The 250123-nt window shown below is 39.3% G+C and overlaps 12 protein-coding genes across 21 annotated transcripts in view; 6 read left to right on the top strand and 6 right to left on the bottom strand.

Moving 5' to 3' along the window:
* Positions 1-1229: 1229 nt before the first annotated feature.
* On the bottom strand, positions 1230-47518 carry numb (NUMB endocytic adaptor protein). Of its 6 annotated transcripts, none has more exons than XM_053335076.1 (11): positions 47383-47518; positions 19117-19253; positions 14583-14657; positions 8862-8894; positions 7981-8055; positions 6730-6870; positions 5863-6067; positions 5278-5577; positions 4844-4987; positions 4034-4186; positions 1230-3522 (listed from the first exon to the last, which is right to left on the bottom strand). In XM_053335076.1, the coding sequence occupies exons 2-11, from the start codon at positions 19240-19242 to the stop codon at positions 2771-2773; spliced, it is 2004 nt and encodes a 667-aa protein (XP_053191051.1). In that variant the 5' UTR covers positions 19243-19253; positions 47383-47518; the 3' UTR covers positions 1230-2770. The 6 variants fall into 6 exon arrangements, with proteins under 6 accessions (XP_053191051.1, XP_053191052.1, XP_053191054.1 ...); XM_053335077.1 differs by having other exon boundaries at positions 1230-3519; XM_053335079.1 differs by lacking the exon at positions 4034-4186.
* Positions 47519-53282: 5764 nt separating this feature from the next.
* Positions 53283-95348, bottom strand: galnt16 (UDP-N-acetyl-alpha-D-galactosamine:polypeptide N-acetylgalactosaminyltransferase 16). Its single transcript, XM_053335268.1, has 15 exons — positions 94954-95348; positions 85143-85324; positions 83480-83578; positions 83302-83369; positions 76654-76719; positions 69018-69139; positions 63611-63698; positions 63109-63193; positions 61278-61381; positions 60298-60424; positions 59218-59310; positions 58608-58691; positions 57740-57866; positions 56855-56971; positions 53283-54199 (listed from the first exon to the last, which is right to left on the bottom strand). Exons 1-15 carry the CDS (start codon positions 95155-95157, stop codon positions 54056-54058), a joined length of 1710 nt encoding a protein of 569 aa, XP_053191243.1. The 5' UTR covers positions 95158-95348; the 3' UTR covers positions 53283-54055.
* Positions 95349-109422: 14074 nt separating this feature from the next.
* On the bottom strand, positions 109423-135203 carry vps39 (VPS39 subunit of HOPS complex). Its single transcript, XM_053335934.1, has 24 exons — positions 134636-135203; positions 133664-133729; positions 133460-133524; positions 133079-133121; positions 132268-132362; positions 131199-131297; positions 130986-131078; positions 130036-130219; positions 127876-127996; positions 127527-127647; positions 127079-127205; positions 126313-126455; positions 125988-126128; positions 124975-125116; positions 122667-122753; positions 121391-121464; positions 120932-121148; positions 119833-119961; positions 119408-119510; positions 118988-119033; positions 117807-117956; positions 113888-114022; positions 111608-111699; positions 109423-111261 (listed from the first exon to the last, which is right to left on the bottom strand). Exons 1-24 carry the CDS (start codon positions 134706-134708, stop codon positions 111180-111182), a joined length of 2628 nt encoding a protein of 875 aa, XP_053191909.1. The 5' UTR covers positions 134709-135203; the 3' UTR covers positions 109423-111179.
* A 1328-nt stretch (positions 135204-136531) lies between these two features.
* On the bottom strand, positions 136532-150433 carry LOC128375349 (transmembrane protein 87A-like). The gene is made up of 20 exons (XM_053335679.1): positions 150289-150433; positions 149255-149312; positions 148518-148615; positions 146307-146423; positions 146057-146104; positions 145907-145948; positions 145579-145705; positions 145289-145350; positions 144721-144904; positions 144497-144596; positions 144165-144258; positions 142456-142527; positions 142244-142352; positions 141181-141239; positions 140929-141032; positions 140770-140846; positions 139232-139296; positions 139092-139144; positions 138622-138652; positions 136532-138472 (listed from the first exon to the last, which is right to left on the bottom strand). The coding sequence occupies exons 1-20, from the start codon at positions 150397-150399 to the stop codon at positions 138431-138433; spliced, it is 1653 nt and encodes a 550-aa protein (XP_053191654.1). The 5' UTR covers positions 150400-150433; the 3' UTR covers positions 136532-138430.
* A 1171-nt stretch (positions 150434-151604) lies between these two features.
* ganc (glucosidase, alpha; neutral C) lies at positions 151605-163207 on the top strand. The gene is made up of 25 exons (XM_053335328.1): positions 151605-151795; positions 152153-152215; positions 152924-153026; positions 153405-153532; positions 154606-154782; positions 154869-154890; positions 155000-155069; positions 155596-155692; positions 155833-156016; positions 156114-156258; positions 156801-157036; positions 157123-157249; positions 157567-157646; positions 157784-157927; positions 158552-158648; positions 158743-158844; positions 159277-159451; positions 159674-159742; positions 160033-160097; positions 160197-160273; positions 160355-160429; positions 160790-160903; positions 162116-162228; positions 162377-162480; positions 162933-163207. Exons 1-25 carry the CDS (start codon positions 151767-151769, stop codon positions 163040-163042), a joined length of 2706 nt encoding a protein of 901 aa, XP_053191303.1. The 5' UTR covers positions 151605-151766; the 3' UTR covers positions 163043-163207.
* Positions 163208-164846: 1639 nt separating this feature from the next.
* On the top strand, positions 164847-180064 carry capn3a (calpain 3a, (p94)). Of its 2 annotated transcripts, XM_053335391.1 has the most exons (20): positions 164847-165098; positions 165630-165699; positions 166668-166786; positions 167012-167145; positions 167800-167968; positions 168296-168379; positions 168518-168612; positions 169542-169619; positions 169896-170056; positions 170183-170364; positions 170924-171132; positions 173563-173599; positions 174446-174523; positions 174672-174729; positions 174847-174911; positions 176248-176316; positions 176420-176498; positions 177382-177498; positions 179003-179061; positions 179846-180064. In XM_053335391.1, the coding sequence occupies exons 1-20, from the start codon at positions 164847-164849 to the stop codon at positions 179870-179872; spliced, it is 2142 nt and encodes a 713-aa protein (XP_053191366.1). In that variant the 3' UTR covers positions 179873-180064. The 2 variants fall into 2 exon arrangements, with proteins under 2 accessions (XP_053191366.1, XP_053191365.1); XM_053335390.1 differs by lacking the exons at positions 164847-165098; positions 165630-165699; positions 166668-166786; ... (2 more) ...; positions 168296-168379; positions 168518-168612 and adding an exon at positions 168747-168820.
* Positions 180065-181097: 1033 nt separating this feature from the next.
* On the bottom strand, positions 181098-199302 carry znf106a (zinc finger protein 106a). Its single transcript, XM_053335800.1, is given in 23 exon segments — positions 181098-182888; positions 182992-183138; positions 184235-184306; positions 184450-184521; positions 184694-184813; positions 185032-185094; positions 185380-185571; positions 185762-185878; positions 185982-186116; positions 186251-186396; positions 187192-187229; positions 187605-187815; positions 187851-188288; positions 188452-188808; positions 189064-189124; positions 189526-189680; positions 189910-189979; positions 190092-190554; positions 190645-192585; positions 194135-194329; positions 195958-196019; positions 196571-196653; positions 199231-199302. Coding segments are annotated over 22 exon segments (5190 nt in total). The 5' UTR covers positions 196652-196653; positions 199231-199302; the 3' UTR covers positions 181098-182834.
* Positions 199303-200470: 1168 nt separating this feature from the next.
* pacc1 (proton activated chloride channel 1) lies at positions 200471-207858 on the bottom strand. The gene is made up of 8 exons (XM_053335430.1): positions 207611-207858; positions 204690-204801; positions 204136-204351; positions 202890-203044; positions 202119-202261; positions 201701-201842; positions 201498-201605; positions 200471-201403 (listed from the first exon to the last, which is right to left on the bottom strand). The coding sequence occupies exons 1-8, from the start codon at positions 207644-207646 to the stop codon at positions 201224-201226; spliced, it is 1092 nt and encodes a 363-aa protein (XP_053191405.1). The 5' UTR covers positions 207647-207858; the 3' UTR covers positions 200471-201223.
* Positions 207859-209055: 1197 nt separating this feature from the next.
* Positions 209056-211855, top strand: nenf (neudesin neurotrophic factor). The gene is made up of 4 exons (XM_053335926.1): positions 209056-209293; positions 209446-209506; positions 210546-210649; positions 211679-211855. Exons 1-4 carry the CDS (start codon positions 209153-209155, stop codon positions 211853-211855), a joined length of 483 nt encoding a protein of 160 aa, XP_053191901.1. The 5' UTR covers positions 209056-209152.
* A 2218-nt stretch (positions 211856-214073) lies between these two features.
* Positions 214074-229774, top strand: ezra (ezrin a). Of its 2 annotated transcripts, XM_053335239.1 has the most exons (13): positions 214074-214210; positions 215997-216080; positions 217911-218006; positions 219273-219547; positions 221279-221362; positions 221907-222053; positions 224222-224318; positions 225503-225666; positions 225779-225909; positions 226762-226922; positions 227405-227497; positions 228048-228347; positions 229514-229774. In XM_053335239.1, the coding sequence occupies exons 1-13, from the start codon at positions 214199-214201 to the stop codon at positions 229676-229678; spliced, it is 1809 nt and encodes a 602-aa protein (XP_053191214.1). In that variant the 5' UTR covers positions 214074-214198; the 3' UTR covers positions 229679-229774. The 2 variants fall into 2 exon arrangements, with proteins under 2 accessions (XP_053191214.1, XP_053191213.1); XM_053335238.1 differs by lacking the exons at positions 214074-214210; positions 215997-216080; positions 217911-218006; ... (1 more) ...; positions 221279-221362; positions 221907-222053 and adding an exon at positions 223636-223768.
* Positions 229775-231780: 2006 nt separating this feature from the next.
* kcnk3b (potassium channel, subfamily K, member 3b) lies at positions 231781-234570 on the top strand. Its single transcript, XM_053335782.1, has 2 exons — positions 231781-232072; positions 233678-234570. The coding sequence occupies exons 1-2, from the start codon at positions 231784-231786 to the stop codon at positions 234568-234570; spliced, it is 1182 nt and encodes a 393-aa protein (XP_053191757.1). The 5' UTR covers positions 231781-231783.
* An 8782-nt stretch (positions 234571-243352) lies between these two features.
* Positions 243353-250123, top strand: part of marc1 (mitochondrial amidoxime reducing component 1) — a 7597-nt gene continuing 826 nt past the window's right edge. The window contains exons 1-7 of one of the 3 annotated variants that reach the window (XM_053335547.1): positions 243353-243690; positions 245257-245427; positions 245703-245865; positions 246210-246350; positions 246632-246693; positions 246860-246931; positions 248147-249805. In XM_053335547.1, the coding sequence (XP_053191522.1) occupies positions 243440-243690; positions 245257-245427; positions 245703-245865; positions 246210-246350; positions 246632-246693; positions 246860-246931; positions 248147-248273 (987 nt within the window). In that variant the 5' untranslated portion in view covers positions 243353-243439 and the 3' untranslated portion in view covers positions 248274-249805. Of the gene's footprint in view, positions 243691-245256; positions 245428-245702; positions 245866-246206; positions 246351-246631; positions 246694-246859; positions 246932-248146; positions 249806-250123 lie in introns of those variants that run through there. The other 2 variants (XM_053335546.1, XM_053335548.1) reach the window with 2 other exon arrangements.

Below are 250123 nucleotides of genomic sequence, written 5' to 3'. Positions count from 1 at the left end.
TCAGCTGTTTTATCTTCTTTATCTTGCATTATTTTATCTACTCATTAGTTACCAAGACCAATTTTTGACTGGAAAATTGGTCAATCATTTTCCAGGTTTTCCAGGGCATAGATAGATTGATTTTATTAGTCTCAAAGGAGAATGTAAATATTACGGCAGCCAATAATGAGTTAAAAGGTAAAAAGAACCGAATCCAATGAAAAGGCTATATTAGCTACAATGACTAACTAAATGATCTCAAGTATAAACAAAAATGTATGGTGTGGATGGATGTCAGAATTGAGCGTACTAAATATTGATACCTGAGTAATTTAAGTATAAACACACGATTATAGCAGCATATACCCAAAATATGTATCTGACATACAACAGATGTGACGGATAATGTAATAAATAAAGGTGAGCGGCTTGTCGTCATGGTCAGAGGAAGAGTCATTGTACAGATTATAGTTAGTAGTTAGTTTTAAATCAAATATTTCATCTTTGAAACTGTTTTCCCTTTTCTTTTGTTCTTCACTTTGAGCTATATTATTGTAGCTTTTATATTAAAATTATAGAAAACTTTTAAAAGAAGTCAGTCTGCATAATGAGTACTGTTATTGATAATACTTTATCACTACTTTTATTTAAGTAACACTCTGAATTCAGGACTTTTAATGGAGTATTTTTAGACTACAGTATCTCTTCTTTTTTTAAGTAAAGGATTTACATTCTACTTGCACCATTGGAGATTGATGTTACCCTACATGCTTTTGCAGACTTACAGCTGTAATTCCATTTAATTCTTCATTCATTGATACTTGTAGAGTATTTTAAAAGGTACGTATGTCATGCATGCCTTTATACAAGGGCAACATTTTAATTTTAAATAAATCCACAAATTATATTATGATTATTACCAAACATAAATAAAACCCTTCAACATTTCCCAGAGCCAAACACAATGTATTCAAACTGCCTGTTTTCAGTCCAACCCCCTAAGATTTTAAATTTACAATCATATAAACAGAGGAAGCAGAAAATGAGAAGAGGGAACCAGTAATTAATTTCTCATTAAAATAGATGACAATTAACTTTCTGCTGATTGATTTATAGACTAATGCTTTCAGCGGTGGCTTGTGCCACAAGAAATGGTACCTGTTTAATCATCAGTGTTAAATTTCACTGAACACTGCATACATACAAAACATGACGGCATTCACTCAAAAACACAGACCATTTTTTTCCTCTACCACCATCAATTTATTCAATCTTTTAGCTTCAATATTTCTCCAAAGAAGTGGAATAAAGTAATGAAATAATTACAAAATGGAAAAATAGATCAGAGAATAGATCATATTCACAGGTTTGATTTAAAAAAATAAAAACATGACAGAGAGAAATCAGACAGTGAGAGATGAAACCGTTTTATCTCCCTGTAGTTTTCTGCTGACCGTCGGAACCGCAGCAGGCTAACGGAGGTCAGGGCAGGTCAGCAGGGCCTTCGGCAGCTACTGCAGCACCACAACTGACTAACCCATGTTGATCAAGGTCACCTGTGAGGTCAAATCATCTACACTTTAGTGCTTGTGCAAAATAAAAATTTAGAAATCAACTACTTAAAAAATAATAATAATAATACAAGAGGTGGAGAAACAGGAGATGACACATCCTATTATGTTAAATTAAAAAAAAACAAAAAAAAACCAAGATCGTTACCACACGAAAAAAAGAATGACAATGAAGACAGAAGAAGTAAAATGTTAAGTACTGATGTGTACTAAACTATCAAAAACTGAGCACAGGTCTGAGAGGCAACCAGTTGGGCACCACCACCATCACTAGGTCCACGTTGATTGTTGCTGCAATGATACCCTATTTACAGTGAGATGCTTCACATCCAATCACAGGATGCAATAATAGACGACAATAAAGAGATTTTTCTTCAAAAATAAAACAAACAAACCCCACAAAAGTAAAGCAGCTGTCCCTTCACAAATCTCTTTACATCACATTAAAAATTAGCACTGCTGTGAGCTGTGTGTACAGTATAGATTCTTTATAGATATATATATATATATATTTATGTATAATATATACGGTCATTTCTTGTATACACGCACATAAACTTGTCTCATTGTAGCTAGCATCTGCCTTTGGCAAGATTACTTACAACTCTTCTGTTAGATTCCAAAGCTATTTAAAATATACTTAATGCATAAAAATAAAGATTTTGGCATTGTCTCACTCTATTCTTCTGATTGGGAAGTTATTAAGGAGAGCTTCTCATCAGGGAAGCTGAGTTCTCTCAGTGCTGCAGTTCCTCTGCCAGGTGAGGGAGGTCTTGTCCTGTCAACAGGGGGCGCTCTGAGCTGGACCGAGCAAAGGGGGGGGTCATGGGAAGGGTATCCGCCCTGGGTGGGTAGCAGGGCCTGACAGGGGGCTGGGTGTAGCTCGGCACAGATATTCACACAAGGTAATGACGACCGTGCGCTCCACAGCACAAACAAAACAATACAGACGATGCTAATGAAATGCCCGGGGAGCTGCACCCTTGTTTTGTTTTTTTCCTCTCCCCTCACTGCTGTGCAGAGTTCTGCTCCCTGTTGATTCACCTGCTGCTCTCGCCTGTCTCCCAGTTCTTTTCAGCCCTGCTGAGCTTATCCACTGAAACAGAGAGGGAGGGAGGCAGGAGGACATTCCCCTCTCTACTGTAGTCAATCACCCACCTGCTCAATCAACTAAAGTGGCCTCCATGTTGTCCGGTAGTTTCCAATCTCTCATACAGTCTTCAGAGCTGAATCTCAAAGGTCTTGTGCAGCTCGGTAGAGAAGGGATTTGTTGGGGAGGGTGTGGTGCGCTGGCGTGAGCGGCCCTCCAAAGCTGCCCACTGGGCCTCAAAGGCATCTTCCTGCTGCTGTGTTGGAGGATGTGTGGCCGGAGAGGATGGAGCGAGTTGGGAGGGAGTGGCCCAGCTGTCCGCTCCGTTAAAGGTCACACTGCCATTGGATGGCTGGAGGGCAGCAGGGATCACTGCGACGGGCTGCGGGGGCTTGATGAACGGGCTGATGTTACCGACAGCCTGGACATCGTGATGGGGTGTCGTGGAGATGGGGACGGGGAACGGCTGGGGTTGCGTGGCTGAGCCGAACACATTAGCCACCATCTGCGAAGGTGTGATGCCGACCACAGGCACGCTGGGCTGAGGGAACGGCAGCCCGTTGGACATTGGGTAGGAGGGTGGAGCCTGAGCGTGGAAAGCAGGCTGGCGAGGGGGCAACATGGGCACCGCGGAGGGCAGAGAGGAGACGAAGGCCACCGGGGGAGGAGGCGCCACAGGCATCGGCACAGGAGCAGTGAACGGCTGGGTAGGTGGCGAGGCTGCTGCCATGATTGGACTAGGCTGCGGGACCCGGACAGACTTGGAGACTTCTTCTAACCACCGGTCTGCTTCTGAAGGAGTGCGTTTGTGAGAGGGCAAAGCTGGAGAAGATGTTGGGGGGACTACAATCACCGGAGTAGGAGACGACCAGTCACTTCCTGCTGGTACAAAGTTCACAGAAGAGGCAAAGTGGGTGAATACACATCAAATAAATATGTAAAGGGAGGACATAAACAGTATTAGAATGAAATAAAGACTGATGAATATTAATAAGATGCAAATAACAGTAAACAATGCTCCATTCCACAGAATAAATATAACTCACAATCTCTTTCTGGTAGAGATTTTGTTACATTAGGACAGAAGCTTCATATTTTACAGATAGATATGAGAAAGAAAGAACTACTTATCGAACTCTCTGCCAGAAAGTGAAGATAAGTCACAAAACCTTTGCTACACAAAATGATAAATATTTATGAATTATTAGGTACCACATCTTGGTGTCACTAACAACTTATTGGGACCAGTTATTGTGTTTCCATCTCCACAAACATCATGCAGGAATAATCTTTTATAATTCCTCATAGGTACGTTGCTATGTCTCATTCTTTAAGTCTCAGCATCACACACTGTCCATCCTGTGACATGCACCCTTCCTGTAGAGCTGCTTACCTGGCTGTCCAGGGACCGGGGCCCCTGCAGGGGTCTTAGCCCAGGGGTTAGTGTCTCGAGCAGGTAGAGCAGGAGGCAGAACTGAGTTCTGTACTGGGGGGTTAGCAGTAGCAGCAACAGCAGCAACAGAGAAGGCGGGAGCTGTACCGTTCACTACAGCAGATAAGAAACAGAAGCTAGTACGAGCAAGCTGATGTGTCAGATGACATAGACTAACTTATGTTGTTAGACATGCATAATATTACCATGCAATTAATTAGTAGTCTTAAAGAGTGTTAGTCACACATTCAAAACAAATGTTAGGAAACTATGGTATGAGAAAATGTGAGCATGCACACATTCACTAACTGAAACTTCAAATGTGCAGAAACATCAATCATCAAGTCACAGGAGGTCTGTTCATTTTCTACAAAGCTGAATGAACCTGAAACTCAGTCAGACAGCTGCTGATGAATAAGACTGTTGCTCAGAATAATTGGACACATAACTTTTGGCAGTCAGCTGTGGCAAACATCCATACATCAAACATCAGTTAAGTGCGTGGCCTTTTGTTCCCTACTGATAATGACAGTTTTGGTTGTCAGCTTCAAAATGGATGATGAAGTTAATTACAGTCATTCTTCTCTTCACAAGTATGTAAGCTGATATGATTCTGCTTATTTTGCTACGTAATTGGCACTTTCCAGCTAGAACAGTTTAACTTTACCGCAATGATTCAATAAAATTGTCACAGCTGAACTAAGTAACTCACAATATAGATGTAAGTTACTAGTGTGCATGTGTTATATCAGAAGAGACTTTTTTTTTTACCTGGTGCCACAGGAGACTGTGGGGAGGAAGCTGGTTTGGGCATTGGTGCTGAGGAGAAAGGGTCCTCTGGGGGTCCACTGAATGCTGAAGTGATCTGAGTACACAGCGAACTGATGCTGTCACCCTCTCCTTCTACCTCAGGGACTGGAGATGGACACAACAGAGAAAAGGTAAGAGAAGAGAACGTCATAGAAACCAGATTAAAGACATCACTCGACTAGGAGAGAGAAGATTATTCTGGTTCATGAGAGTGTTCTTCTTTAAAAGTCTACAATATATATATAACATATTTCTAAAACAAGACTGATAACACATTCTGCTTTGTGCTGCTCTGTGAATCAGTGTAAATCTAAACAGACAGCTGTACTTGAAGATTATGTGAGCTGTGTAGAAAAGCCGAGGACACAGACAGTTGGTCGGGATCGTGGACTCACCCGTGTTCTTCATAGGGAAGTCAGACTTGCGCTGCATGGTGGAGGGCAACTCGTTCATGCGCAGCGACAGCTGTCGTTTGAAGGGAGAAGTCTTCTGACTCAGTGCTGGGAAACCTCTGAAGGAGCCCTGCCTGGCGAGAGCCTCGGCCGGTGCGTGTCTGCGAGGTATCGCCTGAGGGCCCAGGCCGGACATAGAGAGCGGAGGGGAGGACGAGGGGGACGGGGAGCCTCCTGACTGGTGGGCTGAAGGGTTTGTCACACTGGTGGCTGAGTTCCCGACAATCTTTACATCTGTTTCAGCTGTTAGAGGAGAGAGGACAATGTTCAGACACACACAAAACATTACAGAAGAAAGCTAAGTGAAAGGTGGTTTCTTGAATAAAATATTACAGATTTGTCAATGTTTTAGAAATATATAATATACAATATAATGTTTCATACACAGTGATTTTTGAGTCTGATTTGTGTTGCGTGTCCCACAAGAGAAATAAAGCCAAACAGAAGAAGCAATAATATTACATGGAAGTATTCTTAACAAACAGGTGACACATTTCCCAGCATCTTGATTGGACTAAAAATACAGACCTTTTTTAGCATCCTGTAGCTGCCTCATGACTTCCTCCCGCTCTGCTGCCTCTGTTGCCGTAGTGACGCGAAACGAGCCCTCGCGGGTGAATGTGGTTCTGTTGGCGTCGAAGGTCGCCGTGACCCCGCACTCCTTCTCACGTTTCTGTTTTCGCTCCAGACAAGCGGCGAATGCACAACCCACAGCGTGACTGAGACGCTCTCCCTGAAAAGAGACAATGACACCATGAAATTCTCTGAGGTTTCATTCAGCAGCAAGAACATGGACCTCCCAGCATAGTCCTGATGTATAGGAATATTTGTTTTAATCAAATAGTGTGTTGATTTTTTTCCCCAATTAAGTGATAGTTTATAAAATGTCAAAAAACATCTTCAAATGTCTTGTTTTGTCTGACCAACAGTCCAAAACCCAAAGTGCTCAATTCACTATGATATGAAACTGAGAAAAGCAGCAAATCTTCACATTTAAGAATCTGAAAACAGGGAATGTTTAGTGCTTGTATCAATCAATGACATATCATTTTCTCTCAGTTGACATATTGTTTTGGTTCTAGCTTACAATAATGCAAACTACATCCTTCAAATGACACTGAAGATTGTATCAGATCACACCTTTTGAAGGCCCTCAAGGTAGTTTGGGTAAATAAGATACCCTGGAACAGGTAATCTAGCTTTATAACTACAGTATCACTTGAGATCAGTCTCAATCAAAGCAAACAGGTGCTTTTAATGTAAATTGTGCTTAATTTGCATTATGTACATTATGCGTTGTTTTGTGCTCAAGATGAAGAAATAAACAGTATCCATCAAACAGGTTCTGCAGCAGTTTTCTCACCTCTGTAATGAGGCTTTAGAATAAGTTCTTACTGAGTCTTTGATGGCCATGAAACAATGGCAGATCCAGCGACGTGTAGTCCCGTCCCTGCAGATGTAAGAAAACGCCCTCTCAAAGTTTCGGTCCGGAGCGCAGAATGACACCTTCTCTATTGTCTGGTCCAGAATCAGGTCCTGCAAAACAGCATCACCATTATCTCGTTATCATAAACTTAACCAGAAAGTATGGTCAGAAGTTAAGTGACTCTCAATTGAGGCAATTGACATACGTGGGCTGAGTGATTGCATAGTGAACAGTACTTCAGTGAGAAGGCTCGGCTTCAAGTGTGCTTAAATAAGTCTGGGTTACTACGAGCTCCAGAGGAAACACCTGACCCTGCTCTCACCTGATCACATAAACCTGACCCTGATAGAGAAGGAAATAGAAACTGAAATACAACTCCTCATTCAAGCAGACGTACTGTATTTTTTTTACAAGATAAAGTACAAATTCAAAATGTTCCTAATTTCTAATGAATTACAGCATTCTCCTACAGCGCTAATTTGCCTTCATTTTAACCCTTGGATAGACAGGTTGACCTGTGCAGGTTTTCATGCACTCTTAATCCCATCATGTGGTTGTTGCATTGTGTTGAAACAGATTCAGGCTGGTGGCAGGTGTGTCTTATGCAGTCTGTTTCTTGTTTGTTATAAGATACTAAATATCTGCATTACATTGATTTGTGTTTAGTTTTCCTCTTAAACACAGTATGTTGATATCTACACCAGAATCACTTCATGTATCCCTGGGCAACTGCAGAAAAAGCCCTGGTTGGAAATCACTGATTTGCAGCACATATGACTTCAAATCTAGCAAATGTATCCCATGATTGTCTCTCACTATGGTTTAATATTCCTCAATATCTTCTGTTAACAAAATAACTTTAGACTTAATATCATTTTTCTTTACTTTTCTTTACTGGCACTGATTATCACACATGACCCAGTTCTAAAAAAAAAAGTTAAGTGTAGTACTGGTGCTTTCCAGCAGGTGTCAATCTAACATAAATGAGATACTGTTTGCTTAGATCTACTCCTGCAGGTGCACTGAGTACATACTTGGAGAGGGCCTTTTGGAGGTCATTAGACCAGAAGTATGGAGGCCTCACTACCGTTAATAAGTGCTGGAGCTCAGCAGCTTCCGCTTTTAAAGCTGCTAAAGCTACGTGTACTTCCTCTGACAACATTGCCTTTTTGATCAAAGTATTTCCGAGGCTGTGTTAGAGGACTGAAGGGACTTATTACCTTTGTTTTGTCGTCTACAACTCGAAGACCGTCTGCAGACACCCATAACACAGCTCGCACTGGCTTCTTCCCAGCCTGCAAACACAACACAGAAGGGACAGGGACGAGTGAGAAAGTCTTTCCATACCAGCTGAGATTACCTCCCTTTGTACCATTCCTTGGTACCTATTCATAAAAAATTCAACATACACACAAAGCACACCTGTAAATATAGAGAGAAGGCAGCAGGTAAAAAGACACGAGAGAGGACACAAGTCTGGAGTTGCTGTTCTGAGTGCTGTGACATTCAGTAGTAACCCGAATTTTAATCAAACAAACAAGAAGATTGGTATGAGAATTGGTGCAATGATGCAGTCAGCAGTGGTGTCCCCCGTTTGTTAGAATAACAACAATAAAATATTTGTGTGTGTGTGCACAAAAAAAAAAAAAAATACACAAACTCATTCACACAAAATATTCATTGTTCCATTCTTGGTTCATTGAAGAAGGAAGAAGGGCTGAAGGGAGAGAGAAGGCACGCCTGTTAATACAAAAATAACCCAAACACACACACACACACAGACACACACACACACACACACACACACAAAAAGTGCCCTGCCCCAGTCTAAACCACCCCACCTGCTCACAGACACATGCATCATTGTGTTTGTCTCTCTCCAGACAGATTTCCCCACTCTGTGTGTGTGTTTGTCTCTTGGTGTGTGTGTGTGTGTGTGTGTGTGTGTGTGTGTGTGTGTGTTTCTTCCAGCCTTCAGTCGTGATCAAAGGGTGAGGTGTTAAGTGAGAGGAGGAAAAATAAAAATAATAATACTAATAATGCTACTAATAAAAAGTAAAAACAAGGAAACACACTCAGACACACAAAAGCAATAACTTACTTTTGCAAAGAATCCTTTGAAGAATTTCCTGTCCTGGAAGTGGATGTGGTAAAAAGGGAGGGTGGGTAAGAGGGATGGAGGAGACGGGGGGAGGAACAAGGTATGAAAATGTTACCTAAGAAGTCTAAAAATTGTCTGGCGCCCGCAGGAAAGGATATGATTTGTTTTTTTTGTTTGTTTTTTTGTTTTGCCCCGAGGAGATGGTAGCTGGGTTATGAGTGAGCAGATGAGTGAGTCGGTGAGCGAGTGAGCACCACATGATTCCACACTGATAAGATGTTGTGTTTTTTTTGATGGGTGATACTGTGGTTGTTATTGTCTTTTATGATGATGGCTGTTAGTAGGACTACCACACTGGAAAACCACATAAAACCACATTACTGTTCCCACTGCAGCCCTAAAAAAAAACAAAAAACAGGAAGTGACACCCCTAGAACATCTGCCCGAGCCGCACATATACCGGTAATTATCTTTATGATTTATGTAAACAACCCTGAAAAAAAAAGACCACAGCAAGTCTCACCAGGTTAAAGCAGCTGCCTGGACAGAGCAGATAAAGATGTCAGGATGTCAGGTGTCTGTTCGTGTTTGTGGAGGGGGATAATCCCAAATCCCATTTTACTCTCTTTCTTTTTTTTTACTCTTGATGCCTGGACTGAGATGTGGTCATGCCATGGTTGTTCAGCAGACAGAAACTGATTTCCACAGGCGGTAGTTTGACCTCTGAGTCAGAGCCTGTGACTGTTAACCAGATAGCCAGAGTCAGGGGTCAAGTTAAGGCCGCCGTAACCACATAAAGAAACTACAACCAGACCCAGGCTAGTCTTAATCCCCCCCCCCTCCACTCCCTGTGAGTTCCTCTCCTCCCCATAAGCTGTGAGAAGGAGTGCCACTCTGCTCCTGTTACACAGTCATGGTGGAGACGGCACTCGGAGCACCATGTTAATGCATGATTTAATGTGTTAACCAGCACTGGAGATTCATCTGAAATGAGCTGAAGCACTTGTTAGTGTGTGTGTGTGTGAGACCAACACAGACATGCAGATGATGGCAGAGCTTGCACAGTTAGTATTAGTATACTAAGGTTAGAGAGGGCGAGAAAAAAATATCTAAAAGGTTTGAGATCACTAGAATGGGGAGGCAGTGTGGGGGAGGGGGATTTGAGGTATTTCTCGGCAACACCACAATAAAAACCTGCTTACAAAGACAAAAAAACTTACAACACCAAATAAAAGGTAATACAATATTCAGGTATTTAATGTGAGTTGGGATGAAACTACAGAAAGAGGGGGAAAAGCTTTTTATTGGGCAGAGAGGATAGCTGAGTTTTGAAAGATCGAGTTGAAGCCAACACGGCAAAAATGAAACGACTGAAGCGAGTAACTTACTTTCCAGCCAGCACGGCTTAATTCTGTGTTGATATAAATGATTAAAAAGGTTTCGTTGTGCATACTTTGCCTTTTTTTTCTTTTCTTTTTTTTTAAATAGGCTACCTTGCCACCCACACCCGAAACCTCTTATGGTTTCGGTGTCTTACAGTAATTCTGCAACCAAATGCGACACTAACTTCCACCAGGATGTGACACAACTCATCTCATATCTTGTGAAAGATATGTCACAGACCTACTCTGTGCAATAACTCTCACTGAACAACATTTGCTACAAAGCTGTGTGAACTGCAGTATCTCTTCTATAAAGAGAGAATTTAATTCATCCGGGACAGCAGAGATGTTACTTTAACTCACAGGTTGTCTAAGCCTAAGGAACTACTAAGTAGGAGGATGTTATACAGCCCAGTTATGATACTAAGTGTTTGTTTTTATGACATTTTTTTATTGGAGTTGAGCTCAGGACATTACTGGGAAGCTCTCTGGAATGAGTTAAGTTTTGATTTTTGTTGTTTTCTACATTTGGAAATATCTCTAGTTGGAGCAGAAAGACATCTGAGGAAGCTTTTCCTACCATGTGACACTGTAACTCCTCCCTGAAACCTCAAACTTGGTATACATAGATCCACTGTCATCGATGTGCCTCGAGGCTACTGGGTGTTGATGTAAAAATACAATTGAAATTCTTTCGGCATGTCAGCATCTCCTGTTGGCGTGCCTCACCCTAATCTACACAGAGGAAACACTCCAGGTCACTACGAGCTCCTGCGTAACAAGCGAAAACATTCCTGCTGCTCGAGCACAGGGTACACCTCTGATCATGGGCCGCCGGCCAACACCAGCAGGAAGTGATGTCATGATGACAACGCAAAAGGGCAGGTTGGAGGTTGATGGTGCCGCAGTGCAGCCTCCCCATCCTACTCCTCCTCCTCCACCTCCATCCTCCCTTCTGAGTCATGGCTAACATAACTAGGAGAAAACTCTCATTATGGTCCCAAAGGCTGCTGGGAATACAATGGAGTGAGCTCAGAGGAGTGTCTGTCACACACATACACTCACAAACACACACACATACACAAACACACACACACGCACACGCACATCGATTGACAGCTCGTCCACCAACACGCATCCTCCCTCACAGGCCTCACGCAGCGAAATCTAAACACACTTATTTACACACTCTTGCTATTTATGCATCACTGTTGTTCTTCATCTCTCTTCCTTGTTTCTTCTTTCTTGTTAAAGCTGCTCTCTGACTGATGTTCGTTTTCGGGAAACAGCATCCATCTTTCAGCCCCACACCAGATATTAAATGCCTACAGGTGTGGTGCCTGGTTCCTGACCAATTTAGTTATTAGTTCCTGGAAATAGAGTTCACTGCTGAGCGACATTAACTCACATTCTCTCCGCTGGGGTGAATGGTATTTGTTGCCTGGCAACAGTTAGCTTATTAAAGAGTCAGCGAGGATGAACTGGGATCTATCAGGGCCTCACTAATTGTATATTTGTTTAAAGAAGGGTCTGGATAACTGGCATCAGGGGCAGCCACAGCAAGTCTTGTCTGGTGGACGTAAATGAAAGCCTGGCTGGTGCTGGTCAGGACAATGACATGTTTAAGAGAGATGATTAAACTCCAACGGTTTTATTGTATAGCAGACATTTCAAGGAACACAAGTTCAGGCAAGAGGTTCTGCTCTATCTTTCTTATTGTTTTTATGTGTGTAAATGTGTGTGTGCTTGCTTTGGTGTTCATATTTAATCGTTTTATTTCTGTATTCTTTAAACTTTGCTTTAAAACGATTTTATCAAGCTGATCAATACTTTAATGCTGATGTTAAGCACCTTGAACTGCTGTTGTGCATTAAAAGTGCTATATAAATAAAAATTACTTGACTATTGTTCAAAGCAGCTTTACTGTGTCTGTGAGATGACGTAGCAGGGGCCACAGACAGAGAAACTAATGCTCATGTCTAGAGTGTTACACAACAAGGGAACAAAACCAAGAAAAGAGAAAATAAATCTTGAGTGGATGAGCTCATGGGAACACGGGACAGTATGCATTTCTCACAATACGCTCTCTGTTACCAACAAACAGTGATCGTTTTCTGGTATTTCCTGTAAGGTGAGCCTTTCAGGTGCACAGGTGAGATGGCCCATCCAGACCAGAGTTCAGCTGGATGAAAGCCATTCATAAATTTAACAGGGATATAACTGGTCACAGCAGCAGTTACATCATATAATTCAACTGCTAATGTCCCTATTTGTTCAGGAGAGTAACATGTCAAAGAGGACCTTGAAATGATGCCGGTCTTCTTCTCATTTTGAAGGTGGTAAATGTTAATTTCCCACCCTCCTTATAGGCACAAATCGATAAAGCAATGCCTGTGCTGGATTATAAATCAGGCCTGCGGGCTGTGAGGAGGCGAGGGCGTGGAGTAACAGAGGAGAGAGAGGAGGAAATGTCATTAGGTTGAGGAGGGTCAGACAGTCGCGGCCTGCAGGAGGACGGGAGGCAGAATCACCCACCTCTTCTTTTGAGTTGGCTCCATTTTGTCCGCCTTGTTAAAATGACTGTAACTCAATAAGACCTCAGAGCCTCAGGCAATGTGTACACCATGTGACCTCATCAAGCATGAGAGAGTGTGTGTGTGTGTGTGTGTTTATGCGTGTTCAACTTTTGTGCATTTTGCTTCTGTGTCCCAAGAATGTGTATATTTGTGATATTTGTGACTGTTTGTTTTTGTGTGTGTGCATACCCAGCATGTGTACTACGCTTCTGGGTGCATTTCTTCCTGTGTGTGTTTTTGCGTGTATTAATTATTTGCCTGTGAGCCCTGTCTGAGTATGTGTTTAAGATGTGTGTGTGTGTGTACCTCCTCGTGCTACAAATGTGTGAGAATGTGAAATTATGTGTCAATTCACGTACATGCTCGCAGCTATGGGTGCCTACAACAGGTGTATTAATGAGAATATAAACACTGCATGAAAACATAGTGTACATATATTTCATGTTGTGCTTGCAGTGATGTATGTGGTTATACTTTAGTGTCTAATGAAACTTTTTTTTTTCTGACTTCTATGTGTTCACATCTTGTACTAGACAGCGTATGTGTTAAAGTGTGACGAGTCATGCTTGTATATAAATATAGATGTTTCCTGCTCTTTGTTACTTTTGTTTTACTGCACTTCCCTATCTGAACTTCTATGAAAAATTGAGTGCATTACTGTTATTATTATTCTTACACGTATTCTACAGTGAAACCCACACTAACAATTCTCTCTCAGTAGCTCAGGTAATCTTCCACAGCTCATTGACGCAGACTACGCAAAATGATTAAAAAGGTATTTCTATTGTTTTATGAGGCAGGATGAATAGTTTCTGATAACAGAAGAAACAGGGTGTGAAGTCTCAACAAGGCTGACTCATCTTAAACTGAAACTGAAAGCTAATCAAAGACACTTTAAGCCTTCAAGAATTTCATAGCCTTTAATGGCACAGAATTCCAGTTGAGCCTATTATGTGTCATGTGTTAATCCTCCTGAACAGACTAGTATCCTGATCATGCGTGAGACCTGAGGCGAACCTATACCAACACAGGTTTGGACCTGACTACGGAGAATCAGCTGCATTTGCCCAGAACAGTTCATGACCTGGGTGGGGTCTGGGCAAACAACTGACAGCATGGAAAAGCAATTGCGCCATGGTTACTCGCCCCCGCCCCCGCCCCCGCCTCCCTCCCCCTTTCCCCTCCCCTGCTCCCCAAACTGGAATTTGCTCTTTTTGCGCAACTCCGCCGGAATCTACGGGAGCAGGAAGTACATCTGCACCGGCTGAGAATTTACAAGGAGAGGGAGAGGGAGGGAGAGGGAGAGAGAGAGGGAGAGAGAGAGAGAGAGAGAGAGAGAGAGAGAGAGAGAGAGAGAGAGAGAGAGACGCTCAGAACAAACCCTGACACCCCTGGTGATTGTCCAAGTGCCACGCTGGGTGGAGACCCTCGCTGACAAATGGCGAACAATCAGCTGCACTCGGACATCCATGTACAGACTGAGCAGGAATAAACAATGATGAAACACAAAAAAAGAGAAAACAAAACTACAACTGCATACTGTGCATACTGACAGATGGAGGAGGGCTCCCTAAAAAATGTGAAAGAGTTAGAAAATGTGGAAATGTTAGAAAGAGTCGGTAGGATGTTGGTAGCACGGAGGAGGAAAGTATGGAGGAAAAGATAAGAGAGAGGGCAGATAACAAGGAAGTAGGACGTCTGGTATTTAGCTGCCTCCTTCCTGGAAGTACAGAGGGATTTTTTTTTTTTTTGGAGAAACCTACCGTCTTCAGGCGCTTTACAGCATCCTCGCAGATGTGCATGCCTCGAGACTCCTCCACCTCCACGTGTCCCAGGTACTGCAGAGAGGAGAGAGGGAGTGAGATGTAGAGAGACAAAAAAAGAGAGAGAGAGAGAGAGAGAGAGAGAGAGAGAGTGAGTGATGCTGCGACAAAACCTTTCCTGAGGCGACTGAAGTTTAAGTAAGGCTACAATTATATACTCTGGAACAAGATTAGATATTTAAATGAGTCCAGATTGTCTAATATGCCCTGGTGCATTGACACCACTGATTTATACACTCAATTAATAACCATTTTTGAGGTCATCCTTAGTTCAATTGCTCCCTTGTTGATTCCTTTTGTCCATGGAGAAAATGGAGAAACTATTTAGTGAGAGATATACAGTGTGTGATCCTGTTAGAGAAAAATGAAACACATAAAGAGGCAACAACAAGCTGTTCTTCACTCGTACTGACAGAAAGGTCAACCTGAGAGTCAGACATTTGTTTTGGATTACAGACAATCCCAGCTGTGAGAGCCGCTCATCACAACAGGACAATTCAGACCAGGTAAGGAAAAACTGTGAGTGGGAGAAAAGTCACTTTGAAAAGTTTGATCCTCCTGGTCTGAACGTGTACGTGTGTACATGATGGTCAAACCCACCCCACCACCCGCTCACCGTGGTCCTCCATGACCTCCTACAGCACCTCATAGCACAGACAGGTTGCCTCACCAGAAATTAAGACCACCTCTACTAACATTTGTAGTATAAAGAACAACTTTAATGCAAGACCATCTGTATTCCTCATCCAGAGTGCCACAAGCTTAGTTAGTCTCACAGTAATGTTGCATCAGTAATGAGATACTACAAATGCTGCTGGAGTTTTGACCTCTTCAAACTATTTCCCTCCTCGCTGCACCTTCAAAGTTGTGCCAGAAATCCCTAAACATAGAGTATAACATTTACCTATAACATTTACCTTCAGGAAGAAAAAAGAAGGGCGTTACGTCACCATTATTGCGACATATATTTAATGACCGAAGAAGCTGTTAAGACCGTCATCTGGTAACTCATTAATCAAGTGACGAGGCGCATCAGGATCTGCCAGTTAATGATTGATGACATCGTAACGTCGCTCCTATTACCAGTTTCCTGGGGGACACCCTGTGCTCGGATCACGTAACAATCCAAATCAGGAATTACTCGGACATCCTACGTGAGCGAGAATAACCACGACTGAATGAACGGAAAAGGCTGCCTCACCCCCCTCCTCCAACCTGTTCCTCCCTCCCTCCCTCCCTCACTTCTCCTGGATCTAAAAGGCAGCATCACGCCCTGCTGTGTGTCACTCCAGAGTCACAACCTTGACTGTCGTGGAGACCATTGTCCATCTGGGAGAGGAAGTCCTTACCCTTTCCTTATAGATATACACACGGAGCGAGTGACGCTGACCCACGCCTGACACCCCCCCCCCCCTCCCTCCACACCCTCTGGCCTTGCTATTTTGAGAGAGTGACGCCACGACTGTGAGTCACACTGTTGGCATACAGTATCAGAATACGCATGCACATAAACACAGGCAGATGTCCATAAAAAAAAGAGCATGTGTAGTGTAGACCCACTGAGGACAATGCTGATGCAAGGCGGTAGCTGTGGGTAGCGGAGGATAATGAAAGCCGCAGCGCTGCTAACGGGGGGGGGGTCAGTCAGGAGACGAGGCCGAGGTGAGATGAGTGAAACGCACGGGGAGGCTCGCAGTGTCACCACAAATTCTTCAATGCGGCTGCTTACTTCATCCTGTTAGTAACCGGCTGGCAGTGACGATCTGGGGGGCGAAACCATTCAAATATAACAGATACTTTTTTTAACTGAAGCAAGGTAAAAATATTAAAAACAGTGTGTTTGTTGTACGTGTGTAGGTTAATTTTGGTTCTGAAAGGCTGGTTTTGCTTGTGGGCCCACACTGGGATTAGTTCCACTTGGTGCTAATCCTGGAGTGGGTTTAGGATTAGATGCAGTTTGTATATCATGATATTTGTTATAATCGTGCTGTAAGTGTCACTGAAGGGAAACACTGAAGGAAAGTGCGATGGCTGATGATAACTCGCTTATATTCACGTTTTGGAAACATTTGAAGTAGCAAATGATAAGGAGGACAAAGGTCAAAAGAGCATACGGTACAAAAACAACATTGTACTGTTTGTATATTCAGCTTTTATCTTAAGTAGTAGGGAGGCGTTTCACATACAAATCAGAATGAAACCATATCAATATCTTTTTGCTTTGTTGGTGTAAATCCTCTTTAGGGAATCCAGATGGTTTCCAAGAATTAATTCAGGGTATTTGCCATAAATCAGTTTCAGCACAAAAATTCTGTCACATTTACTTTTTTTCCTTTCCCTCCCGTGTGTGTGAATAACTGCAGAAAACAAACTCACACTCACACTCACACACACACACACACACACACACCCACACATAAAGCAGACATCCATTTCCATACAAATAAGTCTATGCTGCTGAAACTTACCAAGGACGTGCACATTTCTTTCTCGTTCGCTTTAGTGCGCAAACAACACGCACAAGCAATCTAATCTCACATCCATCTCCAGCCTTCAGCAGTCTCCAAAGACACTGACATTTACATATAAAAAAGCAAGTCTACATTTTTTTTGACGATTACCTCGAATGATGAATAATTGTCTGTCTAGGCAATTTCAGCACGCACACGCACACACGCACACACACATTAATATACATACATACATATATATACAAAACAGAATGTGCTCAGCCAAGATGTGAACACTCAGAGCTGGTGATGAGTGAAGAATTTGACTTAGCCTCTGCTAAAGGTTCATTTCATCACATCTTTAACATCACCATAAGTCTGAAACCTTCCTTTCCTTTTCATATCACTTCACCACCATATGCCTTTCATCATTTTCTCCTTCTTCTTCTTCTTCTCCCCTGCATCTCCACTCCTCCTCCTCCTCCTCCTCCTCCACTGTTCGTTACTCTTTAGCGCAGCAGTCAGTGATCATTTCATTTCACTGCAACTATTCCAACCCACACACAGACACACACACACACACACACACACACACACACACACACACACACACACACACACACACATACACATACACATACACATACACATACACATACACACACACACACACAGACACAGACACAGAAACACACACACAAAAAACTGGGCTCCTCTGAGGCACCTAGAGCGGGAGACAGGGAGCAGGAGAAGGGGAGGAGGGAGGGATACAGAGGAGTAGCATGGTAGGTTGCACCAGCACGATGAAAGCCAATGCAGAGGAGAAAAAAAAAAAAAAAAAAAAAAGCTGGTGGAGAAGAAGTGTGTCTGGCTGCAAAAGTACAAGAAGGAAAGTATGACAATCAGGTCCACAGGGGATAAGACATTTCCCAGTGTTCACAGCTTTACCAGTTAAAGATTTGTGGAGTGTACCAGGACAGGACCAGTCAAAAACCAGTTACCAGTGCACCAGATAGTTGTTATTTTCACACAAGAACATTTAGTGAAAGAAAAAAAAGGAAATCTGTTGACCTTGAACAGATCATTTCTAAAAAATCTCAGCAGAGGAAAAAGATCAAAGAGAATGTGAGAAAGTAAGAAAGAGAAAGAAAAAAAAAATCAAATTTGTGTCATTGGGGACATTTCAAAGACAGCTTAGAGGAGATCTTCAATCCGGGGCGTTTCACACACTGAGACGTACGTAGACGTGACAGGTATTTTCAATTCTCTATTTCGTGCTCAAAAGGAAACGGGATAAAGCAAACACACACACAGGGTTGAAATCAGCCTGCACCCGCTGACCAGACACGAGGAACCCTTTCTCTTTGTCGACCGACGTTTTCGATTCTCCTTTATCCTGAGCGAGGTGAGGGTTTGGACTCATGATGAGAGGAAGCGTACCGTTGCGCTTCTGTTTGCAAATGTGGAAGGTTTTGTTGCCAAAATAGAGCAAACTCTACACTCCAACTGCAGCACAGCAGGTCCAGTTTCCCCCCTTTTTGAAGCACTGAAGCTATTCACTGAATGTAGAAAGATGGTTTATGTTTTAGCCTGATAAAGTGTGTCTTATACTGCTCCTCTGCAGTGTCCCTGCATGTCCTTAAATTATGTTGTCACCTACAATAAAACATTTTTTATTTTATTTTGTATTCTTTACTTGGGTGTTTCAAGTGGCTCTGATTACTCCTGGAGGCCAGAAATCAATTTTGCACACATACACACACATCCCACAGGTTTAGAAGGCTACAGCAGATTACTTTGCAACCTAGATAAAAGCTGCTCTCACACTCTCTGAATGCTTATGATTAATCACAAGCGCTGTCCTTGGGGAGCCGGGCGCCATGCAAGTTTCTTAGAGGTATGAGTGTGCCACAGTGAGGTCAGCCCTGCACTCTGTCTGTGTGAGAGTTTGTCTGTGTGTGTGTGTGTGTGTGTGCGTGAAAGCTGGTGTTTTTTTTTCTGTGAAGGAGAGTGAAGAGAGTCACCTTGACTGCAAAGCTGCATTTGCCGCTGCGGACTGCCTCCTCGTCTGTCTGCCACTGGTGCGGCCGACTCGACTCCGGCACGTAGACGTCTTTCTTCCGGCGGAAGCTCTGCCGTAGCTTATTCATCGCTGAGCTCCCTGTTGGTGATGAGAAGCACTTCATTAATCACAGGGTGAAAACTGGGCTGTAAACAGCAGCGAAATAAGAAAGAAAAAAAAAAAAAAGGTGCAAGACTAGCTGGAAAGTTGGAGAGGTGTTACCCAACTCATGTGAAGTCAAATAGTCTCTGCCAACAAAATTATGTGTCAATTTCCTGTGTTTGATAACAGTTAAGTAAGTTTAACGTTTGTGATTATGACAGCGCAACATTACTGCTGTCACAGGGTTAGCTTATCTGTAAATAGGAGTTGTGCTTTTAACAGTGACATTTAAGCACAAGACAGACGCTGTTGACTCACAGGGAGGAACTACAGATCTAGAGCATGAGTCTGAGTTGTGTTAGGAGTCAAGGCGGCCCACATAAAAAAGGTGAATAGAGGACACAGAAGAGGAGTGTGCTGCATGTAAAGACAGAACTTTCTACCTGCTAATTGGACGAGGGCTGCGGGATTAACGCTGAATGACAGTCCTGATTATTTCAAAATTGCCAGATAAAAATCCACGTTTTTAATTTAGACTTTCTGACATCTTCAATCAGTATCTTTCTCACTGCCGTCAGGTTTCTGGGGGAGTTTAGAGAAATGTTTCCAACCTAGATCAGTGCTTTCCCAAACCACGGCACTCCTTATAAAGACCTTTTCTGTCTGTCAAGGCTCCGCTGACAGGCAATTACTTCTCTTGTTTTTAATTCATGCCAGGGAAAAGAAAGTCAGCTCACAAAGATACGACGTAGGGAGCAGAAACACCACACGCTCGATGCGCTACAGCTACAACCATTTATGTCAGTCTCCCAAAAACAGCAAAAACCTGTCAATGAAGCTTTAAGCAAAGTAGCTTTCACTGCAGTCTGATTTCTGTTCTTTTGGGCTGCCAGGTTGGGTCCTCCTCAGACTGTGTTGAGGAAGGACTGGAGTGTATCGACATTACTCTGCGCTGAATATTAACAGATCTTTATTGCTGCTACACACCTGACACAACCAGCGAGCTGCAACACATTTTATTTATTATGACAAACAGAAACTGTGAGCTGTCATGTCTTCAGCTGCGGGTAAACTCCACATAAACAGCATTTTATATGACAGAGATTTTGTGCTGCATTGCTTATGTAATGTGTTTTGATATGCTTGAAAACAATCATAAAATTCGCAATAGAGAAACAATCTGTGAATCAACTGTAGACAGTGAGACAATAGTCATGAAATGTAAAGGTCACTTGATCAATAACATATCACAACAGAACTGCTCTTCTCTAAAAAGTCCAAAATAGTTTGGTAAGCTAAAACAGCACCATGTGTGTGTGTTCTTGGCTCTGGGAGGAGATCAGCAGGGTCCCCAAAAAAAGTAGAGTACCCAATTAAAAGTTGCTGATCCAAACAAGAAGTGAGAGGTGCATCCACTGTCGACAGCCTTGCTCCCGTCTCCCAGAGCAACTCGTAACTGGGGACCAGAAGTTATTCGGCCGTGCAATTCCAACTTTTAACACGTGAGCGGAGCAAACTCCTCGACTAACAAGTTGGACCTACTAACTTCTGAGCTGATGAGGATCTGGCGGGATTAGAGCTCTTTAATCCAGGAGAACTGACTGTCTGCGCACACACATACACACACACATACACACACACACACACACACAGACAAGACCAAGACGCATCATGGCAGCACGCACTTATACACACGTGCTCACAGCGACCACACACATATGCACCTACTTAACCACACACACACAGAGACACACAGACACACAGAGACACACAGACACACACACACACACACACACACACACACACAGAGGACTGAGCTGTCTGTTTGCATAATGAAACCTGTCCTGTGAGCCGATAATGGCTGGGGGTAGAAAGTGGGTTTGAGGTGAGGCTCTCTTATCTGTCGGTGCCAGGCTCCAGCTCAGCGGGCAGCACACAATGAAGCTTTCAGCGCTGACCGGGCCACAGAAACACACATAAAACACATCAAACTTCCTTCTGTCACTAAAAAAAAAGGGGGATCGACCAGGAGCAGACAGAGGACTCACAAAACGTCTCAAGAGCCCCTGAATATGGCATGATGTGCAGTGGTGGCGTGTTGGCTGCACCTCAAATAGCCCGAGAGCACATAAAACAATGTGAAACCTTCTGCTGAGGCTATTTTACAAGCTAAGCTGAGTGAACTGAGCACAGTTTGTAAATGACGGCCGGTCACTTGGCCAACCTTAAAAGCCACCAGCCAGATTCAAATCCTGGCTTCAAACTGATGTGTTTTTTACTTCCATTTTTCCACATTTTCTGTAATGGAGAGACTCTGGCTACTGCATGGTGCAGCCTCTCTACTCTAGTGTCTGTGGCCTTGACTCATACAAATACAACCAAGAGCAAAGACAGAAAAACATATACATTCTTCAGATTGCAGTTCAGAAGGTCAAATCATTTTTTTAGTTTGAGATAAAGAGACTGAGATTACGATAAAACTCATTTCAATTTACTTTAAGTATTTATCTTTGCACTTTTTCTTCAATATTATTGTTAACATTTATTTTACCTCGAAAGGACACTGAAGAGGAATTCTCATTTACAATGGTGTCGAGAAACATTAACAGCAACACAACAACACCCTAAACAATATCAGGTAAAAAGAAAAGAATATAAAAGAAACGAATAAAAGAAAATATTGATCCTATAGGTATGACAAATTTCCTAAAATGCTCTTTTTTGTGGTTTTGTGGTTGCAGGTCAGGTGGAAAATGACACAAGCAGAAAAATATCAATCTATGTATCCAATCACGTGTAGATTTATACATTGTTGGCTATATTGTTTATGCTTATTGGGTTAGGTGTACTGCCTTTTTGCTTTGTGTTGTAGCTTCTACTTGGAAAACGAAACAAAACAATTGGTCACAAGTGAAAGAAATACAATAATAACGGCCGAGCAGTGGTGTAGGTAGAGATATAAATTTACAAGGTCTGAGTATGAGGCAGAAATGACGACTAGAAAGCTATAAAACAGGTGCTTGGATGTGTTTGAGTACCTGTTTTATGGTAGGAGCCAAATAACCCTGCAGGTGTCATGATATAAAAGTACCTGACCTACCTCTAAGCGTGTAGTGTGTGTGTGTGTGTGTGTGTGTGTCTGTGTGTGTGCATCTGTCTGTGCAAGTACACAAGCACAGGTCATAGCCTGCAGTGGAGTGAAGTGTTTGAAAACAAGACGACCGAGAGCGAGAGGGAGAGGGAAAAAAAAAATATTGCTTCATCCCTCCCTCACTCACTCCCGCGCTCTCTTAACACACTCGTTTATTTAGGTCATATCATGTTTGGGCTCACTGCAGTGCCAGTGACAGGCTGCATGCTTCCAGCCTGCAGAGCGGAGAGCAGGAGGAGGAGGAGGAGGAGGAGGAGGAAGAGGAGGAGGAGGAGCAGGAGGAAAACACATTTGTCTGCTCGAGAGTGTGTGTGCAGCGCCTCGTCTTTTGGTGCAACAAATTACAAGCGTTTGTTTCTGATGTGCTGATGGTGTCGACTCAGATTCACTCAACATCATCTTGTCGTCAGATACGAGACACCGGCCAGCGTTCCGAGATGTGTAAACAGTGTTTTCATCAAAAAAACGAGTTTGTCTGCGATAACGTTGAATGATACTCGTGGGAAGTTGTACTTTTAGGTAGGCAGTGTTTTATAAAACAGGCATTGCTCTTTTTTTTTTTTTTTCTTAAAGCATTCCCAGATTTTAAAAACAGCTGTGTTTTGCATTTTTGAAGACAAATAACTACCAAATGAAGGTTAGTTTTACAGCTGCTGAGATTGATTATTTACTGATGAATCTGTCTATCTATTTTTCTATATTAAAAAAAAAGTGTATAAAATGTCAGAAAGCAGTGATAAATGTGAGAAGAAGGGAACATCTCCACATGTTTTGCCTGACCAACAGTCTTTTAAAACCTTAAGATATTCAAGTTATGATATAAAACAGAGAAATGATGGAAATCTGAGTAGTTAGAACCAAAACCAGATGTTTGGCCTTTTTTGCTTGTCATATTATTCAAAGCTGTACTAGTTGTTTGTTTTTTTAAATATAAACAAAAGGATAAAAAAAATGGAACTACTTGTATATAAAAAGGCATCACTTATAGTTATCAATACACTACAAACAAAGCGTTTTAGCATCTTTCAGCTTTTGGTTTGACGGCCTGCAAACTGCAGTCTCATCAACCTGTAATCATCAGATTAACAACCATATGACAAACTAACCATGTTAATAGATGTTAAGCAAGCTCAAGAACCAGATGTTTGCCTCAAAGCTCGGTGGACACCAAAACAGACCAAGAAGTTAAGTGAATATTCATGCTGGTGGCCATAAAAGACTCAGGAGGAATGCTAATGCTGCTCTGTGCGATGGATGTTTACAGCTGTGTTTACGGCTTATTCCTCCTTTCTTTCAGTCATTTGTTCTCTCTTATGTATTTGTTTTTTATTAAAAAGCAGTTTTTGATGTGAGGGATTTCTGCAGAAAATGACTGCTGGTAAAAATCTGTGATGAAGTGGGCTGACTCTCCGGTGTAGAAAGGAGACATTTCCTGCCAGGAGATCTCATTTTTGGAAAAAGAGTCTCTTTGAATTCATCCTGGGGACAATCAGCAGCAGAACACTATTAGTCTGGAAATATAATGCTTTCTTTTTTTTTTTTGTCTTGAAGGCCTGTGTTGATCTCTTAATGCCACATGTTGTGTTCTTTTTTTGTGTGTGTTCCTCATCTCACAGCACCCTACTAAACTCACCTTCTAAATCACTTAATACTTCTGCTACTGCCAGCTTACAACCCACACATACTTTCTCTCCTGAGTGCTGCAGTATCTAAGACAGACAAATAAGGAGAGAGAGCCAGAACGTGAGAGAAAGCACACATACATATATTTATATATATATTTATGTGCGTGGGAAAGAAAGCAGCGTTTGTGTATAACATATATGATGAATGTTTGCGCTGAGCCGAGCCTGTCCACCTGAGGAGTGGGTGCACACAACAGTTTGCAAGGAATGTGATGGGAGTAGCTTTGCCAAAATGTAACAGAAAATGTAAAATATTGAGAACAAGCAGTACTACAAAGTTTGAATCCTCATATAAAAAAGAAGGCACTCCAAAAAGGGGCGAAAGTGCAGCTTAAGGCTCCGACTGAAGTTCTTTGTCCTTTTTAAGCCTTGATCCCCTTTCAGACTGACACAATGGACCCAGATAAATCTACATTTGCAGCGAGAAGGACCACCAATTTTTTATCTTTTTGACGAAGAACACGATGGTGCAGACTAGTGGTGTATGACTCCATCAGAATTAAAATACATTGAACAAATCTCCTCCAGTACAGGACGCTTAACTTACAAACAACATCTTTGGCCACCTTGCCGACATCAAGGTGATCATCTGACTTCACTCCTTGACCCAGCTTTGGACCTGGATTAAATCCTGTTGTGATACTCTTAGCTTTGGTATGAGAAGGGTGTCTGCTGTGTATTTCAGGTTTAGATTAAGTCTTTGTAAATTCTCCCTTCGTGTTGAGTATTATTTCATCAAACCCACATTTCAAATCCAAGTTTAATAACTGCAGAAAGGCTGCAACTAATGACTATTTTCATTATCTATTCATCAGAGGATTGTTTTCTTTGTATAGTACTTTTCATACATAGCAATGTAACACAAAGTGCTTTACAAAATAAAAACATATCACCACCCCAATCTATACACAAATAATAAATGACTATGTTGTAAATAATGACTCAATAAAAACAGGAACTGAGGAAACGCTATCATAACTCTCATCAATCTGCAATGAGGAAACATCAGGTAGAATAAAACATTGCGAAATAGAAGATAATCAGATATCCATAATATATAATTGATAAATAATACAAAGGAAAGAAAGTGAGTAAAACCATTAGTGTAAGGTATGAGTATTAAAAATGTAAATAAAGAATAAAATAATAAGAGGAAAACGACTAAGAGGAGATGTGATGAAGTAAAATCAGACATAAAAAGGTTATGACGAGGAAAACAATCAAGAAAAGAAGAAGAGATTTAAAAGATAGATAGACCGAGTAGTAAAATTGTCTAAAACAAAAGAATAAAAGAAAGAGAAAGAAAGAAAGTTCAATTAAAAGCAGATTAAAGTTTGCTTTCTGGATTAATCTGTTAGTCATTGGGTCAGAAAACTGTGAAAAGTGTCGATCCAGATGTCCTCACATGTCCTATTTTGTCACCAATCCAAAGATATTCAGTTTAGTATCAGTGAAGAAAATATTAACTTGTATCATATTATTTTCATTTGAGAAGCTGGAAACAGAAAGTGTTCTCTCTTTTCTTACAAAACAATAAGAATTAATTATCAAGAACTGCAGCAAAAAACATGAAGTATGAATGCTCAGGCAGCGAGGGCCGGAGGGAGCCGAGCACAGACTGAGCAGTGAAGGGGAAAGTCTGGCTGTGTCGGCCCGGTGCTGAGTGTCAGGGTGAGTGGGTGGGTCAGTAAGGGGAGGGAGAGGGTCATGTGAGGTGGGTTTAGCCCCTGGTTTGGCCCTGAGCCAGAGAGATGAAGGCAAGGAGGGAGGAAAGGTATGGAGCATTAAATTCAGATGGAGAAAGGTGACAAGAAATGGACAGGAAGGGAAAAGACAAGATGAAGAGGGTCAGGAGGGAAAGAGTGAAGGAAGGGAGCTAAATAATTGAGATGGGAAAAAAAAGCAAGAGGTTCAAGATGAAGATAGAGAGAAAGAAAAGGCAGCTGAGGAAAGGGGTGGAGGATTTATCTGTGAAAATGAAATTGCACATTTTCCCCTCAGGTATTTATTACAGGCTCATTATAAAATAAGCATTGTGTTCTTCTCTTCTCTGCATCTGAATGTCTTCAAAACATGTTTGTAACTGAATTATAAAACTGAAAAAAAAAAAAAAATCAAATCGATGCGACGCCATGACCTGAAGGAAGTGAAGCAAACCTGCTGTAAAAGACGGTAATAGCTTCTGACACTGCCAAATACATCCGCGGTTTATGATCACTGTCGGCTTTAATGGCGACAGTACAAATAAATATGCTGGTGTTATTGTTTCGACTGAGGCAAACACAACTGAATATAAATGGAGCCACTTCTAAATTTTGCAGTTTTTGGATTTCAACAAAAGCCGACCAAAGCAGAAGCCAAACATTACACTGTTTATTCCCGACGAGAAAAAATGAGCCGCACGACTCATACAACATGCAGTGTGTTGTGTTTTTCGCACTAAATTTGGATTCACTGGAGTTACTTTCAACTACTTGGCATCGTTAAACAGCAACGTCTATTCTGAGTAGAAAACTGAAGTGTTTCTGAAGATAAAACTCAATTTGTATAATGCCTTTCCTACAAGAAATGCAGCTGTAAAACAAATGAAACAAATGAAATTCACATTAAAACAGGTGTTAAAAGAACAAAGAAAATAGTAGGGTGAATAAAATATAAAGAATCAAGTCAAGTTCAACATTTTAAAAGAAGTCAGAAAAGCTCATTTGTCTGTTAACGACAAATACCCCAGAATTACATAAGCATACCTGTGATTGGGCATTTACATAAAAGGGAATATAAGCCGGATATGAAGGGTGCTCGATGTTCAAAGGCACAGGTGTGATCATTGCAGGTCACAAAGAGAATTTTTTACTGACTGGCAGCATTAAATTATGTCAAAAGGAAGCATGTCTGACGCCGGCTTTTAGAGGCCTCAAAAGTAAAGCTATACTTAAATTCACTTTGTTACTACAACAAAAGGCAGGGAATAGAGGATAGAGAGAGGCATGAAGGAGATTGAGAGAGAGAGAGTGAGAGAGAGGGAGGGAGGGAGAGAAAAAGGGGGCGGGTTGGGGAGGTGAAGGCTTTGGTGTAGGACAGCAGGATCTGAACCCTGTTGGAGCTGTCACATCTCCTATAGTGTGGTGCCGTGAGGATTTCTGGCTGTTCTCCCTACCGGCCACTAATGAGTACGATTACACAAGGACCATTTATATGCTGCCTGTGTTCATATACACAGAAACAAGCAACAGTGAATGACAAAAAAAAAAAAAGAAAAAAAAGAAAAAGCATGCAACTCTCTCAGGACTCTCACATGCAATATCATCAACATGCTCACTGGACAATTATGAACACACTGAGCCAACTCTGGTGGTTATCGCGGAAAGTGTGTGTGCGTGTGTGTGTGTGTGTGTGTGTGTGTGTGGGTGGGAGATAGATAGACCGATACTGGATTTTTGGTGAAGATGTTTCCATTATTCAGGAAATCCAACATCAATATATTGGCCGATAATATTGTATGTATAGAATATATGGATAAACACACTTTTTTTTTTGTAACTATCCCTCAAATGTAATGAAGGTATGATATTTTATAGTTTAACAATAAACTTTATTGCATGTAGATGACTGTTTTGGGGCAGTAAAACCTTCGCTGGGAATAGTTGGAATTAGCTCTGAATAAAAAAACAATACGTATATATATTCATATAATTAAGAAAAAAGGGTCAAATATACCTGAAATGCTGCCTGTATAACTTTAAAAAAAAGAAAAGTATTGACACATATCGGACAACATATTCACAGATACCAATATATATCCATGATAGATCAAAATTGGTGATAATATCGGCGGCTGACCGATATATCGGCTGGGCTCTAGTGTGAGACAAAAACAGACCACACATGCACACACACTCACACAAACACACACACACACACACACTCACACACACAGAGGATCAACAGAGAAACAAAAGTAAAGAACAATAGAGGAGAATGGAGAGAAAAGAAAACGACTTTTCCCCTCAGTCGGTGCTCTGCTGCTGCTGCTCAGGACACAGAGAGAGAGAGGGATGAAGGGATGGAGGGGCTGGAGGGAGGACTGGAGGGAGGGCTGGATGGAGGACTGGATGGAGGACTGGATGGAGGGAGGGACTGCCTCTGCTGCTGCTGGCTGTAGATGTAACAGTATTTGAATAATCTCTCCAGGAATGGAAAACTGATTAATCCTTGCAGAAGGATCCTAGGGATGAGTACAGCGGTTGGGTTTCAAAGAAGAGATAGAGAGAGGGAGGGAGAGGCTAAGAGAGCAGGCGAGCGTGAGAGAGAAAGAGAGACACGGGGGGAAAAAAGAAAGAGAGAGAATGGGGCAGCAATTAAAGACAAAAAAAGGCCCCACTGTCTCCTTTCATGGCTCGCCCCACCACTGTGCCAGCCGATACTCTTCATCCCATTTTATACCGCTCCGCTCAGGGAATTCCATGTTATCTGCGTCGTGCCCGAGTTTTCTTAGTCGAAGCGCAACAAACGAGATAGGATAGCCTCAATCAATAAGGCCAGCCATCCGTAATGCAAAGCACGCTTGTCCACGTATCTGAGCTGAGCCGTGTTATCGCGGGAGCCGGCCCGACTTGAGGTGATAGCGCCTCTGTTCTGCTCCCAAAACGGCCGTAAGAAGAGAGAATTTGAAAAATGCTGTTACCGTGGTAATCCAATTTTCCGGGCCCCGGTTTGTGGCTTGGCATGCTTATGTAAAAAAAAAAAAGGGGGGGGTAGAGAGAGAATATAAGAAAAAAAAAAAACTACACAGACGCACACACACAGAGGAGGAGAAAATGTGAAAGTGAATGAAAATGAAAGCTGGGCATACAAGAGAAGGGCTGAGGGAACCCCAATGTAAAGGGAAGCTATGAGACCAAGATCAGGGTCAAAGGTCAGGAGGTTCACAGTAGTCCCCCCTCCTAACCCTCCCTCAGAGATGCATCACAGAGCTTTGACGATCTCCTTTCTGCTTTTTAGCACCTTGGTCGGTACGTAGGGATGCCCGATTATGACCGAGATGATAATCACGATTATTTTGATTAATATCTTGATTATTCATTGATTTTAATGACAAAAAATATATTTACTGTCCAATTTTTCTCACATCATTTTGTGACACTATGGTGGTTGGAACTTGGTCTTCTTGAGGGGTCCAGGGGCACATTTTTAAGTCAAATGCATCATTCTGGTACACTCTGAGAGCAAAATTAAGAGGTTATAACTATAAAAAAATAATAAATGTGTAGGTATGAATGGTGATGACACACCCACAAAGCATGGGAAAGAAATGTTGCCAGTTCATAAATGTTCCAAACAAACCATCAACAAAAGACTAATGATTTCAGCTCTGAAACAAAGTAAACAGAAGCGATTATCTAAGTTCAACTAGTTCACTGGAGCAGAGTGGCTTGTTGAACGTTTTGGAGAGTGCACAGACGTGTTTGGCTCACTGTGAAACTGTGGCGGCACAAATTAGACTATGGTGGGTGAAACACTGCTTTCACATCCATGCTGCTCCTTAATGTCAAAATCTTTGCATCAAAATAAATTGGTCCTCCTATTCACCAAACTTTAGTACATCTAAATAGAAATAAAAAATGTACTAAAACTTCAACAGGGCCCAAAATATACAATCAATAAAAAACAAATACGCTGTCACAGAATACAACCAAATGAGAAGCGCCATTTTCCTGCACAGCGAACACAACATACACGTATTCAGACCACCAATCAATTTAATCAAGGTCTCAGATAGGCATTCAATATTTGAGTGTAAGAGAGACAATGTGTTTTTTAGCATTCCTGCTGTTCTCTTTATTAATGCCTAACCCCTAAACGTGATATTCTGGGTCACATGCATCAGCACAGTTAATTATTGTATCACATTTGCCAGGGGGCATCAGGGGCAGTCTGGCCCAGACAGAGCTAATTCAATGTCATTATATGTTTTCAGTAGCTGCATGCTGTCAGTACTAAATCACTGGTATCTGCTGAAAATATGCCAGACCACAGTGTATTTCTGTAGCTCTCGCCTATCTGTGCTGAGTTTTATCTCTTTTTTTTCCAGGTTAAAAAGACAGCTTTCCCAACAGAATTCAATTTTTGGAATAACTAAAAATAGGAGACAGTTCGTCTTTGTCTAGGGAGCCGAATGTGGTTCAGGTGTGTAAAATGAAGGGTGCACCGTGACACATAACATAGTCATGGTCATCAGAGGATCAGACAAGACGAATAACCATCAAGAAAACTCAAAAAAAGGACAGACTCACTGGCAATCAAATGAATTAACTGGAATTTTACAAAAAGCCTATAACAGGGAACTTAAATGTAGTTAGAAAAAAACATCTTGTAGCATAATCTTGGTTAAAACAACCAAATACAGTTGAATATTACCCCTATTCATCAATCACATGCACATTACTTACTGCAGGGCTTCATCCTACTGTACATGCACTGTGCACTCCTTCATCACATGCACACATGATTTCTAGGAAACCCCAGACACATTTGAACCCAAGGACTACATAATGTGTTTATAGAGTAGCTAGCTAGCTGGTAAATCAGATAAATGCAAGCTAGCTAACATCATTTCATTGACCATTTAAGAGGCTATCTTATCATGGTGCTAGCTATCTAAAATGTAAATGTAAATAAATCAGTCAAAATCTTTTTTTTGATTTTCAAAGATTGTATTAGTTTGCGTGCACGTCTGCTTTTAACAAAACGAAATGTTTAGATTTAAGTGTATATGTATAATACAGTTGATACAGTTTGAATAAATTAACCTACATTTCCAGTTAATTCCTGTTAATTCCCATACATTTCCCAACTTGGAATAGTTCCAAAATTCCCCAGCTTAACCTTCAATGGAACATTTCGAAAAATTTACCAGAAATTTATTGGACATTTTCCGCCCCTTTGCAACCCTGATCAGGATCACTTTCAACTTCATCACAGTAAATTACGGTAGTTGACTCCACACGGCCGAACATACTGTGTCATAACTACTACTACTAAACACAATGATGCACGTTAGAGCAGCCTGTCCGAGCTGGTGGAAAGAGAGGCCGTCGGTAAACAGTCCGACTCACTGCCAGCTGCTCCGCCTCAGCACGCCGCTCTCTCTCTCTCGTTCTCTCTCTACACTCTGAATCATCACAGTGTCATCCCACAATAATCAGAAGCTTCTTATTTGCCAGCATCAGTAGCGCGGCGACGTGTCTCCTTCACAGCGATCCACAGACACAACCTGACACCACCACTAGAGCTCGTCACAATGACAGATGAAGAGACGGACACAGAGCTAAGAGACAGTGTGCAAAACAAACTATAAACAGCAGCATGCAATGTCTTGACCTGCAATATAATATGTTCTTTGCTGCGGTCTAAAACTGTCTGTGTCAGCCGAATGTAGAAAAGCATTACGAGCTTAAGAGCAATCTGAAATAATAAAAAAAAATATGGAAACATGACTAAGCCAGCAAAGGGGGGGGGGGATCTATTCCTGAAAAGCCAACTATTTTAGGAGGTTTAAGATTTTCAAAAGGAAAGAACAGGATCCAGAAAAAGAGAGAGAGAGGGAACGATGACGACCTGGTGTGTACGAATGGGTGGTACTGTGTGGAGGAAGGAAATGGTGGGAATGGAAATGGGAATAGGAATAGGAGGGCCCGGCTACTGTTTGCATGGCTCAGTCACTCCCTGTCTGCTGTCTGCCGCTGAATCCTTTCAGAGTACTTCAATCTGTCCCCCCCCCCCCCACCACCACCACCACCACAACACCCCCCAGCACAACACGATGACCCCCGGTTTCCTGACAGCACATGACCGACCCGGGATGAGGGTTGAGACGGAGAAAATTGGACCCAGACTGCTGCACAGGGAATATTGAGTTACTCGTCTCTCCAGCCACCTCTACTGTGTGCATCAGTATCTGTGGATCTTGCGTGTGTGTGTGTGAGTGTGTGTGGCTTCTGTTTGTGTGTGCGCGTATCTAGGAGCGGTCAGGCGTGGTATTAAAAAGGGGGGCCCGGCCCAAAACAGCAAGTCAACCCGCCAGCTGGCCATTCAAAAAAAAGGGAGCGCCACACATCACTTTGGGCAACAGCTGAGGCCACATTTAAACGGCCGGGGCAGTACTCTGGCACTGGAGGGAGGAAGGGGGGGGTGGGTTAGGGTGGCAAATCACTGTCACTGTATCGTCTCCCCTCAGGCGTGCCCTGGCCGTGATTCACAGACTCAATCAATAGTCGAGGGTTCAGCCTGGTTTTCACCACCGGGCCACACAAGGGCAACGAGGAGAGGCATCCTTAAGATTTATGTCGCTTGCTTTTTTTTGCCTCAAAGAGAGCAGAGTTTTTCTAATTAGAGGAGATGGTAATGCCTCACCGCCAAATGAAGTAAGAGTTTCAATTAAATGAATAGAGCTGTAAACAATGTAGTCACGCTGTGGAGAGAGGAGCTCCTGGGTTTTTGATGTAGTGGTTTGAGTTCCCCACCTCCATCAATCCTGGTGGCTCTTTACGGCAGACTGCTGCTGAGAGCACGATAGGTACCCACTCATGAGGCAGCCACGGGGAAGACATCTTTATAGAGCTGGCTGTTAGTTCGCTCACTAGTTTGTTCCTTATTCTTCATCTGAGAAGAATCTTGGGCTGCAACTAATAACTATTTTCATTAATGATTAATGATTTTGTTTATAAAATGTCAGAAAGTAGTGAAAAATGCTTAGGGCTTAGCAAGAGTTTAAATCTTAAGTTTATTCAGTTGCATGACACAGAAAAACTTGAAATCCTCACATTCAGGAAGCTGCAACCAAGCAAATTTTTTGGCATTTCATATATTAAAACGATTATTCGATTATCAAAATATTGGTGCCTATTAATTTCCTGTTCATTGCAGCTGCAGAAGAAATATTTAATTGTTGGAAAGACATCAGTGTTGTGCAATCTGTGGGACAGAGGATTAGAGGATAGGATCACATATAATCACATTTAAGACAAGTCTGTCTTAAAACAACAGCCAGGAGCCCAAATGATGATTGAAACATCTTTTTCTTGCTGTAATCTTTCCTCCTGTTCATATTGTTCCATTAGAAGATCCCTTCATAATGCACTTACAATGTAAGTGATGGATGACAAACTCCACAGTTGTCCTCCTTCTGTGTAAAAATGTATTTAAAAGTTAATCTGGAGCTAATGTGAAGTTTCAGTTATCAAAATGTGTCAAATTAAGTAGATTCAAGGTTACAGTGTTTTTAATGCCAAAGTCCCTCTTTTTGTTACTATACTTCCACTGTTATATGTTTTTAATAGTCAGTATGAACAGGAGGAATAATTACAGAGATGAAACCCTTCTTTCACTATTCACATTTGCACCTGATTGTTGTTTTAAGACAAACTTGAAAAACTGTGTGAACCTGTCCTTAAATCTCTTCGGTAGGCGATCACTCAGACTGTACTGCGACACATTGTCCCAGACTCCAGAAGTGAACTCTGCAGGGAAACTCTGAGTAAACCTCGGAGCGAAAAAGCTACTCATGGAAACCATGTTTACTTTTTCCTCTTGACATCACTCTAGTTACACACACACACACACACACACACGCACACGCACACGCACACACACACACACACACACACACACACACACACACACACACACACACACAGAGCTGCGGCAAAGGAGAACACACAAACAGATGTGGATAAACTCTCATGCTTACCATGGACCCACAAAAGCAAACACAATGCACACTCTCAGAAAAAAAACAAAGTTAATGAAAAAGAAAACACTTTCACAAGTAACACAACTAACTTCTCAAGGCCTCAGAGCACAGATTGTCTCTTTTAATATGTTTTTGTTGTTCTTGTGAGAAGTAAAGTGCCATTAGAAAGGTGGAGAAATCAGGTCAAATACTACACACTGAGTTATCCAATCCCCCCCCTCGGGTGTGGGTGACCTCAGGAAAACACAACCAACCACTGTTACATATTCACCAGGCCTCAAGCGGTGCTGTTAATACATGATCTATTAATCCTGCTTATGGTTGACTCACAACAACAAAAAAAGCGAGCATTAGCACATTTATGGTGTCTCTGTGAAAGTACGCTGATCTGAAAGTCTAATCTAAAGGTCCGATCTGAGGTCTATGTGGATTTGTTAGTAGGTGGAGAGATTATGACAATCTGAGAACTTTGGTTAAAGTCTCATGTGAGTATATTCACCACAAAAAAACCTCTAGACTGAAACCTGCTGTGGTCAAGAAAAGACAGAGGAGGGGTTTTAACCACAAGCAGACGAGCGATTTCTCCGAGTAGTAGAAGAAGAAGAATGGCTCGGACTGTATCGCATCATATTCAACACAGACAGACACACTGTTTCCTGTCAAGCTAAACGGGGTCTGGATGTCCTAGCTGGAGCCTGTTAGCATGCAGAGCAGGGATGTTAAAAAAAACAGACAGGCACCAGACAGCACTTCCTGCAGAGCTGCTGATTCAGAGGAGAAAAATAAAATACCAATGAGAATGTTAACAGCTGAGTGACACGATTAAAAAGGAAGTGCATGCAAATTTTCTTGCTCGTTTATTGCTTTGGGATTCAGAAAACACTAATAAAATATCTCATGATTAACACTTCATCTTCCCCAGCGCTGGCAGCACTAACATTTCAGATTTTAACCACAGCAGGGAAGGTGAAAGACTGCGGTTGAGTGTTTGAAAGGCATTAATTACTGCTGCTGACACACAATGCTTTCAATATTAACACCAATTTAAAGAACAGTTTAATTCTCAAGGATTCAGGAGCATAAATAGTAAAAGTAAGAAGCAATCACTCTGAGGAAAGATGTAAAAAAAAAACCCTTCTGAGCAAGGTTGGTTGAAACTTCATAATAAACACTGAAGTTGAAATTGAAGTAAAACATTGTTTCACTTGTGACCACATGTTGATCTTTAAATGCATTTCTGACAACTTCTAATGAGTATAAACATGCTGTTAAATGTTTGTGGTTGCTTTTTCCTCCCCTGCTGACTTAAAGCAGCAGCCAAGTGGGTTCCTTACTCTTCTTCCAACATGACAAAGTAATATTCAAGTGTTTGTTAAATGGTGAGAACTCAATTCAAAAGACTCCTATTTGTTTCCTCCCTATCGTCCTCTCATCGTTCTCCTTTTCCTCTTTAGTTAAGTCAACACAGAGGAGATGTTTGCCCCGCAGCTGCCAAATGACTTTGCCTCTTAAAAAGCAGCTACGATTACAGCAGCCCCTGACTCACACCGATGTAACCGGCCCGACAGCATCTAACATTTATCCATCGCCATCGAACGCTATGCGACCGTTCTGTTACGTGCTCGAAAATTCAAAAAAGGAAAGCCGGAGTCGCAACCTTTCGGCAACAAAGGCTACAAAAGGAAGAAACATGATGCTGTGATCGGAGCCAATTAACTCGCTCCCCCAAATGGGCCTCTGAGCCAATCCAGGAGGAATTAAGCTGCACGGGGATCACTTTTCTATTCTATGTGCGCGGTTCTAATGCAGAAAGGCAAAGTTAAATCGAGCTGTCGGTGGTAATTAACAGAGCCTTTACAATTTGCTTTAATGTGTGTCGGTGCTGTCCTGGCAAATGTTGTGGGTGACTAAAAGCTGGCCTTTTTTGTCATTGACAACATGACAGTACCTCTTTTCTTAGTAAAAAGAGATTACAGAGCAGGCAGACATGTTTTATGTTAGCTGTTTTTATTTTTGTATGCATAGGGCTCATCACAGCGTCATTAACTACAATACGAATGAGCCTGTGCCTGAAGACAGAGCTGGGAAACCTTTTTTAGACCTTTTAAGGAAGTAAAATGAATGTTTCCTTGATTATATCCTCATTGTTTGGAGTCACGTGTCTAAATAATCTAGATAATATCAGATATGGTAAAGGGAGCAGTGACAAACAAAATGAAATATTACATATATTACAATAATCAACTAGTAGAAACTTAAAAAAGGGGGGATTTAACCGTTAGTTTCATGTCTATGTGTCCAGACAGATAGTTAAGGCAGTCTATCTGAGTGCATAAGACGTGAGGAAAGCCTGGCTGGCAATGAGGAATGGTGTCAGAGTATGTGTCCACTGAGTGATGAAGGCCTGTCACTGCTCACTGCTCTCCCAATCATCATCAGCTACAGACGGCTGCAGGGGGAATGTATTCTGCTGGGCCTTTAAACACACTGTACTGCCGCTGTCCTTTGACTTTGACACACACTTCTGATACTTTGTGACGCATCACATAAACACTTTAAAACATGCATGTCACTTAGATATGACAAAAACACACAGGAGGAGGAGGAGGAGTAGGACTGAGTGGGCAACTAGGGCTGGGTGATATGGGCAGAAGAAAACATCACAATATCAATATTTTGACAATATTGTAGGGATGACTATCGGTGCTTTCACGAAATATTTAAGCATTGAGATTTGAAGATCAGTAATTTGGACATAATGACTAAGTGGATAAAGGAAGATAATAGAACAGTCTGTTAAGCTCAGAAACTTAAATGTTTAACAATGCAGCCTTTAAAAGCAGGAAAAGCACTTATTCCATATAACCATATCATGATATTCAAAATCTAAGACGATATCTATAAAATAACATGATATTGATATAGCACACGTACACACGCAAGTCTGAGAGAGAGCCTTAAAGGCAGAGAAGCAGAGACGCAGACGTGACGCAGTGAAAATGATTTCAAAAGAGGATGAATAAAATACTTCACGAGAGATGAAAATGAGTGAAATGGACAGAGAGAGAGAATGAAAACTGATATCATGGAAAATACTCAGAGGAATCGATATGACACAGTGAAGCCTCTCAATGTTCCCAGCTACAGAGTCAATGTGTTGTCAATAATACAGCTTTTCATCCCAACAACACTATTGGCAAATGGCGACACACACACACACACAGTGTCATTGGTCAGTGGCACTTACACTCTGTGTGTGTGTGTGTGTGTGTGTGTGTGTGTGTGTGTGTGTGCATGCGCGTGCATGTGTGTGTTTGTCAGTAGCAGTATTTGTCTAGCAGCAGGAGCGATGAGAGGATGGAGTGGAACAGGAACTTCCTGCTGAGTGAACAGACATGCAATCGCTCCTCTGCCCCTCTGACCTGGCCAAGACACACACATAAACACACACTGCACTAAAAACACACACAAAAGCACTTCCTGTTCACCTCACCTGCCCTCAACATGAACTGAACTTAAAACATACCGAATTACAAAAACATAAGAGTAAAAACAATATCTGTGACAGATATCTGAGTCTATAAGCACCAAATACAAACAGTAAGAGTCCACATGATACGAAGGCAGGTTGATCTGACGTCAGGAACCAGCCAACCAAACTGGTCTTGTGAGCATTAATGTAAATGGAGCCGTAGTATTCAAGTGCAACTGTTGAGCCGCTCACTTATTTCAGGAATTCCTTTCACGTACAGTACCTGAGCACCGTGCTTTGTATCCTGGTTGGGTGCTGTTTGTCATGCAGAGGATGACTGCACAACACAAAGTTATACAACACATTAAACCAAACTGCTGCTGGTGCTGCTACCTGGATATTTACCCAGCAGATTTATGATGGAGGCTGGAACAGGACTTCATTACAAGAAAATGACACTGAGGAAGGGTCCACATCTATATATAGATATGTATTCTACCGTCTGACTCTCTGATGTTGTGTTGCTTATTAGTAGAGGTCTGGTTTAATGGATTGAATTGTGTTAGCGCTGTGGTTAAATTAGATTAGTGAGCAGAGAAGTGCAGCAAAGCTTTCCATCTTTGCAGATTTTAACGCTTTAGGGAAATGGCTTCATGATGGAGGTTATTTCTGCAAAGGTGCCAGACCGGATCTGGACTAGCAACTCGAGGAACATCGGCAGGAATCTGATCAGATCATATCGTGACTGGTTTTCGCTCCAAAATGTCCTGAGAGTCACGTTCATGTGGGGAAACAGCCTCTATAAGTGACAAGCAACTTATTCAATGATGTGCTTTTAATGTAATGCCAGCAATCTGTCTGCGGTCATGGTAGATCCCGTCTTTTTCCGAAATGGTGAACAACTCTTTTGTAAAAGAGTCCAAAAAGTGAAGCTGTAATATGAGCGCAAGAAGTGATGTCACCATGTCCATTCATACACAGCCGAGCTCTTTTTCTGCAGCCAAAGACTGGACTCAGGCACACAATAAAGCCATTTTACATTTTGCTAAATTTGTATTTAGTCATGCCTGGTTTATATGAGGGTTACAAATAAACAGGTTTCAGTTCAGTCTAACCCACGCGTACACCAGGTTATGTCACTGATTGGCAAACCTTCAAGCAGATAACAGATACTAATCAATATTATAAGCTGGTGTAGAAAACCTGCAGGAACGTGACTGAGGTGTAGCAGTGCTGCTCTGGGGTGTTTTAGCTCCAGGGTTTGAACTTGAGACCTTTTTATCTTGTGATTATCTTCTGATTTTGAGTTTTACCCACATTTCCACATTCATAAACTTCATTTAACAAGGCAGAATGTTTTTTTTTTTTTTCAAGAGGGCAAGGAAAGGACAGCCATGTCCTGTCATGTCTTATAAAAAAAAACTGGAATAATAAAGCCAGCAGACGTCAAGTCTTTCCCTCTTTGTCCAAAGACAGGGTCTGGGCAGGCAGGCAGGAAGAAAGACGAGGCATGTAGGCAAGCACTGCAGAGCATCAGAGGATGGAAAATTACCAGGGCTCCACAATCAGCTGGGCACCTTTGATCAGCCAGAGCCCAGGCACCAATTACTGTGGGATAATCGGCAGCCCTCAGAGGCCTGACGAGCTGCAGGCACTGTGGGCACAACGGGTCAGTGACCAGCAGGCAAAGGCCTGGTCAACACAGCTCACAGAGCCAAAAGCCGGCGGTGCCCCTCGCTGAAATGCTGCATGAAGGCGGCCAAATGGACAAGCAGCACAGCAAAGCCATTGTTCCCCTCCTGTCGACTCAGCACAGTGGCACTCTCACAAGCCAGACATCTCTCTCCGCAGACCGCTTGGTGATGGAGGAATGGTGCAATGGTGTGGGGTGAGCGAACCTGCTACTGCATATGTTTACCTGTAAGCGACATATGTAGAACACCAGCGTACAAATGCCGTCTTGCCCTTTACACCTATATCTGTAATTCTGTGGTAAACAGAAAGGCTGCAGTGCTCGAGGCAGTACTTGCTGCACAGTGATGCAACACACAGGAAACGCGTTCCTCGCCGCCCCTTTCTACTGATAACCCCTGTTGCAGACAGGAGAAAAAAAGGCTGAACTACCTGCTTCTGACTTGACTCACATTAACAGAGGAATGTGGGCTGACAAAGCAAAGTAAATCTAACTGTTTGACCATTACAACGCAAGTGTGACTTTTTTCCCCCCTCTCACCAACAGACTTCTATCTAACACAATTGCAAGCTATAGCAGCAATGATTTATAAACAAAAACCAAGCCTCTCTCTACTTGAAGCAGAACATGATATTCAGCTCATTAATAATTGACATCTTTCTTGTGCAGGGGAACGTTCATCATCGCTTAGACCGGGCTACAAAGTTGGCTGCTATGCTCTGCTCCACCCTCCATTGTCAACAGCACAGTGACCTGAAACAGCTCATAAACCGCTCCAACAATAACTCTTTAGTTGCTGCTCACAAATAAGCAAATAACTTGATTACGCCGTTCAACTTCGACTGTCTCATCGCTGAATATTTTTTGCCTACTCATACATACTCATACAGTTATCTAACAGTAACACAGAAGCCAGCGGACTTTGGATCAGACAAACTACGGTTACACAACAGCCAGTGCCGGTCCAAGTAGACCCATATGGGCCAGAAGGAGCTTCCCTATAAACCACGAGTCAGCAGAAGAGTCTAATCTTGCAGCGTTGAGGCCTGGAGAGACAAGAATATGTTACACTGGGGAAGATTAATTTAAAAGATTAATTATAGATTGTGGATGTTATTGATTTTTCTCAGTATATTCCAGTGGTCTTTATACCAAAGCTGTACATCTTTTGATAGTTTAGCTGAGTATAAAGACATATTTCTATTTGTATTAAACAGAATAAGCCATATTTCTCTAATGAACCAGTTTAAAAGGTTGTCTTCTTATCATCCGTCACAGGGAAAATTCTGCCTGTGCACCAGAAGTACTGTGACTTAAAGGATGAGTTCATGGTTTTTGTGGCAAATATCTTTTTGATGTGACAAACTCAGACTGCTGAAGCCTCATATAAGCTTCACATCAACTTTTAAATGACTGAGTGGACACACTGTGGATTTTGACCCACCCAACAGTCCTCCTTCTGTGCAAAACTCTATTTTAACGGTCATCTGAAGCTAATATGAAGCTTCAGTCATCAAAATACGTCAAATAAAAGTCCATATCTTTCAAGGTTGCAGTCTTGTTAGTGCCAAAGTCCCTCTTTTTGTGACTCTACTTCCACTTTTACATGTTTTTAATAGTCAGTATGAACAGGAGGAGTTATTACAGGGAGGAAAACTGCTCTCACTGTTCATATGGACACCTGATTTTAAAAACTGTGAACTTGTCCTTTAATACCTTCACAGAAATAACTAAACAATTAAGCCACTCTGAATGTTTATATTTCACATTATTCAGTGTGGTAAGGCAGCAGCTGAAGGGATATGACTTGTGGACGTGTGGGTTGATTTCCAAACAGACCAAAGGAGAGGCAACATTAGTAAAATATTTATTAGTGATTGTGATGTGCATGTCAATAACAGCACACACACAGAGCGTGTTCTAAGTGTATGCTGCCTGAGTATGAGCTCGACACGTTTCCTTTCAATCTGCATGATTTCGGTCTTTTGTTGATAGATCTTTTTTTGTTGTCTTTTTGACACGAGGAAACAACTCTTTTGTTGGGTCGTGTTGTTCTTATCGCTGCATCACCCAGCAAATGCTGTGATGGTGGTTGCCAGGGAACCGGTGTCACGGCAACACGTTCAGAGTGACGACAGTAGGCGGGGCCAAGAAAGACCGTGATGATACTCCAAATGAGACAGGACTACACTGGGAGCAGCATGTAGACTGAACAGTTGAAGACACAGTGTAGGTCAATGGTTTCCCTGTATAACCCCCCCCCCCCCCCCGTTTCTGCAACTTGGACTATTCCACACCACCCCTGAGAAGTGGTAGTATTGGACTGAACCTGTTGCACCTGTCCTGAATGAGCAGAACGGTCCCGTCGAATCCACAAGAAAACTGACTACAGACTGGGTGCTAGTCCTTTTGTTAGTAGAGATGTTTTTTTTGTTTTTTTTAAGTAATGTTACTAAATGATAATAATATTTTTTTAAAAGCCTTGTATATGTTTGTAATAGTTAACTAATGAACTCTAATCACTTCATCATTATCACTAAGACAAGTGTTTTAAAAAATGAATGAAAACTGTTTTTTCCTGTTCCTGTTTTTTTCATTAATAATGTGTGCATGAAACTGCAAGTTGGCATTAACTGTTGTCATAGATGTGGTTAAATTATTACATGGTTATTTCCCAACGTGTAGCTGTTGTTAAAAACCATTAATTCAGCTAACAGTTAGCAATACTGTAGGCTAGCACTGTAGACCATGAGTGCAGTTCTATGTGTGGTAGTGGTTAAGTTGTTAATATTTACTCTACTACTTATTTCCGTAGCTATTATTTGGTCAATGTCCCATTTGTACAGCACCAACTCTGGATGACAGACTGCAGAATAAACCAGCTAATGCTCCATTTATTGCCTCCTCTACTCATTCAGTAGCATCCTGACATAGAGATACAAGAACCTTACTGCTCTAATGTTCCTTTATTTTATCAAATTAATGTATTCATTGATGATGTTGTGTCTTGCAAGCTATCATTGCACATGTACATAGGGCAGCTGATACTGGAATAAAGTTATAGTCAGTCACATGAGCCTCCGATCAGAGGACAGGAATACTTTGCTGCGGTATACCAGAGATAGTTCCTACACACAGACTCCCACACAATCACTGTCACACATGCTATGGAAAGGGAGTCATTAGACACAAACACACATCACTAAGTGTTCACACAGGGAGTTCTTACACTAACCGCACAATGAGATGCTCACCAGTACATACCCAGGAACTGAGAAGTGAGATGTTAGTTTTATAAAGTCGATAATATGATCAGATATTTTTGTCATCCACAGTAGACACATTTTTATACGTACTACAAATGCAGCTGCGAGTTAAGCCTTGTTCACACTTCTATCTCTGGGTAATTAACATTGTTATAACTGATAATTAACATTTGATTGTAGAAAGCCTCTATAAAAGATCATAAATATGTAAATTGGTGCTCCTGATAATCCAGACTGACAAGGAGCCAGAAAACAAGGAGGAGGCCAAACTGCAAAAAAAAAGAAAGAAGAAAGAAACCATTGCCAGTAGCTGTCAACACAATGTAATGACTGTGAGAAAAAGAGAGCAGAGACCTGACTTCCTCTTCTAATACATATTTCAGGGTTACTCTAACATATCTGCTACTTTTTCATTTTTAAGTCATTCTTATTGTTTTGTTTTATAAATAGACGTTTCCTCCCGAGGTGGCAAAACAAACCTTAGCCAAGAAGGATTACACTTAACACTTCTAGCACACTCTGTCTGGCAGTGGTGGCCGGTCCAAAGTTCCCACCCTGTGAGATACACCACCAGGCGCTCCGTCCTGGGTCACTCGTAATTAAAGCAGAGATCAGAGGGCTGAATAAAGCATGAGCTGTTCCTGCTCAGGAGGCTCAGGTATCACTCTATATAGGGGCCTGGAGAGACAAAAGGAGCCCCATACCATACACCTAGGGAGGAGTGATATAGACGCAAACCTGAAAGGCAACTCCCTGCATATAGTGATGCACCCCGCCTCCCCCCCACCCAAAACCCTCTGAGCCCTAATCTACAGTTTAAACAGTGAGGAAGAGCTCAAAGCCCCTCAGACCTAATTAAGAGCTCAAGATATTGTCCCTAATGGAGACACTTGGAGAATTGCGTTCAAAGCACAAAAAAAAGAAGAAAAAAACACCCACCCTTACTCTGTTGTTTTTCTTTCTTTTTTTTTTAAATGAGTGCTGACACAGCCGAATAAGGCCATTAAGAAAGTGCCTACAGATACAAATACTGCATGGTTTGTAAAAAAACAGTGAGATTAAGTGGACGGTAGTAATGTAACCACTCTTAACTGATTTTAAAAAACATGAATGTAAAACATAAAAAGTCAGCAAGTTTATTTTATCAGGTTACATACTGTTCATATTCTGACTCATAATTAAGTCTGTACACCTATTCACATTCATTGTATTATTCTTGTTGTTTGATGAATCCTTAAAGAAGGACAGAGAATATATTCTGTTTACAGACATTCACAAATCACTCATTTATCTTATTTTATCAAATTATAGAATATGAAGAAAACATGTTTGAATGGCATTTTTTAAAATTTTGCATATTTGTATGAATGAAACTGTTGTTGTTTTTTGTATACTGTGAGTCATATTAGGAAAAGTCCAGTTTAAAGAAATGTGTAGGGTGTTTTTACAACTCTTAAATATAAAAATGAGTCAAATATGACCCTGAACAGTATGTAAGAGTTAAAGAAAGGTAGATTTTTTTCTCTCTGGATAAACACAAATTGTTGCCAATATGCACCTGGAAGATGTTTTTATGTTTTTAATTGTGTAATTGCCCAATTAAAAAAAAAAAGATGTAATGTTGGTCTGACTTCTCAGACAGTTGTCAGAACAACACAACAAATACAAACTTGTCATCTGGTATGTGTGTGAGTCATGTAAACAGTCAAAGATGCTGCTTGGTTTTTATAATCTGAATATTCAAATGTTCCTATCATCAGTTTGTGACACAGCCCTTCCAAAGTGATACTACTGTATGAAAATGTGACAACCCGAGAACAATCTCCCCTCTGTGGTGGAGGATAACTCCGCTTATCAACACACATATCAAAGACACAGGGCTCACACCAACTCTGCAGATCCACACAACCTATTTTAGGCTACTTATGTCGAAACGGGGTCAGCTGCACATTTGAGATCCTGATTCTAAAACCTCCCCTCTGGTTGAATCTTCTCAGAGTGTCTCTGTTGGATCCGGTCCCAATCAGCTCAGAACATGGTGCCTCGTGTAGAGCTAACAAGTGCAGACAGCACGCCTTCCTCATGATGCAGAGGGACCGATGCCACACAGACCTGGATGTTAATGATGCTTCACAAGAACTTTTTCTCCTCTGAAGGGATCGTTAAGAAGTTTTCCAGCTTTCACCCGGCTGCCATCCAATTTATAGGTCATTTTCTTGGAGCTTAAACATGGAAGAAAAGTCTACTTTTTTTTTGTATCCGATTCATCTCAGTTCACACTGCCCAATTATAAGTGCACATGGGCTTGAAAGTAAAAATCTTCCGACAGAGCAGGCCGCTCTTTGTTTTGGTAACCTGTCATCCCACAAGGTTACTTTTTGGCAGAACAGAGAGAGTCAAAACAAATCGGACTAAAGTTCCTGTAACTTTAGATTCGTCTGCATTCTTGGTCATAAATTACAGACAATAATACTATTTATAACACTAAAAAATAGCAGAATATGATCTTACTGAACAATAGCACAATTCAAAGGGAACAGAAACAAATGAGTTTACATGCCCTTATCCTCACCTGCCCACAGATGTCAAAATGAAGAAGTTCATTTATAATATGCTTGGCGTGCCTCCATTTTTAGTGTACCATGATGTTGACAACAAGCACACGTTATGGACGACGCCATCAGCAAAGCGCGTTTACTCGCCCGCATGAAGACTACAGACAAAAGTCAGGATTAACATAACAAATAAACAGGACAGGTGAGCAAACGTAGAGGTGGTCACAGACACACTGCTGCAATCCAGACTGTTTGAAAAGGAAGTAGTGAGACAGAGTTACACCGCCCTTTCCTGTCACCTCACATTTATTCAGTTAGCACAGGGCTGAAAGTTAAGCTGACATCACGCGTTCACCCTCCTTTCACCCGAAAGTGCCAAGAAGCTCGATTATCTCGTCGCTATCAGGGGACAAAAATGAGGCCCTTTGATTGCTTTGTCATCGCACAGCAAGTTTATCTACCCGTGTTGCATCACTACTCAGCATTCACATGTACAGCCCGCTGCCAACAATGGGCCTCTCCTCTGAGAACAGACTGAACTGCTGAGAGGAGCGCTGGTTTCACCCACAGAATGAATCACAAAGCATTCGGACAGAGACTCAGGTCTTGTCTCACTTGCTCCTCATCTCTCAAAACAGCTGACAGGACTTGCACAGTGGGGTTTTTTTTGGTGGCAGATGGCCCATCTTGCCTCTCTCATTTTTTTTTGTGGTATGATGACCAAAGCCAAGGAGGCACTTTAGAAGATTTCAAGAGGGAAAAAAACAGCAACACCTGCCTAACAGTTACATATAATTTCCAAATTGTTAAATCATCAGCAAATGTACTGTATTACATCAGAGCCAAATTAATTGTCAGATAATCAATTAGTTGATGAGCAAAAAAAAAAGATTAATTTCAGTGATTTTTCAACCAAAATGTCCTGCATTTGTCAGGATCATGTTCTTTAATTTAATTCATGTTTGCCATATCTGGTAGTTAATTGATTCTCAAGCAGTGGGACAATCTAACACGCATTTTTCACTATTTTCTGACATCTTATAGGCACAAGAATGAATTGGTTAATCTAGAAAACGACTGGTAGAATAGTCAATACTGAAAATATGTATGTGTTACACTCTTATGTGACATACAAGTAGCATAATCTTTTAACAGATTAAAACAATTAGATGTCACCTTGGAGTTTCTCCATAATAGCATGTACCAATATGTATAAAAGCCTAGTGTTTAAAATTAGAATAATCAAAATAGATATCTCATCTTTTATTAAATCATGTCTCTCAGCCCTCATTTACACACCAGTAATGATTTAACAATTATGGCTAATGAGAGCATTCAAATGTCAGCTCATGTCCAAATAAACAGGATGTTGTTGATTATTGGTTTTTCATTTTTTAACAAATGGGTGTGCTGCTGTGGCAATCACACAATCTACCACCGGAGTTACTTTGTAAAGTCTTCATGTGGAAGGTAATCTGACCACTGATGTTTATCTGATCAGTGAAATCAGGCGAGAATGGAAACCTCTTGCTCTCTCTGTGGTTGTTGTTTTTTCCCCCCCAACAGGAGCAAACACTCTTACACAGTACAAATCCAAAAAGGTCTAGCAATGATATCATTACCTTATAAAGTAGAATCTAGGGCACATTATCACACTTCACAAAAATCCTGAGTGTTAAAACCATGAGTCACAGTTTACATCTTCAGGCCAATCAACCTGTCTGATAGCTGGGTGCTGAATGTCTGAGCTGTCCTTTAAAACCATATGTTTCAATCGCAGCAGCACCTATTTCCTTTCCTTTTCATTTTACACATTTACCATGTCATTTAACTTAAATAGAAATAAATAAAAACACCCCCTTCTCGTCTTATTAATACAAACCTATATTAGTGACGATGCTATTATACAAGTTAACCAAGTGACAAGCTGAAAATGATGTGTCAGTCATTAACTTGACACAAAATTACCTGTAATAAACTGTAAAAATACCAGTGCCAAGTTTTACAGTCAATATTGATTAATTACAACATATTATTGTTAATAAATGTGCATTAAAACACTGAAAAACAGACATATTATGTCAAAATACATGAACTTTCAGGTTAATATCTGTAAATTATTGTGTTATATGTTAAGTTATGTGCTGGCTAACATCTATTACATCATTATAGTCTGATTTAGTTTCATTATTTCTGCTGAGTAACATTCATCTCATGAAAGTTAACCAGGTAAGTCTCATTAACTAACCATAGAACCATAGCAAGCTAACTAACGAGACAAACCCTTCCTCCCCTTTTTATAAGAGATGGCAGACAGACTCAAAGCTTACATTTGGCTCTTTCTCTTATCTGTTCAGGTTAGCAAGAGGGCTAAATGCCATGTAATTGAGTCGTGAGGCTAACATAGCTGCGTGTGCTGCTGCATCCGAGAGAGAGAGAAAAAAACACACACACACACACAAGCTAGTGCTGCTTTAGCTCGGCAAGCTAACAAGCTTTAACCGGGCAGGCTGCTGATTAAAAACAACACCGTCACACCTTTTTTTAACGTACCTGTGATCACCGCTGCGACCCAGAAGATGCCCCCCAGTTAATGATGCCGTCACCTATTTCTCACGACCAAAAAAATATTTCAAATTCCACAGAAAGTGTCGGGAGAGTAACAGTGGCAGTCCAATCGCTTCAGCCACCGCCGCTGAATGGCTGCTACTCAGAGACTCAACCAAACTTCCTCCTTAGCAACGGACCGCCTCCGCGCGACCTCATTGGTTCGGGGGCGTGCATATTCGGAGGGGTGATCGATAGCTGATCAGTGCAGCAGCAGCTCCGGATCAAAATTGACTTACAGCCAGTGGCGATTTTAGACCCTTTTTAGGAATGCTCAAGCACCCCTAAATTTGATCTCAACACCCCTAAAAATTTGTAAATAATTATTGGATTTTATACAACTTTCTTCTTTTTTTGGGGGGGGGGGCTGTCTGTTAGAGATGGGACAAACACTTATGCTACAGGTTCAAATGGTTATATTTTAACAGCTTTAATGTACTTTGGATCTGTCATTAATATGTTAATATGTAACACTTGCAGGGCATTGTATGTCAAATTCTCATTAAGAGCTGAGCTGATGTTAAATAGTGTTATTTTGAAATACAAAACCGGAAATAATGTTTTCCCCTTCAATACAAATCTTATTTGAAGTATTGTTTAAAATATAACTTTCCAAATCCTTCCAAAATGTAACACAAAACATTCTAATAAGAGTAGTAACACAGCTACCTCCACTGCATCACACTTATCACTGCAAGGGGGAGTGATCAGCTGCTGGATGACACATCAAACACAGCCTCTGCCAGGATTTTACAAATGCTGGTTATTATGAGTCATACTCCCACCCCGTCAGAAATATTTAACCAGATGCATTTTTTAAAGGAGTAGTTTAACAGTTTTCACTTTTATTGCAACAATTTTAAAGTCCCCCAATCATTTTAAAGATGTATATAAAACATACTTTGAATAAGACATGGTGTCTTATCCCTTTCAGTCATTAACATCATACATGAATTACTTTATGCTGTTTTTTAAAATCTATATACTCATTGTATACTCTATGTACTTTTCTGTTTGTTGTGTTGTGATGACTGAATAAACACACTACTACTACTACTACTACTACAACTACATTAAATTACACTCTTTCTCACATTAATAATTCCAAACTCTATTCATTGCAGAATTTGACTCCAGTTTAGTGGCTCACAGTGAATACAGTATAACCACTTAAAAATGTAAGTATATACAAGGAATCAACTGCAAACAGGATATGAAAAGTGCAAATAAGTAGGTAAAAAAAAGTTTCCACATCACACTTGAATAAATGTAATATTTGGACCAGGATTGACTTCCAAATTATTTGTGATGTCTCAAATCATGTTGGTGGACTCGCCCATTAAAATCAGATTTTCAGTGAGCACAGAGAAACTTTCAGCAGATTTAAATGAAAACAGCCTTTTAGTGTCAAACTCACATAGATCATTCTGCAGAGTGAAGCTCAAACATTCAGCTGTATAGGAACAGGAAGAAAAGCACATTTTTGAGTGAAGGGAGACTTTAATGAGAAAACAATTGATTTAATGCATCCATTTAGCATTTACCTGTGTCTGCCCTCGATGGTAGATGAGCACAAAAATTGGAAACAGCAGGGGGAAAGTCAGACCAATAAAATCTGCCAACTAGTTCACTAATTAACATATTATATTGTTTGGTCAATCGATACACATTGCAAATCACTGGGTTATAGTTTTGTCAATATATTATCAGTAGAATATTGGGTTATCTTTATTTTGACCCAGTGTTACACACAACAAGATTTAGCTAAAAAAAAATCACAATCACAAATGTATTGTTTCTCTTACAAAACTATGTGCATCTGCGATTCAAAAGATATGTAATGTAGATTATAACAAGCTTTAGTTTGGGTAAATTAAAAAATAACTCTAAAACTGGGTCAAATGAATCCCTGAGAGACTCTCTGGGTAACATTAACCCAGTATGGCGTTGGTGTGATATGGACACAATGGGTAAAATTTAACCCTGGGTTTTGGGAAGTGTAAACAAGGCTTAAGGAAGTTACTCCACCTGGCCAAGAAATAGTCCCATTCATAAAGCCACACGTTTTTTCACACTTTGATTTTTCATTTTTCTACAGCAAAACAAATGATTGACAAAGTTGTCTTTGGACAGAGCCAGGCATGAGCTATGTCCCACCTGTTTATAGTCTTTATGTTAAACTACACAAAAAGGGTTGCTAGCTTTAGTTTGTTATTCACCATACAGACATGAGAGTGGTATCGATCTATTCATCTAACCCAAGGAAAGAAACCATATATGCTTATTTCCCCAGAAGTTAAACTTATTTCTTTAAGTATTGAGATTTTTTGTCACTTTCCAATAACACATAATAATCTCAAAATGTGAGTTAATCATGAAATAAGGAAAACAACTTAAAATCAATGGGGTTGTTAGAGGTACTTGTTAGCCCAAGACATATGAACATTTACTAAGCCCATTTAAAACATTTCATCTTTAAAGTCACTGAAAAAAAGATATAAACAGTCTGGAATCAAAGTTTCCAGACAGATTACAGTCATTCACTATACACAAAATTACCTGTAATAAACTATAAAAATAACAGTGCAAGTTTTACAGTCAATATTAATTCAATTACAGTATATTATTGTTGATAAATGTGCATTAAACCACTGAAACAATCTGGTTTATCTACAGTAATCTATTTAATTTTTTTTCCCATGTGCAATAACTAACAATGGTTTTATAAAAATACAATTAGCACATAAAATCAGACAAATATTTGTACATTTACTGTATTAATCAGCCATTTTAGAGCACTAAAAAGAGGTTATTGGACAGTGGAATAGCAAGCATAGTACATCAGAAATAGCTACATTTCATTTTCTTGTTACGCTTCAGATTCACCCTGAAACCAATTCTCTGGGTCTCAAAGCCTATGTCGGGAACTACTGATCTTCATAAATCGTAGCCAGCCGTGTCTGGTCAGGTTGTCCCATTTTGTACCGTGGACCAAAGTCACCTTGATCCTTTAACTAAAAGATGAGACCACGGCTGGAATTTAATTATCTGTCCCGGCTCTATTCACTGTGGAAAGAGCAGAGATATAAAGTGTGTATTGTGAGTGTCCAGAGCATGTCCGTCACCTGACCAGTGCCTCATTACATGTTCTTTATCTACCTGATATGCAAATACAGGTCTGTCAGTGAAATGACTCCTGAAACCATACAGAGGCACATAAAGGATAATACTGTGGTCATAATATCTGCCAGGTTTTTTTCTTAGCCCCAAATGGCAGTCGTGCTTTAATGACTGTCAGTACAAGTGCAATTCCACTACATTACTTTCTACTCCACTTCTTTATTTGCCAGATTTAGTTACTTTGACACAATGGATAATATAACAAGCTTTTAAATACAACACATTGTTACAGATGAAACCAGTGGTTGACCACCTTTCTGGCTTTTGACATCTTACAAAAAGCAGTGTGTAGTCAGGGTCACATTTTATATATCTATGAGTTGTTAACAGCTCCACCAAATAGTGAGTTTGATCCAATATTTCAGCAAAAATGAAAGATTAGAGAAAAAGTCCAAAAACTTAAAACAGATTTGTGTATCAGAACTTTGTTTTTCTTCTTTCATCTCCCATTAATCATCTCACCACCACTCACATTTATCTGCTGACCCTTTGGAGGGGCCTGACCCCTAGGTTGGGAACCACTGGAGCAGCTACAACAGTAACATGCTGCTCTAACACTGATGTTTCACTATTAATAATCTAATGATGTCATATATAATAATATATCAGAGGGACCAAACCACTACTTTTACTGCAATACTTTAAGTCCCTTTTATTGCTCATGTTACTTATGTTCTTTTACTTAAGTAGAACCTTTACTTGTAATACTAGGATCTAAATACTTCCTTCACTACTGCACATATCATATCTCGATAGGCACTTGAAAGCAAACAGATGATAATGTAACTTCTACCGCGTTTGCCTTCACTTCATCCTCCCCTGATGATGAGACCTTGTCCCCTTTAAAAGGCCACAAGTTTATCAGCATTAGGTTGCATTCCTCGCATAGTTTTGTAGCCTACTAAGCTGCAGTGTGGCATGTTTTGTGACCTAGAAGGTTGCAGAACCAACAGAGTAAAAAAAAAACACTTTGGTTAACAAAGTTGTCGAGCCTGTTATACCAATGTATTACTTTGTAGCGTGCCCCATCTGTGAATCTCTCTCTCTCTCTCTTTCTCTCTCTCTCTCTCTCTATCTCTCTCTCTCTCTCTCTCTCTCTCTCTCTCTCTCTCTCACACACACACACACACACACACACACACACACACACACAAAACTCAATCTTCTTTATGAATCCTTTTTTCTTTTTCTTTTTCTTTTTTTTTTACAACAAGCCTTCATCCATCAAGCTGTCAAGGTCAAGACAGTCATTAAATGTTGCTGGTCAGACTTCCTCCTAATCCGTGAGGATATTTCGCCCCCTTGTGGTCATTTCATGTAACTTCAGTGATGTGACATTTTCCTGCAGCTCCTCTACATCCTAGTTCTCCTTCACAGGAATTTCCACTTATTGTGCTTAATGAAACTTCTCCAAAGGACTGTGTGACCAAATCATTGTTGACACCTTGTTTGTAATTAATTTAAAATTCACTTTTGTGACATGTAATGTGCAATAAATATTTCAATGTGGTTACACACTTAATTTTTTTCCTTTCCCTCATAGGAGCAAAACAATAACGATTCAAGGATTATGATTCACAAAACAAAATAATATTAAAGCCTGAAAAGTCAAAAGTGTTTTTGTAGTTGACCAGCTGTGTCAGATCCCCACTGTTGGTTTTATTGCTCCGGTTAGAGCGGGACAACCTTCACCTTTATCTTTGTCATATGTACACAGAGTTTGGTGACCTCACATTACTTTAACAGAGCAGAGGTTCGATTATTCCAAATGTTTAAAGATACCTGTGTGGTTATGCAGAGCTTTACAGTTACAGACAAAAGTATCTCTAGGTAAATCAGACCCAAAGACACAGTAGTATTCATTTAACTCCAGAAAACAGAATTGTTGGATGGGTAAAAAATAATGGAAGAACTTTAATAGCTTCATATCTTTATGAGTAGTGACACCTGATGTGAGTGATAGTGAGAAAAGGACACGTGTTACTCCTCTCTGCAGTGGCCATAGTATTAGTTTTCACTGTATTTTAAAAATCAGAATAACTGCTAAAGGATAGGTTCATATTTTTTCTCAGGTCAGGTGCCCAAATTAACATTTACACATGTTTTTCTTTCATCATTCCTCCTGTTTAATGTTTAAATTGGCCATTAAGATATCTCTATTTAATGCACCTAAAAAGTAAGTGATATGGGACAAAATCCACAGTCCTCCTGTTCAAAACTGTATTGAAGTTCATTTGAGGCTAAAATGAAACTTTAACCCCCTAAATTAGTCAAATCTAGTCTATATCTTTTAATGTTACAGTCTATTTAGTGCCAAACTTGACTTTTTTGTTACTGTCACTGACCGTCTAGAAACAAATAAATAATTTCTTACTAAAAAACTAACTGTGGAAGAAACTCAGACTGCTGTGCTTATTCTTAGATAAACTTCATTTTTGCACAAATCAAGGACTGTCCCCAATAGCACATTTGGGTGGGAGTGGGCGTTCCTCAAATGAGTCAGTACGAACAGGAGGAATGATTACAGCGAGCAAAATTTATTTCAGTGTTTGTTTAACTTAAACTTTTCCATTATTTAATATTTCATGCTCAGATGATAATTAATTTTGGCGACATTATTTTATATCAAAACCAAAGTGCAAAAACAATAACCACAACATTACAAGTAGAGAAGGAATTTCTTTGTTACCACGTTTTATTTTTCAAACAACATATAGATGTACTTTACACAAAAAACAAGCCATTATCCGCTTCAAATATTTACATAAAACTTTGTAGAGAGACAGAAAAAAAACATTCTTTGGGTCTGACCATGCAAAACAATAAATAATGTTCCTGACAGTGCTTTGCATGGTGCTTTCAAAACTCAGCAATAAAAAAAAGCTCAGATTTTACTTGGCTATACACAAAGCTCATCCAGTCCACGCAGCCATCAGACATGCCTCCACCTATGATTAGGCAACAAGACAAGCAGTGACTTTGACTCAGAGTAGATCAGGTGCACCTCAACACATTTGCTACAGTACAAAATGCACTCATTTGTTCTGAGGCAATCCTCGCTATTCCAATGTTAAGCAAATCGTTGAACAGGATAGATACAGAAAATAAAAAGTGAGATGTGCAACAGTTTTCAGTGAAAAGCTTAGATTACGTAGAAGAACTGCAGCATCCTTGAAGGATGAAGCACTGTACACAACAGACCTTTGAGGTTTTGCTCAACAAGGCCTAAAAATGTTTTTTTTTTAGTGACGCTCTTGTCACTAAAACACAATGAGCAGGAGCTTGAAGTTGACATCACAGCAGTACAGTTCTCAGCCTCACTCCTTCCATCCCTCTGCAAGGCGACAGACAGTGTGCAGATGTGATGCTCTGAGTCCTTCTGTAGGCCGGGTCCAGAATCTGCTCCTTCCTTCCCTCCCTCTCCCCCACCCGCCGTGGCTCAGGTGATCACCTGTGGCTCCCAGGTCTGGCTGGCCACCTGGGGGCGACACTGTGTGATGACAGGAGGGCCTGTGGGGGTCTGACTGTCCAGGCAGAGACCGCTGACCATGTGCTGCAGAGCTGTGCCTTTAGGTTTCCATTTCTGCAGAGAAAAAAAAGGGAAAAGATGGAAAAATGTGAATTAATCTCGCTCAGATAGTTTTATAGAAAGCATAGATGTCCTTGCACATTCTCTGGTTTGTATTATAAGTGCTCATAAATGATGTATATCAGCACAGGAGGTTTCTGTTAGTGGGAATAATGGTCTGAGTCAGACCTGGATTACTGTAATCACATCAATGATTGACTTGCTGCACTCACAGTGGAAACATCATAGTACAGCCAGCTGCACTGCACAGCACATACCATCACACAGGAGAAGAAACAATTTGTTTTAGCTGATAAAATGTCCTGTCCATTTGTTACTGAGTTCAGTAACAATGTGATGATGCAATGACGTAAATTAGACTGTAGGCCACAGCTCTGAGGAGGGAATTTCTCACGAAAAGACTACACATTTATATTACCGCCCAAGCTGGAAAAAACCTAGCATGGAAAAGCTGCTGAATTCAATTTTTATTGTTTTATTTTCCTCTAATATTCATAGTTACCATTAAATCATATAAATTACAATTCTAATGAGAGATATTCAAAAGTATAGATTCAGCTATTGCAAAGCTACCCACCACATTACGACTTTTTCAACCAAGATGTTTTCCACTGATTAACAAGTAGGCTTGATTTAGTTAAATCCTCATAAATCTAATGTTTCTCTCCACTGAGATTCCTCAAGGTCTGATCTCTTTGTGGAAAAGTGCCGGGGCAAGTTGGACAAGAAACTTGAGAGCAGGAGTAAAGCGAGCGAGAAGGTGTGTTCCCCATAAACAGGCTGTCTATAAATCACCAGGTATAAATGGTTCATTTATTAGCTTGCTGATTCAACAGCCACAGCAACAGCTCAACACGAAAGTGCCAAATGTAGATTTCAGGAGCCGTATGGAGGCTTATTAAAGTGTGGAGGTGACTGGGGGGTAAATCTTAAAATCCTGGTGGAGGCACAGAGTGTCAATGTGTATGATCCTTTTAACTTATGTAAAGTGTATTCGAGCACCCCGAAAAGCATCTTATAATTAAAATATATTATCATTTATCATTATTGTCATGTGTGTCACATACTGCAAACAAGTGCTGTTACTGTGTGAATGTTTGTACAACGAAGAGGAGGAGAAGAAGAGGCAATTTCAAACAGTACAAACAGTGATTAGTATAATAAGTATAAGAGCAACAAATGTGTGCATCATGAACCACAGCATGATGTCAAACTGGTTTTCGAAAGCAAATCTAGACACTGATGTATTTGTAATAAAGCTGCTGACAGCCAACAGTTTTGAGCCAGTTTTCTGACTCTTAAAATATAAGTTCATGCCAAAGAGTTTCCAAGTATTTCATTATGTTTATTGTTTTTGGACAAGCCTCCGAAACAGCATTTAAACCCACATTGGACCTGATCCCTCCAGTGAACCCCAAACTAATTAAATTTTTTTACAGTTGAATTAAGAGTTTATTTTCAAAAAAATGAATAATAAAACAATAAAAAAAAGTAAGAAAATAAAATGATGCAAAACCTTTTTTTTTTTTTTGTAGTTGTAGTGATGAGGGAAATGCCTCTATGATATCGATGATGGTAATATGAAAATATCCAATATTGACTAGCAGCCAAATATTAGCATTATGCCAACATTATTTCAACTCTAGTTTCAGCTTTTGTTGAAATGTGTCTATATAATTGCATTTTAAAGGTGCAGAGTTAAACATTTCAGTAAGTCTTTCATTTGGAGAGCAAAGTCAAGACAACAAATAACTTCTTCCTCTCTGGTGGATTGAACAGTCAGGACAAAGAGGCCAAACGTCTCCCACAGCAGAACTGGTTGCTTGTTGATGGGCAAGCTCCCAAAGAACTCTCAAAGGATTGCGATGGGCCTGCAGAGGGATGAGAGGATCGCCTGGCTAGTGTCCCATACGCTCATACACATGGTTTGAGTTAATAGTTTCTTCTTCAATGTCATAAATCAACCATGCAGCCAGCGCGGGTCCACATGGGATGTGAGTGTTTAACATTCACAAAGGGGAGAACGAGGAAGGAACAGGGTGGGGTCTGAAGTCAGAAGAGCGCTTGTTCCACTGCATCTATAAAATCAACTCTGTGCAATATGGTCACTCAGACTGGCAGGCACCGTCAAAAGGCGGGCTGCTTAACATCTGCCCTGGAAACACCTCTTATCTCTGAATCTTCCATGTTTTTCATGACTTCAACACTGTGAGTGGCACATCAAGGACAAATGAGCAGCTGATTCCAAAATGAGATTAGAGCTACTTGGAAAAACTGAGACCGTCTCTTAAAATGACTGACAGGACAGGATTAGAACAAATTCCTGCTTTTTTGTTAACTCTTTGTTAGGGTTTTTAGAGCTTTTTTCTCTGAAAGCAGCCTGCTTGCTGTGTCCAAATACAACACTGTGAGCGCACTGAGAATAAACCAGAACAGTAAAGTTGCATCCAGACTGCTAAACAATGAGCTGTAACTCTCTCTAAAGCCGTGGGAAGCTGCTGAGTCACTGATAATCCTCTGCAGGTTTACAGACTCTTTTCATACAGTAGTACTATGAAAAACATCTATTATAACCACTTTAAATGTATTGTGGAATTTAAAATGTGTTCATAAGATATTTTGAAAGGCTAATACTAGTCGTTTTAGTACCTGTCTGGGCTCTTTTGTATTGCAGGGCTCCATCTTGACCTTTGACCCAGCTGTGAAGCCCATAATAGCCAGGCAGAGATCCTGCTGTCGGATCAGCGGCTCTATCAGTTCCCATCTCTGCAAAATACAGAAATATTGATTATTGTTATGACAGCTGCCAATCAGTGAAAAGTTTGAAAGAAGTTTAAAAATCAAGGACAAACAAAACAATGTATTCATTATGATGTAGATACTGTGGGTGTCAGTATGAGCAGCAGTCTAACAGGTCTGATATAGACACAGGTTTCCTGCTATATGCTTGTAACTCAAACCGTTGCAGCTGTGCACAGGACATTTATTACACATTTCCACAACTATAAATCATAAAACCGTAAAACTCTTCTTCTGTGCGACTTATTTCAAGAAATGTAGCTTGAAATCAGCGAAATTGGTTGGGATTATTTTCTGGAAAGAAAGCGATAAAGCCAATTTGTTCTTGAGTTTATTAAAAAAAACACATTTCCTTGTTGGAGGCATATTGTTCTAATCTTTTGCCTTCATCTTAACCAAAGTTTTTGGGCTACGAATATAACACTTAATGATTTCTGTTATGAAAAGTGACTGACTAATGCAATGTTTTCAAAACTATAGCAACTACTCTTGATTTGCCACAGAGCTTCTGATGTGAGTCATACAGTGATTACATTTTGTGATTGCCATTTACACAGAATCAGAGTTTCACACTGACTCTGATTCTGTATATTCATATCTGCCCACTCACTCTTGATATGACTTGATTGTTTCTCATCAGGTAAAATGCTGCACATTCATTGTTTTTTTCTGGCAATAAATCTGACTTTGAGTGTACGACCCCCCATTGTCTCCCCCTAGTGGTAGAGTCCTGACCTGCGACTGCGGCCTGTTGCCTCCGATGCCCCGGCACTCTGCCAGGCCCAGGATGTCTGTCCCACGGGTCTCCAGACACAAACCACCCTGTTTCAGCACACTGGACACCGCTTCCTGCTCCGGGATCCTGAGGGAACCATTGACAGAGAGAAGTGAGGCCAATGAATGGTCTTGTTACAACAATAAAGAACAGATGGACTGAATTGACTGGGTGCCCTATTGAGTAATGTAATCGCACCACTAAGTAATCCGCCCTAATACAACATGTACTTATAAAAATATACAATTACAACCACAGTTATTTGGAGGCATACTACAGAGCCGATACAGCCGCAAGAGGCTAAGGCTTCGCTTGAGAAAAAAAATGGTGGGATGAACACCAAGGTTCCCATACACATCCCATATATTTAGATCATTAGTTCTGAATTTGGGGGTCATGACACCCCGAGGGGACACGCAAGATTATTCTGGATTTACATGCAACGGGAAAAAAAATACTTATTCCAGCTGCATTTATCATCACAGGAGTTTCCTTCTCTAAATTATTTTATTTTCGTTTGAAATGAAATGGAGGATAAAAATCACTTCAGCCTCTTGGCCTCCTTAGATAATTAATCAAAAGAAACATGGGTGAACAAACTATTATTTTCCATTTGTTAGTTTTTAATGTTGAAAGACAACTTTGGCTCCCCTTTACGGTTATATAACATATGTTAAAAAACAAATATTAAGAACTCCAGAAAGGCCATAAGTCTGTCAAGTCATGCAGCAACTCCTGAATAGCCTGCATATGTATTTAAACTTTATGCCTCTTTATAATAAGCTAGTGTGAGTTAAACTGGTTCAGTGCTTAGTTTGACTGTCATACCTCAGCTCAGGATAGACGTTTTCCATATACCAACGGAAAGGTTTGCAGTTCAACTTCCGCCGCAGTGTCAGACGGTCCGCAATGCTGCATAAAGAAAACATACAAGGATGCAGAGACAGAGAGGTAGAGAGGAGGGAAAAAAGAAAAGAGAGGATGGTGAGAGGATGTGGAAATACAGTTTAGTAGAGAAAGATCTGAATGTAAAATAACTAGAAATAAGTCCAACGTGACCCAGAGGACAACAGTCAGCAGCTTGTTGATGTTGATGAAGAGAACTAACCTACAGACTCAATTAACAGGGATCTTATTTATAGTGTTGAACTAGCAATAACTCCTTTCTCCTAATACCAGAGAGGGCTTTTTGTTCAGAGTGCTCCCTTGTGTTTTTCTGGTTTATTTAAAGGTGTTAGCATGGATACAAATGTTCTTAAAAAAATAGGGCACATGCTGTAAGAATAGAAAGCACTGAAATCAAGAAATCCTGCTTACTAGCTCTATTGTTATAATAAGATAAACTCTGTGAAGCTTTACCCTGTAGTCCAACCTGTTGTCTTGGCTGTTGTTTTTTGCTGTAAGTTGATAAAAGAGCACAACTGTGTAATGGACAAACCTGCCAAAAGCCTTTCCCTGGGCTGACGGTCTCGCAGAGTAGTAGTACTGTTTATACTCGTCCATCCACACCTCAGCAGCCCGTCTGGTGTTCCTGCGTGGACACAGACACAACACCTGCTCAGACATAGTAATGACAGTGCTGCTGGCATTCCTGCAGTTAACTTTAATGACACACGGGAGCCATCAGACACAAGCTCCACACTGGACAAACATTTCCATCTCCGCCAAGTAGTCTCATCCTGCATCCTGTAATTGCGACAAGTGAAGAAAAACAAGAAGATGAAATGTTTCGGCCTGTTTCATAACAATCTGACAAGACGTTGGCAGTGGCGGTAACTCAAGTTGATATATGTGCTCTGGTGGTAAATCTTGTTGTCTGTCTACAAAAGATGATGGACAACACTGAAACTAACTTCTTAACAGCATAAAAACCTTCAGTCCAAGGATTTCCAACCTTTTTTTCCCCAACACCACCACAGACCATCTTTATATTGGCAAAAATCTTTGCTGACTAGCCAAAAAATGAAAATCAACTTTATTTGTTCTGTATTTTATCAGGGGTTACTTACTTAATTAAAAAGAAATACAGACGGAGCTCAGCATCTATGTGACCTTGCACAGATTTTTTTGTAGTGCTGGATGCTGAAAAGTGGTGATGACGGACTGGTTACCTCACTAAAATCACGACATTGTTGTTGAAGGACCAATTAGGGAAAGTGCAGCAGAGAATACCACATGAATTACCGATCAAATAATTTAACTATCATTCTGTTTTTGTGCTGAAACATTTAATTCCCCTAAGGACTTGCTCTACTATTCTCCGTCCAGAGAAAGCTACATCTTTGTCAGCATCTCATCCCACCCTGGATACTAAGGGGAACAAATTTTAGGTCTGAGTATTGTCATTTTCACATTACATGTTGTCTGGGTAATTAACTTCACACTGGTTTCAAAAGCTGCAATTCACTGAGCCACAAAGCGGAACAGATCTCAGCAGTTGGTCGCTTGCTTTTTTCGCAGAGTAATGGCACTGCACCGCTGACAGGATGCCAGGTTTGTAACAGAACAACCCACTCACTTAATGTAGGTGAGAGCGTTGCCTTCTGGGAAGTCGTACGGGTGCCGTTTCCTAAACACATGACCCACACGGCTGCAGGGAAGAATCTCCAGGCTTCCTCCGCACATCCACACCCGGAAAGAAAGCTCTGCAGACAACAAATGAGACCATAAGTTGTGTATGTGTGTATGTGTGTGTGTGTCTACCTATTTATCAGTCTATGCATTTATCTTGATATCTTTCTGGTCGTGTCCACCTGACACATTTTTATGCACCAGATGGCTGTAAGTTGTAAATCAGCAGTATGAAATCTGTTGTAGCGGATAATTTAACACTCTGCTGCCTCACAAATTCCAAGGACACATTTGGCATTTCGAAGCGTGGGCCGTTGGACCTCTGCAGCATCCAAAAAGCATCTGCAAGCGGTTCAGAGCCAGACAAGCCGCAGCACAACAAAATACATGAAATTAGGCCATTAAAATTGACAGTTTTATTGCTTGGTAGTCAATGGGAAAAATAAGCTTCCTTTTCTTTAGTCCTAAGACGAATGAATAAAGTAATATTCATCATAGTGAACGAAGAAGTGTCTGTCTCATTAAACACACTGACAGGATGAAACCAGGTAGAGTCCATTTGAACTTATTGCTTATTTCTTTTAAAATCAGTGTCTGTCTATCAGTGGGATGATTATTATGTTTAGAGACGACTAAAAATGTGGATTTAATTCAATATTCCAAGTTAGTATGCTTTCTATTTTGTAGCATTAGTGTATAATCTGTCTCTCTACCCCTGTTGTAGTCACCTCCAGGGAGCTTCACATATCAAAATGTGTCTTTATATACTCTTAATACTCTAAACTGCCAGACAACTTAATCCTTGTCTGAACCTTAGAAGTAGGTAAAGCTTGGTTTTGTGTTTTATTTTATGAGAGGGATGTCTGTCTGAAGTGTGATTAATAAAAAGTGAATTTAGGAATCCTGAGAAATCATTAGTGAGCTCACCAAAGTTCTCCCCTCCCCAGATGTCCATGTGGGTGTCATATTGTCCTAGGTGGTTAAACCAGCTCTTGTCCATGACGAAGATCCCGCCAGCAATGACTGGAGTCCTGCAGAGCGGAGAGGGGAAAGGAGTCATTTACATTTCCTGCACTTTACTTTACTTATTATTATTTGGAAAGACTTAGAGGCTGATGGGAGAAACTAATCAATAATGAGTTCACATTAGATTTGGAAAGCTTTTATAAGGCTGATGAGCTTATCATTTACTTGAAGTTACATTTTTAGACTTGTAATGGTGTCTATGGGAAAACAAAAAGAAAGGTAATTAAGTTCGGATTCTTGGAAGCTTGTCATCATTATTTGCAGTAGTAAGATGTGAAAAGGGCAAAGCATGAGACATCGCTAATGTTCCCACATGACAAAAAATACAAGAAAGGCACAAAAAGTTTAATATTAATTAGAGGATTTTTTTGGTCATTTTTGGTCTGATTGTCATTGAAACCAGTGAAAAAACCAACTAACAAGTATTTTCTGTGAAGCCAATTATTCCTCTGAGCTGCAGATACATCCACATTTATAAGCCACGCTGTTGTACTGGGTGTCATGTTCCTTTCATTACATTTCATCATGGTAATTTAATAGTTAAATCCAGAGCTGAGATTTGAAGCCTACAGTAGTTAGAACTGCAGGCAAAATTATGGGAATAATGCCCCCCCCCCCTTAATCCACAGGACCTTTTTGAGCAGGCGACTATCAGACAGACAAATGCCATTTTATCAGACAGTGCTCATGTGTTGAACTCTGAATATGCTCTTCTGAATTCTGGGAAGAGATACAGACTTCCTCTGTGCAGGCACAATCGATACAAACATTCCTTTGTTCCTGTATCAACCGAGCTTCTTCACAGCCAGAAATGAATGAATGTGATGGTTTTATATATGAACATGAATGTATATTTATGGCTCCAGCTAGTGTATGGATGTATGGGAATGAATGGATCAATGAATATTTGTGATGGAGTGCTGGCATGTGTGATGAACCTATATTTATGACAGAATGAAAGTTTGGGTAGGTTGTTATGGTGATGTGGTGAGGGTGAGGTGAGGTGGTATGGATGTATATGTGTAGGATCGTCCGGTGTCAGTCTGTGTTTATTCCACCACTGTCTTTTTACCTGATGTTGTTTTTATTGTATGTCATTTATGTGCTGCAACCTTTTTCCCTATCTCCGAGACAAATTTCTCCCTGGTGGAGACCAATAAAGTAACCTAATCTAAACCTAAACAAGCATGGGCACTGTAGTTTACTTTGAGTTGAACCCACACACATTGTTTTGCTGTCGTAAATACTCACTGGAGCAACAAATGAGTATTCATTCGCGGCTGAAAATAGTCCCCTAACAAATACACAATTTACTTGGCTTTAAGTAACATTTCATAACAATTACAGTGGTCAGAAGTTTTAGAAAATCATTTTGCCTTTTCTCAAAATGACTCTATTTGTGACCAGTTTTTAAAGATGTACTGTATGTTTTTGCAGTATGAATGAATGGGTTTGTGGCTGTATGACACAGACAGGGCAGAGAAGTCAAAAAGTAGGAGATGAACATGATATTGTTGGTTTTGGCCTTTTCATATTTGTTGACAATTAGAAAATACAGAATTTCACCAGACTAATAAGAAATAATCAAATAACTAAGTTGAGCATAATTTGACCTTTTTGTAGTTCACAATCATTAGGAGGAATATCTAGATTTAATATACCGATATATGATATTCCGATATATTAATGTATAGCTATAATCGAGAAGATAAGTGGATACTGAGCGATGTACCTGATTGCCTGCGTTGGGTCGCTCCTCGCCATTTTCTGCTCGATGGGAATCTGTTCCCATTTGAAGTGGAGACTCCAATCAAATCCTGATGAGAGAGAGCAAGAGAGAGCACGCAAAAGACATAAATTCAGATCCAGCAGCTAAATTTACGACCATTTTGTCTAGACATCAGTTCCACAGTAGCCAAGAACACAGATAAGCGTATCCGGCTGATTTTGGCTGTACTAAATTGTCATGATTTTATCTTATAAATTGACCGACTATTCATACCAATCACAGCAACCAGTAAAAAACCTTCTTTAAAAGTTCACTGCTGCTGAATGAAAACTTTGTACGATCAAAAACTTCCGCTGACTTAAATCCGTTTTGGACTTTCTATCATGGGGTTTTGGATTGGTCTGGCAGAGAGAGTGATGCCATAATAAACTTTTGCCAAACAGGGGTTTTCCTCGAGGCAGCTATGTGTTATCAGCTGTGAATGATTTGTGTGTTATGTCCTGACCTCCTCTCAAGTCAGCAGATGCAGCCAAGTAGGCAAAGTTATCCAGGCTGATGACATCAATGATGGGGCTCACCACTCTGGTATGATCCTGCATGGGAGGAAAAAGGACATATGGACACCATATCACTGAGATAGCTCTTAGAAGTGATGAAAAGTATTTACAAGCTATATTTTATTGCAACAGGCCCAACAGCAAGGACGGACGTCACAAAAGGTCAAATCTGTATTTTTTATGTATCTTCTGTATATTACAATGAATCACATTTAAATTCTAGAGGTGATTCAGTGCATCACTTAAAATTACTTCAATAGCTCATCAGTCTTTTGTTTCTAAATAATTAGCAGTGGATTGCATTACAGCTAGTTTAATAACAGATCACACACACAGTGAGAATTTCTGGCACAGCTTCATCCTCTACCACGCTGCAGGGAGAAGGAAAATAGTCTGAGGGAGTAAAAATTGATGAATTTGTCTCCCAGCGGAGTATGTGACTCAACAGTTTGGATCGTATGGTTTTGATATGAGGAGATGAATACAACTTTAAAATTAAATAAAGCTCACCTCCCTCTTTCTGGGAAACTGGACTGTACACTACACACCCTACATTATGTGTGTTTAAAGTCGACTTTAATCTTTTTTCAGTGTTTTTGTGGGGATTTAAGTTTGCAGCATTTTGTGTGAAACTAAGGAACTTTTATTAAAAACTGTTGAAATGAAATAAAAAAAAGAGAATAAATAAATGTACCAATCATATAAGGACAGCTGAATGTGCTAAATCTCCCAGATTTCCCCACCACTCATAGAGGACATGAATTCATGAGAATGAACTCTGAACCATGAAACTACCTCCTGCTGGAGAGGTAACATGAACCCAAAAGTAAACACAGCAGAGGGGAGAGCTTTTGATTGCTTATGTTATGTTTGTGTCTGCATTTGTCTGTGAATGTGTGTGTGTGCCAGCACTGTTGTTCACCCATAATGCATGTGTGTGTGTGTGTGTGTGTGTGTGTGTGTGTGTGTGTGTGTAGTCGAATGGCTTAACATCGGAACAATCGAAATGACTGTTTCCAATTACAGCCATCGTCCTTCTCTTTACTCACAGACTGAACCCACCCTGAACTTCGTGTTCACTGCACTAAAGAGTGTGGGGGAAGAGTGAGTGTGAAATGCCACTCTGCCAGAGAGCAATTTGGGAAGTGATGCTCTCAACAGCTTTAAGCAATAGTCATTTATCTGGCTTTTAATGAGCCTTTGTGATTTGGTGCATGAAGAGACTACACCTCTAAAATGGATGTCACTGATGATCTCTCAGTACCTCTACCCTCTATCCTTCTTTTGTTCTCTCTTTATGTGTCTGAATTTATTACTGTGTCAGGTTGCAGTCATTTTGTCCCTTACATCTGGCTGCTTTTAATATAGCTGATAAAAGTATAAGCATATTCTCCTACTGCACAGTACAGTGCATCGCTCTGGAAAAGGGCATCAGTGAAAGTACTTCCATGACAAGTAGAACAAAAGTTAACTGAAACCTGAGCTGTATAGAATAAAACACACATAAAATTGGAAATGTGTTTTTTGCACAATGAATTTCACAGTTTTCAAATGTCGTCTGATGTGTTGTGAACTCTATTCCTTTGCTTCATCACACTGTAATGTCACATTAGTCTCTGAGTAAGAGACCAACAGAGGACACTCTGTCCTACTGGGGCTAAAGGTCAAGATCCAGACTTCATGTTCTCTACTGTACATGCTCGGTACTCATTCACTGTGTGGAGATGTTTCATTGTTTGTTGTACAGCAGGCAGAGATACTGTATTACACAAGGTGTTTGAGAGATGAACACAGGATCTCATCTTTGTCAACCCTACATAGATAAACAAGACACTAAATACAGCTGGAGTCAAGAAAAATAACCACCAAACTAATAACAGTTCAAACAGAAACCAGCACAAAATGAGCAGTTATCAACACAAAACTATTACGTACCAAACAGTTATATATAACAGTTATAAAAGAGCAAACCTAACAAGCTACTCAGTCCGAAGCTAGGTATGATGGGAAATGAGGGCTGTTGCTATATTTGGTGGATCATTTAAAATCTGAAAGTGCAACTTCTCTTAAATAATTAAATTAAAATATTGTCAAACAATGCAGTAAATAAAAAATGTTACAGTAATGCATTGCAAGTCATTATGCAGCTACTGTAGCTGGCATATTTAAATAGCTTCAGGCTTGTCTGACTACAGTTAAAACTCACTTTGTCTTCTTTTGTTTAATTCATTGTATTGTCTGTAATGTCAAGGTAATTAAAAAAAATACAGTCTTTATCCATTTAGATTATATTTAACCAAGAACACTGTTGATTCAGCTCTACTAACTAAAATTGGAATTTGTGCAAAGAGTTTCTGGTAGATGCCAATTTGGAGCCTAGAACCACAACAATGGGTCACAAGGTTGATCTGAAAAGTTACATAAGGATGGGAAAACAGAAGATTTCATGCTTTCCTCTTTAATTTTTTGTTTTCCTCTTGTGAAATACTGGATGCCTTTACTTCTAGGGGGTCTATTCAGATACAATTAGATTAAACAAGTCATAACTTCCAAGTAAAGTGGTGATGAGTGGTCACAAGTGCACATAGCTTTCATTTAAAAGGTCACAACCCGAAGAGGTCAGAAAATACTGGAAAATATTAGATGGTGGTCAGTGAGAGGAGAGAGGAAAAACAAGGGAGAGGGGCAAATTATCAGCTCTTTGTTGAGTTTATAGTCATTCACTATGATCTGAAAGAATACTTCAGTGTAAAAGAAAAAAAGTCATCAAAGAGGTATTAAATGCCGGCTAAATTCAGACATCAAGCAGGAGAGAGTGCTCTCAATCTGACATGATGTATCCTTCACAGAATTTAAATCTTTGATCCAACACCACTTGCAAGTAGAGAGCTTATTGTCACTTAATTGCTAATTAAATTCAAGCATTTTCCCTTAACAAATGAAAAAATGTCATTATGCTGCATTAAAGAGCGCACTGGACTGTGATCCTCTACCCAATAAAACATTAGCCTGGGTTTCATACACTGAATATCCATGCTTCAATGTTGGCTATTATCAGTTGAATAACTATATTTTACAATGTGATAATGTTGTGGTTAAGGTCTGATTAGGTTTAGGCACAAAAATCACTAGCTGGTGGTTGGGGGAAAAAAGGCCAAAACACTAAAAACATCCAGTTTTGGCACCACAAAAACAGCTGCAAATGTCTCAATACCTGATCATGTAACACTTTCTAGTCAACCAACCGACCCTTCATCCTTCTAATAAGAAAGTCAGCTCATATAGATGTCATCTGAAGAAGGTCACTTTAAATGTTGAAGGCAAAGCAAGTCTATTTGTATAGCACAATTCATACGCTGTGTAATTCAAAGTGCTTTATAAAAGCTGGAAACACATTAAAAAAAACAAAAAAAAACAAAACATTTAAACATTATTTATTAGGGAAAAAAAAGGATACTTAGTAAATATATTGAAACGTAGAGACTGAATATATCCGTGGTTTGTAGAAACATCCAATGCCAACCTTTTTTTCTAGGTTAAACCAAGGACTAAGCTGTGAGCCTGTGAGTCAGTATTCCTACTCTCAGCTGTCTTCATGAACACAAGAGTGTGGTCTTGAGAAGATGAATGAATCTGGGGCCGGGTGCAGCTGGACTAAGGAGCTGGTGAATTATCACTCAACCCGACACTCTCATGAATGCCAGACAAAAAGATTGTAATGCAAGCTGTATGAGTCACCGCTGCCCAGAGCCAAGGATGAGTGTACGCAAACACAAACACGATGTGCATACACTGGCGATGTGTAGAGTCTTCTGAATAAAACATTACTGTAGTGGGGTAGAGACTCCTGAGTATGTGGTTTGAATGTGAGTTTTGCTGCATACAGAGGGTTTGAGGGGGTGTTTCAGTTTAGATTACTGTCCAGTGTACTTTCTAAACAAACAGCACACTTCTATCCTTCAATAAAGTAGCTGCTCAGTTTTTAATGCTGTAAATAAACACTGTGTTACTCTTCTTTTCATGAAATGGCAGCTTTAAGTCTTGTATTCATTGTGAGTTGACAGGACTGAAGAGGCATTTGGAGTTGCAAACGAGGAAGGGGAGGAGAAAGAGAAAAAGCAGATAAGAAAGCTTAATGCCTGTGAATAAAGTTGCTTTTGTAACAGAGCCTTATGAATCATGAATGTATAGTGAATCAAGGCTGATGCAGCGTTTCCTTGAAACCTGAGGGTAAAGAGGCAAAAGACAAAGAAATGTGGCATATTGGAAAAAGCTCTGTCTTGAGTGCCAAAATTCAGTGGGAGCACACAAGAGAGAGGAGAAGCTCCTGCTGCAGAGACAGTGAAGATGTTTGCCAGTAATGGGGGATGGCACTGGATTTGGGAAGCAGATGTGCTGGTTAGGGCCCAGTCACAGGTTAGTAAAGTCAAGGGAGGAGACAGCCAGCAAATAGCTTATTAGCTACTCATTAGTGAGTGACGAACATCTCTTTCACAGCTAGATTGCTCTTTATCCAACCATAACACTCATGTCTGAGTAAGTGTGCATCACTGCAGATGCTCCATGGCTCACACTACATGTAGTTACATGTTGTGTGCGCTTTGCTTGTATGACTTTGTGAAATTGATACAGAAAAGCTGTGTGAGACAGAAACAGTGAGGGCTTACAGCCAAAATACCCCTGGAGGTTCAAATGGAAATGCCAGAGAAATTAAAAATGACAGAGCAAGATAATGAAGAGAGGCTCGTTTTGCATTTTTAGCCTGTTCACGTTTTGAATTGCGAAACATTCCTGTGTGGATGTGATGATAGAATCCCTGGTGTGCTGCATAATTCAATTTGTAAGAATCGTCCTACAGCATTAAAAAAAAAGGCTGCTTTTGATCAGTAAACAGCCCAGCATGCAGCCTAAAGGGATAGTAAAAGCTGCCACCATGCACAACACAAACCATTGCAGCAACACAAAACAGACCAGCTAATGTCATAAAACACTCAGGAATCAAGTGGAAAACAGATTGGTTGGGAAAATGGCACCGTGCTCTTTCCAGCAGTGGCAAAGTAGAGTGTGACATCTGCTATTCAATGACATAAATAAAACCTGAACAAATTGAGTGTTTATTTAACAGCATGCTATGCCAAAGTATTACATCACTGCCAATAAAATCTACCCTGAAAAGGAGAAAAATACCCTGAAGCATTACATCACATTCAAAAATAAAGCAAGTGTTTCACCTCCAAAATGCATGCTTGTGCTGTGAATGTATGTGACTGTGTGTGTGAGAGAGAGTGCTGAATGTATTAAGTGTCTAATTGGAGAGTGTGAATGATGGCAGACTGTGAGCCTGTGAGTCTGTACCTCCTTGACTCGCTGGATCATTGGCTGAAGCCAATCGGTGTTAACCTCGCAGTGGCTGTCCAAGAAGGTCAAGATGGAGGCAGAGGCTGTGTTAGCTCCTCGCACTCGAGATCGGATCAGACCTGAAAAGAAACAGAAGGGAGAAATGACATCTCACTCTGAAACTACAGTAGCTCACAATTTGATACCTTGAGTTGAAAAGGAAATGCTGACATGAAACTAAAGCAAGAGACACTTTACTGTTGGGCACATATCATATTCATTTTTAGGTCTATATTTTTATTCTGGGACTCTGCTGGAATATATTTGCATATTTTACAGATAAAAAAAACCCTTATTTATCTTGTACTGGCCCTTTGTGCAGCCCCTCACTTCAGCCTCTGTCTGAAACAGGCCATTTTAGCTCTAGTCTCATAAAGCCCCCCCACCCATTGTCAGATTTCACTGACAATTCATTTTTCTTTTCTCTTTTTTAATACATCTGAACATTTTCAAGCTGAACTTCAATCCACAATATGTGATAACAATGACGGCAACAAAGGCTATGGAACAGACTACAGCTGTTTGACTATCAGGGAACATTTTTACATATGTTAACCTCAAGTTTTGCACCTCAGACCCTGTTTAACATAGATATTGAACATCACATTCACAACCAGCAAGATCGTAAAAATACATGTTCAACTGTTCCAGCAGGGGTTGCTTGTCTTATCTGTGATGGGAGTTTGTTTGGTGCATGATAACAGAAAGCTACTTTTTGGTACATTGAGCAAGCCAGTTTGGAACATACTCAGATAAGCAATTAGAGAGGTATGAAGGTAGTAAACCATTCAGGTCTTATAAACAAGTAAAAGAATTTTAAAAATCAATCATACAGGCAGCCAGGACTGGTGTAATATCTGCACATTCCTGTTTTTTGTTCAAATCTGGCTGCTGCATTTTATACAAATTGCTGCCTTTCAATGTATTTTTTTAGGTAATCGATCAATCAATCAATATTTATAGAGCACCAAATCACAACAAAAGTTATCTCAAGGCATTTTTCACATTCAGCAGGTCTAGACTGTTTAATTTAATTTAAAGAGACCCAACATTCCTCCATGAGCAAGCACTTGGCAACAGCGGCACGGAAAAACTCCCCTTTTAACAGGAAGAAACCTCAAACTGAACTGTGGGTGGCCATCTGCCTTGATTGGTCGGGGGTTGAGAGTAATCTAGTAAAGAATGCATTACAGTAATCTAGGCAGGAAAATTCAAAGACATTAGTCAACTTTCAGGCATCTTCCAATGGGAGGTAGAATCTAACACTAGCAATATTTCCTAAATGAAACAATCATTGTTACTTTGTTGCTATGTGATATAAAATCCAGTTCAAAGTCTAAAATAACACCCAGGGGTTTTTTTAACATCAGGTTTGTTCTATAGAGCCAGACTTGTACATTTGCTTTATATTTTTTCTTTATGTGCATTTGTACCAGTTTGAGGAAATTATTACTCATTCACTGCAAAATGCTAGAGAAGCAATTTATCAAGGGATTTGGGGCATCAGTATCATCTGGTGCTATAGATAAATATAATAGAGTATCATCAGCATAACAGTGGAAATTCACTCCATGATCACAAATTATTTCTCAGAGTGGGCACATACACAGACAAAAAAGTAAATGACCAATACTAGAACCCTGTGGAATACCCAAAATAATGTCATGATTATCAGAAACAGTCACAGTGAGGTAAGTATTGAACTGCTTGAGAGAAAGAATGGAAACATTTTTATTATCTGCACTCACTCTAAGATCATTGATTACTTTTACAAGTGCTGTCTCAGTACTGAATCCCCTTCAAAAAACTGGACTGAAATTTTACATGAATCTTGTTGTCATGTAAGAACAGCCAAGTGTGTAAACACCGGCCTTTTCCAATATCTGTTTTGGAAATGGGTCTAATATTGCTCAAAACAGAAAAGTTACGATAATGCTTTTTGAGAAAAGTATTGACTAGAGCTGTTTTGACTGCATCTGGAAAGTTCCCTGTCTCTAGAGAGCAATTTATGTCATCTGGTACATGACAAACCAAACTATCCAAAACCTCTTTAAAGGAAATAGTGGGACTTGCATCCAAGGAGTAAAAGAAAGACCTCAACTGAAGAATGACTTTGTGGAGTTCCCCTTCATTAAGTTCACAAAAAGCATTTAAATTTCCCAGAGAGGCACAAACAGTCAGACCTTTAGATCAACATTATTTGCAATACTAGCTCAGATATTAATCTTATTTTCAAAAAATTATTTGTTCATTAACAGCACTGAAGTTTGACTTTCCAAAATAACAGCCTGGTATTCAAAAGAAGAAAAGCTGCCCAAATGAAATCGCTTGCATTTAAAACTCTTTTTTAAAAAATGCAGGCAGTCCTCCTCCTCTCTTTCCCTGACAAACAAAGCGAATAAAACTGTAATTTTGATTATTAATTAATTAATTTGGTTAACCTAAAACCACAAAAAGTCCATTTACTTGTCTGGTGGTCATGAGAAGTCAAATACTAAGCATGGGTTATGGCTTTAATGGCTTTATGATGGGTTATGGTTTTAAGGATATTACTCAAATAACTCCCATTCAGTATGGTTGTTTAGGATACTATGAATGTATATAAACTCCCTGTATGTTTAAAGCTACTTAACACTAAACCTGATTCTTATTTAGATACTGAAAGACGTCAGGCAGAAAGGGTCTAATGTGAGATGCTGTCCAATTACATTATTGGTTAGGTAGTGTGTGTTTTTAGAGCTTGACCCATATCAGAAACTTAACTTCAGAATATCTACCTGCACTGCACAATTTTGTTTCTTCTGTTTATAATGTGTCTCTTGCAAGCCGAGCACACTTTATAGGAGTCTACTATTATATAGCTGGAGTCTGTTTTGAGGGAAAAACAACAAAGTATTGATTGCTGCACCCACTCTCTTAGCCTTGCCTTGTCAACTTCTGCTAAATTTGTTGTTATTGCCTCAGTGAGTGAGCAGGTTTGAACTTGCTGCTTTCAAGATTATATGTATACTGTAGGAGGAGAGAAAGATTGGGAAAAACGAGGAGAGTTTTTTTGAGATGGCTGTGTTGCATTATGCTCTCCTGAGGCAACTCTGTGGTCTCTCTGCCTCTTCTATAACGGATTTCTCTTTGTATGGTTTCTGAACATCAAATAGAAAAGAAGCTGCTAAAGTTTTATTACGAAGGTCTGAACATGTTTACAAGTGATGTCTTAAATGGTGAGAATCTGTGTCTATTTTTCCTCTCAAGGTCAGAGCAAATTAAAGACCTTTGCTCCTTAAATAATTCATTTTTTTATGGAATAATCTGTGTTTTGAGGGTATTTACATCTAACTTTTAGCTGCTGAAGCTTCTGCAGAGCACACAGCCCCTTGAAATGAAACCGTTTAATTGGATTAGTCTGAAGAAGATACCAGAGTGCATCCATGTTTTTTTCCCCAGCAACCACTTTAAATTACTTGCTAAAAAAGAAAAAAATGTTAATTAGGAGCCGAGGGTAGGATCTATTTTAAAAGAGACCAAGAACATTGCTACAAGCAGAGGAATCATGGCAATAAAGGTGTCTTTATTCATCAAAAGTGTGTCGGCACCCTCAGTAATTTGCATTTACCACCGAGATCTGTGGAGGAGGTTAATTGTCTTCTGTTTTTTTCTCTGAAGAATCTCCAGTTAATTAAGCAGATGCATCGTCGCATCATCATCTGAAGGGTTTTGTTTCCAAAGTCAAAGATCATTAAAATAACACCAACTTGCAGAAAAAAAAGTTGAACAAGCTAATTGTGCTTTTTAAAAGAGTATACAAGCAGCCTTAGAGTATAACTTCCAGCTGATTATTTGTATATGTTAGTCATCTATATTTATGGAGGGGTTTGATGAAAAGGTCATTTTTAGTAATTTAGTAATTTAATTTAATTTTGGCATTTTTTTCTGCCCCACTTGAACAGTTAATAACATCAGCAAAATGTATTTATTCATGCAAGAAATATTGGGCAGTAGGGAAAGAGAGAGTCTTTTTTTTTTAAACAAATTCCTCAGGGACGTGTTTATAACGAGACAGATGCAGCTCTGCCTTGGAGATCGAAGTTAAACAGAATGAACTCAATTTGACTCAAGTTAGTATGAAGAAGCTTAGCTCTCCGTTGCTTACTGCAGTTCAGGAGGAAAGCATTGCTCATATAAAACACAGAAAGGCTTGATGCATTACCCGTGCTACAGATCAATGCACACCATTCTTGAATTGTTGCATAAAACTCTAAAGGGTTTAGAAAAAGCGCTTTTTTTAAAAACCCTTCACTTAATCCGAGATATGAGCCAAAATCCCACTTGCATGCTTCTTTTGCCCACCGGTGGCTCAAGTGCCCCTCTGATCACATGGCCGGCTAGAACAGACCTGAAGGCAAAAATGAACCCTAATCCTGAATGTTTTTCTTCACCTTATACACAGTTATTGTGTTTGTAGGTCAACTTTCATACATCAAATTCCTCCCAAGGTTCTTTAAATAGAATCACAAAACAATGGAAAGCATTCAGAAACATTTTAAAGCAGTAAAACCTGAAAAGAAGAGATTAAATGATTTAATATCCCCGCTAGCAGCTCTGTGAGGCTATACTTGACTGCACAGTGATTTTATGCATTAAGTACTCAGAATGACAATGTTACCATGGTTATGTGTAGCATCATGTTTATCCTTAGATATATATATGTAATGTTTACCATCTAGCATTTGCTATTTAGCAGTAAACACAAAGTGCAATTGAGATAATGAGACAAAATCAGATTTTAACCAGGTGATGGCACTAGATGAAAGTTCATCCTTCATAAATGTGTGTATTCAATTTAATGGTAATTCATCCAATATTTGTTGAGACATTTCTCTAAAAAACACAGATGTTGATGTCATGTTGGCGCTAGAGGAAAAGTGAAAGGATCATTGACGTCAGTAAGTTTAATCCTCTAAAAAGCATGAAGATCTGTACTAACATGTTGACATATTTCAATGATTAATGAAAACTATGACCTGCAGGTTCAGCCGGATGGAAATCAAAGAATCATCATGGATTCATAATCTGGGTACTATGAACGTCTATACAATGGCAGTTCATCCAGTAGTTGAGTATGGGCCACACTGGTGGATTAACTGACTGACATCCCTAAAATCATGCAGCTAACATGGCTAAAAATAAGCAAAGACACAAGTTGTGTAAAGGGAGAGAGAGAGAGAGAGAGAGAGAGAGAGAGAGAGAGAGAGAGAGAGAGAGAGAGAGAGAGAGAGAGAGAGAGAGAGAGAGAGAGAGAGTCCTAAAATGCTTCTTGAGGAAATTTACATAAGTCACATGTCAAATCATTTTTGGCAGGCTATTTCACAGTTCTCTTCCATAACAGCAGAAGCCTGACTCTCCATGCGTGTGTGTCTTAACTATGGGAACATTTAATTACCCGGTGCTTAATGACCCGAGGCATAAATTTGATGCATAAAATGAGAGAAAGTCAACAATGCATGAAGGTGTAAAACCATTAAAATCTGTGTAAAGTAAAAATAAAATCTCACAATCATTTGTAAATACCACAAAGAGACAATGCAAACATATTGATTAGAGTTATACCGTGTTTTCTCTTTTATGTGTTCTGTTAAACCACAACATTAGTCATTTTTGTACATTTTTACTATACATCATAGTAGATAAAAAAAAAGATGCTAATTAAACTTGTCTCATTCTGTGATGTGGATTTGGCGACAAGCAAACTTGAGCTTCCTCCTGGCTTGTGTACTACGGCTGCCAGTTGGGAACCGCTGGCCTAAATCCAAGATGCTTATGTTTTGTCAGCATGTGTTTCATAAGCCCAAACAAAGTCTTTAGTTTGAAGGGAAGAGCAGCAACACAGGCTGAAACATGAGCGAGGGGGATTATTGTTAGAATCAGTAACCTTGGTTCTTTTTTGGCTTTTAATTTGGCTGAACTTTCTTTTTTTTGTAGGTCATAGTTTTAATCTCATTCAGAGGTTAAATAAATCAATTGAGAAACCTGCAGGTGATATCTCTATAACAAAGAGTCAAATGCCACAGAGAATGCAGAGTTGACTGTTTGTCCAAATGAATTTCTTCTGTCAGGTGTGACTACCTGCAAACAGGAAGTGACAAATCCACATGTACCTTATGGACGCTATGCTTGATAGAAATCTGTTTGTTGGATTCTATGTATTCTCTTGGAATATGTATACTATCTATTTCTGTGTGCCATTGTTTTTTTTGTATTGATTAAAGCTGTAATACATTATGCACAATTTGGCTAAGTGATGTTTATATTACCAGAACTGCTGAAATGATTAGTCAGTTAATTGGCTGACAGATTATAAAATTTGCTTTTGATTGATTAAGTCAATTAAAATCATTAATCAAACCAAAGAAGAAAGAAAAACTCTTTTCTTTGGCTTCTAAAATATGATAATTTGCTGCTTTTCTCTGTTTTACATCATTGGAATTGACTCTTAGAAATTGAGATGGGTATTTTCTGCTATTTTTTCACATTTCATGGACTTAATAATTAACGGATGAATGGAAAAAGTAATTAATCATGAGACTAATTGTTAGCTGCAGCTTTGGTTACAGCACAGTTTCATTGGTTCAATTTGGAGCAACTCTCTGCTGCTGCATTGTAGCATTTCTTGTCAGTTTCTTTTGTTTTCTTTGACTTTTCTTTGTCATGTAAAGCAGATTGAATTGTCTCTGTATGTAAAAGCTGCTGTGCAAATAAATCTGACATGTCTTATTTTGTTTTAATGGAAAAAGGCTGGCGATTTTCTATATTTCTATTGTCATCAACTAATTTCCTGTGCGATCCAAACCAGCGATAACTTTATCCTACTTAAAAGGATGATGTGATTGTATCCAATGTCTAATATATCTTATTCCTCTGTGCTGTCCAAAAACGATTAAAAAAACATGTCCATGATGAGTCACACCGTTCCACTGAGTGACTTTCCTTCATCTTTGTTTAAAAGAAGCTTCAATGATGAAAAACAGCGATGAAGTTTTCAGTCCCCAGAGAGTAGTTCTGTGTAAGGCTTCATATCACAACCGCTAGATTGTGTAACAAAGTTCTTTGAGAAAAAGTCAAGATGCTGTGATATGAAGCACCACAAGCTAGTACTTATATGAAACTACCCTCCGGAGACTGGAATAATTGTTTTGTTGGAGCCATTTCTAAACAAACTACAATAATCTTTGTGGTGAAAGAACATGTAAGTAAGAGTGGCTCATTCATGTATTCCTAATAGTTTTTAGATAACAGCAGAGGTCTATGGTACAGAGGAATAAGATATATCAGACTTTGGATATACACACACTACTTATGAATAGGATGAGTTCATTCGTTGGTTTGGCTCTGAACATGAGATTTGTTGGAATCCTCGGCCGTATCCTTTATTTTTTTTTCTTTATTTAAAATGCCATGTGACACAGCTATGCTTTAAATTCTGGGTACATGCAGCATCTTTAAGCCTGGTATCCTTTCCATTAAGCCACTTTGCTTCCTCTGCACCTTCCCCACAGTCCCCCCCCCCGACACACACACACACACACACACACACACTTACCCTCTCTCCTGCCGTTCCTCAGGCATCGCACTTTGGGGATCTGAGAGAGCAGCTGGCAGTCCTCAGCTGGAGGAGGAGAGCAGAGGAGATGGGATGTTATGGTGGAAGCAGAACACACACTGAGAAAAAACATGCCTTTTTCATTGCCTCATCTCACAGCCTGTCACTCACACACATCACACTGCCACACTTAAATGGATTTAGTGCACTTAAACACACATATATACAGTCAGATAAGAACATTACAGATACACACCCTCAGTAAACAATCCATTGTGTGTACTGATAGAGACACATAGACTAAAGTATAATATAACCTATCACATTCAAACACAACATCCATCAGCGCTCCATCAAAGTCCCGCATAAATATTCAGAAACATATAAACACAAGAAAAGCACACAGCTCAAATGGACTGAGTGCTCGAACAAAAGAGATACATTTCACTGGATAATTATGTTTTAAAATCCTTTTTCCATAAACAAATCCAGCGAGCAGCCCATTCCCATCATCCACTCCCTTTTTCTAATTGAGCAAAAATCTGGCTCAGACCGTCTGTTGATGCGTATGGACGGACATTATTACAAACAACATGCAAACACAGGTACACAAATACACACACACACACACACACACACCCTTCAGAGGATTAGCATTAAAGTAGAGAGTGAGTAGGATCTTGCTGAGGGATTGTGGGTAGGTCAAGCGGACCCCCTGTCAACAGCGACACAGACTTTATACTGACAGAAACAAGCATGACAAGTTGTAATCCTCCTTGATTAAATTTGCCGTGTGTACAAACCTGTTTGCTTAGTTTTAAGCTGTCACATCACAGGGAATGTGTGTGTGTGAATGAGTGGCAATGTATTAGTGTTTTAATGGCACTCATACAGAGGGGACAGCTGGGGTGTGTGTGTGTGTGTGTGTGTGTGTGTGTGTGTGTGTGTGTGTGTGTGTGTGTGTGTGTGTGTGTGTGTGTGTGTTTGAAGAGGAGGGGGCTTTAACTCAGGACAGAGGAGCAGAAAGTCATAGATCAAACCCACTGAGCAGATGTTGAATACTTTTAGCCAGATTGTGTGTATATGTGTGTGTGTGTTTGTGCATAAACATACATGCATGCAGCCACATACTATGCACTACTTCTATCCATGTTTACTCAGAAAAAAATGTTGTCCTATAAATCAATATGTAAGAGCAACACTCACTAAAAAACAACTTCTTCAATAACTCAATATGAATATTTATTTTGCAATTATTCCAAATCAAATATTAGCAGTAGGGATCTAAAATGTGGATTTTATAAATGAATTTCAGGACACACCCTGTATGATTTTCCGTTAATTCAACCAATTAAACTGCATTAACTCCTTGTATACAAACAAAAACAGCGCCACAGTGACACATGTGTTAACTGGAGTGTATTTTTGTCTATTGGAGTCACATGCTGTCGTCTGGACTCACATTAAAGATCACTGTCCTTGATTGAGGACAGTGTCCTTATGATTAAGGCAAGCCTTAACAGGATTAGGCTCAAGCTGGATGATCTCTCCCCCCCGGTTGCACCACCAGCTCCACCTCCAGCCGTCTGCCTGCCAGCTCACATCAACGCACCAATCAGCTCACACTGTCACTGCCTCAGCTGACTGACTGAACCTTCACCTGCAGTGTGGACAAACTTAACCTTGTGAATAATCTAAATTAAACATTTGTGAATACTATGACTCGTTGTTGTTGTAATTTATTGTTGTTGCTAGCTATTTGAAAATGAAACAACATATTTGAAAAAAACATCAATATGTTGACTATAACAACAACCTCTATAATTTGGTTGAACTGACCCTTTTTCCAATCCTAACCTAAACCCTAGTACTTTTAAATTGATTTTTTTTAGCTTGAACACAGAAGAGGACTTAAGCTATTAAAAGCTGTTAAAGACATAAGTGTGGCTGCTCTCACAGTCCTGCATCAGGATGCTAAATGATTTAAAAACCAGCCACTCTGAAAAAACATTTTTAAAGAATATAATTAATATAATAATATAATTAACTTTCCTTCCTTCCTTCCTTCCTTCCTTCCTTCCTTCCTTCCTTCCTTCCTTCCTTCCGTCCCTCCCTCCTTCCCTCTTTCTTCCCTCCCTCCTGCCTTCCTCTGTCCTTTCCTTCCTTCTTCCTCCCTTCCTTCCTCCTTTCCTTCCACCTGCCTTCCTCCCTCCTTTCCTTCCATCTTTCCTCCCTACCTCCCTCCTTCCTTCTTCCTCCCTTCCTTCCTTCCTTCCTTCCTTCCTTCCTTCCTTCCCTCTTTCCTCCCTCCCTCCCTCCTTTCCTTCCTTCTTCCTCCCTTCCTTCCTCCTTTCCTTCATTGACTCGAGGACAACAGGAGGGTTAAAGAATATAATTGAGTAAAAGTAATATTTGTCTACTTCTGGCAGTGTGGAGGTTCGTATTCATTTAAACATTCATCTTCTCCAGTATGCCATGCTTTATTACCCAAATTATTTCAGGTCTTTTTCCTTAATCAGGGTGGTAACTGAGGTTGTTTCAGGTTTGGTCTATGTCTAATTGATGAACTGAACATAATAAGCCCAAAGACATCACAGTTACCATTCTGATGGGGGCAATGGTAATGCTGTTGGAGATACGTTTTGCAACGTGTTTAATTTAGCTGAACTGAAGTACGCAGCACTGTGTGTGTGTGTGTGTTTGTGTTTAACGTCATGTGGCAATATGTGATTTGTGATTAACCTCCTGCCTTCAAACTTCAACTCAACAGCCGTTTTATTTCCCTTTCTTGGTAGGGCTTGTTGAGATGTTTAATTAAACTCAGCGTTAGAAAGAGGCAACACAGGGACACCGCAGAGAAGAGCTGGAGGAAACGGAAGAGTTGGCTAGAGGAGCGTTTATTGCTGCACAGTCAGACTGAGTCAAAACTAAAGGCCACAAACTGTAACCACATTCTGCAGAGAATTAGAGCGGCAATTGATCTGTGGGATACATGTAGACAAACCAATTAATTGCTTTGTCTGTAAAATGTCAAAAAAATTGTGAACATTACTAGTTAAGATTTTTTAAAGCCCATGTTAACATTTTAAGAGGTCTTTAATTATCCAATCAACCACCGCAAATGGGGTGGGATATTCAGTTTATCATCATGTTTGACATAAAAACCTTCAAAGCCTTCCATGTGAGAAGCCTCATCCCACAAATATATGATGGGCATATTTGAGGATACATATTTGTATTTGTGGGCTTTACTTGAATATCTCTGCATGACTTACAATTCAAAAAGTTCCTGATTTATCTTATACTGGTCTTTTATGCCGCCCCTCTGTTCAGCCTCTGTCTGAAACTGGCCACTCCTGTCTCTTTAAGGCCCATCTCCTAATGAGTCCTCTCTGTTCTGACGTGTGATTTCACATTTGTTTTCTTACTCGAAATGGAAACTTTGCGATTACATCAGTACATGCACGAGTCTGAATCACATCCAATGAAAGTGTAAAACATTAACAACCTTAGCATTAGAGGCTACAGTGGCTGTTCGTGGTCATGGAGAATAGAGTTAACTTTGATAATGGAGTGAAGCAGGCTGAAGCTATAAGTTTTGAATTTTAGGGACCATTTTTACCTCCCGTTTTGAAATTTTGACCATGTTTAACTATCTGACATCAAAACAATATAGAAAATCATGAAAAGTATGTCCCCTTTAAAAAATAAGAAGAATTATTATTTGATTATCATAATAGTTGCAGATTAAGTAGCCCTATAATGCTCGGTTTCACATGATAACTAATATTTGATATTTAATTCCTAAATCGGGGGAGGTTAAGCATCTTGCTGAGACACCTGAGCAGAGACAGACAATTACGAGACTGTTTTGAAACCCTGTTGGATCTGCCAGTGCGCCGTGGTTCAGGTAAACTGGCAGCAGCGGTGGAGAATAAACGAGGCTCTAGTGAGCTAATAGGGCTCCTGCTGCTTCTGCACTGAGACACTTCTGTTTAGATGTCTGGCCAGCTCTGACACCTCTGAGTGTGTCTTTGTGTGTGTGTGTGTGTGAGAGGCTGAGTACACAGTGAATGTAGGTCGCTGTGCTGTTTGCAGAAGAAGATTCATGTGGTGGTGATTACAGAGAGCGTAAAGCATGAGCTCATGATTCTTCCGCCTAATGCTGACAAAGGGGAGTAATTATAAAATCATAGTCCTGGTCAGTAATATAAAAAATATCCTGCATTATTATATATTTCCAGCCCCTCTAAGTCAGTCCATGTGGTAATTTCTGTCTTAAGTACATTTGGACGACTATAAGGATATGAGCTCAATATAAGTAAAAGCATATTGTTCACAATTAATATTCTGGCTCATCAACAATCTTTTGAAACTTTGCCTTTTAAAGTTCAAGCCCAATTTAAATACTTAGGAGTTAATGTCACTAAAACATTTGCAGATCTTTATTACTGGTCGAGTACTGTAAGGATGATGGTCTACTCTACAGCCTCCAAAAACAACCTCCATTATGGCTAAACATAGAAAGGGCATGTTGCTCCCACTCTTTCTCTTTCAGCTTTGCTATTCTCAGCTCTGCCCACTGTACGCACTGAATCATTAGAGAGTCCAGTAGTTTCTCATATACTCAAGATTTGGTCTGAGGTCTGAAAATGTTATAGATGGCAGGATGCTTCTCTCATTGAAAATCATTCTTTTGCACCCTCATTTAACATTAACCTGACACACCAGATGGTTTGTTACACAGAACCATCTGAGCTGTCCAGGGAAACAGTTTGAAAAAGGGCAGCCACTTTCAAAAATACCTGACAGGTAAATGGATGAACCATCTGTCTATCACCATCTATCACCGAGTTAACTTGCGAGGCAGCTGGATCCGCAATGCTGATTAGTCTGAACCACCGGTGGATAACTTGAAGCGTGACAAAATGAATTCTCGTGTGATCTTATGACTCCAGCTAAGTTTAACAATACAATATCTGATATTTGGTTTTTGTAAAGGAATTCATAGCTTGTAGATATATTTATTTGAGCAGGTATTTAGCATAATATCCATAATATCCTGTTACTTCAAACCAGTCTTCAATGGACTTGATACTTTCATGAGATCCTTACAATAAAGGAAGTTGATCAAATATGATATAACTAAATTGATTTTAAAAAAAGTCATATTGTTATTTATTTGATTGTATTATCCTTTACACATTTTCTACCATTTTCTTATTCTTTATTTATTTACTCACTGATCTTATTTTCTCAATGAATTATATTACCCTTGACACTTTGGAAATTTTGTTCATCTGACATTCATGCCAATAAAGCTCATTGAATTAAAAAAAAAAAAGTTTATCAACTTGACATGTTCAACAACTGTGCAACATTTGACATCAGCCTGGCAAGACGACCTAGATAGAGAGATTGCAGAGGAGCGGTGGCTGGCGGCCCTGGAACACATTCATAGCTCTCCAGTGTGTAGCAAGACACGAGCTGCAGCAATTCAACATAATACAGTGTTTACATTGGTCTAAACAAAAAGCTCAATAACGATATTTACAGAATTAGATCCTTCGTGTGATACCAAATCAAATTATTGGAGCAATACTTTTCAGACCCTATCAAGAATTTTGCATTGACTTATTGATCCCTTGATGGTGGTTGTGGGAATTAGAGGCTCTAACATGGAAAAAAAAGTCCAGTGTGGAACATAATAAGTCATCATTTGTCAGCCAACTGGCACAAAGATTGGTCTTACTCAATTTGAAACACAGAACTGCGCCAAGACACTCAAATCTAATGAAGGATGTAATGAAACACTTGGAACTACAGAAAATTGAATTCTCTCTGAAAAAAACAAGCAGAGAAATTTTACAAAATTTGGCAACTTTTTATAGACCATTTTAACTGTATCATATCATACAGACAACAGATAAGATGGTGCCTTTGACCCAGCAAATTATGAAGCATTTAAGATACTCATTTAAAGGGTACGTGTCGAGCACATTTCTAGGTCTATAGTTTTACTCTGGAGCTCTATTGGAATATCTTTGCATGATTTACAGTTTAAAAAAAAGCTCATTTATCTTATATTGGCTCTTTATGCAGCCCCTCAGTTCAGCCTCTGTATGAAACAGGCCGTTTTTGCAACCTTAGCAATGATCCTTGTACATGTAAACAATCTGATATCATCACGAGTAAGAAGAAAAACATTACATTCAGAGAAGTGGGAGCATTTCTATAAAGGTCCGCCTCAAGTATTGGAGCTTTGACCATGTTTCACATTGACATCCAACATTATAACAGTAACAGGAAATCACAAAAAGCATGTCATGTCCCCTTGAACTGTTCTGCATTAGCACTGCAATTTGCACCTTTTTAATAGTCTTTTTAAAAGCTTTCTTCACACTGCCATGGATACATTAATATCCCTTATTTAATTTTCTGTGATTTAATTCTTCTAACAAAAAAAAGTAAATGATCTGAACCAAGCCACCACATCTGTAATTTGTGTCTTATTATAGAATATAAAACCCTTGCTCCGGTTGTTAAGACCTTCATTTATTTAAATTGCTCTTAATTACAGAGTACATGACCGCAATGTCACGCATTAAACTCAGCGTCTATAGCAACAGTTAAAAAACAGAAACTCACGGTCAGAGCTGAAGTCATCTATGAGGATTAGTTCTTGAATCAGAGCTGGAGGACTCCTCATCAGGACACTGTCAGAGAAGTAGAAAGGATTGAGAGCAGACCACACACACACGCACAAAAGAAGACGTAAATGACATTGTTCCTGTCTCATCAGGTAATTTGTGTGTGACCTCATTACCTTTTTATGGTTCGCAGGAGAGTAGAGCGAGCCTCATTGTGGAAAGTGATGATGATACTCGTAGAAGGAAGTTCGGTGTCATAATTCAGCGATGCACACCTGCAGAGGAAGTACATTACAGCGCTGAGAATGAGCAGTTTAACTCATGCATATGTTAAATAACTCCACACTTTCTGACACCTGGTGATAGAAATATTCAGAGTCACTGCAGGGTCACACACACACACACACACACACACACACACACACACACACACACACACTGGGCAGCAATTTGGGCAGCTGTCATTAACACCGGTGCCCTGCAGAGTCACCTCAGCATTGTTGCCGTAGAGAAATGGAAATATCCGGTTGCCAGGCAACAGTTGCACAGATTTCTGACCCAGTTCGTTTTATGCCTTACCTGTTGCCGGGGGCTTCAAGTCCAGGTCAGAAGACATGAAGATGAATTATCACAGACCACTGATTCTATTATTAAAAACCATTTTATGTTCCTTTAGCACAGAATAATTACACACTATAAACACTTTGTTGAAACAAATTTAGGATGTTGAGGTGACATTATTATTAGGTTAAACTTCATGAGACCTTTGTCCTTTTCTATTATTTTATATCAGGTTTATTCCTTCAAATTTTATTTCTGCTTTTAGAAAAGTACAATTATTGTGAAAATGACAAGAGAAAACACTGCTTTAGCTTCATTTGTACCTTTGCCTACTACTCTGTTCTGTTTATGAATCCCTTATGTCCGTTCCTGTTGTTAAACCTTAACAGCATTTACCAGACATAGAAGAGGCATTGCAATCTTTCACATGTGGGTTTTTGAAAGCAAACAAATCGTTTTACAAGTGGGAGAGAGGGACAGTTTAGAAAATCTCCAAATACCGAAAAAACTGCATCAACATCGAGAAGAACAAGCTGAAACTATAAACAACCAGGACAAGATGGACATACTGCATTGTACACTGAGTACAAAAGGTCTTCAATGAGTTCTTGATATAGCTCTGTATACTCTAGATCTTTATCAGGATGGGTTTTTTAATTAAAACCTTTTTTTAAGGTATTGAGTCATAAAATGTTTGAATTGAAGGTTTATTCTTCATCTTTGCAGCTGCAGCTTGACCAAAAAAAAAAAAAAAAAAAAAACTCAACACAAGGCTTCAAGATGTGGTTGAAGGTCTTGCTTGGAAACAATGAGATAGTTGGACCTTGTTAAGTTTTTTTTTTCTTTTTCAGTTAAAGCTAAAAAAAATATACATATATATTGTTTAAAGTAACACATGTAGGAATATCATAAACGTTCAGTTATTGCTGTGGGATTTCATTCATTTCCTTCATTCACAGTTTAGGGTTAGATTCTTCAAAATGAGCCACTTAGTGTCTATATCTTGGTCTCAAATGAAGTGTTTATATTATTTTGTCTACCCCCTCTGTCTGAGCGATTAAGTCTGGACTGAACTCAGCAGTCAGGATGTTCAGGTGAGGGAAACCACTTCGGATACAATCATCTTAGTTGACCCTCACACTGCCTGTAAGTGTATAAGACGGATTTTTCTTCACAACACTGAATCCATGTGCAGCTTAAGTAAGATTAGTCCTTGATCTTCTTGTGCAGATCAACGCAGACAGACAGCACCTGGGCTTAGACGTGAGCTCTCCTCACCTGTAGTGTCGGGTGTCTCTGATGGCTCGCTCGCTGCCCAGCCGGTCGCTCTCCTGCAGGTTGAAGGCGTGTTCTCTGTACGGGTCGTCGCCCGGTTTCAGCTGCTTCCCTGCCAGGTAGGCCTTCTCATCGAAGCCGCCCAACAGCTGACCCTGCTGCTCCACCCGAGGGGGCTGGGTCACCTGTAGAGGACACAACGATCATATCAGTCAGAAGGGCTGGGAACAAGACTGATGATATTTTAAAAAGTCAGTTTAAGTATAAAAATGTTGTGTGGATTTAAATTACACACAAATCCTCTCTCTATAAACACACAGAGAGCCAAACACAGCAGCTTGGGTTGTTTTTGGTGTCAATACTATTACTGAGAAACACCTGGACAACACATGTAACATCCTCATAATGGGAGGCTTTGGTATGTTGTCTTTTATTGTCTGTCTTAATAAAACAGGCTGTAGATCATTTTTTAAACTCCACTGTTGGATTTGAAGGGATTTCATGAGTCTGCAGGTCAGATGTCTTTTCTCAAGGTTTAAAACACTAAAACTACTACTGTACTCTGGCTGAAAAGGAAAGAGATTTTTTTAATGATAGTCAAAAGTGATGTGCTGTATGTTCGCTGCAACTAAGGTTTATATTTATATACTTATACCAGAAATCAAAGTTTATTCTTGACCTTGGAACAGTTGGAAACAGTACCTAAGATACAACTACAAGGTCTGTGTTGCTGACCTGGATCCTTCAGTCAAATCTCCATCCTCAGCAAATGCAGTTTGTCTAGTTGTCATGGAGATGCAGATGTTAAAATGTACATATTTCTGAGCACGTTGAGGACTTCTCGTCTGGTTAGGGATCTATGTCACCTCTCTTCTCTCTCATTTCCTGTAATCTCTCTCATCGTGGGGGATCGAGCCTTCTGCTCTGCTGCACTGCGTTTGTGGAACAGCTTTCCTAAATGTCTGAAGGCAGCACGGACCCCAGACTCAATTCATAATATTAACTCTTATTGATATTTTCTTTATGTTATGTGTTCTAAGACTGCAGCACTTTGAGTTTTACTATGAACTAAAAGTGTGGTATAAATTCAATTGATTAAATGTATTTGTTATTTTCATTCTTGATTCTTGATTAGTGGCTTGATTCATTTTTTTAAAGATAAATTGTTTAGTTTAACTTGTAGTAAAGAAACAATAGAGAGAAAAAAGCCCAAAGTGGTATCCTGATGATGGTTTTTGATGGTTTGTCTAAAACCAAACAAAATTCAACTGAGCATACTCCATCCTTTTATCACAACCACATTTATTTTTAGAGCTTTTTTGCCTTTATTTTACAGTGGGTGGCACAGAGGCCGACAGGAAATTAGGAGAGAGAGAGAGAGAGAGTGAGGGGGCAATGACCTGCAGCAAAGGGCCAGAATTGAACCAGGGATGCTGACTTTATGTGGCATTAACCTCTCAGCAACCAAGGTGCTCCTCAAACACATTTTTAAAGGTCAAGAATGAACTCAACAAAGATATTCAATGTATAATATAAACCTTAGAAACTATCACATTTGAGAAACAAGCACAAGCAAGGAGGAACAATTTAAATGGTCAAAAAATGATTAGAACTGTCTCTGATTTAATAAAGTTTCTGTTAATCAACCAATCAACTAACTGTTCCACCTCTATATTCAAGGTTAAGTCTGCAATGAAAACTGCAACACTGGTGGTCTAAGATTTAAAGCTTGGTTTTTCTGTTGCGCTCAGTTTAAAGTGCAGCGAACTGTCAGCCAAAATGATTAAAATGCAAATGCTCTTTTTCTTATTCAGGTCAGTGTGTAGTGCTAATGGGGCAAAATAGGCTGGGCACTCATCAAATCAAAATACACAGTCTATAAATCCTCAGTAATGAATGTATTTTCTCCACAAGGAGCTTTCACACTCACTGGCACCCTGGGAGGGTGAAACAGCCCATGAATACATAAAGACAGATGAGAGCAGCCCTCGTCAAAGGGAAGCAACAAGCAGAATGGACAGATAGAAGAATGGAGGGAGAGGAGAGAAAGGATGAGGATTTATTAAAGGTCGGTGTGCTGTAGTTACAGGATTTTAGAAAAAGCTCTTCTCTGCACCAGGTCCAAGTCCAGGTGAGAGTGACCTAATTTTCAGGCTTTTCTGAGGAGCAGTGTGACCCTGAAAGTTTCAAGGATTGTCTGCAATGCACAACTAACGCTGATATCGCTGTGTTACCTTCACAGACCGTGGTTTTTTAATTAATGGCTCGTTCACATCTTGTTCAGGTTGTAATTACGAGCAGCCGAGTGGAAATAAAGGTTCCTGTCGGGGAGAGAAATCTGACAACTATGATCTATTCCATTTGGCAAAGTGCAAAACAAACAAATAACTACTGTACAAAGCCACTATCGCTGGCACATTAACACTAATAGAGTCAATTCAGCTCATTTAAATGGAGATAATCATTGTATTGTTTGTATTCACAAGCCGCCACAGATATGCAACACACCAAATGCTAGAAATGGGACCATCTTGGAATAATGTGAACACTGCAGGACTGTATATAAATATAGACCGCGAAAGGGAAGCCAAAATATTTCAATTGCCCCCCTGGTGTGTAGCTGCGGCACAGTTCATAAACCCTACCCCCCCCCCTCCATGTTAGCAGATGGGACATGAGCCAAAAATCTCTTTCTGTCATTATAGATAGTTCTTATCATGCTGATGTTTATCCAAGGGCCCATTTTTCTGATAAGTTTTATTGTTTTTAATTAGTTATTTGATGATGAACCTCCATCAACTCTACTGTGCAGACTCTAGCTTCGAATGATGCCACACAAGAAAGATTAGCAGCTCCTGTAAAGTTATATATATAGTCAGTGTACTGGTACAATAAAAACAACTGTCTATTTCTGCGGTGAGAAGGGTGAGACTCCGACATCCATGAAGCACCCGTATCACATACTCATAGAAGTGGAGTTACAGCCAGGAAACTACTGTTTTTCATACAACATTCAACATATGAAAACACAGCCTTGCACATTTGTTAGTTTCTGCCTTCTCAACCTGAACTCATCAGACACTTTTGGGGCAATTAACACAAATTTACACTCTCAGTTTGAGCTTATAAATCCTGCTGTGGGGATGAGAACAGCATGTAGGTTAACAAACGGTAAGCTGATATACAGTAAAAGGTAGAAACTATAGCTTCCCTAGCAATGACATAACTACAAAACTACCCATAATGCAACATTCTTAAGGTTAAATTTCTATATAACAAATCTGACACTGATTTTATGACTTTTTCAAGTAGAAGTTTGACTATGATAGCCAGAAATTTGAAATTGATCACTTGTGAGGTTAAACACTTCTAGTCTGTCAATCAGAGCTTCATATAGACCTTTATTTACCTACTATATTAATTGCACCTGTTTAATCTCTTCTGACAGGAGCAAACAACACTTCCACTTCTATTAACTATAAAACAACAACGTTAAAACAAGTAGCAAAGAGAGGACCTGAAGTGTTTGAGGAGCATATTTTAGACATTCAGCTGTGATATGATACATTCCTCATGTCTTTCAGCTTCATATCATCAACAGTCAACTCAATTAAACGAGTCGTAATGGTTCCACCAGGCCCTAAATTTAATCTGAGCCACACAGACCACCAAAGCATGACGGTAAAGGGGTTTAATCCTTATTAGTATTTCTGACCTCTTTCCAGAATCCTGTATCTTATAACCCTTGATGATCCATGAGTATCATCATGACTAATTATTAAAAGCTCCCCAAAAAAAAAATGGTACTCTGAGGATAATAAGACAAAAATAACAGAAGGCTCTTCACTGCTCGGTACACTGAATTAAATATGAAGCTCATCTGGAGGATGAACAACGTCTGCTGGCGCTTTCAAGTCGAGTTAAAAGGCTCAACAAATCACATACAAGTCAAATCTGCCTGATTGGCTGGAGATGAAACGCTTTTTGCGGCTCTCAGTCTGTAAAGACAGACGATGTCCCACAAAGAACACAAAGAATATCGGATCATGTAGCGATGACGTCGTTGGTTTGAGTGTCTACATGTCAGCCAGGCAAGAACCTACTTTTTTCTCCTTTCGTCATTCCAATTAATTAGTCATTTACCCTAAAAACATATTTTTGCTAATTTGCCTGCAATAGATGTTCATTTCCAGAGCTTATTCTTCTTAAGTATGAAACAGCATGTCATCTCATTAGACATTTGCACCTTCACTGTCTGTGTTCATCTGTTCATATCCGCCAACTATTCCAATGGATATAACTTCTCTAGGAGGTCTAGATCTATGATTCATGTCATCAGACTCTACCCAAAGGAGAAAACGTATTTGATTAAATGTCTATAAGCCAATCATAGCATTGCAGATCATCTAAAGTGGACTGTAGTAGAGCCTCACCCCAAAGCATGGCCAACAGGGAGGCAAGGAGGAAGCGTATGGCACATTTAAATTTATCAATCAAATTGTTAAACTACATAATTTGTGTTTAAAGTAAACACAAGATGTATTATTTATTTACTATGTATTATTTAAACATGCCACTTACTTTTCTCTTTTTTATATCCCTAAATTTGAATGTTAAAATAATATAAAATATGCTGTTTTGTGTTTTAAAGCATGACTTTATTCATTGATATGATTTAACCATTCATGAAAAATAAATAAACTCATGTTTCACTTTTATTTAAAAGAGAAGAGTCTTAAATATTTTCTCTGTTTTCTGCCAGCTTGAATTTTACAGTCTCATCCCTCTGTGCAGCACTTTGCATTGCTGCTGTACGAGAAGCCGCTCTATAGATAAACTTGTTTGACTTGGCTAATTTGCACATTATCTGCTTTTCATATGTCATGTGACTCGTGTCTTTATGGTGTGACACTTTCATTAGCTGATTTTTAACTTCTCTTTTATTGTGGCAAACTACAGTAACAGCTAACAAGGATTCCTATAGATACCATATAGATATTATATTACACAAAACAAAGAAATACCGAGCCATAAAAGAGGTCAGACCTTATAGGATTCTTATCAAAACCTCATTTAACTGTTGTTTGTCATCCTGAATATAATCTTTTCTGCCTTTTGTCAGCAGGTGTGTACATGCAGCTGGAGTCAGACAGAACAAGGCAGCCATCTGTACCTCATGCATGTTTCCACTCCCACTATGTAATACTGCCGAAATGTCTCCCATTGTGCATTTGTTGTATTATTTTAGAGTTAAATCATACATGAATGAAGAACACCCCTCATATCTCAGATCAACAGTTTAAAACTTAATGTAAGTCTGTTTAGGAATCTCTCTTCAAACCATTTTTGCTTGTGATCCCTTAAAGTAAGAAACGCTCCATCCTTGACTCCTCATCACAGGTTGCATATTTATGAGTTTTGAGCAGTTCAGTTGAATATTTTCTTTTATCTGACTCTTTTATTAAAGTGTACAGCGCTACAACATCACATTATTTTACAATGAACAACAAATATTAGAGAGAAATCCAAAGTATGAATCATCATTTATGTAGCAGATTTTTGTATTTGTGTTTTGTTTTTTGTCTCAAAATTGTTTCTACGTATGTTTTTAGGAATTTCAGACAGATTTGTTTTGGATAGAGAGATGAACCGATCACATGTTGTAGTGATCTTGAGATTCCCATGGATAAATATCACTTTTCACTTTTTATATTCTGTGATGGAAAGCAGCTAGTTTACTCTTATTAGACTTATTTACTACATGTATCTAACATCTACCGACAGAGACTCACTTTTTAAAATATGTAATGTCATTCAAAGTTGTTACACTTAGCTCCTCCTTAGCCCAAAGTATAAAATCCACATTACAATTAATCCAATAATGTCATACATATAATAATATAGCCGCTATAAAGGACAGTGGAGAATAGTGAGTGCTTTTATCTTGATACTACTTTGCTAATAAAACCTTAAGTAAAGGATGAATACTTCCTCCATCTCAGCTCCTATTAAACTAATGGACATTAAGCCAGGCTGCCAAATAAAAGTTTATGATGTCCAAGGTTAAAACAAATCTTTAAAAACTGACTTAAATAAATGCCAAAAAGATTATGTTTGGGCAAGTCAGAGAGTAGCCAACATGTTCAGAGTTGGTGGAGATTTAATACTCTCAAGATTTGTGTGTATTAATGGAAAATGTTGCAAATCCTGGTTTGAGATTTACAGCACATTTAACCCAGTTCTTTTTGCAAAGTGTTTATATTGTCACAAATGAAGAAAAAAAAATGTTGCTGAGTTAGTCAGAAAAAGTACATCATGATCTAAAAGTCCAGGAAAAGCAAACCTAGCTCTCACTGCCTGGTCAAAAAGACAACAGAGAACTATACATAATTTAGAAAGTAGATTAAAAATGGAGGAAAACTCGATGTTATATCACCTTTACGGTATGTTACATCTCTCCTGGGTAAAAATATATCACATCAAGTGAAAGCTGAAGATAAATAGAAACTGACAAACTGATTAGCTGGATGTCCGTCTGTGGTCAGATGTTTACAACGTGGAGCTGAGGCCACGACAGCAGCTGTGCAGGTCAGGCTCGCTGTTGATTACTGTAAATGCTCAAATCGAATTAGACTGACAACACAGTCGCTCTCACAGCAGAGAGAGAGAGAGAGGGAGAGAGAGAGAGAGAGAGAGAGAGACAGAGAGAGAGAGAGAGAGAGACAGAAGAGTGTAGCTGGGAAATTAGACCATCAACAGAGGAAATGAAGGGGGAAAAAAAGTGGAGCCAGTGCGAACAGATTTCACAGATGATGTCATTAGTGAATCAAATGCTGCTAATGAAGAGGCTTAGGGGAAAAGAAAAGAGAGAGGGAAAGGAGGGATTGCGGGGAAGAACATAAGGGAGGGGAGGAAGGAGAAAGAAAAGAAAAAGGAGTTAAGATCAAAGCAATGATAGAGAAAGAGAGAAAGGAAGCAATGATTGACAGAAGGAAAACAGACAGGAAAAAAGAAAAGAATGAAGGAAAAACTGAGGAATAAATAAATAAAGAAGGACAGAAGGATACAGTAAAGACATGAAGGATGCAGGGACGGAGGGAAGAAGGAAGATGGGAGTAGAAAAGGAAAGAAAAGACAAGCAAAAGAAAGAGGAAAGAGATGCTGTAAAGGAAGGAAAGAATAGAAGAAAGATGAAAGAAAAACCGAGTAAAGGAAGGAAGGAGAGAAAGAAGCATGGAAGGGATAATGGACGGAACGAAAGAAAGACAGAAGGGGAGGAAGGAAGGGCAGAAGAAATGAAGAAAAAAAGAAAGAAAGAAAGAAAGAAAGGAAGGAAGAAGGGAGGGAGGGAGAGAGGGATAAAAAGAGGGAAGGAAGGAAGGAAGGAAAAAAGGAAGAAAGGAAGTAAGGAATACTAAAGGACAGAGGAAAAAGAAAAAGAAATAAGGGACGGAGAAAAAGGAAGGAAGGAATATTGAAGGAAAGAAAGAAAGAAATAAGGGATAGGGAGAAAGGAAGGAAGGGCCGAATGAATATTGAAGGAGAGTAAAGAAAGAAAGAAAGAAAGAGAAGAAAGGCCAGGCCTGTGTGCGGCGCTGGCAGGCTCAGAGCTTCAGGTCAGATTACCAGAACAAACTGAGCAGATCTCAGTTTGGTGACAAAGGTCAACGACCTCGCTGCGCTGATCAAACATCACAGAAGTGCTTTGACTATCCGGCTCAAAGAACGATAGAAGAAGGAGAAGAAGAAGAAATCATGTCTGCATCAGCTGTCCTCAATGAATCGCTCTCTCTTTTCTTTCTTTCTTTTTTTTTTACTACAATCTCTGATTATTCAAATGGGTTCCATATTTGTTTGCAAACATCTCATCGACACACTCACAGCTTTCTTTCTTTCTTTTTTCTTTCTTTATTCTATCCTTCAATATTCCTTCCTTCCTTCCTTCCTTCCTTCCTTCCTTCCTGTCTTTCTCTCTCCCTTATTACTTTCTTTTTTTTTTCCTCTGCCCTTTGGTATTCCGTACTTCCTACCGCTGTCTTCTTTATTTTTCTTTTTTTCTTTTGTTTTTTCTTCATTCCTTCGATCTTCCCTCCTTCCTTCCTTCCAGTCTCCCTCCCTGCCTCCTGCCATTCCTTCCTTTCTTCCTCCCTTTCTTTCTCCCTGTCTTCTTTCTTTCTTTCTTTCTGTCCTACTTTACTACTTTCTCTTTCTTTCATTTTTTCTTCATTACTCCGATCTTCCCTCCTTCCTTCCCTCCCCTGTCCCTCCGTGCCTCCTGTCCTTCCTTCCTCCCTTCCTTCCTTCATCCCTCCCTCCCTGCCTCCTTCCATCCTCCTCCTTCCTTCCTTCACTCACTCCTTTCCCTCCTCCGTGAATGCCACATGCAGCTCCAACCATTTGGCATTTGCCCCGTCGAATGATTAAATCCTGTGAACAGCGTTTTAATGATTGTGCTGCCGGAGTGAAGTATTCTGACATGTTGGCACACATCCGCAGCCAAAGCTGACACCATTTTATTGGTCTTGTAAATTGTGAAAGAGGCTCCAGTGTGTTGTATTTCCTCAACTGCTCCTATCTCCTGAAAATACTATTAGGTACGCACATTTAATCAGTCAGGGGCTGCACACCAACATCTGATTTGTGTTATTGCCCAACAATGTCATATGTTTTCATCATTTTTACTAATCTTTGCTTGTCAGAGTCTGTTTGTCTGGCCAGGAAGGTGGATAAAACTATTAAAATAATAAAAAAAATGAAGGTTTATTCTTTGGCTGAATCTATCATTTTCATTTTTGTAACATTTGTTGATTCACAGATTAATCATTTGAGTGACAAAATAGTAATAATCAGAAAATAGAGGGGAAATGATAAGTTACCAGAGCCCAAGGTGATATCTTTAAAATGTTTGTTTTGCCTCACCATGAGTCCAAAACCCCAAATATGTTCAATTTAAAGTGATAAAAACATAGTAAGTGATATAAGAGTCCCTGTGCATGCATGGGGCTAAAAGCACACAAGCCACAGGTCATGCATCTTCACACTTCATGCAACAGAAAACACCAGCAGCCAACTAGACCAGCTCTCCTAATCTGAGCTGGCATGGCCCCCGGCTTCAGTCCCAGCATAAACAGCATTGTTCAGACACTGTTGCAACCTGGAGGGGTTACTGCAAGCCAAGCCTGACGACCACCACCACACCTATACACTCAGAGTATTTACCAGAGGTTATTTTCACTATACTCCACCCTGACTCGGGCAAAAACAGACAAATACAGACCTGACCTGACTGAAATAGGGCCTTAAATAACAGATTAGAGGAATGATGAGCTGAAAGCGTGTGTTTTCCACCTCACATGTGCAATCCAAGAATGGTCTCGGCCAGCATAATGTGGTTTACAAGGCGTTTGCGCACGACGCACAGGATTTATGGAAAGCCTCTTACTGGTAGCTACTTGAGGTTCTCTCTCAGGCTCAGAGTGGAAGGCACGGACAGGCAGGAAAACACCGACAAACAGAGCTATAAGCAGGCTGCAGACTGTGCTGTGCAGCCTGTAGAATAACGGTGTGTCTAACAGGAGAGGGGGGAGGATAGGGTGACAATGGATCCGCTTTGAAGCCATACATATCCGTCAAAAGCAATATATTCCTGCTGTGGCACTCAGCTGTGCACCACATCTCCATCCTCATCATCCCGGGTTTCTTCCACACACACACACACACACACATGCACATCAACATGCAGCACACACTCTCCTGCAGCAGCGCCACTCTCCTTTTCCACTCTCTTTATCCCCACACAGCCGTGCACACTCACTATCAGCGGGATGGTTCTGTCGTCCCGGTGGATCTCCAGCCGACCGGGGGGGACCACCTTCTGTCCATGGCTCCTGCTGCGGGTCTGTGACGCCGACGACGACGGCGACGACTGGGGCTTGTTGTCCTGCCACAGGTAATAAAATGTCCCCAGGATCCACGCAACGGTCAGAATAGCGATGGCGTTGGCCCGTATCCTACGCATGGTGAGCCCATATGGAGGGCTCCGGAGGCGAGCCCGGCTGGTTCAGGTCCGTCTGCGGGAGGAGAGATGGACAGCAGAAGGTGCAGCCTCCCCGCAGGTGATGGGTTGAGCCGCAGCGCAGACAGACAAACCGAGAACAGGCTCTTCTGTCGGAGCGCTGCCTCTCTCTCTTTCTCTCTCTCTCTTTCTCTCTCTCTGCTGGGATTTGCGCACTGACAGAGCCACGGTCCTAGCGCCGAGTCATATCACACCCCCCCACCCCCTCCCCTTCTACACACACACATAAATACACGCGCGCGCGCACACACACGCACCATCCATCCACTGGCTACAATACGAAGATGTCCAATCTGCATCCAGCAGCTGAGATCGTAAATTCAGATCCAGATAAGAAGGGAAACAGAGGAGAGGAGGACATGATTAAATATAAATTATCACACTCCGGGACATTTTAACCTCTGATACACATTATTCTTTGTTCTTAATTCATGTATTGGACGCTGCATGTGCTTGGTTTTAGTTACAAGAACATAACCTCTTTCCCTTTAAAACACAAAGCCCTTCCCCTTAATCTCTTTGTGTAATGTATATGCATTCAGCATTGATGGGAAGTAACTGAGTATATCTGATACTCCATTAACAGATGTACTTGTTACTGTACAGACTAAGATTTTACATTAAAACAGTTCAATAATATAATAATATAACAATGACAGAGAGTATTCTGCACAATCCATACATCTGCCTATACTTCTATACTGTGACTACTTTAATGAATGCTGGACTAGTAGCCTTTATTTGCTCTGTGATATTCACTTTTACTCAAGTAAATGATCTGAGTGCTTCTTCCACCACTGATAAAAATTATGCCCTAATTTTTGACAACATGTGGTGTATTTGGTGTTTTTTTATTTTGAGCATAACTAATCCTGCAGTTCTGCATCTAATTTTTTCTTTTTTATTATCATTTAACCAGATTATTTTCTAACGGAAATGTACTGCTGCCACGCCAGAAAAAGAAAACCACACAAGTTTCTGGCGTGGCAGCAGTACGTTTCTGTATTTTCTCAAACATCATAAAAGTTGTGAAAACATATCTGGTCCAAAACATCTTTAAATGTCTTCCAACAGTCCATATTTAAACATATTCAGTTTACAATTATATAAAACATTAACTGTTGCTGCCCTGAACTGTATTCAGGTTCCCATTAGCTACCTAGTGATAGTTTAGTTTTTATTCCTCCACTCTCTGATAAATGTGTTTGTGAGATTACTGCCTACACCCTGGTACGATGGAGATTAACACAATTTTGTTTTTTGTGCCCCAAAGCTTTGATAAATGATATTTAAAAAATTCAGCAGCTGCATCTCTACCCAGACACACAGACTTACTATCACTCTGGATAATCAGCAGACCTCACTGTCAACAGTTTTATAAAGATTGTTTCTTCCATATAAAGATTTTATCATGAAAAATGAGATAACATTAAAACAATCACAGAAGATTAGAGGAAATGAGAAAATGTTGTTTTGTGTATTTTAGCTTAACGAACCCTTTAATTACAACACTTCATTATAGCTGTGCTGCTCTCCCTCCAGCCAGAATCACAATGAAATCTGCACCTTTACTGCAACATATTTATCTTCATTGTATAAGAAGACTCATTACTCTGTCTATGCATTTTACATTATGCATTTAAATTAAGAGCCTCCAGCTTACACAGAGCAAATTAAGCAATGCAGCTGAATTGATCATGAGGAGAGAGAGAAAGATAGAGACAGAGAGAGAAAGATAGAGACACGGAGGGAGAGAGAGAGAGAGAGAGAGAGACAGAGAGAGAGAGAGAGACAGCAAGAGAGAGAGACAGCGAAAGAGAGAGAGAGAGAGACAGAGAGAGACAGCGAGAGAGAGAGATAGAGAGAGATAGAGAGAGACATAGAGAGAGAGAGAGAGAGAGAGAGAGAGAGAGAGAGAAAGCTCTGTGCAGTCTCTGAACACTGGCATCATGAATATTCAACTCCTCCCAAGTTAATTCTGGATTTGCACAGATGACCTCTGTGACTATGACTTATTCAGTAGCCAAAGTACGAATAAATCAGAGGAGTTTAAAAAAAAAAAAAAAGTCAGAATACATTAGACTAAGAGGACCCCTCCAAAAATCCATAACAGCCTTTAAACGGCTGCACGGAGCAGCAAAGAAATCTAAGCAGATCAATAACACCCCAGAGGCATAACAGAGCTGAGGAGGCTGACATTTTTCATCTTATTCCTCCTCTGGTGGAAGAAACATAAAAAAAAAACAGCCCACAGTATGAGCTCATCCAGCCCCACCTAACAGCAGCAGCGTGTTATGTGAGGCGTCCACACACAGCTGGGCCCACCACCACCACCACCACCACCACCACAACATCAGAAATTAATAAAGCCAAGTTTTCCCTCCTCTTCAGAAACATAAAGAGAGCTTATCCAGAGTCAGCGGGGGGAGTGGCAACACGGAGAACAACCAAACCAACAGTGTAATAATAATCCATCTGCAGCTGTTAGTTAGTGAATATGATTATTTTATGGTGAAACACAGTTTTATGCTGCTCCAGCGTCACATTTCAATGGTCTCATCTTCTTTTATTTCTCAATGAATCTCATTCTTAATTGATAGTGAATTAATTATTTAATATCATTAGATCAGAGCAGCTCAGTTTCGCCATTCATAAGAATATTTTTTAGGTTGAAAAATCAGCTTTTATGATGACCCTACTATTTTTTTGACCAAAGGCTGCAGAGAATTAGGACCAAACTCCATTTATTAACAACCTATTGAGCATTTATTGATGTATTATTAACATGCCAACATTTATATCTACTAACAGAAAGGACAGGCACCAGTCAAAGGGGTTTTTAACAACCTGGCAACATATTTATGAGGTTTGACCTTTTACGAAATCCATTAGTTACAACAAATAAACGCTTATAAAGAGTGACTTATCAATGAATGTTACTCATCTAGGGCTTGACTATTAAAACTGATGGAAATTATTAGGTCTCATGCTGGTTAACGGTGAAGTTTAACAACAGTATGAGTTTCAGTATGAGTAAGATTTGCTTCCAATAAATGTAAAATCTCACATGGCTGTTCTGCATCTGGTTGAATGAGGCTGACTGAGGCTGTAGTTATTGTTGAAAATGTTCCCTCTGCTTTTCATGGTGAATTAAAGGCAAAATGTTGAATCTAAATAAAAAGGAGTCTTTGTGCTTTGATTCTGTCAGACTGACAAGAAAATATGCAGTTTTTTGTTGTGATTAATCATTTACATCTGATGCATTCCTGTAGTTATTTTGTGATTAAACATATACAACTTGCACGCCAGAAAGTTTTATGGGTCAAATCAGAAACTCTGTGACAGTTAGAGGATCAAAAAATCCTCCCTGGTACTCATGTTTTAAATGATTTCATGGAGGATGATAGAAAAATAGAAGTATATTATGGAATTTGAAGCTTAAGTGTGCAGAGCCACAGTTGTTTTATATGTAAATAGTGAGTAATAACTTGTCACTGTGATGTTTGTTTGTCTTTTGGTCCAGTGATTAAACATAAGAAACAACTTAAAGTGTTTGTCATGCACACTGAAGCTTCAAATTGCCTCATTTACTTCATTTCTATGAAAACTTTAAGAGGTTTTTGGGTTCAGCTGGTGGTTAAAGCTGCAGTTTGATAGTGAAAGAATAAAAACAGGTGTGTGTGTGTGTGTGTGTGTCTCATGTATATTGTGTGTTGTGTTTTTCTATTTTAAATTCACTGCTGTAGAGCGCTGTTTTCTATGTTCTTATTTGTTAAAAATGCAATAAAAATAGCTTTCAGCAAAGCAACTTCCATCTTTAGTAAGATCTCAAGCTGAAGCACCGCACTCTGGTCTAATGAGGCTGTTCATGTTAAAACTGGTGAAGCAGAGTTGGAGGAATTTCTGGCACAACTTGAAATAATCAGAATAGGTCAAAACTGCAGCAACACTTGTCTCAGTCATCTCTCAATTAGGTGTTGCTGGAGTTCTGACCTCTTCATGTTGAGACTTCTCCGTTTCTAGTACGATTATTGATCATTGGTGCAATGTTTGAGTCTAATAATGAGCAGTGATGTTTATACACTTAGGAAACTATATATAAATATGAATGAATAAATCTTGCTCATACAGATGCTCTTATTCTGTAACAAAGCCAACATAGATTTAAGATTCACAGATTTGTTTATCACTATAGCTGCAATGATTAGTCAGTTAATTGATTAGGTGATTAACAAAAATGTACCCTGCAACTATTTTGATAATCAAATAATCGTTATGGTCATTTTTCAAGTAGAAATTTGGTGGTTGAAGCTTCTCATATGTGGAAAATGTCAGGTTTTTCTGTCATACATGATGGTAAACTGAACATCTTTAGGTTTCTGACAGTTAATCAGACAAAATAAGACACTTGAATGGAGCTAAGAAGGTATAACAGACATTTTTTGCTATTTTCTGAGACTGTATTGATCAAACAATTAATCGATTAAGAGCCAATTTATGCAAGAAGAAGAAAAAATAATTGATATGTGACAGTGAATGCAGAACAAAATGTGAAAGAATAGGAAACAAATGAACATGTACATCCTCTGTCATATGGAGGTGATGTATACACACTTCAATACAGATATACAGTTCCTCCAAAAATCAATAATAATGCAGTCAACAGGAAGAAGAAGACAAAAGAATAAAGAAAAGAAAAGGCTGACATTTACTGTTGAAGTTTTGGAGAAATTCCTTTTGAATTAAACTCAGTTGTAGCTGCTGGAAACATATTGATGTGACATTTTGTTGCCTCGCCGGTTTATCTGCAGGAATGAGAATAAGGAAGCTACAAAAAGCACAAACAGAGATGAAAGGTATGTGTGGTGACCAACAACAAGGTTTCAGGTTGGATCAAACAAATCTGAATCTGATTAGAGCCTCTCTTCTTTTTCTTCTTCTGGTTTAATCACTGATGAATAATTAAACTGTATAGAAATCAAACCCCTAACAAGCTGCAGGCAGAGGTGTCTCCACTGTGGCTGCTGTCTCTCTGAAGCTTTGTAGTTAGAGGTTAATCTCATTATACGTGTAAGCCATCTATTCCCTCTCCATCCCGTCATAGAGAAACCCATCAGCAAACGAGATCTGCCTGCATCCAGCTTGTGTATACAAAATGGGAAGGTCACAGAGGCCACAGCCACATCTGGCTCAAGGCTGGGAGATATTTGTCTTCATTTGTACGGACAGGGCTGCGCCTCTCGCGGCGGTGCTGTCACTGTTATCTTTGGGAAAGATGGTGAAGCCCTGAAGCAAGGGAAGGAAAAAAAAAAGTCTCTGCACATTGAGACAAAGAGAAGATAAAAGCACACCGCAGTCATGGGGAGGTGTTGGTACCACACACTTTGCATTTTTTTGTCTGTGGACATGGAAACCCAGCCCTTCACAACGCCAAGATCAGTGGATGCAGAGAGGAAACAAGGGCAGTGTTTGGAGTTTCCAGCGTGGTCGGTCTGCCACTCATGTCAACAATCAGTCTCCTGAGACTCATGGAAAGACAAAGCTCTACATTCCCATGTCGGCAGTGAAAAAAAAAAAAAAAAAAAAAAAAACATAAGAAAATGGGAAACTTTCCAAAGTGAAATTCACAGGGTGCATTCTGGGAACTAGAAGTAAAAAGAATATCTTGATTAATCGAACATCTGCACGCTAATCACAACAACCTGAAAGAAAAGAAAAATAGGGATGTTTGATTCTTTAATGTTCAATATTATAAATAAGTTACTAATAAGTCAATTAAAAAGAACAACTTGTAGTTTGCCAGATTGTTAATAAATTATCTGTTGAGGCATTAATGAAGCAAAAATAAATAGCTATCAGAAAAAGTCCTCATTAATAACATATGATTAAATGTTTCTCACAGTAAGTCTGCAGTTATAAATGTAAATAAGTTACATGTGAAGGAACGTATTCTGCTCCAGGTGATCTGCAGCTCTTTCCCAGAAGGTCAGAGGTCAAACTCTCAGGCGGGGGAAACTTCCTGATGAATGAAACATGTAAAAAAAACAAAGCAGGTGTGAAAGTTGGAGGGAGGAGGATAAACACCAGCTGTAACCTAGCAACCCAAAAGTTGTTCTTATCAATGCCTTATAGCTAATCTATAAAGCAACAAAACTATTAGATACACTTTATAAAACCTTTCTGAAGACACTGTATTGAAAAGTGCATGAAAAAAAATCCTTAAAAAAAACAAATTGAATCTCTTGCGATGTAATTTAAAGCACACAACACAGATGTTTTTTAGTTTGTTTTGGCCTTTATGCTCAGTATGCACTGTTTCCTCCCAGAACAGATATACTGCACCTCTCATATAACAGAATGATGTCACTAATAAATCCATTAGCAGAAGCGTCAGCCAAGTGCACTTCAGTTCATCCATGTGCGGATGTGCAAAAATGACTGGGAGGCTTCACATCTCTTATCACATACATGTAACTAGTCAAAAAAAACTGTGCAGGTGCTCTGATGTATCCTCCAGCAAAAAATACTGAACCTGAATACCAGCTCCAGGGTTTCTGTTCTGACCTTTTAGTCTCTGAGGAGGAGGTTGAGAGAAAAGAGGAATTCTCCTACAGGGTTTGAAAAAGATGTTGCATTATGATTGTAAATTGCACAAATACTGTAAAAGAAAGTTGTGTGTGTATGTGTGTGTCTGTGTGTGTGTGTGTGTGTGTGTGTGTGTGTGTGTGTGTGTGTGTGTGTGTGTGTGTGTGTGTCTGTGTATGTGTGTGTGTGTGTTCTGCAGACAATCCCACAGACAGACACCAGCCTTTTACTTCCACTGAGAAACACTGCTGGCATTTCAGACAAGTACGCCAAAATGGTGAATCGAGAAAAGCGTACAAAGACACACACACAAATTCCAACACATACACACACACACACACACACACACACACACACACACACACACACACACAGGCACTTTCTTGCTTCCCAAAACAAAGGCACTCAGAAGTCTCAGTATGTTTGCACACATATCTTCCAGAAAGATGAGAAGGAAAACACACTGAAGTCTTAGTGAAAATGGACGCATGCACGCACACATGCACACATGCACACACACGCACACACACAACACGCATGCACACACACACACAGACACACACACCCATAAGCCTCGATGGAATTCCACCGTGATAATAGTGTAAACCCAGCCAATCGCCTCTCGGCTGAAACCAGTGATCATTGAGCTCTGCAATGCACAAGTTCAGTCTTGTGTGTGTGTGTGTGTGTGTGTGTGTGTGTGTGTGTGTGTGTGTGTCTGAGTGGGTGCATGTTATGCAAACATAGAGAGTGTCAGAGAGTAGACACACGGAAAGCAGGAATTTATCAGCGCTTCTGTCCTGATGTGAAGGGGGAACTGAGCAGAGGTCGACTCTCACAGGTTTCCCAAAGCTGCTTTGGTGCTGCAGAGCAGAGGGGCTTGTTCACAATAAGAGGCTTTTATAGAGTCAACTCTGGATAACTTAAATCTTCATTACATCAGACCATGCCCCAGATTTAAAGTCATACTCAATCCAAACTGCATCTTTAGAGTATGAAACACTCGCTGTGGCTGTAAAAGGTGGCTGAGAAAGTTTGTAGTTTCCTCACAGTTGGTGAATGGAGGCTGTGATCATCTTGGATGGAGCCAGCTACAATAAATCCTGATGGTGAGGTCCTTTAAGAGCCAGCTTGAAACCCAGTTATTCTCAGCTGCCTTCTAATGTTGTGCCTATTGCCTGTATTTACTTTTTTTTTTTTTCTTCCCACAGTTCACTAATTTTTTCTAATACATTGAAGCACTTTGAAATGGCCTTAAAGTCAGTCCTAAAACAACAGTCAGGTGCCCAAATACACACTGTAACATGTTTTTCTTGGTGTATTATAATGTCCTCTTTACAAAATCCACAACCCTCCTTTCATGAAATAAATAAATAAATAAATAAATAAAATCCACTTAAAGCTAATATGATGCTTCGGCTGTCCAAATGAGTCAAATCAAGTAGATCTCTTTCAGCGTTACTGTCCTTTTAGAGCCTCTTTTTGTTACTGTTCTTCCACCGCAGCTCAACAGGGAAACACTTGATATGAATAACTCCGACTGCTGAAGCCGCATTTAAGCTTTACGTCAACTTCTAAATGCCTTCTTTTTTTTTTGGACAAAATGTCTGTGTGGACCCACTGTGGATTTTGGACCTCATCACTTCCACTGAAAGCGCATTTGAAGCCAGTATTTTAGTAGCCAGTATGAACAGGAGGAATGATTACAGTAAGGAAAACCTCTAATGTGTCATTTTTGAATACATTTTTACTCAAAACGAAGACCGGGGATTTAGTCAATCTGCTGTTCCCAAAGTCGGTTATTAAGTTTGAATCTGTAATTATCCAAAACTGGACTGTTAAGAATGATTTTGTAATGCGTTATGAGATGTTTCCTAAGTTGAAAGTAGAGCTGCTATGTCCAGTTAAACTGTCAGTGAACGCATCGTATTTCAGATCTACTGAAGCTGGTTTGCTGGCTTGTTAAAACTGGTCTCTGTCTCTTGTATGATGAGTTTCTCTTGTGTTTTAAAAAAAGAAGCTCTAAGCTGATGATTATGAAGCACTTGACAATAAAACCTCACATTCAAAGTTGAAGTCACAAGATCCAGGTTCTTCTATTTTAAGCCAATTACCTGAAAAAAAAAGGAAATGATCCCACAAAAACTTGCACCAAGAACACATCACTTAGAAGCTGTTTTGTCTCATGAGACTACCATACAGTACATACTACCATTAAATATGCACTACTGTTTTCTCAATCAGTCATTTGGTTAGAGCAGATACAGCTTTTTTCCAAACACTGACGTCTTATGGAACAAAGCATCATTTGTGGTTCATACCAGACGGGTGGAGCAACAGGATACAGACTCTTATGAGCAAGAAAGTACATTAACCTGCTGTGTGAGATATTGTCAAACTGTGTCTCTCAGTATCCTGGATTTTTTTGAAACTCCACCCACAACTCACCTGAACCACACACACACACACACACACACACACACACACACACACACACAAATAACCAAACATTTGCAAATAAAATCTTATTTAGGCGAATGAACGCACACTTTGCTGGTGCTGCTGTGAAATCTCAGCTTTCTCTCCATCTTAACTTGACGATGGAGGAGAAAGCTGTGAGCTCACATCACCAGATTATGAAGGGTGAAGCATGGCCAACATTTCGAACACATCCAGAAACGAGCCAGCAGGGCCGATGGGAGCTGCAGATGGCCGTGTTGTCATAAGGCACATGGAGGATTAGTAGGAAAGAAAAGAGGCAGCGCCAGCGTTTACACACGCACAAATCTTAAACACACCATCTGAAACATACTAAAACACAAAGATAATCATATTTAGTTAAGACAAAAAAAAAAGTATGTTTGCAAAGCTTGAAAACAAAGAGAAATAGATCCTCAGAGAAATATCTAGCTGTGTCAAAGCGCTTACTTTCTAAAAAAAATGGGTATTAATAATACACCACTTCTACTCCTGCTGAGTCTTAGTAGGCAGCAGCTGTCAGTGTCTGTGTATGTGTGTGTGTGTGCGTGCATGTGTGTGTGTGTTACTAAGTCTGTGATTGTATAACCCACAGCCAGCAAAGAGTAAGTTCAGCAAAAAGCTTTTCTACAATCCCTAAACTGTGAAAATCTCTGCAGGCTGTTTTGGATTCATAGAAACCAGAAAATAAGACAAAGAGGTTAAGAACATTGTAGCAGCTGTATGAGGCCATACTTGAGGCACAGCAGTGCTTTGAGCTAAATGTTAAGCAGGTGTATTTATTTTGTTCACCAATTTAGTTAAGTGTGCCAGCATGCTATTATTTGCTAATTTGAGCCCAAGTACAGTACAGCTGAGACTGATGGGAATTGGCTGGGGATTAGTTTTGCAGTTGTTTTCTCATAAACTCATAAAGTGTGAGTTTGACCTGTTGGAGCCACCAAAGTTATCACAATCCATCCTGAGCGGGACATGAATGTATGTGCAAAATTTCATGGTAATCCATTTGATAGTTGTTGAGACATTTCACTTAAAACCACAACTGTACCAAATGTACCAGTCATCAGTGTTGCCATGTGGGACTCTCAAAAAATAGCCTAGTCAGCTGTTTTATCAGTATTATGATACTCCAACTCCAAACCACAGTTAAACCACAATTATGAAGTTATAATAAAAATCATAAAAGTCTTTAAGAAGATGCTACTTTAAACCACAGGTTCACAATTGTCCCTTAAAACAATAATCAGGTGTCCATATGAGCAGTGAAAGAGTTTTTCCTCGCTGTAATCATTTCCTCCTGTTCATACTGACTATTAAAAGATCTCTTTCAAATGTGCTTTCACTGGAAATGATGGAGGACAATATCCTGTTGGTCCACAGTCATGTAACCATCTCAATGCACGCTGTTCCGTCTACGTCACAGGACGGATGTTAGGAGGTAGCCACACGTTCTTCTGAATGTTTTAAACACCAACCCTTAAACATATATATTAATGAAGTACATTGTTGGAAAGCTTAGATTGTCCTGATTCATTCAAGACCACTCACGACTTATATGGTTGCTCACAGCCGTAATAGTATTAGCGATTAGCTCGGCTAGCCCCTGAGCTAAGTAAGAAAAGCTATAATGCCTACATACCTTCAAAGTCTTCCCTTTATCCACAACGATCATCTTATGACTCAGCACTTTCTGTACAACTCGCCAAGTATCCATTCTTGTGAAATATGAAATCCGTTTCCATAAAACCGGAATACTTTCCTCAATATGTCAACATGTATTTAGTCCAACACGTAACGTAATACCACAAATAACAAACCATATACCGTCCGTTTACGTCATTTCCTGACCTGCACGTCCATCTCAGAGTACACGTGACTAGATGTTTACGACCGTGAGCCTCTCCTGCTTCTGACGACACCACACACAAGCCAATCGGTGTTTAGGATTAGGCAGTACATGTCTCCAAAGCCAATGAGGACATGTGACCGACAACAATGACGACATGGCTTTGATTGACTGCTGTTCTAGCCTATGGAAATATTCGGTGAAATGAAGTTGATAACCTTTTGTAGGCAAAGGGGATGTGAAGTTATAGGTGTTTGACTGTGGTTATACAGCTTTGGTAACCAAGTGTCCATTTGGAGTCTCCAAAAAGGACCTAAGGAAAACGCATGGACATACCTGTTGAAAAATAACTCTGAAAAATTCATCTTTTGGTCTTTTGACTCCAAATTTGGACTGCATGAAGCCAAGACCTGTGGCTGTGGCCTCATTGTGTCTATATCCCGCTGAGAGGTCCCTGAATGTCTGTACATAGGCAAACCTATGGGCGAGTAAACAACCCCATCATCACAGAATCACACAGACACTTTTACAAGAATCCTGAGAGTGTTTCCTTTCCAATGATACCAGACACATATCTGAGTCTCAAACTATGTGGGATCTGTGCTGCTCACAACTTGGGCATGTCGTTTAGGCTAACAGCATAAAAAACAGGGGCGTGTATTAAGAGGTTACGAGTTGATGTGAAGCTTATATGAGGCTTCAGCAGTCCAAGTTAGTCATATCAAGTGGATATCTGCCACATTTACAGCTTTCTTAGCATCAAATTCCCTCATTGTGTTTCCCTGTTGAAGTGTGGTGGAAGTATAGTAACAAAAAGAGAGACTTTGGCATCAAAAAGACTGTAACGTTGAAACATGTATACTTGATTTGACTCTGAAGTTTCATATTAGCTTCAGATAACTTTTAAACACATTTTACACATAAAGGAGGACGGTGGATTGTGCATTATGAAGCGATCTTCTCAAACATTACAGGTGTTTGCTCACAGAACTCTGACATAATTGAATTGGATAAGAAAAAAGTTTCAACTTAATTGTAATTGTAATGATATCTGGTTTTGATAGTCATCGTTTATTGTGTCAAACTGAGCTTTCTGACTTCAGTGCAGCATCAATCCCAACCTGCTCAGATTAGAGTTAGGGACGATTTGCTGGAATATACCTTGATTTCGTAGGTGGAAACTGACCCAAATGGTAAAAAAAGAAGGCCAAATGATCACAGTCTGCCTTAAATAGTCTTTACTTGCACAATTAAACAACGGTAGCCCAGTCCGGTAACACTATATAACCTCTGTGCAAAATGTCCCATCAATCCAGGTATTTCTGAGAGATCTGACCTGCTGGTGGTGCTAGAGGAAAAGTCAGCGTATCATTAAAAGCAGTAGGATAAATCATCTGGGTAACATTAATGTCTGTATAAAATTTCATGGCAATCCATCCAACACTTGTCGAGATATTTCAGCCTGAACTGAAGCAGTGGACCGGCTGACCAGTATATTGCCATTCCTAGCGCTACCTGCAATGCTGATAATAATAACAGATGAAAGTTTCAGCATCTCAAAAATCACTCGTCACATCACATCTCCATAATTTCTTCAATATTCACGCAAATACAATAAATCCTCCATAAAGCTCTGCTGAACATAATCCGAGGTGGGCTGACGGCTGCTGGCAGCTTCCAACTGGAACATCTTTTCCATTTGCACACTGGTGCCCCATTCCAAGACATGACAGCATCCCAGTAAAACACACACACACACTTACTCACTCACTCACTCTCACACACACACAATCTCAAGGGGGAGAGCTACCATAATTTGGAGCATGATGAATTATTCAGTGTGCTCAGTGTTTCTCTCCGCCTCATGGACACTGCTTTTTCACAGTCGCAGGGGACCCCTCAGTACGACCGTGTTAGAGAAGGGGGCCACAAGCTCTCCATATGCTCCAGTGATGCATCTATCAGTTCAACATATTCTACCGGTCTGGGTCCCGTTCTCAGGCTCGATCCTGTCTCCCTGCCCAGACGAGGGAGTCATCAGGATCCATGCGAGGAGGCCCCGATGTAGTAAGCAGTTGGCAGACTTCACTGCGAGTGTGTGACTAACTCTGTTGCTGAGCAGTCGGGCTGTTGTGATTCTGTTACTCCAGCTGGCTCAGCTCAGTGTAAGAAGTCCATTAGCGGGACATGTAACAGTGTGGGTATTCTCCCAGGCCTCCGCCCCGAGGATAATGGGCCTATCTGGGGAAAGGACTTCCAGATGAGCCGTGGACGCTGACCGGCCGTGAACAGATAAGGAAAAAGCGCCTCTCTTCTTCTCGGTTCATGGGAACAGGAAGTGGAATTACTTTAAACTACATCACTCACATTAAAAAAAAAATCCAATTAATCAATTAATATCAACAGAACTATGTCAAGACTTGCTATTTTTGAATTAGTGAAACTTTATGATTTAGTATTTCAAAACTTGGACTTAAAAATAATAATATTAAATACATTTTTGGAGCATTTTAAAGAACTTTAAAAAGAAAAGTTTTTTATACCTTTTATTACACCGTGATAGCTGAGAGACAGAAAGAGAGATGAGGAATGATGTGCAACACAGGGTACGCCAAAATAAAATTCTTGATATGATATAGGCTACTTTAAATTTTGACTTACTAAAAAAAAAATTTTTGACTTACAAATGTGGATTTCTCCAACTTTTTCAATGAAAATGACTTCCATTACTTTTTATAATAATTTTGACTAAGTACTGCAAAGTTTTGTTTATTCATAATTACTGTGTGATAAACTATGTCACAAAGAGATACAATGTGAAAATGAACGTCATAATGTTGAAATAATTTACAATAAAGCATTTCACAATTATGAGATCATATTTAATGACTTGGAATAATCATCAATCTCATAATTTTGGATTATATTTTACTATTTTATTCCAAATTTTTATTTATTTTCTTTTAATCCTCATATTTCTGTAAAACATTAGTTGTCTCAGAATGTGCTCTATAAATAAAATATGACTGTCAGTAATGGTGATCCATACCTTCTGGACCAAATTATTTTATAAATGTCAGTTATTTTCACATAGACGATATTATTTGGCTTTCTCCTCAACATGCTTAAGAGGAACATCTCTTGCATAAATCTCCATAAAAGAAATGTGTGTGTTATTTCACTCAATCTGAAAAATGAGGTTCACGGTTTTGTTTGTGGACATCGAAAATGGAAAATGAGTGAATCACCTGTGAAATGGTGCCCAGCGTGACAGTATCACACAGACACAAACATGAATGGAAACGCTTGTTTATTACCGATTAAAGCCAGACAGACAGATGGTACCTGCTGGGTCGCCCCTCAGAATCAAATCTGTCATCAACACTCTCAATCTTTATACAATTATACACACAGTGGTACAAATGTTACCAATAATTAAAAAAAAAAAAAAAAAAAAACACAGAACAAAACTCTGAAACAGTCTTAGCAGAGATTGTGTGCAAACCTTTAAGAGCAGAAGAGGAGGATGGTGTTTGAAGGAGCAGGTAAATGCTACAACTTTTTGTGAAAGTTAACTTAAAAAAAAAAGATGTTTTTAAACTTTTGCAACATGCTCAAAACTTCAGAACTATCCGACTTCCAACTTGTTCTATTTAATCCTGAAAAAAGAGCTTCGACGTAACATACATTCATTGCTTGCATTTCCTCCTCCTCCTCATTAAACGTGGGAGGCCTGCTTCTTGAATCACCTCCCATGCGGACGGTAAACAGACTAGTTTTATAACAATATTGCCTTTAAAATGCACAGATCAATCACACCTCTCATCTCTCTTCATTCACATCACTTCCAGTTTCTGTCTGTTAGATGTGTGTCTTATCAATAAATAAACAGGACATCCATCCATCCACTTTTAAAGTGCTGTACTTTTTGTGATCTGCCTTTAAAAAGTTTTACTTCATGAACCTTAAATAAAGCTGGGAGAGAGAAGAAAGAAAAAAAACACAAGTAGAAAATAATACACAAAGAAGAAAGATAAGACAAAAATGAGTTAGAGTGTTTCCTGATAATTGTGATAAACTGTAATTATTCACAAACCTTTAAGACAGTAAACGTGGAAACAAAAAAAACCCACAAAGCTGCAAATATGTTTGCTGAAGGAGTTGCCTCATAAGTGTAAATACAAAAACATACTGCGAGATGAATGATTTGTTTTGTTTAGTCAGTACCAGCACATGCTAACAAAAAAAAAAAAGAGACATCTGACTTCACTGTAAATACAATCTTCAGAGTCACAAAAGGCATTTATTTAACAGTGCTCCAGTAGAGTCTATATGGCATATCAAGCGGTGTTTTTAGGCCTACACAGTGTTACACAGAAGGAGAGGGAGACCGTGAGAGGCAGAAAAAAAAAGAAAAAAAAAAGAAAAACAAGCACAGACTGGAGGCTTGTAATCATCTCCTGGTGAGAACAGGCACTAACTTCTGTTGTCGCAGCTCCTTTTCTGCTGCGCGTCTGTCAATAGCCCCCGTGTTCCTCCGAGTGTAGGGCAGTGAATCCCTTCTAGCATTACAGTGACACATGCTTTTCAAATGTCAAGACTCTACCTCCTCTCTCTCTCTCTCTCTCTCTCTCTCTCTTCCTCCCCTCCTGGTGAGCGACCCCGGACATTCCACCTGTTGCCTCATGCACAGAGAGAATGAAAGAAAGACAGAAAGAAAGTCGCCGCCTTTTTTTGCTTTCAGAAGATAAGAGAAGTTTCTGTTCTGCTTGGCGGGCGGGGCATGAAAACAAATGTGCCACCGGGGGTTAAACTCAGGTTAAAAAACACGTCTTCACTCATGGTTCTGTAAAGGTGCTTTGCATACAAGCGTCCGCTAAATGCCAGCCATGCTCTGGAGATGGAGCCCGCCATTTAACTCGGGCATTTCCAAACAATCTGATATATTTGTAGTTCGAGGATGTCCGAGTGTTGGAGTCCACAGGGAGGGAAGGGAGAGATTAACTGTCTATTACTGAACAGTTATTGTGCAGAGGAAGAGGAGTAGGAGGAGGCGTTACTGCTCAGTAGGACACACGTTGCGGTCTTTGCAGCAGAAGTAATGAACCACCACGCCGTTGGGATACCTGGCGAACGCACTGAGAGAGAGAGAGAGAGAGAGACAGAGAAACAACCAGAGGATGTTTCATTACTCGTTACATGAGAGCAAATGAAAACGGGTTTAATTAAAATCTATGAAGAAATTAACGTGAAGCTCAAGGCATAAAAAACTAAAAACTGCAGGAGAAAAAAAAGAGATAAAATATGTGAAAACAGACTATTCTGTTTATACCAAGTGTGTCATAATCCAACTTTAATGAGGATCTTGATGAGACCCTCCAAATAACTCAGAGAAAGGCAATTAAAAATGAGCCTACTAATGACACAAAACCTGCTTTTTGAGTACAACTTTCAGTTTCTACACAGAGAGAGAAACAACGTTACCTGTTTCCTATTTTCTTCTTGCAGACCCTGCAGGTCTTTTCTTCAGTAATCACACATTTCACCTGCTGGTGGAAGATACGCTCCTCTTGCACCTGTAGACAGAAAATATGACAGTTAATAACCATAAACTATTTGAATCATTTTGTATGTTCACATGTGAGGAAAAGAGCCCGAGGTGACATATTCAGATTGTTCTTTCTGTCCAACCAAAAGCACAAAAGCCACATATTAAGTGTACCATCACATAAGATTAAGAAAAAGCATCACATTGAGAAGCTGGAAGCAGTGAATGTTTAATTAATGAAATACACTTGAGGTGATAGTAGCAGTGTTGCCTCAGTACTGAAAGCATAGCCTTAGATTTTATCCCTAATACTTTGACTTGAGTATTTTGGACCGACTGTAGAACATTAACATCATGAAACACTCAGGATAAAATCTTATTTACAGGACACTGCAATCCTTCTTTTTGTGACATGATGAGAGGTGAGCGGCCATTGTTCTGGAAGAAACAAAAATGATCTTTATTTTTGGGACTTTTATCAGTTCTTTGTGAACTACAGAATAGTTTTATCACGAAATAACTGCTAACAGGATGCATTCAGACCAAAATATTAGCCATGCATGAATAAACACAGAGGGCTTAGGTTAAGAAGCTGTAACGCGATGTGGCGTCGTCCAGAAAGGCCAATCACATACATGCAGTTCCTGGTGGATTGCTTTGTAAAGTGAGCGCTGCATTTCCACTATTTTCCTTACTAACGTCAAAACAAGAGACAAAAATGTCCCGTCTGCGCTGTGATATCCTTCCAGCCATGTAAAATCCTGTTGGTGAATGTTACCAAACTCTGTGCGGTGTTTTGACATGTGATAAGCTTTTAAACGCATTCATGTGTTACTCCAACTGGATCCTACTTTATTATTTCACCAGTGCGTTAAACAACACATCTCCGCTAACAGAGACCACGGAGCTATTTTAACACACGACTGTTTCTGGTCTAATTTCTAACTAAAACATGTCACCTGTGATCAAGAGCTGCAAGAAAACACTGTTTCATATTAAGAAGCAATGAGGTTAAAACCCATTGCACTAGAATACTGCAACATCTTAGATTTCCTCTTTTTAGCAAAGGTTGCGTGATAGATTGTACAACACATCACAAGTATGTGTTGGAGGAAAAAAACCAAACACTATACAAGATGTCATGGGTGCAGACTGATCCACTATAGTGCTACTATCACCTGGAAACTGAATATTTAGAAGGGCCATCGCAAAAAACGCTGGTTGGGCGACTCCGGTTGATCCCACCCACCACGCAGAGTGTCAGCCAACCTGGAGCCCAGCCCTCAGAGCCAAACTCTGGGTGAGCTGACTGAGGCTCGGTAGTAAAAAAGTGATGATGTATGAATAATTTCTCTTGGTTAATATTTAAACTCTCCTGGGTCACCGCTCGGCCAAACAGACTACCTGTGAGGTAACGTAGTTTTACACCAATCGTACAATCTAAAAAGGGGGCGCCCAGCCAGACTTCATTCATAAATCGCAGGTTTAAGAGAACTCCGCTGGAGACCAACGTTGTTTCCTGCCATAATACAAAATAAAGTGTTTTTCCATGTTTCGCTCCATTTGGAAGACACATGATCAGAGTAACACGCCTTGATTTTCACATAAAAAAAGTAAATTACCACATACTGCACTTTTAAGTCACTGTGAATCACCACAGGGTAAATTCCTTCATCATGACAGCCCTCATGTTTAATGACATAAAGCACATCTAACATAAATACAGAGTGTATAAGACATGAGTAACACACTCACTCTAGACATCAGTAATAGAGCCTCGAGCAGAGAGTTGCTGAATTTATCCACGTTGTTCATAAGTTTAAATCTTCAACTTCCTCTCTAATAGTCCTTCATACTGAGAAGGTTGTTTTAGGTTTCATCTATCAGCCAACGCCCACGCATCTCAAGGGTCAGTGAAATTAATCTGTCAGATGAAGGAAAGCGGTTTTGTAGCGGACTCTCTTCTCTGACCTCTGCAGAAGGAAACCTATAAATACTCCCCTCTGGGCAAATATAAAGCCTCACATTATTTTATTAACATCATTGTCAGAGCACAAGAATCAGTTCCCACCAAAACCACATGAAACCACTTTTCCTTTAGGGAGAGTTTTCTTTGACATAAACCATCTATCAGTCACAGCAGCAGCCTAAAAGTATAATCTAATTTACATAAAGCACCATGCATACAGTAGAAAGTCTTCAGCTCCAGGACTCACCCTGAGGAACTCCGCCTGCAGGAGACTCTTCAGCACCTGGTTGCAGCGTTTCCTCTGTGCTTTCTCCTCCAGGACGCTCTCCAGGAAGACCCGGATCTCTCGGATTTGGGTGTTTGCCGGGAGCAGATTGATGGCCTGGAGAAACAAAACCAAACAAAAACATCACTGATCAGACGACAGAAGCTTAAAAGACAACAATGACACTCATTTTATATTCATTATTCTTTAAAATTAGCATTTTCTGTCACAATGGCGGCAATCTTCATGTTCTGCTGACAGAACAACAATATAGTCATTTTCACATTCATTAGAATCATTATTGGAAAGCCTAACATCGCTCATTAATCATTTCAAAATGAAAATATTACATTACTTCCTCTTGGAAACAGTAATTTGCTGTATAACTTGTTTGATTGCCGCTTCCCCAAAATTGGCAACTGCATCTTCTCTTACCTTCAGAGCTAAATTAACTCAATTACCTCGACCGTGTGCTTCTATGTTCAGGGGAACTAAACACAATCAACGTCCAGTTGTCTTCTTGTCCTCTATCTCGGTTTAATTTAATCAAATCAGTACAAATAGCCTAATTACACTCACACAGGCAGCTCTGAGCCGCCAGTGTGTTCTACTGGAAAACAACTGAGAGACAGAGCTGCAATTTAGTTTGTGCACAAATTCATTTAACTCTTTATTTTAGATTCATAAAAGCTTATCCAAACAGTGAGTTAATTCACTGCTATTAAAAAACTAAAATATTACTGAGTTAATGAGAGGAAAAGCTGGAGTACATGCAGTTTGTGTAATATGCTACATAATATATTTTATACAATATATCATCATATAATAAACTTTACTTTAGACTTTCTGACCATTTCTGACAAGCCAACCAGTATTTTCTGTTTTTCCTTGCAAGAAAACCAATGGTCATGATAACAGGTTACAAAGTGCTTTACATCAAGATCGGCAAAGAAAGAAGAGAATAGAAACACAACGAGCACCCAGCTGATCTAATGGGAGCAGGGAGAGTGACCCAAAGTCTGGATGTCAGGGCAGTAAAAGCACAGTCACCTTTATTTTTTAGTTTGGTGCGTAGTGTGTCCAACAGGTTTAGGTTGGATGAGCTAAGTGGCCTCTCTGTAACGTAACGTCTAAACAGCTCTGCAATGCAGGCAGGAGCTAAACTATGCAGCGCCCTAAAAGTGATTAAAAAGAACCTTAAAATTGATCCTGAACGTCACGGGCAGCCAGTGCAGCGAGGCTAACACAGGAGGGGTGATGTGAGAGCTGCAGCCAGTGCTAGTTAATAGCCGAGCTGTTGCATTTTGTATGAGCTGAAGACGTGCCAGGGCAGCTCGACTGGGGCAGGTGAAAAGGACATCGCAGTGAATGAGACAGGAGGAAAATTAGGCCATGAAGGATACGTTTCTATTCTAAGTCAGAGACACCGATAATAATAGTCTTTTTTTGGCAATGAAAAAAACAATAAACAACAACAAAAAACAAATATAACACCAACACTTCCAGCATTATATTTGTAGTATTTGTAGCATTTTAAGGGTCAATAAAGAGAAGCTCAGTTTTGTTAGAATTAAGTTTAAAGAAAGTAGAGAGACGTCCGGTCCTTTATCTCAGGTAAACAGTAATGCAGAGTGTCTAGGTTGCTAAAAAAACATCTGTTATTTGTTAAATATTTGTGGAAGATTAAAGCAGAAAAGCTCTACGTGTCTGGGAATGAGAATGAAAATGAAAATGTTTCACTTTCCCTCAGCAGCTACTTTGCTGAATTGCCCATATTGCTCACAGAGGGCTCCTTAAGCTGCCAGTATGCTCCATCAGTAGTGTTTGTTGGCTGGTTGAACAGCTTCAGAAACCCCTTCCCCGGGGTTGGAGGGGTGGGGGAGACTCAGCAGCCACACTTTTCTCTGTTTTCGCTGTTAATCATTGTCAGGTTAGGCTAGCCCGCAGTCGCTAAGACAACACTTTCCTTTGTCTTGAGAAGCTGCAACATTTATTTACTGACATACTGTAATCTGTGCTGTACGTTTACTGCCAGACTAACAATTTACTGCTAACCTTTTCCTCTGCTCGGCTCGCATTCACTGTCACTCAACTACGCACACATTATGCACGCTGCCCTTTTCCTATAAAAAAGGAGCTATGCAACCAAAAAAAATCCCATGCAAAGAAACAGAGGTTAACGCATGTTATCAAACACTATTGATTTCCAAATGAATGGATACTTTGTGTTATTTCTGACATTAAAAAGATATATTTTTTTGGCCTAGTGGGGGTGAAACATTGCTATATACAAATGTAACTATACATGACTTATTGTGGGTCAAACAATTGTTAAAAAATAGCTGAAAAATGTTAAAAAACTGCTTAAATATGCAAACAAACTGCTTCATGTTAGAAGTTCTGTCTTTAGTTTTGAACAGTATTGTTGCTCTTTATGCTTTCTTGGCAAAGCAGAGTCTGGGAGTGAGGCCAGGGGAAATGAAAGAGGGGTGCCATAAAAGTCAATAAGGGAGCACTAGAGAATCAGAGTGAGAAAGAAAAGACAAGATGGAGAGCTCCTTTCTGTCCCATCTCAACCGAAACGCGCTTATTAAACCTGCAGCGCTTCTCTTTAGACAGGCTCATAATTTGACATGTCTGTGGTCGGACACAGATCAGCGCTGCCTTCCACACACCATCACATCCACTTAAAATCACAGACAACAGAGACCGATACGGTGCGTTTCACAACCAGAACTCAGAACAGCTAAACTTGCTTTTTTTTTTTTTGGACTTTTAAATATTAACAGTGACACAGTGGAGCAGGGGAGGCGTTTCAAAGATAGTGCCGCTGTTCCTTTGTGATAAGATATGGAAGGGAAAAATATACAATGCACTGAATGACTGTTTTCTCCCAGATGTGTGGACGGCGTGGAAGTTTTTTTTTTTTTTTTTTTTTTTTTTTTTTTACAGTTGGCAGCTGTGTCTTATTGAAAAACAGAAACAGCTCTATAAAGCACTCTGGGAATATATTTGCTGTACTCGACAGCGTTTGATGGATTACGTCAAGATGAGTGAAAGCTTTGACAAGGAAAATAGGTCATGAGCCAGTTATGAACAGAATGACTTTTATTCAATTAACTCTTGGCTATTTTAGTTCTGGGTGCAGGGAGTTAAAACCGGTACATGAGAGGAATTTCATCATATTGCAACGCAGCCGCCTCTCTCTCTCTTACTCCCTCTTACTCTCTCTCACTCTCTCTCTCCTTCTCTCTCTCTCTCTCTCAGGAGAGATCAACACCCTGGTGGAAATCTGTTTTTGGTTTATCACAAAGGGAGCAGCATGATTACCCCCTACAGTGCGAGTTGCTCTCATCTCAAATCTAAAAACAACAACTACATCTAATCCTTCAATAAGTTGTGCTTACTTCAGTCACTGCTTTAATTTCATACCAAAATGCCAAACAGCTAAGGTTGCACGATCGCGTTAATCATGTTATTTCATCTCCTTTTTAATCCAGTCGAAACAAGCTGAACCTCATCAATGTCACTGCAACAGCCTGTATGAATTAACGATGATTACCAAATATGAGCGATGGCAAAGAATCAACTAATAATAATAATAATAATGCACCCTGGTTTAAATTAGAAACTAATTCATTGCTTTCTGATTTAATGAGCAGTTTGACGCATCGGATGTGAATGTGCCACGCAGAAAAAGTTTAATTTAAGTTCAAGAATTTAATCCAAGTGTTAGAAGACTCGTTTTTTCTGTGCCTGACAACTCACTCGACATTGACAGACTCGGTCCTGTCATGATGCAGTAAACACATGTTGTACTCCAGAGAGATAAAAATAGATCTATTTATTTGTTCATAAGTCACCCTGGTGAGGAATGAAGCGCTGCACTGCTTGTGTTTACCTTGGTGGTGTTGAGCTTGCTGTGGTGAAGCTCCAGGACCTGCAAGGCTGCCTGGAGGTTGGCCTGTGGCTCCGACAGCTCCATCTTGATGGGCCCCAAGCAGTGGACGTCAGGGGGTGAGAGGTACATCCGCAGCAGAGACAGATAAACCTGCGGAGAACACAATTCAGCTGTAAATACTTTGCGGATGACCTGTGATTTATTATGTAGGCATACAAGGAAGAGAAAAACAGCTTGGGTTTCACAGTAAATGCCAACATACAGAGTCTAGTACAACAACAGGACCACAAACAAATACGATGCTAGACGATAATAAACAACAATGAAGTCCGCCACAGTTTGAAAAACAGGATTCATTTGTGAAAACAAGGATTAAAATAAGCACGAATGATTACATAAGGTTGATTTCAGAGGAAATTAAAATGTCACTATAAATAATGATTAAATTCTACAAAGAATTTAGAGGTTGGTGGCGAGTTTATAAAAGTCAGCCTGGTTTAACTGGTTTAATAAGATAGATAGATGGATGCTTTATTGACCCTTCTCAGGAAATGACTTGGTTACAGCAGCTGCATCCAGTCATGACAGCCACATAAAACATGTCTAAATAAAATAATTACTAAAATACCCAAAAAACTTAATAAAATAAAACATATATGTAATAAATAATAATGAAATACTAGTGCCAGCAATAATAGCAGTGAACATCTAATAGTCAGCATCCTATTTCTTTGTGCCTATCAGAGAAGCAGCACTGATTCAGCCTCCCCTCCTTCTCTCTACTCTCATACATATTCATTAATTTTCCATGGTTCAGTAATTCAACATTTTATATACATAAGACAACATCAGCATTTGTTTCAGGTTAGATGGAGAAAGAAAATTGGAGATATCAGGTGTTTTTTTTTTCTTTTTTTGAAGAACTGGAAATGAGCCTGTGACATAAATAATCCATTTTATTTTTATAGCGCTTTCTGCAAATACAAAGGCACTTAACAGAAGGCAGCAGAGCGGACACAATGAAAACATGGTCGTGATAAAAAACAAAAACAAACAGAACTCTAATAAAATCCAAGAGGACACCAAAAAAAAAAAAAAAACACGATAAAATCAAAAAGGGGAAAAAGGGGAAAGAATCTAAAATGAACGAAACATTAAAATTCACTTAAAAAAATACTTACGTCTTTATTCCCTTCGACTGAACTGTTGTAGTACCGGCGACAGTAGCTGCAGAACACACAGAGGAAATCATTAGCAAAGATAATTTTATTTAACCAGCATGTTCAAAATCAGACAATCAGGAGGGCTCAAATTAGGTCATATGATCTGTTTTGGTTAAAATATAATAATAATAATTTGGGTGTCTGGTAGAAGAAGAAGAAAAGTCTTACAGGGCAGAAACAAACCTCCTACCACTTTCACTATTTTACTCTTTTCAGGAAGGAAATTATCACCAAATTAGCTGCTGGAGTTCTCAAACAGAGCAGGCACAGACCAACATTTGGCTGCTGGTGGTTTGTGTTAACTTCCCAATCTGTAAACAGCAGAGCAGTCTGTGGTGGGTTTTTTTTTTCTTTCTTTTTTTTTTTTTGAGTACTCACTCTTCAGCCATGCGAGTATCTTTCAGGATGTGCACATAGATGAAAAGTGCCTGCTCGTGTTTACCCATCCTTCCTAGAAGCAGGGCCCGTTCCTCCAGGAGGCCTTGGAGAAGAAAACAAGCAAAACAAGGTTAAAGGTACGAGTTACAACATTCGATATAAACACAATATATACACAACCTGGGTGAAACTTTTTCCTATAAATGTAAACATACTGTATATAAACAAGGTATAATAGGAAACACAGGAAATACTGTTTTCTTGTGTTACGTTTCTAAGATGTATAAAAAACAATTTCTTCTATATTTAAGATTTTAATGCTGTAGACATTATTCTCACATTCTTAAACCACTCTTAAGCAAACAGAGAGGGTGTCTTGTTTGTTCGCTGTTCACACATCTGTAATTCTTATGTAAAGTTCTTACCATCAAAGGGAAAGTCACTGATGAGTCTTGCTGGTTCGTAGCTGGAAGAAATATCCAGGAACGACAGCAGCTTGTTCCTGAACTCTCCCAGAGCACCGTCCTCCTTCCCCGCAGCTACTGCTGGAACTCCTGCGACAGCACAGAGGTTGTTATTACAGTATCACGAGCTTGAAACAGTTGGGCATTTAAATTCATTAGTTGATCGATGTAAGATTGATGTGCAACAATTTATATAATCTGTTAATAATTACATTTGTTTTTAAGGTAAAAATGCTTTTCTTAGTCTTTGTCTATATTTTCTGGGATTTTGAGCAGCTGACCAGATTAAAAAAATATATATGAATATTGTAGATAAAAATATAAATTATAGAGCTGAAAACAGGCTTCAATATTAACCAAGTCCAATTTCATTGTTAAGAATCTCAGAAAAACAACATTTTAATATCAGGCTGCAATATGCTTCACAACACAAAATGAAGCAATAACCTGCACCAAGGGCAGATTTATTTATTTAATTAGTTGGCTTTATTAGTTCATTTTGCTAACAGAGTGCACTTTAATGAGCATCCCTGCACATGTTGGCGTGCCTGGTCCCCTGGATGAGCATTAGAAGGCACAAACAGAAAAGATGGATGGACTTCATAATGAGTGCAGACAGGCTCTATTTGCAAAGCAATGAGACAACTCGCTGGATGAGGAAGCAACGGCAAACCCAATCCATATGCAATGATGTAATCACATAAATATCCATTAATACATTACAAATATAATTTACTCCTTTGGCACTAAGTTGATTATCAAAAATTGTGGTGATATTTTGTTAAGGGGCCTGTGCCTTTTAAAAAAAACTCAACATGAGAATTGTAATTGCGCACTTACATTTCAGAAGTTTCCTTTATTTTTGGGCTTTGCTTCAGGTAGATAAAAGTGAACGTTAAGTATCTGACAGTACCTCTAATAACATCTACTGCATCAGGATGAAAATAATGCAATAAGCCTATAATTGCTTATTAAAATTCTAAAATATAGCTTCTATCATTTTCTGTTTTTATAGTGCTAAAAATGGTTTACTTATAAATAAATGTTTTCTTCCTCGTACCTTCTGGCAGTGAGTTGAGGTACTGTTTCATGAGGCTTTGAACCCTCTCCAGGTAGAGCTGGATCAACACATTGTGAAACTCGGGGCCTTTATCGTCCCACACGTAGACGATGTGCTCCAAATACGGGATGGCAAGCTCCTTAAAGCCATCCTTCAGGAAGTTCAGCACCTTGTCTCTGGGTAAAGTCTCCACCTCCGTCAGGTCCTCAGTGAAGATCTGGACAGAAGGAAGTGTTTTAATAACCTACAGCAGAGGTTTCTGCATCGTAAGTGGACGTACGTTACAGCCTGACTTTATAGAGAAAGTGCCGGCTGTCATTATAATAATATCAGGTTATGTAAATGAAGGGTTCTATATAACAATAAATACATAAAACATAAAGCAATTTAGCACATTTAAATGCATACAGAACAAAACAAATAACCTCTTATGACTTTATGTAAATCTCTGTGACCCACCTTTAGCCCATCTTCAGGGCAAATCTTAAGTACCCAGGGTGAAAACTCAAAGATTATGCCGAGATTCTCCACTCCTGTGTGGGAAGATTACAGCAGATAATCAAGTTTAACTTCACCAAGGAGGAAAACGAGCAAGGATGGAGACACAGTACATGATTAAGCCTGTAATCAGCTCTAAGGAGTCGCAGCACTTTACCTTTAGGAACTGATTACAACAATGATTTGATGTATTTAACCCAGCTAGTCCCAGACAAGATGTAACACACAATATCACCATTATTGTAAATGCTTAATTTTCTAACATAAAAGAAAGTTCAGTGAGGTTCAAACTGAATTTATGGAAAAATATTAAGAAATATTCAAAATATAATAAGCAAGATGAACAGTTTGTGGGCTTTTAAATAAAGTTTATATACTTGAAAACAAATTATTTCCAGGTAGACTCTTGTTTGGAGTGTTTTTGGGATGTTTACATTATCACAAACAGTCCTAAAATGACCTGGTTTTATTTGTCATGGAGAAAGAAATTGAGATTATTCTTATCATTGCTCTATTGCTATTATTGTTACCATTTTACTGCCTGTAACTGAGCATTGTTACCATGAACAAATAAAACAACTGTCAAGGACACAGCTTTGATATTTTTGTCAGTAGATCTGATTTCACAAGAAATTTGCTATTGAGAAATCACAGATTGGAAAACATGTGAAAGACAGATGGAAATAAAACAAAACATTTCTCTCCCAACACGTTTATTCTAAAGCTAAAAGAAAAGTTAAGTTTTTAAGGAAGAGTGTCTTAATAAAACACACAGGCAGTAACAACACAACAGGCATTAAAAAGAGCTTCTGGAGACCATTTCCCTCATGGCCTCACTCTACACGAGATAATTACTCAGTAATTATACCACTGTGTCATAATTAATTCGACACTGATATGTTTAACAATATCAAACACATTACTTTTAAACTGCCAATTTCCCAGTAATTACAGTACTTATATTGGCATCACTGGAACACAGATACAAACTAGTTACACAGCAAGTAGTGACACACATGGCGCTTTTAGGCAGTTCGAAACCTACCAAAGGCTGCAGAACATGCGACAGATGACGATTATATGTTTTATCCAACATTCCCAATTAATCACTGTGAAAGGTTTCTCAGAGGTTTTCCCAAAATCCCACCCTTGTCCTCCAACAAATTCAAGATATTTAGTAGAGATGATAACTTTGAGATTAAGTTAAAACAGATTTGAGTTGGCCGTTGAGCCTTACCGAGCCTTTGGAGGTACTGCACTGTTCGCTCGTGGCCCTTCAGTGGAGAGTTGGCCTTGGTGGACTGGTCAAGCAGCACCTGCAGAGCTGTGAAAGGGCAATCAGGGTGAAGAGGAGTGAAAGGAGGCGAGTGAAAAGGGGAACAAGAACAAAATGTGGGATAAATGTGAGTGATGGAAAGTAGCACGACGTCATCTACTCTGCTGTACGCTGCGTTACATAATTCCTCTGTCAACAGAAATTGGACAGAGCACATGCACGGTGTTAATTGGTGAACGGGAACAGCTGGTTTGAATTGGCAGAGGCAGAGACAGAGTGAGAGAGAGAGACGGACTCGAGCAGCATGACATCACAAGCACAAATTGCAGAAGGTCTATTAAAACCAGCCGCGCTCAGAGCGAGAACAGCCCGCAATCTGCTGCGAAACGCGGCCAAAACCAAATAACATTAAGACAGCTCAGATCTACGACGATGACGAGTCGACCACATGCAGGAAACCTCCTCTGAGATAAACTGTGTAAGCCTGAGAGAGTAGGTCCACCCTGTGCCTAGAATACAGCTTTGTTACAAGGCCAAAAACTGGTACCTATTGAATTTGAACATAATGGAACAATTCAGCACACAATGGCTCTTGTATTTCAATGAGGAGGTAATGAAGAGACCGCTGACAGAGGCCAACGTAGGTCTGGCATTGAACGAGCCGACATTTACATACTGAACCCTGAATTCAACATCCTAATTGAAAGAGAGATCAGGAACAGATGATTCAATGTGCTTTATTGTTATTTTTTAAGTTGTCATGCCGAGGATTGAAACAGATAAACCTCACAGTTAAACTCTGATATCAGTCAATATCCAGTTGATTGATTACACTGCTGTTTGATGATTTCTGACTTGAAATAAAACATTAATCTTAATGGACATTTCAAAAGGAAAGAGATTCAAGATTAATTAAAAAAACTTCAGTCAATATGAAGGGATTTTTAATTTTTCGGAAAGCACGTAGCGAGACGAGGGGCTGTCGTTACAGAAGAGAGCAGACTTCATAAAGAGAAACTTTACTTGTATGTATTATCAGATGCAGTTTTCTTGTTTGATTTTTTCACAGATGTCCTTCGACAGAAAGTCTGGGAAAACGTTCCTTGTAATGTACAACAAGCTATTGTTCAATGTTTTTTTTCCTTAATTCAAAAAATATTGAGAATGTATGAGAAAAATCACAGAATAAATCTGTTTTTTATTCCAAGTAGTTTGAAAAGGTTTTTTTTTTTTGGCAAATAAAAAGTTAAACATAGGAGGAGTCTTGGCTGCAATTCAGCTTTTTCTTCTAGAAGCAACAGGGCTTTATTATATTAAGGTTTACTAAGTTGATAAAGTTGCCTCTGCCTTGAATTAAAGGTCAGTATAAATTCCTTGAGAATAATCGCAGACTTCTGTTCATTCATCCAGAAGAGAGACAGAGACACACTGAGAGACAATCTGACTGAAACCTTTTAAATTCAATGTTCAGTTTACAGTGTGCACATATGTCTGAATGTGATTATAGAAATTCCTGAGGTATACATGAACATAGTTTAATGTATAATATATTTACCACGTGACTAATTTCTGTTATTGAATGAACTTATCCACATTTTGTTTCTTTAATATGCATTCTGCTATCTATTTGCTTATGTAACCAACAACAGCTCTCACGCACAGATGCAAAAAATAGGTAATTTTAACTTGCATTTGAACTCCAGAGAGTGAAATACCTGCCTGTTTTCCAGGGGAGTCAACAACAGATGAAGGTTAATAAATCCTCTACATTTCAATGACTTATTACACCATGAATCACAAATAACAAAATGGAATTCAAATTGTTTTTACAAGGAACCCGAGCTCAGTACAAATACACAGATTAAGACCTGGAAAATACTATATATCATGTTTTTGAGGCCGATACAAAAATCACTTTGTCAATAAAGGATTTTATTTTACGTCATGCAGATCACTTCCATAGTTTGATTTTGGTATAAAAATTCAGCTTATAAATATTGACAGTTTTCAGATGTTTGTCTGTGACTCACACCACCTGTCAGAGCCAAAAAAGCTTAAAACTACATTTTTAGGTTTTCTACAGAGTACAGTCTGTACTCAAAACAGATTTAATTGGGCCTTTATAACAGTGAAACTGAATGTAGACACCTCAAAGTGTCTTACACCCTTTCAGATCTTATGGAACAAATTAAGATTCAACACTTCATTAAACATGTGATATATGTGATGGTTTGCAGCACAGGTGCTACAGCACCAGGCAGACTCTTACCTTTCTGGTGCAGGCCCTTCTTCTCATAGAGAATAATGAGCTCACTGTATTTGTGGGCCTTCTTCAGGACGTACTCGCTCTCCTCAATGTGGCAGTGGTTGTTCTCCAGCCGAAGGAGGGGGGACACCAGGGCCACGTTGGTCTAAACATGGGAGGGGAAGAGCAGATTACACAACATCATTCCCAAACATGAATGCATCCAACACTTTACAGCTCAGTTTGTGTTTCACCCAAAGACTACAAGAGGATGACTTCATAAATTAGTTCCTCCTTTCTGCTTCAGTATGTTTATTGTTAAATAATCTGGTGCAGACTCTTGTCAATGTGAAGCACGCACTAGCTGAAAGGATACTCCAGACACTCCAGCATCATCTCCGCCTTCCCATCTGATTAGATAGTGCTTATTCTAACTCTAAAAAGGTAAACACCTGGTGGAATTTTCCTGGAAGCCCAGACAACCTGAACTGGCTTGTATCAGCACAGAAGAACAGCAGAAAGACTTTGAGGTCCACCCCAAACTGCCGTGCTCCTCACACAGAGCCCAATCATCCTGCAGAGAAACTTACATTGGCTGCTTTTATCTGTGATCTCATTCCTCATTCCAACACAAGTTAGTGCTAGACCAGAGATGAGGTTTGACACACAGACTACCTGGTAAATAGAAGGTTTTGCTTTGATGCCCAGGCATCTGTTTCCCTGAATCAAAACCAGACCGGCTTTTATTACAGCTACTACACCTGAATGACCCTTAAACTGTGACCCAGTTTTTGTTGCTTTACAGTAAACGTGTGAGGTCAAGTTAATTGCCAAGTGTTGCTGTGCAGTTTTTGCATTTACTAACTTATTCAAATCATTTTTTAGACAATAGATCAGTTATTTTTTTAAGAACAACAAGAGCTTCTCACTGTGCAGAGTGCATGCTGTAAATTTAGAAAGACAGAATTACAAATATGGTGTAATGATTTATGTTCTGAAATGTCTTCATGAAAAAGAGAAATGCAAGATAGTCTTACATGCAGGTAACACTTCAGCAGGGTGGTATCAATGATCTGAAGGAGCTTTTTGCGGCTTTTAATAGTGGGTGTGCCCTCCATGAGTGGAGATGTTGTGGAGGGGTCAGAGTCATTCAGCTGTTTAACAAGGTGGCTGCGTTTCTGTGAAGAAGGAGAAAGAGATTTTGATTGCACAGTTATTACTGAACTTAAATTCATTTACACTTTTCTTGACCATTTTATATACTTTTAGTCTAATATAAACCGTAGGCTTTTGTTAGTTTGCCTCAAATGAGATGCTCATTCAAACATTTTTATAATTTTTTCCAGTGTTGTAAGGTCAAACCTGGGTAAGATAATCAATTAGAGCGAGATGAGCCTTCTCCAGCTCTGCCCCAGACAGCGTAGGCAGTGGGTTGGGATAGTGCAGCTGCTTGCGATAGTCTGACGGGAGCAGGTCCGGGTACAGCCCAATGACGTGGGTGGGATCTGCAAAGCACAGGAGGAGAAATGTGTTGAATTGTATTACACATATGATACTTTGTTTAGTAGTCCTTGATTAAAAGGGAGTTTAGAGGACAGAGTTTATATTACAAAGAATTACCATGACATATACAACACAAAGAATCTCAGTTTATCAGACTTGAAATCAAGACCTGATTAGAGTAAAAAAAAAGAAAGTTTCACACAGACACATGATGTGACATCATTATATTGGAAAGTCATATGTAAATAAAAATATTCAACATAATATTCACAATAAGAGACAGATGTTTGATAAGTTCAAGAAAAGAGAAAAAAGCAGAATAAACCTGATATAATTATGACCAGATTTATCTTAATCAGGCTGCTCTAAATGAATGCAGATCATAACGGTGGTTCAGTATCACCAAATAGGGACAAATTGGGTCACTTTATCGAACATGACTATCTTCCAGTGGTGCACTTTCAAAAGTCTAAGCTATCAGGCAGTTAATGTGTATTCCTACTGTCCTACATTCCTACACTCTTGTAGTGAATAGCAGCAGTGTGTTAACTTGATCCAGGTCTGGTTGTGTTTTATAAACATTTGCCTGAACAGACGAATCAGGTGTTCACTGTGAAAGGCGTACCTGTGCCGAGTTTGGCAAAAACCTGCATGGAGTCATCAAATCTCTTCTGGCAAAACAGATTGAAGGCGTAGAGATTCTGGATGTGATGTATCTGCTGCTTCTTATCACCATCTGAATCGTCCTTCATCTTCTGACAGGAAAAAAAAAATAACATGACCAAAAAATTCATCACGCTACAGCAAAATGTCTCCAGAATGCCTCGATTCCAGGAACGCAAGACCAATATGAACGGCCTTTTTTTTATTCTTGGAAATGCTCCTGGAAAGCTAGATTACTTGATTGGCTGAATATAAAGTTAAAAGCTGTCAGTATTTTACAGTTTCAACGTCCTGCCACTAATCAAGATAAATGATTTTTATGTTCCCATCCTCGGAGCTAAAGCACAGATTGAATCTGCAGGATTTTAATGACATGGCCTATTAGTGAAGTGAGTGATTCTGCTACTCACCGCCAACTGAAGAGCCAACTCAAACTGCTTGTCCTGAAGAAGCTGTCGTATCTGGCTGGCTATTGACACGGGAACCAGGCGCCACACAAAGTGGTTGCTGGCTACGTACACAATATTTGGCCTGTGAAAGACAAGAGGGGAAAACAAGACAGAGAAATGGTTGTGACTGACATCAGTATCTGAAATTAAAGGAGATGATAATGAATGTAGGTGTTCTTTTAAGTGTGTCAAGCATAAGAACCAGCATCAAAACAGACCACCATTCATTACCTGAACAGCAAACATATACTTTAAACTCCTTCTACAATGATAGTTCCACAGAAAACCCAACAAAAATTACAACCCTCACCCTGCCGAGGTGATGAAGCGAGGTCTCTGCAGCTCCACGCTTTGCACAAGCAGCCTCGGCTCAAAGGTCCGGATCTCCACATACCGAGGGAGAACTGCTATGATGTATGGAGGCTGGTGCTCTGAGAACATTAAAAAGAGAGGCAATGGTGTCAATTTGTGATGCATGTCAACTGATCAACGGTTTGCAATAAAAATAATACTTTTGACATCTTCTGCAAGTCATTAAGGTAACTTCTTTGAAATAATATTAACAGACATTGAAAAGGACAAAGGAACATGTGCAATAATTGATCTCAAACTAATTAACATGGCCTTATGAAGTTTTGATGTTCCAATTAGGGCCACAACTGACAATAATATTCATTATCGATTGATGTACTTTATCTATTATTCTGTGTTCTGTGAAATGTCAGTAAATCATGAAAATGTCAGTGACAGCCTCTCTTTTCAAAATGTTTTGTTTTTGCTGACAACTGGTCCAAAAAAAATTTGTTGCAGCTCTACTTCAAACATATACTTTCTGTCTGTCTGAAGATCAGGTGTCTCTATTGTGGAGTGGAGGCCTTGAGGCTAATGAGGCAGGAAATCTAGCCTGAGACAGCTATCTAGACAGGACTGATGCTGGCCTCTGGATATAGGACAGATTTCGCCCACAGGGAGAGCTCAAGCTCTTTGCTCCAGCCACGAAAAGTGAGAACAATCAGTCAGAAGTATTCTAAACTGAGTGAGCACTCATCCTCTCCTGGCACATGCCAAAGCCACAACGTTGACTATATCAAAACGAGGAAATTGCAAACTGTATGAAACCACTGCTTGGAGGCTTCATTTCCCCCTTTATATTGTTTCTTTCAGCATTCCAATGAGCGCAGAAAGAGGATCCGTAAAAGACAATAGGCATCGCTTCTGTCACAAAGTTCATTTGTAAAACAGACCTGTGATGTCTTTGTCACAAGATAAAAAAGATCTAAAACTGTCTTTCCTGAGCTGACATGTGGAAAACAGCCTCACAGACAGAACTGGAAAGAATCAATCTGCACAAGGAAAGATTAAGGAATGGAGACAGACAGCAGCTGGATGACAACGACTGATAAAACAATGGCGGCGGTGCTGCTTAGGCCCAATTCTTGACAAGGCTAATGTGTTTAGGGTTAGTTTGTTTCAGCATCTAATCACTGTTATGTCAGCAAACTCCCTGAATCAGAAATGAATAGACTTTACAGAGAGGCATAGTCCACATTCAGCACATAAGGTTTTCACCCATCAATAAAATTTAATGTCAGCAATTTGACAACTTTACAGTGAATGCTGCTTATAATTTTAAACCTTACTATTATTAAACAGGAACTGGAACTTTTATCAACAGATGCCAAGTTTAGCAAAGAGGATGTAGATGTAGATCCAGCTCACATTATGCTCAACGTCATGGTGATGGTTTCCAATTTTATTTCAGATGTTAACTACGTTTTCTAATCTGTGTACAAAACAAAAAACCTGCGTGTAACCTAGAATTTCTCTGTAATGTAGCGTATTATCATTGGCAAGCTATTTAAATGTTTGATGGTATTATTTTATTTATAGTAGTGAATGTCCTTGGCAGAATCAATAGATGTTTGTGCATGGGAGACTGTAAATACAAAGCTATCTGTGATTGAGGCGGCTAGATTTAGTGTGTGTAATGCTGCTGTAATGCAAAATATTTAAGTTTAACTGTTGAACTTGAGTGATGATGTTTTTTTTCTCTGGGTGAAATGAACTGCCAGGGGTGACACATTTTGGCAAAACACCTATCCCACATAGAGATCTGGAGCAGGGTTTTTTGGCTCCAGTTATTCCGCATGTGTGCGTCCTTTTGACTTTCCTGTCACTTTGTATTAGTATCTGATACAAGTTAATTATAGCAAAGACATGAAGCTAAAAAAAAAAAAAGAGGAAAGAACAGAAATAGCAACTTAGACTGGGCATGAATGAGCTTGTTTTGAGTGTTAGCAGAAATATAACCCAGTAAGCAACTATGAATCTCACAGTCTATAAATTCAGTGTAGAAAACTGAAATATCCTCAAAACTAAGTGTAGAATCACATAATACTTGTGTTATATATTGCACTATTGAGTGTGTGCAGAAGTCTTCCTTGTCCTAGTTTTTCTGTCTCTTTCTTACCCATTGCTATAGGGATGTCTGTCCAGTTCAGAGCACACTTCTGAGTGCAAACACCCTCTTCATTTAGTACCACAGTCAGATCATCCTGCCCCACCGCCACCTTCCCATCAGCCAGCGGGGCAACCAGAGGCTCCAACTGCTTCCCAGTGGGAAAGAGTTCCTTTATGGAGCCCCGTCCATCCATCTATTTGACAGAAGAGATAGTGCGTGTGAGCCAAAAGCCACAGAACCTCTTAATAATATCTTATTTACATGAACATTATTTGTAAGGTCAGCTATGAAGTGCTTTACTGATTATGCTAGCAATAACACTACCAAGCATTTACTGATAATACAGTAAGAATATCAGAAGTACAAAGGGATGAGCCCAAAATAAACACAGAAACTCACAGATAACACAACAGACAGGAATTTATTATATAACCGTCAAGGCTCAAAAATGTTTTCAGAAGTGTTATGAGAAGATCATTTTAAAGTGATACTGTCTCTGAAACACTGACTTCCTGTAGACTTGAAAGGTAGATTCAAAATGTTTGTAGTTTCACCTTCCCAGAGAATAATAGATTCAAGCAAGTTCATGTGTGAGTCACAACGCAGTCAAGCTCGATGATAAGGTTTCATTTCATTTTAGGGAAACAAAAGTGTTTAGAGTGAACTGAGCATACAGATGAACACTGTGGAAGTGAATTATGTTTGGGGGGTGGTTTAACTGGTTTCTAAGGGTTTTTCTTCCAACCATAGTTGCCATTATACCAATTTTAACAGCCATGAATCCAAACTGACTACAGCATCTGTTCTCTTAAACAAACCACAAAGCCATCTATCAAATTTACAGATCAGAGTGTCACATTCAAAATACAGGATATGTGTCAAACATCAATGCAAGTTGTAAGTAGTGACAGATGAGCACAGCTAAGCGCAAAACACTTCTCCTCTTCTAAAGCACATACCCGAATGAGGTAATAGTCTCGTTTGAAACCGACACATATGGAGTTTTCACACCACGCCATTGACTTCGGAATATCTGGTGCACCAAAATCTCCCTGAAAGCCAAAAAGAAAACATTAAGATGTCTATACTGTGTCAAACGACTGGAAAAAAAAAACTTCTTTACTTGGATCATGCTGCAATGAGTCACATCTCTTGATATATTTTATTTTTACCTGCAGCTCATGAAACTCCCGATCCTTCCAGTAATACATCTGGAGTTTCTTTTTCACAGCGACACACATTCTCAATCTTTCCTCTCCTGGGCTGGTTTGCTGAAGACAAAAGAGACAAAATATACAATTCATGGCTTTAAATCTGGGAAAATATGAGTGCAACACAGACATTTGGGAACTAGAGGGAAAAAATACTGTTATGACTGTCTTTTGGATACAACAATTTTGCCATAAAATTTAATGGGATAGCACAATGTTTTTTAATGTTAAGCCCATTTACTGCAAATGATGTGTATCTTTCACACTTAGATACACATCACACCTATATTGTCAAGCACATTGTGTTACATGTGTATGCATGTGTTTCTGTCTTCAAGGCATCCGCTGTGTCATTCACTGACTTGACAAGTGCTTGAGCTATGTAATCCCTAACAATGAACATCATATCACAATATATTAGTGTCTGTGGGGCTTTTTTGAAAGACTGTCTGTGTGGTGTGTTTATGTGCTTATTGAAAACAGCAGCATGTGTGTTGATACAGCCTGAGGAAGAGCAATTAACCTGACATGCTAGACAGTAACCACTACTCTTATGTCTTCTCTTCTTTTGTTAAATCATTAACTCCTAATGCATTCTCTAAAAGTATTCAATATGACGTGTAACCTTAATCTTAAGCCTTTAAGGTCCTAGTTTTCCCAAGCAATATGAAATGAACTGTAGAAAAGAGCTACCTACAACATAGGAAACAATCAGTGTATTCAAAAGTCTGAAACATTATGGTGAAAATGTAAATTACTGTATATTGTACATATGTTCTTATATATGGGCAGAGGAGTGCAAGACACTGGTTATGATCTTGTAATAGTATGTTTAAAGAATTTATTTCAGCAGCTCACTCAAAGCTCTTTGAGCGTAAAACAGCTTCCAATTACGACACTCATCTGCCTTCTCAGTTCACTAACTTATAGCCATATGATTTTGATACTGTGCATGACCACATTAGCAGCACTGTATAATAACAGTAGTGCTAGTATACTATTCACTAACCACAAGGGGTCTGGAACTGACCTGCAGGTCACAAGCGAAGAGCGTGGCTCCTTTGGCTTTGGACACCACAGTGATCTGCTGAAAGGTCAGGAGGTCATGGACGTGGATGTTGTTCTCTGCAGGAGAATTAGGATGGAGAGAGGAGATGAACGCTATGCTGTGTGTTAGTACACACGAAAAGATTATAGTTACACACCTGAAAAATGTAAACATTAACACTAAACAGATGCAGACTGAGTGCAAAGCAATCTTTTAAATTAAAAAAAAGCATTAAGGCACATTTAGTCTGTGCAACAAAAATGATCGTGTAAGTTTATTGCGTGTCACATTGTGCAAGAACCAGATAAAATCTTGGTTACAATCTGTGTCAGACTGTACGATATTAATTTGAGGCAGTTAGATTGTGTGCTGCATGCATGGTGAATCTTTGCATTGCAGTTCACATCATCCATCTGCACTGCTACTTTGTTTTCATTTCACCTCCATTGTTTTGGCTTTTGTGTGTTATTGACAAAGGAGAAAAAGTGTGTTTCCCCCTTAAACTTAATTTAAAAAGTAGCACTTAAGAAATGTAATTAAGGCTAGAGTATCCTGTGTCATCTTATGTTGTATTGTGATTGGTTTTGTAGATGTGGGGTGTAGGTGCAATCACACTGTGACAATTTGGTCTTAAAATTCTCACACTCATCATCATTCATAAAAGTCTTTCCACAAAATCAGTTGTTCGTGCACGTGTCTCACTGTGAGATCTCAGACCAACGTTCTGGATTGACAACCAAAGATTTGACCACATTTCTCTCACAGTTGTCAACTTTAGTCTCTGACAACTTACCCAGAAGACTGACAAGAATTTTGTATTGTGAGACGACGTAAAGCTGTGGAAAGAGTAAGAAACACAAATTAACCACAGATCTAACAGACACTCGTGTGAACATTAATAATAAAACAAGGCTGATCTGAGCCATCTTAATAATATCTTTTGGTACTTTAAATCAGCATACTGTATGATTAAGTTTTGGCATGTGTGGGATTCCCAGCATCTTTCCAAGAGAGAGAGTTGGCAATTGGCAATATTTCAGAGATAAATAAGGATTTGTGGTCCTATAAACCTTAATGTGTAAGAGTTGAGATGCTTTTTTCCCTTCTGCGTTTTTATTTATGCAGAAATTAAGGTCTGTGTTTAACTAAAATATCTTTCTGTAGTCATGTCTACCTGCTGAATCTTCTTTGAGAAGTTCTTATTGGATTTCTCCAGCGTCACTTCAAACCGGTTGGTGCCTAGGGAAAAAAAGAGAGACACGTTTATCCAAAATGACGCAAGCATTTATTTGAAGCAGGGGACGGTAAGTTGAGAGGGTCTCTGAAAATATACAACAAGGAATCAATTGCATCCCACATTCTCCTTGACTCTTTGTACCTGCATCCTTCTTTATTCGGTAGAGGAGGAGATGCCCTGGCTTTGTTCCAACAAGCAGCCAGTCCTCTGTGGGAATATAAACTCAGAGTCAGCGGCAGTTCAAAGGATGCTGTGAGTCATTTCAGGCATATTACACCATCAAACATGACTATTTTCAATCAGAGTCTGAGCTGTGACATGCTTGCAGGAAGATCATTCAGGTCAGTGCCAGTGGTGATATAAACTATAACTTCTACACACGTGAGACACCTGAGACTTCCACATCCATACCTGATTTATATTGCTTGATGTGCAGTTGTTGTGTTATGTGTGTAAGGTGTCCTTGAGTGCTTTGAAAGGCATCTTTGAATAAAATGCATTATTACTATTAATCGACTAATAGTTGCAGCTCTGCCATCAAACACAAATACTCAGTCATCAGTCAAAGTCTGAGCTGTGAAATGCTTGCAGGAAATCAGTCTTGTCAGCTCCACTGGTGACATAACTCATCACTTCTAGACAAGTTTGACACCTGAGACTGCATTTCAATTAACTCCCAAAGGGAGAGCTCAATGTCAGAGAGTAGCTCAGGGGCATTTTTAACAGAGTAGATGTCATTTCAGTAGATGTATTCTGGAGCCTTATAACAGGTGTTTTGACACTTTGATTTTATAATTATATCCAGAGGAAGCGTTTGGCCCCACATTACAAATTAGAAGATATCAAAAAGCTAAATATAGAAATTGATGATTTATATATACATTAAATGAATCTACTGATTTTTGACATGGCAAAAGTGGGAGGTCCAAGTTCATGCAGCCTGTCTTATACCCTAATACAAAACTTTTTCAAAACCTAATCACCCAATTCAAACCCAATCCAGGCCAGGAAAACATTTTTTTAAATTTTATAACTTTTCCTGGAATTTCATGACTGCTGGGAACCCTATAGTAGCTGATACAGAGATATTAAATAAAAATGTAAACAACTCACCCCAGGCCGCCAGACAGTCAATCTGGAGAGGAAGCTTCTCCAAAATAGGCACTGGTTCATACGCGTCATGCATCTTGGATGTGATAATTAGTGATTCAATCACAAAAAAGCAAAACAAAAACAAAAACCCACCAGCTCTGATAGCGATAACGACCTACAATATACTGAATCTGTCACGGTGGTGGTACGCCTTTACCTTTATGTGTCGCCATTAACCACCTGAGCAGTGGAGCAGTACAGTGTAACAACAAGCAGTAAGTAAGTAAATTAGCTTAGGTGTATCCAGATGTCTAAATCAATGTAAAGCTATGCAGTTTGGCTTGTTATGAAGCTATTTCTCGGATCAAAACAACAGCTGATCCGCTACCAAGCTAGCTCGCTAACCTAGAAGTTGACAGGCAAGCTGCTGCTGCTGCTGCTCTTAAACATGATTATTCTCACTTCATGGCGGCTGAAACTCGAGCAGAGGCAAGAAGACACTATCTAAGGTCGACGACGGCTCACGTTATTAACTTATTATAAATATTAGCGGACTTTGTGTCGGCCCGCAGCAGTGAGTTAACCTCGTTAGCTTCATGCTAACTTCCTCCGTTGTGTTGACGACGGCTGCGCGAGGCTGTGAAGGTTTGACAGGCACGTGACTGGAGTCAGTGCGCTCACGAGGAACGCATTAAAGGTGCAGCGGCTGCTAAACCGAGAAACCGGGGGTCAAACATGCGACCCGGGGGCCATAACTGGGCCGCTGAGGGGTCTGATCCGTCTTCTTTACCTTTGTTTGTTTGTTTCTTTTTTCCTTCTTTACATATTTTCCTTCCTTCCTTCCTCCCTTTCTTCCTTCCTTGTTTCTTTTTCCTTCCCCCCTTCCTTCTTAACATCTTTTCCTTTCTTCTTTCCTCCTTCCTTTCCTCCTTGACAAATAGTAATAAACTGTTTTTTTTCATAGTCTGTGACTGTGTTGATATTGAAATATTAAAGCAACATTTTTTCCACTGTAGGTGTCATTTCAAAATTGAGAAAAAGAGCTCTTGTATTTAATAATAATAACAATAATATAATAGGGTGGAGTAGTGTAATGTGGGACACCTAAGCTCCAGTGCATGTATCTCTTTTTCTACAACATTAAAGTGAACATGATTGGTGTTGAATCCAAATAGAGGTGTCATGTAATAGAAATCATATGACTTGGTGGGTATGATCATTCAGTCATTAAATGGGGGCAGGAAAATAGTCAAACAGGAAGTACCTCTTGTGAAGTCCACTTAAAGGTCAGTGACATTTACACAAGTCAGAATGGCAAAAAGTGTCCCACATTACCCTAATCCACCTTAGTAATATTAATAATAAATGTATTCATAGAGAGGTAAATACAATTTGGTATGATTATTTTATTATATTTTATACTACTATTGTTTTTATGGCTTTTTTACTTATTCATTGTTCTCCATTCTTTTTTATTGACACTCTTCTATTTTTACTGTCCACTATGCTGCTGCAATAATGTAAATTTCCCCATCGTGGTAGTAATAAAGGAATACAAAATCTTATATCTTAAATAATGCTGTATTCCAATTTAACAAAATACAAAAAACATTTTCTTTTACAGTACAGTACTTCAGAGATTCATTCTATGCTTAATAAAGAAAAGACCAGACAGCACCTGACTGCATTAAATCTAGAGAAGCTGAGAATCTTGTTGTTGTCTGTGTTGTTTCAGGGTGCATAGTTACATTAGCCCTGCACCATCCAGCAAAACTAACATTACCTTTTGGACTGTGTACACACTAAAATTACATTTTAAAAGTCACCAGTCCCTTGTGAAGAAAAGACAACATACTTATACACCTGCACACTAAACATTCATAGTAAACACACACAAAGATGGACATTTTAACCATCTTTCAATATAAATTTTATTTGCAGGACATTATGCAAAAAGCCGTACAATATCATCAGCTTCACATTACAATGCAGACTCACATCCAGAAAATGGGCCTAGTATCTCTCTGAAATAAAATATCTTTGACAAGACTTGGACACATTAAAAAAACATAAATTAGGTAATTTAGAACATCCACACATACTGCAGTAGATTGCACAAGGATGAGAGTATACTTCTGCCAGATAAGGCGAGGTTATTTTGCAGTGTGAATGGGACAAGACTCAAAGGAATCTGTAACTATGCTTAAATAAAAAAGACTTATAACTGATCATGTACAACATTTTTAAACTACCCTGTGCTACTGAAATTTCAGTGAGGACCTTTATAAAACCCTGGCCCCGTTAAAGGAGGGGGGAAAGGTTACAAACAGAGAAAATCACAGAAGCACACTTAAATTTAGGCCTACACCACATCTGCAAGGCTTATCAATAGATTCTGTGATTCAGTAGCTACAAAGAAGTGTTCACTTTGGTGTGGTGATCACAAAATGATATGAACCTAAACCATGTTATCTGAGGTGTCTTTCCTTAAAAAAACAAAAACAAACCAACAACTTAATTTTAGACTACTTGAAAACAGACCAGGAAAATACGTCTAAAGGGTCATCCAGTCTTTCATTTTTCAGCAAAAGCTTGAAAACTATCAACACTGGAGTCATACTCTCAGCTTCTTTTAACAGATCCGTTTAAAGATAACATCTCAAAGAGGTGATCCATGGTAACAGGCGGCTCTGTTGACACTGTGTTTATTTATGTATATACCAGGCTTCGAGATACTTTCATGCATGAGAGGGTCATTACCTTCTCCCAACTGAACAGACAATGTGCTCCAGTGAACGCAAGAAACACACAAGTATCATGCCCCCCTGCACCCCTGCCCCCCTGACAACAGTGAAATGTTTCAAGTATCAACAGTCACTGATGAAGCCATGTTTACATACAGTAAAAGTGGCTTTTATATATTTGTAGATTCGGGATTACTCAATTAGCCAAACAACAAAGGTTTAGTAATGTGCATATGTTATGCATAGCTTCTTTTTTTTTTTAGTTATCTGGCTAAATGGTTAATCATACTATATGGCTGCTTTCTCATTTAAATGTACATCATCATGTGACTTAAATATGTAACATTAATAAAACACAAAATTTAAGTTCAAGTGTTAGATGCTGTGCTGGCTTAAATCTAATTTGATAATATTGGTGTTTTCAGCGTGTGTTTGCCCCTCCATTAGTAGCATTATCATCATCATGTGATATTTTGGTTGTGATGACTGCCAGACATTCTGATATGTACCCCAACCTGAAGAGTTAGTCCTTTTCCTTTAAGTCTGATCCATTGAAGCCTAATATCTTACCAAATGTTTCATCTTCTCCCCATTACTCCAGACAGCTCACACTCCAATACAGTAAACGTTGAATAAAGAGAAAACCACAGGACAGCATTTTGATTTTTGGCAAGGGCATTGAGGAAAATACCCTGTTTCTACTTGATTTTGGCCAAGTTTGTGAGTGAAGGACGGCCTAAGCAGCTTTAAAATCTTCATCAAATTGCTCTGCTGTGTTATTTCTTCAGTTTTACCAGTTTTAACCCTGTCCCACAATGCTCATCTTGACATCAACAGCTATCTCATCCAACTCAGGGCTGCACAGTAACACTTTCTAACACACTCATGCTTATCATTATTATTATTGTGTAACACAATACTTGTGAAATAAAATTTAAAAAATGTAAAGTGTCTGAGAGAACAGTTGGCTTTGCCCACATTTTTTGGTAATCAGATCACTCAAAATGCATTCATCGCTGCCTCAGTGAAATCGCTTTCTCACATCATCGTCTTGCATTTTCAGTCCGTGCTTCTACTCCATTTTGGATCGCTCCATCTTGGTTTTCAGGATTTCCTAGAAAACAGGAACGCACATTGATGACTGTATAGTAATGTCATTGTGGAAATATCACATGATAAAGGTCATTACCAGGAGCATTTTAAATATAAAAAAATGTGACTGAAAATCACGGGACTAGCAGGGGGAAAGCAAAGATCCTTTACCTCTTCTTCGTCGAGCATTACAGGGAGAGCTCTGTGTAGAAAAAAAGGGCAGTGATATATCAAAGAAGGAGGCAGTGAATGCATTCACACATTTTTAGACACTTTCTCACGCTTTTTAAAAACTTGTTAACAGAAGAACTGTCCTTGATCTGCTACATAAAAACACTTACATAAGATGAAACAATTTAAGGAGGATTACTGTTGTTAAGCTGATACCATATTCTATCTACTTCCAAGTAATTTTAGTATCTTTTTTAAAAACATGAATATGAAAATTATTTTCTGAAGGCATCACAAGAGACTTGAGCTCATATACTGTATCGTCCTACGAAATTTAATCTGGTGAAAGCGTTTATAAAGAACTATTTGTCCTCTTAAATGGTCTTTAATCAATATGCTGAAGCTCTTTAGTTCTCAGTTGCTGTCAGATTGTCAACTCAATGTCTAAAATCTAAAATGATTTTACTTACACATCAGCAACAGTTGTAGGAATATTCTCCTCTACCCATTTTAGGTCTTCATCCTAGCAAAAGCAGAGTTTACACAACATAAAATAATTGAATTGTACAAAAACAAGATTAGGTACAAAATGGAAGCAGAGTCGACCCACCTCTTTGCTCAACAGTTTCTGGGAGCCGTTGGTGTCAGGCTTTGATCCTCTCATCTTCATTCCCTCTAAAAAAAAAAAAAAAAGGCATGCGAGATCACATAAAAGAGCTTTGTCCAATAATATGACTATAACATAACTAGGCTACTAAATTTGCCATTTATGTTATACGCTCTTATAAACTGAACATTTTTCCATGAATCTGTTCAGCACATGTGTGTGGACAGACTTGGATAAAGGCCTCAGTAGCACTAGATTATACAGTGCGGCTGACAGGGTCACCTTCAGAGGCTCTGAGGAGAGTTGTGAGCAGACCTGGCCGAACATTATTTTCAGATGTGTGGGGTTTGTCATATAATAGAAAAAGACGAATGGAAGTCATGCAGTTGCAAATCTCTTGGAAAACCCTGCCGGCACTATCACAAAGATCTATTACAGAAATGCCAAAATGAAAACAGTGCCTAAAAATGAAGCAATTGAGAGATCCTTAGGAAAGATTGTGTGATAAGCGTTTAGTGTGTTGATGTCACAAACGTCTTATCTTCATCCCTGCAGTCCATATTGGCCCTGTCATCTATACTAAAGCCTTTTAAGTTGTAGCTTACAAATCTTCAGCTGAGTTAACCTCAAACATATCAGTAGGGTCTCTCCAAAAAAGGACAGAAACACTGTTGAGGATCCAAACTAAAGTAAAATTGAAAGCTTGGCTCTGCAGCAGTGCTTTTGTCTGTATTTTGGAGTAATTCTACTTGTATGAGTATTGAGTATTTATTAAATATCAGTGGACCTCCAGTTTAACCCACAACAAGCCAAAGCATTTGCCTTTAATTTAAAACTACAAAAAACTGCCAACATTTATATTAACGTGCAAATATTAGCTATACCACTAGATCTCACTGGACATTTTAGCTAACATGTAAATCAGATATGTTTACAAGAAGATAATATTGGTTAGCTAATTGGATACTGTTGTCTGCTGTGTCCTACTTTATTTATCTATTTTAAGGACAAGTGAGTAGAATTTAGTTGCATACAGCAGAAGACTTAGTAGAAGTGGAATATAAAAACTATGTTTTAATCAGTCTGTAATCTCATGAAATAAGAATCATTGTGTTTTTGTTACCTTAGAATTAGCCCTTTATATCTAAAGAGGGAGCAGGTCCTCTTCCACAGAGGCTGCCATGTTTCTACGGTAGCCCACAACAAACAAAATGTAGAGAGGGCCTTTCATGAATTTTGCAAGTTTCGTAGCCACTGCAGGTTCTCCTCCTTCATGCTTGGAGGGGGAAGGTGAGGGGAGGTGTATTCATTTGGTTGCAACCTTCAACCTCACCACTAGATGTTACTAACTATGTTAAATCACACACAGGTCTTTTAAACTTCATATTTCTTTGTCAGATAGGACATCTCAGCTGTATTAATGAAGCACCCCATTCCATCTATTTGTATTATTAACATTGTTCAACACAGGTGTCTTTAAAAACAGGCAACTCTTAGATGACCCTTGACTGATCTTGCAATGGAAAGCAAGGCAATAATACCAAAAGCTTCATTCAGCATAGGTTCCTTGGCCTCCTCCTCATCATCATCTTCATCAATCAGCGGGGAATGGGAGAACCTGTGAGAAAACAGAACAGGGTCTATAATATCCAACTACTGGGAACTTGTACAGAAATGCTCCTGAGTGACTCCTACTGTACCTCTGGCTGTTGGCAGAGGGTCGCAGCAGCACCATGATGACCAGCAGTATGGTGGAGAACAGGAGCCGCCAGAAGGCATCGTCTACCCACAAGTCCCTCCAACCCTGTGGAAAGGATAAAAATAGAAAATAGTGAACACAGGTTGGAAGGAAAGTTCACTTTTCATCTCTGTATAAACAAGAAACAAAGGGCTTATGAAGAGAAGAGCAGTGGAACATAATACAATCAATCAATTACAGAAAACAAACTAACCGTCTGGCAGTCCACCAGCTTGAAGACTTTGGTGGTCCAGATGATGAATATGATGGAAGCTGTGGACACAAAGTAAACACTGTTCTCTTTGATGTCTGCAAATATTATGCAAATGCTTAGAAAACTCCCACCAGGGAAAGCAGAATTAGAAAATGAAAATAAAAATGAACAATACCAGTCAAATAAGATGCAAATATAGAAACACAGTTAGGTCTATATTTATATTCTGGGGCTCTACTGGAATATCTTTACATGATCTACAGTTCAAAACAAATCTCAATGTAGATTATACTGGCTCTTTATGCAGCTCGTCAGATCAGCCTCTGTCTATAACAGGCTGTTTTAGCTTTAACAGGACCCACCTCCTGATGAGCCCACTCTGTTCTTATCGGTCAACCCCTGGAAACTCTTCCACCCAGTCCCCGAGTGATATAAACAAACTGTAGTAGACAAATTTTGCTTTTTTTCTTGTTTTTCACTCATAATATAAACTTCGGGGATACATCTGTGTGAGTCTGAGCCTGAATATGAACCAAAGTAGACATGATGAACAACCTTATCAACAAAGACAATCTAATGTCAGTTCAATGGTGTTCAGAGCAGGCTGCAGCCCTGGCTTATGACTTTCAGGGAGCATTTTTACATATGTTTATCTGAAGTTTTGGATCTTTGACCAAATTCAACATAGAAATCTGACAATATAACAGCATATAAATGACAGAAAATCACAAAAAGCATGCTGTGTCCCTTTAAGACCAACAGAAGTTATCCCATTTCTTAAGGTTTCATGAACCATTAAAAAACCCACAGGATTATCAGTTTTTTTTAAGCCCATGAAAGGGTGATGCTTTGAGGATACATGGTTTGCACAGGGAAGTGACAATATACTAAAACAGATGCTATAACACCTGCAACATACATTTCTATTGAAAGAAATAGAAAATGAAACCTGCTTTATTCCAGTTTCAGATGCTGATCTTGTGGACTGATCAAAATGCAGCAGCTGTTTCTAGACTACAGCTCTGTCTTATTTATTTCTCACCCTTCAGCCGCCGTAACTCACCGAGAACAGAGAAGATGAGAGTGTTGGTGAAGTGCTGATACAGAGACAGCTTCACTATATTCCTGCGGAGCTTCAGGAGACGAGTGGTTTGAGACAGACTGATGAAAATGTGGATTGCAAATTAAGGAAAACATACTGTAAATACATTGAAATAAACATAATTAAAAAGGTAAATCTTGAGCAGTAGGTGTGGTTGATTTAGTAAAGGATATCCACCACATGACACAGGAGTCAATGAGTGAGAGGCTGAGATTTGCCACCAGGGCAACGGTCCCATAGAAGCCCTGGAGAGAGGGGATGAGTCAGATTTTACATACAAGACAAAACTAAGCAGAGGCACCATGAACCTTGAAGACAGACAAGATCGAAGTGTGTGGGAACGTTACTGAGAAAGAGAACAGCTACTTAAACATAAAAGAAGTCACTGTGCTTTCTTTAAACTTAAGATAAGCTCGTGTTAAGATGTGGTGCAGATTTATGTCTCTCTTCTTTAGATCTGCCTCCAGACAAAATACATCTGCTCACCAAGCTACATAACCTCTCTCTTTTCAGCTCACCGTCTTTCTTATCTTACCTTAGTTTGTATAACTTTACGTTTTCGTGACTTTTTGAACTCGCTGCAGTGTCTTTGGCTGCTTTTGAGAATCAGTCTTGGATCAAATTCGTCAGTCCGTATTATCATCACTTGTCTGCCTCCGAGAGCCATGAATCCTCACGTAACCTTCCCTTCTCTATCGTCTCCTCTACTCAATACAAATGTATTTATACAGATGCCTTGAAAGCTGCACTAGGCAAGATTTTTATGTAAAAATACACCACACTATCAGCTTCAATCAGCCTGTGAAGGATGCAAGAGATGATGTTACATCTGAACGAGTTGAAAGGCGGTAGTTTCATTATATTCGTCTGGATGAAACTCATCTGAGGGAACAGGAAAATAAATCATCTCCTGTGCCTTCTTGAATATTTTTCCTCTCTCTCTTGCCATTTGTAATATTTTGAGATATAGTGTGTCTTCAAAGAGCAGAGTGGTTGGTATAGATTAGTGTGCAGTTTATCAGTAGCACCTAACAGGATGTTGCTAGGTTACATCTCACTTCAATCTGAAGCAAACGAGTTTTAAAAACAGTGCAGCTGTAACTATAAGATTCGTCACATTGGGCTTTAACAGACAACCATAAAAAGAAATAGTAAAAGTAAAAGTATTTGCATATAGTTATTATTAGAAATATTGTTTGAGATACTACAGTAGATGATTTATCTGACTTTCATTTTGTCAGATAAATTCCGGTCATCTGAAATGAGGCCAACGTTGAAGTAACTTAGAACTGCATTCTATCAAAAGGCCACCAGGGGGCGACCGTTTTGGTGTCAAAAGGACTTCGGTCTCTATATAAGTCAATGGAGAATTCACCAACTTCTCACTTGATTTCTAACCTCAGTAAACATTTTCAAAACGTGTTTATGGTCTCAATCGCTAGTTTAAAGCCTTCTTCAATGCAGTATGATGTTCATTTGGGACATTTTGGCCTCCCTGATTTTATATTTGACGATAAAGCAGGGTATGCATTAGGGCGTGGCTACGTCCTGATTGACAGGTTGATTGCCCAATATCCTCAAGATCCAGCCCTCGCAACCTATCGCAACCTCCCTGCTCCGCCCATGACCCCGCCTCATGCCCATATAAGTAGAATCTGTGTTTTTATTTTTCCCAGCATGCACCTGAAATTTTCAAGATGGCGCTACCTAGATTCGAAACTATTGGCTTCCGAGCAGCAGTCCACAAACCAATGGGTGACGTCACGGATGTTACGTCCATTTCTTTTATACAGTCTATGGTTAAAACAAATACTGTGGATGATAACTTTAAGGTGGTACCCAAATGAGAGGCTGGTGGAGTTTATAAACAGCTGTTACTTACTCCTGTCACTCTCAGCACACCTTCCACAGAGGAGAAGAGCAGATAGAGAAGCCCGACAGCTACCAGCCGGTGCACTGTGGTACCCAACCTGGGCCTTCACAAGGGGCAAAAACAAAAGTTGAGTTATACAAACAAACGTAGCTTTGTTTGTTATTTGTTTGTAGCAAATCCCCCACTAGGTTTTATTTGTCAATAAAAACAAAATGAGCAATTTTAATGGAAAAAATTGTGAAAACATGTGCCTGGTGGAACAAAAAAAGATCTTAAATGTCAAAGTATTAAGACATCAGTAAATCTAGATTAAAAGGCCAGTTTTAAAAGACTGAACTTACTTGACTATGCCGTAGCCAAGACTGACAATGAGGACCAGGATTCGGGCCAGAGATCTTTTGAGAGCCGAGAGTAGCTCAGCAAAAATCACAGCGCCCTGAACTGTGGGGGAACAAAACACACAAATAAAATCAGGAATGTAACAGACTTGAGTAAAAAAAAAAAAAAAGAAAGAAAAGAAAACACACAAAAGCCACAAATACTGAAATGTATAAAGTCAACCAACCGTAGTCTCCTTTGTAACGAATGCTCTGGTATTCGGAGTAAAACACAGCTTTCTCCAGCATGCCGAGGATGATGACGGCGCCGATCCAGAACTGGATCCGCAGCAGATCCCTCCAATAGCAAGCGCACCAGAAGAGCCAGAGAGCCCCGAACAGCACGTAGACAATGCACATGACCATGAAGAACTGTGACAGACACGAGAGAGAAAAAGAGATCAGCTGTATATCGCAGATTTCAGACAAATACTGAAAATCAAGCTGTCAACTTAGTATAAAATGTGTTTAAATTTGACGAAACTATTATGGCCCTATGTACATTTGCTCCAAACTATTATAAAATACAATATTTAAACTATTATGGACACAAAAACCCTGAAAATCAGTACCACTCTATTCTTAAAATAGCTTGAGTAATACTATAAAACACAAAGAACAAAGAAAATGACTCATTCCTGTGTAAAAGTCAGAAATGAATCATCCCTGATTTAGTCATAATCATACAGTTTGTGTGTAAGGTTTTTTTTTTTAGACATTTTTAAATCCTCCATCCACACAAATGATGATACATACCATCATCAGGGGCCAGTCTGCTGGAGAGGAGTAGTCATGTGGCCCTTTCATCTCTACTTTCACTGAGGGAGAAAAAAAACATTGATGTCACTTTTTCATAAAATTCTCAGCTGTTTTTAATAACAATAATAAAAATAATGATAACAATGCATTTTATTTAAAAGCGCCTTTCAAAGCACTCAAGGACACCTTACAAGACACTCATAAAACAACAACAACAGTACATCATCAGTACAAACTCTCTGCTGGGTAAATATGAGAGATTTTAGGTGGTGGTGGTTGTTTCTCACTTGTAAAAGCAAAGCTGAGCTGCTCCGCGCTGATGTCGTCATCCTCGACTCCGCGGAATAAAGGCTGCACCTTCACTATGAACAGATACGGACTGTCCTCCCAAGCTTTAGCTACTGCACTGATGTCCTGTAAGAAGATTGTTATGAGCTAAAAATCTGCACATTTAAGATACTGAAAATATTGAACATTTTTTACACTCTTTTCAAAAATATAACTGAAGACATGCAAAGAAAAACATTATCTGCTATGGCTTCGATCTTTGAAAAAACATCAGATAGAGCCAAAAGTTTCAAAGATATTTTCATTAGAAGTAATCAGATGTCTTACCGGCTTGTCAGGCCAAATGAGGCTCTGATTTGACGGGTCACTCTAAAAAGAACAAGATACAAACACATTTAAGAATCAATGCTTCATAGTGTTTGATGATTTAGCAGTTTAAAATACAGTTAGAGTGTATGAGCTTGATCAGTGATTCACCTTCGGGCTTGACAGGGGCTGATATGGGTTGAAATCTGCATAATACACCTTGAAGGAAAGACAGAGTGAAGAAATATGTAAATGTGTGGGTATAAATGGGGCAAAACCCATTGAAATGTTTGAATGATGAAAAACACAGAAGTTGCTTTTTAAGTATCTGCAGCTGAAAGTACTCAGGGATGAATAACTGCACCACCCTACATTAATATGCTGGTCATAGCAAGACAACGCCTGTGTTTTAGTAACAAACCTTTGGTAAGAAGAGGGTGGAGCAGTTATCAAAGTACATGTAGCCCTGGCTGTAGAAGCCGTTCCAGCCGTCTTTCAACATGTGATCCATGCCAAACATGTTCATCGCTTTGTTGTCCTAAAGGAGAACGTGGAGGAAATAAATCAATTACACAATGCATTCTGGGAAGTTTTGAGTGTGCAATATATATAAAATGTATGTAAGACTGTGTCAACTCTACTTTAACCCTTCTGTTGTCCTCGAGTCAAGGAAGGAAAGGGAGGAAGAAGGAAGGATGGAAGGGAGGAAGAAGGAAGGAAAGGAGGGGGGAAAGGAGTGAGGAAGGAAAGGAGGGAGGGAGGGAAGGAAGGAAGGATGGAAAGGAGGAAGGAAGGGAGGAAGAAGGAAGGAAAGGAGGGAAGAAAGGAGCGAGGAAGGAAAGGAGGGAGGGGGAAGGAAGGAGGGAAGGATGGAAGGAAGAAAGACAGAAGGAAAGGAGGGAGGAAGGAAAGAGGGAAGGAAAGAAGGAAAGAGGGAAGGAAGGATGGAGGGGAGGAAGAAGCAAGGAAAGGAGGGAGGAAAGGAGGGAAGAAGGAAAGGAGAGAGTGAGGAAGGAAAGGAGGGAGGAGGGAAGAAGGAAGGGAAGGAGGTAGGAAGGAAGGGAGGACAGAGGAAAGGAACAGACAGGGTCAATTTGACCCGGGAGGACGACACAAAGGTTAAACAAGTGGAATAATACAGTTATGATCTAACAGCATGTGTGGTAATTATGCCATTTCACAGTTTCACAATACTAACAGGAAGTTGTGTATTTACTGTACAGTTACAGTGAGAGATGGGCTGAGTGGTTGGCCTCATTTTGAAGAAGAAGGAAACATGCATAGACACGTATGAACACTTAAAACTGCATGTGGTAGCAGCTTTAAAAATGTCATCTGCTGTATGTATCCAATGCAGAATGTATGTTGACTATTGTATCTGCACAACATACTGCTGGTATAGATGAATTAGGTGGAAAAATATTGAAGATGGCAAAAGAGGAAACTATTGCTCAGCTTCAACTAATCAGTTAGTGTGCAGAATACTTGAAAACATCACCCAGCCCTCCAAATGCTTTCAGTCCAAACCCTCATACACTGGATGAGTCATTTATTAACAGAAGCTCGTGTCATAAAAGCAGGAAAAGACAGAGGGACGTCAGTGGATTTGTAAGATGATTGCTTAGCACGTGATTCCTGTTTGAAGTGTGGAAGGAAAAAAAGAAATCCAACGTCAGGATTTGATAATCTTTCTGGCTGCTAAGCCGAATAAAACGAATGATGAAAAAAGAAATCCCTCCAGAAGTATCAGTATCACACACGTGGCTCATTTCTCTCACACAACAGATTAGTGGTGAAGCCGCACATCTGAGCTTGTCAGTGCTCTTTATTGATGACAGTTGGAAACTGATGTGCAGATGTTTGCGAGTGTGAGTGATGAAGATGAAGACTAAATGGAAAACTTGTTTCCAATAGAGGAATCCAGCAGTTGAAACAGTCATAGTGCATGAGTTTAATCATTGGGATAATACATTGCTTGTTTATTTAAATGTTCCATTTCTCATCCGAGGAAAGTGAAGATGAAAGGAGACAATAATACCAGCTGCTCTCGTTTGGTTTTGAGCCTGAAAGAATAAGACACTGACTTTTCAAAACACATTAAAATTAAAATAAAAAAAGCCCTGATCAAGCTACAGGTGACCACAATATAAACAGACTCTTTGACCCCTACTTCAAGACCAGCTCTGACAACTGGAGTGTGTTAAAGCCAAAGTGGCAGCTGAGTTTGAGACACTTCTGGACAAAGAACCAGCGTTGGCACAAAGATGGAAGCAGAGCCAGAGGCCATGAAAACACTCGGGAACGTCTGCAGGAGGGACGCACCAGCTGCTCTGACTGACAATCTATTGGATCTATTGAAGCCAAAACCTCCGAACTGATGACAAGTCAGGGGAGATTTTCTGAGACTTAAAAGTGCCAAAAAGTTCTTTAAAGATTTAAAGATTCGATTTTTAGGCCTATGAAAAGGTGAAATAAAATCCATGATCAGAAGTTTCCACATTCTTAAATTAATGTAATTCTCTGTGTGAAAATAATCCAATTTAATTAAACCTGTGTGCCATATTGACATTCATTCAAAACAAGGAGTCAGAAGTAAGACATCAGCGGAAAAAAAAAAAAAATCAATACTCACTGGTGTGTTAAAGACCTCATTATAGCAGACAGAGGAGCGCAGGTACCAGCTGATGTTGAACGCCAGGTTTCTATCACATGACCTTGTGTCACCCTGGACTGCGGAGAGAGATAAAAAGAGAAGCAGATACTTAAAAAGGCTTATAGTGTCTCCACCAGGTGTTAAATATCATCACGTCAATTTGTGAGACACTCTGTGGGCTTTAACTTACTTATAGTAATTTACTTTCCACCCCCAACCTCCCTAATCTAGTTGTACTTCAGTAGGTGATTTCCACTATTTCCTTTCGTCATGTCTCTTTATTACATCCTGGTCTATTTCCTGCTACTGAAGGAGCAGAAATCAGCATATCTCCCTCTTTTATAGTATTATGGATTTCTCACTTTATTACTGTTGAATGTTGACAGAGGGTTTAGAGAGGAGAGGAAGTAGTGTTTAATTCTGAGGGACTGAAACCGACACCTGACATGTACTGTTTTAGTTTGCATTCTTCTCCAATGCAAATGTACAGAAAATATTAAAATCAGGGTTATTTATAGCAACTTATTGGCAAGAGTAATAAAAAAGAAACCTACTACACCGCTGAATAAAAATGCTCTCTGACATAATACAAGTTGGTTTGTGTTTGAAAGTCTCTGCAAAAAAAGAAGCTTGCATGTAGGAGTGTGAATATTTGGCATATGAATATAATGTCTACTATACTATAATACTATAATGGGACACATCAAGCTACTTACACTTCATGAAGATGGTGGTGTTGGCATATAGTGTCTTCCGAAATACAGCATCTTTTGTCTAGAAACATGACAGACACAAATCAGTCAGCTGATGTTAAGACTTTGTTGTCATTTGTCATTTTCTGACATTTTGACAACCAAACAATAAAATAACAGAGAAAATAATCAACAGTTTAAATAATAGTGAAGATAATCATGAATAGCAGCTCTAACCAAGATGCTATTTTTAAAAGGTGCTGTAGACTTTCAAATGCATGTCTAAAAAATATATGTAAATGTGGCTTTTTAAAATTTAAAAATCAATGAATTTGAACAGGAAGTTGCATCCTTACAGGCAGCAGCTTAACTAATATTCAAATGTCCTATGATGACCATATTTGTAGATGGCTCAGTATTATAAATATTTACCTACAGAAAGCTTTTATAAACAAAGTGTCTAGTTAAACAGTAATGTCAAACACACTTGGCAGTCTATTTCCTGATAAAAACAACTCATCTAGGCTCCAACAAGCATACACCCATCCTGAAATACAATGTACTTAAGAGGTGGTGTCTCCAGCTGATTTTTCCTTCCTGAAAAAATACACCCTTCTTACACACTGAAGTTTGAGCATATTGAGCCACCTTTACCTTAATCTCAATATAATAGCTTTATGTTGACAGGGTGATGCATTCCTCTTTTAATTGCATGCCAGTTGCTCCCCCCCCCCCCCTTTATATATTACCTGTCTTTAATCAAATGTATTTGTAGCTGCACATAATGCACAGTACCCTGCCATCTTACAGGATGCAGTATAATAATAATAATATTTTTTTTTATTAATGAAGGATCTTCTCGGACATGTGTGAAGCTGCACCTGACAGGCTCCCTTCAACCTTCCTGCAAAAAGCTTCACCTCAGCCAGGTAAATGAAAGGCTGCTCGGGGGCTAGTTAGCTTCTCCTCCAGTCTAACAGCTGCTACGGACGATTTAGCACGACACACTCCTGCAAGAAACGCAACAAATACACAAAGCTGAGCGTGAAAACACTGACCGAGTTGATGTCCACGGTCCATACGGAAACCTCTGCTGTTGTCCCGGCACGGAAACCCAATGCAAAGAGCAACAAACACAGCCGATGCGCTTGTTCACCTGACATCTTCATTTGCGCGTCCACCTTGGGTCAGGCTCGTATCCGCCTCCAGTTCCGGCGTCCCGTCGTCTGTAGTTCACGCTGTCGGACACTAGAGGGCGCCAAACACCGCAGAGACACATAAAGGGCTGGTTCACACTATTTGTGTTTCAAGCTTCAAGTCAAGAGCCTAAATGGACATTAGAGCAGGATTTTCTTGCCCTAATAGTTCCTCCTGTTATCATTGAGCATTAGAAGATTCCTTTATAATATATAAAGGGGAGACACATGATAGGAAAAACCTGAATAAATGAGTGGAGAAACATAATGAACACAGATGTTTTCACACTGCATGGTACAATTAGGCAATTAACACCCACTCATGCTCTATGGCATGTACAAAATATTGAGCAGAGCCAGTCCTTACTGAGCATTAGAATATCCCTTTATAATGTCTATAATGTTACAAATGGGTGACAAATGAAAGGAAACCCCTAAATAAATGAGAGGAGAAACATAACAAATGCAAGATGCTTCCACACTGCGTGGTACAATTAGGCAATTAACACCCACTCATGATCCGTGGCATGTACAAAAAAATAAATAAAAAATTGAGCAGGCCATGTTTTATCCAGTTTGTCCAGTCCAACATTTATGTAATCGTTACAATGTTGTTGAGAAACAAAAGCAACACAACAACATGCAAAGTAGAAAGCTATATTAGGTAGTAGTAAAAGGGAATAAAATAAAATAAATAATAAAATAAAATAAAACAATGAATAAATACAACTAAACAGAAGATTACGGTAAAGATAAAAACATTTGCAATCAATTAAGACAAGGTCTGAGATAAGGCCTTTGAACAGTAGTAGTGGTGACAAAAAAAACTAAATTTAAGGCCTTTTATAGATTACACAAAAATAATAACATATAAGATATGAGATATATATGCAAAAACAAAATGCTGTAGACTCAATGCTACCAGCAGTAATATTCATTTATGCAGAATTTCAATGCAAATTCAGCTTCTAGCAATGCAACACCTTCAATTTCAGCTTTCAGTAATCTCATATCTTTGTGTTTTATTTTATATCAAGTAGCTTTTTATAACACTTTAATCTGTCTTTAGGATTAAATCGACTAATCTCTCTCTTCCTCTCTCTGCTTCCGTCAGGATTTTGTATTGAAGATCAACACCGGATATCACGTCGGTGGTGTTTTAATCTACTTGACGCTGTTTAATCAGCTGTGTGATCGCTGCTGGCACATTTTTTCTCGTCTGTCAAAGTAACGGAGAGCTCAGACTTTACCCACTGAGATAATAATCTGTAATGCTCAAACCAAGAAGACCAAAAACCAGACAGTGAGAGGCTGATCTTTTCTGTCTGTGTCTGCTCGTAATGGCGGAAGTGAGCCAACCCGTCCTTAGGTATATAAACAACATGCTTTTTTGGGGGGGGGTTTAGTTTCTTTTTTTCAACCACTCTGCTGCAGCTGCCAATGTTTGACCTTTGACTTTTCACATGTAGTCCATATAAAGAAATCCTTCCACCTGTTCCTCATGCAGCACAGTGTCAGATTCAGCCTGTTCATGTACTTTGTTATTAATAGTTGTGTTGACATGACTGCATGGTGGAAATAAACACCTGCAGGTAGAACAATTATAGGATATATGTCAGTGTGATTTGGCCATGTGTGAGTTATTATTACAGTTATTCTCATTTAAGAGGGATTTTGGTGTCTTAATTGTGAATTTGAGTTTTCTCCCTGCTGCTTTGCTCCACAGTGTTGTCCCTGATGATGAATGCAAAGACAAGTTCAAGAAAAGTGAGCATGTTGCTTTTTACAGGTGTGTTGGACATTTACTATCAGTATTAAAACTAACAATAACACTTAGTTTGAGTAAATTGAACTGAAGCAGATCAGAAAACAAGGAAGTATCATACTGAAATATGAGCAAATATCCAATAAAGCCCCATATCCTCTGCAGTTAAGCTCAATAAAGACTCTATTAAAGGGAATATGGTCATTTTGATCACTTAGTTAATATGTTACATGTTTTTATGTATTATCATTTTTGATTAGCTCCTTACTACTTATGTAAATTGGTCATCAGCAAAATTGATTTACTTATTTTTTTCACTTAGTTAATTTATGAAGTGAATCTACCTACTTAGTGTTCTGAAGTGTTCTTGATATTCAATATTTGTAGTTGATTTAATAATACCCAGAATTGTAATCCCATTTTTAAAATCTCATTATCATATTTCAGTAAAAGTAGAAATTATGTTATACTGGATTGCGTTACATTGAACAAGTGTTCCTGATAAAGTGTTCAGTGAGTGTACCAGTCAAAGGTTTAGGGACATTTTCTCATTTGCTTTAATGAGAACGTTCATGACCCAATACAAATGAACATTAAATAGCACAAATAACTTTATAATCACATTAAGTGTGTGTTGCAGAAGATGATCATTGTGTGTGTTCAGCTATAGGTTTGGTGAATTTAATGTATTTATGTTTATAATCACTTCTTATTGTCATTTCCCTTCTTGAGGCGGCAGATGCAGGGTCCAAACGTGCAGCACCAAGCTCTTCTGGACACCATGGTGCTCACAGAGAAGGGGGCACGTTTTGAGTTGTTGGAACCAGGCACACAGGTCTGAACACCAGTATTACCGTAACATTAAAATAAAGTATGATGTATTAACATTTGACATTTAGTCTGACAACCCTTCATGTATTAATCTTGTCCTCATTTTATTTTGGGTGATTTTAAATTCAGATGACATTAGATAAACTAACTTCACTTAATCCTGCACATTAACCAAACAGTAACCCTTAAATAGTGAAATTCACTGATTGGCATAATAACCTAAGCTATTAAACTATGTAGCAAGTAGTAAATGTAATGATCTTGGAGTAAAATGCATTCAGCCCCATTGACTATTGTAAAACTGTAAAATGCAATTAAAATCTGCCCACAGTATCACTGATAAATAAAATTGGTGGTCTAAAATATGTTCTTATCTTTACAGACCAGACTGCTTCTTTCTGTGTCTCCATGCAAAAATGAGACTGTAAGGATATTAGTGGACGAACTTCAGCCTATTAAAGCACGCTACCGAGTTCCAGATGTGATAACCGAGGAACCACAGTGTGAACAGTAAGAGCTCTGTCATCATCATCCTCATCCTCATCCTCCCTTCATTATGGTATCTAGTTACATGAGTAATGTACTTAAAAACCTGCTCCTGACTGTATCGGGCCTTACACTAGAAGCATTGGGCCTGTGTTGTGCTGCTCATAATCTCTGATTCTCCGTTAATGTTTATTGGCATGGAGGAACGGACTCTGTGCCCACAAACAAATTATTCATAAAACTGAAATCAATTTCAGCTGGTTAGGAGCTTCTCCAGCAGAAGCAGTTATTTCTTCTCCATTATTGTTGATAAGATAAAGTCAGACATCTTTAACCCTCCTGTCGTCCTCCCGGGTCAAATTGACCCCGTCTCTTTTGACTGTTCCTTCTATACTTCTTTCCTCACTTCCTTCCATCTTTCCATGCTCCTTTCCTTCCTCCCTCCTTTCCTTCCTTCCTTACTCCTTTCCTTCTTTCCTCCTTTCCTTCCTTCCTTCCTTCCTTCCTCCTTTCCTCCCTCCTTACTCCTTTGCTTGCTTCCTTCCTTCCTTCCTTCCACCTTTCCTTCCTTCCTTCCTTCCTTCCTTCCTTCCTCCCTTCTTCCCTCCCTCCCTCCTTTCCTTCCTTCTTCCCTTCCTCCTTTCCTTCCTCTTTTCCTCCCTCCTTCCTCCTTTCCTTCCTCCTTTCCTTCCTTCCTTCCTTCCTTCCTTCCTTGACCTGAGGACAACAGGAGGGTTAAAATAGCTTTTACGTTCAGATTGAATGATTTGATAATGAGATTTGATTTCTTTCCAAGAATCCCTTTTGAGATTGACATGTACAGTATGTTCTTGCTTTCCTGACAATTGAATTTCATATTTTAGTCAATTAAAGGCAGCTTTCATTCATTATTTGCAGGTGAAGAAATATGAGCTGTCAGTGTTGTAGGTCTATTTTAGATGGTGACATTCAGTATGTGTTATCTCTAGTATTAGAAGAGTTATGCATAGATTAAGAGACTCTTTCATATAGCGGTGAAATCATTTTTTAACATCTTGATCTGTGTGCTTTCTGCAGTTTTTGGACATTGGTTGACCCCTCTGTTTATCTTCTGGCAGGTTGAGATTGGAGACTCAGACTAAGGACTCTGTCACCTTGTCTTGGTGTGCAGGACGTCACCAGGTTCGTGTGTGGCGTTCCCCTTTCAGAGTGGAGATCTTATGTGAAGATGAAGTGATGGTTACGTTCAATTCGAAAGGGAAGTTGTGGTTTGAGACACTTCAGCATCCACCCAGGTGAGGATCTCATAAAGAGGTCATGTACTGTAAAATAAACTAATGCATGAAAAATAAATTGCGTTTCTTTGTGTCTTTTTCCTCAGGGCCACATCTCATAGCAGTGAGGTAAGATAATACCAAGGCTTTCCAAACTGCATTGTTATATTACTCCTACTTGAAGCTTAATCCCTGTTATAAATGTCCTTTGTTCTTTTTCGCTTTGTTTCACTGACAGCTTCAAGAGGACGACGCAAGTTTATTATGGAGAGAGACTTTCAAGCAGTTTGTGGATATCAAAGCTAATGGTTTGTGTTATTGATTCATTATTTGGAAGGGAATACATGTCAGTGATTAGATTAAAGGATAACTTAATCTAAAGTAAAGATAGTTCTGGTTTAATTCCCAGAGATTGTGGCATTTTCCCCCCATCCCTGTACTTATGCATACCTGTAATTTTTTAAGTAAAAAACTATTTTGATTTCCTGTCAAAATGTTCATTTTAATGATATAAAGGTTTCTAGATAAATATAATATTCATAATTGTGTGGCACCTTATCTTACTATTTTGTACAGTGCACTTTATGAATGAGTAAGTAAATTGATCAATACTTGTTTTTGTACAGTGTAGCTCCATAGATAACACAAAACCATGTATCAATAATACATGAGATAACACTGTATAGGTCCCAGGTTTCCTAATAACCTTAGTTTCTAAAGAGGATTGTTAGAATTTGGTCACTCTCTATCAAGTATAAGGAAAGTAGAGACAGGTTCACTAGTGTACTCGTATCTAACATGAATATAAGTATAGTATGTCTTGTGCATCTGCAGGTCCCAGCAGCGTTGGTGTAGACCTCTGTCTCCACGGCTTTAATCACATATACGGTCTACCAGAGCACGCTGACAGCCTGCAGCTTAGAGACACCAGGTACACCAACAGGATATTCAAATAAAACTTACTCAGCATGGAAGGAATTTAGTGCAAAGACCTCAAAGTGCTCATGTGTAACCCTGCTTTCAGGTTTTTGAGACATAACAATGAACCATTTTTTGAATATTATTTCTCAGAGATGGTGAACCTTACAGGCTGTACAACCTGGACGTCTTCGCCTATGAGTTGCACAGCCGTTTTGGACTGTACGGGTCTGTGCCGCTGTTGGTGGCTCACAAACCTGACAAGACTCTGGGAATATTTTGGCTGAATGCATCTGAGACTTTTGTGAATGTACATTACAGCCCCAGTGACCATCAGGTAATCTTTCCATTGCTCTTGTTCTCTTCCCAGGGTAAATTTAGAAGATGCATACATTGATAATCATATATTAACATAACCCCACCACCCCATCCAGGATGACCAAACCCCTCCAGTAAAGAGGAGGCGGGTGCAGCTTCAGTCTGACGTCCACTGGCTGTCAGAAAGTGGTGTGATTGACTGCCTGGTGCTGCTCGGGCCGAGTCCGCAGAAGCTCTTCAGTCAGTATGCTCAGCTGACAGGTGTGTAAGCAGCACTGAATGCAGCACAGAAGTTTTGAGGGAGATTTTTTTTAACCAAGAGACAACTTTTTCAATATTTAAGTATGCATAATAAAGCTTTGGGTCCCATACTAACTCATTTATTTATCCTTTCATCATTTCTCTTAAACTTTTCTTATATTTCTTATACTGCCATTTATAGTTTCAGTCCTTTAATTACAGGAATATACATGAAGAAGCTAAAGTGATATAAAGCTAATGTAATTTCAGTTCAATTTTATCCAACTAATTAAAAAAAAGTCAAATAAGCGTTTGTACTCTGAAAGATGTGTCAGAAATGTCTGCTTTTTATTAAATTACAGGGCTGAGCAGAATAGATTCCTTATGCTGTTTGGGAATAAACTATAAATCCACTTTGTCTCAAGTTGTAACAATGCATTGTCATATTAATTTTACCTAATTTTACCCTCCAGTCATAACATCCTGTTTGATATTAACAGTATGCCCATGAATTATCCATCAGAAACCCTAAAAACTAAACTCCTCCTTCCTCTCTCCATCAGGGTATCAAGCCCTCCCCCCTCTGTTTGCCCTCGGGTACCACCAGTGCCGCTGGAACTACAATGACGAAGCTGACGTGAAGGCCGTGGATGCCGGATTTGACCGCCACAACATCCCTTATGATGTCATCTGGCTGGATATTGAGCACACGGACGGGAAGCGTTATTTTACCTGGGACCCTGTTCATTTTCCTCAACCGGCCAGCCTGCAGCGCCACCTAGACAAGAAAAAGAGGAAGGTCAGTTTTACAGTGCCTACAGCCTGTTTTGCAGCCGTTACAAATAAAAATGTCATGAATGATGCATATTTTTTTATATCTTGCAGCTGGTTGTTATAAGTGATCCCCACATCAAAGTTGATCCTGATTGGTCCTTGTACTGTGAAGCCAGGGATGGAGGACATTTTGTCAAGGATAGAAAGGGACAGATGTATTTGGGCTCCTGTTGGCCGGGTAATGTTTTAATTTTAACATGACATAATGAAATATCTACATTAAAACCTCAAAAAATATGACACTTTCTCTAAAAAAGCCTCTTCTGACAGGAAACTCAACCTCACTTATAGATTATTACGGCAGGTATTATTCTGGTCTTTGGTGTTTTACTTTCAAGTTCAAGATATTTTACAAGATATAATCATCTGAGACATTTTTCTAAGATTACTTTTTATGTTGAACCCCTCCATATACAGTGCAGACTAACATGCACATAATGTATTGGTTTTATTTGTTTTTATTCTAACTGGAGTTCACATGAACCTCTCTCGTAGGTGAGTCGGCCTATCTTGATTTCAGCAGCCCAGCCGCTCGAGCATGGTACTCCAGATGCTTTGCTCTGGATAAATACAAGGCAAGTGTAAAAATATGTCTATATGCAACCTGATCCCCCCTAAAGGATCAATAGGACCAGTATCGGTGTAATATCCTCACTCACTGGGTGGTTTCACAGATATAACCTGGTTGTTGAAATGTTGATGTTTGATGCAGGGATCAACGCCGTCGTTATATGTGTGGAACGATATGAATGAACCGTCTGTGTTTAACGGACCAGAGCAGACCATGTCAAAGGATGTGCTGCATTACGGAGGCTGGGAACACCGGGAATTACACAACTTATACGGCTTTTACCAGGTGAGCAGGTTCATTTTGGTTGAATATTTTTCCCAACATTTCCAATTTAGCCCAGGTGAAAACAAAAGATAAATTAGACACTAAAACTTCATGAAATTATGCAGATTTTATAGATTTTGTTGGGTACAATTTAAATTTATTATAATTTGTATTGCACTTTACAGTTCAACAATCTCAAAGTGCTACAGAGCAGAAAATAAAAGAAAAAGAAAAAAGAAAAAGAAAAAGTTAAAAGAGAACATATAAAAGACACTTTCCTAAGTTTTTAGGTCTCTTTTAAACACATCTGCAGTCTGTGGGGCCTTCGGGTGGCACCCATGGTGCGGAGCTTGGCTCTGGGGGCTTGGAGGGTGTTTATATTTTCAGAGCGAAGGATGCGTGAGGAGGTCTGGGGGGTGGGGAGTTCTTTAAGGTATAGGGGGGCGGAGGGGGTGAGGAGGGAAATACTCAATTCTGAGTGGGACAGGGATCCAGTGAAGGGATTTTAGGATGGGGGTGATATGATCATATTTGCACACCCTCATCAGGATCCTGGCAGCACTGTTCAATCACATTCTAACAACTTTATTCAATCACTCTTAATTGTATGAAGCAAGTTCCTGTTTTATGGCTGTTTCCTCTCAGCACATGGCCACAGTGGACGGTCTGATGACTCGCTCAGGTGGCTCAGAGAGGCCTTTTGTCCTGTCACGCTCCTTCTTTGCTGGCTCACAGAGACTAGGTATGTTGTTTTTTAAATGAAATAATCCTTTGTGACGTATATACTGTAAAGTTGTATCCTCAACTTGTTTTTTATATACTTTTTGGGGATGCAGGAGCAATATGGACGGGTGACAACGTTGCTAGTTGGGAGTATCTGAAGATCTCGATTCCAATGCTTTTGTCTCTAAGCGTGGCAGGCATAGGATTTTGTGGAGGTGAGCACAAAACTCCCTTGTACCTTCCTTCTTTCCTTCCTTCTTTCCTCTGTCCTTCCTTCCTTCCTTCCTTCCTTCCTTCCTTCCTTCCTTCCTTCCTTCTTCCTCCCTTCCATCCTTCCTTCCTCCTTTCCATCCATCATTCCTTCTTTCCTTCTTCCTCCCTTCCATCCTTCCTTCCTTCCTTCCTTCCTTCCTTCCTTCCTTCCTTTCTTCTTTCTTTCCTCCCTCCCTTCTTCCTCCCTTCCTTCTTTGACTCGAGGACAACAGGAGAGTTAAAACTTAACCATGATTAGTTCAGTAGTTTGTATAAATTGAAGGTCCAGGCTTGGTGTCAAGTGTTATTTTTCTGCTCTATATTTCCTCAACACTGGTGAGTAACACTTTACGTTGCAGCCTCTTGTACAGTAAGCTTTGTTATCTGTGTTTCAGCTGATGTTGGTGGGTTTGTTCAGGATCCAGAGCCCGAGTTGCTGGTGCGCTGGTACCAGGCAGCTGCCCTGCAGCCGTTTTTCCGAGGTCACTCCGCGAACGTGACGAAGCGTCGAGAGCCCTGGCTGTTTGGGGAAAAGGTCACCGCTGCCATCCGCACTGTGATCCAGCAGAGGTACAGTACTGTGAGAGAGAGAGAGAGAGGAGTCAACCACATGAGATTTAACCAGGGAGAGCGCAGGGATGATGGAAGCTGTTTTTATTTTATTTGTTGGTTGGATTTGAAACTCTCACTCTGCTTAAAAACAAACTTGAAATCAGATAAAAACTCAATCCAAACTGGCTTGCCTCATCCTTTAACATTACAAATGAGCACTTTTCCCCTCTCTGTCCTCAGGTATTGTTTGCTGCCTTACTGGTACACTCTATTTCACCAGGCGCACACTTCAGGCCTGCCTCCGCTCAGGTTAGTGCTGCTGCCCTCTGCTGTTCAGTGGAAGTACAGTCGTGTGTTTTTTTCAGGCACTAGAGGTGTCTCTTGATTTTCTGATGCAATGTTGAGGCAACAATGAATTCAACTGTAAATTGCTGATTAAAAGATAGATTGATTGGTAGAAAGAGGGATGAATGTTAGATGGATTATGAAAGATGGATAGATTTACAGATGTTTGTAAATAAAATAAAAACTGTATAAAAATGTAAAGAAATGCTTATTATAATATATGTAATTTTATATTGTTATTTAAAACTGTACAGACCTCTATGGGTGGAGTTTCCACAAGAACAGAGCATCTTCACTGTGGACAACCAGTATATGATTGGTGATGGAGACACTTTACTTTTTACATTTTTACACATCACACCCTGTTATTATTTCACTGTGACTTTTTCTGGGTTTAATTGTCTGTGATTTAATTCAGGAGGAGCATTGCTGGCCTGTCCTGTAACTGAATCAGGTGTTCAAGAAGTCCAAGTCTTACTTCCTGGATCTGCTGAGGTATATTAAACACCAAGTAAAACATTTATATAATCTGATGTACAGTATTTTTGATATTTATAAGGCTTGTTTCTGTTTTAGATTTGGTATGACGTCCACTCAGGGAAGACGTACAAAGGAGGCAGGACTCTGAGTCTCCCAGTCACCCTGGAAACAGTAAGTGTGCTTCATCTGTTTTCTGCAGCATGGCAACGTACTACTGCTCGGACCTTAATGTGAATATTCTGTCTGCTGTCAGCTTTTCATCCTTTAGTTTTAGTTATCTCTTATAGAAAGTTATAAAACTGAAACCTAAAGTGTTGTATGGGTAGATTAAAAGGAAGATTTACATTCAGTATTTCAGATTGATTAAATTTATGGGATATCCTAGTGTTGGATCTAATGCAGATCATAGCATGAATAAAGCATAGTATGAATTATTGTTTAATTTTCATTTAAACATGGCAGACTGTCTCTTTTTTGTTAGTGTTGGCTGACTGAATTTAGCCCGGACCCTCTGGTGTTTCTCCTCTACAGGTTCCTGTGTTCCAGCGGGGCGGCTCGGTGGTCTGCAGGTCCGTGGGAAGTGGCTCCTGTACAGCTGAATTTCAGAAGCTCCCCCTCTCCGTCACTGTTGCTCTAAACTCTCGGGTAAGCATCAGAGGATTTGGGAAGCCAGCATGTATTGGTATAACAGGTTTCATCCTGATAAACCTTTTTAAACCAGATTTAGTGCTGAGCATGAAATTGCTTTACTTGAATAAATGTATGGATGTATAGAGAAGTCGTGTAACGCTATGAGATGCTTCCTTTAAAAAAATGTGTTTCTATTAACTACATATAGGGCAGGTAAAGCTTTCCCTGACTCAGCATATTCTCAATCAACTCAGAGTTGTCACTTCAGACTAATGCACTGATTCTGAAGAGGACGGGAGGGGGGACTTTGCAACTTTGTTATTTTTTTAATTCAATTATGCTGTCACGCTGTCACCCTGTGTTAGTCTGTATACAATAATGCAGCTAAAACAAAAAGGCAAAAATCTTTAAAGGGGCAGCCCTAAGAAAAGGCATAAAATGAGCCCAAATCCTCCTCATCAGCTCAATATCATTGAGCCAATATGGGTTTGAAATTTACTTTTTAATGTAATAAAGAAACTATTTTTTAAGAGGTAACTTTTTACAGTGTTGTGTTTCCATAAGAAGAAGAAATCAATTTTTTAAAACTGTTTTTTTGGGACTCCTGGACAAGAAAGCTGTGTGTGTGTGTGTGTGTGTGTGTGTGTGTGTGTGTGTGTGTGTGTGTGTGTGTGTGTGTGTGTGTGTGTGTGTGTGTGTGTGTGTGTGTGTGTTATACTCTGATACACAATATTGTACCAGACAAACAGGAACACATGAACAATCTGACTCAGTCCAATACAACAGTCCTTTTATTATTTTATCCTCTGCCATTATGGAAAGGATATTATGGACTCTAAATACAATGTAGTGCTTTTCAGGTGCTGCCAAGTTAGTTTGTACTGTCAACTAAACAAACATAATTATTCTAAAATTGTATCATCCAGTATAAGAGAAGGTGTATGTCAAACAAAAGTGACACAGCTATAACTATTCTTTGTGTCACAGTATTTAATACAGTATTTAATACAGTTTGGTGCCCTTGAGCTTCTGTTACATCCACAATACAGACTGAAGAGTGAAGCTGTTAGAAGTGTTTCAGCAGGTTTAATACAGAATTATTGTTATAATTTATTTTTATTGACAAAGGATGTTAGTTTGTACCATGTCAGATTTATTAGCAATACATTTTTGTCTTGAGACTTCTGACATGTGTATCTTTCAATGAGCGGCTCCTTATTTCTGCAGGGTGTTGCTGATGGTGAGTTGTACCTGGATGACGGACACTCCTTCAGCTACCGTGACAGAAAGGCCTTCTGTCTGCGCAGGTTCAACATGCAGTCAGGCCGTCTGGTCTGCCGGTGAGTCAAAGTCACACTCACCCAAACAGGGATAGAGTTTTAGACCGCTGATTGTTTTTCTTTATTTGGTCAGACCAGAGGTTGACATGTTAATAGTTTTTGAAAGGTCACTTTATGATGTAATGTCTGTTGATGCTGCTTCTCTCAGTCCTGCCAGCGAAGAAGGAACGTTTGACTGTGACATTGTCATACAGTCAGTCGCCATCCTGGGAGTGAACAGCAAACCGTCCACAGTGATCGTGCATGTATCAGGTAAATATACAACTTACAGTCACAAGGACAGTAACATTTCATATGCACCAAAATGCCGTCGAAATTAAAATATGTAAAAGACGTTAGAAAAGGCAACACAGAACAAGAGTAAGGTCAGACTAAAGAGAGGTTTTAAAGGAATAATCCACTCTAAAATATTAGCATTTTTGATAGTATGTGGCCAAAATATACAAACATACAAACACAGATTTTTGGAGCTCCTTCCTTGATTTACTATTTTGTACTGTTGGTCAACAATTGTTAAGAAATAAATCTATACTAAGGAGGCATGGCATCAACTGAAGCACAATTAAAGATGAGTTACACATATCACAAAAGAAATCCATGAAGCCCTTGTGTTGGAAATGTCCTTTCCAGTATTAATATTAAAATTGATTTTTATTTTTAAGAGCTAAAAGAGAGTAAAGATTAAGTTTCCTTTTTGTGTCCAGGGACTAAAGACAAGTCTGCTGCATTTGAGTACACGGAGACCTGCTGCAGGCTGACTGTGAGCAACCTGAACCTCAAAGTGGCAAAGAACTGGGAGATGAAGATCTGTTAACTGTGAATATATCAGTCAGTTTCCCTTCAATGGATTTCTTATTTATCTGAGGACAGAGTCAGGTAAACATTATCAGAATCATCTCTAAAAATATATATCAAGTGATTGAAATGAAGACTTATTTAATGCTGTTGGCAGTTAAGTGGAATTCACGGCAGATTTCTCTTTAAATTACAGTAATTAAATTATTTTATCTGTATGAATTTGAAGAGTTTTTTAACAGAAATCCAACAATAACAGGTTGACTTCTGTTTTATCAGGTATTTTTAAATCAAGGTTTTATGTTATCTCACTGAGCTTTAGACAAATGTTAGGATAACAAAAAGATGAATATTACAATTACTGAATGATGTAATTATTTTTTCTTTAATGATCATACATACTAATAATAAATAATAATAACAACTAACAATAATGATTAGCAATGACAAAATATGCTTGCTTTTGAAGTTATGGTGTGAACATTTCCTCCGCTGAATAAATAGCACAGTGACGTGTAACTCTCCTAGTAAACCCATTTGACCCTCTTTTGTACTTGTTGTCATGGTAAACCAATAACTGGCATAGCTGTAGCCTCTGACCAGACCTCTTCTTATGTTTCCAATGTTTGTTTACATAAGAATGAATGAAAATGCTCAAAATAAGCTGAATTCTTGTATGAAACATTACAAGGAGATGGCAGAGGGTGTGAGGGCTAAAACACCCTGATGTTGTTACATGTTCTTTACTAAAAATTATTATATTTATCAGGGAACTGCTGTAAAGAACAAACAAGAAGATATATTAGATGTTCATCAAGGACAGGTGCATATTAGACAGGCAGAGGTGAAAGTTATTCTAAAAGTGAGCATATGATGTGAGTTTCCCTGCTGGTGCTTGTGGTTGGTTTAGTTTTATAGTTGTCTGCTGCTAAACAGAGAAGCTCCTCATTTAATAACCTTTTTGATTAGATAGTGGCACGACTGATAACTGCTCTTAAAGGTTAATAATGTTTCTCTGTGTAAATATTCTGTTTCTTATCTTATCTTTTTCTAATTTCATTCCCAAAAGTGTAGGTGTAGTGATTTTCTGCCTTGAATGAAAGGAAAAAACATCTCTGAAGAAGCAAATCCAACCAAAAATGATTTTAGTGTCAACAGTTATCAGAGAGTCAAGATGATCCACTGCCATTATATATTATACTATACTACACATTGGCAGTGTTTTGGTGATCATCTGTGCTGTTTAACAATACCCAAAACATTAGATTGAAGTTGTGATTTTCTGATTCGTGCTAAAAATGGATGATACTCCTCTACATAGCGTTAGCCTGCTATAGTTATGCTGAGACTGCTCAATACTGAGCTCCATTGAGAATAGGTTTAAAGGGGTTGAATGCCTTCTGCTGAGGCAGGGCATCTACTGACCACTCTTTACATGCCCTCTGGCGCAGCCCACTGGCCTTTGTGTCACCCAACAATGATGGCACTGGAGCACCACAGCCAGGGAAAGATCATTGTTTGGTTCGGCCAATCGGAACGCAACAAATATACATCTGTGTGATGTGTGAATATCTGTGCATATGTGTGTGTGTGTGTGTGTGTGTGTATGGTAATGCAAGGTGAATGCATGTGGAGTGAATGTGTCTTTCACACCAAGCTTTTGCATCTGATCTGTGACGAAGGGGAGGGGGACGTCACCCAAAGAAAGAGCCAATCAGACATTAGCTGTTTGGATTTATGCCAGGGGCTTTAGGCTTGTAAGACTTTAGTACAAGTGGCAAAAGCCAGTTTTTTCAAAAAAAAAAAAAGCCAGCTGAGACGAGATGCCCTATACACCGTCTGGCTTTTTCTGCGACCGGTTGATCCGGGAACGAGAGAGGAGAGACGGGGAAGGGTCTCTGACCAAGCCCGTTCGTTTCAACGGCCAGGACTTTGGCACCCTGAGACAGGAGTCCCTTCAGAGGAAGAACCTGTTTGAGGATGAGAGCTTCCCAGCCACTGTGGAGTCTTTGGGCTTCAAGGAGCTCGGACACAAGTCCAACAAGGTCAAGAACATCGTCTGGAAGAGGCCCAAGGTATGAGCGTTTTATACCGGTTTGGCAGTTGGAAAGACACGTTGATCACAAAGTTAAATAAAGAGGGGATGGATCTCACATGTGGGAGGAGGGACGTAATTTCTCTCTTTTTTTTTTGGTATACAGCAACATCAAAACCTGTATGGAAATAACAGCATTTTTTCATCCTTATGAGGGATTATATTATGATGAAAACTAACTGCTGCTATGGGATTTTACCTGGAGATGCAGATGGTCAACAGAGGCACCTCTGGGATTAAAATACTCGCCGTCAGTCCTACGTGGACAGATTGGAGTCAGATTAAAGGCTCTTATTATAATTCATGTTTATGGTTTACCTATTTAGAAACAACTAATTGGTATTTACCACAGATGGAGTCATGTTTGTTTGTATAACCAAAATCACAAGTTTATCTCAGAGGGCTTCATGATCATACGACACGCAGCAATCCTCATGATTAACTAAACTAAATACAAAGCAGATATGAGATTAATCCTTTAACTCCTCTTTGTGTTTATTATTGTCTGCAGGAAATCTGTGAGAACCCTCAGTTCATTGTTGGAGGAGCCAGTAGGACAGACATCTGCCAGGGAGATCTTGGTAAATTATGCCTCTTTTAACATTTTTTTTGGGTCTGGGAGTTAGAAGTTTCATAGTGAGGCAAAGGATTCAGGATGAACTCGAAGGTTTTTATTTTAGTTGATCTTGGAGAGTTAAAAATAATAGAACAAGACCTCCTGTGGTGCCAAAAAATAGGAAGAAATATACCTATAGAAGCTTAAAATGCTAGCATCATTTGCCATTTGTTGTTTTTAGTGATGCATGAGATTATTTTGAGAGGCAGAAGTATATGGCAGATTGGAGGAAACTATATTTTTATGTATGTATATTACACTCTGGGTGTATTTAACATTCAGCCGCAGTCTGTATTCAAGCAACTGGGGGATAACAGGATAGCAGATATCCCAGCAAACCCCTGCACACGGCCTCTCTGCCTGCAGCGGCCTCCCCATATTGTGCTTACTCTATGGAAGGGAATCCAACCAGCAGCACTTCTCATTGTTGTCCAGTTCAGACTGAAAATAAAAGAGACCAATAACACAAAGGTCCTGGCAAACACTGTTATACATTGCTCGTTGAAAAAATTACATTGTTCTCAGCCCAGCAGATAACACCCTGTCACACACCTGGACAATCAGAGAAAACACAAACGTCAGCACTCAGCGGCGATCTTGTCCTCCCGAAAAACAAAATATGTCCATCAGAGAAGTTGCTGCTTGTCTTTGTTTTAATGAAATCACAGTTGTCAAGGTACAACTTCTTTATCTAGGTATTTATAGTTATAGTTGAGTGAAGGACAGGTGATACATTTCCAGATACATCAATACAGTAGAAACCGGAAATAGGCAGAATTTTCTTCTTTGAACTCCATTAAAGACTTTTTAAATCATTTATCAGATGAAATCACTCGTGTTTATAGGTCACTGCATTTATGTATAATCTGTGACTGTCAAAAAGATAAACATCTAATTGAGGTGAATTGAGTAAAAGGGTTTTTCTGTATTTAGGTGACTGCTGGTTGCTGGCTGCCATCGCCTGTCTCACCCTGAATGAGAAGCTTCTCTACAGAGTTGTTCCCCAGGAGCAAAGCTTCTCAGAAGGCTATGCCGGCATTTTCCACTTCCAGGTCAGACATCAAATTTTCATGTATTTCCATAAAGTCTTCATGTTTACGTTCAATCTTTCCTTCACATTTCATCCCAAAATTAAAAAATCATCTGTGGAAAATAACATTCACTAATTGAGTTATAACATTTTTACCTGAGGAATAATCCTGATCAAATATTTAATTAAAGTTAAAAGCTTCTCTTCCTTGATCCTTATAACGATTTCTCCTCCTTGTGTCCTCCAGTTCTGGCGCTATGGCGACTGGGTCGATGTCATCATTGACGACCGCATCCCGACCTTCAACAACCAGCTGGTCTTCACCAAGTCTGCCGAGAGGAACGAGTTCTGGAGCGCCCTGCTGGAGAAGGCCTACGCCAAGTGAGTCCTGAGCACATTTGATTTATATTGCTTGATGTACTGTTGTTGTGTTATATGTGCCTTGTAAGGTGTCCTTGAGTGCTTTGAAAGGCACTCAATGACAATGTTTTAAATAAAATGCATTATCATTATTATTATTATTATTATTATAGAGAGGAGAATACAAGAGGTTTTATACTGATTTAGATTTATACTTCAGCTGCATATGAAGGACAGATCGAACCTTTCTTTCAAACATTTACTGCAATGACAACAATTGAGTTCTGCACCTTTTTATTTTTCTGTATTGATTTCTAAATTAATGACATTATCAGTTTCAGATGCATTAATTAGATTTTTAAACATTTCCTCTACAGTTTTAGAAATGATTTTTTACTTGATTCCTGCAGATATTTTGGCTTGCTCTGACTTACAAAAAGAAAATACATCCTTTTTCACATTATAATGCACTTTTATTAAGATTGGGACTATCTAAATTAATTTTATTGGATGAAATATGTCAAAATTATGTTAATTGTGTAACGTGAGCTTGTTGGTTTTTTGCACCACATGTTTAATGTATATTATGTTTTGTGTTCAAGTCTATGTTCTGTGTGTCTGGCCTGTGGAGACAATAAAGTTGAAGTTGAAATGCTCTCCCCTTTTTGTGTCCAGGCTTCACGGCTCCTACGAGGCCCTGAAGGGTGGAAACACCACCGAGGCCATGGAAGATTTCACCGGTGGAGTCACTGAGTTCTACGAGATGAAGGAGGCTCCCAAAGAGCTTTACAAGATCATGAAGAAAGCTCTGGAGAGAGGCTCCCTCATGGGCTGCTCCATTGATGTGAGTCAGACATGATATACAGGTTGATGGGTTGAATGCTGAAAGTCTGTTTCATCTATGGCTGAACTAACAGTAAGGTCAGAAGTAGAGTGAGAGCTTCAGCCACTGGATGTCAGCAAAAACATTTTCTGATGGCGGCCATGTTGCTCATTCAGAAATATTCTTAAGCAAATCTAATGAGACTGATATTATTATCTGCATATCAGGTGTATTTGCTCATTAACACCTGTTCTATAAAATAAAATGCTGGATGTGTTTTTTCCCTCATTACATTTTTTCTCTTTTTTAGGTTAATAATGGTCCGTTATGTGTTTTGTTTATCTGCAGTCTCTGGTTCCAGCTCGCTTTGAGACTCGTACTGTGACAGGACTTGTGAAGGGTCACGCCTACTCTGTGACAGCAGTGGAGGAGGTAAAGCAAAACAAGATTACAGTATTGAGTGTTTTGTGATTGTTTCAACAGTCTGGAGTCACTAGTGCTGCATTAATGTGTCCAAAATAATATGAGACTATATGAGTATTTATGTGAGAATCTGAATTTTTCCTACAGTGTAAATCCTCTCAGCACAAGGAGACTAAAGTTCGTCTGGTGAGACTCAGGAACCCCTGGGGTCAGGTGGAGTGGAACGGACCCTGGAGCGACAAGTAAGGAGTTTTAAACCAACTTTACCCAAAAAGAGCTAGAGTTTGATGAAGTTGGTATTGTAGAGTCTCTGTAGTGCTTACTTTTTAACTTCATCACAACATTTGTGTTTTTCTTTACTTTTCAGTTAAATGCATTGGTGGAAGAAGTATTCAGATCTTCTACTTAAGTAAAAGTATCAGTACATCAATGTAAAGTACTCCATTACAAGTAAAAGTCCTCCTACTAAAGTAAAAGTACATAATTATTAGCAGGAAATGTAAAACATGTGGTAAAAGTAGTGGTTTGGTCCCTCTGACTGATATATTATTATATATATGACATTATTAATATGAAACATCAGTGTGTAAGCAGCATGTTACTGTTGTAGCTGTTGAAGGTGGAGCTAGTTTCAACTAGTAGTTTAGTCCAATGGTTCCCAACCTAGGGGTCAGGCCCCTCCAAGGGGTCAGCAGATAAATGTGAGGGGTGGTGCGATGATTAATGGGAGATGAAAGAAGTCTGAAATATTGGATCATTGAACATTTATTGAAATGAAACCATGTGAGAAGTTTAAAGGGAAAATCACTATTTGGTGGGGCTGTTAACAACTCATAGGCGTCTAAGATGTGACCCTGACTACACACTGCTTATTGTGAGACAACAAAAAACAAAAAGGCTGTAAAGCACTGGTTTCATCTTTAACAATGTGTTGTATTTTAAAAGCTTGTTATATTATCCATTGTGTCAAATCTTCATCTGAAAAGTATCTAAATCTGTCATATAAAAATGTAGCGGAGTGGAAGTATTAAGTAGCATCAAATGGAAATACTGAAGTCAAGTTAAAGTACCACAGAATTGTATTTAAGTACAGTAGTTAAATAAATGCGCTTAGTTATTTTCCACCGCTGGTTATTTGACATCTTTACAATTCTTCTCCACCTTTCCAAAGCTCTAAGGAGTGGGCTTCACTGTCCAAGACCGAGAAAGAGAAGCTGCAGCACCAGAGTGCTGAGGATGGAGAGTTCTGGTAAGGGTCATATTTATACTGTAATAATATAGCTGTAATATGTTGATCTCTATAGGAAAATGATTTGAATGGAAATGAATAGAAAACAGTAAGCTTCTTCAAATAAATCATGCAATAGACTTTAATTTAATTATTTTACAACAAGCACTGAATTTGATATAAAAACAATTTCAAGCTCCAACAGTTTGCATATCTTAACACCAGTGTGTGTGTTGCTGATATTAAGAGGACAGTAAGAGTTTAGCCAGGTATCCATCCTGTCTCTGTATTTTTCAGGATGTCTTTCGAGGACTTCAAGAAGAACTACACCAAGATCGAGATCTGTAACCTCACCCCCAACGCCCTGGAGGATGACAAGATCCACAAGTGGACTGTTTCTGTGAACGAGGGCCGCTGGGTGAGAGGCTGCTCTGCTGGAGGCTGCAGGAACTACCCAGGTATATTCACATAAAGATTAACACAGCAATACATATTTGTAACTCCAAAATAAGAGCGCTGTGTTAACTTTAATTATATATAATATCTATTCTGATGGCCGAATACCTTCTAAATGTGTTTTGCAGACACTTTCTGGACCAACCCTCAGTACCGCCTGCGTCTGCTGGAGGAGGACGATGACCCCGAGGACAATGAGGTGGGCTGCACCTTCGTGGTGGCGCTGATGCAGAAGAACAGGCGGAAAGAGCGTAAGATGGGAGCCAACCTCTTCACCATCGGATTTGCCATTTATGAGGTGATCGCTTTGGTTTTTATTCACCGCTCAGAGATTATGGAGGAGCTTTTTCACTGAAGTCTCAATGTAGTTTAAACTTGATTATGACATACAGTAAATTTAGTGTTTTTTTAATCATATCAGTTTGTTTCCTTTTATATTAAAATGTCAGAAAACTTAAAAACATTTAATATTTTTCTATCTGGTAAATCCCACAATTCTCCTTACACCAAACTAGGATTTAATTAAAGAGGTTTTAAGAAAAAGGAGTGTTTTTGAAATTGCTGTTTGATCTCCTCACTTGTTCTTATATATTATAAGAAAATGCAAACACTAATATCTACTTTGTCTGTCCACAGGTGCCAAAGGAGGTAAGGCCAGAGTAAAAGAAACTCCCAAAGTAGAGCTCCAGTTTGCAAGTTAATTGCACTCAACGTCGTTTGTTTTCCAAGTTTTATTATGAACGTTTTATTGAGTTCTTCTCTTTCCTATGTCTCTAGTTATGTGTGTCTAACTGTCTGTGACTTATAAGACTGTTCCCCTCCTATATTTCTAACACAAAGCAACTTCTCCTCCCTCCCGTCTTTCCCAGATGCACGGAAACAAGCAGCACATGCAGAAGGACTTCTTCCTGTTCAACTCCTCCAAGGCTCGCTGCAAGTCTTACATCAACCTGCGCGAGGTGACCCAGCGTTTCTGCCTGAGCCCCGGAGAGTACGTCATCGTTCCCTCCACGTACGAGCCCCACCAGGAGGGAGAGTTCATCCTGCGAGTCTTCTCTGAAAAGAGGAACACCTCAGAGTGAGTGGGTGAGGGGGGTCAGGGTGGCATGGAGGGGGCGAGCTGGGCTGCACCAGGAGGGAATGGGTACTGTAGTTTCCCCCTGTTAGAATAATCCAGTTAGAGATGTTTGTTACTGTTAAATTCAGTTGATGTTGATCCTGTTTCTTAGTAGGGCCGGGTATTGAAGAACAACACAAATCAATACCATTAGAGCAGGGGTGTCAAACATGCGGCACGTGGGCCAGAACCGGCCCGCCGAGGGCAGCAATCCGGCCCACTTTCCTTCTTGTGTTCTTTTCCTTCCTTACATCTGTCCTTCTTACCTTCCTTTTTTCCTTCCTTCCTTCCTTCCTTCCTTCCATCTGTCCTTCCTACCTTCCTTTTTTCCTTTCTTCCTTCTGTCCTTCCTTCCATCTGCCCTCCCTTCTTTCCTTCCTACCTTCCTTTTTTCCTTCCTTCCATCTGTCCTTCCTTCCTTCCTTCCTTTTTTCCTTCCTTCCATCTGTCCTTCCTTCCTTCCATCTGTCCTTCCTCCTTTCCTTCCTTCCTTCCTTCCTTCTGTCTTTCCTACCTTTCTTCCCTCCTTCCTTTTGCCTGTCTTTCCTTCCTTCCTTTCCTTCCTTCTGTCCTTCCTTCCATCTGCCCTCCCTTCTTTCCTTCCTACCTTCCTTTTTTCCTTCCTTCCATCTGTCCTTCCTTCCTACCTTCCTTTTTTCCTTCCTTCCATCTGTCCTTCCTTCCTTCCATCTGTCCTTCCTCCCTTCTTTCCTTCCTTCTTTCCTTCCTTCATTCCTTCCTTCTGTCTTTCCTACCTTTCCTCCCTCCTTCCTTTTGCCTGTCTTTCCTTCCTTCCTTTCCTTCCTTCCTTCCTTCCTTCCTTCCTTCCTTTTTTCCTTCCTTCCATCTGTCCTTCCTTCCTTCCATCTGTCCTTCCTCCCTTCTTTCCTTCCTTCCTTCCTTCCTTCCTTCCTTCCTTCCTTCCTTCCTTCTGTCTTTCCTTCCTTCCTTTCCTTCCTTCCTTTTGCCTGTCTTTCCTTCCTTCCTTCCCTCCTTCCTTTTGCCTGTCTTTCCTCCCTTCCTTTCCTTCCTTCCTTCCTTCCTTCCTTCCTTCCTTCCTTCCTTCCTTCCTTCCTTCTTGTTAATGATCCGGCCTACATCAGATCAAATTGGGCTGTATGTGGCCCTTTAATGAAAATGAGTTTGACACCGCTGCATTAGAGGATATTGAGAAGTATTTTTAAAAATCCTAAAAATTTTAGCTGTATCAATATCAAGAGATTAATGCATTTCTCTTAATAAATAAATGAAACGTGGCCTGATTCTGTCTTCAGAATCAAGTTGCAAATGATATTTTAGTTAGTTAAAACTTCTAGTCAAGGTTCAGTATTTTACAGCTGTACTCCAAAAGTAACATTTTAGAACCCCGACAAAATCCTAAAATATAAAAACCTGCATAAAACTATCATAGGTCAATTTCCAGCAATACCCAGCCCTACTTGTTGACATGTAAGTTAACAGCCAAGGGTTTATTTAAGCTATAAAATATCAAGTTTAATGGTGTATTATACAGTACATATTTACAGTGCAGGTTTGTGTGTTTGTGATTGGGGTGGGATTTGTCGGGTGGGGGTTTGGTGGGTGGAACAAAAACCACCAAGAACAAACAATTTTAACGGCGATTTGATTTGTAGAGTTCGAAGAAATCGGCCCGAGTTCGAAGCTGTTATGGAATCTTTTTTAGGACAAGCGACTTTGGGCATGCAATGGTAAACTTTCAAAAAAAAAGTGAATTCAATACTGCAAACTCCGGCCCCAACAAACATCCAACTGCTGCCCTGGAGGACCAGGACCAGCATGCAGAGCCGGCCTGACCTCTGGTGGACCAGGACCTGGCTGTGAATCAGGCTGTGATGGATGTGCCCAACAAACAGCTCCCTGTGACGGGCTATCAATTACTAAACATGGCTTTCGATCTCATAAGGGTCTTTTTCTTTTGTTGCAAGAAATATTAGGTTTAATTAGATTTAAAATACTTAAAACATGCAGAGGAAACTTCTCCCATCTGATTCTGTAGGTTAGAAACAAATAAGAATGTGTTATTGCATTAGTATTTTGACTATAGGCTGACTTTGAACCTTATAAAAAATCAAGGAGACGACACTTTTAACAACCAAGATTGCCCAAAATAAGAATCAGGTGTGCATCAGGTGGTACTAAACTAACACCTTTTATCCACAGCTTCTTTATATCTTTGTGGAGTTATTCTGATATTCAATGTAAAGTGAGTATGGGACTTTAAAGCCTTCAGAAATGATGTGATGAAGCCACAATAGTGTATAATATCTACTGAGAATAAGAACATGACTGGCTGTAGTGAACAGATGTGTTATGGTCCAGATGAGATGTTGTTGTCACCATGGTCACTGATGTTTATTCGTCTTCATCCAGGGAGATAGAGAACAGGATCGAGGCCGATCATCCAGTGGTGAGTCTCCTTCCTTTCCTTTCCTTTCCTTTCCTTTCCTTTCCTTTCCTTTCCTTTCCTTTCCTTTTCTTTTCTTTTCTTTTCTTTTCTTTTCTTTTCTTTTCTTTTCTTTTCTTTTCTTTTCTTTTCTTTTCTTTTCTTTTCTTTTCCTTTCCTTTCCTTTCCTTTCCTTTCCTTTCCTTTTCTTTCCTTTCCTTTCCTTTCCTTTCCTTTCCTTTCCTTTCCTTTCCTTTCCTTTCCTTTCCTTTCCTTTCCTTTCCTTTCCTTTCCTTTCCTTTCCTTTCCTTTCCTCTCCTCTCCTCTCCTCTCCTCTCCTCTCCTCTCCTCTCCTCTCCTCTCCTCTCCTCTCCTCTCCTCTCCTCTCCTCTCCTTTCCTCTCCTCTCCTCTCCTCTCCTCTCTTCTCCTCTCCTCTCCTTTCCTCTCCTTTCCTTTCCTTTCCTTTCCAGAGTTACGATGTTAAGGCTGTCTGAATGTGTCTCTGAGAGAAGATTCCTATTATTTGAGTTATTTTATTATCTTTAAAAGAACTAATTCATCTTTAGTTTTTCATTTTGCATGCAGCTCCGTGTGTGCATGTACTGTAATCTCAAAGTTATTCCTCTATAAAAGCAACAAAAAAAGAGTCAAGTTAAAACATTACATTAAAACATCAAAGCTATTCATTTAATATACTCACCAAGCATCATTATTTTTAATTCTGAATAATATAAAATTCCTAATTTATGCAGTTTTGTATGCATTTGACAGTTTTTCACAAATTTGATCCTCTCATTTTTCCTTTTCACACTTTCTTCTCCCTTTTGTCTCTTTATCTCCTCCTACTTTGTCGCTCCACGTCGCTTCAGCCGGCGCCGGCCTCGGCAGGAGAAGAGAGCGAAGAGGACCAGCAGTTTAGGACCATTTTTCAGGAGATAGCCGGCGAAGTGAGTACAAACAGATTTATGATTTTTTACAATTTAATCCTGCAATATATTCTTCCTTCTAATTGTTCAACCACTAATCCTTCACTGTGCTGATGGGTAATACTGGTGTTAACGTATCTAATTCAGAGTTTTATCATTACCCTTGCAGGACATGGAAATCACAGCCAACGAACTGAAAAACGTTCTGAATAGAGTGATTACTAAACGTGAGTCTGGACTAATAAACTGACCTGAGGTTTAGACTGAGTCACTGCCCTTCAGTTGTCTGTTTATTGTCCTCTAAATCTCTTACAGCTCTCTCTCTGTGCTTTTGTTCCCTTCAGATAAGGACCTGAACACAGAGGGCTTCAGCCTGGAGAGCTGCAGGAGCATGATTGCTCTGATGGACGTATCCTTTGTATCGAGTGCATCGGGCTGGCTGTGTTGTCTTTAGGAGGCACAACCTGCCGAGACCCATGGCAGGGTCTGTGATGGAAGCTCACATAGTTTAGGCCTCGTTTCAAACCACAAACACAGTGACTAATCCCTGTAAAGCATGTCAAAATTTATTTTTCAGTATCTAGTATGGTTTTTACCCTGTGGCCTTGAGGTCTTTCCCAAAATGTGTGTTTAGTCCAGACAAATAGGTGTTTTAGTCCCTCTAAGGCCATGATGAAACAATGGAGAACACAGATAATAATTAACTTACTATCATACTAATATTACACTCCCTATCTGTCTGCCTATATACGATAAAAGATAGTGATATAGTTCACAGACACACACAAAAATCGAACCGCCAACCTTCGGATTGGTCCTCTACCAATCCAAAGGTATGATTCCCGTCTCCTCCAGTCCAACATGCATGTTGATGTGTCTTTGGGTAAGATACTTAACCCCAAATTCCTCCTGATGGCTGTGCTATGGTGTATGAATGTGTGAGTGAATGTTCCTGCTTGGTAGCCCCTGTTATTACTGTATGAATGGGTGAATGTGACATGTTTAAGTACAGTCCATTTACCATTACAAAGCATAACTCGACTTCTACTGCTCAGATGTGACACTGAAAGTCCCCCTCCGCTTAAAAAATGTGTTTTTATTCTTGTTCCTTCAGTTGGATGTTTGAGCTTCACTGTGCAGAGTGATGTGTGTGCAGAGTTTGACAAAAGACAGCTGTTTTCAAAATAACACTTAAATGTCAACTTGTGTACCCTACAAGCGTGATTTGTGACATCACAAGTAATCATTTTTCAGTAAAGTAGGAGACATCTTAACACTGAATTTTCAACAAGAGAGAAAGATTAAATATAATTTTTAGAGCTGCAGCTAAAGATTATTTTATTTATCGATTAATATGTTGATTGTTTTCTTGATCAATCGATTAGTCGTTGGATCTAAGATGCAATCTCTTTTCTCCTGACCAACAGTCCACAACCCAAAGATCTCACGTTTACTGTCAGAAGACCAAAGAAACCAGAAAATACTCACATTATAGAAGCTGCAACCAGAGAATTATAGCATCTCTCCTTAAAATGTGACTCAACATGATTGATTGATGACTGTTGCAGCTTCATTTTAAGGACTTTGTGCAAAAACCATATTAGACACAAATTATAATACCAAGTAGAGTATTTTTAATATATCTTTAAACATGTCTGGAGGGAAATAATGTAATGTTTCGATCTAATAGAGCAGTACTGCAAAAAAACAAAAAGTGGGTTCTGGTCTTAACTGCTTGTGTTTAGATGGATGGGACCGGTAGACTCAACCTTCAGGAGTTCAGACATCTGTGGAATAAGATCAAGCAGTGGCAGGTGGGTTTGCAGGTTCTTCTTCTTTCTCATTATGTGTTTTTTTATGATAGCAGCATCCAAGAAACTCATCATGGTTGTCTATGCGTTAAAATCTGTCTTCCAGGGAATCTTTAAGCACTATAACGCAGACCAGTCTGGTAGTATCAACAGCTACGAGATGAGGAACGCTGTCAACGATGCAGGTAATAACACCTACAGAAGAGTTAGAAAGTCTTAAAGGGTCAGTTCAACTAAATAACAAAACACTAAATCACCCCCTGTTTATTTTATAGGGCATTACATTTACCCTCTACCAGTTTATTTGAGTGTGTAAATATATCATATGAAATGAAAAAAGTAGTGTCAATGCTTGTACACTACTTTCTGCTAACAATCCAAATTGCACGATTCAAAGCTTCACATTTTAAAGATGTGAAAACAACCATCATGCCTCTCTACAGCTGATGGTGATGAAACAAAATGATGATGATTAATTAGTGTATAAAATATTGATTTTCGTAGTAAATGAGTGAATAAGGGAGTGATCTTTGGACACAGCCCTCTTTTCTTTTTTTTCCACTTACACATATAGGTATTTATTTGTGCAAATATTTTGGATTTTGAGGGATCCGTCTTAAAGATTTCTCCTGCTGTCTAAAAATAATGGAGGAGAATTGAATTTTGCATATAAATTGCATTAATCTATCATCTATCTCCAAATTTTAGCAATATAAAACAAAAAATATTCAAACAATCAAACAGCTATATGTTTCTTTTGTTTTTTGTCATTTGGGTGAACTGATCCTTTAAGGTTGTATCACACATATATTACAAAACCTGAAAAAACAATACACAAAAAAACAGATCTGACTTGAAATATGATTTAAAGCTGCTAAAAATAACTGTTTAAAGAGTCTTGATAGCAGTTGGGGTTCATCAATCATGACTTTATGTTACTTCATGACCTGTAGAAAGGTTTTTATTTTTTTTATTTTTTCTTAATGTAATATCTTAAAACTTACAGCTTGAACTCATCCTTTAATTGTTCTTGTCACTGTACAGTCATGTGTCTTGTGTCCCGCTCAGGCTTCCGTCTCAACAACCAGCTGTACGACATCATCACCATGCGCTACGCCAACGAGAACATGAACATCGACTTCGACAGTTTCATCAGCTGTCTGGTTCGACTCGAAGCCATGTTCAGTAAGTCACACCATCACACTGAGTACAAGTGGAGCAAAAAATGACTTCTCCAACCAGTCATCAGTATTTCAGTTAACATACAAGACTGTTTAGGTCTAATGTAACACATTATTACATTTGAGAGCAGTAAAAACACCCTAAACTCTTTTTTTTTTAAGCCTGAAATGTTATGACTGTTCCTAAAGTGACGCAGAGTATATACCTTTTTAAATTTTTGTACAGCTGATACACATCATGCACATACTGTAGGAAGTGTTTCGAGCTCAATTTGACACATATTACATTACATTCACCAGGTGGACAGAAAGAGGTGATGACATGTCAGTGTAGAGTTCACAACTTGTTTCTGCTGCCCCCAAGTGGCCAAAAAACAACACAAACAGTTAATACAGGTTAAAAGGGAAAATAATCAAATCACAGAGAGGGATGCAGTGTCTTAAACTAAGTGAGACTCAGTTGATTCCGTGTATTTGTCCAGACTTTGGAGTTACATCCAAACAGTATTCTTTTAAGAAGTTAACCTTCACTTACTGGCAAGGGTGGATTTAGGAGTTGAGAAGATCTGGGGGTAAACCCACAGCACCCAGAGCCGGGAAAAATTTTTTTTACATGTGCAGAATTTAATTTTACTGCATTGAATGACTACTGCAAACATTAGGAGTAGTGATGTATTTCTGTCCTTATGAACTATTTTCCAAAAAGAATATACATAAAAATAAATAAATAACAATAAGGAATTAGATTAAAAGGAAAACAGTTAGCTCTGTAACACTGCCTCAACTTAAATGTCTTCATAAGTTTCACTCTTAACAACAATTATTATGAACTCACTCAGAATCAGTCAGCAGCTGGTTGAAGTCACTCTTGACTTTAACCAGATTTAAAAAATTTAAAAATAGATTCAGGGCTTTTGAGAAAACATTCAGGGCTGCAGCCCCAAAAGCCACCCCTTAGTGCCGTCCCTGCTTACTGGTCATATTCTCACCCATCACAGTATTTCCTCACATAATTAGTCTCTATACCAAACTTCTGCACCACAAATCATTCATAAAGACCTCATCAGTCACAGAGAAATATGATTTATCCTTAATGCTTTCAGGGAGCAAAGAGAGTTTATTCTTTATTTTTGTGATATAAAAACACTGTATTATTGTCCAGTGTTACATAAAACATGAGAACTAGAATTAAATGTGAAGAATGAATATTCCTGAAATAAGATATATTTCCTTTGGTTGTATATTCTGGGTCACATTAAGGGAAGATATCAAATTCCAGGCAAAAAGAAAATAATGTTTTTAAAGCTCTCAGATGTAAAAATTCAAGAGAAAGAACGTTGCTTCTCTGCCTCTGACATTTTTTGATTAGTTGTTATCTGCTCATACAAGGCCAACTAGTGAGAAACACAAGTCCACCTGTGTCACCCTCCACCGACTCTTTAAAAGGCGGATCTCACTTGAGTTGTATTGGATCATAGTTGCAGTGTTGCAATCTTTTTTCTGTGCAGGAGCGTTCCAGGCCTTCGATCAGGATGGAGATGGTACAATCAGACTCAGTGTCCTGGAGGTAAGTCGAGAGCTATGAACACACACCAGCTGTAACCTGAACTACCTCCACAGACACAGTTCAGCTAGTGGGACAGTTTAAAATATGCTCTAGGGGGAAATTACCCTGAGATAACTTCTATTTGATTTGGTCTTTATATATTAAAAAAACTGACTTGACTTTATACTGTAACATTTTAACATGCATACAAAACAAAGAACATAAATTTAAAAAATGTAATCATAATAAATAGGTGGTGTGAACAAATGACTCATGTTTAGAGTAAATGAGGGTAAAGAATATATATGATTATATAAATTCTAACTATTAATTAGTCTTAATTAGACAGTTTCAACAGATCAGAAGAGATGAACTCGATATAGTTTTTAACATCATTCATGGAAACAGAAAATTATGGTTTGCTTCAATTGCATTTTGATTTATTGGAGTAATAATATTTGGCAAGAAGCAAAAAAAGAGAGTCCTCTTTCCTAAAATCAGTTAATAGAAAAATAACATTTCCCTCACAGTTTTATCTCTTCAGGCCTCTAAAAATTATTTAAATAAATCAACCTGAGGAGAAAACTTTTACTTAAACATATATGTACCTCCCCATAATTAAAATACATTTTATAGTTGAAATGTTGCATCAAGGAAAACTTGCAAGCTTGCTTTTTCCTTTATTGCTGTTTTTTTTTTTTTTAAATCCTTTGCTCATTAAAACCCGAAATTCGCCCCTGAAGACATCATATATATTATATACATATATTGACCCTTTTCTTTCTTTCTTTCTCCTCGTCTGCAGTGGCTCCAGTTGACCATGTATGCCTAGAAAGGCCCATCTTCTCCCAGGTGAGCTCCACTCCACACGAGGACCAGACAAGCCAGCCTTTACCTCATTATTCAGTGTGCCCGACCGCCGTTAGCTCTCATCCACTTTACCTCCAGCCTTCCTTCCTTCCTTCCTTCCCTCCTTCCCTTCCTCCCCCTCCATCTGCTCTTCTCTGCTTCTCAACTTCTCTTTCATACTTCTACCTTTGTCCTCCTATTATCACTGAACATTTTCAGTCTCTCCTCTCAGTCATCAGCCTCATTTTCACTCCCCCCCCTTTTTTTTTTAAAGACACTCTTCCTGCAACAAGTGTACCGTACTTTTCTCAGGCATCAAACACACACAACCTCTTTTTTTCCCTGTTGCGATACCTCACAGAGCCTCACCCAGAAACCATATTTCTGTACTAGGTCACTGTTCATCTCTCCGACTTATCTTTGCTCCTTCAACCCCCTCCCCCCCAACCCCCCTCAACCCCCCTCTTCTGTTATCTTTTCCCCTCTTCTGTTATCAAACTGAGCGACGAGGGCATTTCTTCCTGTATCCATCCCAGTGAACTGGGCTCTCTGGTGGACAATGAATAAACTTGTGAATCACTCCTTCACCTGTTACCTTTCTCATAATGCAACCATATTTCTAAAGGATATCACTTCCTGCTGGAGTTCTTTATTTTTTATTTTTTTGGTGGGCCCCCCCTACTATCAGTCACATTTCACTCTACTAGTGACGAGGCAATCTTATGTGCTCCAGTCTCCATGGATAGCACTCCCTGCTGGACAAACTCAGGTTTCTTCTGTTCATCTCAGCTCCAGCCTCCCATCCAACCCCAGACAGAAAACCCCTGACTACTGTCCAGTCTGCCAGTGTTTCAAGCTCTGCATGTCGATGACGGAGGAGATTCGAGAATAAAAAAAACGGTGGAGCCGATGAAGATTTTTCTTGACACCAACGTTCGAGGTTAAAAAAAAAAACAAAACAAAACATGGATTTGAAAGAATATGGCTAATGGGTTGTACTTCAGCTTTTTTGTGATTTTTTTTTTCCTATTAAGGCTTTGGTCAAATGAGTGTACTGCATTTTTAACTATTTTAACCAAATAAATAAATAAATGTGTTAGTTATTGGTTTGAATGCGTTACCAGTAGTTTTGACTTTGAAATGTGTTTTATTTTGGACACAGAAGCAGATATATAAAATATTGGAAAAAAAACAGAAGACAGAAAAACTTTTTATGTTGCAACATTTTTTTTTTTATTATTATTATTAAATTTCTTAGATTGCACTTTCTTAAAAAATATCTGTTCACAACTTTGATATAACAACTAAAAAAAAAAAAAAAAGGTAAAAGAAACTCAGGAATGCCAGGGAAGAGGTGAACCGCATGCTTTCCTCTAACTTAAAAAAAAAAAAAAAACACAAGCTGGTGAGGCGGTTTTAGAAAATGTTGACTGTGAGAACGTCGGGTTAACTCGTGCTGAGAATAAAATCCTCAAGAGGACAAAACAACCCGGAGTCATAACCACACCAAAAACGCCAAAGAAAGCATCAGCTGGGCTATCGCACTGGTTAAAATTGTTTGATTATTCCTTTACAAAAAACAAAAAAAAAGGTGGCTTTGTGCCTGTTTTCAGAAAGGGAAGGGGGGTGAGGTATGGCATGGGAGATTAATCCTAATTCTTTCCTTCAAACTCTTCCATCGAACACCTCCTCTAAACATCCTTCACCTCCACACACAAATGGCTTTTCATTAGAAAACTATCCTCACTATGGAAAATAGAAGTCCAGCGCTTTCTGCTCGATGCTCCAAAATAAACTCCAAAAAAAAAAAAAAAAAACATCCAAAGAGGACATTATGTTATAAAAACTGTACTTCACACTCACTCATGGAAAACAGGGGTGGGGTAGGGGGGTTTCTTACTCTCCCTCTTTGGACAATTGGGGAAGTAAAAAAAAAACCTCACACAGATTAAACATGTTCACGTGTATGAACACACACACAAACACACACACACACCATCACGTCTTGGTTCTGTTATCACTGCAAATGTTAACTGTCAAATGGCCAAGTCACAAAACGACACTGCACCACAGTCCCTCAACAACTTTATCTCAAATGAGCAACAAAAAAAAAAGAAGAAAAAAGGAAAAAAAAAAAGAGAAGAAATGTAATCCTAAACCACAAACAAAACAAAGAAATTTGACTGAAAATAAAAACCAAACCAAAAAAAAAAGATTAATCTCACTACAATGAATCTCTTTGTTGACATTTATCACGATTTCTGACTCTAATCTCAGCCTCTGAGACGACGCCATGATTTCCAAACAAAAACCAAAGTTTAAGTCAACTTAAAAAAAAAAAGAAAAAACGGAAAAAATAACTATAGGTTGCTCAACAAGACACGTCACAACTGCACAACAACAATAAAACATCTCTTAACCCATGCCATATTGTAGCCAACCAACCTGTAAAAATCACTATTGGGGTTTTTTTTGGGGTTTTTTTTGTACTTGCAGATTCAACAGAAAGCATAACGTTCTCCTCTGATCCCGGCAACACACTGAAGTTTCTTTGAATAAACATGAGTCACGTTTATCTTTGTCTTATTTTTGGTCAGTGAAAAGAGGAACTGCAGTGTTCATGGTCAGACAGAAAGAGAGGGAGTCGTGTTTTGTAGAACGTAAAAAAAAAAGAAAAGAAAAGAAACACAACAACAACGACAACAGCACAACCAACCCTCCTCTCATGATTGTATTATGGTTGGATTCCAACACCGAACATAAAGGATGGAGTCGTCAAGACGCCACTCGTCAGGCTCGACGGGAGCACTGGTAAGTTATAAGTGGGTCCCAAAAAGATTCCCCCCCAATATGGGAGGTTAACAAGGCGGGGGGGTGGTGGGGGGAGTAAAGTTAACAAGAAAGGGAGGGAAGAGCTCGGTGGGGAAACAATGTTCCCGCCGGCCTTAAGGCTCCAGTTCAGTCTCCTCAGCGTGTTTCTGCATGTGCACGACCATCCCCTGCAAAAAAAAAAAAAGAACAAAAAGTATTAAACTCCAAACTAAATCTTAACAGACTGCTCCAGAGGAAAATTCAGGAGTAAAAAAAAAAGATCTCTTATACCTGCTTGGAGATGTTGCGTGCGCAGAAAAACACTTCACAGTTTTTCCAGCGGCACTTGAGCGTCTGGAGGTTGGGACAGGTGTGGTCGCTCATCAGGTGCTGATGCAGATGCTCCATCAACCCGAACACCAACGAACAGCCGTTCCACTGTCAACACAAAACACCATTAACCACTAACAGCAGGCAGGATGCAGCGTGAGCTAGCGTCAGAGAGCTTTAGCATTAAACTATAAGACTGAAACTCTTTTTTATTATCTATTCATTCATCTGCAGATTGTTCTCTTCATTATTTGTAGAGCTGCAAAGATTAACCAATTATTCAATGTAGAAAGAAAAGAAAGAAAAAAAAAGATTGTAGCTACTCAAATGTGAGGATTTGACATTTTTTATGCCCTATTAAATATCAATACATCTGAACACATCATTTTAATGCGTTTTATACTATTTTCTGATGTATTTTATAGACAAAACAATTAATTAAGAATGAAAATAATAATTACTTGCAGCCCTTATTATTTATTAAAACATTTGGTCAATAAACTAACACTCCACAAGCTCAGTTTACTACATTAGGAAAAGAAGAAAGAGGAAAATAATCACATTTGAGAAGCTGGAGCTAAAGAAATGTTGGTGTTTTTATTGAAAAGTAACAAACAAACAAACAAAGAAAACAAAACAATTGAGAGAATAATGATCACAAATGGAGAGATAAATGATTTGGCTCCAGTAGACTGTAGAAATGGTTCTCAAAGAAAAGGTTAGGACACTCAAACTGGTTCTACTTAAAAATATGATGTTCATTTATTTGCTGGTACGTTCCTCTAGCCTTTGCTGGACTGATTCATTGTGATTTCTTCAGTCCTTCAAAATGATTCTCTGTGACATTGCTTCATTCAACCACTGCTCTACAGTGATGTCTATGCTGTGATACTAGAAGTAAAATCCACCTTTTATCACTATTAATAAACACCAACTGACTACTGACTTTTTTTTTTGATACCACTTCACGTCAAATTTTTCCTGTCGAAGCAAAGTTTGGTTGCAGAAAAAATGTTCCAACAATCTAAAAAAGTGTTTTGGTTGTGCTATACAATGACAATAAAGTGCTTGAACTTGCAAACATCATTAAAGTGAATCACACACACCCGAGTGAAATCCAGCCACCAGGATGTGTTGAGTATAACATATTTTGTTCACTCGCACAAACTCTTGATCAGCACCACATGCACTCTTGACCTCTTACCCAGCAGCGGTAGTTCTGCATCAGGTTGAGCTTGACGGCCTGCACGCTGCCATCGTAACAGCCTGTGTAGATCTAAAAAAATAAAACAGCAGATACACACAGGTCATGACTCATGTTTGATCTTTAAACATGACTTACTTAATAATACATTTGAGAGCAAATAAAAAGAGTTTATTCTTTGATGGGTTACAGACAGGAAGTATGATGAGACTCACCATATTCTTGTGAATGGCCAAACACATCACCATGTCCTTGTGTCCTCCGTAGACCTGCAGCTGCTCATGGGACTAAAGAGGGAGAAACAAATTATTTCAGGAGGTTCTTGCTGAAAATAAAGTCATGAATAATGCATCAATAATGCCACATTTCATCATCATCATCATCGTCGTTGTCTGGTGTCAGGTGGAGTCTGTCACAGTGTCATTTCTTTACAACGACAGATGGTCTGAGGAGACAAACCTGCAGATCGAAGACTCGGACCAGCTTGTCGAGGCAGGCGGTCACCATCACCTTCCCCAGGATGGCCACCACAGTGACAGCATGACTGTGGCCCTTATAGACCCGCACCAGCTCTCCTGTCTGTACAGTCAGAGGAAACAAAGTGTGACATGAAGAGGAATATCATTTTAGATAATATAGGTACTTCAAATAAATGTTACTTTAACCTTAAAAAAGTACAGTACAGTACAGTACAGTATAGTATAGTACAGTATAGTATAGTATAGTACAGTATAGTATAGTACAGTATAGTATAGTCAAATCCTGTTGTGTGAGAAGAGGTGAACAGGTTGACTCACATGGATGTTGTGTGCATGGACGCATTGATCACTGGAGCCACTAAACACCAAATCATTGACCACCTGAGAGAAGACGACAGAAATATTATATAAAACTGCAACACTGCACTCAGAAGATGTAAAAAGAAGGAGGAAACTGAGTCATAAAATAGTAGTTAACATCCAATTATCATAACAGATAACATTTCTTTAAAGTTGTTTTTTAAATCTTGTTAAGGTTCTGTGGAAAACGTAACACCACTAAGTTGTTTATTCCTTGCCTTTAAAATGCTTATAAAACAATACAGGATATAAAAAGCATCAGAACTTGTTTGTCAAGAGGTGTGGAGACGTCCAGACATCACCTACCTTCATGCAGAGCACAGTCTTGGTGTGTCCCTCCAGTGTTCGCAGCAGGAGTCCGTTCTTGGCGTCTCTCACGCTGATGGTGCTGTCATAGGAGCCGACCAGCAGGATCCTCCGGGCTCCCTCCTGTGACGAGGCCAGACAGCTCACGGCCCGCGGCCCGTGACACTCGAACACTTCCATCTGCTTGTTTGTCTAAACCAACAAAGGATTAAAAGCTAAAAATGAAATTGTCTGCAGAGAGTAATCAATCTAGAGCTGCAATGATCCGATGACTGGTTGTAACTGACATGAAATTAATCAGCAGCTATTTTGATAACTATAATATCCATCTTCTCTAATTTCAATTTTGCCATTGCATGTCGCGGGATGCTGCATTTCTCACCTTAAGATTAAAGGTCACTACGGTGCCGTTAGCCAAACCAGCGTATAAAATCTTCCAGCGGCTGTGGAGGCAGATGACTCGGTCTGAGAGAGAGAACTGCTGCTCGAGTTCTCCTGTCTGTGGACATGAAGGATCATCAAACTGAGTCAGAATCATTCAAATTTAATAAAATGAATGCTTTTTAGTTGATTTTTTTTCAGAGATAATGATGTGTTTCTACCTTTAGACTGTAGCAGCGGATGGTCTGGTCACTGGAGCCAGAGTAAAGGCGGTGATGCAGGGAGGGAGCAGCGGACACAAACAAGCAGTTCACTTTAGAGCTGTGGCCCTCATACACACCTACACATTTATGGCTCTGCAACAGGAACAACAAAAGATAAAATAAGATTATCCTCATGTTGCATTCACTGATATAAAAATTTAAAATACATATTAATGCAGTTGTGGATCCAACAAGACAAAAAGCAGCAGAGCTTGGTTAACACCCACCACCAGGTCGAAGGCTTTGACGGTGCGGTCTCCTGAGCACGTGTACAGCAGTCCATTGTGGATCTGCATGGCGTTCACCGCCTCCTGGTGGCCATCAAATGCTCCCTCAGTGGGAATATCATCCTCACCGTGGTCAGAAGATGCATCTGAGAGACACAAAAATACTTAAAATGAGCACTAACATCAACATGCAATCAAATTTCTTCATTACTTTTCGTGTGAATTTACTTAAAATACTATAAGCTCAATTGAAAGAGGATTATTATCTGCTAAATGACAACAATCTATATATAGCTGGTTGTTTCTAATCTCTATACAAATTCAAAACCTTCCTCACTTCCCAAACAACTGTACTTGAGTAAAATTCGATTTTATAGGATCTATTAAAAAAATGTCTCCAGAAACCTTTACAATCAATCATTTAATAAAAATACGCTTGAATGTTTTTTTTCTCTGAAGTGGTGATTCGAGCAGGAACATTCAAAGGAGGTGTAAACCAGCGCTCAATGTGCGACAGGTTAAATATACACATTCTCAGAAAGCTGTGCCCGTTCATCACTGTCAGCTAACGGCTCTATGAATATCTTGACCATAAAAAGTAATTTGGGCACTACAGAGTCTATTTTAGCTTGGTCACAGAGTATGACATTTCTAATTCTGGCTGCTCAGTTTGTGATAGGATTTTATGTCTGGTGATGTATTCAAACTTAAGACAATCAGTAAGGTCCAAATATGCTGGAAAAAAGTATGCTAACATGATGACTAATGTAACTCCTTATTTTTAAATGCTAAATGATTGTAATTAATCAGTACATGATAAAAAATATACAAGAAAATGCCTTTAGAAATATAACCTCCTGTGCGCCAGAAAGATGAGTGATAAAACAAATGTCAAGTGTCAAATAACTTTTATAACTTAGTAACAGCATAAACAAACATACCTGATGAGCCCTTTGATATCTTTGGCAGTGGTGCTTCACTGTAGGGAGAAAAAGGTGGAAAAATATATGTTTAATATATATATATATTATGTGTGATTATATCATCATAGCTAGTCTCCAACAGGCAGAGAGAGGTTCTGGTATCACATTAATGTTCACTATCATGACTTCTGATCTTCTACCTCTGATTTTGGAGGAATGAACTGTAAATGACAACTAATAGTGTTTTTTATTAATGTGTGTTTTCCTCACCTGGAAACACCTCTGAGAGAAACTGGGAGCAGTTGTATAACATACTATTTAGTTTTTAAACATTATTCATTTGATTGTAAGTCTGCCAACCCCCCCCCCCCCCCCCCAAAAAAAAAATTTGCCCCAATTCAATTAAAATGTAAGACAAGTGTGAATCTCACCTCTCAGAGGATTTACACAATTCCATGTCACTGGTGGAAGTGACTTCATTGCAGGCCAGGCTCGGTGGCTCCGGTCTGGAGGAGTCTGGGACCTGGACGTGGGGCTGCTGACAGGCTGCAGTGACCTCCATGCTGTCCTCCGAATCTAAGGTCGGCGTCAGCTCAGCAGGGGCCACCTGAGGAAGCACCATCTGTTTGAGAGACTCTGTGTCTAATCTCTTGAGCATGATGGCTGGAAACAGCCGCATAGAGACCTCTTCCCCCCCTCCATGGTCATAGCACACTCTCTAGACAAAGTGGAGGTACTGACCTGAGAGCCACCACTGGGTCTCCTGCGCGGTCGAAGCCATCTCGGCCGGGAAGCCTCCGTGTCCACCTCGGTGTCACTGCTTTCAGGCTGCTCCGTCCCTTGAGCTTTCTTCAACACCTTCCTCTTCTTTAGCTTCCTTACTCGCTTTCCGCTCCTCAATTCGGAGGGAGAGGCCGGCATGTTCAGGACTGAAGGCACCGAGGGGCTTTCAAAGGACTGTGTGGTTGAACACTCGGCAACACTTCCCACCTCAGAGCTCCTCCTGCTGACTGAGATAAGCTTTATGGAGCTTTTGCAGTCTGGCAAAGTGCCGAGACAGTTCGGTGTTGCCTGTATGGCTTTTTCAGTTGTCTCAGCCAGTCCTGACAAGCTCTCTTTGCCGTCTACATGCTCTCCATGCTCTCCAAAGCTCTCATGTTCTCTGTTAGCTTGGTACCACTCTGGGTTTCTTTCAAGCGATAGCTGCGAGTCAAGGGTGGGGTCTGTAAATTATAAAAAAGAACAAAACAAAAGTGAAGACATTGGTGGCACTGTTACCAAGTGGTTGGCAAAAGGAGCTTTAATAAACTCAATCTGTGTATTGCATGACGTTACCTGGTGGAGACGCTGCAACAGGAGCGACGTGCAGCTCTGGGGTGGTGCTGTGAGCACAGTAGGTCGTGTTTTCTACGGGGTCCAGCTCTGAGCTGACATGGACAGGAGACTGGGGCTCCTGCTTGATTACTATAGGCGTGAAGGGAAGGCTGGAGGAGGGAGGGGAGGCACGCTGGGCAGTCTGAGTGGGACTGAGGCCAGCAGCAGTGTCCGAAACAGAGGTGGGCATGTATGACTCTGCTTCCACTGCGTCCATCTTTTCTTCTTTTAGTTTGACCAGAGGTGCTACTTCTAAATTACCTGCGTAAGAAGAAATCACACAACAATTCATGTCAGTTCACCGCACTCTTACCGTTATACATACATCATGTACTGAACCATGTGTGTAATGATTACTACAATTATTACAACTAGAGTTAGGACCAATTAGTTCCAGCATAAATTGGTTCGTATAATTATTCTAATTAGTATCGACTGGACATTAACCTCAATTGTAGTTGCGAGTGGTAATAAAAGACACAGTTTCATGCCTTTCATAATAAAACATTTCCTTACCTTGCATCCCTTTCAATAAGTCGATGCGTTTGTTTCTTAGTGTGCTCATCTCTGTAGTCATCTGAAAAACACAAAGTCATAGAAAAGCCATCAGGAAGTGAATATTACTGTTGGCAATTGAGCACTATTAGCTTATTATCATATTATTGACATTTGCACAATAACCAAGAAAACTAAGTAGCCTAAAGATAATAAATGACTAAAATTTGTTAATTTTTTCTCTTTTTAAAGCACAGATCTTACTTGTTAGACAGGTACACTTTGACTACCACAAAACTGGAAATAATAAAATTCACTGGTAAGAAAACATATACTGGCTATCTGCTTCAACTGCACTACAGAAGCCTCAGGAGACAATCAGCTGCTCAGACAGACGATACAAACAGTTTCTTATACACCTGGAATCAAAATAACAAGTGTGGAGTTACATGTGTGCTTTTATATCGTTGTTTGCAGACCTACCTGCTGTTTTACCACCATGAGTCGCTGCACCTCTATGTAGGCTGCCTCCAGTGCAGCCCGGGCTTGGATCAGGTTGGTGTCCACACTCTGCAGGGAGCGACTCAGCTCATCCTCCCGCAGAGACACAGCCAGCAGCTGATCAATATGAAAACGCTCTGCACCAAACCCAAAACATATGAATGAAAGGTTAGCAGCTGAGTTAAGACAAAACTGTGGATTTTAGTGCCATTTGGGTTCTTCAATTCATTTCAACATTTAACAACTTTTATGGGATCTCCTGGACACATTTCTTGGTAAAAGCAGACAAAAAAAGTGTATTTGTCTTTAAATAAATGAATCACTGCAGCATCTTTACTTTCACATTTTCACATTTAAAGTACTGACCTCTTTTGGATTTGATTTTCCTTCTTTTGTTATTGTGTTCCAAGCAAGACGTCTCGGGGCTTGGGACATCCTGACAGGCAAAAAAGAATAGTGTCAAAATTGTGCATTCTGCCAGTTCCTTTTTGCATAATAAAAATTGATCCCTCACACAGACTAGTTTTAACACAATTTGCTTTACTCACTGCAGCTGCTCTTCGCCTCTTCCCTGTTCCCTGACCGTCCAACTGCTCGGTCCCCGAACTGCTGTCCCCGAGCACTGAGTCAGACCTCTGGAGAGCCTTCACCGCCCCTGACGTTAATTTTTCTGGTTGCATCTGCGCTTTGGCCACATAGTGACCAAGCATCTGCTCCATCTCTTGCTGACTGTTTTTCTCTTGGGTGAATAAGGATTTGGGAGACATTAAGGATCCCTGTTGCTCTGAGCTGAGGCTTTCTCTTTGTGCCGTCTCCTTTGACAGGTGGGATGGAAACAAGGCGTGAGCGGATGCAGGAGCGAGGCTGCTCTCTGATAAGGAGCGTTTGCGGGAGGCGGCCTGGCCGGAAATGTCCATGAGTGACTCCCACTGGAAACCCTCCAGCAGAGGAATGTCATCTTCCTCCTGGCTCTGGTCCTCCTGATCGTATGGCACCATCTCTATCCCAAACCTAGAAAGAGAGATAAGAAAGTAAGCGAATTAAAGAATTTATCACTGCATAAATTAACAAAAAATCTCAAATATAAGCTCAATATTTCACCTTGGCATGCCTTTTCCTTTGTCTTGCTTCTTCCTGACCTCCTGGTAGACCTGTTCCCAGTTCACATTGCGTCGAGATCCAGAGGAGCTGATTAGCTGCCGTACAGTTGGTTTGAGCCCCGAATCCTTCTCGGTGTCACTTCTCCGAGACTCGCTCACGTTACGGACTCGTCTAGCAATGTTGAGATTGGGCTCGTGGCCACCTGCTTTGCTCTTGGAGCTGATGTGTTTGGTCAGGTCTCGTTTCAACACAGGGGGTAGATCGAGTTTGGATAGACTTGATGCGTTTGACCCCGAGACGGTTTGTGCTTCGTCACTTCTGGAGGCGTCACTCTCTGAACCGTGCCCTGCTTCAACAGCCTGCATGGCCTCTCCCGGAGCCTCTGAGCAAGCTTCCTTCTCCGCGTTCTTCCTGTTCTCCTCGTCCTCCCTGCTGGAGGTTGCATGCTCTGTGCTCTCTGTGGTGGAGGTGCTGACTTGCAGCGACTGGAGAAACTGGCTGCTGTCCGAAGGAGATGACAATGCGAGCTTTTCTTTCTCTTCTCCGTGAGGGGAGGGCCTGATTGAGTCAAGTAACGTTGGTTTAGCTGCATTCTGCCTGCAGCTGTTCTCTTTGTTAACCCCGACCTGACTCTGTGCATGATCCCTCAGCTGCTCCTCCACAGCCTGCCGAGTCATTTCCAGCTTGTTGTTAATGGAGCTATCCAAAGAGCCCCTCTTTTCCAGAACGATCTCTCTGGCTTTCTTCAACGTTTCTGGGAGCTGCCGTTCTTGCCTTGACTGCAGCGGCCCAATAGAAGGGGCCCTGATTGCACTGTGCTTTGTGGATGACTTTGATTGTGGATGCACCGGACTGGAGGTCTTACTGTGTTGAGCTCCACTGTTGAGACTAGGAACTGAGGGAAGCTTCTTATCTTCATGCAGCGATGGTTTATTTGCCTTATGACTGGAGGAACCAGATGAAGAGTTCTTTTGACCGTCTTTCAGAGTGCTGCTGCTGCTTCTACTGCCGCTGCTACTCCTGTCTCTGGGCTTGTTTTTGGGGCTCTTTTTAAGCTTCCCTTTCTCTTCCACACTTTGTCCACTAGAGGTCAATTGTCCTGGTTTCTGTTCAGGTCGGGAACGCCTGATAAAGGCACTGGTTTCTGGCGCTTTTTCCTGCTTCTGGGGTTTGGAAACTTTGGGATACTTCTCTGAAGAGTTTGAGTGGGTGTCTTTGTGGAGTACAGAATCAAAACCCTTCGTGACTGGATAGGGTGACCAGCGACAGACTTTGTCCAGCTTTGGGTTGCTACCAAAGCTCTTTGAGCTCTTAGTGCTGTTGTGATTACCTTCTGCATTTTGTTCCTCCCCTTTATGAAGCTTATCGCCCTGCTGATCTCCCTGTTCACTGCCTGTATTTTGCAAGTGTTTAACTGTATTGGTAAAAAAACTTGGTGGAGGTGGATACATGGGAGGTGGTCCCAGCAAGCTCACAGGCCGGTTCCTTTGTGGGTACTGAGAAATATTGTTTCTGCCATAGATCCCATTACTGCTGCCTGCGTTGCTGAGCCAGGGCAGCCGACTTTGCTGACTGCCAGGAAATGCGCCCTGATACCATTGCTTATTGCCCAAAGCTTCCTGGCTGTGCAAGCTCCCACCCTGCAACTCTCCCGACGCCCACCTCTGAAAGTTAGGAGGCTCCTGAGCATGCCAGGTGGCACTTTTTCCCTGTTTACTGCTGTGCCAGGGTCGTGCATCCCCTGCTCTGGCGTTATACCGGTTATTCCTGTACCAAGAGTTGTGCTGATTGGATCCATTGCACGCCTCTGATGGCTGTTGCCAGCCATTTTGGAGCCGGAAACGCTCTTTAGCTTCATTCAGCCTGATCTGAAACTGCTCCTTTTTCTTTCGCTCCTCTTCTTCTTGTGCACGTTTTGCAGCAGCAGCCTCCTTCTCTTTCCTGCAAACAAAAAGACAGACACAGATATTTACAAATATTTAACATCAGACATGTCAGAGAGTCAGATCAGGAGTACACAAGAACATTTGTAGAAAGTTCAATAATAAGTAGTGATTCGTGCCCTAACAAGAGATGTTATAATAAAGCCTAAATAAGTAAACCAACAAAAGACTCCTTTGGACTGGAAAATTGCATAAAAAGTATCCAGATTCACACGCTTCAATGCTCTTAAAAAGACTAGAAGACCCTGACCATCATGTGATGGATTGGATCATGATACATGACCTACTGCATTGACCTGCAGAGGGAAACGATACGACATGTGACGAGCCAACAGCTGAATACCAGCGTTTGCCTATAACAGTCTCAACACGTGTCACACTTTGCCAACTGCTCCACTCAGATATATCTCTTCCAGTCACACAGCGGAGACAATATTGTGTGTTTTCAGCCAAAAATGCACACAAACGGTGTTATTACAAGACATGGCCTTTGAGGACCAATTAATTAGAGGTTTATATTCTTAAAATCCTAAAACACAAGAAGTATTTATCAAAGGAAAATGCTTGTAATTTATTCGATAATTCAAAGCATCAAAATTAAGGTTTTGTGGTTGTGTTTTGTAACTTGCAGAGGGCAGAACATTCGAGGCTGAGTGTGTCTAAACTTGTGTGCGGTCATGGGTTTTTTTTAGGCTACAGTCCTGACATTCGACCCCAGCAGTCACCTGAAGTGAAAGGCAGCAGCTAAAAGAGGCCTGTGAGCACCGCTGAGCAGAATGCGACTATACATGGTTTATACACACACAGTGTATAATAATTGTTTACCTTTTATTTATGATTACATTATAAAAATCAATATAAAAGGTGGACTAGAACTGAACAATTAAAGAAATATTACAAAATTCCTTGCTGAAATTGAGTTTTACAAGCTAAAATGATTTCTTATAAGCTCCAGTCTTATAAACGAGGGCCAATATATGTTTTCTTTTTACTAAACGTACTCAAACCTCTACCAAACCTCTTACAGGTAACAAAAAGAATTAAGAAAACATTTAATTATAAGGACTGAAAATACCAATATCAGATATCAGTCTGATAAAGGCTCAGATAGCTGAATCAAGTATCAGTGACGACAGGCTGATCTGGTATCAGATTCTATTACTTTAAAGAATAATGAGTTAATTTATATGTATGTATTTATTTGTTAGATTTTGTTTAACAACGTTAGAAAAGAAATGTTTAAGTAAAGCTGGATTTAGCCTTACACATAAAAGGAAGATCCCAGTCTCTTCCACAGAGTGAGACATACAGCTTATTAATACTCTGCTGAAACCCAGAGCTAAATTATCTATATTGGGACTAAAAGAAGCAAGGTTGGTGCATCCCTAATTTAGACTAAATTTGGGGGATTTTTTTCCTGTTCTTCTTACAAAAATACACACACACATGCACACACATATTGTAGAAAGCTGCAGCTTTCACTGAACAACATACAACACCCACAAGTTATCACATTACAGAAACTGTATTCAGAAGCAGCGTCTTACCGGATCTGTTCTTTTCTCCTCTCGATCAGCCCCACCAAAGCCTGGTCGAAGTAGTCCTCATCGCGGTCGATCCCAGCGGGCTTTTGTTCCGCAGCCTCCACATTCTGCTTGTGCGTGGGACTGGAAATGTGGCTGGCATAATCGGTCAGGCTCACCACGGTTACCTTGCACACTCTGCACTCGTGTCCGCAGTCCCTGGGGAGGGAAGGCGAGAGCGGGCGTTCGATGATTCCTTCAGGCATCGTTCTTGTCTTGTCTGGTTTGTTTTTTTTTCCTGCCTGCAGAGCCTGCAATAATGCACTCTGGCTCTACTTTCTGTTACTTCAAAGTCTAAATAAAATCAGGAGAGGAGAATACTCAACACTCCATGAAAAACAACTTGTCCAAATTCTCTATTTGTCACAGATCAGGAGGTAACTAACTTATAATTTTCTCTTGTTTATATAAAAAAAAAAAGTTAAACTCTTGAGCTTCCTGATCGTATTATTCCTTTCTTCAGCAGGCCATAGATGGCAGGGTGAGGGCAGGAAGACCAGCTGTGCAAGCTAATCTAGCTGTTAAAATCCAGCCACCACAACCAGCCATGCAGCACGGCGCTGGGACGCTTGGAGGGGAGAGAGGCACGGTGCCTTCAGCCTAGTGCGCTGTCATGATGGTGTCCGCTGCACTCTGGGACTCTACAGAAGGCAATGTCCGTATTTGACTTCACACTCACGTCCGAGAGCCAGGACCCAGCCCCCCTGTAGTCCAGCATGTGTTATTAAAACTGGTCTGTAGATCCTGCTGACCAATCCCAACCAAAGCCTGTGTAACTGGAGCCTCATGCAGCTGCTAACCGTCTCCACTTCAAAACCTCTCCCAAGTATGTTATCCTGTGACTGTAATATGGCCGCTGACTTTGCTGGCTCCTTCTCAGTTTCTTTCTCCAATCTGTGTCATGGCATGCTGCCATTTACTGACCTCTCGTGCAAACTCTTTATCAATAAGATAGAGTTACCTGTTTTTTTTTTGCTGAGTTATTTTCTCATCTGCAGTGGTGGAGTTAATGAAATCCCAATTAATAATTGCTGGTATTGCAATTTGTTAGTCAGAAATGCAGACTCAGCACAGACTTCTATCAAGCTATAGTTATTTATTAGTAAGTTAATTATGCTGTAAAATGTATAATTGAGTATTGAATGCAGTGATTTTCTATCACGACATCCAGTAAGATTTCTGAATCTGAATCTGAATGAATAAATGAAATTCCTGCATGATTCCTTCGAAAATTAATCTGACTATGATGACTGAACTGATGCATCCGTTGCACATCACACAGTTTGCAGGACGTCCCAGTAACATAAGTAAGTACTCCGGCCCAAGCCTGAATCAGAATTTGCTCTACACAAAAATGTTTCCAACTCATCGACAGGCCAAATACTTTTGGTAATCTACATGAGAGTCACGAGATAGCCAGTTGGTTTCTATCGGTCATGCCTGTTGTTCCGGAGAGATTGTGTCTAAATATACATGCCACAGTTGAGACAGCTGCCCCTATATCAACTTGCCCACTGACTGTGATGAGCACGTGCCAACGTGTACACGTGCTTCCTGACCCACATAGATAAGAGTAAAACTTTTATAATAAGATTAATAAGCCAATTTTTAAAAGTGTGTTGATCAAGATGCAGTTATACTCACATACTCATAGTTATACTCACAACTCAGATTTCAAATTATGATTGTTATTTCTGTTATTTGAGAAAATAAACTTATTACACATTTTTTAATCTGGTATTAACATCTTCACTCCTCTTAATTACAGCTGACTTTCTTTTACTCACCGGCCTTTGAGCTTCTCCAGCTCACGGTGGTGCAACATACTTCTCATGTGCTCATCCATCTCCTGCAGACACACATTGCAATTAAAAGTTCAAGTTTCCACATTGAGTTAAGTGATAGATGACACTTACATGATATCTAATTCAGTTCAAATCAAAACACTTTATTTGTGCCTGAGGAGCAATTTGCAGAAGCAACACAATACAGGAAAATCTTAAAATATGTTAAATGCAAAAATTTGATTTGGTATCTCATGTGTGGACTCCCTTTTTGCCACTAACTGGCCCGGTTTGTGACACTGTACACAGTATATTAATCATATGAGAATGATAACATTACAATAATAAATCCTAATAAAGCAGTATAATGCAGCATATTTCTGTATACAATATGATAACAGTGATAATTATGTAAGAATGATAATAAAGGCAATAAAAATATAGAGCAGTATAATGTTAAGATATGTCATTTACAGCAATGCAGAATATTGATGCCAAAGTGTAAGGTTGTTAAATAAAGGTGTAATAAACCTGTTTTAAAAAATATATAAATACAAAATCATGGTAATAATGTGCATTGAATTTTCAGTGTGAATCATATTTGAGGCTGAATTACCTGCTTGGACACGTGAACCGTTTCACAGAGGATGCACTTCCTGTCTCTCGCCATTTTGACCGCAGGTGCAAATCCTCCCATAACTGTAAAAATACAGAAAATATATGAAAATGAAATTACATATCACTTACAACATACAAAAAAAAATGACAAAGTTCTGTGATATTATCATGAGTTACACATTAGGGCTGCAACTAATGATTATTTTCATGATTGATTAATCGGTTAATTGTCATCTTGATTAAGCAAATTGTTGTTTGGTCTTAAAAATGACAGAAAATAGTTAACGTTTTCTAACAGAATTACCCAAAGCCGAAGATCCAACAGTCCACAACCCAGAAAAACTCAGATTACTATCAAAGAGGATTAAAGAAAGATTTTCCTCTAAGACTATCATTAAAATAGTTGCCGATTAATTTCCTGTCATTCGATTAATTGACTAATCATTGCAGCTCGATTATAAATAGTGTGATTCAACATCACTTGGATATGTTACTATGTACGCGTGTTGTCTGTTGGTATTGGGAGCTCAAGGCTCATTTTCTCTTAACAACCACACCTAACTATTCAACAACATGCCTCGGTGCCACAGCCAAATGCCAGAAGAGAGTTCAACCTGGGCACTAGGCTAAATCCAGTCTGCTGATGGAGCAACTCTGCAGCCAGCAGCCGAGCCGTGGCAGCACCGGAGGCTATGTCTGGACTTGTTCAACGCTCACAAACGGGATGGAAAATTAACGCCGGACACAAGTCATCTGGTGAAGTTATGTCTGTGGGCGTTGGATTTTTCTACGCTGACCGCACATTATCAGGATGCTATGGATCATGTGGAGATGCTGATCTATATTAAAATGTTTCTGGAATTTGGGGATGAATAAAAAGTTCAGAGAGAAAGTTTAAAGACTGTCAGTTTCTAAATAATTATTGATACTGTTTAAAAGCAAAAAAAAAAAAGCAGAATAGAAACATCACTCTCATCTCTATTGTTGAGGTTTTGTATGTTGAACTATAAAATCTAAAGTTAGACAGAGGGATATCACTGTGTGCAACCAGGCAAGTTTGGGTTAATGTGAATGATATATAAAGATACATTTATAAAGAGGAAATACATCTTCACACTGAAAGAAGCTCTGGTGTGACACTTTTTTAAAAATATCTACTGTCAGGCACACTCACACTTTGTCACTGTCACTTTGGCCTTTGAGTCCTTTAACTCTTATTTCTCTTGCCTTACTTGTGAGTCACTTTTTATAAAGCAGTCTGCCAAATAACAAAAAGGGAAAATTACTTACTTATCTACAGTATGTAATGTTTTTGGCCATCAATCTAACAGGCAGCTTTGTCTATCTCTAATCTGGCTTAAACTGGTAGTTAAAATCTCGATTTCCAACAGCTAACATCCAATAAGGCTAAGCTGAAGATTTTCAGTGGGTAAGAAAAAAGGGGCGCAACACTTAAATAGCCATGCTTAAATTATATTAAGATATTAAAAAGTAATTTAAGTTGACCTACATTTGACAAAAAGCACATAATTCATGATTCATGAATATAATCGTGTATAAAGACTGAGTCTGAGCTTTGTGTCGCCTTGATCTCTTGATAGCCTTCACATCATGCTTTGTAGACTTAATTTAAAAACATATTTCTCTACATGAAGTGCTTCTTTTTCCATGCCGTGCCTGAGCACAACTTTCCAACTTTTACCTTATAGAGTAACAAATCAGCACACTTTATTATAGCATAGAGTCTAATAATGACCATGGGTAAGGTCTTGAGATCCCATTGTCCTCATTTACTTAGGCCTATATTCTGTTTATGACTTGATGAAGCTCCTTACAATACCTCCATCACTACCAGTCCTCTATTTATAATATTAATATGATCCATGGGTCATATGCCCCTTCTCTCTCTGCTGCTGCTGGATCTCAAGGGGGGCAGTAGGGCAAACAGGACACTATGTGAAACCTAATTTACTCCTGTTATGCATGATTTGCATGTGGTAAAATGTTTTAAAGTTGATCAAGGAGATTGCATTTGATTTAAACTACAAGATACAGCAATACAAATATGTAAGCTATCTGGTAATAAACGTAGCAGGAAAAAGCAAAGGACAACAAAACTATGCACATCCTGTTTAACGCGGACTTGTTATTGTCGGTTAGCCTGCTAATAGTTAGTCAAGGAGTTTATCATCACAAATCTACTATTAACATCTTGTGCTACCATCCAAATAAAGTTGGTCAGCTGGCACAACAAACAAATCTTTAATAACAGTTGTGTTGCAATCCAAGTGACTACAACCAACTTTCTCCACTATTGTTAGCCTAGCTGTAGCTTAGCTCTTCAATTCGCTGAGCATAGACATTAATTAGTGTGACAATTTGCAAGAAAAGCTATAAAACTGCATGAATCACAAGCTGGTAATATTATACAAGCACCTCTAACACAGTTAACTTTGTCCTGAAGTGTTTAGCCAAAAGCTACAGACAGTAATTTAACATTAGCAGGTTAGCAGCAGCATGCTAGCCATCGACAACAACAACAACGTACACAACACCAAAATGTAGTTAAATTAGTCACTAAATATGAAACTGTGAGGGAGTTAAAGCTACAACGTAATGTTCTTATGCATTGTAAACTGAGATATGAGTGTTTGCTACCTTTTATAAGAGCCGTGTGTGTGAGACTACTTCATTTTCTCTCATCCACCGCTGAAGCTAACAACAGCATCCTCCACCCCCACACTGAAGCTGCGTTCAGGGGGGCGTCGCTGTAGAGGAAAAACCGGATCTCCTGCTAAATAATAGGTGAGAGATACAGGTCGCTAGTTTATATAATAGTGACACAGTTAACTTAAGGTGTGCGATGCAATTATTTCTTGGAGCAATGTAGTGTTGTATTCATATCTTACGCCCTTGAAAAAAGTGTTTTGGATTAATTGCACTATCAATAACGTGAAAGTATTGAGATTTACGAGGATGTAACTGGGTCGACAAACGTTACTGCACAATAGTAGTGGAAGAAGACCCCAAAAAGTAGCACTACTACTACTCAGTGGCGATTTTAGACCCTTTTAAGGAATGCTCACGCACCACTGAATTTGATCTCAGCACTCCAAAAAATAAATAAATAATTATTGTATTTTTTTCCTTAAAAAAATTGTATAAAACTTTAATTATTTTGCTAGCCTGTTGTGACATCATTGGATAATTAATACTGAAGCATCAGTGTTAAAGTAGCATGTTGCTGTTGTAGCTGCTGGAAGTAAAATTAGTTAGTTTAGTCCAGTGGTTCCTAACCTAGGGGTGGGGCCCCTCCAAAGGGTCACCAGAGAAATGTGAGAGGTCGTGAGATGATTAATGGGAGAAGAAAGAAGTAAAAACAAAGTTCTGATACACAAATCTGTTTCCAGTGTTTTTGAACATTTTCTCATATCGTTGATTTTTTCTGAAAAATTGGGTCACTTGAACATTTATTGAAATGAAACAGTGTGAGAAGTTTAGGGGGAAAACTCACTATTTGGTGGGGCTGTTTACAAATCATAGCGTCTGAAATGTGACCCTGACTACACACTGCTTTTTGTAAGACATCAAAAGACAAAAAGGTTGGAAACCACTGGTTTCATCTTTCATCTGGAAAATAACTAAAGCTGTCATTTTAGTTTAGTACAAAGTTATTATACTATTATATGTAGTAGAAGTATGAAGGAGTGTAATATTAAAATAAAGTACTACCGTACTCCGTACTTTGATAAGTTATAATTATAATGTATAACGTTATAATAACATTATAGTTTAAGGTGGCATATGTGTAAATCAGATATTTAACTCATTTTAAGTGGATCATTTTATGGCATGTAACATCTCTCATAAAATCTCAAATCATTCTAAAATTCAGGCTTAAAAAAATATTTTTATTTCTCCAAATTTCCCACAACATTGATCATGGTCCTATTCATACATCACAATTTATACATCAATTCAAGTAAATTCAACAATAGACCTGATACATTTATCAAATGTACAACAAAATAAAAAGCAGTACTTAAAAACAAACAGCAGATTACTTTGACAGAAGAAAAAGAGGTTGAAGAGAAATCCCTTCAGAGTTATCAATATAATGATAATGCTTTGTGGCATGAGTGTGATATTACTTTTAAAAAAAGTAGGAAACCCACCAACAACACTCTTCAATATTCCCTTTAGAATAAAATGATCAGCATGAGAACCAATCTCAAATCCAGAAACATTCTGACCACAATTCACATTTTCTCAGTTTTTCACACAATAAAACCTCCAAACCCTCAGACCATAACAAATATGTTATGTTTACTCAGCTTCCAGACACAATTTCCTTTTTGTGCATATAACATTGCATTACCAGGAATGTTTTGGAAAGTAGTGATAAAGTGATAAAATACTTCATTTTTTGAGATTCAAGACCAACAACAAGAAAAAAATGTTAAAGTGACCATTTTAAAGAAGTGATTGAGCCAGCAGTGATATTCAATTAGAACAATTACTCATTTTTAAAATGTGACAAGTTTAAGCAAACAGACTTTAAAATAATATGGATTTATATGATGGATAAACACTTCTTGTTGTAATTAATCCTCACCACGGATTACAAGTTAAAGAGGAAACTCAAATCACTTCATCTTTCCCTTTTTTCTGCAGCAACTTGGCTCAGTTCTCTTTCTTTATTCCTCAGAATCCTTTTACGCATCCTGATTATCCACCGAACGGTCATTTTGGCGAAATTAGCAGCCTTGAAGAGAGCCATGAAGACCCCGCAAAGAATGGCTAAGGAGCTCCAGGGATTTGCAGTCACTATCTGTTTGAGAGCAAGAAGCCGTGTGTTAGATACTGACACACTGATAGAGACGAATCAGTGATAAAACAAGCTAAATCGTTTTCGGGGAACTTACCAGTCGGATTTCTTGTATGTAAGGATCCCGCCATTCAAAGACAGCAAAGTAGAGCTCATTGGCCTGCTCTGCTTCAGGTCTTTTGTCATTGAATTTGACCACAGTGGACTAGAAGACCAAACATAAATGATTAAATTAAAGCTTTTAAAAATCAACATTTCATCATACACGCCACTATGTGTAAATCAGTTAGACATAAATACCTCTTGACGAAACTCCACCGAGTCACTGCTTTTCCCCGATGTCTTCACTAAAGACATCTTGACCCAGGTCCTGAATCCTCCAGAGAAGGTCCACGTCGAGTAATTCTTCTCACAATCCCTCATGAACTCTGATTTATTGGTACTAGAGAAACACAGAAACCACAGTTACACTTAAATAAGTCTGAATACATGTTCACATTAATAGTTTTTACAAATCAATCTTTACTTTAGTTTCATATTATAAAGTAGGAGAATAACAATGGCGCCTCAGATAAGCTGTCAGTGACATAACAGTTTACTTAATTGACTTTTAAATATCATAAATACTTCTCCATTGTTAAGCAAATGAAAAGGTATCAGCAGCTATGTATTTCAGTAATCACACCAGACAGGATCAATACTTGGTGTTTGCTGTTACCTGGAAGTCAAGAGACTAAAGTTGGAAAAAAGCATGTAGGTGAGAGCGCTGAAGTCCTCGTCTGTTTCATTATGACTGAACTGCATGAAGATCAACTCTTTGTTTCTGACATCAGTCGGGCCGCGGACCACCAGAGCTTTTCTCTACGACACAGAAGTTGAGAATTAGTATTATCAGTCTTTAAAACAAAGAAATCACAATGGGTCAGTTTAACAAATAGACTGTAAGGTCTATATTGAGAGGTAACCAGTCCGACTCACTGCTGTGTAAATGAAACCAACTGGGATCATTTCAACTTGGAATATACAATTCTGAGCATTAATATCATAAACATATTGATAGTAAAATGAAATTAAGTTCATATCAATAGATCTTGTCACTACATTGTTGTTATTATTTGTTCTTTGTCTTTATGATTTAGGGGATAATCATGTTGTTAATTGTGGAACTACAGTTCCCATAATGCTTTTGGGGCATGTAAACAGGTTGTATGATTGTTGCCAAGTGGAGCACTGTTTGTGTAATTTTGGCAAACAGGCTCCAATAAAAGTATGCAGAATTAGCCGTTAGCAGTAGTTCCTGTTCACAATGCACCCGTTAGCGTACAGACGGTTATCACTGGATTAGTTTGATACTGAAGAAAACTTACAGTCTAAATATAATATGTCTGAGTACTTGTTTTTGACCGAAAGCCTCACATCTCTTCCTCAGCAACCCCCCCTTTAAAATCAACGTCTGTGAAACCACCAACTTCAGGTATTTACGACTGACCACTGTTTCATTTGTGAAGGGCCCGATGTAAGTCACTTCCTCAGTAAGGCAGTCCCCTTTTTGAGGCTTGCCTGGATCCACCAAGGGAGGAATGTAATCATGGTAGTGATGTTTGCAGCTCAGCAGCTTAGCTTTGCCCGGATACAGAGCGATACCTGCTCAAAGAAAAAACAAAACATAATTAGATATAAACATGTTGCAGCTGAAATGTTTGGTTTAAGCAAGTCAGATTTATGTGCTTTTAATTTAATCGATAGAGGCCAAAATACACAGTCATTTTGAGGCTTCAGCAGTTTGTCATATCAAGTGGATATCTGCAACATTTACTGTATTTTTAGCATTAAATTTCCCTATTATGCTTCCCTGTTGAGCTGTGCTGGAAGTATAGTAACAAAAATAGGAACACTAACACTAAAAAGACACATTTAAAGATACCTACTTGATTTGACTCATTTGGACGGCTGAAGCTTCATATATAGGACTGTCACTTACATTCACTGGCTGATAGCTACTAACCTATTAATGGAGCTGAATTACCCCTAAAAACTACCCTGCTGCTAGGGCTGGGCAATGAATCGAAAAATAATCGAAACCGACATTTAGAAACTCTAATCGACTTAATCTTGCTCATGTCAATTAATGGTGGTGTTCACTGTTGTCATGACAACAAAGGCTGCATATCTTTAAGGAATTTGAAAACTTGTCTCCAGTGATCATTTTAACCCAAACCATGATCTTTAACCACAGCTTCCTTCCGCTTTTCCTTTCCTTCTTTCCTTCCTTCCCTCTGTCCTTCTTTCCTTCCTTCCCTCTGTCCTTCTTTCCTTAGTTCCTCTTTTCCTTTCTCCCTCCCTCCCTCCTACCTTCCTTCTTCCTCCCTTCCTCCCTCCTTTCCTTCCTCCCTCCCTTCCTCCCTCCTTTCCTTCCTTCTTCCTCCCTCCCTTACTTCCTTCCTTCCTCCCTCCTTCTCTCTTTCGTTCCTTCCTCTCTCTTTCCTCCCTTCCTTCTGTCCTCCCTTCCTTCCTTCATTTTAACCGAAACCATGATCTTTTCATAGTTCTGATCAACTAAACTAGACATTAACCACAGCTTAGTCACACCTTAAAACATCTTTATTTTCACTCCCTAAAGATCCTCATGTGTGAGGGCAGCAGTGGAAAATACTAAACTAAAGAAACTACATATTTGTTCATCAAGGATGGAGATAATCGTTCATTAATCGTAATCGAAGTTAAAATATACAAACCAGGAGCGGTAAACGTGTCAACCTCTTTGTAGGTGACAGACATGACGGGATGATTGAGTTTGTCCAAGAAGTCGGAGATAGTCTGGTAGGCCAGGAAGGCGGCCACGGCGGTCAGCACCAGGTAGATGAAGATGAGCACCACCGTGAAGACATTCTTCAGGCAGGCTTTGCTAAATTTCATCGATGGGTTTCTTCCACTGATGTCGTCCTCTGCATCTGAAGAAAAGGGCAGAGCAGAGAAATGTTCAGGGAGGTGAATCAACTCATTACTAAAAGAAAAGCTCAAATTTCATGGTTGTATTAAAGGTAATTTCATTCAAATACTTAATCAAAATGGAATAATTATGAACCTGAAGTAGTGGCTGAATCATTATCTTAAAACTCCACCATCAAATGATGCAGTTTTATTCTTATTTAGATCATCAGGAAGGTAAAAACCAGAAGTTAGCGGCTCATTAAAGCAGAGTAACAACTAAAAATGTATGAACTCGTGATACTGTGAGATTTTTTAAAAAGGTAAGAGCATCCACCATAAGGCACTACTGGGTTATCACCTCTTGAGATGCTGTCGTTGGGGTCGTCGGCCTCCAGGTCTTCAGCGGGATATTCAAAAAATCCCGGAGACCGAGTCTTTTCTTCCTCATCATCGTCATCATCATTATTGAACTGTAATGTTCAGAAAAGAGAGCAGAGTATTAGTAGTAGTAAAGGTTGGTTCATTATTGTTGTGCATCAGTGGAGAAATCCAAAAGGAAAGTTCTCCAATCAGATCTGTAAAATCATCTTGTGGAAGGTTTAACATGCTATATATAATGCTGGTTGATGTAAAGTAGAATATTGCACCTCATAAGTTATGTTTTACAAATGTTACTCTGCAACTACAAGTAACTTCCAGGTCAGTGTAGTGAGCTTTAAACTGCATGTCACATGTTTCAGCAGTATATATCTGTCATTTCAGTTTCAGTTGTAAACTTATAAAGAGCTACTTAGTGGATCTTGATTATAGATTATTTTGTTATAGATATTAATACCAATGTCCCTATTTAACTTCCATACTGCTTTAAAGGTATGTAGTTGAATAAAAGTATAAAATCTCACGAAATATAATAGAAATACTTGTAATGAGTGTACGACTACCTAAAAGAAATGTGTACCTTTAAAAGCCATGGCACGACACTTATAAAGAGCTACGTAGTGGATCTTGATTGTAGATTATTTTGTTATAGATATTAATACCAAGGTCCCTAATTAATGTCAATACTGTTTCAAAGGTATGTAGTTGAATAAAATCTCACAAAATATATATACTTGTACGACTACCTAAAAGAAATGTGTACCTTTAAAAGCCATGGCACCAGTGAAAGTGTACTTTGCACTTCTTTGATAAGATGATCTGTGTGTTGTGATAAAATCAAATGGTCTGCGATGAGGGGGAATAAATATATCAACAGTGACCAGCGTTAACTACATTTGAAATAATGTGATATATAAACTGCATTATATATATACTGTATATATATACTAGACTTCCCCTTTCTGACTTCTACAAATCTCATATTGACACTTTATAAAAGTCCAAAGAGAGCTCCAGGTAGTGTAGGTTGTGTAAACATTGGTTAATATATATCATTATCCAATTTTCTCTAGTTTCAGTATCTGTTTTGGCAATTAGGCATGGGCCGGTATGAGATTCTGGCGGTATGATAACCATAAGAAAAGATATCACGGTTTCACGGTATGGTGGTATTGCGATTACAGCTCTAAAATGTTCCTAAAAGGAAGAAAAATAAAGACAGACATGTTAATTTAACCTGAATATAAACTGTAATGATAGTGTGGGGGTCGTGATACTCTACGCTGCAACTGCACCACCTGAGGGATTTCTGACCAGCACTTCCTGTCTTTGACCAGCACTTCCTGTCTTTGACAAGACAAAAAACAGCTCATACCTTAGGAACGGTATGACAGAAAATTTGGTGGTTTCGGTTATCGTGGCTTTTTCAAATCGCGGTATATACCTTGAACACGGTTATCATCCCATGCCTATTGGCAATAATAACAAAAAGATAACAGAATAAAATATAAATGACTAAACTAAAAGCAGAGCCCACTCATGATATCTGGGTTCATACTGGGTTTTTGTTGCAAATGAACAACTATAAACCCATATATATATATATATATATATATATATTATTTGTACTTAATTGCACCAAACTCTCTGTAAAATGTCCTAAAACATGATCTTCAAAATACCTGCAAATTACACAGAACTTCTCCAGATATTAGTATACAATTAAATGACCTTTACAATAGTGCCTTTTTCTGGATAAATGATTATTTCAAAAACCTTCTGCTGTGTTTTAGGAAGCTAACCTTTTATGTGACTGATTACATCTGCAGACTCTGATACAGGAGACAGAGGTCTTTGTTTCAAATGTAATGTAGGAAGTTTTGTTCTTATCTCAGTTGCATTGTTGAAACATTTGTCTTTTAAGTCTGCGTGGGCTTAACGTGACAAAACAACTGACTGTTACATTCAAACACTGTAAACACGTCATCATGTTTAAGCCACCGGTCTTAAAGGACTCTGAGGCTTATGAAGAGTCAATTATAGTGTCTTAACGTACATTGTGTCATTTATCTCTCGTGACATTATACACATCATTCTCTAAGATGACTCTGACCTAAAGTTTGAATAATGAAAATATTATTACACAGCATGTTTGGCTTTTAAGGAATTATCTGTTATGTTAATATATAGTTTACCATGCAAAACTACACTCTGCCAGTCAATGAATAGTCTATTTATTAGGATTTATTTCCCCACATTAACAACTATGAACCCAAATATGAGATGGCACTAATCACCTAAACTAACTGAACCCCTTCTTTCTATTTCTTTCCTTGTGATTTGTACCATATTGTACCTGTGTAACATTTTTCCAACAGTGTTGAGTCATTTTTTAAATAAACACATGTCCAAATGATCTGATTCCAGCTTCTCAAATGTGAATATTTTCTGGTTTCTTTGTGAAACTATTAAACTATAATAAACTGGATGTTTTTGGGTTCATAGATAAAATAAAGCCACTTTGTTTTTAATGAAAACATGATAGATATCACACACACACACGCGCACACACAGCATGTTTTTGTGTGTGTGTGTGTGTGTGTGTGTGTGTGTGTGTGTGTGTGTGTGTGTGTAGGGTGTAAATCCAATTTAACTATCATCAGCACTCCAAGAAAACATGAAGTCAGCTGTTTTTCTCATGTTGTAGGAAGCTGCTCTCCGTCAGCAGCTCAACCGTCACATGATATAAAGGCAGCTGCACACTTTAAGGACCATGAAATGTGTAGGGAATTTCAATTTAAGACAAATCTTCCTCGGAATATTAAGACTAAACACTGAAAACACACACACAAACACTCATGCACATACACAAACACACACTCACAGAAAGCAGTATCCTACCTCTTGATAGGACCGGGAGTTTTCTTTCCGGAGCATTCCTCTGTGCTCTGTACTTTGTTCCAGTCAAGCGAAACTATTATCCTGCTCTTCCAGGTGAGGCGCCTGGCTATTTGTTCTCAGTCTAAAAAACTACTTTTAATAAGTAAAGAATACATGTTTTAAGCATATATCATGTCACCCCTCCCTTGGGCTCACGTTAAGTATTCCGGACAAATTAGGAGACACACCATTCACCCATAGGGTTTTCTTTTTTTTTTTTTTTTTTTTAGGAAACAGCGATAAAGCACAAAGCCCATCCCATGATAAGAGGCACCTCCAGGCTGCGGACCAATAGGAAGGCTCGTTTCCTTGACGTCGTTTCCTCGTTGCCTTCTGTTGATACCTAATGCTGCCTTCAGGTGTTGCTGGGGAAACTGTTCACACTGAAAAAGACCTTTGCACACACGTATATATTCTGCATATTGCACATTTATTTATTGTAGATTTATTTACACAGAGATTGTTTACTGTATATAGTGTTTCATTTTTATTTTACTTTATTTATTTTCACTTTCATCCTTACACTGCTATTTTTTTCCCACCAAACTGTTTGTGTCAATTTGAATTTCTCCCAAGCGGGTTCAATAAAGATACATCTTATCTTATCTTGTTTTATCCTATCAGACTCCATTTGATATAATTTAGTCCCAGGGTCGCCCACCCAATAAGATTTTTGCTTACAGATGTTTTATTACAGAAAGTGTATGAAACCCATGACCAAAATAGTCATACTTTCTGTCATTATGTCACTTTATGGATGGGATTATATTGAAAATAAATTATTCCTATTTTGCTGGGGATCCCAAGGACCCCTGATGGTCCCCAGACCTCACTTTGAGAACCACTGCTGTAAGTTCAACAGTCACAGACAAAGTTAAAAAAGTGAATGAGATAAACATTTCATGTATGTATTTTCTCAGTAAACACATTTTTAAAAATCCAATTTAAGAAGTTTTATGGTTTAAACCATGTAGCCAACCCACACAGTAAAAATCACTGGGTTCAAATTATATATTAAATTAGATTACAGTATAATAAATAATAACAATAATAATACATTTTATTTGATGGCGCCTTTCAAGTCACCCAAGATCACATTACAGAGAATTAAAAAGTATTTCTACTCTTACTAAAATAATGAATCTGAATACTTCATCCATTACACACAGTACACACACTCACACACACACACACACACACACACACACACACACACACACACACACATATACAATAAAATGGCACAAAAAATCCCTCAGTATAACTCAGAGTGTGAAAACTGTAAAGACCATGTGATATGGATGAAAAGAGTAGTGATGACATGTCTTGTTTACCCTTTTTATTTATTTATCGTAACTGCCATAAAAAGTGTGGCAGCCCTTGACGTCCTACCTTCAACTCTCATTTTTCCTACGACCATAAACGCAGCATCAACCCAATATAGTAGCAGTGAAGCGTCTGCAAGAGTTTCCGCATCAAACTCGTCCAAACAGCGACCCTGCGATGGCAACAGCGCGAATATGTGTCCTGTTGATGGTCCTCTCTTTGACTTTAGCAGAAGACTTTAAATTAAACTACAAACCAGCCTCCAAACCTGTCCGATTATTCACTGAGGAGGAGCTGAAGAGGTACGACGGCAGCGAGGTAAACTTTAACCTCCACCTCAGGGTGTGTGTGTGTGTGTGTGTGTGTGTGTGTATGTGTGGGTGTCTGAGTGAGTGTACATCCATCCACACATCCGGACAGCTTTGATAACAGTGTATCTATATTTTCCATTGTTCCCCTCCCTGTTTTAGGAGGAACTGCCTATTTACATGGCAGTAAAAGGAGTGGTGTTTGATGTCACCAAAGGAAAAGGTACATAAAAAATGAAAATCCATCACTGAAGCCAGGAATGTGATTTTCAACCCACACCAACACACTTTCATGTCTTATCTTTTCATGAATACCAGTGAAGTGTGAAGTCATCCTAATGCACTGTAACAAGCCTGAATTAAAACATGTGTATAGTTAGAGCTGATTCTTTAGATGCTGCATTTACTGTAAATATTCACAGTAGTTTTTTATGGTGTTACCTTAGTTTTTGTATTGTATTTTGTATTTCTTTACTCTTAAGTTTTTATGTTGTATGTCTGCTGCCTGGCAAGCCTTTATGGGTCACTTTAGATCCTTTTGCACATTTCTCTTTTCTTTTCTTAATCTTAAAACAATCTGCATGCATTATAATACTTTCCTTGTATTACTTTTCTTATATCATGCTTTTTTTTTCTTCTTTATGTGTAATAAATAATCAAATATATGAATATTTATGTTATGGCTGCAACAACTAGTCGATTAATCAGTCAGTCAACTGTCAGAAGAACTAATCAGCAACTATTTCAATATTAAATTAATAGTTTTTGAGACATTTTATAACAAAAGATTGCCAAAATATTCATATTACAACTGCTCAAAAGTGAATATTAGTCTGGTTTTGTTCCTCTTCGGTGATAGTAAGCTGAATTATATGTTTAGTCAGAGAAAACCAGACATAAGAAGATGTTTTCATTCATCATTTTCTGTAGATCTACAACTAACAAATATTTTTATTATATATTAATCTGTCTATTTATTAATCGATTTGTTGTTTGTTCAATAAAATGTCAGAAAATGGTGAACAATGTCAATCACTACTTCTCAAAGCTCAAGTTCACATCCTCAAATGTCCTCAAAGATTTTCACTTTATTGTCAAGAAACAAGAAAATATTCATCAGAGAATTTAGACTTTTTGTAATTGATCATAATCAACAGTTGGAGATTAAGACTTTCCTGATATTTTATTAACCAAACAAACTACCAATTAACACATGAATTTGATCATTACTTTCTGCCCTGATTTCTTTCTACCTCTCTTAGACTTTTATGGCAAAGATGCCCCGTACAACGCCCTGGTTGGTAAGGACTCCACCCGAGCTGTGGCCAAGATGTCCCTTGACCCAGAAGACCTGATATCAGATACTGTGAGTTTGAGTCATTTTGTGCTGCTGACACCACCTCTGTTTCCCAGGGGATAGGATGTTATTTGTTGTCGTCTACACCCATGGGAGGGGAGCGACGTGACATCTGACACCTGAGAGTTGAGCAAAGAAGAAGATAATTGTTTTTATTGTGTGTGCAGTGTGAGCTAAATCAGAGGTTTACGGATTAGAGGCGAGCTACAAATATAGGTTCAAATATTATGTTTCATTACTTATCAAAAGGAGATTATTATACAATTTTGGAGAATTTTACAGTTTTTTCCACTTTCCCAGAGTCATAAACAATTAAATGCCTTTAGACGGATCTTTTTAATGTATTTATGTCGTCTGAAGTTATGTCAAACAACAAGATCAGGCTATATTGGTTCAGTTGTTGAGTGTCTATGAAATCAAATAACATAATAATGATTTCATAGGCATCCAGGGATTATGGATGCTTATATGAAGTCATATAATTGTCCGGCAGTTCTTATAGTGGCGTCATATTTATGCTAATCACTTGGTTGATTAGCATAAACCTGCCCTGCTGCTGCTGCAGAGATGTAAATACATTCAGCACTACTACTACTACAGTCTACAGTTAGCCAGTTAGCCGAGCTTGCCGTCGAGCTAGCAGCCGGATTAGCCATCGAGCTAGCAGCCGAGTTAGCCGCCGAGCTAGCAGCTGAATTAGCGGCAGAAAGCTCTCAGATGTAGCGTCCATGTTTCTGGTAGAGGTGGTGACTTTGATTGACAGGTGACACGTGGTAGGGGGCGGGGTTTCAGCGAACTCGACGGGCAATCCCACAGCGTTTGGTAGCAGAGAAAAAGGCTGAGTTTTACACAAATTTGAAGCCTAATTTCATATTTGGTGATTTTTTTAATCATTCAAATTCGGCAGGGTGGTTAACAACACACTTTTCTTTGGTATGTCAAACTCAGAACACATATTTATTCTTACTTTACACAGACTTTAAATGTTGTAAATAAATGCAATATTTATAATTAATGTTTTTGATCTTCCGTGTTCAGACGGGCCTCACTGAGGAACAGCTGGAGTCTCTGGATGATGTATTTGAAGGCACGTACAAAACAAAGTATCCCATTGTGGGCTACACAGCTTCCCGCATCCTCAGCGAGGACGGGAGTCCCGATCCAGACTTCAAACCAGAAGACCAGCCTAATTTTCAAATCAAAGATGAGTTTTAAGTTTATCTTTTTATCTGATTGTATAGACAGTCTTTGTCACTGTGTAGAAGAATCTCTTCACTTGACTTGAATCAGGATCAAACATGCAAAGTGCAATATGTGTAAAAGAGAAGAACAAACACTTCCTGTTCCTTTTTACTTGAACTGAAGATTTACGTGGTCCTTTATTAGCTGAGCAGACTTTCATGTGGACTAGAGCTGCAACAATGAATCGATTAATCATTCGCTAATTATTTTGATTGTCAATTAATTGTTTTGAGCAATTTTAAAAAAAATTCTCTGGTTCTAGTTTCTTTCATGCAAATATTTCTGGTTCATTTCATCTTCAATGTCAGTAAACTACATATCTTTGGGTTGTGGACTGTTGGTCGGGACAAATGAAATACAAAGACGTTGCCTCAGGGTCTTGGAAACAGCCCAAGCAGACTTTTTATGGATTAAACACTGACTGAATATAATCTACATCTTAATCATTAATGAACAAAAACATAAGTAGCAGCTGGCACGAAGTAACCATTTCAATACATATTCTGTGTTTTTTAGATATAATCAGTATAAATATATAATATGTTCTGATCTATTGAGTAGTGAAGAAGAGAGCAGCTAGATAACAGAGTAAGTTGATTTTTTTTTTTTTTTTTTTTTTTACAATTAACCAACATTATATGTGTCTTCAATGATAAAAGTGCTCCATCATATCATCACACTCCTGTAATATCATCAGATTCATGATGAAGAGTTTTTTTTTTTAATGATAAACGTCAATGCAGCAGAACCAAAGATTTGTTTTATCTTTGTATTCATTCTTCCTTGTCAAAGCATGCTGACTACATTACCCACAATGCCACACAACTCAATTCATTCTACTGTACTGTTCTGGTTATGTTCTGTTATGCTAATACCGGTTGTAGCCTCAAGAAGAAATGAGGAACTTGTACGCTAAGTTTAAAAATCATGTATTAAACTTTACACAGCTGCCTTTATGAGGCCATAAAATACTTTATACAACTTTTTGCACATATGTAATATTATCCAACACCTGTAAACAGACTTTGATTTGTAAAATTGGTTTCTTGTTTTCTTGTAACTGAAGGTATTAAAGAAAAGCACTCTGAGACATTATTCATCTATCACCACACTGAACATAAAGTGTTCTTACATAAACATATAAGTACCGATATCTATCCATCCATTTAATCTTTTCTTTGCTCCTCCAATCATTAGATTAGCTTTAGATTAGATTACCTCTGCCATTTTCCAGATGGCACATAGGGCAAGAAAACCAAACAAAAAACTAACATTATATCCCAATCCTGCTTGAGTAGATAAATCAGATTTTCTCCAATGTCTTAGAAAAGTACATGAACTTTCTTCCCTTACATTGTTAAACTGAACTATTAACAAATTGTAGTATTAGCATTATTTTAGCTTTATTTCTAGCAGCTCCAAGACCTAAAAGAAGAAATATTTTTAGAGAATAACTAGAGTTAGTGGATGAATCTTTATTTAAAAGTAAAACTTGAGAAAAAAGTTGTAACACATCTGTCACTGTGGACCAAATAAATACAAACTGTAGACTCCCATTCAAACAGTGTGCATTTATTATATAGAAAGACAGATGAAAATGAATTAAATAGTATCCTACCAGCTTAGACCAGACCAGATGATATAAACTAAACACAAAATAAGCCCTTATACTTTTGAATTATGGGATGAAATGATATCACTAAACGCATTGTGCTCATTAGTCTGAATCTGCAGCTCTGTGAATGTTTATATGATCAGAATCAGTTTGTTTTATGACTGAATTTGTTTTTGCACAATCACCATTAAAGTCTGTGAATCTCAAACCTCTTCCAGTTTCTTTCTCTTCATGTTTTACCACAAAAAAACCTGCGTCTGTTGGGATGTTATATCTTTACGACAGCTCATTACTCACTCCTGTCAACACCAAACCTACTGCAAAAAATAGTGCGTCCTGCCTATATAACCTTGCCTGCTCCGATCAAGGGTCACAGCAGTTAGCAGTGTAGGTGCTGAGACAGGTGATCAGCCTTTGGGGTGGAACTCGTGCGTCTTTTTGCCCTGCCGGTGGTCACAGCGGAGTTAAAGCCGGCCTTTTCGTGTGTGTGATAGTAACTAAAGTCAAACCTCCCACGTCACTGCAAGTGATCCGCAGCCGAAGTTCAAAGGACAAGCCCTGCCCTTGAGTGTGCCTGCGAGAGTTTAGAGAGCTGCACTTCTTTATCAGGTGGAAGTTCTGCTGGGAGTCGGCCACTGCAGCCTCGGTCAGCCTGGGAAACACTTTCTTCTGCTGGAGCTCACCCATCAATCAGAGCCAAGATGCCTAAAACAGTAAGACTCTCAATTTTTGATAACAAGATTTTAACATTTATACCCCTGATGTGTTTCTTTAGATTTATAGAAACATGGAGAAACTGGTTTATAAGAGATGTTGAAGTATTTGTGATGAAATAGCTGTGGAGAAAGATGATTAAGTATAAAATAAATCCTAACTTTAATTGTCAATTATGTTTATTTAGATAGTTTTAATCACTTGTTCAACACCTTTTTTTTCTCTGCTTAAGCTTGTGAGTTATTTCTAAGAGGCAGCTCTCCTTCTTGACATTTACTCATTAACCAAATGTAGAGTTTGACCCATGCTAAACACATTCCTGGCACCACCGAAAAAAAAAAAAAAAAAAAGCTACAACAATGCTACTTCATGGCCAGTGTGTCCTCTGAGTGCTTCGCTCATAACTGATAATAATCATGGGAATTACCTCTGGTGACATGGAGTAATTTGTGATTGTCAAGAGTTGAAATTTACAACTCATGACTTATACGCTTTAACATCTTTACCCCCACCACCCCCACACTTTTATTGTCTAAGATGATATCAGCAAGAAACAGTAAAGGCAACTCTTGTGCTCCCATTAGCTACAAGTCCTAAATGTCCTCAAATAATGCGGCATCAGTCTGTAGGAGAACTGATAAGAGTAGCGGTCGGTGCTTATATTGACACTCCAAGGAGAAAAGACTCTCTTAAGAGGTCACGCTGACGTCTTTCCACATTTAGCTGACGTTGAACTACCTTGCAATCAAAGACATTTATGAGTCATGTAAGCAGGTTTTTCACGTGTTACTCTGGAAGATACAGAAAAGGTGAATTATGGGGGATTTCATTTGATTAGTTGAACAGGAACGTAACAGTTTTCTTTTTGTGGTAGCCAAAAAAAATCCATATATGAGTAAACCAAAAGACTTTTCAATGACTTAATTGATTGTAATGGATTACTGCTTCTATAGGAATGAGCTCAGGAGTCAATGATTTGAGGACAAAGTCAGGCTGTAAGGAATACATCAGCATCTCATACTTCTAATTATGTGGAAACAGTTGAGAAACATGGTGGATGTTTCATAAACGGATGTTCCAGTTTTTGTGGCCTAAGTTTCAGCAGGTTTATCTTTATGACACTCGGGGCGTGCTCTCTTTTAGGTTCATAAAATGATTGTGTAACTGCTACGAGCACAATCTTCAGGTCACGTGGTATTTCATTCTGTTGTCGTATGTCTGTCGAACTTTTAGAAAAATATTAAAAATTAACCTTTTTTTTTTTTTTTAATACCCCACCTCTGGGAATGTACCTAGAAGCACTTGAAAGTGTCCAACCTGTGCCAGTTTAAGTGTTCTCGTAATAAAAGAGGTGACTCGAACTAACAATGGTGAAATCTAATGGTAACTTGGCAAGCAGTCAGTATTTTGATATTTTAATCTGCTTATGTGCAACCTTGTGGCACCTCGCAAGGGTAGTCCAAAGTCTAAATGAGATAGTGAGCAATTATGGTTTATGAACAATCCACTTCACAGCTCCACATTAAAGGCATCCTTCACACAAATGACTTTTTTTTCCTTTTTTTTAGTATCAAAGAAGCCATTTTTCAGCACATAATCACCAAAAATCATCAATTTCTACACAGTTGAAGATGTAGGCTCACTAAAAAAAGTGATGGATTCAGATTTATATGAATGGAAAACAGCTAAATGCTTAGACTTAATAGAAAGTAGACACTCCATATATATCCAAACAGCACAATCTCTGTCTTCGTGTGACTAAATTACCCTTTTTTTCTTCTGCAGGTAAATGTACGCGTCACCACGATGGACGCGGAGCTGGAGTTCTCCTTCCACCCCAGCACCACCGGAAAGCAGCTCTTTGACCAGGTCTGTATGTTACAGCATGCAAAGCACTTTTGTAGATAACAGATTTATATGTCATTATCAGGATCATAATGATGCTGAGGTGTTGAAATCTTTCACTCAAGTATAAGTAGAAATACAACAGTGTAAAAAAACAAAAAACAACCTCCATTACATGTGTAAAGGTCGTTTGCACCTGTGCTTTCAAAATCTATATTATATAATACACTCGTTTGAATTATTTCCTATGCAGACAAGTATCTACTCAGATTGTTATACTATATATTTTTTTTTTACATGACCTTTACAAATAGATGCGTGATTTTTTTTTATAAGTAAACAAGAATACAAACAGACAAGTAGAAAACATACAAAACATAATCCCACCCCCCACCCCAGTTGGTCTTCCCTTTTCCAACTGAATATCTCATCCACCACTTTATATTTGAACATTCATATTGATGTAAGAGCACAGCTGGACAGAAAAACAGAAGATGTGGTTCACTCATACACAGTAGGAGTTGTAGCTACATTATTCAAATATGAGATAAAAGGCTGCCATGTAGTATAGAATTTCTCAGTTGACCCTCGGTTATATTATATTTTATTGTTTGTTTATTGCTACTGATGCATTTATATATGGTTATATGATGCAAATAGTATAACAGCAAATTGCAATCAGGTAATTTTATAAATTGATTTGCATAGTAGCACCAGAGGAAACAGCACTACCACAGTTAGTGAGCACTTCAAATTGGTGTATATTTTTGTTGTTGAAGTATTTTTAGGCATTTTATATTCTTTTATTATAGATAGTAGAGAGCAGAGAGAGAGAGATGCAACAAAGGTTTGGGGTATTATTGCATCTCTCTCAGTGGCTCAGTGGTCAACACTGCTTCCCCCTTAAGAATATAGCCGTGGATTTTCTGATATTGTATAAAACTATTGTATTGTTAAATGTAGTAACATGTGCAGTATGTGCTTGAAAAATCAACATATTAACAAAACTCAGCAGAAAGCTAAATTACCTCTATCTTTTTCTAAATGGTGACATCACCTGCCAACCATATGACGCCCTCTTTCTTCAGGAGTTTGCGGTGTATAATCACTCAAACCTTTGCCCCTCGACATGAAGGCAGCTCCATGAGGATTATGTATATTCACCACCTCAGCTACTATTGTAGTTGTTCACCGTTAATGTTTCACAGGGGATTGTATAAAATGATAGGTGCCTCGACTCAGAGAAAAACAGCAATACCTTCTCTGCCTCTGAAATAATAAAGAAAAAGAATTTAAGATTTAATTTAATATCTTAAGAGAGCGTTCGTTTTTACAATTTGCACTCAGACACAAGTTAGTGAAATTTACAATATGCCACAAAATATGACACGAATGATCATATTAGTTTATATTTAACTTCACTTTTCTCAGTAAAGACATGATCGTGATGATGAAATAAAGCCCTGATATGACCAAACACACTTAATGATCCTTTAGTTGATGCACGTGTAACTTATTTGATCTCCTTTATTACGTAAACATGTCAAAGAAGCCTGAAATAAAATAGAAATATAAGTTAAGCACCTCACCTATTCCACCTGTTTTCTGACCTTCCTCAACCCCCACCTAATAATTTTCATACAGTCTCCAAACAAGCTGCTTTCTGCTGTAACTAACACCTTATTGAAATGTATCTTTGGGAGAAAACCATCATATATGTGTTAAATTAAGGAAACTGTCACTCCTTCATTGCTATAAAACTAACAAATGACTTATAAAAAGTGAAGAAGACGAGGACAAGAAGGTTTTTTTTACCCTCTATGTTCTAATGTCTTCTCTGTTTGTGTGTCTAAGGTTGCCCGCACCATCGGCCTGCGTGAGATTTGGTACTTTGGGCTTCAGTTTATCGACGCCAAAGGATTCCTCACATGGCTGAACTCTGAAAAGAAGGTGAGTGTGTGTGTGGTTTCACTGTGACGATAAAAAGGCTGTAACTTTATTGCCGATCATCATCCTGCTCTGTTAACCTGTCGTGCTTTTCCAGTCCGCTCCACACTTAACTTTACAACTTCACTTAGTTATCAAGAGTTTAATGACTTTTGACTTTAAGGTCTCTCTACCCAAATCAGACAGCTGCTTCAATCCTCCATAAGACCAAGAGAGTCCAGTTCTCAGATCATTACACTGACTTCTTGTGTATCAAAGAATTGTTTTTTTTAGATTTGTGGTTTATAAAATAATGGAAATATATTTTTGATCTCCTGCTAATAATCCAGACAGATATCTGGAAGAGTCCTTTCCCTTTTTTCCCATTTTTTAATTAAATATCTGGCCGTTTATTCAGTTTCTTTTCATTTTAATTTATGTTGGAATATCCTAAAATAAACATTTTAGCTCTACCACGCTTTACTCTAACACTCCCTACTTTAAATTATATTCAGTTCAGTTCAGGTCAGAAATTTATTGTCCCACAAGAGGAAATTCATTAAGCATTAAAACAAAAAAACCATGGATACATAAACACAATGAAAACACAGCAAGGCCATAAAAGACATTAACAGTGCCGCCACAGTTCAGACAATAAGGATGTATGTTTAAGGTGAGTGAAACAGTAACAAGAAGAATAAAAACATGAAGCTGTGAGAGGAATTATGAGGCAGGTTTGAAGAACTTATTGTAAATGGGATAAATGAAAAATTGAACCAGTTGTTGGAATATTAACATAATTTCAAATTAATGTTGTTTTATTGGCTTCTGAAGAAAAACATTCCTGCCAAAAAACAAATAATAAATAAATAAAATAGATACTAACAAACACATTAAAGGAAGGGAAAAGAAGGAAGGGAGGAGGAAGGAAGGAGGGAGGGAGGAAGGAAGGACAGAAGGAAGGAAGAAAGAAAGGTAGGGGGAGGAAAGAAGGAAAGAAAGAGAGAAGGAGGGAGGGAAGGAAGGAAGGAAAGAAGGAGGGAAAGAAAAAGAGAAGGAGGGAGGAAGGAAAGAAGGAAGGAAGGAATGAAAGAAGGAGGGAGGGAGGGAGGAAGGAAGGACAGAAGGAAGGAAGAAAGGGGGAAAAGAAGGAAGAAAGGAAGGTAGGGGGGAGGAAAGAAGGAAAGAAAGAGAGAAGGAGGGAGGGAGGGAAGGAAAAGAAGAAGGAAGGAAAGAAGGAAGGGAGGAAAGAAAGATATTGATATCCATGCTCTGCTCTGCTCTGCTCAGGTCATGGCCCAGGGTGTGAAGAAGGAAGCTACCCTGCAGTTCAAGCTGAGGGTCAAGTTTTACCCCGAAGACGTGACGGAGGAGTTGATCCAGGACGTCACTCGGAGGCTCTTCTTCATGCAGGTGAAAGAGGACATCCTGTCAGAGGACATCTACTGTCCTCCGGAGACCGCCGTGCTGCTGGCCTCTTACGGCATCCAGGCCAAGTATGGAGAGTACAACAGAGCGGTGCACAAACGGGGTTACATGTCCTCCGAGCGCCTGCTGTCAAAGAAGTGAGTGTGACGTGACTGGAGAACGTATGAGCTCTGATTTTAGCCGGTGGATCACTGCTGTGGCGTTTCACTTCCTGCACTGAGCTTCCCAGAGGTTACACAAACAGTTTAATTTAACACAACTATATTTATCTGTATGTATCTGTTTGCTACCAAGCTCAACAGATATACTCACAGGAAACAAAAGAGACAAAAAAAGAAAGAAAGAAACTGTTAATCATGGGTTTAACTGCTTACATATTGTTCATATTCTGACTCATAATTAGTCTCTACACCAATTTACATTCATAAACTCCCCATCAGTCATTAGTAAATGTTTGATTAACCTTATGGAAAAATACAGGTAGAAACTTATACACAAAAATGATTTAAAAAGATGCATTTTATTTCCATTTTCATATACTGTGGCTCATATTAGTGAAAGTCTGCCTATCAGAAATGTATATAAAGTGTTTTTACACCTCACAAATGTGGAAAATGGGTCAAATTTGAACCTGAACAATCAAAGATGCTTTCAAATTTTTGTGGAATTGATAATAAATACACTAAATACCCCAAAATATAGTACAAAAGCTTAAAAGACTACCTATTAAAAATGAAGACGATGGATAGCAAAGGGAAAAAAAGGAACTTACAATAGAGTAACAATATACAGGAGTGGCATTTCACTTGCTAAGATAGTTTCAATATGCTCATTGATTTTCTTGTGAGTCATAAAATGGTATTTCCTCTGCTCCCACTGCTTGACTCCTGTAGTCTTTGCTCTGATATTAGCATCACTGTTCAATCTGTGGAACCAGCAAATAAATGAAAAGTCAAAAGAGTGAAAGATTAATTAAAACAATGAGCAATAACTGAACTTACTTGAATAGTTTATTGCTGTTCACCTGAGGCTTGGGCAGACCAACCGGTTATTAATTTGCTATTTATTAACTTTATGAGTGGCAAAGAACTACTAGCTGCTGGTAGAAAATTGCGATATGATAGATTAATGTTATTGATTAACGACTTTAAATGAAAGGTGCATTTCAGCTGCTCATCTGGCATCTACTGCATCAACTCCCAAACTTTTCTGGCTCGTCATACCTTAAAAATAAAGAGAATATCTACAGGTGACTAATGTGTTGGTTATGATGGGGGTTATATTTAACATGTTCCTGTTTTATAAAGTAATATTTAGAGGTCTGAAAGATTAAAAACAATATCCAGAAATCCACATGAAACAAAAAAATCTAGAAAAATAGATACCATCTTATAGATATCGTCTTGCAATTCCTCCATTTATCTTTTGAAGACCCCCAGATTGGGACTTGGGAGGCACTGAGCCAGAGAAAAGTTGACATAGTTGTGTGTAAGTGCTCTTGAGCATGGCGGGGGAACCCAAATGATTAATGTCTCAAACTTAAGTGTTAACAGTGATATGCAATATGTACAAAGTTTCAAATCAGCTTTATTGATTTGTTTTTTTTAATGAAAGCTTAGTCTAGTCTTAAATTACATAGATCAAGTTGTGCAGAGGAAGAACTTTCCACTTACCGATCTCTCTCAAGTGAAATAACTTTACAGAAATTGGAAGTACTGGAAATGATTCAGCCCAAAACCTCTGTAATAAAGTACTTTTATGGTACTATTACATGCTCACAGTTGCAGGAATGGCTCTGTATTTACACACACAGACTGTTAACGTGTTCAGTTGTGGGTTGCTGCTAACTCATCTCTCTCTCTGTTCAGAGTCCTGGAGCAACACAAGCTGTCCAAGGAGCAGTGGGAAGAGAGAATCCAGGTCTGGCACGAGGAGCACAGATCCATGCTGAAGTAAGTTAAGGCTGATAAACACTGTATTTAGGACTCTGCCATGTATTTATATTCATTTTAAAGGAAGACTATGTAACTTTTTATAAGAGGAAACAACACAATTTCACTTTTACAAATGAAAAGTTGAATTCATAAACACATCCTCTCTCATTTAAATACACTCAGCAGAGCAGCTACGGCTTTATTTGGTCTGGTGTGACCAGCTAATGGCGGCCAATGTTAGCAAACATAAGCTTTTAGTGTTTCACTGATATTACAGAATCAGTCTGCTGACTTTATGACTCTTTACTGCTGTTTCACTTCAAGTGTAAAACATAAAGTAAACACTCAATTCAATGGTCCATTATCCTGTAATTACTTACTCACTTACTTAATTACCACTTACTGTGGCTTCTGTTCTGCAAAAGATAAGCAGTCTAATTTTAAAGCTCCTGCACTTTATATCGGTGTTTGATGGTGTTCTATAAAATCCAAAATTAAGTAACATAACATATTGTAACATATATTCTTTTAACTTTTCCAATTCTTTGTCTAATCTGAACAGGGAAGAGGCCATGCTTGAGTACCTGAAGATCGCTCAGGATCTGGAGATGTATGGAGTCAACTACTTTGAGATCAAGAACAAGAAGGGAACAGATCTGTGGTTAGGAGTTGACGCTCTGGGATTGAACATCTATGAGAAGGACGACAGGTAATCCAGAGACTCAGTTCACTGTGTATGAAGTAAATAACTTTACAGAAATTGGAAGTACTGGAAATGATTCAGCCCAAAACCTCTGTAATAAAGTACTTTTATGGTACTATTACATGCTCACAGTTGCAGGAATGGCTCTGTATTTACACACACAGACTGTTAACGTGTTCAGTTGTGGGTTGCTGCTAACTCATCTCTCTCTCTGTTCAGAGTCCTGGAGCAACACAAGCTGTCCAAGGAGCAGTGGGAAGAGAGAATCCAGGTCTGGCACGAGGAGCACAGATCCATGCTGAAGTAAGTTAAGGCTGATAAACACTGTATTTAGGACTCTGCCATGTATTTATATTCATTTTAAAGGAAGACTATGTAACTTTTTATAAGAGGAAACAACACAATTTCACTTTTACAAATGAAAAGTTGAATTCATAAACACATCCTCTCTCATTTAAATACACTCAGCAGAGCAGCTACGGCTTTATTTGGTCTGGTGTGACCAGCTAATGGCGGCCAATGTTAGCAAACATAAGCTTTTAGTGTTTCACTGATATTACAGAATCAGTCTGCTGACTTTATGACTCTTTACTGCTGTTTCACTTCAAGTGTAAAACATAAAGTAAACACTCAATTCAATGGTCCATTATCCTGTAATTACTTACTCACTTACTTAATTACCACTTACTGTGGCTTCTGTTCTGCAAAAGATAAGCAGTCTAATTTTAAAGCTCCTGCACTTTATATCGGTGTTTGATGGTGTTCTATAAAATCCAAATTAAGCATCAAATCTACTTAATTCTCTTTGAATCTGATTAGGTTATAATCAGTACTTAACAATATATCAAATGTCAGTGTGTGTGTTGGTTGTGGCTCTTAGTGATTAAACTACAGTGAATTATCACTTAACTCTGCAGCTTCTCTCGGCTTCATGGAGCTCTTAATGAGTTTCAGCTCATTGTTTAGCTGTCTGGCTGCAACGTTACTTTACAAAGTTAGCTGTAGACTAGCAGGTGAACACTGTGGAGCATTTAACAGCTGATGAGCAAGATTTTTCCCTCAGGAGCTGATAGAGAGCAGAAATAGAGCTAAAAGAGAGTGAATATTGGACTTATATTCACCAAGTGGAGGGAAACAGGACTCCAAATGAATGATAATGTTTCCCTTTAACTGCTGGAAGTGGAAATAAGAAACTCTTTGCTAATCAGGTCATCATATTAACTTAAAATATGAAAGTATATCAGTGTAGTAACAACTTAAGTTGAAAGATTGACATGCAGAGAACTAAGAAACTTCCCTGACAGATGAAGTGTTTGCTGATATGTAAATGGCTACCAAAAGAGAGAGAGATAGGATCAAATATCTGATAAGGCTTTTGTTAGCTTTAAAGCTTAATGAATTCAGGTTTTGCCAACTTGGAACCAGAGCCAAACCAAACAAATGACTTGTAATTCTTCTTTTGTACAATACACTATTTCCTGATACACATTTGAGTCATTTATAACCAAGCAATGTGTGTATAATTGTAACATATATTCTTTTAACTTTTCCAATTCTTTGTCTAATCTGAACAGGGAAGAGGCCATGCTTGAGTACCTGAAGATCGCTCAGGATCTGGAGATGTATGGAGTCAACTACTTTGAGATCAAGAACAAGAAGGGAACAGATCTGTGGTTAGGAGTTGACGCTCTGGGATTGAACATCTATGAGAAGGACGACAGGTAATCCAGAGACTCAGTTCACTGTGTATGAAGTAAATCTCCCTGAATTCAGCTTGTGTCATTTAATTTTGTATCTGTATCTGTCACACACACACACACACACACACACACACACACACACTTCTAACTGTCATTCTCCCCCTTTCCATTCTTAACTTTGCCTCTAACATCACATTTATAACGGGTATTGACCTCATGATATACACTCATAGACAGGAGGGCAACACACCAACAGTCATCGACCCTTTCCCCGTCCAGCCGGTCAGGTTTTAAATAACACATCTGACTGCATGGCTGTTGTTTTCAAGTGGTCATTGACCTAAATCTCTTGATTCTACTACAACATGAACACACAGCGTCTCACTGGCCGGTTACCACGGCGCCACGTGTGTCAGTAATGTTTGAACATGCCATTAAACAAGTTAGATCACCTCCTTATTTTTTTTCTTTCAGGCTGTCTCCAAAGATTGGATTTCCCTGGAGTGAAATTAGAAACATTTCTTTCAATGATAAGAAGTTCATCATCAAGCCCATAGACAAGAAAGCACCTGTAAGTATTTCATGAGTCTTAAAACCCTCAGTTGTATTTTAAGTGTATATAAATATGTGAAGATGGGAACGCAGACTTGCACCATGAAGAAGGCATTGATATGTTACAGGTTTATAGAATAAAAAGGAATTAAAGCTGCACAAAGCTTTATTAAAATGCACATATGCAAACAGCATTTAGTTGAATTTGTGTTTAAACCTATGCTAACTCTGGTACACTTAAAGTAAAGTATATAACGTGGACAAATATACATTAAATTTACTTATATACACTATAAGGGAGTACTTATATAATACTTTTTTTTTCAAACACCTTCAAGGTTATTTAAAATACCTAACAATATCATAATCATGTATTTGGAATAAGAGAATTAAACCTAAAACTAGAAGAGACAAGAGAGGGAACTTTTGTTAATTAACCCTCCTGTTGTCCTCGAGTCAAGGAAGGATGAGAGGGAGGAAGTAAGGAGGGAAGGAAGGAAGGAAGGAAGGAAAGAAGGAGGGAGGAAGGAAAGAAAGAAAGGAGGAAGGAAAGGAGGGAGGAAGAAAGGGAGGAAAGGAGGGAGGAAGGAAGGGAGGAAAGAAGGAAAGGAGGGAGGAAGGGAGGAAGGAAGGAAGGAAGGAAGGAAGGAAGGAAGGAAGGAGGGAGGGAAAGAAAGGAGGGAGGAAGGAAGGAAGAAGGAAGGAAAGGAAGAAGGAAGGAAGGAAGGAAGGAAGGAAAGGAAGGAGGGAGGGAAAGAAAGGAGGGAGGAAGGAAGGAAGAAGGAAGGAAAGGAAGAAGGAAGGAAGGAAAGGAAGGAAGGAAAGGAGGAAGGAAGGAAGGAAGAAGGGAGGAAGGAAAGAAAGGAGGGAGGACGGAAGGAGGAAGGAAGGAAAGAAAGAAGGGAGGAAGGAAAGGAGGGAGGAAAGAAGGAAGGGAGGAAGGAACGAAGGAAGGAAGGGAGGAAAGAAGGAGGGAGGGAGAAAGGAACGAAGGGAGGAAGGGAGGGAAGGAAGAAAGGAAGGAAAGAAAGAGAGGGAGGGAGGAAGGACAGACGAAAGGATGGAAGGGAGGAAAGAAGGAAGGAACAGTCAAAACAGACAGGGTCAGTTTGACCCGGGAGGACGACACAAAGGTTAAGCAACCCCATGCTATTTGAAAACATGGGAAGCACTAAACATTATCCTTTTTTTTTGGTTTTAAAGGATTTCGTATTCTATGCCCCACGACTGAGAGTCAACAAGCGCATCCTGCAGCTGTGCATGGGCAACCACGAGCTGTACATGCGCCGCCGCAAGACCGACACCATCGAGGTCCAGCAGATGAAAGCTCAGGCCAAAGAGGAGAGGCTGCAGAAGAAGATGGAAAGGTACGTTTAAGAAGTTAAATGGGAAATACCATCCAGTTAGTTGTCGTAATGGTATTTCTAACTGTTGCTGATATGTTTAATAAGCGTCTGTGTCATCACGTTTCTTCTGCAGGGATCAGCTGGAGAGTGAGAAGAAGAGGAGGGAGGCCATTGAGAAAGACAAGGAGCAGATGGAGAGAGAGAAGCAGGAACTGATGAAGAGGCTCCAGCAGTTTGAAGAGACAACCAAGAGAGCAGAGAAAGGTGAGACAGAGTTTGATATAAAAGTTACCTCAGAGACTTTGTGTAACATGACTTTGCTGCCCTCTGCTGTTTATTTCTATGAAATACGCAAAAAGTTATTTCAACGGAGAGTTTGTGTTGCTGCTCACTTAGTTTTTACATTTTAATGATCTGTCAGGTTTTGACTTTTGACAGACTTTCAGTATGAAGCACATAAAAGCTGTGAAGAATGGTAAAAGTAACTTAAGCTCACTATCACAGGAATTTTAAGTCTTTGAGAGTTCTCTAAATCCTCCTAAAATGCTTTTAAAGGCATTTTGTCCTGTAAAATTTTTATATCATTGTTAAATATCACTCACAGTGCCTATTAGTCAGATATAACCCTATATAAATACAGTTTTTGATAATAAAAAAGCAAGAATGCTGCTGTAAGTATTTGAAAAGTCTTGCATCATGCATCCAGAAATTGAAAAAAAATGCTATTTCTAGAAAGGAAGAAAAAACTGAAGATGGATTAAATGGAGAAATGGAAGCACTTTTGCTCAAATGCTTCAAGCCAGTAGTTCTTAGCCTGAAATGGGTTCCTAAAAAAACAACTTTTTCAATCTTTTCTTTATTTTGCTACATATTTTATCTCCTCAATGCTCAAAAAACATTCAAACAAAACAACTTAAGAGGTACAATATCACTTTCCAGCCAAAAGGTTGTGAGCCACTGCCTTAAGTAATACTAACAATAGAAATATATAATTTCCCAGGTTTAAAATTGTCCCAGAATGCATCTAAAATCAGAGTAGTTAGTTCCTCCCGCTGTATAATGACACCGTGCAGTAAATGACAGCTTTCCCTGTGCTTCACTGACTCTGTCCTGTAGAGCTTCAGGAGCAGCTGGACAGGGCCATGAGGCTGGAGGAGGAGAGGAGGAGGGTGGAGCAGGAGGCGGCCCGGCTGGAGGCTGAGAGGATGGAGGCCATAATAGCCAAGGAGGAGCTGGCCAGGCAAGCTGAGGACCAGATAAAGAGCCAGGAGCAGCTGGTGAGTGCACGGTGGAAGAAGTGCTCAAAATCCTTCACGTGAGATTTAAGTCGTGATGGAAAAATACAAATGAGAAGGAAAAAAAGGCCCTGCATGCAAAATTTCACTTGAGTCAAAATAAAGACAAATTAGCCGTTTTAAATACAGTTTAACTACATTTTTCAGTTTTCAGGTTTAGGTTCCCCTCCAAAATAAAATTCACCGTCTGTCTTTTGCATTTTCTGAAGAATTAACAATTTGGAGATGAAAGACTTTTACTAAACACCAGCAATACTTTATGAGCTTATCAGAAGTTAAGTAAAGAGAACACAACTGTCAGATAAATGTACCAGAGTTAAAATAAAAGCCAAACTATTACTCAAATGAATAAATGACCACAGTGAGTGAACATTTGATTTGTCCATCCATTCATTCATGTAATGACTTTGTGTCCGGCTAATTGAGGTCGCCGAGGTAAACCGGTTTGTGCCTCTTTCCCTCAGGCTGCAGAACTGGCCGAGTACAGCGCCAAGATTTCTGTGCTGGAGGAGGCTAAGAGAATCAAGGAGGAGGAGGCTGAGACATGGCACAGCAAGGTGAGTTTCCGACCGTCAGCGGCGAGATCAAAGGATGCACGAGACGCATGTAGTCACAGGGATTACCTGGACGATGGCAAATATACCACTTCCTCCTTGTTGTCTTTTCACTTGCTTGGTTTTTATAGTCGACTGCACTGTCAGCAAAGTTTTTCACATAATTACATCTCCAGGAGCTCTGTATTTAATGTAACACCTTAAAATCAGGCTAAGGTTTGATACCTGTCACATATAGATTTTATTAAAGGGAAAGTCCCTCAAATTTCTTGTCCTAATGGGAAAAAATATATATAAAACACAACCAATAAACTAATAAATGACTCATTTTGGCTCCAGGAATGAAAAAAGCAAACAATCATTATTAGAGAAGACAAAAACTTAAGAGTGATATCAGAGTCCAGCTCCACCTGTTAGTTGGATTTGTCCCTTATGTGTTGACAGTCATATTGATATTGAGCTAATGTCAGCACTGTTTTCATCAGAAGATCAAACTGCAGCTAAGTAAATAAACTAATGAGTGAACAATAACCTCTCCTCTTCCTCCCTAAAGGCTAAGGAAGTGGAGGAGAACCTGCTGAAGACAAAGGAGGAGCTGCACAATGTAATGACCACTAATTCAACTCCCGCTCCTCCTCCTCCTCCCGCACCCGCTTCCTCCTCCTCTTCCTCCTCATCCTCGGATAGCGAGAGCGACCACGAAGAGCACAGCGAAGAGCACAGCGAAGAGCACAGCGAAGAGAACAGCACCTACAGCGCCGAGCTACACTCACAGGAAATCAACGACCACCGTGAGGAGGAGGACAGGATCACTGAGGCTGAGAAGAACCAACGCCTGCAGAAACAACTGATGGTGAGTTCAGGGTCCGGTCCAGATCATCAACACACGTCAACTACAGTTTAAATTAACTGCAGTTTATACAGTGTGTGTAATAATTTGATACAGAGTTCATTCACCAATACAGATGTTGTAGGTGAATCTAATAAAACTCAATGTAACAGTCCATCTTAAAGACAGAAGAACATTTATTCCCCAGATACCTATAATAAGGAATACAGTACAACAGAAGAAACATAAAACACAAAAGATTGCATGAAATATAGTGTTTCAGTGCAGGCTGATTCTTCCACTGGTCCAAAACCCGGATTTATTGAAATTAAACCGATAAAATGATTATCGAGATGTAGAGTTCAACTCCAACTGGGATCATACAGGACACACAGTACAGCTTTAAACTTAGACACTGAACCCTTGAGGGAAAAAGACTTTCTAAAACTATGTGGCCAAATCTAGAGATATCTAGAGAACAACTAGTATTTAGTAGCTTAAAGTCAAAGAGAAAGGGCTTCCTTCTGGTTCTTTCAAAAATAGACTGAAAGTAGCCTCGATTGACCAGAATGCATTGCAGCTACCAGAAGGCTTTTATTTTAATTTAACAAGTCTCAATTGGTCTCGACTACAGAACCTCACATATGACCCTCTACAGCTAAATAACAAGTTGATAGTTACAAGTAGGACCGCAAGTAATGATTATTTTTATTATCGATCAATCTGCTGAATATTTTTGGATGAACTGAGTAGTTGTTTTGTCTATAAAAAGTCCTTTATAATTTCCCACAGTCCAAGTTAATGTCTTCAAATGTCTTGTTTTGTCCAACCTTCAGTCCAAAACTCAAACTTTACCATCATAGAAAGCAAAGAGAACCATAAAATCCTCATATTTGAGAAGCAGGAACCAGCTAATTTTTGGATGTTCTGCTTAAAAAATTACTTAAAAGATCATTTGATTGTCAAAATAGTTGATTATGAATTTTCTTAATTGATTAATGAACTCATCATTGCAGCTCTAGTTACAAGATCAAGCTTATTCTCTGGAAAACTGAAGAAGAAATCTCAAGCTAAGCATCACAGACTGACTAAATATACCAGAAGAAGGAGTGTAATTAAAGTGGGATTTGTTGCTGTTTGTGAGAAGCTTGTCTCCATGGTTTAATAACCGGATGTGTTCCTCTCCACAGGCCCTGAGCTCAGAGCTGGAAGACGCCCGAGACCAGAATAAGAAGACCGCAGACGATCTGCTCCACGCCGAGAACGTCCGAGCCGGCCGCGACAAGTACAAGACCCTGCGTCAGATCCGTATGGGCAACACCAAGCAGAGGATTGATGAGTTTGAGGCCTTGTAGAAAACCTTTTAGAGACATGAAGATCTCTCCAAAAAAATACCTCATCAAGGCTTGTTCAGTGTAATTTAAGTGTGATGTAATTGCAGCCACACCTGATTGTAAAGACCCAAAAAAAAAAAGACTCGAACCTCCATGAGTGAGTCTTATCTTATTGGTTAAAGTTTTTGCATGAAAGCACTGTGTTTTTTTTTTCTTTCTTTGTAACACTCAAACATCTCCATTGTGCTGTTTATACCACTTAAAATATATAACACGATATTGGATGATGTGTGTATCATTTTGGAAACAATAACTAAGAAAGCGACTGTTCCTGATTTATGATAAACGGATCAGAAAAAGGTGAACGTTTGTCTTTTGTACCAATCTGAAGTGGATGAATACACTCTTTTGTAGTGACTGTCCCTTATTGCAATCAGTGCCTTATAGAGCTGCAACTGAAAATTATGTATTATTGATTAATGCATTGATTTTTTTTTTTCTCCGTTCATTCATGTTTTGTCTATAAAATGGCAGCAAAGTATAAAAAAATGCACATTTCCAGAGCCTGAGGTGATGTCTTAAATGTCTTACGTTGTCCTAGCAACCATTGAAAAGCAAAATATTTCATTTATTATGTGAAACAGAAAGAGAGACGCTGATATAAGAAACTGTATGTCATTTTTTGTTTGATGAATGAACTAGCACAATTGTTGCATATTAATTTTCTGTGAATCTACTTTAATCAAATTATTTCTGCTCTACTGCTTTGTGCATCTGTTTTCATAAGGGTCCAAATAATAAGCAATTTATTTAAGTAGTTTTAAAAAATGCTCATGATATTAGTTTTTTTTTTTTTTTTTTTTTTTAATTAATTGGTTTTATGACTTCATATGTCTTTACAGCAGGGGGTGGGAATAAGACAAAACATCTCAGGTGTTTCTCTTTGAGGGGTTTTATCACACATGAACATTTATTATTGGTTTTCTTCATCTTCATTTCCAGGGTACTGACATCCTGTTGCTGTTTAAGGTTTATCTGATTTCCTCTCAAAGACCTTTTACCTGGTTTAGCATTATATTATATTCAGGCAGGACAGACAGTTGCTGATATTAGACTTTTTTGTGTGATATCTCATAAATATTTGCCCTGTTTCCATGCCTTAAATAAAGAACATTCATTTTCACTCTCACTCTCCTTTTATATAGTGTTAAATAGTACAACACGAGTCTTATTTGTGCTGAGGATTCCTGCTGCCTGCTCACTGTGAAAAGGATGTGCCTTTTTAAATATTTACCATGCACGAGGACACAATGGCTATCATTAGGTTGCTAGACAACTTGTGAAGCCAGTAGAGCCGGTCTGTTTAAATAGCCACTAGGTAAATATTTTATCTGTGAATGAACACATGAATCATACCAAGTAATATTTGACAACGTTACCGACTACTTGTTGGTGGCTGCTGAACCACCTCAGCTGATGAGTGTGTCCCTTCTGAGGAAAGACAAAGTGTTTATTCTGGCCTCAGGGAGGAAAGAAGCATGTGTGGATGTGTGTGTGTGTGAGTGTGTCTGTCATAACCTACTTTTGGGGACAACTGTCAGACTTAAGAGCAGTTTATTGGGGATCTGCTTGTGAAACTGGGGATGAAAGCTGTGTTTCCAATTAAGTAAAAAAAAAGCTGATTTTTAGGGTCAGTGGTTAAATTAAGTCTCCAGGAAATGAGTGTAAGTCTATGTAATGTCCCCAAAAGTGACCATAATCTAACGTGTGTGTGTGTGTAGGTGTAGGTGTGTGTGTATGCAAATATGAAAACTCCAGATAGGTGAGTACTGGATATGAGCAGCTACTACTCCAAGAGAGGCTGTGGGATCAACCCCTGTGTGTGCTTTGTTGTTTTTCTCTTTCTCTTTTAGCCTTTATTTATTGTTTTTTTTTTTTTTTGCAGAATCTAAATATAAATCGATGACAAATACTCCAAATACAGTAGCAACCCAACTGTGATGTGGGGGTGGTGCTGAAAGAACAGCTCCGTCTCCAAAAACTCCCCACTGTTGGATCCGGATTCCGTCAGGAGAAGGTCGGCAGAGAAAGTCTCAGCCACCCCTTGGACATAAAAATTACCTTAAATGATCATGAAGAGGCAAAACGCTCGGACTCTCGCCCTCATCATCAGCATCCTCACCTATCTGGTGGTCGGAGCGGCCGTCTTCGAGACCTTGGAGTCGAAGCAAGAGAAAAGTCATAAGAGGAGACTCGACGCCAGGAAGTATGAACTCATGCGCAAATATAACTTAACCAAAGCCAACTTCGAGGAGCTGGAGCACGTCGTTTTGCAGCTTAAACCTCACAAAGCAGGAGTCCAGTGGAAATTTGCCGGTTCTTTTTACTTCGCCATCACTGTGATTACCACGATAGGTGAGCAGCACTTATAACGAAAGCAAATGACATCGGTAACAATTCATTTAAAGCCCCCCCCTCACCCTTATTTAGCTTTTATAAACAGATGCAAACCTTTGATAAATGGTATATAACACACTATAATGTAGTTATATGAGGATATAATGACATTTTAAAGTGTTTAGTTGAACGTGTTAAAGTGCTGCATTTGTAACTTCTCCTTTAAAAATATATTTTATGTTATTATAAATATGTTTTAGTATATAGTCATGCACTGCCCGGCCTCCAGAGTTATAATTGTTGACAAATGCATTAATAAAACACTTAGAGTACCAGTCAAAAGTTTGGACACGCCTCATGTGCTTTTAACAACCTTATAATATGTTATAAAGCATCTATTAACTGTTTAAATACTGCTTATAAAATGTTAAATAGGAGGATTTAAAGTGTTACATCATGCAAGAAAAACCCACCCCCCCATAAGAGAAACAATATTAAAAGGTTTGCAAACTTCTCCCTTTAATTAAAAAAAACAAAAGTAAATTCTGCTAAATTCTTTTATACTTAGCTGTTTAATTTTCACATTGTTTCCTACTTTCTGGCTCAGTTGTTTTTTTTTCTTGTGGGTGGGATACGGGGAAGTTTAAAAAAAGAAAAGATTATTTAATTCTGTATACTCTGTTATATAGATGTTAAATAAAAAATATCAATATATTTTCTATTTGATCTTCCTACAATAAAGTCTGTGACTCTGGTGGAGAAATGCAACTTAAAATAAAACCAAGAAATCTATTCTAACAGCTTTAAGCCAAAGAAATTAAAATAAAAAGCATCATTTGTGTGTAATTGTAAAATGTAAACAACTTAAATAAAGGAAAAGTTCAACATTTTGGAAAATACATCAGCCAATTTGTTTTCTTGCCAAAAATTGATTGATGAGAGTATTGTTTTTTGCCTTCTGCTAAACAGGCGGCTGGGGCCAGGATAATTAGTTAGTTTACTGCAGTTTGGGACAAAGGCTGGAAACAAAGGGAAACAGTTAGTCAAATTCAGCACCTTTTAAATCTAAATGTTAAGCCTGTTTGTTTAAATGATTTGAAACTGCTTTCAAACAGAGCCAGGTTATCTATTTCCTCCTGTTTCCAGTCTCAAAGTAAAGCTTACTGGCTGCTGGCTGTAGCTTATAATAGATAAATAACCTTTCATCTAACTCTCCGCAAGAAATCAAGTATGCATATTCTTCCGAAATGTCAAATTATTCTCTAAAAAAAAACCCCAGCTCCTAGACTCCTCAGTCTCGGTGTATTATATGGCCTCTTCATTTGCCACTTCAGGTAATTTAGGCGAAGAAAGTGACGCCTTTCTGAGCTATTTCCAGCATTTACAATGTCTCAGCTGACAGCAGTGTGGGAGTTATAAATAAGTAGCTGTTAACTCACAACATTTAAGTCGAGCTGAATGGTGTGACTGGGTTTTTCCAGTCATGGGAAGATGTAGGGAGGAGTGTGCGCTATCACCGACTTCCCTTAACTCAAACACCATATAATTAAAATGAGACATGATCATATAATATCACGTGTACGGTCTCTGAGGTGTATGAAAATGTTCTATCCTCTCGCTCAGGTTACGGCCATGCAGCCCCCAGCACCGACTCAGGGAAAGTGTTCTGCATGTTCTACGCCCTCCTGGGGATCCCGCTCACCCTGGTCATGTTCCAGAGCCTGGGTGAGCGGATCAACACGTTCGTCAGGTACCTGCTGCACCAAGCCAAGAAGTGCCTGGGAATGCGTCATACCGAGGTCTCCATGGCGAACATGGTGACGGTGGGCTTCTTCTCTTGCATGAGCACTCTGTGCGTGGGGGCCGTGGCGTTCTCTCACTGCGAGGGATGGAGCTTCCTCCACGCCTACTACTACTGCTTCATCACGCTCACCACTATCGGATTCGGAGACTACGTGGCCCTGCAGAGGGACGACGCGCTGCAGAACGACCCCCGGTACGTGGCTTTCTGCTTCGTCTACATCCTGATGGGCCTGACGGTGATTGGGGCCTTCCTAAACCTGGTGGTGCTTCGCTTCCTGACCATGAACGCAGACGACGAGCGGAGAGACGCCAGGGAGAAGGCCTTGTTGTCTGGCAATAAACCAAGAGGAGAGGTGACTCGTCTAATACCGCTCTCAGCCTCAACTTCCTCCACACCTGTGACGGAGGACACGACAAAGGCTAAAGATTTAAAAGGTGTCTACACTGAGGTGCTGCATTTCCAGACTATATGCTCCTGCCTGTGGTACCGGAGCAAGGAGAAGCTGCAGGGCTCCATACCTACTATGATCCCACAGGAGCTGACGTTCTCTGATGCCTACTTGCCACAGGATAGTAATTGTCATCACTACATAGAGCCTTCATCAACAGGCTGCGTTTGCAGTCCACGTCAGTGTGCGAGCATAAGCTCCATAACAACAGGCCTACACATTCTCTCTCCATTCAGGGTGTTTAAGAGACGCAGCTCCGTCTAGCCTTTCAACACAGCAGATTTCAGTGCGGCACAAATCATCTGTACTGCCAAGTGGACAACACATACTTGGCAGTACAGTACATACTTGGAAAAACAAGTAGATGTTTATGGTGCTATAATCCCAGTGAACCAACAGTAGAACACATAAAAGGGAAAAGCACATACAGTACTGTAAACAGCAAAGTTTTACCCAAATATGTGTTTGAGAAAGCACAGCATGCAACATTTTGACTTTAGATCCTATTCAGGGCGGCCTGTGTGCTTCGAATAGCTGTGTCAGGAAGCCAGCTGAGTCACTACATGAGAACAGGCTGCAGTGCATGTGAAGTACTGTGTTCATGAGTTGTAGATGAACAGGTGAACATAAACTGTGCAGTTCAGAGGTTGACAAAATAACAGAAACATCTTGTGTAGCAGCTCTGCAGGATTTCCAATTGTTTGTTTTAGTTGAGAATGTCAGAGATCTGGATTCAACTCGGGTGTCATTTCATGAAGTTGTCGTGTTGTTTTTCTGCAGTGTTTGCAACTGATGTAGCACCATCTGGCTTTCTCATCAGAAGTTGCCTTATACTGGCAAACATTTTATACAATTAAAATATTTATTATATTATTATATATGACTCATACTGATTTGTGTTGCTGCCTCCGTTATTGTGATTTTTAGCACTCTTCCCAAATTTCTGGTACATCAGCCACAAACACTGCTAAATTATATAACCTGACAAGTGAAAAAGTTCCAAAAATCATGATGACATACGAACATAATAAAACTGCTTTGGAAACAGAGTGCTGTAATCACAAGTAAACACTCAGCAACAATGACTGAAACACACTTAACACGATCTGCAACTCTGACAGTCTCAACCAAAAACTGAACATCATGAGCTGCTTTACTGCAGGGTTACTGTTTTGTAAGGTGTTTCTGTTAATTTGTCCGCCCTCGTAGCTACAGTTCTGTTCTGGGTCCAGAGGTCAGATCAGAGCAGGTACTGGTCCTGTTCATGTTGTTTCTAATGTGAGGCTTCAATCAGCCCTCCAGGAACCAGAGCACACACACACCAACCATGTGAGTCGCAGTTGTTGCACTATTTAAAGGGACTGTCCAACATTTTGGGAAATATGCTTTTTCTCTTTCTTGCTGAGAGTTAGATGAGAAAAGCAATGCCACTCTCCTGTCTGTTAAAAGGAGACATCACATTCACATTTCCAGTCCAGGTCCATATTTATATTCTGGACCTCTGGAGGAATATCTCTGCATGATTTACAGTTTAATAATGAAGCCCCTCAGTTCAGCCTCTGTCTGAGCTGTTTCAGGTGCTGCCTCTGTAACCCCCACCCCTCCTGATGAGTCCACTCTATTCAGATTGGTTATCTTCCACAAGATAAGAAGTCTTGGCAGGTTCTGGTTGGCCCAGGAAGCTAAGTAAACAAACAGAAGAAGGAGGATTTTGCATGAATCGGATCCGAAATATGGGACACGTACAGCCTGTGGAGCAACCCCTAGCAACAAAGACTAAGTAACGGACTACGTTTGTGGGCATGTGTGAACAATCTGACGCCGATGGGCAAGTAGAGGATGTTGATTCGAAGATGGCAACGCAAGTTTGGGAATGTTTACTATGTTTAATATAGACATCTGACATTATAACAGTATAAAATGATAGAAAGTCACAGTCAGCAGCCGATTAGCTAAAATAAGTCTTGCCTCCTGGCAGTAGCTCTGTGCTTAATGTGCAGACACTAAAGTAGCATCAATCTTCTCAGCCAACTTTCAGCAACAACCATTTTATTTGCCTAAGTGTTAAAATGTTTATTTCAATCCTTCTGTCACCTCTAAACATTTTGTTCCTTTTCAACAGAAACAGAAAACAACAGATGATTCATTGTGAAATTACTGATTCAACCTTTAAACCAAGAGACCTGAAAGTACATTTTTAGGGTCAGTCTTTCTTCACTTTTCTCTTCTTGACCTGAAGGCAAGGCAGTTTTATTTATATAGCGCATTTCATACACAATGGCAACTCAATGTGCTTTACATAAAACAGAAAAACATGCAATTTGAGAAACATTAAAAAAAAAATAGAAAGAGAGAAATAAAATGCTAGAATAGAGCATTAAATATAAGATTGCAGCATAAAATAATGATTTGCTTTAAAATCATTAAAAGGACATAGAGTGCAAATGAAAGATTAAAATGTAAAGTGCTTTAACCTTCCTGTCGTCCTCCTGGGTCAAATTGACCCCGTCTGTTTTGACTGTTCCTTCTTTCCTTCCTTCCTTCCTTCCTTCCTTCCTTCCTTCCTTCTTTCTTCCTCCCTTCCTTACTTCTTTCCTTCTTTCCTCCATCCTTCCTTCCTTCCTTCCTTCCTTCCTTGACTTGAGGACACCAGGAGGGTTAAAAGAGCTCAATCATAAGCAGCCCATGAGAAGAGAAGTGTTTTTAACCTGGATTTTAAAATGATTTCAGTTCTGCTGGTAGTTTGTTCCAGTTGTGTAAAAGCTGCTTCACCATGTTTAGTTTGAACTCTGGGCTCAACTATCTGACCTGAGTCAGTAGATCTCAGAGCTCTACTGGGTTTATATTCTACTAACATGTCATTCATGTATTCTGGACCTAAACCATTCAGTGATTTGTAGACCAGTAGCAGAACTTTAAAATCTATTCTCTAGCTGACTGGGAGCCAGTGTAAAGACTTTAGCTGCTGACTGGAGTAATGTGCTCTGACCTCTTTGTTCTGAAGGACTTTGTTGCTTCACAGAACTCATTAACTATGAAACAAATGACATCAATTACTCAGATCTGATGCATGAAGAGCTGTCAAAATCACATCTGGATAAAAACACACAACGCAATCTATTTTTAGTTGCAGTTTGAAGTGGCAGATGGGAGGAGGTTTACTGTGTTAGCACAATGGATGATTAGCTGGTTGTCAATCAATAATAATTCTGTCACAGTGGACTGACTCTCTGGGATTGGCGGAGGAGGAAAAACCCACTCTCGGATACTATTGCTTCTATTTTTGGGCCCATTTTGGTGTTATGTGGTATATTATATGTGTCAAAGTGATGTCACATTGGGTTTATTTCCGGCATCTACAACAGCTTTAATCTACAATGATATATGATTATTTAAAATGTCAGGTTTTGGTGTCTAATTCAAAAAACAAGGAGGGCTTTTGTTCTTTGATTCTGATGGATTTCATTAATTTTGAAATGACAGTTTAACAATAATACAAAGAAAGAGTCATTATGGAGGAGAAAGACACACAAGCAATGGCGTCAACAGACAAGAATGCAACACAACCACAAAAATGTTGTGTTAACTAACAATTATTTTAATTACAGAATCATATTTTCTCAATCAGTTGATCATAAATTGTCAGAAATTAGTGAAAAATGTCTGTTATCATGTCAGACGACCCAAGGTGATGTGTTCAATGACTTTTTTTTTTACTCAATCAACAGTCTGAAACCACTAAATAGTCAGTTTACTATATGAGAATAGCATTTAACTTTCATGTCATCCTCCCGGGTCAAATTGACCCCATCTGTTTTGACTGTTCCTTCTTTCCTCCCTTCCTTCTTTCCTTCCTTCCTTCATTCCTTTCCTTCTTTCCTTTTTTCCTCCCTCACTTCCTTCCTTCTTCCCTTCTTCCTCCCTTCTTCTTCCCTGCTTCCTCCCTTCCTTCCTTCCTTCCTTGACTCGAGGACAACAGGAGGGTTAATTACAGAATCATATTTTCTCAATCAATTGATCATAAATTGTCAGAAATTAGTGAAAAATGTTATAATGTCAGACGACCCAAGGTGATGTGTTCAAATGACTTTTTTTTACTCAGTCAACCTGAAACCAGTAAATATTCAGTTTACTATCATATATGAAAAAGAAAAGCATAAAATCCTTGTGTTTCAGAAGCTGGAAAAACTAAAACCATTAATTGATGAATAGAGTAGCTACCAATACATTTTTATCACTCCATCAATCAAGCAGCAAGTTCTTACCTGTGTTTCTTTGGGTAGTTGAAATGCATTTTGGGAAATGGAGGTAAAAAGGAACAAATGCATGACACAGAATGAAGGGAATGAATAAGCACTGAAAAATGCACCAAATGTTACAAATTAATGATATTCTCAAAGTATCTGAGGGTGGATTTCTTTTCCTTTTTTTCATTTTGTGACACCATGGACATAAAAAACAAGCACCAAGTCACACGTGCAAAGACTATTTTAATCTACTGAGACACTGCTCCAGTCCACGTCCAGGAAACACGGCTGATTAAATCCAGTGTACTTCCCCCTAAAACACATTATTACTGTTTGCACACGTTAATGAATGGAAAACGATGGATTACAATGATTTCCGACAATAAGTGACCCAGATAACAGCAGCCTACTTTACATTTTATGCAAGTACTGTATTAGTTTTAACTGACTCTATGAAATGTTGCACTAGCATAAACAGGTTTCTCTGTGTCTTGCTTGGATTTTTTTTTTTTAAATGACAACAGCAGCAAACTAGTACTTGAACACTCAATGAGTAAAATAACTGTAACATATAACACTAACATTTTTTCTTTCAAGGGCTGTGTGTGTATGGCTAAATCACACACACACACACATCACTAACTACTTTAAATGTTTGTAACAATATTCAGCTTTTTTTTTTGGGCAGATTTAGAAAAGAGCATCCCTTAGAAAACATTAAAAGCTTTGATCTTTTATCCAAAAAAAAAAAAAAACCCCTATGTGAGTGTTTTTGAGTTTCTCTGTTGTTTGGCTGGGTGACTAATCACAACCTATAATTATCACAATTTACAGAGAAGCTTTCTAAAATTAATTCCTGTTGAACTAAAGCTGGTGGTCAGTCAGTTTTTTACCATGCTCATGCTGTTAAACATGGTGTGCCATGTGAGAAAAGTCTGCTGAATGTATAGAAATGGCTGCTGGGGTCCAGATGGTTTCCCCCCGGGACTTCTGACGGAGCTCCAGTTCCGGACGACCTACAGCAGGTTAGTCACGAGCTAAAAGTATGGGGGGGTTTTATCATTATGTCATGGTTTGTGGTCGTATATGTATGTTTGTTATTGTTGAACGCATCATTGTGTGGCAAAGCGAAACACAGGGGGGGTGGACAAAATAATAGAAACTTCACTTTACAGCAGGAAATTGTTTTGTGGATAATCTTAAAGGATAGATTCGAATTTTTATCAAGTCTGTCTTTAAAAAAGGGGCCGAAATCATGTTATTAACACGGGAACAGGTTTTGATCCCTTCCAAATGAGCTTATGTAAGAGATTGGGGGGCTCGCTTTGAGCAAAAATGTAAAAGTTCTCTGAAGATAATACAGATACAGTCAAAGACATGCTAGTCAAATAAAGTGGATAAGTCTTTTTAGTATTGAAACAAAAACAAAAATCACTTGGTATCTCAATCTGGATAGTAACAAAAAGAGAGAATTTGGCACTAAAAAGACAATAACTTTAAAAGATATTGACTTTATTTGACCAGTTTGGACAGCTGAAGCCTCATAGTTGCTCCAAATAAGAAGGATGACTGTGGAGTTCGTCCCCTATTACTTTAACTGAAAGTGAACTATGAAGTGATCTCTTAATGGAAAACGTGTTAGTGAGGGGTTTTTTTGCATTGTTTTAGGACAGACGTGAAACATTGTGAATCTATCCTTCAATGCTTGGCTTTAAATCTTTGGATATTTTTGCTTTTTTAATAGCTATGGCATCATAGTCCCATGTAGCCAATATATAGGACACTCCTAATATTGTGTTTTTGTTGAAACTTTTGCCACCAATTTTACACATCAAGATCAGTTAACTCGCCATGGAGGATAATAAGCCTGCCTTTATAATGTTCTCTGCTCATCAGGAAGGTAGGATCTTACAAAAAAACAGCTTTGAGTTGCAATATGAAATGCTGAATCTACAGTTTTTTGTATTTGACCCATACTAGTGACTAAAAGTTAGGATATCTCGGCAGCTGCACTAAATTACTGAAATGCACCTTTAAATCATCTTTTTTTTAAATAGAGAATTTTAGAAGTACAAACAAGTCAGACATCAACTGTGTGTAAAGTATCAATAATCATGATAGCATGTGCCAGAAACTGTGGTTACAAGTGGATAAAAGGAGACATTTTTTACATGACTTAATTTCCCTTTGAGAAAAAGTATTTTATTTTGAAGTACAGGTCTGCAGGGTTTTCTTTGTGGACTCTTGTTGCTCTCTGTAGGATAGTTCAGTAAAGTTCATTTAGCCTCTCAGCTGGTCAGTGCTAATCAGATATATGAGTAGAGGCATCAGTCAAGTGAAATTGAAATTGTGAGCCCAAGATCAGGTTAAGTTTAAAAATGTTGCCCTATGTAACTATAAATGCATAAAAACACATTAAGAAGAGAGAACTGAATTATTCAAAATGCTAGTTGCTGAACATAAGTATCCTGTTATCAAAAACTGCTTGCCACTGCAACATCAAACCAGCTTGTAAGGCCTGGCTTTGTGCCTGTGAATCTGCCTTCAGCCATTAGACGTGCACAGAAAAGCAACAGAAGGAGTCTCCATTCGACAAATCCCTGTATTGACCCCCCACGACTGGAGCATCTGCTGTTTTCTACTTTGGCCATAGACCTGAGTATCTATGTCAAAGACAAAAATAGTTCAGCTGAGAAGGTCAGCCGTGGCATTACGTCACCTCTTTGAGAGCGACTGTTTTTGGAAAGATCTTGGGCAAGTTAAAACTGAAGGTGTCTGTCACATATTTATGCCAATTTGGACCGAGCGTTAAAGTGCACTTATGTTTTTTGTTAATGCTGTGTATGCTACAGAGTCTTTTCACACTTTTTAATGGGCTGTACTAAATAGAGCATCTTTATTTAAACATAAACCTATTTTAGTTTTCACCTAGCACGGCAAATTGCTTCCCTAAAGGCTTGAGGAGAAAAAGAAACCTCTACTCATAAAAACGATCAGGCATGGCAGTGCTAACCTGAGACTTTAAATAAAACCTAAGCACTTGTATTGTGGCTCTTAACATGCTTAAAGTTGTCTGTGTGAAAGTGATGCACTTCACTGACTACACTTATTGGAAGTCGCTTTGGATACAAGCTGCTAAATGAATGTAATGTAATATAATGTAAAGTAATGCAAAAGTAACATAAAGTAGCTACGTAGGTTCAAGCAATGAACTGATGGAAGGATGGAAGGGAGGAAGGATGGAAGGGAGGAAGGATGGAAGGGAGGGAGGGAGGAAGGGAGGGAAGGAGGGAGGAAGGAAGGATGGAAGGGAGGGAGAAGGAGGGAAGGGAGGAAGAAAGAAGGAAGGAAAGGAGGGAGGAAGGAAGAAGGAAGGAAATGAGGGAGGAAGGATGGAAGAAAGAAAGAAGGAAGGGAGGGAGAAAGAAAAAGAGGAAGGGAAGAAGGAAAGAAGGAAAGAAGGAGGATGGAAGGGAGGAAGAAGGAGGGAAGGAAGGAAGGAAGGAAATAAGGAAGGAAGGAGGGAAGGAAAGAAGGAAAGATGAACGGAAGGAAGAAAGGAAGGGAGGAAAGAAGGAACAGTCAAAACAGACGGAGTCAATTTGACCCGGGAGGACGACAGGAGGGTTAAAAAAACCCTTACTGTACATACACGAATATACATACCTATATTCCCATTTATTCATTCTACCCAGTGGTTACCTCGCCCATCTCTGAGTGAGGCCACTTCATACATACATACTGTACACACACCCACATACATTTCTAAGTCATCTATTAGTCCTGCTGCTCCACATGCTGTCTCATAGTTCTGGATCTGAACTGCACTGATAACAGACAGAGAAAAGCAGAACTAAAGAAATCTGGATGTACTGAACCTGCAGCCTGCTATGAGAAGACAGGAGACAAACAGGATTAAGGGGTAGAGTGTAAGCATGACAGAAATTAAATTAAAATAACTTCAGTTTGCATGTGTACTCAAAACTAGGGAAAACAAACTATCTCTTCTGTGTTACATCAGTCTCAGTCTGGAAAGACTCCAGATCAGTTTCTGCCAGCTCCGACAACAGAATTGAAGAGTTCCCACACAAGTCATTTATATAACTCACACTTAAAATATTAGACAGACAAATGCTGACGTGGCTTTGTTTATCTGAATCAGTGTTTCTAACCAATGTTTTCAGGTTGTGGAATGGGGATCTATATAAAGTTTTTTTTTTAAGTCTATAAAAAATATATTAAAAGTAGCACAATGTGTTACAGCTTTAATTGCTTTTGTTTTAAGGAGGACTGAATTGAATTGAATTGATTGCTAAATGAAATAAAGTATGGTCTCTTACCTGTAAATTTACATTTATGGATATGGAATTGGGCCATTATAATAAATACGAATTACATTTTCTGTGTCTAATTTTCATGAGAACAAACAATACAATACAAACAATTCTTATAAAGCAAAATAAAACGTTCAGCAATATGTTCAATAATATGTCTCTTACCGTTCATCCATCTTCAAAGCAGAGAAACAAAGACACATCTTTGATAGACACGAATATTTCATTTTTTGACTGTTTTTAAAGTTTTTATCAAAGTTAGCATTTAACTTTGCTCACTGCTTCTTCTCTTCAAGCAGAGTTCACGGAGTCAACGAGCTGAAACACGGACAGCGCCACTCTGCCATTGCAACTCATACAGTGGTCAGAGAGGGTATTGCATCCATAGGTTGTGACCGGTTGTGGCCTGCCCCCTGGTCAACAAACTGTAGAAACACACACACGTCCCTGTTGGGATGTGCGTGAGGCAAGCAGCTAGTGGACGTCGCACATAAAAAGCCGCTGTCACTTTAACAAAAGTTCAATGTTCATGAAAATCTGCGTGGCTGCAAAATGGATCTGAAAGAGCTGGCTGTAAACGCTTTGTCCCAGAATAGGAAAGCTGCTCTTCTGATCGGCGGAGCTGGTGTTGCTGTTCTGGGACTTGGTCTTGGATATAAATATTTAATAAAGCCAGAAAAGGCTGTTCGTGTTGGCGTAGTGTCCCAGCTCCTCATTCACCCTCTGAAGTCTGGTAAAGGAGTATCTGTGGCTCTTGCAGAATGCCAGAAAATGGGTTTGAAGTTCGGAGAGCTGCAGGATCGGTGAGTGCTGCATTAAAGTTTTGAGTTTATAATGTTCAGAGTGCAATTAGTCACATTACTGAGCTGTTTGGACAAAATAACAGGAATGGTAACAAAACAAAACATGACCTTCCAACAATCAATTACTGATACTGTGTGTTTAGGTAATAATAAACTCAAATTGTTGCAGCTAGATTAATAATGTCTCTAACCTGTTCACACCAACAGAAACTGGTTTTGGATAAAGTCCTACCCTACTACTTAAAGGATAAGTTCACAATTGTTTGAGTGTGTCTAAAAACAACACTCTCGTTTCCATATGAACAGAGAAAGAGGTTTTCCTTGCTGTAATCATTCCTCCTGTTCATAATGACTGTTAAAAGATCTTTAAATGAGTTTTCAGTCTTAGTGATGGGAGCTATTATCCTCACTGTTTCCACACAGTCATTTAAAAGTTGATATGAAGCTTATATGAGGCTTCAGCAGTCTGAGTTAGTCATATAAAGTTGATATCTGCCACATTGTTCGACTCATTTGGACGACTGAAGCTTCATAGTAGCTTCATATAAACTTTTAAATACATTTTTACACAGAAGGAGGACTGTGGATTTTGTCCTCTATCTCTTAAATTATAAGTTCATTATGAAGGCATCTTCTAATGGTCAGTGTGAACAGGAGGAATGATTACAGCAAGAAAAAGACTATTCATTTGGGCACCTGAATGTTGGTTTACGGCAGACTTAAAACATATTGAACCTGTCCTCGGTGAGGGGTAACAAGACCAAATTACCATAGTAAGAGTAAAACAAGGACAATTAAAAAGTTTTAAAAAGTGTCTGTATCTCATAGTTTTGACTTAATGTCTCATAGTTTACCATGAACATTTTCATTCATTATTTTTTCTCTACTTGTTTTTTCCCAGAAATGGATTTCCTTAAGTTTGCATCCCTTCTACTGATTAAATAGTTTTGGGCCATTCACCTGTGCCATTTTGCATCCCTGCTGTTGATGAACTAAATAAACAGTAATTAAACTCAGCTTTATAGCATAACTGGATTTGTTCTGAACTATAAACTGTACAGCTGGTTTAACTCTCTCCAGGTAGACATTAAGTTTATTTCACTATTGTGGACGCAAGGTGGCACAAATAAAACCCTGCCTTTTGTTTAGACTATGAGTAATACCTGTTGAATTTGGTTTTGGAAGGTCATTTTCCTTCTCTGTTTGTCCTGATACACTTGTTTGCCAACTGTTGTGAAGGCTTTCATCAAGACTAGGTCTACAACCTTGGATGCTTTTCAAAGGGGATTACCCAGTTTATTCAATTATGCTAACAGTGATAACACAGAACATGAGCAAATCTAATAAAAAGCTAAAATGGCACGAGTTCATGAGAGGTCATGAGAAAAACTGTACACATCACACATTAAATATATGTTTTGTAATTATTCTTTTTAATCCCTATTTTGGTAACTTTGTTTTAAGTTTGTGAGAGCTTAATTTACAGATTTGGTTACTGGAATTCATTCAGGGATGCCAAATGATGCAGATTGGGGAAATCCACTCTTGTGTTTGTTTTGATTGCAGACACTGGCTGGTGGTCAAAGAGGACAGCCACATGGTGACGGGCAGACAGCAGCCTCGTCTGGTGTTGGTGTCTCTGACCTGCGAGGGAGTTCAGGTTTGTCTGAACGGCCCAAACATGGAAGAGCTGCGTTTTCCCGTCAATCAGCCCGACAACAACGTCATCAACTGCAGGTCAACATCAGGGTTTAATTTTGTCACGAATAGCTTCTCTAATCGGATGTTTATTTATTTCATTGTCCTCTTGACTGCAGCTTCATTGAATATTTAACCGATGGCATCAGGAGTCAGTTTCTAAAATATCATCACTATCTGAAGAGCTAATCATCTTTGAAATTAATAAAGAGATGCAGACAATAGAAGTCAGCTGTGAACTTCCATAATGTGGAGAACACTGTTAATCTGTTTTCAGACTTGTATGAATGGCTCGTGTTGTTTCTATGCTGCAGAGTGTTTGGCGCTGACATTCAGGGTCGGGACTGCGGCGACGAAGTGTCTCAATGGCTCACTCGTTATCTGGCGGCAGAGGAAACGTTTCGCTTGGTGCACTTTGAACCCCAGATGAGACCCAGGAAGCCGATAGATCTCGAGCCTCTTTTCTCACAAGCTGAGGTAAAATGGACTTTGTGTGTGTGTGTGTTACTTTATATTCCCAGATTTCCCAATTTGGGTTTTACTATATTGCTCAATGACACTTTCACATTAATTGGAAGAGCACTGACCTTTTGATTAGCAGGTGACCCAGTCTAACTCTTGAACTACATCCTACTTTCCTAATTGACATTCCTACCCATTACATTTTTGTGACAAATCCAAACAAACACTGATGTGCCATTAATGACTAACTTTTAATTGTTCACAGTGTTCAATGTGTTACCAGAAGCAACCTGCTACATACAGGATATCAGGATTTCCATTTAAGGTTGTACTTATTGATTTTCCCATTTATGCAGCAGGTGGCTTACCCAGATGTCGGACCTGTGATGCTGCTGTCCGAGGCTTCTGTCAAGAATCTCAGCAGCAAGTTAGACAAGGACGTAACAGTGGAGCGTTTCCGCCCAAACATCATCATAAGTGACTGTGAAGCTTTTGATGAGGTATGTGTGCCTCAGCTTTGACTCCACTGCATGGATGAAAAGTGTTTTCTTTATGGTCTTAACAAAGAAAAACGTAACAAACTGTCATGAAAAGATCAGATTAGAACCTCAAAATGTGTCTCTACACACACAGCCCATGAGGGTTTGTTTTATCTTTACCTCCAATCTGAAAAATGATCATTTGGTTCTTTATGGCTGACTAATACTTTGCCCTTTTTAGTGTGAGAAGCGTGAACTAATTTTATCTCCAACTCAACAACCAAATGCTTCTTCTTTTTCAGGATTCATGGGAAGAGATCCAGATTGGCGGAGTTAGACTTCAGCGTGTAATGTCGTGTGGAAGGTAACACAGAATCACTTCATTTACCTAAAACACAGTGAAGCCATATAGCTGCACTGCCATGGAAATAGTTTATGTATTTGATGTTAACATGTTAGAAATGCAACAGTTTGTCTTACTGCAGGATTTTCACTTTCATATAATTGGATGTTTCTTGTGTTGTTGCCAGATGCATTTTCACTACAGTTGACCCTGAAACAGGCATAATCAGCAGGAAAGAGCCTCTGGAAACACTGAAAAGGTAAACATTTTAACAAAATTTGGTTCAGAGAAGGTTGATATTTTACATTTTGGTAATTGGTAAATAGGCCGTGATGATGATGATGATGAAAGAAGCTTTTTTTTCTTTATATGACATTAATCTCAAAAGTCTGTGGGAAAAGCTTTTATTAACTTTTGTGTCGTCCTCCCGGGTCAAATTGACCCCGTCTGTTTTCACTGTTCCTTCTTTCCTCTCTCCTTCTCTCTTTCCTCCCTTCCTTCCTCTCTCCCTCCCTCCTTCTCTCTTTCTTTCCTCCCCCATACCTTCCTTCCTTCCTCCCTTCCCTCATTCCTTATTTCCTTCCTTCTTTCCTTCCTCCCTCCTTTCCTTCCTTCCTCCTTTCCTTTCTCTCTTCCTTCCTCTCTTCCTTCCTCTCTTCCTCCCTCCCTCCTTTCCTTCTTTCCTTCCTTCCTTCCTTCCTTCCTTCCTCCCTCCCTCCTTTCCATCCTTCTTCCTCCCTTCCTTCCTTGACTCAAGGACAAGAGGAGGCTTAAAGCTTCCACCTGTCTATATAAGTTAAGACTTTTTCTGTTTAATGTAACATCCAACAAACACGGTGGAGATCATTTTACATAATATTAACTATAGATTTTGGTTCCTCTTAAGTGATAACCCATTAACAAAACAAGACCGAATGCATATTTTTCTAAACATCTTACTTTAATCTTGCTCTTGAATTCAGCCACAGAACAGAGAAGCTCTGAGTTGCCAAAGTCTCTACACTAACCTAATAATGTCTAATACTGGTATGCATGTTGAATAGATGTGACAAAGCTGCTTTTGTGTGTGTTATTTCCCATTTAAAACTTTAAAAAAAACAATTTCATCCATACTTAAATTCAAAAGAGAAAAATAGTCAAATTCCAACACAAAGCTAAAAATTGGGCCACCTGTGTGACTGTTGGGCAGATTCAAGGCTCTGATTGTCTTTTAAGTATCTAGAATTATACTTTTTGAGTTCCTAATTGATTTATAACTACAGTTTCTTTTTTGTTTTGTACATGTTAATATAATTTATGTCTTTTTGATCCGAATTTGGTCAGTCAGCACTCATTCAAATGGAAACTTTTCTTATTCTCTGAAGTACATATAGTCTAATTATTATATCTAAGTATGTACATGTGCGGTGTGTTGTAGTAACCTCACACCTAAATGCCTCTGAACTCATTCCGATGATCTTTTTTTTTTTCAAAGCTATCGGCTGTGCGAACCATCTGAGAAGCACATCTACAAATCGGCTCCGTTGTTTGGACAGCTGCACACTGTGAAGAAGACGGGGATCCTGCAGGTCGGCGATGTGGTGTACAAGATCAGCCGTTGATCGTCAGAGACAGAGACGGAGACACATGCCGACAAACATTAACTCATGGTTTTGTAAGGGGAAGGTGGTTTTGCTATTAGCACTATCACTGTATAACCACTAGACCACTCAAATGAAAGTATTTGATTGTATGTAGTTTCCAACAGTTAAATATACGTAACAAAGATCATGTTTTTGAAATAGAGCTGTGATTCATAGATTCATAGAGACGAATCCCCTGAGTTAACATGCAGTTATCACTAGTTATTAGATCCTAAAGGAAAATAATGCTATTAAAGAGAGTAATGAAAGTGCCTGAGTCTTTGCAATATAATACTTTACATGTGTAATTATTCCTGCAATAATCAGGACAGAGAAACACTACTGCACATATGCAACCTCTAGTACTAGTATAATCTTCCACTCATTGAAATAAACCCACTGACCCTCTTATGCTCTGAAGGCATGTGATAACAAAGAATGAAAATGACTGATTATACCTTTAAAAACAGCATAATTGAAGTTGCTAAATGATAAAAACACTCAAACACACATAACAATTTGGATTTAAAAATTCTAATTCACTAGTTCAACATATATAATATAATTTTCTATAAGTAGTATTTTGGTTAATTATATTTATATTTTGATAAGAGTCACCCACTATGCTGTAAATGTTAAAAGCTTGTGTAAAATCAGTGAAACAGCGATAAGTGAGGCTGTTCTGTATCACCTCTCAGGGTAAATATTTTCAGATTCTTTGTAGTCATGTATTTGACATTTACCCGCTGAATAAACTTTCCAGCAGCAGGTCTGTGACGAACACAACCTTTCAGTTAATGAGCAATCCGCCAGTGTCTCAGACCAGTAAGAAATCAAAGTGTGATTCTTAATGCTCTAGTAATGTGAACTGAACCTTTTGCCAAAACTTATACTACTTTATACTACTTTTATTTATATATATCTCACTACTGCAAACATTATGTAATCAACATAAGTTACACAGGACGGCCAGGAGAGAACAATATGGTTTTATATAAAGATCCTCTCCAGAAGTGTATTAAGACATATAAAAATCCTAAATATATAATTAACCCTTTAGATAAATAAATAAATAGGAACTTCACATGCTGTTTCCTTTCTTCAAATCAGAAGCTGGAATAGAAATTAAACCAAAACCAGAAAATGACTTCTTGTTTTCCACCTTTATTATCTGTACCTTCTGACTGTGGGCTGATTGGCTGACTGGGACCGTTTGCCCCGTCCATCGCCACGGTTACTAACTACCAACTACCACTGCCTCCAACTGTCTTTACAAACATGTTTCAGTAGTTTGACATCCAGCTGGTAACTAATGTATTATAGTTACCCAAAGCTGCAAAGGTGACCCATCCTTTGTCCCTTTATACTTCTCTTAATGAGACCGTTAATAAAAACATTTGCTACAGCCTCTGTAAGACACTTCAGTTCAAATGTTTGATCTTTTTCTCAATAAAGGCCTTTGATTCTTTTTTTTTATTACAGATTTTTGCTCAATAAAAAATGTAATGATGCCTCCAGTCTCATGTCTATTCTTTCATCCTGTTCTAAAGCATCTATTTTAATCATAGTGTAACAAATTAAATTAGACATATTTACTAGTATCCAGTTTAAACTGGTATTCTCACTTTCTTGGTCAGTGTTACTAACAAGGTAGGTCTTCAGAGTGTGGTGGCAGACCAAACCAAAGCTCCCGATCCTACGAGTGTTTGTGGCAGAGGAGTTGAAATGAGAGCAGCTGCACAGCCAGGCAGCAGGATGACCACACCATCACTACAGGACACATATGAGGGGAACTTAATTTAATTAAAATTTTCAACTTTTTGTCAGAC

This window comes from Scomber japonicus, chromosome 16 (assembly GCF_027409825.1).
Source record: "Scomber japonicus isolate fScoJap1 chromosome 16, fScoJap1.pri, whole genome shotgun sequence".
NCBI classification, from domain to species: Eukaryota; Metazoa; Chordata; class Actinopteri; order Scombriformes; family Scombridae; genus Scomber; species Scomber japonicus.
The sequence above is the reverse complement of the archived record's forward strand: the minus strand, read 5'-3'. Positions and strand labels throughout refer to the sequence as shown.

Excerpts from the sequence above, each read along its gene's own strand:
- numb (XM_053335076.1), bottom strand. The coding sequence starts at position 19,242 with ATGAATAAGCTACGGCAGAGCTTCCGCCGGAAGAAAGACGTCTACGTG. Across the intron at positions 14,658-19,116 it reads AATGCAGCTTTGCAGTCAAG|TACCTGGGACACGTGGAGGT; the intron begins GTGACTCTCTTC and ends TCCTCTCTGCAG. Across the intron at positions 3,523-4,033 it reads CCCGGTCCCTGGACAGCCAG|CAGGAAGTGACTGGTCGTCT; the intron begins GTAAGCAGCTCT and ends ACTTTGTACCAG.
- galnt16 (XM_053335268.1), bottom strand. The coding sequence starts at position 95,157 with ATGCGTAGGATACGGGCCAACGCCATCGCTATTCTGACCGTTGCGTGG. Across the intron at positions 83,579-85,142 it reads AGAGACACCCGACACTACAG|GTGTGCATCGCTGAATTATG; the intron begins GTGAGGAGAGCT and ends CTTCCTCTGCAG. Across the intron at positions 54,200-56,854 it reads ATACAAAAGAGCCCAGACAG|AAATGGAAACCTAAAGGCAC; the intron begins GTACTAAAACGA and ends TTTTCTCTGCAG.
- vps39 (XM_053335934.1), bottom strand. The coding sequence starts at position 134,708 with ATGCATGACGCGTATGAACCAGTGCCTATTTTGGAGAAGCTTCCTCTC. Across the intron at positions 133,730-134,635 it reads TGACTGTCTGGCGGCCTGGG|AGGACTGGCTGCTTGTTGGA; the intron begins GTGAGTTGTTTA and ends ATATTCCCACAG. Across the intron at positions 131,298-132,267 it reads TCTTCGCTTGTGACCTGCAG|CAAACCAGCCCAGGAGAGGA; the intron begins GTCAGTTCCAGA and ends TTTTGTCTTCAG.
- LOC128375349 (XM_053335679.1), bottom strand. The coding sequence starts at position 150,399 with ATGAAGATGTCAGGTGAACAAGCGCATCGGCTGTGTTTGTTGCTCTTT. Across the intron at positions 149,313-150,288 it reads GGACCGTGGACATCAACTCG|ACAAAAGATGCTGTATTTCG; the intron begins GTCAGTGTTTTC and ends TCATGTTTCTAG. Across the intron at positions 148,616-149,254 it reads CACCACCATCTTCATGAAGT|TCCAGGGTGACACAAGGTCA; the intron begins GTAAGTAGCTTG and ends CTCTCTCCGCAG.
- ganc (XM_053335328.1), top strand. The coding sequence starts at position 151,767 with ATGGCGGAAGTGAGCCAACCCGTCCTTAG. Across the intron at positions 156,017-156,113 it reads ACAGCCCCAGTGACCATCAG|GATGACCAAACCCCTCCAGT; the intron begins GTAATCTTTCCA and ends CACCCCATCCAG. Across the intron at positions 160,430-160,789 it reads TCCCAGTCACCCTGGAAACA|GTTCCTGTGTTCCAGCGGGG; the intron begins GTAAGTGTGCTT and ends TCTCCTCTACAG.
- capn3a (XM_053335391.1), top strand. The coding sequence starts at position 164,847 with ATGCCCTATACACCGTCTGGCTTTTTCTGCGACCGGTTGATCCGGGAA. Across the intron at positions 167,146-167,799 it reads CTGGAGAAGGCCTACGCCAA|GCTTCACGGCTCCTACGAGG; the intron begins GTGAGTCCTGAG and ends TTTTGTGTCCAG. Across the intron at positions 167,969-168,295 it reads TCATGGGCTGCTCCATTGAT|TCTCTGGTTCCAGCTCGCTT; the intron begins GTGAGTCAGACA and ends GTTTATCTGCAG.
- pacc1 (XM_053335430.1), bottom strand. The coding sequence starts at position 207,646 with ATGCTCCGGAAAGAAAACTCCCGGTCCTATCAAGAG. Across the intron at positions 204,352-204,689 it reads CAACGACAGCATCTCAAGAG|ATGCAGAGGACGACATCAGT; the intron begins GTGATAACCCAG and ends CCTTTTCTTCAG. Across the intron at positions 202,262-202,889 it reads CCTTCACAAATGAAACAGTG|AGAAAAGCTCTGGTGGTCCG; the intron begins GTCAGTCGTAAA and ends TCTGTGTCGTAG.
- nenf (XM_053335926.1), top strand. The coding sequence starts at position 209,153 with ATGGCAACAGCGCGAATATGTGTCCTGTTGATGGTCCTCTCTTTGACT. Across the intron at positions 209,507-210,545 it reads TGATGTCACCAAAGGAAAAG|ACTTTTATGGCAAAGATGCC; the intron begins GTACATAAAAAA and ends TACCTCTCTTAG. Across the intron at positions 210,650-211,678 it reads AAGACCTGATATCAGATACT|ACGGGCCTCACTGAGGAACA; the intron begins GTGAGTTTGAGT and ends TTCCGTGTTCAG.
- ezra (XM_053335239.1), top strand. Across the intron at positions 225,667-225,778 it reads CTGCAGAAGAAGATGGAAAG|GGATCAGCTGGAGAGTGAGA; the intron begins GTACGTTTAAGA and ends TTTCTTCTGCAG. Across the intron at positions 226,923-227,404 it reads TAAAGAGCCAGGAGCAGCTG|GCTGCAGAACTGGCCGAGTA; the intron begins GTGAGTGCACGG and ends TCTTTCCCTCAG.
- kcnk3b (XM_053335782.1), top strand. The coding sequence starts at position 231,784 with ATGATCATGAAGAGGCAAAACGCTCGGACTCTCGCCCTCATCATCAGC. Across the intron at positions 232,073-233,677 it reads CACTGTGATTACCACGATAG|GTTACGGCCATGCAGCCCCC; the intron begins GTGAGCAGCACT and ends CCTCTCGCTCAG.